Source organism: Biomphalaria glabrata, chromosome 1 (assembly GCF_947242115.1).
Source record: "Biomphalaria glabrata chromosome 1, xgBioGlab47.1, whole genome shotgun sequence".
Taxonomy (NCBI): domain Eukaryota; kingdom Metazoa; phylum Mollusca; class Gastropoda; family Planorbidae; genus Biomphalaria; species Biomphalaria glabrata.
In genome coordinates, this window is record NC_074711.1 from 20,738,952 (window position 1) to 20,947,984 (window position 209,033).

At 34.9% G+C, this 209,033-nt stretch overlaps 9 protein-coding genes and 1 long non-coding RNA gene across 51 annotated transcripts; 3 read left to right on the forward strand and 7 right to left on the reverse strand.

Annotated features, from left to right (window-relative positions):
* Nucleotides 1-4,169: 4,169 nt before the first annotated feature.
* On the forward strand, nucleotides 4,170-66,424 carry LOC106067274 (alpha-1,6-mannosyl-glycoprotein 2-beta-N-acetylglucosaminyltransferase-like). Of its 9 annotated transcripts, none has more exons than XM_056027532.1 (12): nucleotides 4,170-4,345; nucleotides 6,339-6,382; nucleotides 43,726-43,897; nucleotides 44,883-45,038; nucleotides 47,549-47,831; nucleotides 47,956-48,053; nucleotides 48,262-48,361; nucleotides 49,518-49,648; nucleotides 49,902-49,977; nucleotides 59,496-59,585; nucleotides 59,791-59,915; nucleotides 60,394-66,424. In XM_056027532.1, the coding sequence occupies exons 3-12, from the start codon at nucleotides 43,788-43,790 to the stop codon at nucleotides 60,611-60,613; spliced, it is 1,389 nt and encodes a 462-aa protein (XP_055883507.1). In that variant the 5' UTR covers nucleotides 4,170-4,345; nucleotides 6,339-6,382; nucleotides 43,726-43,787; the 3' UTR covers nucleotides 60,614-66,424. The 9 variants fall into 9 exon arrangements, with proteins under 9 accessions (XP_055883507.1, XP_055883457.1, XP_055883465.1 ...); XM_056027482.1 differs by having other exon boundaries at nucleotides 4,171-4,345; nucleotides 44,877-45,038; XM_056027490.1 differs by lacking the exons at nucleotides 4,170-4,345; nucleotides 6,339-6,382 and adding an exon at nucleotides 10,101-11,439 and having other exon boundaries at nucleotides 44,877-45,038.
* Nucleotides 66,425-66,573: 149 nt separating this feature from the next.
* On the reverse strand, nucleotides 66,574-81,152 carry LOC106067261 (ubiquitin thioesterase zranb1-B-like). 20 transcript variants are annotated; one of them, XM_056027380.1, is made up of 11 exons: nucleotides 79,548-79,622; nucleotides 78,733-78,829; nucleotides 76,361-76,440; nucleotides 75,208-76,191; nucleotides 73,508-73,739; nucleotides 72,298-72,369; nucleotides 71,911-72,109; nucleotides 71,664-71,782; nucleotides 70,596-70,721; nucleotides 69,984-70,213; nucleotides 66,574-68,532 (listed from the first exon to the last, which is right to left on the reverse strand). In XM_056027380.1, exons 4-11 carry the CDS (start codon nucleotides 76,156-76,158, stop codon nucleotides 68,317-68,319), a joined length of 2,145 nt encoding a protein of 714 aa, XP_055883355.1. In that variant the 5' UTR covers nucleotides 76,159-76,191; nucleotides 76,361-76,440; nucleotides 78,733-78,829; nucleotides 79,548-79,622; the 3' UTR covers nucleotides 66,574-68,316. The 20 variants fall into 20 exon arrangements, with proteins under 20 accessions (XP_055883355.1, XP_055883335.1, XP_055883326.1 ...); XM_056027360.1 differs by having other exon boundaries at nucleotides 76,361-76,521; XM_056027351.1 differs by having other exon boundaries at nucleotides 79,509-79,617.
* Nucleotides 81,153-85,907: 4,755 nt separating this feature from the next.
* LOC106067266 (uncharacterized) lies at nucleotides 85,908-91,585 on the reverse strand. 3 transcript variants are annotated; one of them, XM_056027595.1, is made up of 4 exons: nucleotides 91,542-91,585; nucleotides 89,600-89,716; nucleotides 88,685-88,777; nucleotides 85,908-88,183 (listed from the first exon to the last, which is right to left on the reverse strand). In XM_056027595.1, exons 2-4 carry the CDS (start codon nucleotides 89,694-89,696, stop codon nucleotides 87,960-87,962), a joined length of 414 nt encoding a protein of 137 aa, XP_055883570.1. In that variant the 5' UTR covers nucleotides 89,697-89,716; nucleotides 91,542-91,585; the 3' UTR covers nucleotides 85,908-87,959. The 3 variants fall into 3 exon arrangements, with proteins under 3 accessions (XP_055883570.1, XP_055883577.1, XP_013081880.2); XM_056027602.1 differs by lacking the exon at nucleotides 91,542-91,585 and adding an exon at nucleotides 91,318-91,396 and having other exon boundaries at nucleotides 89,600-89,714; XM_013226426.2 differs by lacking the exon at nucleotides 91,542-91,585 and adding an exon at nucleotides 90,967-91,112.
* Nucleotides 91,586-91,807: 222 nt separating this feature from the next.
* On the forward strand, nucleotides 91,808-97,869 carry LOC106067264 (GTP-binding protein 10 homolog). The gene is made up of 9 exons (XM_013226423.2): nucleotides 91,808-92,101; nucleotides 93,598-93,797; nucleotides 94,439-94,527; nucleotides 95,257-95,401; nucleotides 95,495-95,568; nucleotides 95,853-95,905; nucleotides 96,707-96,892; nucleotides 97,404-97,527; nucleotides 97,625-97,869. The coding sequence occupies exons 1-9, from the start codon at nucleotides 91,937-91,939 to the stop codon at nucleotides 97,861-97,863; spliced, it is 1,275 nt and encodes a 424-aa protein (XP_013081877.2). The 5' UTR covers nucleotides 91,808-91,936; the 3' UTR covers nucleotides 97,864-97,869.
* A 1,381-nt stretch (nucleotides 97,870-99,250) lies between these two features.
* On the reverse strand, nucleotides 99,251-111,559 carry LOC106067265 (2-amino-3-carboxymuconate-6-semialdehyde decarboxylase-like). Its single transcript, XM_013226424.2, has 10 exons — nucleotides 111,320-111,559; nucleotides 107,113-107,254; nucleotides 106,762-106,811; nucleotides 106,313-106,472; nucleotides 106,103-106,179; nucleotides 105,240-105,333; nucleotides 104,901-104,996; nucleotides 104,642-104,814; nucleotides 102,007-102,105; nucleotides 99,251-101,031 (listed from the first exon to the last, which is right to left on the reverse strand). Exons 1-10 carry the CDS (start codon nucleotides 111,374-111,376, stop codon nucleotides 100,918-100,920), a joined length of 1,062 nt encoding a protein of 353 aa, XP_013081878.1. The 5' UTR covers nucleotides 111,377-111,559; the 3' UTR covers nucleotides 99,251-100,917.
* Nucleotides 111,560-121,989: 10,430 nt separating this feature from the next.
* On the forward strand, nucleotides 121,990-143,864 carry LOC106067267 (uncharacterized). Of its 6 annotated transcripts, none has more exons than XM_013226427.2 (9): nucleotides 121,990-122,160; nucleotides 129,997-130,142; nucleotides 137,152-137,214; nucleotides 137,608-137,736; nucleotides 137,833-137,997; nucleotides 138,897-139,027; nucleotides 139,340-139,382; nucleotides 140,732-140,915; nucleotides 141,342-143,864. In XM_013226427.2, the coding sequence occupies exons 2-9, from the start codon at nucleotides 130,044-130,046 to the stop codon at nucleotides 142,190-142,192; spliced, it is 1,665 nt and encodes a 554-aa protein (XP_013081881.2). In that variant the 5' UTR covers nucleotides 121,990-122,160; nucleotides 129,997-130,043; the 3' UTR covers nucleotides 142,193-143,864. The 6 variants fall into 6 exon arrangements, with proteins under 6 accessions (XP_013081881.2, XP_013081882.2, XP_013081883.2 ...); XM_013226428.2 differs by lacking the exon at nucleotides 121,990-122,160 and adding an exon at nucleotides 127,622-127,815; XM_013226429.2 differs by lacking the exon at nucleotides 121,990-122,160 and adding an exon at nucleotides 128,657-128,675.
* LOC106067269 (bis(5'-adenosyl)-triphosphatase enpp4-like) lies at nucleotides 143,099-176,207 on the reverse strand. 6 transcript variants are annotated; one of them, XM_056027666.1, is made up of 10 exons: nucleotides 176,054-176,170; nucleotides 168,294-168,521; nucleotides 166,761-166,931; nucleotides 153,923-153,999; nucleotides 153,502-153,761; nucleotides 151,189-151,338; nucleotides 150,301-150,578; nucleotides 146,948-147,010; nucleotides 146,520-146,762; nucleotides 143,099-145,490 (listed from the first exon to the last, which is right to left on the reverse strand). In XM_056027666.1, the coding sequence occupies exons 5-10, from the start codon at nucleotides 153,731-153,733 to the stop codon at nucleotides 145,140-145,142; spliced, it is 1,317 nt and encodes a 438-aa protein (XP_055883641.1). In that variant the 5' UTR covers nucleotides 153,734-153,761; nucleotides 153,923-153,999; nucleotides 166,761-166,931; nucleotides 168,294-168,521; nucleotides 176,054-176,170; the 3' UTR covers nucleotides 143,099-145,139. The 6 variants fall into 6 exon arrangements, with proteins under 6 accessions (XP_055883641.1, XP_055883648.1, XP_055883635.1 ...); XM_056027673.1 differs by lacking the exon at nucleotides 166,761-166,931; XM_056027660.1 differs by lacking the exon at nucleotides 166,761-166,931 and having other exon boundaries at nucleotides 153,502-153,999.
* A 3,739-nt stretch (nucleotides 176,208-179,946) lies between these two features.
* Nucleotides 179,947-187,716, reverse strand: LOC106067270 (bis(5'-adenosyl)-triphosphatase ENPP4-like). Of its 2 annotated transcripts, none has more exons than XM_013226434.2 (7): nucleotides 187,472-187,716; nucleotides 186,605-186,857; nucleotides 185,208-185,357; nucleotides 184,443-184,720; nucleotides 183,984-184,046; nucleotides 182,668-182,907; nucleotides 179,947-180,306 (listed from the first exon to the last, which is right to left on the reverse strand). In XM_013226434.2, exons 2-7 carry the CDS (start codon nucleotides 186,834-186,836, stop codon nucleotides 179,983-179,985), a joined length of 1,287 nt encoding a protein of 428 aa, XP_013081888.2. In that variant the 5' UTR covers nucleotides 186,837-186,857; nucleotides 187,472-187,716; the 3' UTR covers nucleotides 179,947-179,982. The 2 variants fall into 2 exon arrangements, with proteins under 2 accessions (XP_013081888.2, XP_013081886.2); XM_013226432.2 differs by having other exon boundaries at nucleotides 179,948-180,306; nucleotides 187,426-187,716.
* Nucleotides 187,717-192,298: 4,582 nt separating this feature from the next.
* LOC106067272 (cysteine and tyrosine-rich protein 1-like) lies at nucleotides 192,299-199,790 on the reverse strand. Of its 2 annotated transcripts, XM_013226438.2 has the most exons (5): nucleotides 199,647-199,790; nucleotides 199,429-199,558; nucleotides 198,833-198,959; nucleotides 197,152-197,333; nucleotides 192,299-194,887 (listed from the first exon to the last, which is right to left on the reverse strand). In XM_013226438.2, the coding sequence occupies exons 2-5, from the start codon at nucleotides 199,478-199,480 to the stop codon at nucleotides 194,649-194,651; spliced, it is 600 nt and encodes a 199-aa protein (XP_013081892.2). In that variant the 5' UTR covers nucleotides 199,481-199,558; nucleotides 199,647-199,790; the 3' UTR covers nucleotides 192,299-194,648. The 2 variants fall into 2 exon arrangements, with proteins under 2 accessions (XP_013081892.2, XP_013081891.2); XM_013226437.2 differs by lacking the exon at nucleotides 199,647-199,790 and having other exon boundaries at nucleotides 199,429-199,640.
* A 2,833-nt stretch (nucleotides 199,791-202,623) lies between these two features.
* On the reverse strand, nucleotides 202,624-205,801 carry LOC106067275 (uncharacterized). The gene is made up of 3 exons (XR_008777702.1): nucleotides 205,779-205,801; nucleotides 203,646-203,827; nucleotides 202,624-203,047 (listed from the first exon to the last, which is right to left on the reverse strand). It is a non-coding gene; the product is annotated as an uncharacterized LOC106067275 (long non-coding RNA).
* Between the last annotated feature and the right edge of the window lie 3,232 nt (nucleotides 205,802-209,033).

The window sequence follows — 209,033 nt, forward strand, 5'->3', positions numbered from 1 at the left end:
AGTATAGGTCCTACACGGGTTCGGTGGGACATTATAGGCATACGAAAGGCCCCCACCCGGCTCGGCCTCCGGCCTCGCACGAGAGGGGGATACTCGTGTGGGGCTCAAGGGGGTCGTGTCCAGTGACATACCGGACGAGAATAAATGATCGTTTCGGATAAGGCGGGATTTAGGACAGAGGGATTGGTGAAGAGCCGATGCCTCATCCTGGCCATGGATAAAAGCCTTTCCTTGGTCAAGAGGTCCATAATAGGGAACCGGAAGTTCTCGGACCTTAAGGACATCTGACTCAGGTCCTACTTGACACCATCGTGACCATCCTGAGAGGCTGAGACATAAGCCTATAGATTTAAAATGTGTCGTGTGAATATCAGACTGGATAACAACTGCCGCAGTATGAAGACACACATCTCCATTCAGGTTGGGAATTAAGAATTACAACTCGATTTTAAGAGACGATCACATTAAATTTGAACGTGGGAAAATTTGAAGATATCTCCAGAAATTGTAAACAAATCTAATATCTAGAGCCATTTACAAACAAAATATGAGTCTATTGTCTCTGTTTAATGACGTATGTTTCAGTTAAAACTTACAAGTGCTTATATTTGGTGTAATGAAATACTTCCAGACTAAACTTTATAAGATAAAATACAAGTTCATAAAAATGTAACTTTGGCCTATATGCAACCCATCAATAGGGACATACAATGTAGGTTTGTTACTTAATAAGACATTGAAAAGGCAACCATTTTGAAATGTAGGCCTACACAATTTAATTAGCAAAGAAGCATATCTAATAATTTGAGAAATCTGAACTTCGTGGAAGAAAAATATAAATCATATTTACAAATAGATCTATTTCTTGTTATCATGATTTAGTTATTTGTATTTCGCATTCTTCAGATATCATTACCTAATCTTATTGTGTTACTGTCTCTAGATTCTTTGCCATCTTTTGGTATGTATGTTTTTTTTTTTATCATTTAAAACTTATACAGGCCCCATATTGGTTTGCGTTGTGCATGCATTAAGATTATTAGTATCTGTAAATGCTATAGGGCCATAGGCCTACTTTAATTATGTGAAATGGCCGGCCAATTAGGAAATTTAAGGATTCGAGCTTCAGAGGTTGTGACCAGTGACCACATTTGTGTGTGTTTGTGTGTTAGCAGCTACGGTCGGCGGCAGTTAACATCTTCTCTGGTAGGGTCGTCAAAAGAAAAGCTGGCTGGATACCATAAAAGAATGGACCGGCCTCTCCATTGATATCATGCCAAGAACAGCTGCTGGCTGGAAAAAGAGGAGGGATTTGGTTACACAAACTGTCACCCCTACGACGAAAGTCAAGGGACAGGTCACCGATGAGATGAGAGTTGTAACTGCTAAAGCCCGCTATTCCCCAATGGGCCGGCCGATAGATGCAGTTAAAATTAAATATAATTTAATCGATTAGTGCTGTATAATGTATATTGTACTATGGCCGGCCATTTCGCGAAATACAATGCGACCTAGCACGGAACAGGTCTGCACTATGTGTCTCCACTGCTCACTGTACTACGTGTCTCCACTGCTCACTGTACTACGTGTCTCCACTGCTCACTGTACTACGTGTCTCCACTGCTCACTGTACTACGTGTCTCCACTGCTCACTGTACTACGTGTCTCCACTGCTCACTGTACTACGTGTCTCCACTGCTCACTGTACTACGTGTCTCCACTGCTCACTGTACTACGTGTCTCCACTGCTCACAGGTTGCGGCCTCGAATGTCATGAGCCTTCCATAACGAAGGGTCTCGCATATCCTCGTCCCTTTTTGTCTATGGCAGACTAAAGTAACAGTAGATTTACTGTACGTACCAATTCTTTTTATACTGTAATGCGACATAACAGTACCGTATGACACTTTTAAAAACAACTAAACATTTAAGGATTGCTTGAGGCAAGAAAACACTGTATATTTCTTTATTAATTTTCATTAAAAAATATATTTTTGAAAAGTTACATTTATGTTACAACAAAGGACTAAAGAACCAATGACTCTTTCATCATGTACAAATAACCATAGCCATGCAACGTGGCTTAGAATTGATAATGACTTGATCACTATATAACGCTTTCCTAGTCACATTCAATTGGACGTCCATGTTTAGTTACCAAAGAAACAATTTTGATCTGTCGCTTTTGGGTACGTTTTTTTTTTTAAATGCCAAGGTGACCTGTTAAAAAATGATAGCCTCTCAGAATCGACAGATCATAAGATGCTGTCTTTACCGAAACCAAACGGTATTTCGAAATTTAAAAAAATGTATTGTTAATATTACGAGCTTACATTAAAGTTGGTATCACATTGTTCTAAAATATTGAGTAACAAGTTCTCGTTTATGGTTTTCTAAGCTGAATGTGACAATGGAATCTCCGATCGCGCCCCCCCCCCCCAATCAGGCGCGGAGCCCGGAGCGGTTATCCCATCGCCCCGCCCCCCCCCCCAACCCATAGCCGGTACTGATGTAATGCACAATTATAAGACAAATTAAAAATTTACTCAAGGAATACAAAGATTATTATTATTATTATCTTTAATTACAAATGCATTTTCAAACAGTATGATAAAAGAAGAGGTCAATCAGGTCAATATAATGTTTTTGATGAGGGAGAGTTAGGGTGGGGGTGAGAAAGTATAGGCAACGTTTCTTAATATGATGAAGGCACACTCAGGCCGTGATTCGGGGGGGGATGGAGGCGGCGCGTGTTGATAAAGGTGAAGGGACAGAGGGATTGGGCCTACTAAAGGTAAACAAAACAAAACAAAAACAGATCATTTATAGGATATTGTTTTTGCTAGAAGCGTTCGCAACAAGATCGACTCAAATCGCTTTCTTGCAGGAAACATTATAATTTGTTTCCGTTCACACTATTATAGGCCTACCCTTATTTTCACGCCAATTTCCCAAGTGCTGTCTCGTCGCTCTGTTGAGGTCTTTTTCGTGACCAAAACAGGCTCGTAACAACACTTGTTTCAAACAAAGATCATCTTACGAATGTCCAAGCAAATAACTGCTCATTAGTCACATACGAGTCCTACTTGTGTCTCGAATATGTCTTACTTTTCAGTAGACCCTATTGACCTTTTCCCCATTCTTCTTTTTTTTTTTAACCAGATCTATATTATTCACTACAATGATGAGGTGGGCGTTGTGGACGCCTGGAGAGTGCATTTCTGCAGCTCCCACAGTAAATATTTTCAATGTTTTACGTGTTGGATAAGCCTTCGAAATAGAAGAACGTTAGGCCGGCCAGCTTACATAATATTCTTGCCCGAACCTCCCGCAGGGCGAGTTCGATTTCGCATGTGTAAGCACTTGCGGACATAGCGCCTTCCAAACGAGACAGCAACTCTTTATTCATTTTAATCTGTATCACTCTACGACATGATCAGATGCTAAATATGTCTTTGCTAAAGGAAAGAATGCTCCAATTTCTGTGTGGATTTTCATATGGTTTGATGAATGATATAGCCTAGGCATGGTCGTGCGGTTTGCACGCTGGACTGTCGTTCGGATTTATCGACGGTCAAGGGGTCAAACCCTGCCCGCTCCCATCCCCCGTTGTCCTGCTGGAGGTTTGGACTAGGAAGACTAAGGAAGTAAACTATCTTCAACTCTGAAGGAACATCCGAAACATGTAAAACATTTTAAAAGAAACAAACATTTTACATTATATAGGCCTACATCTTTTAGAATGGGCATGTGGCCCACGTTAATCGAAATGACCCGCATAATTGATAATTTCAGTGATAGATTTGTGGATTTTCATGGTTTGATGAATGACATAGGCCTACGTCTTTTAGAAAATTATATATATTTCAATAAGTTAATCGACAAGTATGCAACTGGAACTGATAGACTTAATTCCAAACATTCCTCCTACACACATTTTTAGCGATACAGACTATTGATTTCTAGGCCAAGTTACATTTCAGAAATTTTCCCAAGTCTCCGAAAACAATGTTGACAAGCCATTAATTATTTGTCTGTATAAATTAATATGTATGTAGATCTATATATTTATAGACATATAGTATAGAATATAGAATAAAACACGCAATTTATGAAGTTTACATACAATATTCAAGGCCAAGGGTGATAAGCAGTGCATCGCTTAGATCTAGACTAGATAGTAACTTCCGCTCTGAATATGGAGTTGGTGGAATACCCACAAAGGCAAAGGACAATGCTTATAAATCTACCATTATTTAGATATAAGTCTAGATCTAGATCTATAGAAACTAATTCTAGATTTATTATTTGGATCTAACCTAGAAACAGTCGTGTCGCTAAATGTGTAAGCATACACCAGTTCACTACATCTACTGATCTAGAAAACCTAGGTCTAGTCACTCTAGTGACTCTACTCTAGTGACTTGACTAGAGACGAGTCAGTCTAGCCGAGTGTTACACTTTACACTCAGTAACACTGTTACTGTTAGTCTAGTGTTAGTAGTGTTAGTGTTACCTGAGTTAGGTTACTGAATACTAATTGAATACTTATACTGTATTAGACTGTCACTGTATTGACTGTAGATGTAGAGTGTAGATTTATATTATATTTATAGTATATATTATAATATATATAGAATAAAAATATAGATTATTTATTAAATACTTTTTTTTATAGATCTAGATAAGGCCAGGCCCAACTGAACTATAGTATTTTAGTATTTATAAGTAGTATTTAATAGTAATAGTAGTATTAGTATTAGTATAATACTATTATAAGTATAAGTCGTATAATAGTATAATAATAATGTATTATTATAATTAATTTTAATATATTATGGTGTATAAATTGTATAGAATAGAGTGGTATAGAGTTAATAGAGAGACTAATATTAAAAATAATAATAAATAGATATAGATTATTATAGACTAAAACAGTAAGACTTGTAAGACACTTAGACTTAGACTCTAGGGTTCTTTAAAAGGGTCCTTCGATGGGAAGTTTTACTGACTCTAGTTACTCCTAACTAGAATCTTTAAATCTTATCGTATATAATACAGACGTTATTTAAAAAAAGATGATTACGCCCTACGTGTCATGCATTTACTTTAGTCATGCATATATTATTAACCAACGACCTAAGTTAGACTTGAGACAGTGTGTCACATTGTCATTGTGAATGATTGTGACAGTCTTAATTATGACATACTGTGACATAGACATATCTAGATTAGATTAGTTGATTAGTTATTTTGATGTATTTTCATTACTTTTATGTAGAAATGTAGATCTATATTATAATAATTATAGGCCTATAATAGATCTACATTCTAGATAGTCTAGATCTAAATCTAGATAATCATAATAGGATCTAAATAGAAAGATCTAGAATTCTAGATTAGATCTAGATTATAGTATCATGAGTATAATAAATAGAACTAGACCCTCTAGAGATTATTCTAGATTTAGATTCAAGGTCTATCTAATTATTCTAATTACTAATAGTCACATTAGAGTATAGTCACAGTGACATCGTCATATAGATATATTCTATATATATATATAGATCTAGAATCTAATCTCTAGACTCTAGAGAGTATCGGAGTACTGTCACTGACAGTCACTAAGTCATTAATACAGTATTAAACTCAGTATAAATCTAGATCTAATCTAGATTAGAATTATAGATTTAGACTCTAGATAGATATAAGATAGAGTCTACTACAGACTTAACTAGACTTTAGATTATCCTAGATCTAGAATCTAGAATAGATTGGTAAGATGCTTATAAGTTATACTAAGAATAATATATATAAAAAAAATTTAATATAAATCTACATTCTCTTATAAGTCTAGATTAGTCTAGAATGTCGAGATATATCTAGACTCTACTAAATCTGCTTGTTCTTCTACTATATATATATATTATATACTACTAGACTTTTAGATTTAGTTCTAGATTATCCAACCAATTCAAGTTGTTGAATCTGTTCTGGCTTTGGTCTTCTGGATGATCTAGATCTATATTTATATATATCTAGTCTACTAGAGTCTAAACTATTATTATTAAATCCATAAAAATCTGAGATATTATTTTTATCTAATCAGGACTAATGAATAATTATCTAGATTTATAGACAATATCAATAATTATAACTAATAAAAATATTATACTATAGATATAGACTAGTATAGATAAGTATAGACTTTAGTCTAAACCTATATTATTATATTATATAGTTGATTGCTTTTTCATTGAGACTAAACATTGTGAGCTTTTTATGTTTAATATTTACAGTTTTGTGTAATTTATCTCTGATATTTCTTTATATTCTAGATCTAGATCTATCTTTTCTATGATAATTGGAAATATTATAAAAGGTATGTTTTATTTTAAATTATTATTAGAATCTAGATTTAAAATTATATCTAGACTAGAGTAATCTGCGTCCTTTATCTGCTCAATAACCTCTTATGACCCATGTCTGGGAATATGGTGGTGCATCTCCCTCCCCCTTCTCAATATTAGAAGATATGCTCGATATTAGAAGGTTGAATGGATGTTAAAAAAAAAATGACTTACATGACTATAAATCCTGCATGTACCAGTTAATTATTTTTTTTAGACATTCCCACCTTTTATAAGTAATAGTGTCATGAGCCCCTTCATGCCACGGTTGCTCTTTCACTGCCTACCTGGGACAAAATGAAATTCTTGGGGTTATATCTATATTGCTGTGTGTTTTGAGACTACGCAAATCGCCCCAGGCCAGCGCTAGACAAGCGGCCAACCGTGACGAGTGACAGTACATGCCAGTTCAGCAAAGACCTGTGCTATAAATATCACGCACGTAAGTCACGGCGAATGTAATCAGTCGAGTGGTCAAGTGACGTTCCATGCATTTCTTTAAGGCCAGTAGAGACCCTATAAAAGAGCCAGTGTGTTATGACCCAAGACTTCAATTCACGTTACCTCGCAATGTGATCAGTACGAGGCAAAGTTAGAAACAGCACGGTGTGTGAAGTCAGGCGGAGCAAGGCTAGGTTTTTGGACAGTTAGTGTAATATTGTTGTCAACTGTACAGTGTTGTAATGTACTGCACTAAATTAATAGCTGTAACAAAGCTCTGTTGATTGTGAAGAATATATATATATAAAACATCTGGGCCTGGGCTTAGCAACTGATAGCACATTTACAAGTCATGGGACAAGGAGCCCTTTATAACATACTCTACTGCCAATTATCAACAGAAAAATAATGACTATTCAGTCTAGAATAAAATGTAAAACTTGTTGGTTTTTTTTTGTGCTACCAAAGGTAAAAGTTACTTGATGACTTATCAGAAAGATAATCCAACAGGCTGTAATAGAAGTCATCATAATTAAATCAAGGTTAAATTCAGAGGTGTTGCAAGGTTCTCTTGGGCCCAGGTTCTTGAAAATGATTGTGTCCCCTCAAACCCCAAGAAAATAATAAAATTGAGTCATTCTGTATGTATACAGGTTTCTTTCAAAGTCTTCTGTTAACTACTTTTATTCAGGGACCTGGCTGTAATGAACTCTCTAGGCCATGGTTGCTATTTGTAACCTTGGATACAATTTTTGTTGCAGTCTTTCACCTCTCCAGCAGACTCACTTTCAGGAGATCTTAGTTGGTGTTGTAGCATTCCTGCTTGTTAGCCTGACTGACAATATGAAATTAGGATGATTTGTTTTATTCATATCGTATGATTTGTTTTATTCAATATCTTATGATTTGTTTTATTCAATATCTTATTCTTAAATCCTTTTCTTAGTGCCCATATTTAGCAGCTCTGGAAAGTATTTTGTTCTTATTAGATAGATTTTATTTTGATCATTTTAACAAATAATTGCTAACCTAGTAAATAATAAAACCATATATGACAATTTATACCTGATTCTGACGTTTTATTTGAATTAAACTCAGATTCCTTGGATAAAAATCACCTTCAATGGACACTTGACATGGTTTCTTATTTGCTTTGACATACAGTTCTGTCTATTATCATTGTATCACATTTTAAAAAAATGGTTTTGTTGGAAATGCAAAAGGATTGCACCTCCACTATTTCAGTGTAGTATCATTTCTATTTTATATTATATGATACTTTTTTTTTGTTTACTTTTCATTACTTATATAATTATTTTTTTTTTGGCATTAAATGATCAGATATGATGTTTGTGTTTTCACAAATTAAAAAAAAAATCTACAGGACTTTGTTTTAATAATGATATAAACTCAAGTATTATTAATCTTTAAAAAAAAAAAATATAGGCCTAATGTAAATGCTTGTGTAGACTTGTATTAAGCCAAATGTTACAGCCTCGAATATTTTTAAACAAACATATATACTTTGTCAAATGTTGTAGCTTGTTTCCGACACATTACCTCGAGTGCATAGGTATCGCCCCTTCCCTTTTAAAAACAAATTCATTTTTAGTACTGGCAACATAAATTAAATCGAGAAAAGGAAGTTTAGCTCTTCTATTAATCGAGTTGAATACTTGTATTTATACTTTGCTAGTTTCAGTAATAGTTTACTTGACAACATAAAAACCACAATCACGAAAGACTCAATCTGGGGGAAGATAACAGTGTAATATAGAATGATGCATGGACTATTCTTTCTAGAAATGCTAGTTGGTGGCGGTCTCCTAAGATAAGAGTTGAATGATTAAGTTCGCTTTCTGATAGCGCGAAACTTTTCCATAGAACGCTCATTTATAGTGTTTGATTGTAGTCCAACTCCAATGCGAATCCTCACATAGGTATAAAACAAAAATTAAATGATGTCTTCAATGCACCGCAGTCGATATTAAAATTAAATGATGTCTTCAATGCACCGCAGTCGATATTCTGACTGCCTCATAATACCATCGTTAACACGCTGGCTTTAGAATCGTGTTCATTCCAACTTTCCCAAGTCCTATATAGGTATATGCCTTAAAGGAAATAGTACGTTTACTGTTCTGGCAGTGCTTACAAGATACCAAATTGTTTCTTCTTAGGTCCATTAAATCTTCTTATCTCTGTCTGTTGTGCTACTGCTGCTTGTACTTTATATTGCCCTCAGGTTGTAGTTTGAAACTCTCCACCTGGAAGATTTTAAATTGAGCTAAACAAAATTTGATATGGGGGGCTCGCAGATTTCGTTTCCTTATTTCCCTCTAGCGTGTCTTAACACTTTACCCCTATAAGCTTTTTCTTGGGGATGTTTTGCATTAGGCCTACTTCAAATGAACGTGAAGGAGGATATACTTGGGACACTTTGACTCATAGTTTATCTACAACAACGTGGCCTCTTGTATACCCATTGACAGTTTTGTACAGGCTTGTGTTACATTTTTTTTTTACCGTCCTATGATGATATTATCCATACATCCCAGTGGCGTTGTAGCTTATGGAGGGCCCCTGGCGATGCTTATCATCACTTTGCTTGACATCTTTTCATATCCAGGCTCTTAGTTCTACCTCTACATCAAGACATCTTATTCTTGCTCCGCCTTTGGGTCGACTGTTTTTTTGTTTTTTTTGCGATGCATTTTTTAGTCACTGCTTAATATTTCAAGATGAACTGCCCAATGTAATATTTTTTTTTTTTTTTTTTTAAATTACCGTCACTAAAGATGAGTCTTCATATAATTGGTATATATTCTGGTTAGTGCGTGTCCTCCATCCAATTTTATCTTATATAGCTCGATACATTTTTGTAAAAAACAAAATGTTCTTTACCAAGTATCGGGCAGGTTTTTGTTGTTTTTGCTTGTGTCCTGGTCTCACTTGCACTTACAACTACTGGTCTTATAGATAGGTTTGTAATTTATTCTTGATATTATTTTGCTTTTGAGTCTTTGTGGGTGCTATAGAACATAATGATACTACCGTTAAAAAAAAAACATAAACACGCTCGTATTTTTTTTTTGTTGGCTTTTTAATAAATCAATATAGATCTATGTTTGAAATTTACATATACATATAATTCTAAAAGATAAAAGTTTGATTTCAATGTCTGCTTGCTAAAAAAATGTATCTTCCTTAATAAAAATACAATGTTGAGATTCACAGATGAAAAATAAAGAACCAAGCATGTCTTGACTATTGATTATCTGTTTACAAAACCAGCAGCATATTTATATATTTATTTATTCATTCATTTATTTATTTATTTGTGATGACCACTTTTGTCATCAAGGGTCTGAGAGCTTTGCACTGGGGCTTTGTGTCTCCTCATGTTGCTGGTACTCGTAGGCTAGTGCTCAAGAATAGGATCATGCCCCCTTGCCTCACTACCCACAAAAAAAAAAAAAGGCTGAGTGGGACAATGACCAACTATTTTTTGAGTCATCCAGTATGTATTGGTGCGTTTACGAAAAGGCATTGCAATGCAGGTACTTTATTTTATGCCAGAAATAAAATTGAATAGATAATGTCTACACAATGGATGCTGAGTACCATTAGCTCGATACGTTTACATTTTTAAAAATATCGATCAGTTTTGTTTTCTTTTTTTTTTCTTTCAATTGTGGGTCCCTACTTGGTCATGGAACTGACGCACTGAGCTCCCCTCGCGCCATGGTTGCTACGCCACTGCGTGATAAAACAATGTAGGCCTACTGTTTCCGGGGTTTGTTTATAATTTTAGCTTCGATTGAATCGACCACTAGGCACAACAGAATAACAAAAGAATGATCAAAGTATGACCCCTACGTCACACAATCAAAGCTCCACGCTAGCCTAATACATAGCCAAGATTAGACTAATGCGCTCATTTCATAGTCTGCTGTCTGCATAAGTTTGGCCACTGACATCTCTCTCTCTCTCTCTCTCTCTCTCTCTGTTTTAGTTTCATTACATTTTTATTTTATTACTTATTTTTGTTTTTTCAGTGTCTGTTCTCCATGGTCTTAATGTCGTTCATAATGAACGTGTTTTATTTTTGTCCGCCTAATTACGAGTGTTTGGGCAAAGTAATGAATATTTTAACAGTTTCTTCTATTTTACTTTCCTAACTCAAAGTAACAGTGTTCGTGGCCAGCTAGCTATTTAAAACAACAATCAAATAGCTAGATAACAATAGACGATAGTTTATGAATGTATAATGAGCGTGCTGCAGTGTCAAACCCGTGACGTTGTTCTGTGTAGTTTCTCTCTCTCTCTCTCTGTGAAACATCAAATCAACAACAATCATTATGTCCTTGACTGCAGTGACCCCAGTCAAAGAGACGGGAGTGTCCGTTGAAGTTTTGGTCGGATCATCTTTGGAGCATTCTAAGTCATTAGTGCTACCTGCCCTAGTTTCTTAAGTGACGTTGTTATTCCAGTTGACGGACATTATTCTTGGACGTAACTTATAATGACCGGCTTTCTTTGAAGTCTGTGACATGAATAGTGCCTACTGACATGCGTTGTTAGTCTGGTAAGACCATTCATATTTAAAAAAAACCCACATTCTATCCTTAGTGCTGTAGGTCTGAGAAGTACATAGAAGCCTAATTCATAAAGTGCTGGTGTTCGCGTGTGTGTGTTTCGTGTGAATGTTGTTGGCTTTTGCATCTATGTCGTTATTGTTACAGTAGTAAAGCTGAGGCGGATCATTGTAGACAAATTACATTTTCATGTGTTTGGTCCAATACATTATAGCTGCATTTAATGTTTTCCCAATTTCTTCTCATTGCATGCTCTTGTTATAACTCATTTGTTTCTTGTATGTTTGGATTTTTTAAAAAATTGAATGTTCGACCACTTCTACTCATCCAGTCACCCAATCGTCATCAAATTTGGAATCATTCAACCAATTTATTTATTTTATATATATTATATATCTAATGTGCTAAGCTATGGGGCTAGGTGGAGACAAGGATTGGAGTGGAAAAAAAAAGCTAGAGCAAAATACAATTATTAAATGCTAATGTAAAGATGATACCAAAGACTTATGTTTATGTAAAGATTATACCAAAGACCGTACAAAATACAATTATTAAATGCTTATGTAAAGATTATATCAAAAGCCAAAAACCCAGATGATACCAAAGACTATGTATATAAATCAATCATTAACAAATTTGCAATGGAATTAGCAAATAAAAGTTGTCTTAAAATTTTCAAAAATGATTTTTCTTACTATAAGTGTTGTTTCTATTTCCTTTTTTTTTTTAAATGTAAAATTGAAAAGAACTCCTCTTCCCTAGTCTACACCAGCGGTTACAGACTGCCGTATTGATCGTCAACAATAACAAAAGAGCCGAGGCATTTAAAAAACAAAAACTCGAACACTTCAAGTTCAGTTTGCGTAGACAAGATTTATGATTTACACCTGTCATGTAACATACAGAGAAACAATATAGTGATTAACGACGAAGCAGGACGTTTTGGCGACGCCGTTTTGGCCCCGCCGTTTTGGCGCGAAGGTCGTTTTGGCGCAAGCCGTTTTGGCGACGGGACGTTTTGGCGCGAAATACATTATGTACGTTTATTGTATTATTTCTTTTAAAAGAATTATTCATATCTATGTTTTGCATGAGTGTTTGTGTTATGACATATTTTTCACGTACTAAATGTAAATGTGTGTTTGTTTTTCACATCATTTTCTTTAATAAACATTTTGGCTTGTGTATGTGTGTTTATTAAGAGGCACACTTTATTTTCAAAAAAGTTTTTTAAGATATTACTTTAAAAATTAAAAACAATTATTTGTTTACATTAACATTGGTTTATTTAATGACTGTATGCTATCTCCAGCTATACATACCAAACACTTGCTAATATAAGTAAAAATTTAATACATGTACCATGTTTCTCAAAATACTTTAAATTACGTATACATAGACACCATGGTTATTTGCCTAAGTCGCTGGAATTCAAGGGTTCATTAAAAAAAAAGCTACGTGCTTATTAAATTATCGTCAAATGATATCTAGCGCCAAAACGTCCCGTCGCCAAAACGGCTCGCGCCAAAACGTCCCGTCGCCAAAACGGCGGGGCCAAAACGTCACGTACCGGATTAACGAGAAGAGGATAAGAGAACAGTATAGGAATTTAGTCATTTAGTACAGAGTGCTTGTAATAAAGGTGTTATATATATATATATATATGAATGTATGTATATGTGGGTTCGTGTGTTAATCAGAATATGCATTTCCCCCACCCCCCTTCCTAGAAATTCCATCTCATGTACGGTACTTCAAACTGGCTGGTGTTGGCCTACCATGTACGGTACTTCAAACTGGCTGGTGTTGGCCTAACATGTACGGTACTTCAAACTGGCTGGTGTTGGCCTACCATGTCGCACTTCAAACTGGCTGGTGTTGGCCTACCATGTACGGTACTTCAAACTGGCTGGTGTTGGCCTACCATGTCGCACTTCAAACTGGCTGGTGTTGGCCTACCATGTCGCACTTCAAACTGGCTGGTGTTGGCCTACCATGTACGGTACTTCAAACTGGCTGGTGTTGGCCTACCATGTACGGTACTTCAAACTGGCTGGTGTTGGCCTACCATGTCGCACTTCAAACTGGCTGGTGTTGGCCTACCATGTCGCACTTCAAACTGGCTGGTGTTGGCCTACCATGTACGGTACTTCAAACTGGCTGGTGTTGGCCTACCATGTACGGTACTTCAAACTGGCTGGTGTTGGCCTACCATGTACGGTACTTCAAACTGGCTGGTGTTGGCCTACCATGTACGGTACTTCAAACTGGCTGGTGTTGGCCTACCATGTCGCACTTCAAACTGGCTGGTGTTGGCCTACCATGTCGCACTTCAAACTGGCTGGTGTTGGCCTACCATGTACGGTACTTCAAACTGGCTGGTGTTGGCCTACCATGTCGCACTTCAAACTGGCTGGTGTTGGCCTACCATGTCGCACTTCAAACTGGCTGGTGTTGGCCTACCATGTCGCACTTCAAACTGGCTGGTGTTGGCCTACCATGTACGGTACTTCAAACTGGCTGGTGTTGGCCTACCATGTACGGTACTTCAAAATGGCTGGTGTTGGCCTACCATGTACGGTACTTCAAACTGGCTGGTGTTGGCCTACCATGTCGCACTTCAAAAATTATGGGCCTAAAAAAAAGACGCTAGAAATCAATAATGCTGTACATTATTTAATCTTTCCCAGCCCGGCTCAATTGTCAGTGTGCAGCCTGACAACTAGAGTGAAACTGATACCGCTAGATCAAGTTGTGTATTATGATTAGCATCACCATTTTTACCTTCATAACAAATAATGGACAAGTCTGAACGTTCTCGGAGCTATACGTTGACCCTTAAGACCTGGACAGAAAGAGGAGAACAAATGTTCACGTGGACAAAGAAAGTCATTAAGATAGAAGGATGATAGGAGCCTGGCTCTATCTTAATACCGTCGTGTAGTCTTTCTTTTGTAGGGCACAGGTTACAGGCTTACGAACTGTTAACGAACTCAGTAGTTCTCAAATTGATGTAACCTGGATCGCCATTTTCATAAGCGTAGCCAGGATTTCTTTTCTGGGAGGTTTTGAAGGGGGGTGGTGTGTATATATATATATATATATATATATATATATATATATATATATATATATATATATATATATATATATATATATATATATATATATATATATATATATATATATATATATATATATGTGTGTGTGTGTGTGTGTGTATACGTAATTAATCTTTATTACATTCCAACCCTTCATTCTTTCTGGCTGGTGACTTTATTTAATTGCATTAGTTTATTATTTCATCTTCTTCATCGTTCTCAGTTTTCATGTCGGAGGATTCAGATCAGTAGTTCTATGTCTGTGAGGAACTGCGCTGTGGTTTCCAGATCAGGCAGTTCTCCGTATAGTTTTTCTTCTATAGTGAGTTTTGGGACCAGAATCTTGTTTGGGCCTCTTGATAAAGTACGCAGCTTTGAAGGACATAGTCAGCATTCTCTGGTGATGCTACACAAGGGCAAGTTTCGCTAGTCCCGACTTTTAGTTTTCGGAACATAGTTTAATATTGAAGGTAGGGTTTTTAACATCAAAACTCTATATAGGGTGTTTTGGTCTCAAAACCCTCAGGAGGTTTTATTTTTTTATTTAAAGCCATCTTGAGGGTAACCCCCCCCCCCCTCGGCTATGCTCAATATAATTTGGTGACTGTTGTTTGCTTTAGTCTTATAGTTGATGAGGGATTTTAAACGTTAAAAAAAAACTGTGTTGGTGGGGGGGGGGGGGGTATACGTCTAAAACGCATTTTATTACGCTCATGGACTTTGGCGACTCTTGTTTGCTATATTTTTTTGTTTTATTGAAGTGGGGTGATTTTAAACTCACCCCCCTCCCTTTTGGCTGCGATGGGGCAAGTGATGGTTTAACATTGAAATCCCACCTAGAATAAACAAAATTAAGGAAACAACCACGACTCCTACTCCCGGCTACACCCATGTCATTTACTCTTAAGATTAGTTTTAGCTTCTACATTTGTCTGTAGGATCGAGCTGAAAGTTTGCATAATTATTTGTTTTACCTGACAACACAAGAATCACATTTAAAAAATAACCAATTAGTTAATTAACTTTTGGTAATTAATTATTTCGTTTTGCATCTCGAACAAGGGAAAGAAATTGTACTTGACTGAAGTGGTGGTATAAGCTGACTTTAATCCACTTTATAGGTCGTCGTCTAAGTCGTAGTGAACACAAACCTGAAAATTAGGACGAGACTACAGAAACAATAGATAACTATACAATCTTCCATGTTCATAAGCTCTCCACTAGCAGAGTGGTTACCGTGTTGGCCTGAGAAGCCTGAGATGGCTTGAGCAAGAGTTCGAATTCAGGTCGTTCCCCCTTTTAAAAAAATGCTTTTTGATTGTTAGTCTAGGTCTATTACAAATTTAATTACATGACTGATCCAAACTAATTGATACAAATACGCTTAATATAAGCTTTGTTTTTTTTTTTAAGTTTAAAAAAAATATTTTCTTGTATTTACTTACGTTACTTGCTGTATTAAAAATGCTTTGAGTTAAAAACAACACTATAATAAGTGGTACTCATTGAAATGATTTATTTCTGCATGATTGACACTTTGGACATCGTAGCTGTCACCAAAATACAAAGTGGCATATATATGTATATTGTAATGGTTTTGGCGGCTTAAATTACATACATCTTTTTTTATTTATTAATGATAAATCCACCCTAGCAAAGATATTTCATTTCTCTACATTTAGATATTGTCTTGTAATACCGTAATCTTTTCGTTTTTGTATACCTTATAAATAGCAATCATTATTGTCATGATCTCTCAACGACTACTGGCACTAAGTGAACGCCATTCCATTCTGTTTGCATAACCTGTAGAAATGTTTCTTGGGCCTTCTTTCTTTCTCCATTGATCTCTTCAGTATTTTCTTTGGCCTCACTTTCTGTCACCACGTGATAACCCTGAGTATTCCTGGTCATTACGTCAGCAGCATCTCCGTGGTCGTAGTAATAAACTCAATAACTCTTTGTCGTCTGCTGCAGTCTTTGATTTTCCTTAAAACAGGCCACAAGATATACTAGCTCACCCAACTATCCGCTTTTGTTGTATCGATCAGATTTACCAGGTCAACTCACTTCATTTTCACCTCTAACCACTGGTCTGTAATAAGGTCGCGTCTCAGTTTTCAAACAATAACTTTTTATTTGTTTCTGTGAACTGATTAATGCCTATGTGGTTTCATACATTATCTCAAGATTTGTCATTTCTGTATTATCTGCAGACATCTTTTCTGTTTAAAGCTGAGTGTCTTTTTACAAAGCTTATATCAACTCACCCTGTCTGATAAAAAGTCTGAACACGTTATTTCTCCCACACCCATTCTCGGATCAAGTTCAAAATTTGCGCAGTTATTTCTTGTACCTGACGAAACAAGAATCAATAAAAAAAAACAATTAACCAATTAATTAATTAAATGTTGGTAATTTTTTATTATGTTTGGTATAGAACAAGGGAAAGAAATTGATTTTGACCGATGTGTCTGAATTAGTCCCCTTTCTACTTTATAGAGCTAGTTTGAAACTAACAATAGATAACTAGAAAACCTCTCTTCATCCAGTCACTTTGCTGGCACTAAGAAAGTATACACTTAGAAGTTCGAATTCAAGTTTTTCAACTTTAAAAAAAACAAATGCATATAAAAGAGATCACGTTAACATTCACGAAGATACCCCCCCCCCCCAACCCACCCAACTAGCCAAGTGATAGGTTATAGCGCAGGAAGAAACTATTCCTAATCGCACAGATTCATTATTGGTAGTCTAAAAAAGTCTAAGATCTATTCCAAAATTTAATAAATGACTTGACTGATCCAAACTAATTAGTATATTGAACTCAATATGACCTTTTTTTTAAAAAAAAAATTATTTGTTTTCATGTTTAGCACTTTTTTAAATTACCGGTATCCATAATTCCATCTGACTTGATGTTTAATAGTTTTGTTTTTGTTTGTTTTGTTTTTGTAATACGTTTCCTCGCCTTCATTTTGTTTTGTTTTGCGTTTTTTTTCATTCGCTTCGATATACCGGCATTCTTTTTCTGAGCTCCAATGTGCGTCCATGTTCAAAGCATTATTCTAAACAAGCAAAACCAAAACGCTTCTATTCTTCTCTTATGTTCCTGTAGGGTTAAACAGCAGTGTGCACTCTTTCCCCCCCCCCCCCCCCCCCCCCCGTTCTCTGTTTCCTACTGCCACGCCTCTCTTTTCACCTTAACACTCTTTTCCCTTAGCAAACTGTCGGCTAGTAGTATTGTTGTTTAAACTTCCTTGTTCATTGACTCATGTAGGAACTAGCTTCTGTTGGACGGTCTCGTGTCACTGATATTACTAGTCTCGTTATTAGTTCAATTCTGCCAAGTGTTGTGATGTCAATGTCGTTGTGGATAGTGTATTGTGTGGGTTGGACTGACCCACAGGGACCGCTTACAACTCCGTTTTTCTTCGATTTATAAGATTATTTTAATACTCAGTCGCCTTTCAAGCCGCCCCACATTATCTCCTGACTGCAAATAATAAAAACAAACTCAAAAGATTTCGTTCTTTCTCACACATACTCATACAAACTATCGGTTGTCAAATGTCAACTACTTGATCAACTTGTGAGGTGCGCGCTCTGCTGGCTAGTGAGACAAAGACATCTTATTTTTTTAAAGGACCATCAGCCGTTGTTTTGAATATTGTATTTGCATCATTATTATAACTCCAAAAAAAAAAACAACAGACCCACAACAAAACGACGTATTAACGATTTGAAAACTTTTGAAGATATCAATGTTGTTTTTTTCTTTTCGTTCAAATAGAAATCTTTTCCCTTACTAATTAGAGACATATACGTAGTAGGCCAAAGTGATGAAAAGTTATCTATAATCTATATCAATAGATGATGTCATGTTGGTAAAATATTGTCTGCAGTTGAATCGAGTTATAATGTAGCGTCTATATTTTGAATGTGTCTCATAACTTATTATTATTATTATTTTTTTTTCATTTTACTTTCTTTTAACATAATTCACATTCTTTGAACTGGGGATTGAGTAAGCCACCAGTTGGATTACTTATGAACAATTTTTAAATATTACGGTAACCGAAACATTTTTTTTTCTTATCATTCCCCCCACGCGGTACGTAGAACTCTCTGTTACAAAATTATCTGCATTTCGTTATTAGTATATAAACAGTTAATTACCTATAATTTGTTGATGGTAATAACATTAATTTGAAACACATGTAGTCTGCTGTTGTTTATTGGAGTAGGTCACCTTCGTTAGCTGTCGTACATGCTTGTCAAAATTGCCCCGAGTCTGATCGTATCTCATTCATCTCTGGTTTCTGTCTTTCAAGCTGTTTTCAACCTTCTAAAGATCATTGGACACGTGATGATGTACAGGTCAATATCGTTCACGCGCACAGATGGCGCGGAGACATATGTCTATCCTCGTGCCTTTGTTCAGTTTGTTTTTTGTCTCTGTCAGCTGTAAATTAAATCGATGTGTAATTTGTCCCCCAGAAAATGATGGGTAATACAGCGACGTGACATGTTGAGTCGGAGGAGAGGAAGCATTAATCATCATCACAACGGTTACTTGGTTAACTCACACTTGCTTCCTGGCTCCACTTGCTACATTGATAAGAACCATTGTCTTCTCGCTATCCTCCAATCAAAGGAGTGGACGGGACTGCAGATTTGAACAAACTAAGACGTAGGCTGAGACATAAAGACTGTTAGAACATGTTGCAAACACGTCAAGCAGAGAGTCTCGCGTGTGATCAGACATGACACGAGAAAGTAATCAGACAGTGTAAAAAGCTTTGATTCTTTGTAGCTCCTATTTGATGATCTCATCCATCCAGTTCAACGATCAAGTTCTCCCCCTGCAATACACCGAAAAGCTCTAGGTGTATGAAAGCTGTCTTTTCAATCTTCTGGCATCTAGGATATTTAAAAAAAATCGTTTTAATATACATAAACTAGCAGTAACCAATGCCTCACAGCATTGAAATTTTAGCGATTTTATTTGGTGCGTGTTGAAAAGAAATTTGGATGGCTTTAAAGTGTTGTTTTTTTTTCATCCTTCAATGGGACGGCCAGCCTCCTCCTTTCGTCTTGGCACATTATTGGAGTGCTCTTTAAAGAATGAAATCTCTTTGCTGTGTAAATCAGTAATATAACGATTATATATATACGAGCCCCCCCTCCTCCTCCTCCACCCATACACAGTGTGGTTTGTTAAAAGTAGATCTAACCCTTACCAAAATCCCCTTTCACACTTTAATCATTTATTTACACATGCGCTCGTTTTCTTCACTCTTTCAAATAAAAAAAAAAAAGAAATCACTGTTATTTCTAAGGTGAGACACCGTTTAATATTGATCATGTTTTACTACGCAACGTAAAAAAAAAAAGGTTACAAAGACAGTTTGTGTGGAAACACAAACTTAAAATTGGCCCCCGAAGTGGTCCACCCAGGCAGGCTTCAATATTTTCAGAAAGAACATCCAAATGAAATTATATCAAAGACAAATGAGAGATAAGAATGGAGAAAGAAGGTTGACAGATCTTGTGTAGTGCCCCAATGGTGCTGCAGATCAAAGGATAGGTGCAAGTGAATGCAAAGTTAGATGTGAACCTGGCCTAATTAGTTCCCCTTTCAGACCTTGTGGTCTATAGGGCAGATGATGTAAAGTTCATCTGTTTTTGTGGCCTACGGTTAACGAGTGTGTCATGTAGCCAGCACAACGACCAACCGCCTTTACTTTTCCCCAATTAATGTCAGGTACTCATTAGAGCTGGGTAGACTCAGAGGCGCCCAAGGATTCCGAAGTTAAAAATCCTAGTCTTCACCAGTATTCGAACCCGGGACCCTTTACCGAGCCTCTCCTGGTCTTTACATAATGTAATTGTTTTGAAAAGGCTTAATCTTTCATTCGAATCCTCAAAAACAATACATTTAAAAAAAAAAGTTTAAGAAAATGAAGTTTATAAGATTACTATTCGTTTTAAATTAGGTCTAACTTATAATGCATACTAATTAGCTTTTTCTCTTTAAAAAACTGCTTGCATAACTGATTTTAAAAATTAGATTTTTCGCTTTCAGGAAAAAAAAAGTAGCCGTTGCATCAGAACTTTGAATGGTCTAAAATATTGTGATGTCGGATTTTCAATATCTTTTCTAGTTTACGAGATCTAAACGGGACGGACGGACAGACATTTCGCACAAAACTAATATCGTCTTTTCCCCTTTCGGGGGCCGCTAAAAAGGAAATAGACATTCACTTTCATACATGAAATATCTTGCGATCTATGGGGCAGATGCTGTAGACCTATAGATCGCAAGGGAGGGGTACTTAACTTTTTTTTTTTTTTTTGCACAAAGATCTATACTCAAAATTGTGAGTGTACCAGCTCAAACGTGCTTAAGTGTTGTCAACAAGAACAAAAAAGTGGGAGGAGGAAGGAAATGCGTTATTAAACATTTTTTTTTCTTTTTAAAATTTCGAGTGAAAAAAATCGATTTCGGAAAGTAGACCATCGGGGATGTTCTCACTAGACGTTAATCACAGTAATCTGCACTTCTAGTTTTAAGTTAACATTCTCCAACCCAGTGTTTCCCAAACTTTTTCCTTAACGGAACACTTTGCACATTCTGAGTACTTAGCGGAACACATTGCTTTTTTTTTTTTAAGAGTGATTAATCCACGTGGTGGCCTACTAGTTTTTTTTATTCCAGCAGTTCGTGGAACGCCTATTGAGGCCTACTGAGCAGTAATGAGCTAGTAAACTGAGCTATTAATCATGATTGAATTATCGAGTGTAGCCGTTGAGTTACCCTCCAGGTCGTGTGATATGTGCTTCGGACTGTCCCGAGTTGGTACATTGCCGCCATCTTCTGCCGTAGAGGTTCGAGTTGGCTTGTAATTCTGAATTTTTTTCTGAAGGAGTGTCCGAAACCTGTAAAATAAAAACAAAACCGACGAAACAAAAATAACGAGGAAAAAAAAAACAAAGAAAAAAAAAAGCACCACCACTCCAGTGGCCCAACCTAACTAGCATGTTTTTCTCAATCCTTTCACTTGAACGTACCTGTTCCCAACAGCATCATCACACCAGTAAAGATGTAGAGCAAACACCTTGCGACTCGCAATTGTACACATTTTCTTTCCTAGAATCTATTCTATATCTATATCCTCAAGCAATTTTAGGTGTATTTTTACAAAGCTATCTGTCTGTTTATCTGATAAAAAGTTTGAACATGTTTTTTCTTGCGCTAAATGGCAGTAATTAGCCGTTCTTTCCCTTAGATAAGCTTTGTTTTTTAAAAAGTATTCTTTTTTCTTTTGCTTGTTTTTAAAACATAAACTTTGGGCTATTATAATGATGTCGGCGATGTATAATAATGTTTTGTACATAAGATTAGGCTAGTACTTGTCACGCTTGGTTTCACATTATACGTAAACTGTTTACGTACCTAAGAAAAGAAAACAAAAAATGTAAGGAAGGGAAGCAATTCAACGACAAGAAGGAAACAATAACACAGTTTTAATATCAGATCAATTACACAGCAGACAAATCCGCCTTAGTTAGACACAGTATTGTTTCCACGGAGGCGGGAATCCAGTCTCTGTACTGTCAACATTCATTAGCAGTGGAGTCCCGAACTGGGCACAAGCTAGAGCGCACCTTCTGCACTAACTGTGGCGGTGTGCAGGGCAGGGTTATAACAATACGTTCGAAATCTGGAGGTCCAGCGAAACCTCGAGTCGAGACCTAAGTTTGAAAAAAAAACCTGCTTGGACGCCAAACAGTAAAAAAAACAACCTGTGTGAACACACAGTTCTGTTTGGGAGAGACCCTAGACAATGCCTATGTAAAGCATTGCTGTTGACCGATGCATTTGGCCCCCAACGCGTGGGCTAGATACGGCCAAAGTCCGAGAATACACCGGGATCTTCTGCCATTTTCCTTCAATGTACCAAGCTAACTGTGCGGGACCCGCCATTCATATAACGGTCCCTTTGAGGAACAGCGCATGGATGTGTGACAGGTTTGTGGGGACTTTTTTACAACCCCGACCGTGCATGAGGTTGTCTCTCGTCTACCCGTGGGCATCCCCACGGGAGTCCTGTGTTGCTACCCATTTAGCCTAACCACTTCCTCTAATAATCGTTTCCACGCGAGCGCCACGATGAGGCAGAGTAGCGTGCTCGCGTTGAATGTTGTATAAACTAGTAGGAGAATGTTAAGAATAATATTCAGAGGAAGGCTCAAGGATAGGTGTATCTAGAAAGATCTTTATGGGAGTTAAGAAAGACAAGGCGAGGTATCGGGGCTCATTTTTAGCGGCCCCCGAAAGGGGAAAAGACGCTATTAGTTTTGTGTGGCCTGTCTGTCCGTCCGTCCGTCCCGGTTAGATCTCAGAAACTAGAAGAGAAAATGAAAATCGGACATCATGATATTTTAGATCATTCAAAGTTCTGATGCAACGGCTACTTTTTTCTTTTCCGAAAGTGAACCATCTAACTTTTAAAATTATATATGCAAGCAGATTTAAAAAAAAAATTACAACACTTTTCAATGAAAAACTTCAGGGGAAATAAGTCTTATTAAAAAGGTCACAGGCTTCTTCATTAATAAATCAAGCTTCATTCATAGATTCGCGCATTGGTACAAATAAATGCATCTAAGGTTACAATTGAAAATGTATAAAGTATGAAAAATGGATCATTATAAAATAGATTTCCATTTATAAACTAACTCATGGAATAGCATACTGATTCAAATGTTGTTTTTTAAAAAAGAATTTTAATACTAACTTCGTTTCAATTGTAAGTTTAATAAAAAAAAATACTTTTATACCGCTCAGTTTTCACACATCAAGTGACTGCAGACAAACTATCACAGGTCTGTACAACGTGGCAGCGAACTATTGGTCTCATTGCCCACAGGTTGCGACGCCGCAGGTCAGTGTTGACGCCTTCTCTGACGAATAGTCTTGGTTCTCCGTGCTCAAGTTCATTCATGATCACCAAGTTAATGACTCACACTCTAATTTCAGATTATGATGAACAAAGTAGAGGAACGCAGCAGCAGTCTTTCACTAGTACTTACATGTATCATGCTCCAGATTGAAATTTAGCCTGCAAACATGTCTGCCCTCCCCGATATATAAATCCCCATTCCTCCCTCTTTTTTTTTTTAATGTTTATAAAATGGAATAAACATAAACTATTATACTTCTTGAGATTGTGTACAGTTTACTATCCCGCTTATGCTCAACAACTAGTGTCAGTTGTAATCGTTAGATGGAATACAAGCAGGCCTACTTATCTTGTCAACACCTTTCTTTTTTAATCAACCATTGGATTTGTGTGTGTGTGTGTGACTAGATAGACCCAATGTGGTGGAGCATTATCTTATTTTTAATATTATGTAAAAAAAAAAAGATTTAAAAAATGTGGAATTATTATGAGCGGCACGTTCCCGCTGACACAAGGACTCCTTATGAATGTTAATTACTCACTCTGAATTGAAGAAAAAAAAGTCTGTGTTTAATGACTAGACGGCGTTATAGCTAGGTGCAGTTGGCTGGGCTGATAGAGATCTACTTGTGAAGAGAAATTGTTGATAATTTCGTTAGACCGTTGGCGGACAAAACGTTAAGCTTTTTTTTTTTTTTTTTTAAATGACAATATACGACAATTATTGTAGACATTACATCTCAATATTTGAAGTTGTGAGTCACCTATCTACCATGAATAAGATCAATAGATCTAGAACTTGTTGATTTTTACATTTTTTTTAGTATTAGTAATTGACACGTTCTGGATGTAAGACTTACTTTCATCCTCTTTAGTAGCTTTATAAGTTACTGTGCTCTAAAACTTAACATTTGATCTCTGTGAAACCAATTGGTGATGTTTCTTATGTGAGATACCTTTTGTTTCTTGTTTTTATTTATTTATAAACAAGAGGAGTCCTACTTTCGCTGCCACTAGACTCAACAAACACACATTAGATTTACGCGTATCAGTTAGAAGGCGCATGGTTTCACTAAGCCACATCCAATAGTTTTGATGTCAATTGTTCATTGTCAAGATGTCACTACATTGTCAAGATGTCACTACATCTGGCCGGCTATCCATTTCCTCCCATGACTTGAGGTCCTTGTTTAAATCTCTATGGCCCAGTAGTGTCCGAAAGTACTCTGGTAAGGCATGCACTGTTGTCACCTGAATATATATACCTGTACTTTATTCAAATAAGTTATTCTTTAGCCGTGCTTCACATGTCTCTGTTTCACGGAGGACGGAGTGGTGGCAGCTCAGAGTTAAGCTGAGTTCTTGTTTCAGGTTTTCTTTTAAAAATCTTTTTTTTTTATTTTGTTGATATACACAAACTAACTTTTTACACTGAATTACTTGCAAGGTATTCCAGTACTCAATGCCTAAACGTTTGAGATTCTTTTATTCTGCGATAAATGTTAGCAACAATTTATTACATTGTTGTGTAGCATTCAGAATTTTAATACAGTTTACATACAAGAATGTGTCTCTGCAACGTAATAAGCACACTCACATATACACATAAACACGTATACAATATATTCATGTTATTCACTAATCCTAGGATTGCACTGTCGTATATTTGTTGAATTTTCGCTGAAACATTTTGCTGTACTTTTTGCCAAGTTGCACTTCTGTGTGTGTTTATATATATATATATATATATCCCAGAACGTTTTGCCTTTTTTTTTGTTTGTTTCAGTACTATCGTTTAGTAAATGTTGAGATTAACCCCCACAAAATGTCTCAAAAAAAAATTTCTATCTCAGTAGTATATGAATCAATCGTTAAGACTGATATGGCTGGTCTCTTTGAGAAACATTCTTTTGATCAAGTGGTCCTGCTATGTTTCTGTTGTTGCTGGGTAAGATATTGATTCTGCTCTAAGCCCAAGTAGTAAAGGGATGGGGCAGGAGGTGGCGAAACAATAACATTATCGGCTTTAAAAAATAAGGAAAGGTTCCACCAGTCACTCGCCCAGTCAATGAACTTTTCTGCCATATCGACAATACCCTTCATTAATTATAACTGCATCGTATAGAAATATAAATGATAGGATTTAAGACAGTTGAGTCAAGGGTTACGTGATCCATTAGTGGACACTTCAGTTTCAGCTATGATATTGGAAATAATTAATAAATATTTTATTAAACTGTTAGGCACGTAACCACTGCATTGTTCTGTATACACTAACACACATAAGGAACTTTATTAGAATCTCCTTTAAAAAAATTGACCAGAAGTTCTCACATTATTTTAATTTGCTAAAATTAGGATTTTTCTAAGGGCGACGTTGTCAGCTCATTCATTTCCCTTGACTATGCCTAGAACACATGGGACCATCCATACAAATCTTTCTCAGTCTACAGTGACAATCCCAAAAGGCTTTTTTTTTAGCGGCTCCCGCTATTAGTTTTGTGTAGTCTGTATGTCCGGCTGTCACACCCAAAGCTGAAAACTAGAAGACAGATGAAAAATCAGATTTCACCCCACCATACACTGTTGCTTGCAAAGTTTAGGTGCAATGGCTACTTTTTGTTTTCTCAAAGCAAATCGTTTTGTTTTAAAAATTAATTATGCAATCGATTTTTTTCGTAAAATTACACCACTTCTAAAACAACATTAATTTAAGGGAGATTGTGTTTTTTTTTTTCTGGTACACGAGGTACTAAAATTGAAAAGAAAACATGTATGTTTGTTCGTTAAGGCGAAGAATGCTCTTTGTATGTAAATGTCACGTTCATTTTTTAAAATCGACTTTTTATTCATCGAGTTACGTGCAGTAGTAGCGTGCAGTCCGCGGCAATAAAGCACTACATTAGTCCTTCAAAATGTTTTTAATAATCAGATGTTATATTTTTTAGTGCCCTCGTCAGGGTAAAAGCCACCATTTTACTTTTTTGATATATGTCTGCTCGACACGTTTTGATTGAAAGAAAAAAAAAGAAAAGCTATTGAAAATCTACTTTCACCTTTCATTTTCATTTTAAAAATATAGCTAAATTTTAGTATATATTATTATATATTATTAATATATTATTCGGTTACTTTGTTAGGGAATATTAAATTAACCCAAATCGATTGTTTGAAATAACTCTTCTGAATTCTATTTTTCATTAAGGTCCACAAGTTTCATTATCAATTGTCGTTTATGAAGGTTAGGAATGCTAATTGTTTGTTAATATCAAGCACTTGTTTTAGAATTTCATTTACCTTATTAAAGATCTAGGACTATGTCTGTTATCACTACGTTACAATATTCCTTTCTTCTTGGCTTGAATATTTCTTATCTTCGGGCAGCTCATTTGGGGGCCGCCTCTGAGTTTGTGTGATAACACAAACTCTCTTTGTAATTTTGCTTAAATATTACTTTTCGGATGTGCGTTTGTTTCTTGAGCTCTCGTAAAAAAAAAGTTAAAGTTTCCCTTTCAGGTCTTGCTATCTATGGGGCAGATGATGTAAAGGTCACCTGTTTCTGTGGCCCACGGTTAACGAGGGTGTCATGTGGCCGGTACAACGACCATCCGCCTTTACTTTTCCCCAACTAATGTCAGGTACCCATTAGAGCTGGATGGACTCAGAGGCGCCCAAAGATCCCGAAATTAAATCCTAGTCTTCACCAAGATTCGAACCCTGGACCCCCGGTTCGGAAGTCAAGCGCATTACCGCTCAGCCACCGCGCCTCCGCTCTCTTAAAAGTCACCAAAAAACTATTCCTGGTGTTATTAGTATTTGACTTAAACAGAAATGTCTTCATTTAAAAGTTTGTATAAACATTTTTTTACTTCATTTTTCAAGTTAATTTGTCAAATTTGTCTTTCATCAATATTGTTATTATTTTAAATTGTCGTTGAAATTTTTGGACATTTTGATAAAACCCACTCCGTCTATCTGATACAAGTTTTGTCCACGTTATTTCTCCCACTTCCCAGTCTCGGATCAAGTTAAAACTTTGCACAATTATTCCTCGTTTCTTACAAAACATGAATCAATAAACAAATTTACCAACAATTTAATTAATTAGTGGTAATTAATAAAGTGTGATAGAGAAAATGGAAATAAACCTTACAGTATTGACACATGTGGCTGTAAATGTGCAGTTCTTTTTTTTATTTCAATATTTTAAAAATATTTTATTTGTTTTAAAAATACATTTAATGCTAACTTGATATGTTAGCTTAAGCGCAACTGTGGGATTAAGAAAAGGCCACTTTTAATGGAGCGTGTGTGTTTTATGATTTATAGTTTCTAATTATATATTTCTATATTGATTTTAAAAGCCTTTAGATATTTGCAATGAAATTTTGTTAATTTCTCATAAAAAATGGATTTCAAGCTTTAAAGTTAGTTTGTTCTTATTGCAGTTTGTGTGACGAATGTATACGCCTACAAATTGTGTGTTGGGTCCGTTCTATACAGCTCACCAACCGCTGTAGCTCTAGCTTTGGGAGAAATGACATTTGACTTAGTACACCGATAGCCTAGACTTGAAATAGTCATCTGTTTGTGTTGTGGGTGTGTTTGTTGTTATAAGTGTCACGTGAAAGTTTCATGTTCTCTGACATTTGGTACAGGTGATGGGACATACTCTACCTTCTCTCTCTCTGCCTTACACACAGAGTTACCGCCATGTAGTCAAATGGTTCATGATCGTGTTGCACTGTTTTGGACTTGGTGTCAGTGTTGGGGCACTCTCTCTCTCTCGTCTCCCCGAAAGTGCAGTTTTGTATTTCAACAAATATTGTTACTTCTATTGCATCAAACATGTTATTTTTAAACTACATTCTCATCCTTGCCATTTACAAATCATCACAGTTGTGTTTTCTTTCAAATTAAACTATATTCTAATTTTGCTGTGTGTCAGTATAGGATTTTTTGTTTCAATAAGAAGGAGAGACTATAACCCTAACCACCTTGACACATTGTTATGTTTCTCATTATTATTAACATTATATTAATAAATGTTTTACATTTTCACGCTCCGCAAATTGGATTTCTTCTTGTCCTAAAAGTCTAGACTCTTTTGACATATCTGTTTACCTCCCTTTTAACAAAGGACCATGAAATGTGACGCTTTTTTGCTAACAAGTTTAAACCCTTTGTAATCTGACTTATTGTCTCTCAGCATTTCTTCCTTCAGTGCCTATTACTCGCGATTGAAACACAGATCTATAATACACAGTTAACTTAACAATAGACGTACCTGGCCTAGCTCATTTCTTTTATTACACAAGTATAAAATTTGTATTCTCAAAAAGTATTTATTGTGCTCAATATTTAATAGACCAGCAAATGTGTTCCACTAATAACATAATTGTTGATTACGCTATGTATTTAGCTAATATAGTCATTGAATTCGTCCTGTTTTCGACCAATGTTAATAAAACTTTGTACAAATAAGATTTAGAGCTAGGCTTCTGTCGTGGGTAAATACAGGGTCATTGTGTACATACTATTTCACGATTTGAATGTATTAATAAAAACAAAGACTTTCTGAACATTTAAATTGAGTTTTAAACATTTTATAAAGGTTATTAATAGTCTCAAGAATCATATTTTAGATCAAACAACATTTACTTAGGAATCAACATTGAAATAATCAATGTGCATAGTATCTAATATTTGTATTAAGGACAGCTTAAGCATATCATAAAATTAAAAAAAAAAATTAGTTCGTTATTGAATTGTACATTATACATGTTATCAAAGCCCTATATCAAAATGCAAAATAGCTCAGTACTTCTGAACAACCAAATTGTAGAAAGTTTTAGGACATCCATAGGAGGGCGGTAAGGATGCATTCTCTCTCCAGCTCTTTTGAACTTATTTCTGGAGCATATTATGATGGAAACTCTAGAAGGATTTACTCCTAGCTTGACCATAAATTGGCAGCTTATTTCCTATCTCAGGTTTGTAGATGATATAGACCTCATTAGAGAAAATTCAGACGATGTACAAGACTTTACTTCATAACTGGATGCTACAGCTGGAGCAGTTGGCATGGAAATTAGTGCAGAAAAAAGCCCAATACTAGTTTGTGGTTGAGATAGTACGAGATGTTGCATACAGTTGAATGGCCAAACATTAGAGGAAGTTGACTATTTGAAATACCTAGGGGCAAACATAACAAGAGATGAAGGATCAATAAAAGAGATAAAAACCCGCCTAAGCTTGACATTCACTGCCATGAGCAAACTGTGGAAAATCTGGAAGAGTAACATCAGCTTCCAAGTCAAATTAAAGTTGTATTCGTCGATAGTGGTCTCTCTACTTCTATATGATTGTGAACGTTGGACACTGACCGCTGAGGCTGAAAGAAGAATCCATTTCTTTGGGAGTAAACGTTACAGAAAAATGTTGGGTATCAGATACCAGGGAAAAAAAGACGAATGAGTTTGTACTTCTACAAGTTAAGGAGTAAATCCACAATACATATTATATATACATATTATAGTCCTGAAACAAATATTTAGCAAGCAAAAGAAATATATTCTGATGCATAGGGATCGTTCAAGTCTGTTTTTAATACGAGATTTGTCTTTTTTTTTTTAAATCATAGACGCCATGATATCATCAAGTTTTCCAAACAGTCACAGCATGCATGCTATTTTTTTTTACTCTGTCACACATTGCTCAGATAAGCGGTCATTCTCGAAGTTTCGACTGATCAAAAATGATTTAAGAATTTCTATGTTACAGCTAAGGTTGGCTTCACTTTGTGTTCTTTCGGCAAAACGTTTTCAAATAGATGCACTGGTTTCTGACTTTGCTACTTTTTTGGCCCGAAAATTGTTAATAAATGCTAGATCCACTTACTGTTAAATAATGGACATAGAAATAGTTAATAGTTAATAGTTCTCATCAATGTTTAACAGTTTTACACATAGAAGTGTTTTCGTATTGTAGGCCTAAATGTGTATAATGAGAAAAATAACTCATTAGAACATTTGTCTGTTTATTCGAAACATCTTTAGGTCGTTTAATCCTGGAGGTTGTACGAACATCGACTTTTAAGACTTGTATTGTAACGTCTTTTGGTAAACGTACCGACACATTTCAGATTACTCAATTGTACAATCACACACTAAACTCGTCTTATTGGAAAAGAAGAGGGGGGGGGGAATCCAATATATTCTTGAACTCAGCCCACGGTATCTTGCTACGCCACTAATCCGATAATGGGAAGTGGTAGAAAAACCGTGTACAAAAAACAATAAATCCACATAAGCCGCCTCATCTCAATAAGTAGCATTTATTTCCCTTTTGGATACCAACAAAAATTAATTACCAATAATTAACTAATTAATTTTTTTTTGACTGATTCGTGTTTTGCTACGTACAACAAATAATTGTTTTAAGTGTCAATTTGATCCGAAAAAGTTTGTGGAAGAAATAACTGGTACACAATTTGTAACAAACAGATAAACTTTGTAAAAAATAAATAAATGAATGCTGCATAAGACATAATAAGACTAATACTAGTACATAGGAAATTCTTTGTTAACACAGTGTTTGATAATGCACCAATAGCGAGACTAACAAGCACAGTTCAGTGTTGTGAACATTTCAATTCATAAGACTTGAACATTTAACGAACACCTCAGATGTAAAGTATTTACCTTACTGTCAAGTTTTGTACACAATTGTTGCTCTCACATTGCTACATTGACTATATATGCTGTTCTGTTCAGATATGTGATGCGCATTACTTATCCTGGACTATACAGCTTAAAAATTTGTAACAATCTTTAGTCACAAGTTTGTGTTAAATGCTTTCAGGTTTATTTCTTTTTATTTATTTATTTATAAAATCATCAAGTAATAACATCAGATGCCGTTCTCGGGACGCCCCTGTTAAAAAGTCTCTTTAATAAGTCCGTGGCCAGCCCCTCCAATGTCCTTATCACATGAATACAGTTTATTCACGTTTTCCATTATGTCTCATTCCATGTCTTGTTTAGTTTTAGACACACCTGTTTGTATCAAAGGCCGTCTTTGTTGATACCAACCACAGCTGAATCAAAGACCATCAGCATCTAGATTATGTTCAAGTTGTGTATTACTGCTGCATTGAACACAGTGATTGTCCTGTACACTCGTTCTGATTGCTCTCTATACATGAAGTGCTCCACACCTTTGGCCGGGTCTCATAAGTACGTCTGGGCTACAACCCAGTCATCTGTATTTGAAACAGGATTGTTTGTGAAGGGGTTGCCGCGATGCTGGAGAGGGGAATGTCGTCGGTTAAAGACACACTCTTGATCTATTCGGTTCTTACGACCATCAAACATTTGATTTCTTATGCTTCTATGCGACCCTTGTGAAATGTAGATCAACCCCAAAAGGTGTAGCGACGTACAGATTGAGAACCACTAAATGAAGACAATTTGTTTAGGGATTATAGAGTAATTTGTGGACGAGCGCAATTGCATTAAATGTTAACAAAAAGCATAATAGAACACATTTGTTTAAAAAAAGAAAGAAAACAAAGGAGATTATGTTCTCACACAAACTCGAGGCGCCGCTATCAAGCAATACAGGTTTACTGTTAGGTTAGGATGTTTGTGTGTGTGTGTGTGCGACGACCATGACGATGAAATGAGATGGCAATACCGCTTTCTGTTTGACAGACTATAGTAGATAAATCTCCCTAAACATTTTCAACATTTTAGTTCATGTATTCCCTAATGTTCTTTTGAATAACTTATTTCTACAACTAACTAACAAGGATGTCAACCTTATTGAAGAAACGTTTCGAAATGATTAATTAATAGTAATCATAATAATAGCATAGCTGTATATTCAAAAGTTATATATTTTAATTTCTAGTCTGATTACCCCCCTTCTGAATTGAAATATAGGTTTCTCTTTTTATTTGTTTGATCGTCAATTTATACTTTTGGGTAAAGCTGGTTCAAGTTTTCAATATCGTCTATCCCCCCCCCCCCCCCCCTCAACCGTTCAATATTTTTGGATCTTCGATTGTCCAGACTAGCAGCAATTCAAATCTTTGTTATCACAGACCAGGTGGATGATCCAATCTGTGCAGACACAAACTTTGTTAGGTTGTACATTGTCTGTAAACAGATTATTTTGTGTATCCCAGGCCAACCTTTGCCGCAGCCAGTCTCCTTGTAAGGTATGCACTCTACTTGATAAAGAAAACGCTAGTTTAGTAAATAGTTTTGTAACTAATTACGTACGAAGAGAGAAAAAGACGTTAGTTTATAGTTTTCGCCCCCCCCCCCAACCCGGTATCTTTAAGAGAAACTTTATTTCCAGCTTAGATTGATGCATGCAGACTTCGCATAAATTTAAGCATCATTATACTAAGCTAACTTTGAACTTGCATTCTTGGTCATGTGTGTATGGGCTCTGGATTGTTGTCTCCGTATTCTGAAAAAGAAAACGAAATTAGAAATGACTCAAACAATTGATTTTAAGGAGATAAACAGTTCATGTAAATGTTCCAATTCACTTTTGGAAGAAATAATGAGTTACTAGTATTAAATAACTACAGTGATTCAGTGCCGACAACTCTATCTATACTTCCTTTGTTCTAAATTAGAAATAAAATTAAACAAGGTTACAAAAGACCGGTACGTGACGTTTTGGCGCCGCCGTTTTGGCCCCGCCGTTTTGGCGACGGGACGTTTTGGCGCGAGCCGTTTTGGCGACGCCGTTTTGGCGCGAACCGTTTTGGCGCGAGATATCATTTGGCGATTATCTAATAAGCACGTAGCTTTTATAACAATGTTTATTTAACTCTACCATAATATTTTATGTATAGTATGAATTCTAATACCGTTCAGCGAATTGTTGTTTTTTTTTAATTATAAAGGTTTTGCTTATTTCATGAATATAGGCCTATAGTAAGTCAGATTCCTGAATGGTAATGACATGCTATATGTGAGTTCTGCTAATCGCACTGGATGATATTTTTGGATTTCTTTAAAAATATTTTTTTTTATTTGACATTAGTGTAATATACGAACTAGCTAATTGTCACACTTTAATATAACAAAAACCATGTTAACATCTAAAGCTCTATTACGCTGAATGACGACAATAACTCCACACATAGTAAAGATCAAGATACGGAATGTGGTCAGTACAAACTCTAACGTGAATCCACAAATATAAACAAACACTATGGGCGACAATAGATAGAAACAATTTCACGACACTAAGATACTTTGAAAAGATATATTTTGAGAAATTGGGTAGGGGTGATTTGGGTGACACATCTCGCATTGACGCAGGTAGAGTTAAACAAATGAAGACAAGACCAGCACCGAGCACTGGTCGTTGGCGTCATGCGTCTGGCGATCATCTCCTTGGGAGTGGTCATTACATGTGACTTTTTTGAAAATAAAAGTGTGCCACTTAATAAACACACATACACAAGCCAAAATGTTTATTAAAGAAAATGATGTGAAAAACAAACACACATTTACATTTAGTACGTGAAAAATATGTCTTAACACAAACACTCATGCAAAACATAGATATGAATAATTCTTTTAAAAGAAATAATACAATAAACGTACATAATGTATTTAGCGCCAAAAAGTCCCGTCGCCAAAACGACCTTCGCGCCAAAACGACGGCGCCAAAACGTCCTGCTTCGACAAAAGACAGTTTGTGTGGAAACACAAACTCAAAATCGGCCCCCGAAGTGGTCCACCCAAGCAGGCTTCAATATTTTCAGAAAGAACATCCGAATGAAATTATATCAAAGACAAATGAGAGATAAGAATGGAGAAGGAAGGTTAATAGATCTTGTGTAGTGCCCCAACGGTCCTGCAGATCAAAGGATAGGTGAAAGTGAATGTAAAGTGTCATGTAGCCAGCACAACGACCAACCGCCTTTACTTTTCCCCAACTAATGTCAGCTACCCATTAGAGCTAAGTGGACTCAGAGGCGCCCAAAGATTCCAAAGTTGAAAATCCCAGTCTTCACCAGGATTCGAACCCGGGACCCCTGGTTTGGAAGCCAAGCGCTTTACCGCTCAGCCACCGCGCCTCCCCTGGCCTAACTGATGTCTTATAATTGATGAATTGAAAAGGCTATATCTTAAAAAAAATAAAATAAAATCCGCAATAAAAAAAAAAGTTCATAAAAATGAAGTTTACAATATTACTATTCGTTTTAAATTAGGTCTAACTTATAATGCATACTAATTAGCTTTTTCTCTTTAAAAAACTGCTTGCATAACTGATTTAAAAAATTAGATTTTTCGCTTTCAGAAAAAAAAAAAGTAGCCGTTGCATCAGAACTTTGAATGGTCTAAAATATTGTGATGTCGGATTTTCAATATCTTTTCTAGTTTACGAGATCTAAACGGGAAGGACGGACAGACATTTCGCACAAAACTAATAGCGTCTTTTCCCCTTTCGGGGGCCGCTAAAAATATAGTACTGCTAATGTACGTTACGTAAAGTATCTGAGATGAAATTTGAGAGAGAGCCGTATTGGGAAGAGGTTGAACCGTTACCAACTTTTTTTTTAAAGTATTATTTATGTGTTAACTTAGTTACCTTAAAAGATTGTTTCATATTTATGGGACAGTATGATGCAATATTTATCAAGTTATTTATTTTGTAAAGGATTTGAGCGTGATACTGTGTAGCCTGGTAAAGCGTGGCGTCCCAAATGCCTCATTGACTATTTTCATGACCTTTATCTTTCCCCTTTGCCATGCATAGAATCTTTTATCCAGAGACCAATCCGAACCCCTTGTTCTGCCTATTGTTAGTTTGTTTGGTTATATAAGGTTTTGTTGTACACTCCCGTGCTCAAAGACACACTCGCATGGATACTTTTGTTTACTAAATGAAATTGTAACTTTTTTTGCATGGGAGTACTGATAATGTCATGACTGTATGATAGGTACCCTGTAATGACTTATTTCACAGTGGACGTGTTACACATCATTTGATAAATCTTATTACATTCTGACCCTTCAAAGTTCATCCTGGAGTTAGTTGAATAATTGTAGACTCCCCGCCAATGCCAGCAAGGGGTTCTGAAGGAGCTCTGGGAGCCCCGCCGCCAAGCGCTATTTCGGGTATTGAAAGCCAACAAAATGCATATTCTGAGGCATCGACAGTGCATAATCCTGCTATTAAAAAGTTTTATTTCAAAAACCTAATGTGTTGTTCTTACTGACTTAGATCCTCCCGTGCTGTTCGGCGCATTGGGCGGCAAGCTGTTTCCACAAAAATCTGTCACTAGCATTGTCTGAAGCCTCTTGCCACCTGCTCTGAGGACCTCCTTGAAAGTGTGGCGCCAAGTTGTACTAGGATGTCATTGCAACTCTTATTATGCGTAATTCATTTTGTCAAAGAACATGACCCGCAAACCTCGCGACGCTCTGTCACAACCTTACTAAGGGGTCGACTCCCAGTTCGGCATAGGATTTCCTTGATTGAGACCCGATCTCTGTAACTGACTCCTAAAATTTAGTGTCCCACATTTAGTGTTTTTCAATTTCGGCAGATGACTAGACTATTCACTGCACTTTATTAATGAAGCCCAGCCACTAGTAGAAATGTGTAACCTCTCTTGACGACGCTTTTGGAATTAGGTGACTGTAGTTTGCTTTACATTTTATATCGAAAAACGGAAGTTTTATCATCAAAATCGTCTGTTGGCGGGTTTTAAAGTAAAATAATCCCTGGAGTTGTTTTGTTTTTTAAAATTCAAAACCCCATTTAGCTACGCTCATAGAATTTGGTGACTGTAGTTTGCTTTAGAATACTATTGAAAAGAGAGGTTTTTAACCTCAAGACTCTCTGTAGTGGGATTTTAAACTCAAAACCATCAGGAGGGGTTTTTAAATTAAAAAACAACAACATTGGCTTGGCTACTCTCAAAGAATTTTAGTGTGTAATTTGCTTTTTTTTTTATATTGAAGGGGTATATTTTAGCATCAAACCCCTCTGAAGGGGGGTTTAAACTCAAAACCCCCTTGAGCTACGCTCATAGATTTTAGAGTGTGTAATTTGCTTTTTTTTATATTGAAGAGGTATTTTTTAGCTTCAAACCCCGCTGAAGGGGGGGAGGGGGTTAAACTCAAAACCCCTTGGCTACGCTCATAGAATTTTGAGTGTGTAATTGCTTTTTTTATACTGAAGAAGGGGTTTTATCGTAAATTTCATCCTTAGCTGTGCTCTTGGAATTTGGGGATTGTCGTTTGTATTTTTTGTTTTGTTTTGTTTTAAAGAAGAGGGAAATTTAACTGCAAAACCCCCTTGGCTGTGCTGGGGCAAGCGATGGTTTAATATTAAAATCTCACCTAAAATAAACAAAATCAAAGCAAAAAATCAGTCACTAAACTCCTACCCCCCCCCCTCCTGATGGGGGGATGGCGGCGGACAGGGTTCAAGCCCGGAACCATCAAGACGATGAGTGCATACCACACGACAATTCAGCAAGCTTTCGTTAACTGCAACGGAAACTTTAGCGGAACACTTGCCGACTTGTACAAATATTTTTCTGGGTATCAGTAATGTTTTTCAAATTTCTACTTGTGATGTTTGTACCCTCCTCCATCCCTTTTAAACCAGCTTGGGGGGGGGGGGGGTTGGAGGAGCCTCGGCGCGAAGAGTTTTTCTGCATACTGAACTTCAGAAATACAATCTACGTCGTTCTATTTCTCCTAGTGAAACAAAAATGCAGGTCAAATAACGGACCGATATTAAAGTGTTCAAAATATCGAGGCACAGCTAGCGCATCAACTTTTGCAATGAGTTTCATTTTGTCGTAGGATCAACAAAACCTTTTGTTCACATACAAAACACTGAGATAGGCATTCGAGCATTCTGACGTGAGAAAAATTAAAGTTAAAAATTACTCTTTAAAACTACTTGTTTGAGAAACGCTGAGTAATAGTCTTGAGTTCTATGTATGAAACTAAAAGAAAGAAAAGATGTTTCAGCAATAAGATGCTTTTGCTGCATTTTTATTTTTAGACATCCAAAAGATTTTAAATTTGGACTTTTATAAAGTGTCAAGTTGTTTCTTAAAAATCAGTAAATATGTGTATCGTTTCGAAGTGATTACACAATTGTGCCACAGTCAAACTCATTGCTTGTGACTAAAATAAAACGTGTCCTATTGGTAATATACTGACGAAGACGCTTACAATTTGCATGTTACAATTTATGTTATATTGAACCTTAAAAAAATATTGTTAGTTCGGCATTTCAAGGAATTGGAGACGATGTGGAATAGGGAATAGATACATTTTCCCGGTCCAAAAACTGGGGCACCTATCTGGTTCGCTTGTATGTGGTAGACCCATGGACCATACTGACAAGTAGAGACCTGAGTCTATGTGTTACATAGCATTGTCACTGAACCGTGCTATTTGGCTAGACAAACCGATTAGCTATTAGTGTCCTTTGTTTTGAGACAACAATAGCCACAATAGGCCATAGAAACAAGTATGTGCGTGCTTGTGACGTGTTGACTTAGTTTTGATATCGGCGAGGTACGTTAGGCATGCCACTTCGCTTGTCGCCGGACATGTTGGTTGGTGAGTACAGTTTGCCCACGCTAAACCGCCTCAGCTGATGTTCTCCTTACATTGTAAAGTAGAATGATGCCCGTAATACTTTTATCACATAATATCGGCTTCCGAGGAATCGATCAGTCCAGCTAACGATTTCTACACAAGACGCTTCCTCGAAATGTTTCTGGACGTCTATTTCTTTAGTCAACTCTCTAGTGAATACAAAGAAACATTTGAGTCGAGTGTGAGAATAACTACTGAAAGTCTGTTCAAAATAGACTTATTTAATTCTAAGATGATTATATTTTGAAAAATTATAACAGTCAAACCAGAATTTCACTGTGTAGCCAATAAGCTTGTATTTTGTTTCCTCAAAGATTAAATCGTTAGAGCCGTTTTTGAATTCTTTGTCCAGGTTCCACACAGTCTCTTGAACCTATGTAAAATTTGCAAGCTAATAAAATTAATTATAAAATCGGCTTATATATTAAATTTTGAAAATTCACCGATTTGCTTTAAAAAACAAACAAATATGTAGCCGTTGCAGCAGAGCTTTGCATGAGTTCTATTTCAATAGTCTTTCTAGTTTTTTTAGATCTAAACGGGACGTACGTACGGACAGACAAACCACACGAAAATAATAGAGGCTCTGCCATTTCGTGAGTTGATAGAAGAAAAAAAAGGTTAAACTACAAGTAAATGTATTCAATTTAACTTAAGTATGTCTAATTTATTTTGAAATATTTTCTTGTTCATTCAAGTTTTTTTGTTTTTTTTTAAAGTATAGTCATGAAAAAAACCCAACTTACTATTGACCTGAAATTAAAAACAGAATACCATTCTTCTGTATCAATGGATCAGTTTTATTTAAGCTTTGGATAGCTTGTTTGGATAGTTTGAATAGTTGTATATAGTGGATAACGAGTGAATAAATTAGATAATTGGATAGATATATTCTGGTCATGATCACGGTGATTAACAGACGCTGTTCATTGTTAATGCCATTTTGATCGTGTTGCAGCATTAGGTGCATTGTTTCCAGCACATGGTCAGAACCACGTCCGTTATTGGTTTGAATTTCTTCTCTTGATTAGAATAGTGTACGCCGACATGCCCAGCATAGAGAATCGAAACGGTATTAAAAGATTACATAGCGCGTTTAGTAGCGAGAGTATCTTTCTGTTCTTTTGACTTGATCTTCACAGACTTAGATCCTACCTCGCCGTTCGGCGCATTAGGCGACAATCGGCCTCCATAGAAATCAGTCTCAAGCAATGCTTGCAACCTCTACCCAACTGGTATCCACTGGATTGCACAGAACTCACGGACGTTGTTCTAGTATTTGGAAAGGTTTGAAGAGCTACTTTTTGGATGACCGACTGTTAGAGTCCTGGACCAGTGCTTGACATTGACTTCAATACAATCTCTTTAGTTTTATGTTATCTTAGGTATGAAATGACTGTTAGAGTCCTGGACCAGTGCTTGACTTTGACTTCAATACAATCTCTTTAGTTTTATGTTATCTTAGGTATGAAATGACTGTTAGAGTCCTGGACCAGTGCTTGACTTTGACTTCAATACAATCTCTTTAGTTTTATCTTAGGTATGAAATGACAGCATGATTTATTAAGGCGAAGATAATCACTTTGTCCCTCTCTCTCTCTCTCTCTCTCTCTCTCTCTCACTCTTTTTTTTAATGTTAGGCAGATGTTTCTGATATATGATAAGCAACACATGCATCTTAATTACATAATAACAAAATCCTGAGACCCTCAATGACAGTGATTTCCTACATAATGATGTCTGGGCCGATGACCCGTCCCTCTAATTAAACCATGGCATGTCAACGTGACATTACCATTGTTGGATCCAGGCCATCGTGGCCAATTAAATGTAATGACATGACTGATCCAAACTGATTGATACAATTACATTTCTTAGAAGCTTTTTTTTTGTTTTTAAAGTATTTTTATGATTTTCATGTTTGCTAGATCTACTTTCTTATCACTTGAAAAAAAAATACAAATATGTTTTTTATGAATTGTATTCATTTTAGCCACACATATCGTAATGTTTCCATTTTTGTTTTTCCTTTATCATGCTTTCCTATAAAAGCTACATCTAGCCTACTTGGATTTGATTCAACAATGAGCCATGGCTTTTTTCCTGACTTCCTTGTTGTGCTTCAGTGGTCTGGTTTTGTCACTTGGAGATTAGAACTAAAGAAATGATTGTAGAACATTTTATATATCAGACATAAACATGTTAGTACATATGATTGGGCAGGAGAGTTGTGGTGACACAGAAGGAAGCTAGGATCTAGTGAATTAGAGCATGACACAGTTCTCTTATAATATGAGTATTGTAAGTGTAGAAAACTGAAATGTGATGTGGAATGAAAGGGGGTTGGTGATATAAAACAAGTTGGTGTTGGTACAGTCTGGAACTTGGTGGGTCTGAAAACTTTTCTATGTTCTTGTTGAACCAGCAAGTAGTTTTTTTTTTATAGTTGTGAAGAGTGGATTACATGTTGCACTGGATGTTGGACTGCTGGTGTGTTGGATATTGATTATGTTGGTTTTTTTCTCTATTCAACTAGGAACTGTTTCTCAATGACCATCAGCTCTTGTAGTGCCTGTGTGTGTGTGTGTGAATTATGGATAGACTTGTAAGATGTACCATTTCAGTCCAGAGTTAATGGAAGAGTGTTTGAGAGGGTTGAAGGAAAAGAACTCTCCATTATAGACACATTTCTATTTAAATGTCCAAATAACTAGGCAGATAGACCAAGCCAATTGTTGTAGACTAATTCTATTTTCATTGGGCCAATAATATATCTAGAGTTTTTTCCTAAGTAAGCTTTTACACATTGTTAGCAATACATTGCTTTATAGTGTAATAAATACCAGTGCCTATAGTGGAGGGAGGTAGGGGCGATCGCCCCGCGCTCACTTGGCCGACCCCCCCCCCCCTCCCCAAAAAAGAGGGGGGGGAGGACGAATTTTAGTAAAGAAATTACACAATTTGTATACAAATTTATTAGTCAAGTTAATAATATATACTAATTATTTATATTTCAACCTATTTTTAGATTATTTCGCCCCCCCCCCCCCAGCATGTTGGCCGATTTGGGGAGGTGACAATGGCATCAATCCTCCCCCCCCCCCCCCCCCCATATACTTTTGAGTGGGGGGGGGGCAGTCCAATTGTTTTTGTAGAAATTACAGCTTGTAACAGAATCAATAAAATATCTATATAATTAAAACTTGCTATTGATATTTAACCAATATTTATATTATGTCGTTTCCCTGTTGGCCGATTGGGGGAGGGGTGGCAATTTCTTCTACTGCCCTCCACACTCTAGCCCTCTGAGTGGGGGGGGGGGGGGGGCGGTCCTATTTTTATGGAGAAATCATAGTTTGTGAACAAAATTAGTTGAATATCTATATAATATAAGGTACATATTGATGCTTTAACCCATTTGTATATTATGTCGCACACAGACTCTGATCTAAAATTTTATCATTAGTAAATATAAAATGAAAAAGAGTTGTTCCAGGTGGTAGGGGCGATACGTGCAATCGCCTTCCGCCCATCGGACATACGAATACTTTTTTCTTTTTGTATTTTGTTAAGAAATTACAAAATTTTAAAAAATGTCACTAATATAATTTATATATGCTATAAATTAAATTCTTATATCGAGTCGCCCCACTCCCTATTCTTTAATGCCAAATGCAATAATTAGCAGAAATTATAAAATGAAGCAAGGATTAATGGTTCACTCTACCCTTTCCACACGAAAACATGACGTTTTAAAAAAGAACAGTCAAATATGGCGACAGAGTTTATGTAATTGCACACGAATTTATCACTTTTTCACTTTTGCTATCTTGGCTCCATCATATCCAACAATACTCTACTGGATAAAGACATTAACAACAGGATAGCCAAAGCAATGGGCACCATGTCACGGTTGCAGAAAAGAGTGTGGGACAACATATTGCTTAGTCTACCGGACCTGTGTGTTGACCACTTTGCTATATGGTAGTGAAACATGGTTAACCTACTCATAGCAGAAAAAAAGCTGAATGTCTTCCACCTCCGATGCCTAAGGCGGATCTTTAAAATAAGGTGGCAAGATAACAACCAATGAGGAAGTAATACGAAGAGCAGGGTGTCAGGACATCCGCTCTGTTATCAGCAGCAGACGCCTTGGCTGGCTTGGCCACGTTCCTAAAATGCCAGTAGGTCGACTTCCACTAGACATTTTGTATGGTGATCTAATAGAAGGGCAAGAGAGCTGCTGGTCGCCCACTTTTATGGTATACAGATGTCAAATCGACACTAGACGCTGGGAAAAAGTAGCGCTGGATAGATCCACATGAAGAGAGAGCATAAAGGAAGGGTATAGGATTGCAGATGCCATACACAACAGAAGCAGAAAGAATGGTGAAAATGCAACGGCGCCTGGTAATTACATATGCCCAACCTTCTGACTGCAGCTGTGTATCAAGGATTGGCCTCCTTACTCACACAAGAAGTTACAAAGGGAAAAGATTGTCTCTCCAGACGTAATGCCACACAAAAATTTATCTTAGTTATTCTAAGAAAGACTTTGTTTTGGAAAATTTAGAATTCATACGAAATTTTTCATTATAAGAGTAACTATTGAGATGAGCTTTTTTTAAAAATATTTTTTTCGGCCGCAATCCTCAAAGTCTTAATCTAAATATGTGGAGTATTAGGAGAATGCGTTTTTGCAGTGAAGAATGCAAGAACGCTTTTGGTGTTGGGGCTTTGCCCTGGACTCCACTGGGGGAGCTTCCATTGCTCCCCAAACGCTAATCCTACGCGTGATAAAAAAAAACTTCATTATGCTATACCCCTAATTGTGGAATCTAGTGAAAGAAACTTCTCGCGCCTCAATCTAATGAAGAATTACTTGAGGTCAACAATTTTCGTAGATAGATTGAAACATTTGGTAATTCTTGCTATTGAGCGTGATCTATGTAGGAAACATAATTCTTATGATATACTGTATGACTTCGCTACACGCAAGGCTCGCGCAATAATTTTGTGCGTAGTAAAGAATGAATAAAATGCAAAGACGAATATATTTTCTAAAAAAATCTTAATTTTCACTTATTATCCGTATCCCTACCCAAAAAGGGCCCAGTGAAATCCATTTTGCATTGTGTCCCACAATGGTTAAGTCTGCTATTTAGTGACGGGTGAATACAGGGTAGATTACTTGTTCTCTTTCCATGTCTTCTTGGTCACGGTTAAGTCCAGCCCTGCTATTTAGTGACGGGTAAATACTACTTGTTTTCCCCCCTTCTTTTTTTTTTCGCCTCTAAAATTATGTGGAGTAACTCTAGTCCGTCCGACTTGCAGAAATAAAAGAGTGATCTTTCCATTACTTTGTATCAAAACTCTTGAGCCATGAAGAGAATATATATATATATATAATTCTCTTTTTCACTCAAGAGTTTGGACAAGAAGAAGAAGTAAAGGAAAGATCACTCTTTTATTTCTGCAGATAGAGTTATCCCACGAACTTTACGAGCCTTAAGTGTAATATTTGATTTTCTTTGTTTCAGAAATCGCAGGAAGCTGAGTCTCACGTTGGGTTGGGCTCAGCAGCTGCCCACTTGGCGCAGTCATGAGACTGTCCTTGCGCCGCGGGTTACGCATCTTGCTGGTGACGGCCATGGTGGGGTTTGTGCTGCTGAACTTGCATGTCCTTTACAACACTCCAGACTCAACCTCCAGGTAGGGTTTTCTTCATTACACATGAAATACTTTGTTTGAAGTAGGGATGTCTTTGTAACACATTTGGCATTTTGTTCTTGTCTAAAACATTAAACACTTTGTTCTGTGTAGGTGTTTCTTCCTAACACACACTTTGTTCCAAGTAAGGATTTTTTTGTAACACATTTGACACCTCCCTTGAATATCTAAAGAATGAATTCTGAGTTTGGATCTCACCTACCATTGTTGCCTGCAATCTGGTAAAAGTTAAGTCTAGGATGTCATCACTTACTTTCCAGATGGAAGGTTTAAAACATATAAAGCAATATTCCATGTGAAGGAGATCATCCTCTGTGAAAGTATTTCAAACCAATTTTTTTCAATGAAATGTAATAGATTTTCACAATGATCTATTAAGTAATTGATACATTGTGTTTTGGCAATTTACTATTGTATGTAATCAAAATTAAGTAGATTATTTAAAATTATCAATTATAAAATTAGTTCATTATTATACAGATCATCCACTAGTTCATTTATCATAAAGATCTTCCATGAGTTCATATAGAAAAATTACATATAAAAAAAAATTAGGAAATCATTGATAAGTAAACCTATTATTTTACATTATTTAAAAAAAGATTTCATATATTATTATATTGGTTGAGAAAAATTATTATATTGCACTTGTAAATAATTTTTGTATGGTAATCTATTTTTGTGTAATTATTTATTATTATTACCTTTTTAAATAATCTGCCCAATACCACAATTATTATCCCCTGATAAAAAAATAAATAAAATCTTTGTTAACTTTGAAAACTATTTATATGCCATTGACGTGTTCAGCTTTCTATATGTAAGAAAATTGAAAATGTTAAACTATGAACAATACTAAATGAATAGGAAAAGAAATGTGTTTTTAAGTTTGCTGAGATATCTACTTAATTTCTGAGCTTGATATAAATGTTAATTTGATATTGATTTCATTGTTTTACAGTGATAGGTCCAAGACCACAGGAAGTCTATCTCAGAATGGTGGCACTGACACTCATGTCCAGTACACCACCGGTCAGTCCTCAGCAACGCCTAAGCTTAGCCTGCTAATCACACCAAAGCCAGCCAACTCATCCTCCAACTCTACAGTCAATGCTAAACAAAGGTACTGGGCTACTGTTGGTTTGTTGTATGCTTTTATTTAACGGGTCTTTTTGTTTGTTTTGTTTTTTATTTCAGCTCACAAAGTGAAGATATGGACTCTCAATAATCTGAGTGCAAACAATGGGCCTTTTTAATGTATTGATTGTTGCAATATGTTGCTTATCATGCCCTTAGTATTTAAATTGAGATCTCACAATTATGTATTCAGTCATAATCATGAAAAAAAAAATTTTACTATTCTTATAAGACTTATTCCCGGGGACACGACAATTCGTTCACTGACATTTCGTTCACCCGACAATTCGTTCACGCGACTATTCGCTCACGGACTATTCGCTCACAGACAACTTGTTCACCGACAACTTGTTCACCGACAGTTGGTTCACGACAAATCGTTCACTAACAATTCGTTCACAGACAAATAGTTCACTTGATATTTCCAAAAACAAAAAAATTGCTACAGATCGGGCCTGATCCGAAATTCTTTGTAATTTTTTGCTTGTTTGTTAATATTTTGTTAACGAGGACAGTATGTGATAAAAAATTATACTTAAAAGAAAAAAAAGATCTTACAAGCAAGCTGAAACACTTAAATGGGACGTCACTTTACTATATGTAACATTTTTACTTTCAACATGTAGGCCTTCTTTTACACTCATGTCCTTCATGTAGTCTTGTTCGACCTACCCATATTTGCTTATCTTCTTAATAGCGGTCCAGATGTTTAATTAACATACCCATTTTATTGATATTTTATTAACAAAAACAAATCTTAGCTTATATAATACAGACGTTTCTTCAAAAAAGAAGATGATTACGTCCTACCCGTCATGATTCTGCCAAGTCACTGGTTTTCCTGGCTAGCTCAGACACACTAGTATTTTTTCCACAATCCTTTCAGTGTTTTTACGAGAGATAATTTAGATTTTTAACAATGGTACTAGATTTGGTACAATATATGGTTTCACTGTTCAACTCTGAACGTCACATACTAGATACAAATCTAAGATTAATATTTTATCAATTAAGACATCTAAGAAAAAAAAACTAATCACATATACAACACTAGGAAATATTTTGGTTCCCTATTAAAAAATTATAATTTATCGCAATACAACAAAATAAAATTGTTTCAATAAATTTGTTATTGAGGTCCAAGCAATCAAATTAGTCTACCAATGGGTGGTCACATATAGAAACAAGTTAACTAAAATAAAAATAAAATAAAACTTCTTTTAAACTTGTTGGAAAGTACTATACTAGTGTCTAGTAGATATTTTCAATGTTAACAGATTGAACATGTGTATAGGCAATGTCCAATAAAGTTTTATGACTTCCAGAAGAGCCAGTCTGTCTAGCACTCCACTAGGTGTTAACTAGAGTAGCCAGATGAATGGCTAGATTCCAGGTAGATGAAAAAAAAGAGTGGGGTGTAAAGGTATATTAAAGGTGAAAGTAAAAATGTTACCTATAGTAAAGTGAGAGCCCGTTTACATTTTTCAGCTAGCTTGTAAGATCTATTTTTTTAAATTTTTTTTTATTTTAAGTATAATTTTTATCACATACTGTCCTCATTAACAAAATTTCAACAACAACAACGAAATTAAATAAACTCGGATTAGACCTAATCTCTAGAATTTTTTTGCATTTGGAAATAATAGCTACAAAAGTTTTAATGTAAATAAATTAAACACGCGATGAGAATACTATCCAGTGAACGATTTGTCTGTGAACAATTTGTCCGTGCCGTGAACGAATAGTCGCGTGAACGATTTGTCACGTGAACGATTTGTCGTGAACCAACTGTCGGTGAACAAGTTTTTGGTGAACAAGTTGTCGGTGAGCGAATAGTCCGTGAGCGAATAGTCGCGTGAACGAATTGTCGGGTGAACAAAATCTCTGGTAAACCAATAGTCGCGTGAACGAAAAGTCGTGAACGATTTGTCGGTGAACGAAATGTCAGTGAACGAATTGTCGTGGAACCCTTATTCCCTCCAATGTTGATATAGAATGATGAAGGCAACATGGTTAGATGCTTTGATCTATTGTTTAACTTTGTATCTTACAACTATATTATTAAGGAATATATTGTAAATATAATTAATATTTGATAAAAATATTTTGTTTTTTCTTTTGTTAGAGCTAGTTCAACCCAAAGTGGAATTTTGTTTAGAAAAGACCCTCTTCATGTATAAATAGCTTACCCAATGATTACCCTTATACATTTAGAAAGCATTCACTTGTATCCTTTTATTTGCCCAAACTGCATGGAAGTAAGACCTGCCCCCCCCCCCCCCCCCCCCCCCCAAAAAAAAAAAAAAAGCACATAAAATAGAGATGTACCTTCAGATAAAAGTTCGACTAAAAGAAGATTACTGAATCATCTCACTGAACTAGACACTGAAACAAATGATTCTTGCTGATACTGAACACAATTTCTTGGCCTGTTTTAATCTTGTGAGTTCAGGCTTTTGTGTAAATTTTGAATTTTTCTTGTTCTCTTCTCTACAGATATCACCGCAATATTACTGTCAATGACACAGAAGCCTTAAAGTATGAGATAGCCCGCATCAACGCAGAGCAGTATGTTCATAACCTGGACAAGTTTGGTTTGAGCTTGGGTTCCCAGAGTCTAGTCATTGTAATACAAACCCACGACAGGCCGGAATATCTGAAGATTTTATTGGACTCACTTAGGAAAGTCAAGGATGTCGAGAAGAGTCTTCTCATAGTTAGCCACGATGTTTATTCTAGTCAGTTGAATGAACTCATTGAGGCTATTGATTATTGTCCTGTAAGTCCCTAAACCTTATAAGCAGACATAGTTTTTTTTTTTAATTTAAATAATTAATTGATTAAGTTCTAAGTCTTGCATATCTTATATAATCTTATATAATCAATTAATAACTCTTCTACAGGTCATGCAAATATTTTTCCCATTTTCCCAACAAATTTACAGCACAGAATTTCCTGGACAACATGCTAATGATTGTCCCAGAAATGCTAAAAAGGATGAGTAAGTATCCTTTATTCTTTTAAAACAATGTTTCCCCCTATGGTGCACTCCCCGCAGTTTGAGAAACCCTGACATGTAAAGCTGTAAATAATAGCTGCTATAAAAAACTGGAATTTAAAGAAACCCTATGACCATGCATTCTGGTAAGTTATTGTCAAACAATTTAGCAATTTTTAATTTCTGACAATGTTTATTTGTTTGTTGACAGAGCGCTTGCTTCCAAATGTAATAATGCTGAACATCCAGATAAATATGGTCATTACAGAGAAGCCAAATATTGTCAGGCTAAACACCACTGGATATGGAAGGTAGGAACCTACTATATGATTGACTAACAGTTCTTTTCTTATAAATGTTTCTTCATAATAGAAGTTTATGACATCCTGTTCATACCAATGTATTAATATAATGATTCATTTTTATATAAAATGTAAGTGTACCATGTCATTTGTTTTCCTGAAGTCAGACCACCATTGTTCAAAAGGACAGTTGGATAGAAAAATATTCTTTCCTACGCTACACATTAAGAAATTTGTTTTGGCTTATATTCTTTATCAATATTTTTTTTTTTGGATTACATTTTCTTTTGTACTTCTAAAGTTACTATTTACTGCTGTGTGTATTATGATTATAATTGAGTGTTTTTAATAATGTTTTTTTATTAGCTTTATCCCTTATCAATTTGTAGGATTTTTTTTTTATTTCTCTTGATAGAATTTAACAGATGTGTCACTTGCTTACTCTGAATAAGATGGAGGCATTAAGTTTCATTTAAAATATTTTTAGTTACTCTTTAATAATTTGCACTTTTTGTGATTCAATCAGGTTCCCTGTTGTTGTTTTTTTACCATACTATTTCTTTAACTAGTTTTTTGTTCATTATATGATGCATGTATCTAATTATTGTTACTGGCCTAATGTGGTCAGGTAAATCATCCATCCCAGTGGCGCTACAGCCCATGGAGGACATGGCCTGCTTCACACATTCTTCCATTCAGATCTCTCCTGGGCCTTTCATCTCCACATCCTAACCCCAAGTTGTTGCAGATCTGTCTCCACATCATCAATCCATCGCCTTTGGGTCGCCTGCCTTTTGGTTTTTGCTTGGATACTCTGTTCTCTGACATTCTTTCAAGGTGACCTGCCCAACGTAGTCTGTTCTTTTTTTTATTTCAGTCACTATTGGTGGGTCTTCATACAATTGATATATCTCATGGTTAGTGCATGTCCTCCACCCTGTTTCATCCTTATGCAAATTATATACAATAGTGGACCAATAGCAAAATCTCATATCATTAATTTTAAAAAAAAATTGTCATGATTGGTGCTTTATTATTTTTATTTATATTGCTTCTACAATAATGTGCTCTACTGTTGTACATGTTTGTAGCCACAAATTCCTTGATATATTGAGACTTGTTGATGAATTTTAATTTTCTATTTTGGTTTGTGATTCCTCTCTAGCTTCAGCATATATTTGAAGGCCTTCACTTACTCAAAGATTATGAAGGGAATGTTATGTTGTTAGAAGATGATTATTACTTGTCAGAAGACATTATTTTCTCTACTCACATGTTGAGGGGACTGAAAGAAAGGTAAGCTTTTTATTTGTTCACAGGGAATATTTTGTTTACTTGTCTCATAATCAAAACAATAGAAGCACCTGATTTAAAGCAGACATTTAAGTTTGTTTTTTTTAATAATTTTTAATTATGTCTAGTTTAGTCCTTTCCCCCATTCCCCATTTATTAATTTATTTTATGTAATGCTAGACATTAGAAAAAAATTATTGTAGTTAAGTAGTGTTTTTATAGTAATATATTGTATGCTCCTTTAAATTTCTATCAGAGAGTGTCCAGAGTGTCGTATGCTGGTCTTGGGAAACTATGACAAGAATCAAAACTATGCCATTAATGGAGCCAAAGTAAGTTTATAGTTGTTGTTTTTTTTACAACATGTACAAAAAAATAAATAAATAGCAAAACACAGCAGGATATTTTGGCTCTGTGGTCAATTTCGCTTTGCACTTTTGTTACCATAATTTTGGTTCTAAATATATGTTATTGAAAATGGCAGCTGAAACTTCCAGTACTGCTTTTGACTTTTGTCTGTGAACTCAATTTAGCAGTGATATAGTTGTTTTTTTGTTTTGTTTTTTTAAAGAAGAAATCATTTAATGTAAAAGGTGATTAATTGCTCATTTGCAACATATATATATCACTAGTATCATTCTAATACATTAGTGACTTTTATATCATAAAATACCCCCACTTGCATCTTAACTTCCTTGACTTGATAGATTTTATTGTGACAATTTGTTTACTAGTGCCCATTTTTAAATGTCAACTGTATTATTTTGTGATTTATACTCACTTCTAGAAGTGAAGTTTTTGTTAGACCCATTCCTAGATTTTCTCTGCCTACAAAAATATACTTCGTTCTTCTCTTAGCCAAATTACAACTCAATAGTAAGTAAACTTCTGTAATGTTAGCTGAAAAAGTTAAACTATTGTTGAAACAAATTACATGCAAGAAGAATGAATCCTCTGTGTAGTACATAAATGAAGGTTTTGTCTATTATTTGTATATATATCTATTTGTATGATAACTCTTTACAGATAACCTAGAAAACTTGTATAATGGTTTTAAAGAAATGTAAACAATATACTCATTTGCATACATAAAAGATAGCTTCATTGCTAACAAAATTGAAAAAAAAAAATGATGACCCAATGAATAATAATGAATTTTGAAAATAGGATATTAGTTGTATGCATGTTTGTCTTCTTTTATTTATAGAAACAAACTAAAATTGAGAAATTAGTTTAAAAGTTACACCCATAGACATAAATAAATATAGACTGGTGTGACGAAACGCGTCCCTTCTCAATACAGAACTGACCAGTGCGGAACTAACCCCCCCTCCTCTTAACCACTAGTTAGCATTGTATAGCCCCTTTTTCACTAAACTGACCAGGGTAGAACACAAACAATCTATTACACCAAGGTTAGATCCGACCCCCAAATTATAGGCCATAAACACACATCCCAAGTTACACCCAGACGCCGAAACAAACGTACGCAGCCGTTCAGTTCAGGAACATTAAAGCTGAAAGTTACGCCCCAAACGCCGAAACAAAAGCACGCAACCGTAAAGTCCAGGGACATTAAAATTTGGTGTCCACGTACATCCCTTTGAGTCGACAATCCTAACGCCCAGGGCTATTCAAATCGTTTCCGTCCGCTGTACCGTCGAGCGATGGTCCAGCCTGATAATTATGGTATGGTTCCGCTTTCATCCTCCTTCGTCCCCCCCCCCCGGGTCGCGGGTCAAAGAAGTCAGGTGAATGAGCCCCAAATGAAAAGATTGGTCCAATTTAACAATTCTAAACTCAAAAGACTCGCTGGCCATTGGATCGTCACCACTCTTAACATACCGTTCGGGAACCTATAAAAGCCGGAGACGAAAGTTTCAGGTTAATGCCATTCTAGATCAGAATCACTGAGAAGTCAGAAGACTCTCAAGTCAACGATTCATTGGGGAACTTGTGTGAGGCAAAGCGGGTGAGTTGGAAAAACTTTATCATTATTATTTAGTGTGTCTTCGCCTGTAACATTTACGTTCATGTATCATTACCATGTTAATACTTGTTTGCTCCCAAATATTATATTTGTAAATCTCTATGAACATGTGTTCCTTAATAACTCGTCAATGTTGACATTATTCCCAAAGGTGGACATCCACCTTACAATTTAGTTAATCCTAATGTCTATTTATGCATTTGTTATTCGTTCATATCCATATTCATCTGGACCTACTCACGTCTAGATTATTTCCTTACCTGTGCATATGTACCTGTATATGTGCACATATATATACGTTATAATTATGCTTGTTTTTGCTATGCGCATAACCTGCTGTCACCATGCATCCTTGGGCCCCGAGAATCAGTCTCGCGTGTCTACCCCACTATTCTCAGCTTGTCGACCTGCATAGTTATGTGCCCTTTTCTACACCCCCCCCCTTTTTCTTCTTGTCACAGTCCTCTGGTCACGAGTGACCGCGGGCTTGTTTACCTGTGGGTCAATGAGGTCACAGGGGCTACAACCCTGTAATATGGTCCCCATGTTTCCCTCCTCATTTATGCCCCTGCCTTGTACATTTATATTTGTATTTGTATTATTATTATTGTATTATTTGTACAGCAATTATTACCAGACTTAGGGAATTGTCGTTAACATGTATCTTAGTTAGTCTGAGGGAGACGCTCCTATCAAGGATGCGCCCCTCGCCAACCAGCCCGTATGGTTTAATAATTCAGGCTCCTCTCATGTCTCATTTCATAGCCTCCTACACCAGGACTGGCGTGTTTTGTTGCCTGAAGGCAGACCTCAGCAGCTCTCCACACATTCCCGTTGAGGGTGAGTCACTCATCGCCCTCCACCCGAACCGAAGGCATTCCAGGCTGAAGTCCCAGGACCGGTCTGCAACTACCACAGGAGTAAGCCCACCGCGTGGCATCCTCATATTCATCACACTAGCGCCTGCCTACCTGCAGGGCACCAGCAACTGGCTACAACACAACGGAGCTTCAACTTATCCAACCCCGAAGGAGAACCTTGCATAGCAGATAAGTGAGAGACAGCCGAATAAGCAAACCATACACGAATCTTTATGAGCAATATCCCAGTGATGATATTATCTTAAACGTTATCATAAATCTTCCTGTACATCCCCCCCCCTCACTCACTGATTGTACTTCCTCTCAATTAATCTTTATTAAATATTTGTTCTTTTACGAAACCATTAAGCTTTACGTTTTGCTTGTGCCTGTCTATGTGCCTATATAATACCAACAAAATATTTACCACGTTGTGGCTCTAAGACTTTACCCCTAGGAGTCGCAGGCCATCGTCCCCATCGGGAAGTGCAAACGAACCGATCGGCGGACTTATTCCACCACAACGGGGGTAAACTGTGACGCCTAGTCCGGGATCACAAAACCCTAACTCATTCAGTATAGGCACAAGGCAATAAGCAGAACGTTCACAAATTTCCACCCACTAGACCCTATAAATATATATTGATAACATAGAACTACATATTGCTCAGTATGGTTTGATTATGTCAATGCTGTATAGTATATTATATTAATTATATAATTGTTGTATCATATTTAGATAATAACACAGGTGAAGACATAATTAATTAATATTCAGTTAGCCTCTCACCCGCTTCAGCTTCTGAGCATACTTCCCCATCACTTCTATCCCACAAACATGGCTGAAGGCACTAGATCAAAAGCCGAATCATCTAAATCTATCAAAATTCGCGAGCTCAACGAGCTAGCAGACCAAATAGGTATCAGGCCTGATGATCGACCAACGTTCGTCCTGGCTAAGTTCGAGGAGTGGGAAAAACGTGAGATGGGAAAAGAAAAAATAGATAGAGAGAGAGAAAAAGAAAAAATGGATAGAGAGAGGGAAAAAGACAAAATAGATAGAGAGAGAGAAAAGGAAGCTCACGCGTTCCGTATGAAAGAAAAGGAAATAGAGTTAGAAAAATTAAAAGCTAATGACGAATCGCGCACAACAAATGCTACCGATCAAAACTCCCCTAATTGTCAAACCCCGCACTTCAACTTAGAACCTTTCGATGAAACCAAAGAAAGTATAGAGACTTTCTTAGAAAGGTTTCAAAACGTGGCCACCAACAACCAGCTACCAATTGGCAAATGGTCATTTAGAGTGTCGCAAGCTCTTCGGGGTAAGGCCTACGAGGTGTATGCTAAGCTCCCCTCATCCAGTCAAAACGACTACTCAGCGCTCAAGAACGCACTGCTAGTCCAGTTCGACTTGACCGCCAGCTCCTACCACAAGAAATTTAGGAACTCTCGCCTTGAAAGACGCGAGATGTATTCCAGTCTCTTTACTAGACTAGAGAAATACTTGGATAAATGGTTATCCTTAAGTCCCTTCACTCAAAATTATGAAGGCCTAAAAGACCTTATTCTGGTAGAACAGCTCCGCGAATGTATGACCCCTGACCTTCGCATCTTCATAGATGAAAGCGGTGTCACTACACCACAAGAAATAGTCAGTTACTCTGATAGATTTCTAGCAGCCCACAGGGAGCAGAAAACTAAAACATCAGACCAAAGCCCATCGATAGCGAAGGTAGATAAGCAGCCCGACCTATCGACTAGCAGCAATAACAATAACAACAAACAAACACGCCAGCCCAACAACCAAGCACCCCGCCACCCCATTCCTCCCAACCCGCCGAGGCAGCAAAAGAAGTGGTGCAGCTTCCATAATTCTCCTACCCATGACTCCAGCGAGTGTCACAATAGAAGTCGCCCTTACTCAGCCCAACCACTGATGGTGATAACGCAAGCAACTCCCGTCCTAGACTCATCACCGAGTAACCATCCCCCTACGGTCGAAAAGGTATTAGTGAACGGAATATCCTCTAATTGTCTATACGATTCCGGTTGCTCCTTTTCAGCAATCGTCAGGAAATCATTGGTAAGGCCTCGCTATATTAGCAACAAATGGGTCACCATACAAGGCGCAGACTTGAACTCTCCCCCATTCACCCTTCCGATCGCCCGAATAAAGGTGAGATCTAGATATGTCAACGGTAGGATAGAGGCAGCCGTCATGGACAATCCATGCTTTGATCTAACACTTGGTGATAAATACGTGTTCCTGGGAACTCCTACAGGCCCAAGGTTCACTACCTCAGAGGTCACTCCGGTGAACCCCAATACAAATAACCCCTCGGTCCCTGAAACGGACCACATCAGCGCATTCCCTGTGATTACTGGAGCCCAGGCTCCACAGGATGGCGCAGGGGAAACCCTTAACTCTCTCCGCAGAGGATACAAGGAATCCCCACGAAGCTATTTATCGTCTGCAAAGATTTTCGTTCCCGTGAAAAGGGATAAGTCGAAAATCCATAGGCGCCCAATAGCTCGCAAACCGGGCCTCCCACAGCACCATTCGGGCGGGGAGGGAGGCGCACGAAGCCACGCGGGCCGGTCCCAGCGATTCGGCCCTCAAACCCAGCAAACTGGCCAACACAACTCCCAGGACTCTAAACAGAGTCGAGGAGTAACGGCCGAGAAACCCATCAGCAGTTCTATCACGAAGAACGCTGACTCTGGCGGCGCGCCTGTTGTTACGAAGGTCGCCAACCTCAACGCTATCGCCATCGAGCGAAGCACTCCCTCTGCCAGCGCATCCATCAATGCACAGGGCACTGGCCCTGCCACCATCGTCCTTCCGCAGGACACTGGCATCGACAGCGTAATGGACATCGCATCCAGCGCCACAATGATTGCACCTGATATAGTGCGAGGCATCAAACCCCTTGGTGCCGCCTTCAACTCACGGTCCACCGAAACCCACCCCAGGCAACTCATCACGAGAAGCGCTTGTACAAACAGTTATGAGACAAGACAATGTCTCCCCCTCGAGCCGCCTGGTAAGGCATCTCTGTTCCCCTCTTTACACATTTCTGCACCCCTCCTCATTTCCGAGGGCCCCCAACCATATCCGCCCTTAAATATCGTAGATGATCCACCCGGTGACTACGCTGAGGTCATTCCGAATGAAAACGACCCGCCACCCAGCCGACTATCCAACCTGCAAGTTACCTCGGATAACAAACAAGAAGGCCGTAAAGTCTCTCTAAAGTTTCTGTGTCTAGTAGTCTCGTTGATGTTTCTTGCGCATTACTACTGGTTGAACCCTAAAGCATCACAAGGGCCCTCACACGATGGTTCAACTCTCCATGTGCTTCCCAAACCAGTACTGGTGGTAACACTCATGCTCGTTACATTCGTGCTAGGCTACCTGTCTGCTAGAATAAGCTGGCCACACTTTTGCAGCAGGCGTAAGGTATTTCTAACCTTGCCTATGTTCTCGAAGGGCCTTCCGCAGTTTCAACACAATAAAAACAAACTGAATGCCCAGTCCCGGCTACTAATATTTAGCCACTATCTTGCCCATAATGGCAGTCACAAAGAGGGAGCAAATCCCGCCTTCCTTGATTGGTGCACAACCGCGTCTGCCGATAAATCAGCCCTAGATGCTGTAGTGAAGTTTGATGTCCACCATAGCATCCCAGCTCACGCTGGACCTGATGACGTGATCAGTGAATGCACGCTCCTACGTAGGGGCCCCGCTTGTCCCTCTATCATCTAGGCAACCTCTCACAGGTCAGTTCAGAATTTCGAAATTAATAATGCCATTACAATGCATTATCTTTGGCGGAGGGGTGTGTGACGAAACGCGTCCCTTCTCAATACAGAACTGACCAGTGCGGAACTAACCCCCCCTCCTCTTAACCACTAGTTAGCATTGTATAGCCCCTTTTTCACTAAACTGACCAGGGTAGAACACAAACAATCTATTACACCAAGGTTAGATCCGACCCCCAAATTATAGGCCATAAACACACATCCCAAGTTACACCCAGACGCCGAAACAAACGTACGCAGCCGTTCAGTTCAGGAACATTAAAGCTGAAAGTTACGCCCCAAACGCCGAAACAAAAGCACGCAACCGTAAAGTCCAGGGACATTAAAATTTGGTGTCCACGTACATCCCTTTGAGTCGACAATCCTAACGCCCAGGGCTATTCAAATCGTTTCCGTCCGCTGTACCGTCGAGCGATGGTCCAGCCTGATAATTATGGTATGGTTCCGCTTTCATCCTCCTTCGTCCCCCCCCCCCGGGTCGCGGGTCAAAGAAGTCAGGTGAATGAGCCCCAAATGAAAAGATTGGTCCAATTTAACAATTCTAAACTCAAAAGACTCGCTGGCCATTGGATCGTCACCACTCTTAACATACCGTTCGGGAACCTATAAAAGCCGGAGACGAAAGTTTCAGGTTAATGCCATTCTAGATCAGAATCACTGAGAAGTCAGAAGACTCTCAAGTCAACGATTCATTGGGGAACTTGTGTGAGGCAAAGCGGGTGAGTTGGAAAAACTTTATCATTATTATTTAGTGTGTCTTCGCCTGTAACATTTACGTTCATGTATCATTACCATGTTAATACTTGTTTGCTCCCAAATATTATATTTGTAAATCTCTATGAACATGTGTTCCTTAATAACTCGTCAATGTTGACATTATTCCCAAAGGTGGACATCCACCTTACAATTTAGTTAATCCTAATGTCTATTTATGCATTTGTTATTCGTTCATATCCATATTCATCTGGACCTACTCACGTCTAGATTATTTCCTTACCTGTGCATATGTACCTGTATATGTGCACATATATATACGTTATAATTATGCTTGTTTTTGCTATGCGCATAACCTGCTGTCACCATGCATCCTTGGGCCCCGAGAATCAGTCTCGCGTGTCTACCCCACTATTCTCAGCTTGTCGACCTGCATAGTTATGTGCCCTTTTCTACACCCCCCCCCTTTTTCTTCTTGTCACAGTCCTCTGGTCACGAGTGACCGCGGGCTTGTTTACCTGTGGGTCAATGAGGTCACAGGGGCTACAACCCTGTAATATGGTCCCCATGTTTCCCTCCTCATTTATGCCCCTGCCTTGTACATTTATATTTGTATTTGTATTATTATTATTGTATTATTTGTACAGCAATTATTACCAGACTTAGGGAATTGTCGTTAACATGTATCTTAGTTAGTCTGAGGGAGACGCTCCTATCAAGGATGCGCCCCTCGCCAACCAGCCCGTATGGTTTAATAATTCAGGCTCCTCTCATGTCTCATTTCATAGCCTCCTACACCAGGACTGGCGTGTTTTGTTGCCTGAAGGCAGACCTCAGCAGCTCTCCACACATTCCCGTTGAGGGTGAGTCACTCATCGCCCTCCACCCGAACCGAAGGCATTCCAGGCTGAAGTCCCAGGACCGGTCTGCAACTACCACAGGAGTAAGCCCACCGCGTGGCATCCTCATATTCATCACACTAGCGCCTGCCTACCTGCAGGGCACCAGCAACTGGCTACAACACAACGGAGCTTCAACTTATCCAACCCCGAAGGAGAACCTTGCATAGCAGATAAGTGAGAGACAGCCGAATAAGCAAACCATACACGAATCTTTATGAGCAATATCCCAGTGATGATATTATCTTAAACGTTATCATAAATCTTCCTGTACATCCCCCCCCCTCACTCACTGATTGTACTTCCTCTCAATTAATCTTTATTAAATATTTGTTCTTTTACGAAACCATTAAGCTTTACGTTTTGCTTGTGCCTGTCTATGTGCCTATATAATACCAACAAAATATTTACCACGTTGTGGCTCTAAGACTTTACCCCTAGGAGTCGCAGGCCATCGTCCCCATCGGGAAGTGCAAACGAACCGATCGGCGGACTTATTCCACCACAACTGGAAGTAGGAAGCTATTTTTATTTGGGGGAAGTCAAATATGTTTTATGTACTCTATCTATGTGAAAAAAAAATGGCGGCAATTGAGCTATAAATTCTAGGACTAACATTTCAGCCAATATATAATTATGATCTTTAGTTTTGAAAAGTACAAAACTGCCATAGTCCCAATATTTTGCCTTTGTTTCATAATCATAGACATAGGCAAATATATATAGGTTTGTGATGTGGATTGACATTGTTTGTTGACATGGCTTCTTTATTAATGTATGGCGGTCGTCTTATCGATTCAAATTGTTAGAATTAGTTTTTAGTCAAAAAAGTCAAAGAAAATGAGCAGAACGTGCTCTAATGTTCGTAGTACGATAGGCCAAGGATAAATTCTAAAGGTTGAAAAAAAATTGAATATTATACACATTAACTTTTAGTTTCAGTAAGTCAGAATAATTCAGTATCACTGTGATTGTGACTAATTTAATATTGATAAATCTAAATCTAATAAATATGACTAATATTTGTAATAACTAGGTATTAAACTAGTCAGTCTATCATCTATGCATATAATAATACAGAAGGGGGTTCTATCAATTATATAGGTTATGACTGAAAAAAAAACAACAAACTTTAAATACTTTTAATTTTACACTGCTCATAACTGCTGTATAACTCATACAAACTTTTCTTTTCCCAAATGTTTCCCATAATAATTTTTACTTTATCGTCCAGTCTATATATATATATGTCTATGGTTACACCACTCTTTCAGTCTTTATTGTTTTGTTGTTTTTTTTAGAAATTCAATACAAAAAAATTTTTCCTTAAGGAACTGCATGAAAACGCATTTAGAAAGATTTCTTTCTAAAATTTGATTCAGAAACTTAAACATATAAAGTAAAGATGTCCTTCAATGTAACTCAATGAAAAACTCAATACCATTTCAGATATGTTTTCCCCTCCATAAAGCAATCAATTCTTGCCAACTTTCTCCTGGATTATTGCCTATCTTCTTTGATAAACAGGAGATACACTTGCATATTTATTGTTTACTTTAAAGGTTGAAAGAGCTTTCTGGATTTCTTCCAAGCACAACATGGGAATGACATTCAACAAGTCTGTTTGGCTGGAGATTAAAAAGTGTTCTGATGTAAGTACTTTTATAGCCAGTTTAGAAATAGTTTCATTTTACTGGTTCCCAATGACACTTTTTTGTTTACATTGTAGATTAGCTTATTAATGAGGTAGAGAGAGGTGTAAATTATGTATCTGTTTTTTAGAAATGGGCATTAAAATTATATAATGTATTTATTGGTGCTTACTTTTGATAAAATATTTATTTTTATTCAATATAGGATTTTTGTACATTTGATGATTACAACTGGGACTGGACCTTACAACATCTCAGCATGAAGTGTATACCTGATAAAATCAAACTGCTTGTCATGAAAGCTTCTAGAATTTTTCATGTTGGTGAATGGTAAGTTTAGTTTAATTAGTCTTAGATTTAACCTGACTTTCATCTTTGCATGAATTTATTGTTTCTATATTGTCAGTACTTATACTCAATTTCAAAATAAGTAAATATGTTTTAGGCTTTTTTGCTTATTTAAAAACAGCATAAAATGTAAAAGTCTAAAGCAAATGCCTAGTTTCCCATATAGCCAATAAATTACAACCTAGACAGCCTTAAGTTGTAAAACACATGCATTCTGAGCCTAGAGCCCTGAGTTGGAAATCTTATTGCTCGGTGTAATTTCCAGAGTCTCCATTGCCCACTTGTTGTCAAAATAGTCATTAGTTGCTCATTCTAGTGTCAGAACATTTTCACTGTAACAAGTACTGTATGGTTTTCTTTGTTTCTTGAAACTATGTAGCTGAACGTTTCCTTATCAAGAAATACTGTTTATGATGATTCCAAATTTTTTTACTAATTTTTTTTTTTTTTTTTTTTTTAGTGGGATGCACAAAAAATCTAAAAACTGTGACCCAGATTCGGTGGTGAAACAAGTGGAAGCCAGATTGACAGAGAATCGTCAGCACTTATATCCAAATTTGGTTTCCTTAGCTGGAGATTCCAGGTTTAAATTAAGGGACCCTAAGCCCAATGGAGGTTGGGGGGACATCAGGGACCATAATTTGTGTAAACAGTATTTGAATGGAAGCAGGACAAGATAATGTAGTCATGTCCATTTGTAAATAGGCTATTGTTTTAGTAAGTTGTGTTTTTTTAGACAGAGAGTAATGTTTGAGGCTACAAGTATGTTATTGAATGATCATGTCATAGTTTTGAGTGTTTGTGAATGGAGATACCAATACATTGAAAATAAAAATAAATCCTTTCTGTTACTCTCTTTCATTGAAATATGTAATATAAAAGTTCTTCTTAACCTATGTAAAGGTCTAGCAGTTTAAGTTACAGTCATGAATATAGAGTTCAATTTTATTTCTTTACATATGGATATTGAGAATCAGGGATTTAAACTTAGAACTATCAGCTTTTCAAAAGTGCTTCAGATCACCTAGCACCAAATGGAAGCAAGTTTGAATTATTGTGATGGACACACAACAACCCTTTTTATTTGTTGACCAACAAACTGAGTGAGCTTCATTTGAAGTGTCACATGAAACTTAAGAACTTAAGGATATTAACTGGCATAAATGTTGTTTTGTTACTCTAGCTTGTATCTCTTCTTTGAATGTTATTTAGATGTTGTGTGTTGATGTCCCTGGTCACGTACAAGTTAAGGCAATGCAAAGTGTTGCTTCACATCTGTATTTTTCTTAACATTTAAGCTCTTAGTGCTCTAGGAGGTCAGCCATATTTGTTGTTAGTAATATAGACAAATGTGATATTGCCTAGTTGATTGTGAATGAATGTTGGGTGTGAGTTTGTACTAATTCTTATAAGCATATAGCACAGAGGTCACATATCATTTTATTTTATTACATATTTGTCAAGATCTATCTGAATGCTTACAAATGAACATTAAAAAATCATGAATAATTTATTTTTCTATTTATATATATACATGTTAAAGAAGAAGAATTATTTATGATGTATATTTTTCAATGTTTTTCTTTTTCTTGATTGTGAGGTATAGCTGTGATATATTTTAAGCCACATATTTTTTTTTTTTCATTTTAAAACTATAAGAAATACATTTGAAAAAATCAGATAACATTGAAAATTGTTTTAAATATAAGTACTAGTTTAAATCCCACACTCAGAACTCTGGAAACACTGAAAGACATGGATAGTTATCATACCCCACACTCATAACTCAAGATATGGATAGTTTCATACCCCACACTCATAACTCAAGACATGGATAGTTATGAACACCCAAACTCAAGATATGGATAGTTTTATACTCCACACTCATAACTCTAGACATGGATAGTTTATTACCCCACACTCAAGTCAAGACATGGATAGTTATACCCCACACTCATAACTCAAGATATGGATAGTTTCATACCCCACACTCATAACTCAAGACATGGATAGTTATGAACACCCAAACTCAAGATATGGATAGTTTTATACTCCACACTCATAACTCAAGATATGGATAGGTTCATTCCCCACACTCATAACTCAAGATATGGATAGGTTCATTCCCCACACTCATAACTCAAGACATTGATAGTTTATTACTCCACACTCAACTCAAGACATGGATAGTTTCATACCCCACACTCATAACTCTTAAAAAAACAATAATTTTCACATCCCCACTGAAAACCATGTTAAAACTTACAGACCCATGTTAAAAATACCAACGTTTTGATATTGATCATTGTCTATTATTTAAAGCTGAGCACATTAAGCTATTAGATAACATTAAATGATGATATGAGACTCTAAATGACTGTAGTATGTTATCATCATAGTAGATAAGTTACCATTATTATTGTTCTATGGTGGTAATTTTGACTAATAGGGAGAATCCTTTGGTTCTCATTGGTTCTTGTTTTTAGTGCAAATTGTCAGAAATACTTGCTATTATGTTGTAATGACAGGTAGATTTTTTTGTGTGTTTTGACAGAATTAAATGTTTTTGTTTTTTCTCCAAAATGTTTTTTTGTATGTGTGTGTGTGTACTTCAACAACAACAAAACATGTTTGGATCATTTTCTTGAGTGTTTCTGTGATAACGTTTTGGGAACATGTACCACTAGGCTTAGACTGTAGGAGCTACTAGGCTTAGTTCTGATTGTACTTGACTGGAATATATCACTTGTGTTTGTATTATTTGGGCATAAACCTATGTACCTTTACAAAGTATTAAATTCTAATCAATGTTGTCAGTTGAACAATGTATTGTAGATTTGGTTGTTGTGTTTTGAAATGTAGTCATTTCATTTGTATAGAAATACATTTTTTGGAAGTGAAAGCGTATTGAAAATGTAATTGTAATGCTTACATAATATACATTACCTTTTTTTTTTGTCTGCTTAACATTTTATAAATAAGTTGGGAATAATCAAACAGTTAGTTTTTTTTCTATTTTTAGCATGCCTTTAAGATTTTTTTAAAACCCTTCAGACTTTAGAAGATCATTATTACCAGCAGTTTAACTTTACAAAAGACTTTTTTAAAAAGTTTATTGTTTTTTCCCTTTCGAATCTACTGACACTTGTTTATAAGGTACTTTTTGAAAATAGATTTTTGCTTCTGTTGCATGGTTTTCACTTTATGCATGCCTTTCTGAAATTACTATTTAATAGTCGTTATTGATATCAGATAAGTTTTTGTTTGATAAAATGAAGCTCTCATCAAACTATTATGCCAAGTTTTTTTTTTACATGGTTTCAGACTTTGATATTTTCCTCATGACTCTCTTGTTGAATGGAATCACATCTTCTTGTTCTATGCCTAGGTATTAACAGTGAATATTGTTGACAATATGATTTCATGCTTGAAGTGAAAGAAAATTTACTTTTGCTATAAAAAGCTGTGGATGCATGAAAATATTTGTGAATAAAAGAATGTCTTAACTCTTGATCGTATTCATTTCAAAGCTTTAATCTAATTGTTAAAAGTGAATCAAAACTTTCTGACTAGTTGATGTTTTTTTTAATTTTCCTTAATTGATAAGGAAATATCTTTTATCTCACTTTATGTTTTGACAATTTCTTTTGTTCAATATTTCATAAATGTCATCTGTCAAATATTGTTTGTAGACATCATTTTTTGTTTTTGTATCAATTGAACTTTTGGGATTGTAATTTTTGTTAAATGAAAACTATAGTCTACTTCTACTGGCAGTCATGCTAAAGCTGCCACCTTAACCCCTATGTTATGATATATTTTGCTACCTCAAAAGTTATAGATAACTAATATTTTCCATGAGTAGACTGTACATTAGTCCTATGTTACCTCCCATCTACATTAATTGTCAGAAAAAAATGACTTATATAGAGTGGCAACTGAAAATTAAGTAAAAGGCACTGAATTATTCTTTTTACAGAAATAAAATTTTGTTACCTATGAAATCAATAAGAAATATCAATATTAGATTAACTAATTTTAACAAATCTATTAGTAATTTTTCAAACATAAATAGAAATTTGATAATTTCATTGTTTCTTTATTGCTTTGCTAAATCATTTATTGACATCATTTTTTTTTCTCTTTATCTTAACCGAAACCTCAAAATCATTAATTGCACTCTTTTCTTCCATCAACTTTTTGGTGACACCAGAAATAGGTAAACTATGATATGTTGCCTTTGTCTTCTCAATTTTATGATATTATGTCTGTTAGTTATTTTTTCTAAAAGTTTTTTTGCTTAATAATTAGTGAAATTTCTAGTAATTGATTTGAAACCAGACTTTCCACATACCATTTTTGTACAAAACTAGCATTTTTACTAACATAACTTTTTTTTTTTTTTTTGGGTTAGTCTGGAGTGTTTTTTGCTTGTTTTTTATTCCAGTACTAGAACAAGTTCATTTTTGAAAATAATAATAAGAGATTTGTAAAAAAAAATGTCACATTCTTTTTCTTTTTTAATTTATATTATCCGTGTCATAAACTTTTGTTTTAGTCAAATTCTAAAGGTATTTTCATATATTGGAATCAAGTAAGATAAAACAAAGAAATGCTTTTGTTTATACAGTGGAGTCCCAATAATCCCAGCTTTGTTTATTGGAAACTGGTTATTTAGAAATAAAAAACTAAGAAAGAACATTGAATAAGTGTATTATGTACTAAAAAATACAGTATGTTTCAAAGATAGTGTAATGACAAAAACAGAACAATGTACTATGTGTTTCTAAACTTTATTAGTGTAAAATTATTTTTTAGTGTTTTACTGTACACGCTACATGGCTGCTACTGTATGATGCTAGCATTTTAAAATCTGATACAGTAATCTAGAAAATTACTTTGACTAGTGTGTATGGAACATTTGCCTCTCTTATCACCCACTTCATGCACAGAATCGGTTAGAGAGATGATTTAAAATAAAATGCTTATCACTATACCCTATACTAGTTTTATGTAATTACACATTATTAATTATGTTATTTTAGTAATAATTTCACTTAATCCTTATTTTCAATCCGAAATAGGTCCAGTCCTAATCATTTTGGACCAGTATAGATCGCAAAGTCTGACATTTGCTGTCTATACATAGCAATTAGGTCTAACATTGTCACGCAACTTGAAACAAGTTTGCCCATGCCTGATTGGACACAATGTTTGTATTTCATCAACACCCTGACCTTTCTAAACATTTACTGGTTATTGTCTTTCAGATTTACTTTGTGTGGGACTGATAACAGACACCTTCTATGTACTATGATTTGACACTATAGCATATACTGTATTACATTATTAGAATAAATATGGTTGCTTAGTTCAAAATAATTTACTTTTTCTAGTTCAATTTTTTCGGATTCTGCATCATCATGTAAGCAGAAGTGATTTCATTCTTTGTGTGTGAAATTTGATTGGAAGTAATGGACATTTTGTTCCTATCACTTCCTTGGTCTTGTCACAGATTGTCATTGCATTGCCCAGCCTTCATCAATATACTGACCCAGTTTTTTAATGTCATACTTTGTTCCATGATTGTTCAGTTGCCAAATACTAGTCTTCATGTTAAAGCAAATTCTGATTTGCTTGTGATACGATTCTGAACAGGATCAAAGTATGGCTCAGCTACTTCCTTGGTTTCTACATGTAATCCGTGAGTTTTGTTTTTTAGTCAGTATAGGTATGTATGTGTGAATGTGTCAGCACTAAACCAAAGCCTTTAAACACCTGGTGACTTGGAGATCTAGCCACTTGGTGAAGTCATGTAGTGACCTGGTGTAGTCCTTTAGGAATATCAAAAATAAATTGTTTAACTCCATTGGGAACTTTGTATTTTCACTTTTTTGAAGAGAAGGTGTGACTTAGTCTATCCAATGCAACTATAAAAATCAAAATGAGTTAGAAGTCAGCAACATGAGTTTTTTTTTTTTTTTTTAAAGATTTCTACTTCCAGCTAAAAGTTGCAACCCTTTTAGGAGTCTTGTTATTTGGGCTGACTTTTTTTTTTACAATGCAATAGAAATAATTATTAGGCAATTTTATATTGCAATATTACTTTGTATTACTCAGGAAATAAGACATTTAATCATTAAATTTAGTGCATAGTTAAATCTTGTGAAAAAAAATTAAATGATCATCAATGGCTAATTCAGGCATGGCCTTTGATTTAGTTGCAAAATTATTTTCATAGTAAATTTTATGGAGTGTATATTTGTTGATTCAATTATTAGAATGTTTCATAAAGAAATTTTTTTTGTTGCTTGTGCCTATCAAATCAATTCTATTCATGTCTTGTATAACAGATTAAAACTTGTTGTTCATGTATCTATTATTGCATTTCAATTGTTTGTTTGTTTTTTTAGAAAATTTATTCATGTGAAATAAAATGTAATTAACAAAAACAAAACATTATGAATAAAATTTATTTTTTTTCAATGTAACATTTAACTGATTTTTTTTTTTACTTCTTGGTAGTTACTATTTTATTCAATATACCTAATGTGTTGATCTGTGATCAGTCTGATAATTTCAAAAAAAAAAATGTCTATATTTGGAATCATACTAAAAAGTTAGAATCCTACTAAAGGTATGTTTTGCAACATAAGAAATTTATTACCTTTCCATAATCAATGAAATATTCATTTCACAAAGCTATGGCATTAATATACATTTAAAATCCTAATTACAAGGACCCATTTATCACTATTTAAGACAACATATAAGAAATGCACAACTGTGAATATTTTGTAGAATCTGGAACAAACAATATATGAACACATGTATACCCCACAATACTGAATCAATACAGACACATTATGAGCAAATATAAATAGAATTTTCTCTAGTGAAAGTTAAATGAATGGCAGTTTGAATTCTTATCAATTCTTAAAGGCTGATCAATTTCAAGCATTTCGGTTCTGAACATTTAAGTCTTTTTTTTTTTTTAAAGAAATGCAGAATCCTCAGCTCATTTGAATATTGGAGAAAAATACAAAGTACTACAGGTTGATGCACTTACTTTCACTTAAAATTCAAATGAAGAGTATCAACACAAATATGGCAACTTAAATCAAATGTGTAAAGCTTTAGAATATATATATATACATTTTATACTGACCCAGTCATACCAAACAATATTTACTAAGGTAGAAATGATATGTTTCTCTGTTAAACAACACAGAACTGCCCAAGTGTAGACAATAAGGTACATGTAGAAATATATACATTGAACTGTGGCTGCCACCTTATTAGTATTAGAAACACTGAAGAAAGAAACAATACTGCCACAGTCATATCACAATCTCATCTTAGAAGTCTTTTGGTTTGTGTTTTTACATTTTTTAAAATCATTTTAAAAGACCAATGTTGTAACTTTAAAAAAAATTGAATAAAAATAGATCAAAATGTATTTTCTAAAATGTAAGATTATTACATCTATTAACATACAAAAGTTAATGCTAAGTTCTTTAAAGTATTGCAGATAATAAGTTCACATTTTTTTCCAAGCAAATCTTGCTTTGTTTTAATCTACAAAATTAGGTCAAAGTTGATGATAACTTTGTTACAATTTAAGAACTAAAACCTTTTTTTTTCTTTTCCATATTAGAATTTTTTTTAAAGTTGTGATAATCAATCTCAAAGGCAAATTGTCAAACAGGAAATGAAATTGCAAAATCACCCCCCCCCCCCCAAACCACTCCCTTACTAAAATTCACAACTCTTATTCAGACATTTAAAAAAAAATAAGTTTCATTATGTGAAGAAATGTTTGTGAACTAAGGCAGGATTCAGTAGTCAGTAAAGGTCTCAGAGAGACAGACTTTGGTTACTAGATATTTTAACTAAGGCATGATTCAGTAATCGGTAAAGGTCTCTGAGAAACAGACTTTGGTTACTAGATATAAAGAAAAAAAAAAGAGATTCATGATTTTTTTTTCTGGATAATCATTATAAAAAATAATTTTTAAAATCCCTGAGACGAAGTGGAAATGTCTCCACCACATCACTATCATCTAAGGTGCAGCATACAACAATAGTGTCTATAATGGCCCATAAAATCAACATTCTATATACAACATACCACAAGTCTAGTGGAATAAAACTGATGAACACGGAGAAATAAATTAAAATCTTGTTCTCCAACATTTATAAGACATATAAACATTGTTTTCGGTTCGGTAATTAAAAAAATAAAAAAACATATTCAAACACTGACTTTTTCTAATGCTAGGAATAAATGACCTGGGCAGCTCTCAACTAAGATCACAATAATAGAAACAAAACTAAAACAGATGAGTATAATTCTTATAATGCTTATCAAGTGCTCTTCTCTTTATTCATCATCACTTTCACCATCACTGCCAAATGTGCTTTTGATTGAGATAGCTGAAGGCTGAGACTGCATTCTCCGGTAGTGATCCAACCATTCATCAACCATTTGTTTCACAGCCACAGGACGTTTGCTAAGGTGCTGCGTTGCTACAAGAAGTCCCCCTTTTGTTTTATGACAGTGGAGCCATTCTTTTAATATCATTTCTTCACGGCCATGCTAAGAGGAAAAAAAAAGAGGGGAATTCATTCATTTAAAAAGTCTTTCTCTTGGTATTTAAAGGAATTCTAAGTAGTACTAACCTAAGAAAATTTTAATATTGCAAAAGTTAAAATAGGTCAAAAAGGCATTGAAACCCACATTGGGGTTTATTATTATTTAAAAAATTTATTAACAGCAAAAATTATATTTGTAGATTAATACAATTTCCTGACTCCAATTTCTCTAGGTAAAATTGGTAAAGCTTACAATCTCATTTTCCTTAGTACAGACCTGCCTACCAAAAAAAGTCCAAATGCGTAACGCTGATGGTCAAAATGCAAATTTTGGCACCAGAATGCGTAACACTTACGCGAACCACTATTTTGTCATATATATATATATATATATATATATTATATATATATAATATTAGATCTAGATGTCATGATTAGATCTACTATCTAAATCAATACGACAATAGAGATGATATCTAGACTAGATTTGGATTTTTGTCTATATAATGAATATAATCTACTCTAGATCTGGGCTCAAGACTGTTACCGATTCCGTGAATCCGCTACAAACGTAGGTCTACTCCAAACTTTCGTAAGCCTACCTTCATCCTTGATCTATTCTATACTGACTAAGAATTTAATCTAGTCTAGATCTAGACTAGATGGTAGTAGATGTTATCGATCTAGATCTAGTCAATCTAAATCATACTGCAACTAAATTGGATCTAGATTGTAGAGTAATGTAGAGACTCATGACATAACGTAATCATCAATCGTAATGTCATAATGTCTAGCTAGATCTATTCCTGTATAACAAGTTATCTAGATTCTAGATCTAGAATCTAGATTAGATATCTACAATGTCACTCAATGTGTTTTGAATCGATAGCACTTCGATATTTTTTTCTATACAAATGAATACGGGAATCAGTGATTCAACATAATTAATTTCTACTAATGAACTTACAAAAAAAAAAAATTCACGTTGGTGTATCAGCTAACTGACGGTACCAACCCGCCACTCCCTCACTCTCGCGTTCTTCATTTCTAGACTAAATCTAATTGCTTTTAAGAACCAATCAACGTATAGATCTGGACACAATGTGTTCCCCCACCTTTTCTGTTCCCCCCCCCACCGGCCAACAAAACAAAACGGCTTAGCGTGACCTCCATGACCGCGCGTAAGCTAGTCAAGAGAGGGGGGAAAAAAGGATACGAAAAGCGTAACGCGACGGGTTCAATGCGTATTTGCGTAGTGACGGTCATTTTTGGGAGATTTTGCGTAACGAATACGCATTTTGCGTAACGGTAGGCAGGTCTGTTAGTACATATAATAATATAATGTAGATCATATGTATTTAGTGCATTCTAAATGAGACTCACAATTTTTAAGCATCTAAAATAAACTAAGAAATGAGAAACCTGCCAATGGAGTGGAAAGTTTGTTCAACTTACCTCAGAGCCTGAGAGGAAGTGCATCTGCAGCAATTTGCCCTCACAATCAACAAGTGGGAGGTAAGCCACTTGTTCCTCATCAGCGGATTCGGTATTGGCTCCAGCCCCTACACCATCATCCATGTCCATCTCCATAGGCACCAATGCAGAAAAATGTCCTCGTGTGTAGCCCAAGGCAACAGGATTTTTCCAGCAGAAAGATGAATCCCACAGGAGTGGCAGGTAGACACCTACAAGTTAGACCTATTAACTATTACTTGTGACAATTTTTTTTTTTAAATAACTCAATAATTTGACCATTTAAGTATTGAAATCAATTTAAAATAATATGAAAAATTTGAAGTTGGTAAGTGATAATTCAAAACTGCTACTATTCAATAATTATTACAGACAGTGTTTATTTGTTTTTCTTAATTGGAAGCCGAAATTTCTACAATTAGGATTAAAAAAAAGAAAGAATTGAAAATATCTTTTATATATGCTTCGCTAGCTTTACCTTAATACTGAAAAATAATAGGGAAAAACTTGTACAAACATTTTTCTAAATTCAGATTAAAACTTTTAGAAGAAGAAATGAGAATTTAGTTGCTAAGAAATAAACTCAAAAGTTACCTTGAAATTTGGCAAATCCAATAGTTTCTCCTCTAAAACTTTTGACATATTTGACACCATATACAATGATAGGCCTTCGAAGTATGTGAGCTAGAGCAAAGATGTGAGTTTGCTCCAGGGAAGTTCCTAAATCAATGTTTGAAAACATGAAGAAAAAAAAAAGTTTAGAAGCACTTTTCCATGGCAAAATTTTAGGAGATTTTTAAAGGATGAAATATACAATATATTTATGAATACATATACTCACACACATATGTGTTTGACTATCTTCAACAGATTTAGCAAAAAGCTGGACAGTAGATATTTCAAGATCTAAGTTACAAAATTCATTGACTTTTCACAGCAGTGTGCAAATTATATTCACTAGATTCTAGATTTTATTTAGCATAGATCTAGAGTAATGTAGACAAAGATATATCTAGATCATTAAGTTGACTAAGATTCACGAAGTTTTGAGGTTCTAAGTCACTAAAATTTACAGACTTTTCACGTTTATATGCAAAGTCACTCATACAACAAGATTTTAAGTGAGGGATGCTGCTTTTTCTTTCACATCATTTAACAAGATGTAAGTAAAATTTTTTTTTTTTAAATTTTAGGAGAGTGGACAAAATTTTAGGAGAATTTTAGGAGACTTTTCTTTTTTTAGGTGATTTTAGGAGCCACTTTAAGCCTGATATTTAAATAATGTTGTAGTATTATCACTATTTTTATGTAGAAAAATAATTAATGATTTCATTATTAAAAGTATTTGTATCATTGTTCTGTCAATGGAAATGACTGATCTAAGTTACATGTTTTATGCTGTGCAACATATATAATTAAATGTATAAAGTATTGTTTATTTAATGAATTTTATGAAATAAAGTAGAATTAAAAATACAATTACAAAAGAAACTGAAAAATAGAGACCAATAAGTTTTATCTAAACTTTTTTTCTTTTAATAATATGATTTAACAAAACATTTATTGTTGAATTAGCCAAAGAGATGAAACAAAATTTATGACTTTTTTTTTTGTTCCAATCACTTGACAGAACTCTAGTTCTAAAGAAAAGAAAACGTGTACCTGGTTGACTAGCCAAACTTAACAGAACTGCCCAATCATGTTGCCATTGGCCTTCATCCAGAGTAAAATGCAAAGACTCAGCTTGCATGGATTCATACTCTTTCCAACGAGGATAGAAACTAAAGAAAAAAAGTATTCAAAAATGATTTTTCTTTCATAAAATCAATAGGTAAATAAAAACTAAATTTAGCCAGAAATTAAGCAATAAGCTGATGATAAAAAACTCATTTGATTGAAATCCACTCACTTCATAACTCCTTCACGCAGACTGTCTGCCAAGGCACGGCGCAAGGAGTTGTCAAGGTCAAATACACCCCAAGTGGCTTGAAGGACGGAATCTAATAGACAATCACCAGCAGTTCTGTTCCATAAGGCATATAATCTGCTACCTAGCCTTTCTGTAAGCTCAATACTCCAGTTAATAATGGCTTCTTCCACTTCAAGTTCTGAGAATAAAACGTAGTTTGTAATAGCACAAATACTTTGGTTTTAAGAAAAATTATTTTATCCATTCAACGTAGCTTAATCATGCTTGCTTGACAGCTTAACAAAAAAAAAAAAAAAAAAGGCCACTCATAATTAAAGTTAAACTCTCAAATTAGATTTATCCTAACAAAAAATGTTGATAACATACCATTCTGAACATCACGATCCAAAATCTCATCAAATAACTGTTCTTGAATGATTCTTTCAAAGTCTTCAATTTCTAGACAAATTATATGTTCTAAATGTTTAGTTCATTTATATGACCATTTTTTTCAAGTTGAAGTGTGTACAATGGCAGTTATGATAGTAACTTGTGAAAGTAGCAAGCTTGAAGAAAATTTGGTAATTCTGCAGGAGTTCAAGGGGCAGCCATCTTTATTACTATTTTGTTATTGTTTATGTTCGAAAGAAATCCCAAGATAGTGTCTTAAAAAATACCAAGAATTAACATTATTTCTGTGATTTCAAAGCAATGCTATTTTTTCTTTTAATTTTGACTTGGTGTCAATACAATACGTTTCTTATTGTTCTGTCTCCTTTTTAATTGTTAAATATTGTCTGAATCTATTCTGAATTATTCTGATTTTTTTACCACTATTTAAGTATTTGTATCATCCTTTATATATGTCTTTTGAAATGACCCAGACTAAATGTATGGATCTTAAATTTAGATCTAGATTCTATAAATGTAGATCTAGAAAATTCTAGATCTTTAAACTTAGATCTAGATCTATAAATTTAGATCTACAAATCTAGATCTATATATATGTATAGATCTAACAAGTTGTTATCTTTGTTGTTTTTTAACAAATGTTTGTACTTTTTAATACTCATTTTTCTTTTAACTTGTTTTAAATGTAAATCTAAGCCTATTAAGGCTATTAGAATTTCGCCTTATGCTAAAAAAGGGAGAGTCTTACAGAGTGATGTTACCTCCCCCATTGGGAGTCAAGCATTAACCTGTTTTGGTGTCTATTAGATTATGAGTCTAATTAATAGACTTATTAGGACTAGATTGTCACTAGATGATACCGGTTTAGCTAGATCTCACATATTTTTTAGCTACAAAAATAGAAACAAACAAAAACCCAAATCTGAGAGAAAACCCAAGATATAAGATTACAGTCTAAACAATAACAAAGATGGCTGCCCCTTGAACTCCTGCAGAATTACCGAAAATTTTGATAACCAGAAAATGTAAACTTAATAGTGTCAGTATAATCAATAACAAGTGGCAAGCCAAACAAGGCAATATGGATAATTCTTAAGACATTGCTTGGCATTTTTTGTATTGTACAGTTAATGACAAACCTAAAGATTAACCTATTCTTTCATGTGTTAAATTTCCTATGTCTTACCAGCGGGTAATGAAAATGTCACACAGTCAGTTAGAAAAGAGCATGGGAATTCTCCTTTTCTCTGACGTAATGAGGACACCACTTGTCTCCTTATGTCTGTGGCTAAATCTGGACAGGCCATACATGGTAGACGTTTGGTGGCTTTAGTAGCTGCATCTGTGGCACTTAGCAGTATGGCCAACATGTCTTCTCTTTGAAATCGTATTGCTAAATGCACCAGAGTATATCCTGCCTAGATAACAGAGTCAATGAAGTATTTTAACTTATCTTCTATCTTTTAAAATAATTTGTGTTATTTTAGTTAACTCCAAAAATAAACACAACCTTTAATAAATATGCCCACACAAAAATTCATGATGCAGCTTTTTTATCCTCCTCACACTACTGCATAATAACTACAATGCACCCTCTCAAAGATAAAGAAAAATGTAATGAGCCCTTCCTACTCTTTTCTGCGATGGAAAATCTTGTTTCCAAGGTTGTCAAGCTCTCACTGGTCAACTGCTCTAAAAATTATGGATTCTCTCTTGTTTAAGTTATAAAGGAATATTTGCTCACTTTAGGAAGACTAGAAAGCTATGAAAATCTACATATAATTATTTAAACATTGTTCAAATGAAAAATTTTTAAATACTAGAAAAAGTAGTGCAATTAAAATTTTTGAATATCAATTTAGCATCTAATAGGTCCATTGTTAGTAGGCCAAGCAGGTAGAAGAGATTATCTGAGAGTGGGTACATGAGACATGGTTAAAAATCTGGAAAGAATCTGATAATGCCTATGGAGTCAGGCAAACATATATACACTGCCCAGAGCAAGACAATCTGCTTTTACCAGGCTAGAGCAATCAATAACACTAGCAGCATAGGACACAGCCACCCTAAGTGTATATTTTACCATATAATCAAGCTAAACTACAAATACTGTTGTAGAGTCAGAGGAAACAATGGAGCATATCAAATGTCCCCAGCTCCATTAGATGAGGAGGTACTTGTTTGCAGTGCCACATGATCTATACTTTTTAGCACAATGAATTTAAGGCTGAAATTAGATTTCATTGGTGTTTTTAATTTCTGAAGATGACTACGTTGATAGTCCCCTATTAATAGAAAGAACTAACCATATCATTGGGTTACCAAAAAGTCATTGGAAAACTTACACTGTGTGTATTAGATACTAGAGGTATACTAACTATTAATAACCACAATCCTATTTTCCTCCATAAGACATCTAACACATGTCTGATTAAGGGAAGTATGTACATTAAAAGATTTTCAACAGCTAGAACAATGTATATAGAATACAAATTGATCGACATGCTGCTGGATTTAATGCAATATTGATTAATAACAAGAACCACTGCCTATCAATTTGCATTATATATAGAATTATTAATTTGACAAATAACAAAACCTTATAAATAAATATTACAACAAAAAAATACAAAATTATTATTATTTCCCTTACATCTGAGTTCCTTCCCATTTACTACTATTTTTTGTACATACCAGTACTATAATCTTTTTATTGCTTTTAAACAGATCTGAGAGAAAATAAAGGAGGCCCTTTGTTAAACATGCTAAATAATGCCTCATCATGTGGTTTATCAGAATGTAAGTATTCCTAGCAGATTTAGCTACATACTATTTAGAAACAATTTTTTTTGTAAACTTGTCACAGATAATGACATAAGAAGTTACCTGAAAGGCACTTGGTCGATCAAGAAGTTCTACTTCCTGAACTGTCAGCTGCCTTGATGGATGACCTCCACTAGCTATAAAGGCATGAATGGCTTCCATGTCCCCTTCCACAGCCCCCAAGCAAGCATTCAACCACAGCCAATCTGAATCACGAAGTTTTGATCTAAGCATTGCTAGTCTTTTCTCTCTAGCCATTGGTGGAGATGATGGTTGTTTAACAGAGGAAATAGTCACTGATGAAGCAGATGCCCCAGCTTGATAATTGTGCTGTTCTATACGGTCACCCAGTCCCCTACGGCTCGATACAGATGTAGATGGACTTCTGCGATGCACATTTTCAGTTCTGGTTGAACTTACAGCTTCCAGGATGTCCCCTGTGCTTTTGTCTTTTGGTGTGCCACAAATAACACATTTAAGTGATCTGGGCCAATTTTCATATGTGCAAGTAAGGCAATTCCATTTAGTGGGATTGGTAACAGACACATGGGTACTAGATTTGTTGTCATTATTAGACGTTTTGCTGCTTACAATATTATTTGACATTGATCCTGGAGATATGCGTGTAGGAGTTGTGCTGCCCCCAGGATGACCTTCAAAAGTATTGATGGTTATCCCAGGTAATTGAGTCTGTAGAAGGGGTGGTGATGTTTTCCTTTTGGGGTTTGAGCACTGAACGCATTTAGTAGTTTTGCTCCAGTTCAAATAGGTACATACTTCACAAGCCCACTTACTGTTCTCACCACAGCTGCTGGTAGTACATAATATATTCAGCTCACTGGGTGGTGGAGAAACAAGAGGAGCCATTTTGTAGATGTCTTGCTCTTCATTGATAGTGTCAGAGATTAGGTGGGGAGCACGCCATTTGAAGCACATGGTACATTTTTTGGCAGCTGGAAAGTTTTCATATGTACAAAATTCACACGACCATTTTGACTCCACGCCATCGCTCATCTTCTTCTTTTTGGGAAATGTATATTACTGAAACTGACAACAACAACAACAAAAAAATCCATTATTAAAAACAAGATTTAAAAAAAAAAAGCTTTTTTTTTTACAATCTTTACTAATACAATCTTTACTTAGTAAAGATTTTTTTACACTGATGGGACATAGGTTTCTAAAAATTTAAGACATTCACTGTAACTAGATTTACCTTTTGTTAAAAAGTAGCCAGTTGAGGCCAAGCCTCTTAGGCTCAAAATGCAGTCTGTTAGCTTCAGTTTCTTTGCCTTACTGAAAAAATGATTTTAAAAATCTTCATATTATATTGCCTTAGCATTCTTAAGGTCAAACCTAGAAGAAAAACTGTTATTTCTAAAATAAATAAAAAGAAAAGGAAATTATTAGATAAAAAATGAAGGCATTGTGATGTCAAAGGCTTCTAAGGGTAAATTTTATACTGACACTATATATTTGCTAGCTATAGTTAGATATGCAATAGTCACAATCACTTGGAATATTTAGCCTTAGAGATGTGTCTATTATATCTAGAGCTCAACTTCTTACAAATAATATAAGAATTATAAAATTTTATTTTTATAGTCTGGACCTTAAACTCACAAGGTTTGTGCTTGAGGAGCGATGATTGAGCACTCACATGCATAACTCAATAAATATCAAGTCATTGTTGGGTAATTTGTAAACCTAAATCTATTTATTTGACTATAGGTGCAGTCTATCTTGACAACATATTGACTTATATATAGTCAAAGCTAATAACTCAGTCGCTAAGGATAGCTAAGCTTGTTTAGTAAATTCTGTAATATAAGGGTTGTGCTCGAGATCACCGGTGGAAAATCATTAAAATGGTTCTGTCTGCGCTGGCAATGGCAGAATATGTAAGTCACAGCTGGGGAAGACACATGAAATACTGCACTGCTCAAATTCTGTAATACTAATTGAGTAAAGTTTCAAAATTATTAATTAAAATGAGATCATCACAATCAAATTTTTCCATTATGCACAGTATATACACTATTAATATACATGTAAGTAATTATTTACACTATTGATTAAAAACAATGTTACAGTTTGTGTGAAAACACAAGCTCAAAATCGGCCCCTGAAGTGGTCCACCCAGGCAGGAAAAAAGGTAGATTTCAATATTTTCAGAAAGAATATCATAATGAAATTCTATCAAAGGCAAATGACAGAGAAGAATGGAGAAAGAAGGTTGACAGATCCTGTGTGGTGCCCCAAAAGTCCAGCAGACCAAGGGATAAGTGAAAGTGAATGTGAAGTTAGATGTCTTATAATGAGTATCTAATTGATCTAATTGTTTTGTAAAGCACAGCCTTGACATTAGAGTTAAAGATTCTTAGTTTAGTCTTGTTTGAGATGTGAGGAGATTTCCAGGTTGGTTTTAGCTGTGTAAATGTCTGATGCGCTAGATTTATACGGCATTTAATGTCTTCATCTGTTCCACCTGATATACTGAACTTTGAATGATCTAAAATATCATGATGTCCGATTTTCATTTTCTCTTCTAGTTTCTGAGATCTGAACGGGACGGACAGACAGACAGGCCACACAAAACTAATAGCGTCTTTTTCCTTTCAGCTAACAATAAATTTTAAAATAACTTAAATTCTTATATTTTTTGTAGATCTTATATAGATCTTTCTTTAAGTTATCCTTAGTGGTCTTTTTTAAAATGAGAAATTTATATATTATTAGTTACTTTGCAGGACAAAATGCCCCCCCCCCAAAAAAAAAAACACTTTAAGTACCTTAAAAAATATATTTTAAATTCTATTTTAATCAGCTTTTAGTATAAATAATTTATTAATTGTAGCCAAAGCTCTAAGATATTAAAAAAATTTACTAAATGATTTTAATGCCAACTAAGTGACTTTTATGCCCATTCCAACAAAAAAAAAAGATTATATAAATGTTGACATACAATTATTTAAATAAGCCTCCCTTAATTTTGGAACTGAAGATGAAGTGACATCTTTAGAATTTAAATGTCAGCCCCTACCTATGGGTTCTATATTCCTAATCCAACATGCCTATTTCAAGTTAACATCATAATCATCAACTCTATTGATATGTACGGGGGCTCACAAGGTTGTGTACTTTCTCCGGTACTGTAGACTTTTTAACCTAATGACATAAGAAGTCTCCACGACCCAGTTAAATTTGTTAAAACAAATTTGCTGATGATTTTATCTTATAAATTACAGACCTTCCTTCTTAGCCACAATAAAAATCTGCAAACATATGCAAGAACTTGTAAGCAAGGCAATTTAAGTTATCCAAACAGTTGTATGCCATTTGGACAGTCTTATAAAAAGCATGTGACACATCACAACTATACTCACTACCATGACTACCCAATGATGCCCAATCATATATATTTATTTGAATCTACAAACCTTTTCAACAATCAGCAAAGTCGAAAAAATGTTAAGAGACAACCACCACCCACTCTATTATAACTACATCAAGCCATTTCGAGACTGCTCATTAAGGCAAAAACTAAATTGACTGAATGATATAAAACTCATAAAAATTGTTTCTTACTCTGTCAGACTATATCAGGGCTACTCATTAATTGGTGAACTGTATGAAAAAAATCAAGACGTCTTGTGTGTGGTCAATCAATCATCAAGAAACCTCTCTGTGTGTTATGTTGGTTATGTTTGTAGAGTAGAAGAATGGATTTAATTTTTTAATTTGGAAAAAAAAAGTCTATGTAACACAACAAATTTCCTGAGTAAGTTGAATATAAGTTAGATCTATATAATTTTAAATAAATTTATTATATATATAAGGATCAATCAAGTCTCAGTTGTATTTACATGTAACATTACATTGATTTTAAATTAAAATTTATATAGAATATAGATCTAGATCTATATAAAAAAAATATATCGTTAGCCTTTAGTAATTTAGTGACGGTTTTTATTTGATATTAGTCATTTAGTCTAAGTCTAAGTTAACTAAAAAAAAAGTACTAAATTACTTTAGTTAGTCAGTAGCCTAAGCCTAGGCCTAACTAAGCAAGGCTAACTTAGACGACTTTGACTTAGTAACTAAGTCTAAGCCTACTAGATCTAGATCTAAATAACTTAATGGTTAATAAGGTCTAAACTAAGCAAACTCTAATTAAGTCAAAGAGAAAGTCAAAGTGTAATTAAATTTAAATTACTAATTTTAGTTTTAGTCTTAATAAAACTAATAAACTTAGACTTAGTAATAGTACTAGATCTAAACTAGAGAAGTAAGGTTATATCAAATCTAGATATATCTTAAGAAATCTAAACTAACTATTATAATTCTAGATAAGACGAATTTACATAGAAAAATTCAGCTGACATTACTCTCTTACGCCTTACGAGGGATCTTGTTATTGTTGAGAGGATCCAAAATAAACCTAACCCTCCATGTTTATGACATCATAGCTAACCCAAGTGCTACCAACTAGACCTAGAAATCTTGATCTAGATTGAATGGAGACAATTTTTTGCCAGAAAAAAAAAAAGTATATAAATCTAGCCCGTACAGATATATAGATTATAAGTTAATATATTAATTATTATAAATATAATACTATAAGATTTATGTGTAATGATTTATTCGACTATGAACATAATGGTGTGAAATTTATGTCCTCATACAGTTGTCGATTTTAGCAGGAAAATAGACAATGTAGCAGCACAGATTATGTATATTATCACAGGCACAGGGTTAGGTGTACTTTAACTGCCCAAAATAATAAATGTAGTCCATATCTGATTTGATTTTAAGTGTGCTTCATGAGAAACACGTCCTTAACTCTTTCTGTTCGTAATTATTTACCACATTCTGGTGGAATCAACGTTGGTATCGTTACTTAAAATAGAAAGAGTTAAATAAAATGCAGCGCTAAAACTTTTTTTCTAAACTTAAAAGGCGTTTTTTTTTTAAATCAATGGAAAAGATCCGAGGTACTTTCGTATTATTGTTGGGTAGTCAATATATAATATATAGGCCTATATCATCCTCATTTGACATTTTAGTATTCGAAGAGGCCTAATGACACGACCTAGAAATCTAGACCATTCAGATCTAGGGCAGTGTTTCTCAACCATTCATGCACCTGTGACGCTCCACTTTTTCTGAACTAAGAAATTCTTTATCCTGACGTTTTCAACTGACTAGATTTCTCCTACTCCTAGTAATCTAAAGAATAGCGCATATCTAATAAAGCGTACAAAGGGTTACAGTGGGACGGATCGATGTTTATATGTGATATTTTTGTGAACCATAATACAAAATTTAATAAAATACTCAGAAAGACACAAAGATAAAGGCACATTCGATTCCTCGTTCCATATGCTAGGACAAATTTGTACAAATGCTCCTTCTTCCCTAGCGCTATTAGGGCATAGAATGGCCCCGTTTGACTGAGCTAGCCAGGAAAACCAGTGACTTGACAGATTTTAGGTCATTGGTTAATATGCATGACTAAATAACGTAATCATATGTTCTTTATTGAAGTCTGTATTATATAAGATAAGATATACGCAGAGTGTCGTGTTTGTAATGAGTTTGATCAGGCGGACTATTATATTATACTATATATGGCCATGAGGGAATTCGTACAAATAGGCCTACTATCTGGGCCGGCACCCAATAGGCCGACGTAGGGCTGCTGCATGCCAAATGGGCCATTTTGAAAAACAGTAAAGATTTTATATATAGGCCTTAAAAAAATATATTAGTCTCTTATAAAGAGTAGCCTATCCCACGGAGAGCCGTACGTGAATTTTCTCCTTTTATAAAAGATCTTTCGCAAACTTTAAAAGCCTTTTCCGCAATAATGAAATAGCTAGCTTACCCACATATAACAGCTTTAATTTTCATACAAAAAAATTATTAACATAATTACACCAATATTTCTTACTGCTCGTGTTAGTAGCCTACTGAACCACAGACCTATGTAGGCCTAATGGTATGAACATATTCGGATAAATCTTTAATTTAACGGGAATCCATAGTCGACCGTAGGCCTATATAGGCCTAATATAGACCTACATCAGTAACAAATTTCCCGATTTTAAGGAAGAGTAGGTTTATCCATAGTTTATCTTATATAGGCCTATGTATTATATAGGCTTGTATAATTTCACTGTTACCGAAACTGACTTTATAGATTGCGTGTTAAGTGACATATGTGCATTAGGCCGTAGGTCAGGCCATAATGGGTCGATCGACTGGTCGCATGATTTCGGGGTTTCCCGGCTATAATACTTATCAGAAACAGTTGAATTAGCGATCAAACAAGTAAAAAAAGGAGCCAAAAAAAAAAAAAAAAAAGATAATAAAAGCCAAAATTTGCTGGCAGCCTCTGTCGAAATTGGGAAATTGTGCGTATGTGCAGTGGAGTAGCAAGGTACCCGTAGGCCCGGGTTCAAGAATATCTTGGTGGGCCCCCTTCCCCAAACAGCACGAATGTAGGCCTACTGTGTGAGAAAAATATTGCGTAATCTGAATGTATCTGTACGCTTACCAAAAGACATTCCAATGCAATTTGTGTAGCTTTTTATAGATAGGCCGAATTATGTCATTAATTGTGTCTTTGAAGGCAATGTTTGTACAAGATTTGAACAGAATTAAACGACTTATAAACATTTATTCACAAACGGTACATTTTTCTGGCCTTAGTAGCAAGTCAGAAACTTGTGCAACTATTTCTAAACTTTTGCGTTTCTCGCTATTGGAAAGAATACCAAATCAAACCAGCCTGCTCTGCTGTGCCATAGAAATTCTTCATTCTTTCTCTCCGTAATTATTTACCACAATCTGGTGGAATCAACGTTGGTATCGTCAGTTAGGAGAGAAAGAGTTAAATAATTTTTTGATCAATCGAAACTGAAAATGACCGCTAAGCTGAATAAACTGATAGGCCTACAGAAAGCGAGAAAGGAAATGCATGATATGAAAATGTTTTGAAAACCTTATGATGAATTATAGTTGTCTATAATAAAAAAAACAACAGTCAAATCTCATTTGAACATTATTCAATGGCAAAATCATCTGGTTTTAAATGTGACTAAAATAATGGTGACATCATATAACTGATTGTCGTTTGTGCTTGAAATGAAACTGGGCAAAAAAGACTATTACATTATGACCATTTTTATGCGCATGAAATTTGTCATGTAATTGAGAAACAATGACATCGATAGTTCGGCAACATACGTTGGTTTTGAGAGTCTTCTCTTGAATCTTCTCTTCACGGTGGTAGGTTCATCACATTGCCTTTTAAATTTACGCTATCGTTTAGAGCACTTAAAAAAAAACGAAAAAAAAAAACAACTGTATCAACACCCCAAGATCGAGCTACTTCAGCAGCCTCTTTTTTACACTCTGAAAGTCATTTCTGGAATGACTGACTTCATTCTAGAACTTGTTCAGCTTTCTGCTTTACATATCTTTCTGCTCATTTTTCAGCATGTTTGACACATTCTTGATTGCGCTTACAATTTTGTACTGGACAATAAGCAGAACGATATTATCAAATGTTTCCACTTTTGCCTTAAGCGCTGCTTCTCGCTATTTAATTGAATCGAATATTAAGCAGCTGTATCGAATCAGGACTATAGACATAACCGCTATTGTTGCCCATTAGTATTTTTTTAAAATCAAACTCTCTCACCCTGCCCTCCCAATTGTTGTAATACTATTAATGGTTTTATGAACATACAAAGGGGGGGGGGGAATGGTATCAATTGTCTCTTTCCTGCTCTGATTTTTCGATAGGAGTTCATCTCAGGTATCAATTGTCACCTCGAACACTTGATCAGGGAAAGCCACCATGACACTAAACCTAACGGAAAGCAGTGCCTTAATAATGAAAGCCATCCAAGCCGCTGGTACAGTGCTTCTAGCTGAAAACACGGGTTAATGTTTTAAAATTAATAAAACGTTTTGGTGTAAAGTTTAGGACATTTAGAGGGAGCGTTTTGGATTCTATTTTTTTTTTAAAATCGGTTCTTACAAAAGTGCTACTCATTTTTTCCACTTAAGTTCATCCCCAAGGGCTCATGTGGGCCCCAACTGGTCATGAGTCATGGGCCCAAGAGCAATGAACTCCATTGCGCTTCTGTTGCTACACCACTGGCAAATGGGCCCCTAATGGTCGTGGGCCCGGGTCATTGAACCCCTTCGCGCCATGGTGGCTACATATTTTACATTTACAACAGATTTCTAAGATATTGACCTTCTTGCGCTTAATGGGTGATGTCATTCCAAAAAAAAATTAGCCTATATGTTATTTACCTAGCCCTGGGCGCAATGAGATTATTATGAAGATTTATAAAGGAATCCCTAAGCTAGCTATGTTATACCTCTTTCCTTTCCCCATTAGATTTTTAGACCCAAGTTCTGTACTTTAGTGGCGTGTACATTTCCTTGAGCTTATTGTGAACGTGTGGAGGTTTCCCTACTAATGATGTAGAAAAATAAATGGTCATATTAATAAAGTTTCTTTGGACCTTTCAGCCTGTATACACACGCAGAACACACACGACTTATACACAACGTGATGGTGACTAAGTGGTGTCCAGGAATATTCTTAACATATATATTTCGTCACAGAAAACGTTAAGAGGGGAACACAAAGCTCAAAACGTGTGGTTGTAAATCTGGAGCTGTATTTCCTAATTCCAAGCTGGCTACAAGCGCAGACTTTTTAATTGCATAATTTTAATCAGCCGTAAAAAATACAATTTGATATATTTTTTCTCTTTTGTGGAGGCCCCTTTGTTCTGCTCTGATTTGATGTAATAAAATTATATTTATTCCAACTAATACTAATAATGTTTTTCACGTCTGTATCTCACGCCATGTACCTAGTAATTCCAGATTACGTTACCTTAGTATTGCGAAGCAATTTTAGTCGTCTCTGTTGCATGCTGATAAAATATTTGAAAGTTGCTTTGGCATAAATCTAAAGTAAGAAAACGACTTTTGACAAGAGATAACTCATTCAAAGTACAGATTATACAGTTTTCATCTATATAACTTAGTTCAAAGACATGGCAAACCAAACAATAAAATAGATTTTTAAAAAATTAAATTACTCTTATCCCAGAAAACAAAAGGCTTCATCGGCCTCAGATGTGACAAAGTATGCAGATAACAATGTATGTAGCCATATGAATTGTAATATAAAATTTTTAACTCACTAAAATCTGTACTACAGGCTTTGCAAAGCCCCGGACCATGGCCTCCCAATATCGACACTGTCATCACAACATAAAATAACGCTATGGCACCCCTGTATTAATGCAGTGGGTACCGAGTCACACTATTGCAGACTCCTTGGCCCACCAAGGAGGGCAAATTCCACCCACTGAACAGGTTGTAAGTTTTCATCATGCTCTGGCTATAATTAAAAAAAAAAACAGAAATGGTAAAGTGGTTTGAGTGCTGGGACAATTCCCAAAAAGCCCGTGGAGTCTGGGAGCGCATGAGGCGCCCTGACCGAACTTCTTCGTGGTGGAGGCTGTCCAGGCCTGAGCAAGCTATTATAGCACAGTGCAGGACAGGCCATTGTCATGTTGGCTCATATTTCTCATGGCTATGGCCTAATTTCGATTCACGGTGCCCCCGCTGCGAGGAAGAAGAGGAAACTGTGCCTCATATTCTGTTTGACTGCCCCAGACTTGCTGATCTCCGTCTCGACAGGTCTGGGAAACCAAAAATTCTCGACCTGTATGGCGACATTTATGCACTACGCAAGACAGCAGGGTTTCTGTCCAGGGCTTTTGCAAGAGAGGATTTGAGCCTCTAAAGCCCTCACTCAAATGGAGTTTGATGATGATGATGATAAATTCACTACGCCCAAAACCATTTTAATTCCAATTAGTCATGGTTGTTAAATTAGAATTTAATAAAAACACAAAAGAGTAATATAGTAACATTTTTAAATTGAATGATGGCGCTTTAATTAAAAAACTTTAAAACTGTAATGTATATAAAAACATTTTTTTCAAAAAGGAAATTGTATATTAAATATATATGGATAAACAGAAAAATGAATGTTTTATAAGAATTAACATTGTGAAGTTCTTTGTGTCTTAACTAAATATTATATAAATATACAAAAGAGATCTTTAGCTAATTAGTATTTGGCCAAGTAACAGTCTCTCTATTAAAGTGTAATGAAAAAATAATAATTTAAGTGTATGCATAGTTAACTGAACACATTTTAAGAATTGTGATTTTTAAATGCAAAGACAAAAAATCTATACATACACTGACTTACAAGGATAACAAGTTTGTCAGAAAAAAAAAAGGAAATGGAGATGCCATTCTTGTTGTGGTACATACAATTAAAAAAAAATTTAATGTATGGGAAAAGTGTGACATTATTGCTTGAGAAGGTCACTAGAAAATCACTGCTACAAAAAAAAAAAAAAGAAAAAGAGTTGAAGAAACACAAGAGACCCTATCTGCCTGCAAGCCAAAGTAATATTTGTGCTTTTTATACTAATGAATATTATTACATCTAAAGGAAAGTTATTGTCTCAATAAAGTAAATTCTCCAATGTTGATTACTGTAGCATTAAAAATAAATTCCTTAAAACAAATTATTTCCTATGTTTATTTAATGAAAGAAGATTTAAATTGAAAGTCTAAACAATTTAAATAAGTGTGAAATGTAGATGAGATCAAGTTCAAAGTTAGGTAGAGTAAAAATTTAAAAAAAAAAGACAATATGAAGATCTACATGCTAATTCTAAATATTTTTGAACTGTCTCTTTTTTCTTATTGAAGTAATTAATTAAATGCATTATTTTAAAGAAGAGGATAAGTACTTGTTAAGTACATTACTTATTAGAATGAACTTTGTATCCATACCTCTCTCCCCCCTTTTAAAAAGGATTATGTTTAAACAGTATATCTTAGAAAGTATTGGCATGTATGAAAGTCAATTTGTTTTTTTTTAATAGTTTAGATATTCCAATGAAACTAGATGCTTATGATTTACTTGTTTTGTATCTACAGATATTTATATATAGCATACTTTGTATTGTGCTATATATGTAAATTCAGGTTAAAAAGAACAATGAAGGAGGAAAAAAAAATCGTACTTTCATGAATCATGCACTATTAAGCATGAACTGGTTGGTCAACTGATATATGCCAAAGGCTGTCATCACAATGAACCCAGGTTCCAAACTATTATCCAGGGAGGTTTGGGCTAGGTGACAATAATCTTCTCTTTTCTGAAATATTATATTTTTATTTCTGGAGATTTGAAGCTTTTTAAAGATCAATTAATGCACACATTATTTTATTTATTAAAAAATGTGTAAAAAAAAATTAAAACGAAATAATAGTATTTCATCTTTATTTAATTTCTGACAGAAAACTCTGAAAGTACAGAAAAAAAAAATTCTTATCATTATCACAGAGATAGAAATTTTTTTTTTTTTACAAAGATTCTAATTTAGCAAAAGAATTTTTCAATTTTCTCATAAAGAATTCGTAATAAATTTTTATAAGAAATATAATATTAAAAACAAAATGAAATTTTTATATTAAATGTTCAACAAACAATATTGAGCAGTTTATAAACCAACTGCCTAAATATCATGTATAAGATAATGTACATCTTGTTCCAATTAATGTGCTGGCTTGAAACACAATATAAAAATAACCATTTAAAATTTATAAGGGATTCAGATGAGATTCTACATAGTGGAAATTGCAAACTTCTTTAGAAAACCTATGTACTTATTAAGTGTGATCTTCTCTGAGTCATGTCATTTTAGTATAGATTTTCTTTTTTTTTTAATTAAAAATATTTAATGAATTATACATTTGCATTTAAAAAAAGCATTGAAACTCTTGTCAAGATCACAAATATTTCTATAATAATAAACTTTGACCTAGGATGGTAAGAAAATATAGTCTCTGTAAAACATATAAGCTCTGATGCTGATTCTATTTCTTATTTCAACCATTTAAACAATATAATGTTATTAGATCAGCCAGGTGAAATATACCTCATATTTTACAGTCCCAGTAAAAAAAAAATCTTACCTAGGAATTATTTTTTTTTACCAAACTAAATTAAAAAAATGGGTCATAAGATGCAATGTCCATAGAGAGACATGCAGCTATGAAGCTCATTAAAAATGTGGAAATCATAAAGAATATATTCAATGCTTATTTCAACTAACAGTTAATTAGCACACTTTTGAAAATATTGCAGTTTTGAGTAAAAAAATAAATATTTTATTTATACAGTTTTAGTCCCATTGTATGTTTACTTCATGTCTTTGGCTTCAAAATTTGAGAAGTGGAGCAGAAAGGATTAATTAATGGCCACTTGCAATCAGTGTTCTCTTTAAAAAAAAACTTTGTTAAAGCCAAAGCCAACACTTTGCAGTTTAGGTAATAAATTAACAAGCAGCATAAAAAGAATTCTCTTAATTGCATTACAGATAGAAGAATTATGATAACTACATAAATATTTTAAAAGAAAATGTGATAAATATTTTTATGTACAAAACTGTAAATGTGTTCTTTTGTGTACAACAAGATTTTTTTTTACAATCAATAGTAAATAATAAGGAGCCAATATTTTGACAATAATGAGAATAAAAGAAAGTTCAAAGTACAATAATATTTATCTTCTTTAAACCTTGCATTAATACATAGATTTAATATGTTATTTTATAAACAACTAACAATCATGTGTAGAACTGAATTAAAACTAATAATTTAGATGTTAAATATCAACATGATGGTTAAGCCCCTTTTGACAATTCTGATGCTGCTGATCGCAGTAAGTGTAGGAGAGAAGAACGCTGAGCTTGGGTACCTATAAACCTAGTTAAAGCTTCAATAGTTGTTCCACCAACAAGTTCTTGAACTCTTTTCACAAGCTCTGCCTTTTCTTCATCAGTCAGATCTTGCAGCACTTCGATAAGTGATTGGTAATCATCACTCATTCTATAACCGATAAATGAACCTAAAATGTTATATAACAAAATTAGTTGATAACTCTCTTTAATGAAAGTACATCGTCCTCAAGCTAACAGCTAACTACACCAGAAACTAGAAAAGTTGACTCAAAATTACTGAGTTCAAGTTAGTGAACACAATTATTAATTTAGGAGACTTTGTCTGATGGTGTTGTTTTTTTAAAAATTAATTTTGAATAGACTATAAAATGTATTATGTAATGAAATACCCATTTTTATTTTGGCTCTCATTGCCAATAAATAATGAGTGGAAATTTTGTGTGTGTGGTATAGCAGGTATCAACAAGCAATACTGGTATATAATCCTGTTAGGTAGTAGGTGAAAAGTAACTGGGGTTGACAATTCGACGAGCCATTATTGTGATATTAATTTGTTTCATGCAACAAAATGCTGACATCTATGACATGTAACGTTCTTGGTCATTAGGTCCAAATTAATCTACAAGGTTATAGAAGCCACAACAAAAAAAAAATGAGGTAAAGTTTACCAGCAACACCACCAACCATAGCTCCAAATGGACCACCAACTACACCTCCTGCAATAGTTCCAGCAGCTCCCCAAGCAACCTGTTTAAAAATACCTGTTTATGATATTAGTATTTATGTTAAAACATTGCTGAATAAAACGTTAAAGATATTTAATTGATAAATTTATTTACTAGATGATTGTCACATTAAAGAGGAAGCACTAGGCATTAACCTAATCTTGAACCTGTTTACTACAAAAAATACTACTAGTAACTTTGTGCAAATTTAAAAGATAAAAAAATTATCTGGTGATGTAAAACAGACTCAGATAAATTCATATTGGTATAAACTTTTTATAAGGTGATAATGAGCCCTCAAAATATATCTAGATTTAAGAGTCTTTTATTATTTATAAATAGTATTTAAAGAAAAGTGAAGGTTTAAGGTTTATTCTTCAGCGATTTGATTGATTTGTTTCATTTATATTACTAGTTTGGCTCAACAGATCTATTTATGTGATTTTAGTATTGTGATTCTCTATGGTGTGAATATGCTTAATGGATTTATTAATATAGTGTACAGAATTTGTATTCTTTGATTTGTTCTGGATCCAAAGGATCCACTAAAATCTATTATAACTACTGAAGATGAGCTCAATCAAGCTTTACAATGGCTTGTTTTTGTTTTAAAAATTAAGTTATATTTGTTTTAGTATCGGTCTTAAGAATTGTAGATTGTTAGTTCTAACCCAAAGCTTCTGTGGTCTCATAGTCATAAAGTCCAAAACACTTATCCACGTAGATATAGTTAATGCATAGGGTAACATGTTATCTATCAAATCTTGGTATAGAGAAGAGAGAAAAGAGAATCAAACAATTCACTACAATAAATACTAACAAAATTATTGTCAATGTTTTTGTAGAACAAAATAATACCTCTAGCAGTTTTATGAAGCTCTGGGTTAGTTTTTAGTAAATTCATAAGATGATCATAATATGGTATAAATGCCATGCCAAGAATATTAGCTGCCATTCTTCATACAAATACAGAATCTGAAATTTAAATGCAGTTTTTTTGAAATTATTGTTCAATTTACTTTCTAAGGACGAAAATAAATATTATATTTTCATTGTACTTAAAATGAATAATAAGGCTTGTCTTCAAGTCCAAAGATAAATGAGGGATGCAGTATTTCTTGTGGCTACGAGCCCCAGCTGCAACCTACATATTTAGCCACTTCCAGCGTTGACATAACCATTTTCCGCTGGTGGTCAATTAAAATTTTTTTTTGGCCATCTGTCTGTCCTCTGCAGGCGATGTTCTTTTGGCCTCAAATGTGTATTCAGCTGCCTTTGTAAGTGATCTCCAGCTGTCTCGCTCAAAAGCCACCAGCAGCCAGATGCTCTCTTCTATGTAAGTTAAAGCAAGTTGGCGTCTAAGCTGGTCTTTAGAGCATTTCCATGGGGCACCTCTGTTAATTTGACCCCATTTCAACTCACTGTTTTTGGCATACATTCATCCCCCATAGGGGATACATACCCTGCCCAGCATAACAATCGGACTAAAAGAAGTTTCTTTATACTGTCCATAACTGCGTTGGCAAGGTCATCGCTGTTTGTAGTGTGGTCTTGCCATTGTATCATGGAGCAAAAGCATCTTTGGTGAAAGCGTTCAAGAAGTCTTAGTTGCTTTCTGTATAGTACCCATGTCTCAGACTCAGATCCATATAGAGGGGTTGAGAGAACCACTGCTTAGTATACAGTGATTTTTGTATGCAGGCGGAGCTTCTGTTGATGGTTGATGTGACTGGTTGATGAATGTAGATGTTGGCCGCGAATTCGAACTTGACGCATTCAACTGAACAATCAATAGATAGATAACTCCAGCTCATAAATTTAAAACAGTTTAATGAATAAAAAGGGCACGGTCTTCGTCATCTCTATCTACATCACAAGTCGGTCGTTCTTCGTCCTGTCCATTGGTTCTCTATTTCCGTTCTTACTTTTTAATGATCCGTCACGTCACTACGGAAGAACCCAATTAAACCCAAACTTCTACGCATCTTTCTATTGTGTCATTTACACTTTCACCAAAGATGCTTGCATTCCTCATTAATCTTCAGATTTTAAGACAAGCCTTATTATACAGTCTACAGTGATAGAGTCTACGTACAGGCCTATAACTTATTAGCCTAAGCCTATACTACAGACTACACTATCTATACTATACTTATACTAATAAAAAAGTTTAAAACTATCATAATATTCATAATAAACATAATTATACTCTACTTAGTACTTACTACACTACGACTACTAGACAATAGTAGACTAGATCAAGAATAATAATAATACTAAAGTTTGGTATAACTTTAACTTTAACTTAAAGTCATAGATCTAGATTATTCTAGATCTAACTCTAACTTCAAGTATAAGTAACAAGTTATTGTCACTTATACTTGTCTTATGTCTAGTTCAAGTCATTAATTGATTAAATGATTAATGATTATCATTAATCATGATTAATCATTTAGAATTTAGATTAATTTATTAGACGATTACTACGGATTAGTCACTCTACTCTATAAACTTATACTTATAATAAACTTAAAACTATACTAGAGATAGATCTAGACTCTCTCTATAACTCTACTATCTCTAGTTACTAGAGTCTAGTATTAAGTTAATTAAGTAGACTCTATACTCAAAACTGTATAGTCTACTATAGACACTATAGTTCACTATAGTATATATTTATATATAAATAATTATATTTTTATAATATTTACATCTATATATGAGTAAAATATGATCTAGATCTAGATCTTTTTATTAATCTAGATCTAGATTAATTATTATCTAGTCTATATGTTCTAACTATAGATCTCTAGATCTAGGTTAAAAGTTTTTGATTTTTCGTGAGCAACATAAAAACATTGATAAAATAAAATTGATTCTAGATCTAGACTGTAGTTCTAGACTTCTAGATGTAGATCTAGATCTAGTATATCTATATTGTCTATATAGGTCTGTGTCTATATGTTATGTACATAACACTAATCACATACCTATATACTCTATATTTATATCTAGATTGCTATCTATCTACTAATCTAGAGACCTTGCTTGACAAACTTGAAGTTGATTGACAGTGACTGACAGTCTAGATTTAGAATCAAGACTAGACCTAGATATAGATCTATTATATTATATTATATCATAAATATATCTAGATCTAAACTTAAACTCTGATATATTACAATAATCTCTACAATGTCAATCAAATTCAAGTCAATGGCAACCTTCTTGAGTCGAAAAAGTTTAAGTTATTCCAGTGCCAGCGATCGAGTCAACAAAATTATTTGTTTATGTCAATGCCATTTTTATGATTTTAAAAGTGTGTCTTTTCCACAATATTATTCAGATGACTCAAAAGTGGTGAGGCTATTCTAGATTAGATTTAGAAATTAGGGTACAAAATCTTGTAAGTAATGTTTATGTAAGTGCTCCTGTCCCTACTCAGCCTACTGCCTACTACCGTGGTCACTACTAGATTGTAACTAGATCTAGATCTAGATGATAGATCTAGCTACTACTACGGGCCTACTACACTGACTACACAGTCTCGTGAGTCTAGAATACTCTAGAAAAAAAAAAGTTTGCTTTGCAGCTTATGAATCATATGATGCGGATTTTATGCGTAAAACAGTAATTTGCACTTTTAATTTTTATTGAAATTATTGGCTTGGAAGAAAGCCTTTTTAGTGCAACTACTCAAATGTTTAGTCCATCATATTAAATTCATTGATAGACAGGTGACCATTACTCCTTATTTTATTTATTTTTTCCTTGACACTCAATTTATTGATAGACATTGGCCATTTTTTTGCCAGAATGGAAAAACACAACATGCTAAGAAATCATACTACACTGTAAATAAAAATTACGGTTGATTTTGATTTACTTAACCTAGTGTGTTAACTTGAATATTACTCTCCTGCGTTAAGTGTCTTGATTTAATAATGATATTCTTAATAAATTGAGAGTGTCAAGTAACTCCTCGTTATTATTGTTTTTTTTTTTTTTTTACCTACGAGGCGTACTTAGCCACTGTGTATCAGGCCAGGTCGATCTTTTACACACCAGGCACCCATAGGCTTCCTATTGTACCCTTTTGTAACAGTTACAGAAATCACAATAAAATCAGTAACAATTAAGGAAGATGTATCAGTATTAAGCCCTTGAAGCCAGAACCTGTCCTTGGACTTTTTACAAGACTGATGTTAAGTTGTTGGTCTGAAATTCATGAATACATACTTTGCCAGATTGCACTTAACTTTTGGGAGATTTACATTAGTAACTAGTAAAATATATACTTGCATATTTTACATTGACCCTTCCCCACACACCCTTTACAGTTGGTGGCCTCGTACATAAACACACTCATGCTACACAGATTAGTTAATTAGGCCTATCTGTTTATAAATACTGTTAAGCTTTAATTCATCAATCAGTAAACAGAGTTTAAAATAATAAGGTATATAAAAGGAAAAAGACATGTAGGTATTCGGCTCCGGCTTCGCTGAATGTCATATTTTACTATTCGGGAATATTCTGCTACGGCCGAATATCAAAAAGTACTATCCAGTGCACCCCTAATACATACATACATGCATTCATACATATTTACATACATACATACATACATAGAAGAATTGCTTGCTTAAGAGTATAGGATTGTTATTCAAGTTAACTTATAAATTGTTAACAAATAACAGGCTTTGTTTTAATTTTAGTGAAACACTTCATTTAGGATTGGTGGATAAGTAAGTTGGCTGAATAATTGTTGTATTCATTTCTTTTTATCATATATAGATCTATTAGATATATTTTAAATCTTTTTAAGTGTTTTTATCATTAAACATTTTTTCCAGAGATCCTCTTCTTTTATTGATTATTTACCATTGCAAGCTATTGGTGGTGCAGGGGGTCAAGGTCTACCAAAGTATGGCGGATTTGGTGGTGATGGAGGCCAAGTAATATTTGTTGCTAATAAAAAGATTTTGACCCTAAGACAAGTGTTACAGAAATTCCCACGTCAATTCTGTAAAGCAGGAACAGGGGAAAACAGCGAGTATGATGTTGTTTGATAATGTGATAATCTTGCATCTTATAATAGTAGTCTCCTCAAGTCAGTTTTTTTATTTTCAAATCAAACTGTACGTTTTATTTTTTAATATTATTTTTTAGTTAAAACAAAAAAATATATATTCATATATATAAAGAAAATTTTCTTTTGAGATAATTCTACATATGGAATAAGAAATGTGCTTCTATCTTTGTTTTTTTCTGAGTATTTCATTAGGTTTGTTTTTCTATTAGTAAGCTATTATTTAGAGATTATCCTTAGATCTGTGTGAATATCAATGGCAGTGTTATAATGCATGCAGAGGTAAGGCTATATATTAAGGGTTTGAGAGACGTTTGATTTTAGGATGAAAAAGACAAAAAGTAGTCTTGTATCTTGTAGAATTTGAGAGAAAAAAATGTGGTGGAGGTACGGGAGGGTTGTAATGTGTAAATGAAGGATAAACAAGTGTTCCGGACAATAAACCTATACCAATTATTTCTACCCTAACGCTGCATGGGTATCAGCTATGGGTGTATATATAGTTAATATGAATATAATTAATAATAAACGTACTATGTTTAAAATTATTGTTATTGATGCTGGTTCTGTATTGTAGAATAATTTTTTTTTATTTGCTCTTACAGTAGGTTTCATTTACTTGGGGAACGAGGTGAAAACTTAACTATTGAAGTTCCTGTTGGTGTTATAGTTCATTTACCTAATGGCAAGAAAGGTAACTTTATTTCAGAACAAATATTATTCTGATATGAAAATATGAATTTTCTTTTGAAATTATTAAAACATGACCCGTCCAAGTTGCCATATTGTGATTTAGTCACTTCTCCCCTTAACTTACATTTCTCATTTAATCATCATCTGGGCACAACATGGCACAACATGGCCTAAATTGTAGTGATGTGCCACAAACCCTAATACTAATACATGGCATCCATTGGGGAATAAGTCAATATAAATATAATAAAGGGAAATCGTAAGTAACACTACTGTCTTTTAGCTGTTTCTCCTTTGATCTTATTCATGTTTCCTTCGTTTAGCCTTGCCATCTTTCTCTGTCTATGTACTTTTGTTGGTCATTTAGAGTTGCCATACTTAGTGTGATCCTGCAATATCTATATTCTGTAGCTCTTTTAACTAGCCAAATATATATTCCGCTTAATTTTTCTTTTGACCTAATGTTTGTCTCTTCTGGTAAATGAACAAAAACTATTTAGATAGTAAAATCATTGAGATGTACTAATGCAGATTTTAAAAACATTTAGGGCATATAGAAACATTTCTGATAAACTACATATTTTTTTTTGTTTTGTATACTGTCTTCTTTACTGAGGTGTAATGTCACAGTGGAAAAAAATTAATTGCCTGCAGCTAAGACAATATATTTTTAAGCTGGAAGTTTTAAAATGTTATTCTTTTTAAAATCTGGGGTTTGTTTTGTTCACAGTTGATTTAGATCAAAATGGAGACATATGTATTGCTGCAGAAGGTGGTTCTGGCGGCAATGACAAGACAAATTTCTTAGGAATCAGGGGAGAAAATAATTCCATTGGTCTCGAACTGAAACTTTTAGCAGATGTGGGACTTGTTGGGTAACTTTTTTTGGTTCAATTTTTATCTAAGATATTGTTTTACTTAAAGATTTAATAATAGCAAATTCAGGTAGTTTATTTTTTCTTTCATAGGTTCCCCAATGCTGGAAAATCTACATTTTTAAAAGCAATATCAAAAGCTAAACCTAAAATAGGAGCTTATCCATGTAAGTTTTTGTAGAAACTACATGCAGCAGAACCTTCCTTGATAGCAAAAGCAAAATTAATTCTTTATTACTTTGATCATGAAATGGAAAGATTTATTTTGTCATTCATTCCATCGGATTAATTCAGAGCACGAGAAATTATAAATTTTTCTGTGTTTTAGAAAATTTAGATTGTTTGTAATAAAATTTAAGATCTAACACTAAAAACCTATTAATCTAGACACTTATATAAACATTGTATATGTATTTTTATTTTTATAGACAAATGTGATTGTATTTTTCAGTTACTACATTATCACCACAGTTAGGTATCATGGAATATGAAGATGGTAGAAAGGTTTGTGACTTAATCTTACAATTACAGACATAATGTAGATTCATAAATAGATAAATGCACAAATTGTAAGACTAATTTCCTTACAGACAATAAAGATTATTATTAATAATATTATTATTATTATAATAAATACCCTAATATAAGTTACTAGCCTCTTCTTTTGATGCCATGGAGATACACAATTTTTTAAAATGACTTCACTGTGAGATGTTCTCATCTGTGGTATTGGAGATCATGACATCTATAATAGCCCCATTATTTCCCAAACAGTTTATCCTCATACATGAGATGAGGGGAAATGGTGTAATAGATTATGGGAAAATACTTTAATTCATCACTGAGTAATAGAGTTTAAAACAATAAAGTGAAAAAAAGTAAAATAAAATATAACATATATGTTATTTATAAAGCTATTACTAGACATGTAGGTGCAGTATCCAGCTCTGGCCAGATATCTTACTCTACTATCCGGCCAAATATCTTACTCTGCCATCTGCCAAATCTGGCTCTGGCCGGATATAAGAAAGTGCTGTCCGTTGCACCCCCAAACCCAAACACACTGTGCACATTCTGTTTACATTTTTAAACATTGTTTATTGTTTATATACAGATACAATAATTAATAGTTCAAAACAACATACTGCTTTTGATTATTGATTGTTTACAATAGAGTATTGTTATTGAATGGTAGTAGAAAAAAATTTTATAATGAAAATATATGTATGTATCATACATATGTTTTTTCAAAAGTGAACTTTAAACAGAAGCAGATTTGAGAGTTGTCATTTTTGTCATTCTCAGATAACTGTTGCTGATTTGCCAGGATTAATAGAAGGTGCTCATCAAAATTTTGGAATGGGTATTAAGTTTTTACGACATGCTGAGAGAAATAAAATTCTTTTGTACATGCTTGATATCAACCCATTTCAATTGTCTTTTAAGTACCCAGAGAGATCTGCATTTGAAACACTTTTAATCCTTATTCAGGTAAATTAAAGTTTGGCATGCATGTATTCATATTGAGGTTAGGAAAAGAAAAAAACAACTTTTGTTTTCAACAAGTAGTGATGGATTTAAAAAAAAAGACAATTTTATACATATTGTTAATGCTCAGTTGTTGGTTCGTAGCTCCAGATAGCTAGTACAACTAAACGATTGTTGGAGTGTTATATTTTTAGTATAAAAGTTTAAATAATTTAAACAAAAACAGCTTGAGATGGAATATAAATCTTATAGTAATAATTTAAAATTATATTTTAAACAAAATCTACTTCACTATAAAAGCATGTCCTTACTCCCTGGTGTCTCTAACTTGTCTCTCATTCAACTATCACCCATGTGACTTCTTAATTAACATAAATTATGGCAGACCTTAGTGTGGTTTCATCATTCTCCAAAAACTAAAGCTCCTATTCTTCATTGTTATCTTGAAAACACACACACACACACTCACCATAACACGTATATGTCACTGAAATATAAATATATATATTTGCAGGAACTAGAAGAGTATGGCCATGGAATGCTGGACAAACCATCTATATTAGCTCTGAACAAAATTGATACAGATTCTGATTTCACAAAAACCAAAGATCTTTTAAATCTCATTAAAAATTTGCCTGGTGGGTTTATAGGATAATAAGAGTCATTAATTCTAACAACAAAATAATTATAGTTCTTTAAAAATGTTAATTTCACTTATTTTCCCCAATCTATTAGACTCTTTGTCAGATGTAAGAGAAGAATTCCACCCGAAAAGGTTGCCTGTGTTTGATGACATATTCACCATCTCAGCCATGAAAGGAGAAAACACGCTACAGCTAAAGGAAAGTATCAGGAGGGTCATGGATGACTATGCAGAGAAAAAGATAATTGCTGAAATGGAAGCTAAAAATTCATTGTTGAAGTCCAGTGATGATTTGAATCCCACAGAAAAGATTAAAAGTGTTTTGGTTTGAAACTGATTTGTTGTTTGTGAGATTTTCATTATTTTCTAATTGTTTAATTAATTACAAATCTGCTCAGTTTTGGTGTATTTCAAATAAATCATATTCTTCTTGGTCATAACTATAAAGGTCATTTCAATTATCATTTTTTAATGACATTTTCACCAAGAGTTAGTGTTTGTAATGAAAACGACTTAAACATTTAATATTGTGTGATTAATAATTAAAGTGCTTCACACTTGAACAAATCAGAAGTATGCTATAAACTATAAATTAAAAACATAATAATAATGGTAATTAAAAATTAGCAGTGAAAATAATAATCAGTTTTACACAATTTAACAATGTTGAAAATATGAAATCATAATCCGTATGCTATAAACTATAAGTAATATTTCATAATAATAATGGTAATTAAAAATTAGCCTTGAAAATAATTGGTTTTACACAATTTAACAATGTTGAAAATATTAAACACATTGTTAAATATACACAAAATACACTTTACATTCATTAACAAATTAAACATTCCACAGTTTTTTAAGTCAAATTTCAAGTTTTTTGCTGGTAGCTGAAATTCATTGTCATTATTTTAGTATGCAACATTATCTTTGGATATAACATTATTTACATTGATTATTTTGTTGATTTCTCTTCTTCTTTTGCTGAATTTTATGGCTTCCAGAATGTACACTATATCTTTAACCATCACTATGTAAACAAAGAGAAGATTGCTGTATCTAGGGGACAACAGTATTCCAAAGCCAACCTTTTTGGTGAGATGATAGGTGGTCGGCATATCAGAGGTGCTCTTGGAAACACCTTAAAGACCAGCTTAAGATGAGACAGCTGAAGGTTTCTTACAAAGGCTGATGGATACACATTTGAAGCCAAAAGAAAATCTGCTGATGACAGACGTGGATAGCAAAAAAACACTAAAAAAAAAAAGTGTGAAAACAAAGTGTTGAAAATTAAGGATTACTGGGTTAGTAATAAACCATGTTGGTCCCACATTTGTTTGGGAAAAAAAATGTTTTCCTTTTTAAATAGGACTAATTGTTTTTATGTTATGATAAATTCTGCCTATGGATTAATCTCAAAGGAGACCATCCATTGATTATTTAAAATACAAAACTATTAAGTGTTATCAATTGATGTATAGCCTGGTACTGGAATTTATTGTATAAAAGGTTGTGTTCAAAAATGGAAATTTGTGTTATTGAAAATGTTAAATTCTTTTAAACCTGAGAGAACGCTGCCCTCAGTAACAATTCAGCAATTAAAACATTGCATCACAAGGTGCACTTTGGTCCATTGCTAGTCCTGTCAATTCAAAGCCCATTTAAGATTAGTAGTTAACTGTTTAAAGATAACAAAAAAAAAAAAAAGCAACCAATAATGGAGTGGATAACATTTTATTCCATGTAGATGACTTCGAAATCAAACTAAAAATATTAAAAAGAGTAATACTTCTATGGAATGATTATGATGAACAGAAAAAAAAAAATGTCATAAAAGATAAATATAAGTGAAAGACCATAGTTTTAAAATCACTGCAAGTGTAACGGTAAATATAAATTTTAAAATACTAGTACAAACTATTTGTTCCTTTATTACTAGTAAATAGATCTACGTGTAAATGTCTTTCATAGACTGGATCAAGCAATCTTAGACTACAGATCTTGAAAATTTTAATATAAAACATAAAAACTGGCAAATACCAATAACAGAAAAAAAATTCAGTGGATGTACTGTGATTCTACTGGCTATTTACTAATCTCATTATTTTACACTATTTTGAACTGGCCACTGATTAGATACTGTTTAGAGACCTTGACTATGCATAGTTAAAAAGCAATTACAATAATATATAATCAGAAATCACAATAAAAATTTAATAAAAAAGAGATTGAATTCAATAATTAAAAGTAACTAAAAATATTTTTTTCATGTTATATTTCAGCACTATATAATATAGCAGTGTGTAGGTGCATTAACAAAAAACTATCATTATTACTTGTTCTTATATATGCTTCCTACAACAAAAAGTTGATGTGTAATCTATGAAAACTGTTTACATTTGCAACCTAGCTGCCATTTAATTCCATGCAATATCTTTTTTTTGGTATCACATCATTTAGTGCTAGGACTGACTTCATTCTTACATTTATTTATACAAACTGATGCATTCTTAAAGAACGCATTAGACATATTAAAGAAATATTAGAATAATTGACCAGACACTAAATGGGGAAATTCTGATTATTAGGAATCTAAACAAACTATTCAGAAGATTGAACTGAAGGACTTTAAAGAATGATATTACAAAAAAATATGATAAACAAATCAAATGAAAAAAAGAAAAAAAAAACACTTTTCGTTTGACTTAGAATCAAAAGTATAAGTATATACATACAAAAATAGTTTGAAATATGTAAACAACAATATTGGGAAAAAAAAAAGTGAAAAACACAAAGTCATATCCAATTTAAATACTTTTTTTTTCAAGAAAGATTATTAAATATAGTTAGATTGCTTGGATACATTACGACAGCGAAAAACTTCTTAATATTTTGAAATAATATAACTGGGATAAAAGACAAAACTCAAAAATTGTTACATTACAATGTAAATATATGTAATTAGTTACCCGGTACTCATAAAATTTGTTTGTGAATTTATATAAGCTGATTCTTATCTTCTGACACACACATAAAAAAGTATGAATATAGTATTTTTGAAAGGACAGCCTTCTACAAGTCATTTTATAACTGCAAACACCAATCTTTTTTATATACATAAGTACACATCAAAATGATGAAATGTTGACATACATTTACACTTAGCATTGAGAAACTTGTTGAAAGCAAAATACACACAATATCTAAATATATATAAACCTGTACATTTATTATATACACATATAAATGTATTTACATGTTCACTGACTATATATAAAATAGACAGAAAACGAGATTTTCATTTAGGGCACTGGTATCTATAAAGTTGTATACATTAACATAAGAGTTTTTATTTTATTGCAACATAAAACAATAAGTCAATACTTTAAGACAATTTTAAATTGATGTTACTAAAGTGACTGGCTGATGCAGAGTTTGATTTAAACTCCTCAGGGTTCAATCCCAGAAACTCCATGGCATTCCCAGCTAACAGCTGATACTGTCAAAAAAAGAACAAATAATGAAAGGACAATGGAAGTCTTTTTTTAAATCTTAGGTGTTGAGATTTTTGTTCATTTATAAAATAAAAAAGAGAGATTGTCTGGACCAGTTGGGAAAGGAGGGGGTGGGGGTCATATGTTGTTAGGAACTCATAGTGAAAATGCTAAGTATTTTGGGAAGTTGTTGATAAGTCCTTGCAGGGTAAGGACATACATTGCTAGTGGATATCTGTATTTAGTTTAACATATGTGGTCCAGATTTGATATCTTGTACTGAAGCGTATAAAGGTCAATCTGTCCTGTGTAACACACTTGTGTCCTACTTCAATTGAAACATGAGAACCTTCTTTGTTAAATCATCATTGATTATTGGAACAAACGAACTGTACTAGACCTAGATCTTTGTATGCTGTATTTGATGAATTTGTATGACAGCAATGTTCTTTTGAGAACACATACTGGTTACTTCAACAACATCCTTGGAATCAACATTAATCATCCTGAAACCTAGTGGTGTGTGTAACATCACTGTAGCATCAAAGCTAATATATCTTCATCATTAGAAACATCTTCAAGAACTCATCAGCTACAACATAGACGACCTTACGTCTGTGTGGTGAAACTCAAGACTGCAGTTCCATGAATTAGACGAACAGGAGAGGAGGGAGGAAGAAGAAGGGTATCTGGGTTTAGGTTACAGTGATAGCTTTTTAAATGTATCTTTTATAAAATATAGTTTTAAAACTTGAATTCAAACTCGAGGGCTCAATCCTCCTCAGGCCAATACACTTACCACTGTGCCAGCTAAGGGCTTATGATAAGAAGATTTCATAGCTATCTATTGTTAGTCTTCAAACTTTAAAGCGATGACCTAATTCTCTACACAAAGTATAAAGGGGACTAATTCAAAAAGATGTAATATAGAAGAAAAAAAAAAGTAAAAGTCAGGGACGAGCATAATCTAATAATATTACCTTTAACTCAGGGCAAAAGTCTTCAACTGATTCAATCAGTTTTCCAGGATGTTGTTCTCCAAGAGGAAAGGGGTAATCACTGCCAAGAATGATATGATCCTTCAAAGAAAATACAAACCAATACAAACAAACAAAAAATTTATTAACAATATTTTCTTTCTTTTTCTACAAATCAACTTATTTTTAATTTGCCTTACGTCATATTATAATTTCATTTCCACTTCTTTTCAGTAAAGAACAAAACCTACCCTAATAAAAAAAATATAGATCTAGAGACTATTTCTTTTTTTTTAGAGCAAGCAAGGAATGATAATGATAGTGTGTGTGCATGAAGAAAAAAAATACTATAATGTTGAGGCATTGTCTTCTCTCTACATTCAAAAGTGATCAAATAAATTATTACAATTAATGAAAACAAATTGATATTTCCTTTTTTTTAGAGGACACAATGCCAAACAAATGTAGTGTGGGGAATTGGGACCTCCAGAAATTCTTTATTTTTTTCCTAGGCTTGAAACTGATGGTCTAAAGAAATGTTTGCAGTGGATGTTTACCATGGAAGCCATACACTGCTTGCCTTTTAATTAAAGAACGTAAAAAAAAAATATATGTAAAACTAACCAAAGGTGCTATATCTAGAATTCAATGGCTGAAAGTGTGTGTTAAGTGCTCACTTGGAGGTTGCTAAGAAAAGTTAAGAGTTGTTACTGTAATAAAAATGAGCAGAAAATAGTGAAAGCTAGAGAGGCTTGTGTGTGTGTTTCTGGTCAAAAAGCAACATAGAGCATATTAAATATTTCAATATTGAAGTCAGAGATGCAAGACAAAGTTGTTGTTTTTTTGGGTGGGAGGGCTGAGGTCAGACATGATACTAGAATTCAGAGTATGCATGGTGAAAAAAAAAAGAGGGCAGGGAGGGGTCCAGAGAGAGATATGGAAAAAGTGAGCTGTTTTATTTCATTGTAACAGATACAATAATTCACGGCAATAAAAAAAAGTATTTTAGGGGGAAGGTTAATATGTGGCCCATTTACTGAAAATGGCCAAAATAAAAATATAAATCCTGGGACAAATCAACAGGCATAGTCCGTGAGTAATGCTATAAACATTTATACATTATATTCTACTAAATTAACCTTATTCACCAAATAGGCATATAGTCTATTAGAGCAATACCAAAAATGTCATTTAAACCCTTAAGAACTCAGAAGCTTTTTAGGATAGCACAATCTCAATAATAACAAAACAAGGAAACTTCAGTGGATACCAGCACACACAGAGAAAAAAAATCAAAGGAAATGAAACGAAAATCTTGGGCAAGAGAAAGCTAGGAGCCAGAAGCATCACTCCAAGATAAGAAGAAAACCATTAAAAATGAAAATGTAATATCCAATAAAAATATTGATTCTTTGCAACTTTTGCTGAACAACTTTTTGTGTGTGTTATGAATGAAAAAAAAAAGGTCTGTGTCAATAAAACTAGAGAAAAAAGACATGCTTGCTAGTAGCTATCCAGTTAAGATAACCTCAAAAAAGACATGCTTGCTAGTAGCTATCCAGTTAAGATAACCTCAAAAAAGACATGCTTGCTAGTAGCTATCCAGTTAAGATAACCTCAAAAAAGACCAATGCTTGCTAGTAGCTATCCAGTTAAGATAACCTCAAAAAAGACCAATGCTTGCTAGTAGCTATCCAGTGAAGATAACCTCAAAAAAGACATGCTTGCTAGTAGCTATCCAGTTAAGATAACCTCAAAAAAGACCAATGCTTGCTAGTAGCTATCCAGTTAAGATAACCTCAAAAAAGACCAATGCTTGCTAGTAGCTATCCAGTTAAGATAACCTCAAAAAAGACCAATGCTTGCTAGTAGCTATCCAGTTAAGATAACCTCAAAAAAGACCAATGCTTGCTAGTAGCTATCCAGTGAAGATAACCTCAAAAAAGACATGCTTGCTAGTAGCTATCCAGTTAAGATAACCTCAAAAAAGACCAATGCTTGCTAGTAGCTATCCAGTTAAGATAACCTCAAAAAAGACATGCTTGCTAGTAGCTATCCAGTTAAGATAACCTCAAAAAAGACCAATGCTTGCTAGTAGCTATCCAGTTAAGATAACCTCAAAAAAGACATGCTTGCTAGTAGCTATCCAGTTAAGATAACCTCAAAAAAGACCAATGCTTGCTAGTAGCTATCCAGTTAAGATAACCTCAAAAAAGACCAATGCTTGCTAGTAGCTATCCAGTTAAGATAACCTCAAAAAAGACCAATGCTTGCTAGTAGCTATCCAGTGAAGATAACCTCAAAAAAGACCAATGCTTGCTAGTAGCTATCCAGTGAAGATAACCTCAAAAAAGACCAATGCTTGCTAGTAGCTATCCAGTTAAGATAACCTCAAAAAAGACATTGCAGAATTAGAAAAAAGCACCACAGAAAATACAATGCAGACTAGTGATTAGTACTGTTGTGGTCATGCACCTGACTTTGACAAAAACATGCACTAACAGGTCAGGGTCAAGTCACTTGTCTCAACATCCAAGGAAGAACATAAGTATTTAATTTAACTTCCAAAACTTAAACATGTATCACCGCAATGTGGCTTTTCATTCCTTGATACTGATGTAACATCAACAATACTTACTTTGCCTATAACCTTCACTAACAACTTTAGAGCATCTTCATCATGGACTAATGAGTCTGTATAGATCTGACCAAGATATTTTCTTGGATTGACATTATTGTCTACAGCACAAAGATCTGGCCTACAGTTGAAACCATGCTCAATTCTTCCTATTGTAAATGGAAAGGCTCCACCTATTAAAAGACAAGGAAATAAATAAAAGTCTTATAAAAAATAAAATGTCAGACATGAATTAAATATTATTATAAATATTATTAACCTCCATGTGCAAAACACACTTTGAGTCTTGGAAATCTTTCAAGAACGCCTCCAAATATCATAGAGCATATGGCTATGGTTGTCTCTGATGGCATACCTAAAATATGTATCAATGATAATTAATATATAATTTAAAGTTAAATGAAAGTTATCAATGCATAAGTAAAATCTTAAACAATACATGCAGGCTGAGAGTTATAAGTCTAACAAATAATAGATTTATACACAGATTTATCCACAGTTTTTCAGTACAAGCTGTCTTGTAAAACTCACTATAAGAAGCACTCATTCAACTCTAAGGAAGACAAAACTCTTTCATTTCAGTGAAAGTCATACCTACCAACAAGCCAAGGCAGCCAATACTTTTGCATTCTTCCTCCTTGCTCCATGTCCCAGGGATGAACAAATATTGCACAATCATGCTCTTCAGCTGCCTGTTGACACAAAAATATAGTGGAGTGTAAGTAAAACACTGTGTATTCCCTTGACTACAACAGAACAAGTACTCTAGGCTAAAACAGATGTGTATTCCCTAGACTACAACAACAAGTACTCTAGGCTAAAACAGATGTGTATTCCCTAAACTACAAAAACAAGTACTCTAGGCTAAAACTGTGTATTCCCTAGACTACAAAAAAAAAATGTACTCTAAGCTAAAACAGATGTGTATTCCCTAAACTACAAAAACAAGTACTCTAGGCTAAAACTGTGTATTCCCTAGACTACAAAAAAAAATGTACTCTAAGCTAAAACAGATGTGTATTCCTTAGACTATAACTGTTAACAGAACTAAAACAGAGTAAGAGTCATTGAGATGTGTGGTTGAGGGGCATTTGTGTGTCTAACAAGCGGGCTTGAGTTTGAGTCTTTATGTAGACAAAGACAAGAAAGTGTTAATTGAAATTTGAATTGAGCTGAGTTTTGTCTGCTGAGCACGGAATGGCAAGAGAATTGACCAGAATACTCAGCAGGCTATAGCATGAAAGACATGCTACATAATTATACAATTTACAAAATAACATCAAGGAAACATTTTGTTTGATTTAATCAGAGACTGCCATGCTATGGTTTACAAAGTATATAAGCTAGGGTCACATCCAATGGATAACCTAATCTTTATCATTTTAACATTACAATTAAATCTTACCATAAAAATATGTCAAACATCAGATTTACTTAAATGTGGCATATGAAGAGACTTACTGCAAATATTTGCTGTAGTTCTGGAGCATCCAAGTTCCAATCATTTATATGAGAACCAATCTGAATACCAGGAAATCCTATCAATTAGGAAAAATAAAAACTGTCAAAAAAAATTATTTATTTATATGCAATAAAAAACAAAGATAAAAAAGATAAACTTCAGTGTACAGTGGTTAATCTAATAATCTTTCTCTAAAACAAAATATTTACCTAACTCTTGTTTGCATCGTATCAGCTCTTTAACAGCTAAATCTGGAGCCTGCATTGGTATTGATCCTAAGCCAATAAAACGTGACGGACAAGCACGAACAACACCGGCCAAATGGTTGTTTAACATTTCACATAAGTCAAGTGTATCTTTGGGTTCTGCCTTCAATTAAAAAAAAAACCTCTTTTAAAAAATATACCCTCCTATTTTTTTTAGTGTGTAAAAAAACATAATAGATTTCAGATGTATTCCTTTTTAGAATTGAAATTATTGCCTCATGGGGAAAACTGCACATCTTTAGCTACTTAAATGTATATACTTATTGTGAGTAAAATAAAAAGATAAATATCAACAATGCTTAAACATTCATAGCACTTGCTTAAAATAAAATAAAATAGTATGGTACTAGACAAACACATTTAATTAAGCAAATGATGAGATTTAGGTTTACCCAGTATCCAAACATGACAGGCACAGTTGACAATACTTGAATATCTACTCCTATTGAAAAAAATTAATAAACAGACTTGAAAATGAGAGCATTAAAAATATAAAGGAGACATATCTAGACTTTACAGCTAAAATCTAAGATCTATAAAAAAAATAATAATCGGTGCCCTTTTTTACATTATAACATCAAAGACTAAGTGCATGTAGTATGAGTTATCTACTATGCTAAGCATTTGTATATTCTTGAAATATTTAATATATCTTGTAGAATTCCAAAGCAGCAATTTCTTCCCCAAAGAAGTCATTGGCTCAGAAATGGTTGCCCTTAGACACTGTTTTTCCAACATCATACCTGTAGCATCCATTTCTTTCAGACGAGCTTCTGGCGACCAGCAATTTTCTTCAATTTCACGAAATAATTTCCCATCCTTTATCATTTTGGCTCTTCCTGCACAATGATGGTGCAGCTGAATCCAGCCTCCATATCCGTATCTCTTGAAATAAAATGATCATATAGATAGATAATAATACAGAGAGAGTGATTTATTAGATCTATAATAAAATTAGGTGTATCATTGTAGGTGGCTGGTGGTCATGAAGTATGAGCTCAATAAAATGATCTTTATGTGTCTCAACAAAATGTTTATATTGATAATTTTAGTCATTTACATCTATAATAAATATGTTCATTGGTGCCACTACTTATAATTTTATAAAACAACTTAAATGGTTATACAATGATCAAAGTCTTCTTCTTTAAGTTTAAAATTAACGGGATCTAGACCAAGATCTCTATTTCTCTAGTATGAGTATATCTAGCTGTAATTAGGGCTTGTTGAATCATCATTGTATGCACCAATATTAATTATATCTAGATTCTATACAAATAAGCACTTAAAGTAGTTAAAGCAATAATCTAAGCAACAAATTTATAATAATCAATAGATAGTTTAAGTATATGTTTAAAATAATATATTATTCTTTTCTTTTTAATTTCGATAATAACTTAGTAATTGATGTTTTTTTGTGATGTAATTTTTCTATCCATCCAAAATGGTCATATTTTTACTGGCTTTCACTATGTCTATGTGAGTAGGTTGTTAACATTACAGCCTATTTACTTTTCGGCAGTAAGGAGTGTGGATGAAAGTGCTTTTCCCCCCAAGAGTTAGTTATTATAATGCTTTTAGATCTAAATGATTGTAAATATGTAGACCTAGATCTCAGTACCAGTACCAACTGGTATGATAGTATCTATTTTACATTTCAACACCATATATGTATGAAAGATGTTAGTTACTAACATTGTTACACAATAAAAAAAGAATGTATTTATGTATGTTTATTTTTCCCCCCTTCGGTTAAAATCTCCAGAAAAGTGTCCACCTTCATTTTCTTAAAATTTTGTTGACTTACTGTATAACGGAAAACCATACAGTAAATTTTAAATTCTCATAAAAGAAATAGATTTTTGTCTATGCAGTTAGATCTAGATCTTGTAAGCAAAGAAAAAAGTGTTAAAAAAAGATCTATATGCTTGACTATGTCAGTGTGTATTTTCTCACCTGACCACTCAACATACAACAAACACTATAGCGTGGTCATCTTGTCATGACCGACTACACACAGCCTACTTAAGTTCTAGGCTAGCCTTACACTGACCAGTTAGAAAAAGTCAGACACAATCTATTTACTTTTGGGACAGACGGCTATGGATGAAAATGTAATATACTTTTTTTCTTGAATTGGTTATCATAATGCTTTTAAATCTAGATCTATATATTAAAAACAGTGACTATGCTCATAACATTGCTATGGACTAGGCCATCACTAAGCCTAGCGGCCACTCTAAGAATGAAGCAATACATTTGGTTAGATCTAGATTCGTTTTCAGTAATTTTGAGAGAAGTAACATATGCCGAGCCCAATTACAAAATGTCAAAGAACCCTGCTTTTTTTGAGATGTCATAAATTTATCTAGATCTATATATCTATCTAGAGTAGTTTATTTATTCCGGACATTACATGATCCCGTACAACTCACTGTTTTTGATATTTAATATGAAACTAGTATGCTGTATAATGTGCGTGTCCATTTTCCAATGATTCTGACCCAATATACTTCCATTTAGCTGCATTTTTATGTAAGAAAAAAGAATTTCAAATTAGTCACTCAGGTTGTTGTTTTTTCCTGTTACCAGAATGACTTTATCTCTTCCTAGGGTTAAATTTTTTGGATGGCTAAGTCTATGCTAATGAGCCCGGCAACATTTATTCTGTTTTTGGAGCTTATTTATTTGATTTATAAGCCAAGTTGTTTAATCCCTTACAAAAAAAATTTAATAGGGTGTTTGTATTAAATTATGATTTTCGTACCAAAATTTATTTCAAACAGCCAGTTTTGGACTTCAATGTTAATGATCTTATTAGATATATATATATATATATATATATTATATTTGTTAGTTTTTTGTTGTTTTTTTTTTATAGAGAATAAATGGGCCAATGTTAGGAGTGAGCTTGATACATTGAATGAAGTTAAATGCCTAGATCTAGACCTACTAGATAGATCTAGATTTATATTGAGAGAATATAGAGGATTCAGATATTTAGGCAAGAATGGCCATCCTAGCCTGTAATATACTACAAAAGATCATCTGTATTAGAAATTTATTAAATGAATAAACAAAAAAACAACAACATTCAACACACGTATTTAATCTGAAAACATCTTAATCAGTAATGATTTCATGTCAGGGACTATGCCTGGGGATCTAAAAATGTAGTTAATATCAATATAGAATTAAAATCTGAGTTTATTGATGCCAAAATATAGAGACTGTTTGGAATCAAATAATGTGACAAAATTTGTTTGAATTAAATGAAAACATGTGGCCTCTTTGGACCAGCTTTATAAGCATCTCGATATACCCAAAACATATGCACAAGTCCTCTTCGTAGATTTCTCCTCGGCTTTCAATACCATACAGCCACATCTAATGATAAACAAACTCAGTAACTTAAATGTAAGCCCTTACGTACAAGCATGGGTTCTAAACTTTTTAACCCAACGGCCCCAGTATGTTAGAGTCAACAACACCAAATCGTCAACTCGAGTACTATGTACGGGTGCTCCACAAGGTTGCGTACTTTCTCCTGTACTATACATTCTTTACACTAATGACATAAGAAGCATCTATGACTCAGTTAAACTCATTAAATTCGCTGATGATACTGCCATAGACAGTCTTATTTCAGGAGACGAAACTCAGTATCGAAGCTCGATAGTAGAGTTTACAAACTGGTGCACTGACAACTTTCTAGAACTGAATGTCACAAAAACTAAAGAACTTATTTTAGATTTTAGAAAGAAAAAACAAACTATATGTGAACTGCAAATAAACACTACATCTATAGAACAAGTAAACCCATATAAATATCTAGGCGTTATCATCAACAACAAGCTTTCATAGGAAGATAACCTTGGAACTCTGACAAAGAAAACAGCCCAGCGACTCTTTTTTCTATACAAACTCAATAGCTTTAAACTAAACAAGAAGATCCTTGAGACTTTTTACAGCGTGACTATACAAAATCTGCTAACATACGGAATAACTTGTCGCCTCATCTAAACTGTTGCGACGTCTAGAAAACATTATTAAAAAAGCATCAAAAATTACACTCACAACATTACCACATTTAAAGGAACTTTTTGAACAAAAGTGCCTAAGAAAAATCGAAAAAATCATGGAAGACAACGGCCACCCGCTCCATCAGAACTATGTCAGGTCATTGTGAAGTGGGCGACTGCTGTCAATCAAAACAAGAATGGAGCGGTACAAAAACTCTTTCGTACCTCACTCGGTCAGACTCTATCACCACCACTCATTGATCAGGGAACATGAAATGCACCAAGATACCTGTGTGTAGTCGCTGAATTAACTCTTTATGTTGTCTGTTGTATTTATATGTATTTTTCTGTTGTGTTGTCTTTATATGAGAAAAAAGTCCTTGTAATCACAACAAATTTCCGTAAGGATCAATGAAGCAGTCTTAGTATTAGTTAGGGGTACAAATATAAGTAGTCATCCTTATTCTCCTTAAACTGGCTTAAACTAAAGAAGATTGATACTTCATTTTCTTTTCTATGTCAGACCATTATTAATCAATAATATCATAATGGGTAATGTGCTGTCAAAGTCAAACTTTGAATTTTTGGCTTATTGGTGTTTGAATAGCATAAACTACTCTATTATTATTCTATAGACTAGACTTAGTCTTAGACTTAAATTTAATAGACAGATCTGAGATAATAAGATTAGCCTACATTTAAATTTCATCATTTATAGTGACAGTCGAGTCGTAGTAAATTCTAAGTCATCTAAGTAATACTAGTAAAGTAGATCTAGATCTAAAAATAAAAAAAAAAAATAATTAGAGATCTAGAATCTACTGATCTAGTAAATTAGTAAATCAGATTCAGACATACACATACTCAGATACTGTGACATAGTCACATAGGCGGTCATAGGCTACTAAAATTAAAATTAAAATCATACCTCTTTTAAATCAGGCCAATTTTCTGGTAAAATATGTGTGTGTAAGTCGATCTTCATTTCTATAATCTTGAGCTATAAGATTTTGTTGCAAAGAAGGTCTTGATTTCTAGATCTAGATATATCTAATATCAATCATGCAAATCTTATCTAGATCTGTTGACAGTGTTGATACACTTGATACAGTATTACACAGTGCAAGGCTGTTGACAGAACAACTGTGGTGTAGCTCTTTTATGTCACAGGAACATATTTAATTTTTCTTAACCTTCACCTCTTTAACATCCAATTAAAATTGGGGGTGTGTCATAATTCTAGGTTCGTGTTCCGGTTAATCAGATATTAATAGAGTCGCTCTAGTAGAGCAGTGATGCCCAAAATACGACCCGCGGGCCACATTTGGTCCGCCAAAGCAATAAAAAAAAGTTTGAAAAAAAAATTCATCCAAACGCTTGGACACTCACCTTTATAAAAAAATAAATATTTTTTTTTAAATAAGGAAAAATGGATCTTTTAAAAGTTAATAGTATTAAACATTAAACCCATAAATAAATAAGGCGGCATTCTGGTTTGAGACGCGATTGTTAAATAATATCTAGAGTGGAGGATTTACGAGAATATTTGCCAGAAGGAGACAAGATCGGATGTAAGCTCACTTTGTTAGTATCAACATGAAGACATTTCCGACGGCGAATGCATATACAAGCGCTTGCTAGCAAAGATGGAAGAAATGTGTCATGAAAAGAAGAATGCTAAAAATCCTGCCATTTATTCGCGGTACAAACAGTAGTTTTGGAATAAGAAAAGTGACACCACTACTGGCGAAGTCCTGTCAAAGAAGTTTTAACCATCACAGTTGATCTTTCTCTTCCGTGTGAGAAAGTTGTCGAATCAAATGGAACAGAGCCTCTGTGGTTTCATGAAATTATTCACCAACAAAATCTATGTGGTGGGGTGCTCAGTCTGGACCATGTAATGATGATCGTGTTGAGATTGAATAATGTTAATCGTTTCAAAAATCAATCTGCGGCCCAAGTAGCAAATGCCCAGACAGAGCTGCAAGTGGAACTGATTGACTCGCAAAGATAAGATATCCTTCTTGACTAATTTCAAGTGATTTAGAAAATTGATTTCTACTCCGTGTTGCTTGACGAAACTTTTCTAAATCTTCGAAAGCAAGCGTTAATGATGATCACAATAATTACAAGCACATATTTGTGAGGACAAACCTTTTCAGTGATGAATCGGGCGAAACAAGGTGAACATCTAAAGTTCTAGATTAAGTGCTACGACTAGGTGTCTCACCTATGCAGCGGGACAGAGGCGTAGCTAGCAATGGGTGAGTGGTACGGGCCGCACGGGGCATCAAGTGGTAAGGGGCATCAAACTAAGGACATACATTCTCAGTAAAAACAACACATTATACATTCTTGAACAAAGACAAACTACTGTTCGGTAAAATTAACAATAACGAATATTGTCTAGAGTGAAATATATGCTTCAACGGTTTGTCGAAGTTTCTTCAGAAGACGTTAAACATCTGAAACAAGGACATGTTTGAAATCTTGGGTTTAGTAATCGGCTAGGTGATTCATTTCCTAATATTGTCTTTATTTGCATATTTCTGACAAAGTGCGGTAACTGTGGCTATATGCGATAAAATTATTGATAGTTTTTCGAACAAGAAAGCACAAAATATTTATTTGAAGAATCTTTTTAAATGGATTTTTTTTTTTGCTAATTAGCAACCCTTTAACCGTGAATACTCATTAGTTCCGAAAAAAAAAAACACGTCTTTTCTTTGTTTTATTTTGGGTGTTTTTTTTGGGGGGGGGGGAATCATGAGGATCTGCCGCACTGGGCATCATAAAGAACTACCCTAGCCACGTCACTGCAGCGGGATCTTTACAAGTTGCTTTAGGATAAACCTCCCATTGATGTAAATACTAGAGTCGCGTGTTTCTTATAAATGTGCTGGTTTATTGTATATTTCACTTTTTATATTCTCTTTGATATGGCCCGCGACACGAGTGTCGGAAATTAAAAAGGCTCTCCGGTCGGATAAGGTTGAGTAGAGTCTGTAGATATCTATATTATAATACATTCAGGGCCGGATCTAAGTACATGGAGCCCCCGGGGCAGAATTTCTGTGAAGGCCCCCCCCCCCCTACACTTTTTTTGAAAGCTTTAATAAAAATCCACTTTTAACACTTATCAATAAACTGATACATATTTTAGAAGAAAGAAATATTCGAACTTGTACATTTGATCTAATTTACTACATTAAAAAGTTACAATTATTTAGGCCTAATATGCATTGATATAATTTATATAAAATTGTAGGCTATGTGTTTGAGTTTGTGGAAAGTGAGACTATGGGTGGCTTTTAAAATCTCTTTTGTGGAGGCCCCGGGTTTGTAGCACCCACCTGCCCTGCCTTAAATGTTTTTGTTTCACTGACGATCTCAAGATTAAGAGGGGAACAACTTTATTGAAGAGATCTGGAGGTTTTAAACAACTTCTGTTTGTCAATAATCTAGCCGAAAAAAATGGCTGTCATATTTCATTGAATATTGAGAAGGAAAATCACTTTAGGAATTATGTTACTATGCAGATCTATAACACTGGGGGCAACTTGATGGCACATTTGACAAAAATCCCAAGTCTTCAGTGCTATAGTAAAAGAAGTAGATACTGTCAGCATGCTTTTAACTCTTTATCTGCGTGATTATTTTTTCACGTTCTGACAGAATTGTTCATTTTTTTACAACGTTACTTTTGATATATAGGTATTTATAGGAGAATGCATGATCTTTTTATATAACACAAGTTTTACTTTCTAAAAAAAAATATTTCAATTTAATGGGGTCAAACCAACGTTGGTATCGTTAATTAGTAGAGAAAGAGTTAAATGTGGATTGTACAATAGTGAAACTAGACTTGCATCTCGGTTTCATTGAGCTTCTATCTAATAATCACTGGGTCACAGGGGCGTAACTAGGGATTTGGGGGCCCGGGGGGATTGACCTCTTTGGGGGCCCCTTGCATTTTGACATTCGACATATGACATGGAATAATGTACGCAAAAATATATAAGCCCCAAATCAAATTGGTTCAGTATATCAGTAAACTTAACAAAAAGTAATCAAGACTCTTTTAATGAATAAAAGCTTTGTTTATTAGTTAAATAATGCACAAGTGACAAATCTCAATTGATATCGCTTCACGTCGTGCATTCTGTGCATCAAAGACATCTATAACATCAACTACATCGATACTTTCTAGTATTTGTGACTTCACTGACATTAAAGCCATGATAAGCCTTTCTTGTGTCATTGTGCTCCTGAGATAGCTTTTGATGAACTTGAGCTTTGAGAATGATCTCTCACAAGACGTAATGGAAGTGGCATGAGTTAGCAGTATTCGGAGGAGGTTGCAAAGTTTGAGCACACGTAATTACCATATGAAGCCTGTTTCCTTAATATGTCTATTGGTGATTGTATTACTGGTTTGTTGATGAAAAGTGCTCGTGCATCAATGACATCATACAAACAGGAAAAGTAGCACAGTTTGTCATAAGCGGGTCTTCATCTAACAGGTATCTTGGTTCAAGAAGAAACCCAAAGGTATCCATTTTCTTTCCAGCCTTTGTAATCTGCCCTTCATCTCCATATGAAATCTGTCCAGCACTTCTGTCGCAACACGTTTGAATTGCAGTTCTATTGACAGTCCTACATTAAAACTCAACTTCCCATCAAGTCTTTTCTTTCTTCTATAGCTTTTATATAGCGTTACTTTCATGCTTATAGCATGCTCAGAGCGCTTTGGTCCAATCTAGAAGTTGGTTTTCCGTTCTGCCTTTAGGAGCTCAGTAAACGCAACTCTGCCCGAGTCGGGTGTCGAACCTCGAGTCCCCTTCTAGGTAGCCAAGACAAGCCAAGTTCAAGCGCACTTAGCCTCTCGACCACGCTTCCCACAGGGATTACAGGGAATCCATAGTATTCACTACCTTCTTTTGCTTTTTTGATGGATTGGGTTTTTGTCAGTTTCTCATCATTTTGCAGAAAGCATGAAAGGGTACTAATTTCTTTAGCAGCTTTCCATATATGCAGTCCAGACTTTTGTAGTTTCTTCCGAACTATATTAATTGGGAGCAAGAGCTTTGACCAGAATTCAAGATAAGCAAAAAATTCTTAATTTCCCACTGCATGAAGAAGATTCTGTCCTAATATTATATGGTACTACGTCATTGTTGCTTGTTTATGTTTTGTGCGCAAGCAAAAGGATTCAGAGCATACAAAAGTGGGAAAGATCCATATCTCGTTATGCTCGAGTATAGAAATACTCCGATAAGTGGACTGCCGTATTTACCATCACAACTGGTGACGAGTAGAAGACTCAGGGAATCATTCGAACTGATCCCAAACTTTTGAAACCATCGGTAGCTGAAAATGCAGAGACATTACTCAACGAACGACAGATGAAAAGCAAAGTGAAATACAATGCAAAAGCAAGACTACCTAAAGATTATTCTGTCGGAGAGTTCGTCTAGGTCAAACATGGCAGAAAGCAGTTGTCATAAAAAATATTCAGCACCCAGATCTTACACCATAAAGACAAACGAAAAAACATACAGAAGAAATCAACGCTTTTTGAATAAGAGTTTCGATGAGGACATCTCTGGGTACTATGATACCGATGGAGACAATGAACTGCAAACTGCTGGAACAAACGAAACAGACAGTTATAGACCAACGTCTAGAGAACTTGTTGTGCCAGTCAAGACAACAAGAAGTGGACGAATTGTTAAAGTTCCTAGTAGACAGGGCCGGCCTTAGGCCACTGCAGCCTATGCGGTCGCAGTGGGCCCCGCGCTTTCATAGGACACGCGCTAATTCTAAGTGTACATTATTAAATTAAACCATTATAACGTATATAAAATAACAGGGTTTTCGTGATCTCCTGATTTTCCAGGGCCTCCAGGAAATCTCATGAAAAGGCAAAATATACGATAAAGTCCTGAACTTTTTTTTAATTTATTCAAATCTCCTGAAGAATAGACGAAATTGACATTTTGGGGTGCCAATAAATAAAAAGTGGCATTTCGAGCTTTCATTTGATAAAAATGTATTGCAAAGACGAAAGTAGGCCTATTTTCTAATTCAAAAAAAATAATATTGACATTATGCTCATCCCTACCCAGACTAGGCCCCGCGCGATCAGTTTTGCATAGGGCCCCCAAATGGTAGATATCACTCTTAAGAACTTTAAAAGGAAGGGTGTGATAATAACTTCAAAAGGAAGGATGTGCTAATATTATATGATATTACGTTATTGTTTGTTGTTTGTGTTTTGTGCGAAAGTAAAAGGATTAGATGGAAATAAAAATAGAGTTTCCATTGGATTGATGAAAGATGAATTGAGGGGTAATAACTCGAGTGTGAAGTTTAATTCTGAAATTATAGACGCCAAACCCGAATAATGGACTATTCTTGCATTATTAAGAATAACTTTTGGATCTGTTATACTCGATTCTGTAAATTTTGCTTCAAGGTTAATTAGTGTAGCCATAAAATACTCGCCATTTAGATCTATTATTAGTAAAGGTAACAAGATACCTGGAATTCGCTGTATATCATGCAGTTTTATTCGTGGCAACAAAGTTTAAAATGTAAAACTAACTTTAAAAAAAACTTTGATCTCTGTGGGAAAAAATATTTTTAAAATGTCAACAAAGTCAAAGTACTGATAGACCTAGATCTAGGTTTAGTCTTTGTGATAAATTTTTAATCCATAAATGTTGAAAAAAAAGACACCCGTTGACACTATTTGTCAATCAAATATATTAATTTATGTATTTACAAATAAATTTCGGACACCCATTTGGGGGCCCCCCCTAGGTGGGGGCCCGGGGGGATTTTAAATTTCTCCCCCCCCTCCCCCCCCCCCTTAGTTACGCCACTGCTGGGTCACTCTAATGCTTTCGTTGGGGGACACAGCGTGGAACTAGAGCGATGACTTATATATTTAGATTCTGCCTTTAAAAAAGTTCTAGGTCTAAGAACGAACCAGAAGTGAAAACAACTTAACATTAGCGCCCCCCCCTCCCCTATCCAACCCACCTCATTTTCCACACCACTGTTTTAAATTAGTCCGTTGTGTGGATATTGGTTGTAACTTATTAAAAACTTGCCTTAAAAAAACTTGCTCTTGGCTAAAGCAAAACAACGAGTCCAGAGCGAGTATTGGACCCTTGTGTCTATGAACAAGAAAGGGCCTATGCTATTACAGCTGGGTCTACAGTTTCTGAATGTTTGCAGCCTTATATCTAATATCCTAATTTGAAGATAGAACGTGAACTTTATTGAATATCTTTACTTCTATTTTTAAATGTTGCAACATTTTACACATAGGCCTATATTACACAATGTAAACTATGTCTTTTAGGGTATGTCCTATTTTACAAGTTAAGGCAAGTTTAGCATCGGACGTTTTTGGTCCGGACGTTTATATTAAACTTGCAGGTAATAACGGATTTCTAGATTTAGCTAGGCCATATTTCGTCAAATCAGTATTTTGATTTGCATAGGTCACTCTATAAAGAAAGATAAGATTACTTTTATCGTCATGGAATAGGAATAGAAAAACAGGGCGAAAGAACGCAACAAAAAATCTACAAAAAAGAAATCAACCCAAAAAAAAACAACATAAATGCAAATGTAGACATTTATTCCTCTGTAAAAGGGAAATAAGTGTTGCATCTACTCCCCTCCCCCTTTGTAACTGATATTACGTTTCAACAGGTGAGGAATAGAACGCTGAACCATAATTTAATTTTAAAAATGTAATAAAATACTCAGAAAGACACAAAGATAAATACACACTCCTCGTTCCATATGCTAGGAAAAAATGTGTATAAATGCTCCTTCTTACTAGTGCTATAAGAGCATGGAAAGGGTTGCCTAAGGAAAATCATAGTGACTTGGCAGAATTTAAGTCGTTGGTTAGCATGCATTACGCGTAGAACGCAATCATCTTCTATTTTGAAGTAACGTCTGTATTGTATAAGATAAGAAGATAAGATAATGACAGTTTCACTCAACAATAACAAAAAGACTGTCAGTTGACTTGGAATAGGGAATATGACGAGTCAGAGTTGTAAGGGATGTGGGAACGACAGAACAAAAAAATGCGTGAGCCTGTATACGAGTTTAGAGAAAGCAGGGAGAGGGAAGCTGATAAGTAGGCCAAGTCTAGTTTCAAACATCGAAGAAACATATAGTCTAGTTTCAAACATCGAGGAAACATATTTAAAAAAAAATCCTTATAATTGAATGAGTCATTATAGTATACAGGTCGATAGCAAAGAATTCTTTTAGGCTTATTATCTTATTTTATTAAATACAGACGTTACTTCGAAAGAGAATTAAGTGAATTAAGGACTTAAGTATTTCAATGCACAAGAATTGTGGCAGGCTAGTTTTGAGCCGATAGCTAATTGTAAGCAAAAGCGAGTCTTCAAGGAATTTAGCCTTTAACCCCAAACCAGGCTAAACTATGTAAGTGTAGGACGTAATCATCTTCTTTTTTGAATTAACGTCTGTATAATATAAGATAAGAAGATATAGGTATATAGGTCAAAACCACGCTTCATTTCGAAAAGGGGGGGTCCTCAGCCTTAAATAATACTAAGAAAGACACAAAAAAACAAAGATACATTTCTAATTTAAAATATTTAAAATATACAAGGACAACTTCGTAAAAGTGCTTCTTCTTCCATAGTGGCATATATTTTAGAGCATGTTTGTTTGTTTGTAAAATGCTTGACATGCTTTGGATGTTTCTTCAGAGTTGAAGATAGTCTACTTTCTACTAGTTTCTAGTCCAAATCTCCCGCTGGACAACGGGGGATCCTACTTCCTAGTCTAAACCCCTGCAGAAGGACGTGGAAGGCAGCTGGCAGGGTACGAACCCGGAACAATCGAGACGACTGAAAAACAGTCCAGCCCACAATCCGCACGAAAAGCGTTGCCTGAATCAGACAGGAAAACTTTTAGCAGAGTTGAAATCTCTAATTAAAATGCACAGTTAGATTTACACATATGATACTCGTAGGACGTAATAATCTCTTTAATGAACGTCTGTAATTTACAAGATAAGATGATAGACAGACAGACAGACAGACAGACAGATAGATAGATAGATAGATAGATAGATAGATAGATAGATAGATAGATAGAACCGCGCACGAAATACCCCACCCCATTAGTTTTAGATCCGCCCTTGGTTTGACTGCCTATCACTTTAGTTGGTCAGGGACTCGATAGAATAACCTAGTCTCTATGTGTGGTAAAGTGCACCAGCAACCAGTGTCCAGGTCGTACCGGTTTACTACCAAAGATGAACTCTGCCCTGCCTATTATGAATGTCTACGTTGACCTACTAAGAGATGTGTGGTGACAGTAGGTGTCACGCGCGGAAACAATATATCAACACATTTATCCGGTATTTATAAACAAAGAAAGATTTCTATCAATTAATTGTTATAGCTGGTTAATACAAATTGAAACCGTGGAAAATAACAATAAGTAATGATGGATATGTGGTATTGATGGCAGGGACCGTAGGATTGATAATTACTTATAACTTGCTTGGGAACAAAAACCTGCATAGGTCCTTTCATTTCACACTATGAGACAAAGAGCTAGATATGTGTGTTTGTCGTTTAGACCAAGGTATATTGTTAAATGACAATACACTAGGTAAGATTTTAGCAAAGTCTTTATTCTGCTGTTCGGGTCTAAGAATACTGCTGAAGTTTAGGCCTACTTACAATTGTAATGATAAATGTGACAAGTTGGAATTTTTCAGAGAAAGGCAATAAGCCTATTAATAAAATAAAATATATCCAATTTTAATAAAAGAAAACGAAGGATCGAAAGACACTTATAGGCTAAATAAATGTAACAAAAAAGGTCAAAAAGGATCATATTAGTGGGAAACTTTACATTTCAATTAGCTCATATAATAGAAAGTTTAGGCAAATCTAAGGATCTACACCATTTTTACTTAACACTGTTTACAAAATCTATTTACATTTTGACTTGACGCTAACAGCACAAATATTGAAATAGCACAAGACACAATTGAGTCATGACCTCCGTGACTATGTCGAAGGCGCCGATTGAGTTCGAGATTCCCCATATACGATGTAGATTCAAAACCTCTACCTGAGACAAAGCTCCAAGAAAAAAGTGTAAATGTTGAGGCTTCTAGCTATGGAATAAAGACAAGGGGCATTAACAAGGTAGAAAGGTAATAGATCTTTGGCAAACAGATGGTTGAATGGTTGTGTGATGTGAGGTCTGGACTGTCGTTCGGTGGTCTTTAGGGTCCAGGGTTCGAACGGTGACCGCAGCTCTCCCCCATCGTCATTTGGGAAGTCTGGGCTAGGATGTAGCTATCGTCAAATTTGATGGAACACCCGAAACATATGTCAAACCATGGTCAAACATTTCACAAACAAATGACTTTTTGGGGCCAATATTGGACTACACAGTTTTCTTGGTAGAAATAGAAACACGAGATTGCTTCCACCTTCGAGTAGGCCGATATAAAACATCTTTGAATATATATTTGGTTCACCCTGGTGTACACAAAATGAGAGTTAATTAAATTTGCTCATGTATCATCACGAAAGAGGAGCTAACATTTGTGAACATAAGATAAACTTTTTAACCCCACGTTCTCGTATATTTCTCAAATAACACCAACAAACATTTTCAAAATTACCAAAACACTTATAAACGTCTAAAGTTTTTTTTAGTGAATAAATATGAAAGTATATGCTATTTAGATCTGTATACGGTACAACCGTTATATTTTGTTCTTTACACTTTATGTATGGGTGTGCACCAAGGGAGAAGCGAAAAATCGCTGTTTCAGTGTTCCCGAAGAAACATGCAATTATTGAACTTCCGCCGGAAATGTGTTATGATCGTCTTCTATTGTGTCCAGCAGATGCTTGGTGCTCCTGGAACCGTAAAAATAAAAAAAAATCTACAATGTATAGAAGTACAAAATATCATGACTTTCGAGCGAAAAATTTGCTGCTTTAAAAGTCCAGTGAAACCATTAAAAACGTTTCTTGATAGTGAGTTTATAAGTTTTTAAACCTAAAATTCCAACTGCATAGAGTTATAGGCAACTAAAAGTTTTGCCACTTATACCTGCCACTTCCAAAAATAAACAAATAAACGCCAAAATTTATTAATTGAAAGAATTCCAACAAAAATTTTATGGACTTTACCTGCTTTTTAAATGGAAAGGGAACCGTGAGGTTGGGGTAGCCTAAAAATAATCACTTAGTTTAGGCGTAAAACTGTTGATCTGATTGGAGGTGTGCAAATTACTCGGTAGTAGAATTCTAGTTATTTAATTATTTGGTTCTGATTCATACGTTTTTGAGTTTAACAGCCGTTAATTAAATACGCAAAACTGTGCCAGTTAAACATATTGACTTCATGGCTTCAGATGTTGATAAGTAAGGTGTATAGGCCTATATGTGTGTGTGTGTGTGTTTCTTTCTCTGTGTGTGAAGGTTATTGGTGTCGGTATCGAAAAGAAGTGGGCGGGGCTTGTTATGAACTGTCAGCTGTTGGGATTACACACATACCTGTACACAGGGAGTTGAATTTAGGTTATGTTTGGGTCGTGTTGCTGTGTTTTCAATGGAAGTTGAAATGTGGTCGTAGCTCAAGACATTTAATCAGAACTATTTTTCTTTTTACTAGAATATTATTTTTTTGCCAACGTTTTGGAATGTTATTAAACGGTTGTAACAAGTGAGTCTTTAGAATAATAAACTCGTTATACATATAATTCATATGTAAATGAAATACAGAATGTATAAGTCATTTGTCAAATATAAAGTTGGCCTTTAAGCATGGCTTTTAAAACAGACACGCGTTACATGTTATGTAATAACATAAATGTAAGGCACATGCAGAGCGCTGACTCTTGTTATTGACCCCGCATATACTGATACAGAGAATATAGACGATGACCTATTTGAGAACGTTTTTGTAAATTTAAATTTGATCCTTTAATTTGTTCTTACATTGAGTATATATATTAATAGATTAATAGGTGACTGATGTTTCTTTCGAGATCACACTAACAGTATCGTTACTTAAAATTGTTAACTAGGGTGTCAGAGGACCACAACATAACGACATTATATAATTTTTTTATATTTTTTTAAAATCTGATTTAACAGCAGTGGGTTGATCTAGATCTATAAGTCACTACTAAGATTCAAGGGGAGCCAAAATTTGATTTCTCTTGGTTCTTCTTCATGTAGGCCTTCTCGATGGACCCACTCTGCCAATTCTACTCATTTTCTGTGAATGCCTTGGAAAAAAACAACAAAGAAAAAAAAAACAATATTCGATCAAGCTCGTGCATTTGTTATTTAGATTTTGATATATATGTGTAGAACTAAATATATTTGTTAATATGTTGGCCTAGGCTTTTTTAAACTTGATAATGGAAACATGCTCATATCTATGTTAATTTAGACAATTTTATAGATTTACATCTAATAATTATAGGCCTATTCAATATTTAGAAGTAATTGTGGCGTAAATTATTATAGTTCTTCTTCAGCTTATTAATGTTAAATGTATAACATTTCCTACTGACTGAACCACGTCATCGTCCCACACAGTGTTATATTGCTGCCCCGTATTGAATACCAATGAGGGACACTGGAAAGAAGGTTCGTATTAGAACTGCAATGCCGTACCTGCACGTACTCTTTCAACAAATCCGAGTTCTTAGTTATTTCGTTACCAATGGAAACAGTTAAAACCGTAGCAGGCCTAACATAACTGAAAAAAACAAGGTTTCCATCTCATCACCACTTCGAGGTTTTTATTTGAGAAGAGTTTCACATGAACAGTGTTTCAATCATGCCTGCTCGCTGTTAACATTTACTGAACATCTGTTCTATCCTATTTCTATTATATGTTGGCCTAAAGGGATAACTTGCAGAAATATGATGTCTACATTTTCGTTTCCGATTCTATAAGCTCAGATACAACGCTATCGCGATCTCGGCCCACCACAGCTAGTGCTTTTTTTAAAGTCTGAATCCAGCAGCCGGATTATCCTCGATGGACAGGATCATTTTGTTCTCCTTGAACCTTGCTTGCCCTCATGTTCAGTTGTCTATCCAAATGACTTCTCAAAGTTAACGATCGTTTTGTTGTATTTGAAGTATATAAACATAAATTGCTGTAATGTTTCAAGATGTTTTTCTCCCTCCACCATCCACGACCACGATGTCAAGCCAGATGGTCCGCGGATGTTTCATCAGTATTCTCAACTAATCCTTATATCCAGCGGCAATGGTCATGTCTCATCTATCATTTAGGGACGTTCTTGGCAGGACATTATAGCTCTCACAGGAACCTATGTTCTGATTTTTGAAAATAATATACAGTTAGATCTAATTCTAGTCTTAAATGTCTTTTAAAAAATAAAGTGCACTTTGATCATACATATTTATCAACCATACACCTATTGTTTATAAACCCAATCTCAGACACGAAGGAATCTCTTTTTAAATTCTAGAGCAACAATTGATGTATTTATAACGATGTCGTAAATAGAACACTTGTATGACACTTTCATCTTTAGCATTTGCATGCGATGGAGGAACTTTGTAATAATATTTACACAATGTATAGTTGTAACATTTGTGTTCCTTTAAGTAGGACGTAATTCTTTTTTTTTTTTTCAAAGGAACATCTGTAAATTCATAAGATAAGATAAATAAAATTCCTCTTCCATTTTGAAAACCAATAGTTAGAGGACACTCTTGTTACGTTGCGGTTGCTTTTTGTGTCCTGACAAAGACCTGGAAATTGTTTTCCGACCAGTCATGGAATGCATTGTGTGATTGTAAAGCGGGGTAGACAAGGTAGATACCCACCATAGGTGCCCAATCACACGTCTCCACCACCCCAGCCCCCTCTTTGGAGCCGTGGCATTCTTCAAATAACTTTGAAGGTCAAACGTTCACAATAGGCTTTTTATGACGGGTGATGTCATTTAGAAACACCGTCTGTGAAGTAAAATGGACTTCTACATTGAACAGCCTAGCTGACAAAATAGAACAGTAGGCCTCAATTACACAACTTGTTTGAAAAATAACGAAGGACCCCAAGGTTATCTTTCAATTGATTTGTCTATCTTGAGATTTGGGGCCTTGGGGTTCGCCTTGGTCTTGGCATAAAGGTTTTCTTCTCTTTTCACTTGTGATTGGCACGAATTGATTTTAAATGGAGTTGCGCAGTGAATTGTGGGTAATCCGTTCTTTTATTCAATGACGCTTAAAATTTGGTGTCAACAAAGCAACAAAACAATCCAGATAGTGGAGTAGGCGCGTCTCTATAGGCCCACTGTCTTCTTTCCAAGTCGATCTACTTATGACAAATATGTCATAACACATGATAATAGCACACGATAGTGATTCTTTTTGTTGAACCATATATTTTCAGTTGTTGACCTCAACGTAATGTCTTAGCTATAAAAAAGTTTTTAATTTTGCTTCCCCCCCCCCTCCCCGATGATGGAACTTTTGACTTTTTTTCTCTCTCGAGATTTTTTGAATTGATAAAATAAAATAAATGAAGAAACATTGTCATTTGAAAACAGGAAAAAGACTTAGCTGAACCGTCTGCTGTACCAAAATCTTTTCTTCATGTAACAATTTTTCTACTTTGCCATTTCAAAAGGATTCCTCCCCTTTCCTGTTCGAACTTTGCGGCACCCTGTAACTTCTGGTTGGTTTTTCTTGAAGTGTTAATTAAAAAAAAAAAAACAGCAGAAGAAAATGTTCTGGCGCAAAGTTAACAATATAACAAAAATATTTTGCATAATTAAATGTAAATCATTTTTTTATTCTTTTTTTTTTCTTCCTATTTCGTTATTAATTGTAAAGGCTTTAAATCTCAATATGTCCAATACACATAGCTTATCTTCAGTACGTTGTTATAATATAGACATTTATGTTTAGATTTTATGGTATTACCTTATAAATTTGTCAAAAATTGTTGGAAATTATTTTTAAAATGTACATAAAAAATTCTTAAATAATTCAATTTGACTACATTGGATAAAGTATACAATATAGGCCTACAATATATTTCATATTGCTAGCTTATAAACATTCAATAATATGTTGTTTTTTTTGTGTTGATTGTTATACAAAATCTAAACATTTTTTTTAACAAACCACATTAACTAAAGTACACTTTCTACGTTCTATGTACAAGTCTATTATATAGTGTGTCATTCAACCAGACTTTTTGGTTTACTTTTTAGTGGCCCCCGAAAGGGGAAAAGACGCTATTAGTTTTGTGCGAAATGTCTGTCCGTCTGTCCGTCCGTCCCGTTTAGATCTCGTAAACTAGAAGAGATATTGAAAATCCGACTTCACAATATTTTAGACCATTCAAAGTTCTGATGCAACGGCTACTTTTTTTTTCCTGAAAGCGAAAATTCTAATTTTTAAAATTAATTATGCAAGCAGTTTTTTTTATAAGAAAAAGCTAATTAGTATGCATTATATGTTAGACCTAATTTAAGACGAATAGTAATCTTATAAACATCATTTTCGTGAACATTTTTGTATATAGCGGAATTTTTTTTTTTTTTTTTGAGGATTCGAATATGAGATTGAACCTTTTCAAAACAATTAACTTATTTAGTTCGAACCGAGGGTCCCGGGTTCGAATCCTGGTGAAGACTGGGATTTTCAACTTCTGAGTCTACTCAGCTCTAATGGGTACCTGACATTAGTTGGGGAAAAGTCGGAAAAGCAAAGGCGGTTGGTCGTTGTGCTGGCTACATGACACCCTTGTTAACCGTAGGCCACAAAAACAGATAAACTTTACATCATCTGCCCTATAGACCACAAACTAGTTAGGCCAGGTTCACATCTAACTTTACATTCACTTTCACGTATCCTTTGATCTGCGGGACGGTTGGGGCACTACACAAGATCTGTTAACCTTCTTTCTCCATTTTTATCTCTCATTTGTCTTTGATATAATTTCATTCGGATTTTCTTTCTGAAAATATTGAAGCCTACCTGGGTGGACCACTGGTCGTGCGGTTTGCGCGCTGGACTGTCGTTTGGATTTATCGACGATCGAAGGTTCAAACCCTGCCTGCTCCCATCCCCCGTCGTCCTGCGGGAGGTTTGGACTAGGAAGTAAACTATCTTCAACTCTGAAGGATTATCCGAATTATGTAAAACATTTTACTTCGGGGGCCAATTTTGAGTTTGTGTTTCCACACAAACTGTCTTTTGTAACCTTGTTATAAAATGGTGCATAAGAATTGAACTTATAACTTCAAGGTCACTATTCTTTTTTTTTAATTGGCTCAAGATGATCTTATCTTATCTCTTTTAAAGAAGAAGATAAGATTCATTACATTCAATTAAAGTTTTACCGTTAGTTTGATGAATTCTTTTAACTTTATTAAAAAGCTTGTATCAACTCACTCTGTCTGTATGGTACAAAGTTTCAATTTCGGATCACTTTGAAAATTTGCACAATTATTTCTTGTACCGGTACCTGACAAAACAAGAATCAATAAAAATATTAACGAATTCGTTAACTATTGGTGATTAATTATTTTGTTTATTATCGAACAAGGAAAAAAAAGTTCTTGACAGATGTGCTATAAGTTGAATAAGTCCCCTTTATATTTTGTGCAGATAATTAGGTCATCGCTTAAAATTTCCCATCTGGTTAAAACAAGTTATAGGATCATAGCGTATTGATAAAGCGAAAATCATGAATGAAACTGCGCTAAACAAAAACAAATAGTAAAAATAGCGTTAATCCAGATGTATAACAAATTGAATGACATGGCTGACCCAAACTAATTGGTACAATGACACTTAAGATAAACTTTGTTTTCTTTTTTTTTTTAAGTATTATTGTATTTTTCTTGTTTGTTCTTCCCGTCGTTGTGGCCGGACCAGGCTCTAGATCTATATGGTCACCAGAACGGCACCATGAGAGAGTTCTTGCTAGTGTCATTGTGTTACCCACTCCTGTCCGTAGGCGTCAACTTCTTATCATAATATATTTAAAAAGGTGTCACTAGGCTTAGATTAATTTACGACTCTTGGCTGGCGGGACCAGCGCTTGGTCGTTTAAGTGACCATTGACTATAGCTGCGTGGCATAAGTAGCCTCGCTTCCAAGTGGCCTAGTCAAGTAGGCTTACATTATACTGGTTGACGTCTACAAGGCAAGTGACCCGCTAGTTGTAGATTGTTCTTTAGTTACGTGATTACAGTTTGACTTGCGTAATCAGAAGTAGGCCTACTAGTTCAGTTTTGTGTACTATGTAAAAGTATAAACTTCGTTCTGTTTCGTTTTTCCCGTAATGCAACATTTTTTGTAGCGAATAAAGGTAAGAGAGAATTATTTAACTTACAGGCCTCACAAGCAAAATATGTTACAATATTTTTTTTTTAAACAAAGCTCATATTAAGTTTAATAGTATCATTTATTTTGAGCAATCATGTAATTAATTTTTAATAGACCTAGACTAACAATAATAAATTTGTGCGATTGGAAATATTTTTATCAATAGTTTTTACAAAGCATCAACTCCATCTGTCTGTCTGTCTGGTAAAAGGTTAGGCTACATTATTTCTCCAACACCCAATCTCGGATGAAGCTGACATTTTGCACAATTATTTCTTTTACCTGACAAAAAAAAAAACATTTATTAAAAAAAACAACCAATAAGTTAATTTACTACTTTTAGAAATTAATTTTTTTGTTTGGTATCGAACAAGAGAAAGAAATTGTACTTGACTGATGTGGCGGTATAAGTATAGTTTCCTTTATACGTTGTAGCGAGACAACTTTAAAGTATGGACCAATTGGTCCGAGTGGTCATTTGGGGAGCTGGGAAAACGTGTTCGTGCTGACTTTTCAAAAGACATTGAAAGACAAAGTTTCTCGAGTCTGAATTCGAACTTGAGCCTTAAAGCCACTGGGCTAGCCAAGATTTTTGTAAAGAAGGTTTTGTAGCTGTTTCAAATTTTTAGCCGACGACCCAAGTCTCTACACAAGGTTTATCTCCCGTAGCTTAGTACTGTCTCTATTTTAAAAAAATTAATTGATTAAATAATTGCTCAATTTCTCGATTGTTTCGTGTGTTGTCATCGACAGTGAATAATTGTGCAAAGTTTCAACTTGATCCGAGAATGTGAAGTTGGAGATATAACGTGTCCAATCCGAGCTGATAACTTTGTACAAATAGTAAGTATATTAATAGTAATTATGATAATCATATGTAATTATTAATAAAATATAAGCTAAATAAAAATAAAATGTTGATTTTGCCAATAATAATAATAATAAAAAAACAAACAATTCAGCCATAAAGTTATGCTAAAAAAGAGCTCATACTGGATCTATTTGTGGACCAATGATAGGCCTATCTATAAATACATAGGCTACCTTTCACACAGACTTTTTTCAATAATTAAGCAACTTAACCTATTTTCTTTATTATTTGAATTAGTTATTTTGTATGTTTATATAGAGACAAAGTTTTTTTTCCTTATAGCTTATTGTTTACTCTTTGTCAAAATTGAGATATTTTTCCTCACTGTCAGGTGTAAATCATAGCATTTAATTGGTATTGTTGATGTTAAGGCTAAGGCTGTGCTATTGTTTACTTCAGGACCACTAAACAAACAAAAAAAAAAAAAAGGTTACATCAAAAAAGGCCTTCGAGTTCCGAAGTACTTCCCTGTGTTCTCTGTATAGCATAGGCCCACTTTGTGAGTAGGCTACATCTGCCGTAGCTCTCTATACACAAGTTTTATTTACTTGGCCTATTGACTCATGTCTTTGCCACTTATTTCCAGTATTCCTCTATTCAAAATAAAATCCTACCATTCACTCAATGTAATATTTGTTTTACTTTTGGTAGGTGGTGTGCCAAGACAGTAGAGATAGTCTCTTACAATCGACTGTAGGCCTATAAATATTTAGCCCGATTTCCTGTATTCTTTACGTTTCTCACCTTTTTTTTTGTTGTTAATATTTTAAGATATTAACATTTTTTTTCACCTCCCCTCCAATGATAACAAGATTTCTAAAAAAAGATCATATACATGAGAGACCTATTGTTTAAGGCAGCTACTAGATCTATATTGTGCTAACCTAGGAATGTCTATGACTCTTTATGTAAATGCTACTAATGAGCTGTTTGCTTTTTTGTTCTGTGATATTAATTGATACTCTTTAAAGGAACTTTAACAGTGTTTTTTCCCTTCTATGTACCATTAAAATAACATCACTTTTAGATAGTCCCACGATAACAGGTTGTTATACGTATGGGCCTATCAAAATAGCCTGGACCGGGGTTTCCCTCCTCAATTAGTAATCTATTTTTAATCACTTCCCCTCCAACATTCTATTTTCGTTCGTGACTGTAATAGATGTAATATTATCTCTTCCTAGTTATTTCACTTTATCGCATGTACACTAAAGGCACACATCCTTGTAGGCCTAGGTAAACGTAGACGGATGATTCGAATATACTGTGACGCTATGTTTCTCCTGTATCCAGGTAGCGATAGCCAGTGGTCAGAGTCAGCTGCGCTGTCCAATCCGAAAATGTGCTCTGCTGGATCCACAATGACGACAAGGCTGAAAGAAGAGGAGGTTTATGAAGAAATAATGGACTGTGAGGAAGAGGTTGACCCTAGAGTTAAGGTAACAGCAACTGAGATTTTTCTCTCTCTCTCCCTCTCTCTCCCTCTTTCTGTCTCTCTCTCCCTCTTTCTGTCTCTCTCTCATTTCCACTTTATTTCTTCTTTCATCCTTCTGATAGTAAGTTTTTCTTCTTTTTTTTCTCTTGGCATGTTAGTAGGCCTACATCGTTATCAACAAAGCTTATAGTTCTGACTAGTTACATTTCTGCGTCTACGTCCCTTACAGCTCTGTATATATGATAGCATATTTGATCAGCATTACAAGCTGGCAACCAATAAAATTATTTTCATATTAAAAAAAAAAGAGAATACATCTAGACTGTAGACTAGAATAGAATATTAGTTACATACGATCAATGAATGCACTCTAGGGGCAATTCTGTAGCGTGTAAACTAAATAATTATCATGAAGAATATCTCACTATAAATACCATCAAGAGATGACGGTCAACATTTATATACACCGCAGTGTTTTCTGTCTGCAACAAATTGTATCGTCAGCCAAGGTTTTGAATTAGTCATTTAGTTACAGATTGAAGCGGTGTCATCCCCTCTGAGTAGTGTGCATAGAGACCTCTAAGTCAATGTCAATATTTACAATTTAGTTGTAAGCCACCAACTGTTGCAATTACTAATCAATATGATTGACGGAATGGGCGGAGCGTTTTTTTTTCTCTTCTAGTGCATGTTCCTTTGAGTATTGATTGTACTGACTCATACTTGAGTTGTAGAGGGATATTATATATAGGCTATTATATAGATATATTGGATGGTGGCTATAAGATTAAATAATGTGCTGCAAATTGTACATTCCATACCAATAAGCCAGCCAGTTTGTACATTAAACTTTTTATTGACTTCATTCTAGACATTTATGTTGATCTCGGTCACTGTGTCCTTATTATTATTATAAATTAATTTAAAAAACAAATAGAAGCAGTCAAATATGAAAAAAAAAAATGCCATAAGAAAATACGGTTGCTGCAGTTATACTATTCTGAATTGTAAGTCTATCTCTATATTTCATTGTAATCGTGCTCCTAACATTTATGACATTATGGCAGTTATAAACACACATTTACAGCTATTTTAGAAAAGATTTCTTTAAAAAAAAGGATCCTATCTGTAGTCGAAATTCAATGCATTATTGATATCTAGAAAGAGAACTGACATACACAAATGGATATAAGCTAGTGAACAAACATACATATAGCATGTGATTCACAATTCTATATTTGCCCTTACCTTTACCTATGACTTAGTCTGTTGGTCCGTGGGGGCACCATGCATGATTCGTCGACCGTCTTTCTCCATTCCTTTCTGTCTTTTGCCTTTGTTAGAACCTCTTTCAATGGCAGGCCCGTCCGTTCTTTTATGTTGTCCTCCCATCGCTTTCTCTGTCTGCCTCTTCTTCTTTTTCCTGGTACTGTTCCCTGAAGGAAGGTCTTTGCAAGCCCCGAAGATCTTGTAAAATGGCCATATATTTTTAGCTTGCGTTTTTTTTTTTACTGTGTATTGTATTTCTAGACCTAATGTTACTGAGTTGTATTTCTAGACCTCATGTTACTGTGTGTTGTAGCCTATTTCTAGACCTAATGTTACTGTGAGTTATATAAATCTAGACCTAATGTTACTGTGAGTTGTATTTCTAGACCTAATGTTACTGTGAGTTGTATTTCTAGACCTAATGTTACTGTGAGTTGTATTTCTAGACCTAATGTTACCGTGAGTTGTATTTCTAGACCTAATGTTACCGTGTGTTGTATTTCTAGACCTAATGTTACTGTGAGTTGTATTTCTAGACCTAATGTTACTGTAAGTTATATTTCTAGACCTAATGTTACTGTGTGTCTCTTGAAACTCATTCTTCAGTGACTAAAGACGTAGTTATTTACATTTTTGAAGTTTATTCTTAGAGTTCAGGAAGTGCACTAAGTAGCCTACAAAGCTTACAATCAACTAAAAAGTAACATGGGAAAGAAGTTCAACCCAAGTTTTCAATACAATAGCCTTGCCTTTATACTTCCTTGAAAACCCCAAACTAAAGAGTGAAGTGCTACTCAACTATCCAGCGTTTAGTGCTAGTCAACACTTTATTTTACTACAGTTTTAATACCAGGAAAGAATGTTCAGTATCTTTTAGCTATATGCCGTTAGTTATATGGAAATGTATGAACAGACAAATATTTAGTATTTTTGCGTGAAACTAAATTAGACTACAGGTCTAAAAGAGATTTCAATAAATAAAACTAACCTGTTTAAAACTACGAGTCATAATCATGTGATGTTTTAGTATTCTCAGTTTGTTACATCATGTTTGGCTTTAGTCTATTCCTGAGATGTGAACTCAAGACATACTCTCTATAGTCCCCCCCCCCCTTTTTTTTTTAAAGAGATAAAAACTGCAAATTAAAAATGAAGAAATACATCTCTCTCCTCATGTCGCTCCACCTGTCTCTCTCTCCACCTCTCTCTCTCCATGTTTCTCTCTCTCCGTGTCTCTCTCTCCATGTCTCTCTCTCCAACTCTCTCTCCAACTCTCTCCAGGTCTCTCTCTCTCTCAAACTCTCTCTCTTTCCAACTCTCTCTCTCTTTCCAACTCTCTCTCTCTTTCCAACTCTCTCTCTCCATGTCTCTTTCTCCAACTCTCTCTCTCTCCATGTCTCTCTCTCTCTCTCCACCTCTCTCCATGTCTCTATCTGTCTCTCCATGTCTCTCTCTCTCCGTGTCTCTCTCTCTCTGTGTGACTCTCTCTGTGTCTCTCTCTCCATGTCTCTTTCTCCAACTCTCTCTCTAACTCTCTCTCTCTCTCCATGTCTCTCTCTCCAACTCTCCCTCTCTCTCCACGTGTGTGGGTCTCTCTCCCCCTCCCGTTATTCCTTACATAAGAAGAGCTTTGTACGAGTTTTGAACACCATACTAGAGCTGGTAAAGTAGAGCTCATTAATTCCTATAACAAAGTGTGCCTCTGTTGAAAAGTGCATGGTGTAATCAGCACAATGACTTACTATACTAAGTAAAATTCTAGATCTTACAGGCTAATTCTTTATCGCGACCTCAACAGCCCTGTTTTAATTATAGCTGACACTTAATTACGTGGACCACACGATTTGTGTCAGAATGTATACCATCAACAGTTTGTCACTGACACACCAGGCATGACTGAAGACTTGTACATTTAGTGCTTGCACAATTGAACAGAAATCTTATTTTATCTTATCTTATAAATTACAGACGTTACTTTTTAACAGAAGATGATTCGCGTATCTATGAGCCCATCTAGTCGTGTATGTTTATTTAACTCTGCTAAGCTATTGGTTTTCTCTGCTGATTTAGGCAAGGTGTTCCATGTTTTTAGTGGCACTAAGAAATTATTCATAAATATGTCTAGCTAGCATAAGGAATAAGAAATGTGCCTTTATCTGTGTCTTTCTGAGTATTTTTTAGCGGCCCCCGAAAGGGGAAAAGATGCTATTAGTTTTGTGTGAAATGTCTGTCAGTCTGTCCCGTTTAGATCTCATAAACTAGAAAAGATAGTGAAAATCCGACATCACAATATTTTAGACCATTCAAAGTTCTGATGCAAAGGCTACTTTTTTTTTTTCTGAAAGCGAAAAATCTTATTTTTTAAATCACTTATGCAAGCAGTTTTTTAAAGAGAAAAAGCTATTTGGTATGCATTATAAGTTAGACCTAATTTAAAACGAATAATAATCTTGTAAACTGCATTTTCTTAAGATTTTTGTAGTTAGGATACCCGTAAAGGGATTCGAATAAGCCATAAGAGATTGAGCCTTTTCAAAACAATAACATCAATTATAAGACTTCGGTTAGGCCAGGGGAGGCTCCGTAGCTGAGCGGTAAAGCACTTGGCTTCCGAACCGGAGTCCCGGGTTCGAATCCTGGTGAAGACTGGGATTTTCAACTTCGGAATCCTTGGGCGCCTCTGAGTCCACCCAGCTCTAATGGGTACCTGATATCAATTGGGGAAAAGCAAAGGCGGTTGGTCGTAGTGCTGGCTACATGACACCCTCGTTAAGCGTAGGCCACAAAAACAGATGAACTTTACATCATCTGTCCTATAGACCACAAGGTCCTAAAGGGGAACTAGTTAGGCCAGGTTCACATCTAACTTTGCATTCACTTGTACCTATCCTTTGATCTGCTGGACCGTTGGGGCACCACACACGATATGTCAACCTTCTTTCTCCATTCTTATCTCTCATTTGTCTTTGAAATAATTTCATCGGATGTTCTTTCTGAAAATATTGAAGCCTGCCTGGATGGACCACTTCGGGGGCCGATTTTGAGTTTGTGTTTCCACACAAACTGTCTTTGTAACCTTCTTTAAAGTTGTGCTATGGTTGCATATTTGTAAATTATGATTCAGTGTTTTGTATATTAATGCTACTTTACAATTTAGACCTCTGTCCTTATCTCGAACCACATTTTACGCAATCTATTTCAGCCTGCTGCTTAGTCAATATTTTAGAATTTGTTATTAATTTAAAAACAACCTTTTTTTAGGGTAGGGTGAACAACCACTGCTGCCCTGTCTAAAGAAGATTTAATGGATTGACAGAGAATTAAGCGTCTTCAGTGTTGTCCGGTCACGTATCTTTAGACCGTAACCTGTGACCTTCATAAACTGTTGACACTGATTAGAAACTTAGACAACTAATCTCTTCTGCTACAGCCAACGAACGTTAACCCCTGTTAGGGCCTACGTACAGTAATTGACTTGGGTACCTAGTTTGACAGCGTATTATCTAGCTAGTCTTGTTTGTTCGAAATGCCCAAATGTCAAGGGACTCAAGGTTGGTGATCCCCGATGACGATCACATAAACACGGCCCATTCACTGTAGCAACGTAGAGCTATTTACTACCTGCCTACGACCCACAGATTCTACAAGAAAGAGTAATAACGAGTTTAGGTTATCAACTTATAAGACGATATCAAATCTATAGAGATTTTTTCCCGCCACACATTGCCAGATGTTGGTTCTACAGCTTTAGATTTCTTTCTTTCTGTTTTTTACAAAAGTTTATAGCAACTGTAACTGTTTGTCTGTCTGGTAAAAAGTTTGTACACTTTATTTCTCCCACAGCCATTCTCGGATCAAGTTGAAACTTTGCACAATTATTTATTGGCAATATACGAATAAAAAAAAATTATAACTCGTCAATTAATTACTGGTAATTAATTATAGTGTTTGATACCAAAAAAAGGGAAATTATCCTTAATTATTCACAGGTTATGAATATTATGATGGTTATGAATTATGCATATGTAGGGTTTCGTCCCTATAGATAATTGAACACGTTATTTCTCCCACGCCCATTCTCGAATCAAGTTCAAACTTTAAACAATTATTTTTTGTACCTAACAAAATACGACTAAATTAAAAAAAAACAGTTAGTCAAGTAATTATTGGTAATTAATTATTTTGTTTGATATCGAATAAGAGAAATAAATTCTACATTATTGAGAGACAATTTGTTCTTTCCCTTAGATAAGCTTTTTTTTTAAAGGATTTGTTTTATTTTGCTTGTTTCCACAATTTGGTCTTGCAAAGTACCTCTAGGTGGATCGAAATACCGGGCGTAGCCAGAGGCGAGAGGGTCGAGTCCAGTAGTCCAGTTGCATTTGTTTACATTGATCTTGGCCAAATAGGCCTACACGATGTGGATTATTGTGAAATTGAAATCTTTTAAAAAGTTTTGAAAGTTGAAAAGAAGTTCGTGTCTCGTTGTTTGTGATCGCTATGTACTTTAAAGAGAAAAAATGTACTCTAGCAACAAACATGTTTACACTAACACACACACTGCGTAGCCTCGAAGACTATCCTCACAACCAACGTGTAGGCGTGCATACAAGCTAGTAGGTCTAGTCCATGGTCTAGTCAATACTTTGACAATTCAAGAATGGTTGAGTTTATTGAGCATAGTTTAATTTTGGAAGTTAGCAAACACATTAAAGGTCTGCAAAGTTATTCATTGGTAAGACGTCACGCTGGGGGAACTCTTAATTCTTAAGATAAAAGCCTGATTATCTTCAGCACTTAATCTACAAATTAAGCAAGATATATATTATTTAGAACAAGGAATCATTGATGTGTGGGAAAGCAAGTGATTATACAGTGGAGAATGTAGGGAGAGAAAGCTACATAGTCTCATATCAAATGATTATTTTCATAGTTTTCTTTAATAAGAAATTCTTGTCGTGTTGAATTGAGCTTACTAAACTGTATAAGAGAAACACAAATAATAATTATTAAAAAAAAACAAAAAAAAACAGCATCATGACTTTCTTGAACAACATAGCAATAAATTCTAGTTTTTCTGGAGAAACGGAATTATATGTGCTCTTTTAATAAAATCAATTTTCTGCTCTTGAACTTTATCGAGTTTTGAATTCTAGTATTTTATTTGTACGTATTTCTAAATAGACCATTTACGTTCAACTTCATGGGAACCAGATGATTGCACGGTTACATCATTTTACTGACATCCAACGTGTTTTCTCCCGCCTGCTAGTAACTTATTTTGCTAAATAGCTTGTCAATAAATAGGCCAGTAGGTAGGCCAACATTTACTTGTAGACTGTCTTGCTCTGTCCTTTTTTTTCTCTTGTGTAATCTATTTGAATGCTTAATTAATAATGAATGTATTTTCTGTCCTGAATGCATAAATTACAGATAACTTCATCTAAAGATAAGTTAGAATAGAGAAAGAAAAGGGAGTTTAACATGCCCTATAGTATATTTATAGGGCCCACTACCACTACTATTACCTTATACTTGGTCAGAGAAACGTGAAGTACAAAAGTTTTAAAATCATACGTTTTTAAACTTTCAAGGTAACTTTAACATTTTATGCTTTTGAAAGTTTAAACATTAAAGTTCAACCGAAGTCCTAATCTTGAAAATTTCAACCTATTATAGCCCTATCTAAAGGGAACTTATATATGCCTACTCTTCACATAAAAAAATCATTTATATGTTTTCAGCAAGAGCTAGAAATACTAAACCAAGCTGGTGGAGATGTGAACAGACTGGAGAAAGAAATAGATGTAAGATCTAAATACAACTAGTCACGTTGACAGTCACATTTCTATATGCATAATTTAAACAAATACTTTTAACTCATCATTTACTTTTTTGCTATAAAAGAATATAATCACATTAAACTTTAGCCATTTTTTTTTAGCTTTAGCCAAAAAATCTTATGTTTATGTAGCCAAAGATCTTATGTTTACTTAGCCAAAGATATTTTGTTTATTTAGCCAAAGATCTTATGTTCATGTAGCCAAAAATCTTATGTTTATGCAGCCAAAGTTCTTATGTTTATGCAGCTAAAGGTCTTATGTTTATGTAGCCAAAGATCTTATGTTTATGTGGCCAAAGATCTTATATGTTTTCTATTGGACTAGGTTTATCAATGTTATTAAACCTTTTTTCTTTAGGAGGCAAGGGCTAAGTATCAAACAACATTCTCAGAGTGTTCCCAGGCTCTGGAGGCTCTCAAGAAGAAAGATGGTGCCAGCATCAAAAGAGCACGTCCATATTTTGAATTAAAAGAAGCAGCAAGACAGGTATGACCCACAATACCACACAATAGATTTCATTAGGAACATTCCAAATGGTATGGCACAATGTGATATTACCATTTCATTTTACATTTTTCTTAGGCTCAGAGCGAGGCTGTTAGGAGTGCCAGAAAGTTTCAGTCTGCCAACAGTGTTTACTTGGCTGCTAAAGAAACCATTTCCTTGGCAGAGTTACGGCTGTTGGATGACAAAACTGTCAGCTTGTCCAAAGCCTGGCAGGAAATGTTAAACCATGCAGTAATTAGGGTAAATAGATCTAGTCTTTATTAGTTTTTTATCAAAATTAGTTTTTATGATTTGGGTTGTAGTTTGTATAATAAAAAGTGAAAGGAGAAACTAGGAAAGGAAAGTAATGTTTGTAAATTTTGGTGTCTATTTAATTGTGACATGAGTTTCACCCTTAAGTTGCAAATCTTTATGTTCATTTCCTTTGGTTAAATAGAGCTGACCAAATTTGAATGAGCTTATCTTATAAATTATAGATATTCCTTCACATCCATGTGCTGATTTAGTCATGCATTTTAGAGGTTTAAACTCATCTAAGTCATTGGTTTTCCATTTCCTGGTAAATTCAGGCAACCCATTTCATGCTCTAATGACACTAGGGAAGACGGAGCACTTCAACAAACTAGTTCTAGAATATGGAAAAAGAAATGCGCCTTTTAGTTCTAGAATATGGAAAACGAAATGTGCCTTTTAAAGAGTTTATGAATTTAATTACCTTATAAGGGGTAAATGAGGGTTGATTACCATTTTATTTAACGGGCATTTTAGTTTTACACATAATTGTGATTGCTTTAAACACAGTGATTGATTTGAGTATTGTTATGATTAATCACAGTGATATTATGCTATGATTAAACACAGTGATTGATTTGAGTATTATGTTATGATTAATCACAGTGATTGATATGAATATTATACTAGGATTAAACACAGTGATTGATTTGAATATTATGTTATGATTAGTCACAGTGATGAGATTCCTTTCTCCCTCCTTTATTTCTTTGGCTTTAGTTTTTATTGTTACCTTTTAGTTGTAAATACACTGATTATTCTATCCTAATGGTATGATGATCATGATCAAACACCCTGCTGCCTTCTGAAGACCCTTTTTTAAATATATTTTAACATTTAATTTACAGGTAATGGAAGCTGAAGCAGAAAAGTCATTAAGTGAAAAAGATCATTGCAAAAAAGCTGCAGTTTTCTCTGAAATGGAGCAAAAACTAAGTGCATTGGAAAAAAAAAATAAAAGATCTATAAGCAAGGCTCGGTAAGTAATACAATACATATATAATTAATAAGTTTATGCCTTAAAAACTTTTTTCTTTTGGTTTTAAATTAAACTTGAAAAACAAATATTTAAGTAAGCTTTTAGATTAAAAACATCTTTCATACATCAGTTTTCTTTTCTTTTTTCTGTTGAAATGTTTTTTAATTTCAGTTAAAAATTATTTCTGATATAAAATATCAATAATGGTTAGATATTTTATTTACTTATTAGGTTTTCTACATTTTTCTTTTCTAAATGTAGACATCCTATTTTTAATATTTTGAATTCACACAGTTTCTTGTCTTGTCTTAGGGCTTACTTTGATGTGAAAAAGGAACTGGAGGTAAAGTTACTAGTAAGTAGCACAATAAGTCTCATTGGATTGCTTGCTTGCCTTCTAGTGATTAAATAGTTATAGTGGCACTTCTACAGTTAAAAAAAATACATTATAAAACCCAAAGTCTTAGATCCTCTAACTTTTTTGCTCAATGTAACTGTTACAAAGTTCACCACCATAGCCTGCTTAAAAAAACTAAAATACTTTGGCATTAATGGTTCATTACATCAATGGATTCAGGATTTTCTAATAGAACAAACTGCAATAATAAATGGCTCCAAATCAACACCAATAATAGTAAACTCAGGTGTTCCTCAAGGCCCACTACTGTTTCTACAAATGATCTACCAAATTGTATTAGTTCAGGGACAAAAGTCAGATTATTTGCAGATGATTGCATAATATATAGAACAATAAAAACAACACAAGATACTGAAATTTTACAAAAATAATTAGAAGAATTACAGAAATTGAAATCGAATTGAAGCATGCCTTTCCACCCAGAAATATGCCAGTTATTAAGTGTAACAAAAAGAAAATAAAACAAATAAAAACTACTTTCTTCATTCATGTCAAACTATCATAGAATCCCCATATTGATGAAATTATTAAATAATCAAGCAAAACATCAAGGTTTATTTAAAGAAATTTTTACAAATCAAACAAAAAACTTAAACATTTAACTTTAGTTAGGCCAATATTAGAATAAGCATCCTCTGTTTGGGATCCCTCAACTCAAGAAAACATAAAAGAAACTAGTACAAATACAAAATAAAGAAGTAAGATTTATAACAATAGAATATTCCAATTTGATTATAGTAACACAATTAGTAAAATAAAAAAAAAATTAGAGACACTTCATGACAGAAGAATAAAAAGTTAAAGTAGCTATAATACATAAAACACCAAACCATAATTTACAAATAGAAAAACAAATCTAATGATATACTCAGAAAGACACAAAGATAGCACATTTCTTATTCCTTGTGCTAGAACACATTTGTACAAGTGTTCCTTCTTCCCTAGTGCCATTAAAAAAAGGAATAGGTTGCCTGAGCAAGCCAGGAAAACCAATGATTTTGCAGAGTTTAAGTCATTGATTAATATGCATGACTAGATTGACTCATGAAATGCATAGGATGTAATTATCTTCTTTTTTGAAGTAATGTCTGTAATCTATAAGATAAGGTAAGATAATATATATTCATTTGAGACAAATATAGATTTAAACTATGATATCATGTCTCATATAGTCATCTCATAGCAAGTGTCAAGGTTAACATAACAGCATTGTTTTTTTTAATTTCTACTATCAATGTGCTGCACAAAACATGTAGATTTATTAAACATGGTCATTGTTTTTTCAGCAATTAAAACAGACTGTTGAAGATCTACAACAAGCTCTGAAGAGTGCTAAACAAAAATATGCAGGAGCCTTGAAACGACTGGAGCAAATTTCAGACAGTATTCATGAAAGAAGAAAATTAAAATATATTTTGATGTATCCCAGAGAGCCAGGAGTTGGAGCAGAAGAATCAAATGCAATGACAGGTGATGAAACTATTTCCCAATGCAATTTTGCAAACACCTGATTTATAAATTTATGCTATGCTTATATTTTATTATTTAATATCTGATAGATCAACATCTGCTATATCATCTAGGCATATGGCAGGGGATTATAAAATTATATAAAATATGTCTTTACTATTATACTACCATTCATCTCTGTATATTAATTGGAAAAATTAAATTATACTCGTACAACATTATAAGTTTGCATACCTGTATCAGAATTTAGAAAATCAGGAATCAAAACAAACTGTATGTTTTATCTTGCATGCATAATGAATCAGACTTCTATGTAAACTTATATAAAGAATTTTCAAATCATTGAAAATTAAAAACTGATCAATCCATTTTTTTAATTTAAAAGAAATATTAAAAATAAAGAGTTATGTATTTTTTAATTCACAGAACACCAGTTTCCTTCATTGTATACACCTTTGGATGCTGATGGCCAAGAATATTATTATAACTATGATGATAATGTCTTTAAAAATGATGAGGGTGTTGAAGATGATGTGAATGATATGGAAAATGAAAAACTGTTTCGTGAGATGATTCTTACTATATCCCTGGATGATGATGATACATCCTTCATGAAGCAAACAAAAAGTGGAAGAATGCTCATTAGCAGACAAAGGTCAAGATCTTTACCTACTCTTACAGACAACTGCTTGCGTCCTGGTGACAAACCTTGTCTCAACCGCTCTTTTAATTTAGAGTTTAGCAATACTAATTTTGAGAGTCCTTTATGGAACAGGGAAGACAGTTCGCCTCCTGATGGAAACTCCATGAGTAGTGATAAAAATGATATCACAGATAATTGCAATGCAACTGTTGATACAAATAATGTCCCTCTGTATGAAGACAAATGTTTGACTGCTTCTAAAAATGACTGTTCAGAAAATGTGCAACATTTAGTAAATGATATTAAATCCTCAATCTCTAATTATAATCACAATAAATCATTTGAAGATGATTTTGAAGGTGATACATCAAAAAATATGAATGATGCACAAAGCTCTCTGGCACCAGTCAATAACTCTGTCTCAAAAGCTTCTAATCATCAATTACCTGAAAAAGATTGTGTCACATCAGATCATCTTCCTTCTAACAGTGTCATATCTGATATAGAGAGAGATGAATCTGATGCCAAAATTACTACAACTCATTCTATTGATAAAAAGAAAAGTGATATTCAAAGTGATGCAATATATTGTGTTCAGGACTATGAGACAGATGACAAGGTAATCTTTGTCTGAATATATCTGATGTATAACCAATGAGAATATGAACTTCATAACAAGGATGTTTTCAAAGTATCCATTAACCTGTTACAACTGATGAAAAATGTGGGCTTTCTTAAAGATGCAAATGATGTAATCTCTGTATTTACAAAACATGTAAATTTTTATGTCAAGTATTTTGTATCTTTATTTGTTGTTTTGCTTCTATTGTTGAGTTGTTCATTGACTTTAAAGCCTTAATGGGTGGTATTATACAACCTCACTTCCCTTTGTATTTGTATTATGTATGCAAATTTATTTTCTCTCTTTATAAAAAAAAGTATTTTATGTCAAAATATTTGACTTCCAGCTTTAACACCTCAATCAACGATGTTTATAATGACGGGAAAATGCAATAAAATTGTCCATTAGATTTAATTTTGTTAAGACTTTTGTTTCTTATTGACAATTAGAAACTTTCATAAAAATTTCAGATTTTGATTTTTTTAAACAAAAAAGTTAAGCTCCTTGACTCTAGATTAGAACATCCCATTGAGAGGTGGCTGCTTTTGAATTTGTTTTGGGAGCATATATTGAAATAATTCCATATTAAGCAGCAAGTTCAGAAAGATTGGCAAATGTTATGATTTAAAGCATTCAGTACATATTTTTGCAAATTAGATGGCTGCCTGATCATGTTGTATGTGTTCTGTCATCTCACTGGTCCCAGGTTTGAACCCTGCTGCCACCATTCTCTGCTGTCCAACAGGAGATGAAGATAAGCACATAATAAAATTCAATACTGAAGGAACATCCAAAACATGCAAACAAACAAATTGAAGCTAACTTGTGTAAAAATAAATTTGATTACATTAAATTTGTTGGGAAAATATAATTCGTGTGTATCAAATTTTATATATATGCTAAATTAAAAGACATTGCTTAGTTCAGCCTGTATTTAATTATAACATAAAAAGTGGAAAAGTAATAATATTAACATTTTCTTTATATATAAACAATTATGGTTAGTTAATTGCACCAATAACAAAAAGCAAAATTTAAAAAAATTATTTTTTTTAAAAAAAAGGTCTTATCTAAAGAAATAATGCATCACTTACAACTATATCTCTCAATAATGTTGAAGTTATCCCCATTATTTAATATCAAACATAATAAATATAATTACCAATAATTGATTGACTAATAATAAGTTCAATTTAAAAAAATTGAATCATGTCTTGCCTATGCCAATGAATAACTGTGCCAAGTTTCAACTTATCCGATAATGGGCGTGGGAGAAATAATGTGTTCAATTATCTAAGGAGATGAAATCCTACATATTTAGCCATATCTCTCACTATTGAAGGATTAATATCCCTTGTTGGTGTCATACAATAATTACCAGTAGGCCTAATTAATTGACTAATTGGTAAAGCCCCCCGGGCCCCCAAATAATGGCAAATTCCTACCTATGCCACTGATTAAGGTTGATGATAAGGTGCATTAAAGGACTACACAAATTATGAGGAAATGTAGCCTAGCAATTATTGTTGCTATTTATATAGATATCAAATAGGGTTACATGTAGGCCTAATTATAAAAATAAAATGTCAAAATCTAATCAACATTTAGTTACCTACCAATCCCGGATTTCTTTTTTACTTTCAGAATTATGAGAATTTCTTTAGCAGTCTTGGTAAAAAACAAATATTATTTAATGCTTTAGAATATCGTAGTATAAGTTACTACCAGTTCACTAATAAACTACGAGATTTAATTATTTGGTTTTGTGTCAAACTGTGCACGTGTTACGTATGTAAATGTTGTTCGTATTTGCATCTATTTTGTTATTGTTATGGTAGTTATGCTGAGGTGGACACTTGTAGTCAAGCTGAATTTCCATTTGTAAAATTATATATAGTGTTATTGGCTACATTGGGCTAACCTGTTTGTTTGTCAACACACTGAAAAAGAAAAATCATTTTCAATCGCAATTACAGGTCAATGTAAAAGAGAATTAATGAAATTAATTTTTAATGGAATTGTAAAATAAATAGAACGTCAGACATCCGCCTCAGGTGGACGAGAAGGTTTTTTTTATATTTTTTTTTGTCAAGGGAGACAACAAAAGCAAATACAGAACAACTATTTGGAGTGTAGGAGTTATAAAGACGAAACAATCTTAGAAGTTGACATAGAATAGATAAATCTAGGTTGGGATTAAATTTTGTGTCTGTCTAAATATAGAATAATAAAGAATGGCTATAAAACTTTTCTGCAAATTAAAGAAAAAATTAAGTAACTCGGTTGTCATGATAAATTCTACAATTCAACCAGAAACGAAACAATATTCTGAATAATTCATTTTTAGTATGGATCAACATGGTATAGAATGTCACATGTTCAACACTCAGCATCGTTGCAATGTACACATTTATATCACTTAGTAAAGGATTCTACGTCCAGGTCGACTTTGCCAGTAAAAATGTGACGGTGTTGGAGGTTTTAAATTACAGGACCTTGTATGCGGCTCCACTACATTTTTTTTTAGAATTAACATCAAAATATATATGAGAGAACAATCCTAGGACTTGATATGTATCATTTCATTAACATTTCTGTAATCCCATTTGTTTTGTTTTTTAAATAATTTCTTCACATATTAAAGTGTTTATAGTAGCCCTATATAATATAATACTGGTCCACTTACTACCAAATGCACTCATTTATTAATTAATACGAATATCTTTATGTTCTGTTATCTTATTACATGCTACCTTTCGATTTTTTTTTGTAATACAACGTTTCCAAACTTTCTCTCCTCAAACAACAAAGTTTTTCAAAGACTCAGGTATCTCGAGAATGTTCCCAGTCTTTCAATCGTTTGATTTCTCCAATGCTATATATCTAGATCTACATCTCTGGTATTTACACATAATCTTCTTCTTTTTTTGAAGTAACGTCTGTATTATATAAGATAAGATTACGCTAGAACGTAGGAAAAGAGGTACACAAAAGGGAATGTTAAAACTATAAATAAGAGAGATATTCGATGCACGCTGCCTACATCACTGCCTACATCACTGCCTACATCTCTGCCTGAATTTCTCAACAACGTCTTGGCTCGCTCTAAGCTTCCGTTGTTGGGCGACGCTGGTATATCCAACAGATAACAAATGAGTGGATAGATGTCTACACTTTGGATAGGGTCAACTACCTGACCTCCAGTCCTAAAAGCTGGGCCCCTCGCGATGAAAAAGGGCTTCATGTTGACCAGCTCGTTATCAAAGCCGTGGTCACCATAATATTTGTTTGCTCGTCTTTTTGTAGCGTTCTGTGAATACAGGAAATAATAAAGGTGGGTGGGTTTAGAATTAATGGCCAGGGATAAAGAAGGTTTACAAAACTAAGGAACGAAGAGGATGGGGACATGGACAGACAGGGGAGGTGAAAGGGCAAATAAAAATAGCGATGTTTTTACCAACCATTTTAGCAAAACTGTCTGTCCGGTCAAAATCTTTGACACTTTATTTCTCCCATTCTCGGATCTAAGTGAAACTTTCCTCAATTTGTATTGTCGATGAATCAATAAAAAAAAAATTAACCAATTAGATACTCTTTTAGTAGTAATTATTTAATTTTCTTTATATGGAAATGTGCTAAATCGGCGACGGAGAATTGGGTTGTTCGTTAAAAATTTTAAGCTTACAATCGTACAATAGACTAATTAAACATATTTTTATTAGTAGCCTACTTAAAAAACTCAGTGACAAAAACACGTTGGCCTTCCATCATTGAGGCACAAGTTCGTATTCCGGACTCGAGCAACTTTTTAACTTGCATATATCAAAGCGGGAATAGGGACTCCATTCAACATACAAAATAGCAGAGGCGTAAAAGTCGCAAGACCAGGAAAGTAAATTACGCAGTTGTGTACAGTTATAAGTTATCAATATATGATCCATCCACAATAAAGGTCACCACCAAATATAACAATGAGATGACAAACAGCAACACTGACTTGACCAATTCTAATAGCACTCTCGATTGGCATTTCAAAATGTAGTATTAATGAATAGGAACATCTTTATTTATGTTCTGTTATCTTTTGACATGGTACAAAATGCATACTCCGATAAACCAAACGGTATTTCCTTTTTGGACAACAAACACATATTTAATTTTTGGTTCTCTATTACAAAATAACTTTAAATAAATGTCTATTTCCTATTCCAACTTGCTATGTACTCTGACATGAGGCTACTCCCGATAAATAGTTGCAATATGACCCTTAATGTAATGTCGCATAAAGTTATTCAGCCTTTGTTACTATTTTCTAAGTTAATCGTTTTAATTAACTTACAGTAGTTATGAGCCATCCTTCATCGGCGTAGGCAAAGACAGGCATCACTCGCTTATTGTTCTTTAAATGAAATCTTTCTGGAATGTTTTCTTTCAGCATCACGTGAAGATGTTCAACACTAGACAAAGCCTCGACAAGCTCTTTGGCTTTATTTGGTTCAGGTATCAAGTTGGCAGTAGGTCCTTCGTCTACTGCAGACTTTAAGAGTGTACCATTCCGTAATAGTTCACTCAGATCGATGAGCTACAAGGTAACAAAATAATAACAAACAATAATTAATATTGTAAAACTACGTCTATTTATGGTACCCGTTTATCCAGGTATTTAAAGCCCTGAGATTTTAAAAAGTAGGTAGAGAGTTAAATGTAGGCCTCTATGTCTAAACGCTCAAGTCTAAACTCCAATTTCATTCACATTTTGTTGCTTACCCTGTTCTCTACATCTACAGCTGTCATCCCATGATCACTGGTGACAATTAGGTTCACTTTGTCCTACGTAGGAGAAATAAATATTAACACGATCAAAAGTTATTATCATTTTATTACAAAGCTTATATCAACTCACTCTGTCTGTCTGTCTGTCTGGCCAAATGTTTGTACGCGTTATTTCTCTGACACCCTAATCTCGGATCAAGCTGAAATTTTGCACTGTTATTTCTTTTACCTGACAACACACGAATCAATAAAAAAAATTAATCAATTAGTTAAATAACTATTGGAAATAAATTACTTTATTTGGTATCTCAAATGTTATGGAGCTGGTGTGTGTGTGTGTGTGTGTTTCTATGGTGACGGTGGGAAGATGTTAACGATTGATTCTGAATGATGCAAGATAGGTGGCATGGTCGTCAGAGGTCAAAGGACAGACGACTGCAGAATGTGAGACTGAAAAGAAATGTTATTGTTGTGAGTTAAATTTTCTTTAAAATACCATTTTTGTATTATTACTAAAGCAGTGGCGTCACTAGGGGGGTGCGGTCCGCACCGGGTGACACCTGATAGGGGGTGACACCCGAGTGGAAAAAAAGCCCTTTTCCAAAAAAAAAAAATTAATTAAAAAATGACAACTTTAAAATGTGACAGAAGCAAGATCATAAAGCATAAGAATGGTTGAATACACTTTTCTTAATAGGGAAAAAATCAATAGCAAGATGTTCTTTTTGATAAACAGTGGGCATGTCCACAATTTGAAACTCGCGAGAAGAGTAAAGAACATTTATCAGGCTTTCAAATTTGGAACATTTTGGCAGCCGGACTTTAGCTTCAAAAATTGACAGGGAAATCATCGCTATGATTGACGTCTAGATGGGAAAACAGAGGAACATCTTGTACTTATAGATTGCTTATTAACGCATTGTTTCTAGCAAAGCAAATGTTGGTATATGGTGGCGAATTGATGAAGACTTTTCATTGAATAATGGAATTATTTTCTTGGGGTTGTGGAAATGTTATCCAAATATGATCCAGTGATGAAATAATAACTTATATGGCAAGGCAAAAAAAAAAAAAGTTACTTTCCAAGCTTGTACCAAAACTACGAGTTTATAAATGTTTTAGCAAACCACTTAAGTGATATAGCCTACTTATCAGAGATCAGAGACATAAATGCTGCAAGGTACTCTGGTATCTTGTATTACAGCACGCCTAACATAGATCTCTGAAGTTGTAAGATCTATTATCAGTAGCAATGGTAATGTTGAAATGACAGAAATGTTGTAGGATATTTCTCTTGAAGTGGACCAAAAGCTGGTGGTATCAGTTCTGATAATTTAAAAACGCCTGGAAAGAGATTGATATGATGAGCTCAAGGATATGGTAATGCAGCTACAATGTCAAGGATTCATGAAGCAGTGCAGGCAGTAATAATGAAGAACAGAAAAGAAACTTGAATGGATGTGTACACCGTTTACTTAAGCTATGTGGTCAAAATTATTAATCATGAAATATTTCCAATATACATTTTTTCGGTTTTCTAGAAAAAAGTTTTCTTTCTTTGCCGCTGTTACCAATCGATGGGATATTTTAATGAATGATAGAGTGTCATAGGAACAACTCGCTGGTGTGCTCATCGTGTTACTGTTAGACACATAAAAGAACGATTTTATGAAAGTGCGACGGCGAAAATCTTTGCCGTCTCTCTGAAAATACAAACACTAGAGGCGCAGCGCAAAGACAATTGCCAGCTGTCTGTGAATACATGCATACCTTTCATTGCTTGACTTTCTTGTTGGCAGATGTACTGGAAAAAATTCAACTGAACACAAGAGTACCTTCAAATTAAAGTGTAAATTATTGTCAAAGTGGTGGCTAAGCTAGAGCACTTCAACATTGACTCTACGAAATATGTGAAAAGTTAGCTCAAAATGTTATTTAGATAACTTTTGTTAAATCAAACTAGCATGTAATTGTAACAGAAAAATAACAAATAACAATATGAAAATATCAGGAAAGTAAATCTTAAGATGCTGGATTCAAATAGAGAACGAGATGTTAATACTGAGTGCATCAATCTCTTTTATACTCAGCCTGACAACAAGATATATGTGAACAAAAATACTAAAACTAGAAGGCAGCAAAGTACTTCAACGACTCTCTACCAGCCTTTGCTTTGAACCTCTAACTGTTTCTTGCCAAATGTTTACTTGGCGTCATGTGAACAGAAGCTTTGCAAAACTAAAGTTAATTAACAACTATTAATAAATTTTGAAAAACGAATTTCAAATCAAGCAATTTTGTCCATTGAAAACGAAGTCGCAAACTATATTGAGTTTAAAGTTATTTATAAGTTTTCAAATTTGAAATCCTGAAAAGGAAATTAAAATTTTTATTTTCTAAAGTTATTGTAAACTTTTAAATGTTACAAAACATATTTTCTTTTCAAGTTTGTGTACCGATCAATAAACTTTTCGTAAAGTTGCTTTTTTTTTCATTAGTCGTCCTCAGGAAACTACCACTATATGTAACTGTTTAATGTTTACTAAGGAAAGCATGTTTAGTTGATGTTTAATTTGTTTCTAATTTAAAAATCGCAGATGTTAATGTATGTAATAATTAAAGACAAAAAATATATAATCGAGACTCATTTTAACGTTGTGTAACAGCACTCAACGAACTGTATTACTGCGCAAATAAGAACTAAACAACGATAGTTTTTTTTTTGGGAAGAATAAATGGAACGCTGGGGGGGGGGGGTGACACCCTGATCTTACCGAACCGGGTAACACCCACCCTAGTGACGCCGCTGTACTAAAGTATACAATATTTATTGTATTTCATCACAAGTTGATTATGTCTATATTATAATAACATTTATAATTAATAGTGTTCTCAAAAGAAGTCATTCAAGTGATTTCAAGTTTTACTACAAGTTGAGATCTAATACGTCTACAGCGGTTCAGTTGTCTACCAGCAGTTTGGTGCTACAAGTCAATGGCCGTCAACACCAAATGGACTAATGGTAATTCAAGATGAAAGAAATTTTAACAATTGAAATATTTAAAAAAAATACGATTGTAGCTGATAGTTCAATACTGATATTACATTTATAGCGAGATATAAGCTGGATCGGTTTTTCAAAAGTCACAGTGTCAAAAGACAGAAGCAAGCTGAGAAACATAGCATTGTGTAATACGGACCCACACTCTCTAATGGCATTAAGGAAAGCATAGAATACAGATAAATGGTCAGGTTTTTAACAAAATGTTTTGTTTTTCTAATACTAGAACATTTTATTTAACTTTATTAATATACTGGTATTTATTCTGTTCAGAGCTTGTGCATACCGTTAAATTTGTATTGTCTAGCTCTGTTAACAGTTGACCAAGAATACCGTCCATTCTCTCAATAGCTGTAACTACAGACGGACTGTCTGGTCCATAGGAGTGACCAGCAGAATCTGGTTCATTAAAGTATAAAACCGCCAAGTCATAATGGTCGTCTGCCAACCAGTTCACAACAGTTGTCACTCTTTCTCCGAATGGCGCAGAACTGCTATACTTGAACCATTTAGTCGGTCTTTTCCCTTGAATCTTAGCCTCACTTCCAGGCCAAAAATATACTCCTGAAATTGATTTGGGAACGTGAACAAGATTTGCCGAGACGTTCTTGTAAAATCAAATAAAACTAAAAAGTGCCAAATGTCATTTGGATTTATATTTTAATTGGTTTGGTTTTGTTTTCCTGCTAAACAAAATTCAACTTCTAAATCTTTGCGACGTGTTTGTAACATCTATCTATCTATCTATCTATCTATCTATCAACTATCTATCTATCTATCTATCTAAACGTAAAACATAAGCTTCCTCTTATATGGTTAATAGCAAAGATATGGCCTCCTAATTCAAACCAGTAATTCATGTTGAAATCTTAGAGCCATTAGCAGCTGTCTGAGCTGATATGTTTAGAAAAGAATCTTTCAACTTACTGAATGTGACATTCCAAAGTTTTACAGAAGCCTACTTGTAGATTAACATTCCAAACTTTTACAGTACTTGTAGATTAACCGTCCAAAGTTTTACAGTAGGCCTATTTGTAGATTAACATTCCAAAGTTTTACAGAACTTGTAGATTAAAATGCTTCTAAAATGTGTGCCTTATTAAATCGAAAAATATTGTATCGCTCTTTGTTTACACTTCAGCCCTGGCTTTTGCTTCTAAGTGTATTCACCTACCTACTAGACGATTTTCTTTCACGGCAGTAATCCAAATGGGTTCACCACCATCCCACCAGTAGGTTTCTGTGTTGGCCATCGTAAAAGTTTTATTCAGATCTGGATCATACATTCTATTAGCTACAATCCCATGCACCTCTGGGTACAAGCCTAGAAAAAAAAATAGAAGAGACATCAATTAAACAATGACTTTATTAACTTCAGCAATACTCTGAATATTATTACTACAACGCTTGTATTAACTCACTCTATGTTTCTTAAATGTTTAGATTTTGCAATCGATTTTTCGACCACTTCCACTCACCTAATTGTCATCAAATTTGCATACAAGCTAATGAACGATGAAAACACAAGAATCGATTAAAAAATCAACCAAATTTTTTTTTTAATTACAGTTAAATTTCCCCTTTCAGACATTGCGGTCTATAGGGCAGATGATGTAAAGGTCATCTGATTTTTTAGGGCCGACGGTTAACGAGGGTGTCATGTGGCCATCACAATGACTTCTTCTTCTTCTTCTAGCCAGCTTTTTGCTGCTGAGCTGTCAGCTCTTTTGCAGACTGTGCCAAGGAAAAATAGTGTGCTGTTTTCTTCAGTTGTTCAGCACTGACGTACAGGGTGTTGGTTATATTGGGCTGGAGTGGTAGTAAGATCTGCCTAAAGTGGACTAGGAAGGGGCAATCAAAAAGGATATGGTTTATGGTTTCATTAGGGTGGGCGCAGTGTCTACAAAGGGGGAATTGTGTGGGATTTATTTTATTGAGATGGTAATTTAACAGAGGTGTGTGTCCTGTCCCTTAGTTGGAAGATTGTAGATTGTTCTTTGAGGGGGAGGAAGTTAATACTGTCCAGTTTGTTAGGCATGTTCATTTCTTTCTACATGGCTCTGCCTGTGTTTCCTGTTGCCCATTGGTTAAGCCACTCCTCTTTGTGTGGTTGTTGATTAACATTGACCTTAGGGTAAGCTAGTTAACAAGTCTATCTGGTTGTTCCATAGATGATCCTGCCTTTGAAAGCTTATCTGCCCTTTCATTTCCCATGATGCCAATGTGTCCAGGGATCCACTGTAATGTGATGTTGATGTTTAATTTTGTCATCATCTGATGTATTTTCACCAATAGTGTTGTCTACTCTCTTGGGCTTTTTGAGGTGCTGCTGTTAAGTGCTTGAAGAGTGGATTGGGAGTCTGTAAAGACAACAATATCTGATGGTGATTGTATCCCTTCATATAATTTGTTTTCGACAGTCTGCAAAGCTATGGTAATTGCCTCAATTTCGGCTTGGAAGTTTGAGCAGTAGTCTCCACAGGGTGCACTTATTTCAAAGTGTTTTTTTTTTTTTTGGGGGGGGGGGGGAAACCAGGAAGGCATCAAGACCAGCATTGATCGTGGCTTTGAAGGCTGATCCGTCGGTGTATAGCCTATATGGATGACTGTTATTGGATAGCTTTCAATTGTTTCGCGCGTGCCTACTTTGAGCTCCAGTGGATTTGATTCTTTTGTTAGAGTGTTATTTATTAAATGTTTTTTAATGGCTGGTTGTTGTAGCCATCACAATGACAAATTGCCTTTACTTTTTCCCAACTAATTTCAGGTACCTATTAGAGCTGGGTAGACTCAGTTAATCAATAAATCGTAATTGTTCAATTTTGTTTTAATATAGAAAATTTAGGGAAAAAAGGCGCAGTGAGCTAAAGGGAGATGTTTGGAGAATCAAGCGATCAAATTGAAAGATACCTAGGGTAAAATCAAATTATGAAATATTAATGGAAAGATTACATCAAAGACTGTATGCTATAGTAAAAATTATATCGAAGACTCTACATCTATTTATCAATTGTAAAAAATACCTTTGTAATGAATTTGTTAATTAACATAGTTTAGTCATCATTTTCACAAATCATTTCCCTTCTTGAAAAATACAGCAAGAGATAGTGAATGAGGGTTCTGTCTCTTTTTGGAGCAAGAAATACATGTACAGTTCCTTTTGTATTGACCTTGATTCGATGTTAATACATTAAATTTAGAACATTCTCCGTGAAAATGTTTGAAATGTCATTAAACAATTGGTTAAACAGTCGGTTAAATCTACAAAAATAGTGCAGTCATCTAACCAGTGTTTTTTTTTTAAGACATTAGTTACAGAAAATACAGGCACCTCTTTATTCTGCTCTGTGATAAAACACGTAATGAGAAACGTATTCTATTCTATTTAGCTATTGTACACTGTATACTTGAGAAAATATGGTTTCAAGAGAACTATTTTAATTATTACACAGATAACTTTTGATTGAGTACAGACACCGTTACTCACCCGTGGCCATGGTGTAGTGACACGGGAACGTCTTGGTCACGAAGGAGTTGTTCATGTAGGGCATGGTCACTCCTGACTCTATCAGATGCTTAAAATTTGGAATTTTGTCTGTTTTGTTAAGGTAGTCGTATCGGAATCCATCCATTGACAGCAGAATAACTTTGGACTTCTCTCCCCATGTTGAAACAAAGTAAAACATCTCCAGCAGAAACAATATTTTCCTGAACCCCATGATCGCAGGAGAGTTAAAATGTGTAGAAATCGTTGTCTTTTGCTGATACTGATCGTTGTCTTTTGATGATACTGATCGTTGTCTTTTGCTGATACTGATCGTTGTCTTTTGCTGATACTGATCGTTGTCTTTTGCTGATACTGATCGTTGTCTTTTGCTGATACTGATCGTTGTCGTTTGCTGATACTGATCGTTGTCTTTTGCTGATACTGATCGTTGTCGTTTGCTGTCAAATGCTGTGTCTTCAACACATTTGTTTCCTAGTTCTAGTTATGATGAAATAATAGGGAAGGCAAAGAGTTAAAAGTATAATCAGCCTTTTGTCCAAAATATTTAGAGGCAAAGTAATGACTGGAGTCACAGAGAAAAATAAAAAAATTAATTCTTATTACTGTCTATTTTTCAAGTGTCCTAATCCAACACGTTTCTCTAAACACATTCTTCTAAGTTGGCAGCATTTGTTTCTCTGCATAGAGAATAGGAGAGGGAGATAGGAGGTATACAACAAGACTAGGATATGTCAAAGTAGATCTAGACCTAGAGACTAATAATCTTTGGTCAGGGGCGTAACTGACTCAAGAGTTGCCGAGACCTTTTGTTTAAAATAACGCTCGTTTGTCGACTTTCTTTTAGAGTCGTTGAAATGGGGCGTTAAATACAAACTTATAATTAACTACATTCGAATCTCTCATTAAAAATCTTAAATGTTTTTAATAACAACAAAAAAAAATTAAAAACAATTCTGATGTTTGGAGCGTGGTGACATATTTCTGTTTGTTTTATCACTTTAAGGTGAATACTCTGTATGAAAATATCTATCAGCCACATTGGGATTTAAAACAACCGAGCGACACTGTACGAAGCCACCCTGTCTATTTTATCTTATAGAATACAGACGTTACTTCAACAAAAAATGAAGATGGCCTGTGTATAATTCAAAACACGTTTAAACGAAACGTCTCCAGAATAAGTTTCCAACTAAATGTGCCGCCACCAGGTCGAACTTTGATACAATTAATGTCAAGATTTAGAGAAAATATACAGCAGCACGATAACAAGAGTGCTGTTATGAGGTTCAAGAGTGTCAGGCCACAATGAGAGATAAGTTTTAATTGGTGCAGGGGGGGGGGGCTAGATGGAAGATCTAATAGGATGACAGCTAATAATAGTGTTTATAGAGTCTAGTCCTAATACTCTATTTACTATAGCGCTGTTAACACGTAATGCAGGCTGACCTAGTGCATTGAGAACATTAGAAAGATAAAACACAAGCATTCAAGTGGCTAACTAATCGAAATACGTTTTAAACAGTTGGGTCTTGAAGTTTTTCAGATATATACTTTGTCTGATATTTAAGTAATTGATTAACATGCCTAGTGTTCTGTTGTCACATAATAATACATTACTGTAAACGTTATTAAATAATAATGATAATAACTAGACTGCCTTTGATCGTTGTTCTGAAAAAGTCAGCAAGCCGTAATTTTTTAGGGGAAAACTCTGCAAAAAGAGAAGCGTTAAGACCATGAGGAACATTTGGAGTGATCAGTTCACTTAGGCACGACGGTCAAAAGCGAAAATACTCATGACAAATAATTACAGACCATCCTTTCACAGTGTATAGCTCAAGTACGATTTTCATGTGGATTGGTGGTGTTTATTCTCGTTGAGAAGATCAAAGCAAACACAAGATTTTGGCCGTACCCTGCACATCTTGGGCAACTATTGCAGTTCACAGCAAAGGGAACATTACTAACATCAACAACGGAGCATAGCTCAAATAACATATATCAACATTCTTCCCTTCCTGTCAACGAAACATGCTTATACATCAATAACAGAATCATTATGCTAAAGGTATTTCCACATACACAAACAAACGCACACGCGACACTATATACATTACTAATTACTAATAATATATTGACCAGAGAACATAACTTACAGTTAACATAAATTGTATGTGTCGTGGGCGTAGCCAGGATTTTATTTTCGGGGAGGATTGGGGGAGACACATTTTCCCTTTCTTTCTTATACATGATAGCGCCCAAAAAACGCACGGGTTTTGGTTTCGTCTTGAGAATGAGCAGAATCTGGTGTGACAAATCAAGCCAATTCTGTAGCGGCAGAGTTTGCCACAGCTCGAGCATGTGTATGTATCTTTTTCAGGGCTAGCTGACAGGGCAGCTTTCATTTTCTTTCTTTTGACTCAGGCCGCTTCGTTTCTTTTGCTCTCAGCGAAGTTCGTACTAGCACTCACAGTCTGTTTCCATGCTCTCCGCTCTTGGACTATTTCTTCCAACATACTTTCATTGATGTCTGTGTTTCTCATGTCTCGCTTGCAGACATCTCTACAAGTTAGTCTTGGGTCTTGGGCGACCTTTAGTCCTGACTCCCTACGCAAGCTCAGTATTTAGGATGTCTTGTGGGATTCTTCCATCTGGCATGCCGGTGACATGTCCGAGCCAGATAGTCTTGTCTGAGTCAGAAGAGCATAGATGCCAAATTGGCCAATTTTAATACGTCCTTATTGGAGAGATAATCTCTTCATGAAATGCACATTATGCGTCGCAGAAAGTTATTTAATCTATGCTCTTGATACATGTGTGTTGACCAGCTCTTCAGGGTGTTACTTCTAATAAGTATCACGGGTCTTGTGGTAGGATTTCGCTCTTGGAGAAGCTTGTTGTAAGACTAAACTCTTGACAAGCAGCTGCCAAAGCATTTACTAGCCTTTGTAATCCTTCTTGTGAATGAGTTATGAGTGCCGCACGCCCCATGTCCCGTATCGTGTTGAGGTGGTATTCAGACCCCCAAAACTTCTGTTAATTAAATATAATGAATCTTAGAGTTTCGGCTCTACTAGACTAGACCACTTTTAGAGGTAGATAAGTCCATGAAACACATGGGTGAAATGTAAATAGTCCAGGGCAGAAAAAAAAGGTAAATGGTTGTGCATCACTTGTGTAAATAAACAAATAATGTACATCTGATTACTTCTGAAGAAGTCACCATGTCAACATGTAGCTTGTATGCTCGGCTGGCAGATGGATGTTTTGAAATATATATATAGAGAGAGAGTGTCAAATTCAATGGAGCCCAATCAGCACCTTTTAAGGTTTGCAGTGGTGTCAGGCAAGGATGTGTGCTCGCACCTACTCTGTTTGGCATATTCTTCTCCTGTCTACTGCATTATGCGTACAACGACATAAACGAAGGTGTGTTTCTCCATACAAGATCCTCTATTTAATGTATCAAGGCTGCGGGCAAAAACCAAGGTTAGGAAGCTACTCGTCAGGGAACTCCTGTATGCTGATGATGCAGCTATTGTGGCTGATTCTGATATTCAGCTACAGTCCCTGGTTGACAAACTATCTGCTGCTTGCCAGAAGTTCGGCTTAAACATCAGTCAAAGCAAGACTAAGATACTTGTCCAAAACACAAACACTGCACCTCAAGTAAGCATTAATGGCCAACCACTAGAAATTGTTGATCACTTTTGTTACCTTTGCTCCATCATATCCAACAACACTCTACTGGATTGTAACAACACTTGTGCCAGATGTAACAACATGCACGATGTTACGATGTGTTGTTATGCCGGGGATTTTACTTGAATTCAATTGTTAACAAAAATGACGATCTAGAATCACAATTGACGACTCTTTGATAAAACAAAACTCTGGAACTTTATTAAATACAACGTAAGTACAGTTTATGTACAAATTACAAATCAATGAGCATATTACAAAGGCTTTTCAAACAGAGCTCTTAGAAACGTGACTGACTACAAGGACCTTATTTTATCGACTGACTTTACCTTCTTACTACCGCCAATTCTCTGGCGCTAACTCTTTTCAAAAATGTCTTTGTTTAAATTCAAATCAACCAATAGATTTCAAACATACTAATTACGTCCCTTGGGTAAATCCTGACTTGAATGTCAAGTGTCTAAATTTGAGGATTAAATCCCGAGACTCATGTCGAGGGCTTATATTGCTTTCAAAAGTGAAATGTACAAACAATTCTATAATGTAATCTGTGACATATTACCCCCCCCCCCCTCCATTTAGCATTTGTATGGTAATAGAAATGCTCATATGTATTAAAAATATTTAAATATACACAAAATACCATACATGAAATTATAGAAAAATGGTTGAGGTAACATATGACAAAATAAAGTCAACTTGGAGATAAAAAATATGTAAATGCAGTGAATAAAATTATTGATGACTTTGAACACCTGTTTCACTATACAAGTGGTTATGAAAATGAGACAATGCTTGTCATGAACAATATCAAAAGTTGTACAAAGCATAAATCTTGAATTGAATAAGTTATGAAGCTTCATGATGAAATTAAAATATGACATTATAACTCATTTGTGAAAATGTGTACATGGAAAAAAATATATTGCATATGAAAAATTGACATAGAAAAAAATAATTGTGATAGTACATGACTATCTTCTGAAAAAATAATACTCAATGTGATATAAATCTCAACATGTGTGAAGCAATGAAAAATTCCAATTATCTGTCATGTATCTGTACTAGGATATATGCAATAATATTGTACCTGAAATAAAATACCTGAAATAAAATGCACATGATTTAAAAATTAAGATGTCTGATGCATGTCATATGCAAAGATGCTGAAACATAATAAACAAAGTATCTTGAATGAGTGACTTTCCTCAGTGGGTTGCTTGGTGCTGAAATAAATATAACATCTGATATAGAACTCCTGTGGAAAAAGTGGGTAAACAAATTAATTTATTAATTAAATATAACTGGATACTGTTCTTCCTTGACGAGTATGAATGATAATGGATCAAGTGACACTAAATATGGTATAGTACATATATAAAATGTAAGTGTGATGTTCAGAACCCTTCTGAGTTGCCGTCATGGATGTGTGTACGCTTTTTCTAAACTTGAAGAAAAGGTCTTTCAGTTTATGAAGCTGTTGACTCCATGTCATAATGATCTCACAGATAATGTCTGATTGAACCGCGTTTGAGTTTGGTGAAAATAAGAGCTGTCCGAAACCAAAACTCAATTTTCTGGTTGATGAACTTTGACGCTGTAGAACAATGGTAGCAGAATGCTTTGCATTAGAATGTTCGATAGAGCAATGACTGAACATGTCTGAGTTCAATCGGTCGATACAGCAATGTTGAAGAAGTTCATTTGTTCCTTTCTGAAGAAAAGTTGCCCCTTGAGTGGACGGAGGATGAAACTTGGTGTTGTCAATGTTATTGCTTTCTGAGTTTCTTTCAAATTGCAGTACTGGAAATGTTTCAGGAACACTGGTAAAGAAATCTGCATGGTCTGTAAACACTTTAGTGTCCTTCACTTTCTGTAGTGTTATGTCATCCAGAGTGATGACTTTGGGAATGTCAAATTGATTTGATGATATATCATCCAAAGTGATGACCTTTGGAATGTCAATTTGATTTGATGCTGGTAATGAAACATCTATATTTGATGCTGGTAATGAAACATCTATCTCAGGAGTGGGTGTTGATGATGTTTCTTCTTCTTCCTCAGGAATAGTTGCTAAGCTTGTAAAATTATCAACTTCTGCTTTGATGTCTTCATTATCTGTTTCATGGTAATGTTCAAACATATGAACATGAAATACTTTGGTAAACTTGTTGACATTGATTTCATAAAGCAGGTTGGAAATCTTTCTGGTGATGGTAAATGGACCTTGCCATTTGTAGAATAGCTTGTTACTCCAATCTGGTAACAGTAAATTGACTTGATCTCCTTGAGCAAAATATCTTGATTTCATGTGTTCATGTAATATTCTTTGACTTTCAATGTTCTTGGTTGTAATGGCTTCTTGAGTTGACTCACATTCTTTCAAATGAGGAATACTTGTATGAGTGATAGAGTCAAGTTGCATAGTTTTTCTTTTGTCTGGTATAGCCAAAGTTGATTGAATATAAGTATCTGCTTCTGGTTCATGAGACTTGTCTTGATGGACTTCAGTTTGACCAGTTAGAGTTCTTGTATCATTGCTAGAGACTCTGGGCATGTCGTCTTGTTCTTCAAAGTTCAACAATGGACATTCGGGAATTGGAGGTGGACTTATGACCGGTAGGGATGGGCTTGATGTAACTGGGGGTGTCCATGTTGAATGTTCTTGATTATTGCTGGCTACTGGACTAGTAACTGGTTCTGTTGCATTCTGCATAACTTGAGTAACTGAGGTAGCCATGTGATTATTTTGGCTAACTTGTTCAGGTGCCAAATGTCCTTGTTGTCTGGACATGGATCTTGTCATTACTGCCAAACATTTTTGACCTTGCTCTATGGCATTTGTACATTCAGCAAGTTCTTGAGGAGTGCATTCTTTAACTCCTTCTATGTTTCCAATGATTAGGTCCACTGGTAGATTGGGTGTTACTAATGCTTTTGTTTGACCACTGAAGAATGGTGTAGTAACATAAATGATCGCTTCAGGTAACTTGCTGACAGTTCCGTTGAATGCAGTGACTTGGACGTAGTTGCCTGTGAAACGGTTTGCGTGTACGAAGCGTTCATGTACTAATGTGGACGTGCTTCCGGTGTCACGAAGAACTTCCACCTTCTTGTCTCCTACAAAGCCTGGATAAAATTTGAGACCATTGGACTTTGCAATGACTGTCATAGTTGAGTGCTCATTGTAATAGCTTCTGTTATATGGGCTTCTGTTTGGCATATATTGTGGTCTGGAGTCCTGTGAATGACTTCTGTAGCGAGGTTTGTTATCTGGTTTATTATTTCCAGGTGCTTTGTTGAGATTGTATTGCTCTCTATTGCTGTATCTTTGAGTTGGTGATGTGGGTCTATCAAAATTTTGATTTTTGGAGACTGCCTGTTTTTTCCAACATTCATGAGTTTGGTGACCCTTTTTATGGCAATACGAACATTCTGTGGTTCTGCTGCAGCATTGAGATGTGAAATGCCCTAGTTTATGACATTTGTTGCATTTGACTTTGTCATCTGACTTATATCTTGCATTTTTGTCTTGAGCAAAGCAGACAAAATTTTCTTCAACAGATGGTTTGACTGACTTGTTTGGATAGGCTGCTCTATATTGTCTGATGATCTTGGTTAATGTCTGGATATCAGTAGGATTTCTCTCTATAATGTAGGATTGAATATCTTCTGAGTGAGCATGGGTGATGTTGTCGATAATAATATGTTGACGAAGAGCTTGGTAACTTTCTTCTATTTTTGCCATGGATACCCATCTATCAAACCACATTGACATATTAGCTACAAAAATTTGAGGATCATCATTTTGCTGTGGCCTTTCATTATAGAATTTCTTTCTATAGTTGGCTGAAGTTGCTCCGTATTGGCGCAGTAGAGCTTCCTTGATATCAGAGTAAGTGCTGCGTTCATTGATGGACAGTTGTGAGCAAATGTTGACAGCTTTGCCAGTCAAGAGGGTAAGGAGTGAGCTCGACCAATGTGCTTCAGGTAGACCGGATGTTGTAGCTATTTCTTCAAATCTTATGTCATACGAGTCCATATTGTCAATGTTTTCGTTGAAAGCCGATATTTTGTTCATTAATCTGTATTTGTCAAACATACTTGAGTGACCTTGAATTGAAATGCTTTCTTTATTTTCTTTATTTTGCCTTTCGAATTCCATTTTTAGCGGCCCCCGTAAGGGGAAAAAGCCGCTATTAGGTTTGTGCAAAATGTCCGTCTGTCCGTCTGTCCGTCTGTCACACTCAGATCTCGTAAACTAGAAGAGATATGAAAAATATTATTTCATCATTAAATCCGGCTTGAAAAGTTTAGGTGCAACGGCTACTTTTGGTTTTCTAAAAGCAAACCGTTTAATTTATAAAATTAATTATGCAAGCGATTTTTTCATAAAAATACACCAATTCTAAAACAATTACGTAAATGTAAGGGAGGCAATGTTACAATATGCTAACAAAGATGGACAATTTTTGTGTATTTTTAGTATCACTAAGTCAAATATATTTTAAAAATGTACAGGAAATGTTTACAACAAATATAAATAATAGTTAAAGACGTTTTTTCTGGTCAACTAGCTGCTAAAATTAAAAGAAAACATTTCTGTTTGCTTATAAAGGCTAATAATGCACTTTGTATGTAAATATCACGCACATTTTTTTAAATGGACTTTTTATGCAGCGATTTTCGTGCAGTAGCGTAACGTCGCAACATGATCAGGTGCTAAACCAATTCCTTAAACTTTTTTTAAAAATCAGATTTTATTTATTTTTTGTTTAGTGCCCCCATCCGAATAAAAGAAGCTTATTTTTGTGCATTTTGTCTGTTGGTCGGTCTGTCCGTCACGATTAGATTTAAAAAACTAGAACTCTAAAAGCTATTGAAAATCTGATTTACCCTTTAATGTTCCTCCCATAACATCTCAATAGTTTTAAGTATCTAAAATTAATTGTTCCGGATTTTTTTGTGCAAAACTAATCAACGCCAACAAATGTTTGTTTGCTCTTCTAACTTATATTACATTCAATTTCCATGCTTAAACGTTGCAAAAACACATTATCAATAATATGTTGTTCCGTTTTTTATGTAAATAGCATATTAATGCTAAATCATAATCTCTATACTGACTTATATTTCATTAAGTGTAAAAATGTTCCGGATATTGTTTTATAAAACATGAATTATGCCTAATGATTGTTTGAAATCGCATAAGGCTTTTAAAAAAAGTAATTTACTAGAATTGATTACTGAAAATTACTTTTTAGACATTTAATTTTCTTGTAAAACATAACATAGAAGTTTTGTAATCGATAAAGAAAGTTCCGGATTTTGTTTCTTACAAATCGTCGCCAGAAATTTCCGAATTTATTTAAAAATCTACTAACGCCAAATAATTGTTTGAACTCCCTCTTCTAATTAATAAACAAATAATCTTCTCATTTACGAAATAATGTTTTTACGGATTTTTATGAAAAATATTTTAACTCACTACTCTCTTACAGTACATTTAACTTTCTACCTAAAACATTAAAAAATCTAATTATCGTTAATATTATGTTCCGATTTTTAAGGAAAACAGAATCCAAACATCAAAGTAAGGTATGAAAATCTCTCCACGTGGCTGTAGTACATCTAATTTTTATACGAGACCATCCAAAAAATTTAATTAACGGTATTACATTTATCTGAAATTCTCTTTTTCTTTTACTATTTATACAAACATCCGGAACAATCTATTATATAAACTTTTCAATTGTGTTCATACCTAAAAATTATTGCGATGTTTTGAAACGTAAAATAAAGGTTAATCAATTTTTAATAACTTTTAGTTGTTTTTTTTCTATCAAGATAACGGACAGACCGACTGACAGACAAAACGCAAAAACAATGTGGCTTTGATCCTTTTTAAATAATATCTATTAGAACTCAGTGCACCAATGTCTATGAACCCTCGTTAAATATCTCGTGTAAATAAAGACATTTTTTTTATGGTACCGGTACTAGCCTATTGTGAGGTAATGGAATTTTTTTTCTTTGACGTCATATGAATGGACTCTTTAAATGTAATGTTAAAAGAACGCACTCGGTGCACCAATGTCTATTAACCCTCGAAAAAATTGCTTGTATTAATGAAAACATATTTTAGTCTAACTAAGCCGTGTGACGTAGTGTTTTTTTTTTCCTTTGACGTCACATGGAATGAATTCTTTAAATGAAATGCTAAAAGAACGCACTCGGTGCACCAATGTCTATGAACACTCGAGAAATGGCTCGTGTTGATAAAGGTGATTTTTAGTCTAGCTAGGCCTTGTGACGTAGTGTTTTTTTTTCCTTTGACGTCATATGGAATGAATTCTTTAAATGAAATGCTAAAAGAACGCACTCGGTGCACCAATGTCTATGAACACTCGATAAAAGGCTCTTAATGATGAAGGCGATTTTTATTCTAGCTAGGCCGTGTGACGTAGTGTTTTTTTTTCCTTTGACGTCATATGGAATGAATTCTTTAAATGAAATGAAAAAAGAACTCGGTATAGTAATGTTTATTAAGCCTCGTTATGTGACTCGCGTTTAAAAAAGGAATGATATCTTGATTTAGATCTAATCTAGATTTTTTAAACTAGATCTAGATTTTTATTACAGTATATCTAGATCTGGATTTATATTCTAATTAAAATTATTTTAGAGTCTAGATCTAGAATTTCTAGATCTAGTTTAGACTAAAATAGACTAGATTAAGATGTAGAATTTCAATTTCTAAACTTAAAGTGTAAAAAAAAGTGTAGATTTTCATTTCCAAACGTTTTGATCAATATTGTAATGTTTTAATATACTAAAACTAATCTACTATTTTTTTATTAAATTTAAATTTAAATTTACGGCAAATGACTCTTTGAAACATTATTACTTTTGACCATCGGATGGCTGCCTGGTCGTGCGGTTTGCGCGCTGGACTGTCGTTCAGATTTATGGATGGCCCAGGGTTCAAACCCTGCCCGCTCCCATCCCCCGTCGTCCTGCGGGGGGTTTGGACTAGGAAGTAATTATCTTCAACTCTGAAGGAACATCTGAAACGTGTAAAACATTTTACATGAAAATTAAATCACCTCTTGAATATTATTTGCGAATATGCAGATCCGACAGGGATCCGACTTCGACGGGGGCCGCCTCTGAGTTTGTGTAACACAAACTCTCTTTGTAATCTTGTTTCTTTTTCATGTTGTCTTTGCTTTTCGGCGTCTTGCCTTTGTTTTTCAGATTCTTGCCTTTGTTTTTCAGATTATTGCCTTTGTTTTTCGGCGTCTTGCAATTTTTTTTCTTCTAATTGCATGCGTTTTTCAGATTCTTGCCTTTGTTTTTCAGATTCTTGCTCTTGATATTCTTTTTCTTCTTGTTTCTCTGCCCACTGGTCTGGCTTTGAAATTTGCTTTTCTTTGGCAAATTCTATTAATTCGAAGAATCGTTGTGTTCTAGCACTGGAAGCCATATTTAATTTTTTTGTTAGTTTCTTGTATTGGAGCAAAATGTTCGATATCTGGATTTTGGCTTTATCTCAGATATAATAATAATATAGATCTAGTGACAAAGTTCTTGAAGCCTCAATTTGCTAATAAATTCTTGACAGTAGACTTGTAGTTACTGGAGTCGTATGATTGAATATATAGATCTATTGAGCCGATGTACTTTTTACTGGTTTAACAGTTGGTTAAATCTGGTCTTCTGTTTACTTTGTGCCAGACAAATGATTATTTACTGGTCTTCTTTATAATGCCAGTTATTTGATTTACTGGTCTTTTTTATAATGCCAGTTATTTGCTTTACTGGTCTTTTATATTGCCAATTACATATAATAATAGATTTCGTGAGTTAGACGTAACTCTAACGAAAATCTTTATAAAAGAATTATCGATAACCAACTGACCTGTTAAACACAGAAATTCTGTCCTCCGTTAAATAAGAATGAAGTTCCTTTGAAGAGTTTTAGAAATTGGTCCTAGATCTTGAATAAATTTCGTTAAAAGTTGTCCATGAACTTTTATTAGTCGGAGAGTGCCAAATGTAACAACACTTGTGCCAGATGTAACAACATGCACGATGTTACGATGTGTTGTTATGCCGGGGATTTTACTTGAATTCAATTGTTAACAAAAATGACGATCTAGAATCACAATTGACGACTCTTTGATAAAACAAAACTCTGGAACTTTATTAAATACAACGTAAGTACAGTTTATGTACAAATTACAAATCAATGAGCATATTACAAAGGCTTTTCAAACAGAGCTCTTAGAAACGTGACTGACTACAAGGACCTTATTTTATCGACTGACTTTACCTTCTTACTACCGCCAATTCTCTGGCGCTAACTCTTTTCAAAAATGTCTTTGTTTAAATTCAAATCAACCAATAGATTTCAAACATACTAATTACGTCCCTTGGGTAAATCCTGACTTGAATGTCAAGTGTCTAAATTTGAGGATTAAATCCCGAGACTCATGTCGAGGGCTTATATTGCTTTCAAAAGTGAAATGTACAAACAATTCTATAATGTAATCTGTGACATGGATAAAGACATAAACAACAGGATAGCCAAGGCAATGGCCACCATGTCACGGTTGCAGAAAAGAGTCTGGGACAACATATTGCTGACTAGCAGTACTAAAGCCCTAGTCTACCGGACCTGTGTGTTGAGCACCTTGCTGTACGGAAGTGAAACATGGTCAACTTACTCATGGCAGGAAAAAAAAGCTGAATGTCTTCCACCTCCGATGCCTAAGGCGGATCTTTAAAATAAGGTGGCAGATAAGATAACCAATGAGTAAGTTCTACAAAGAGCAGAGTGCCAGGACATCCGCTCTGTTATCAGCAGCAGACGCCTTGGCTGGCTTGGCCACGTTCGTAGAATGCCAGTAGGTCGACTTCCACAGAACATCCTGTATGGCGATCTAATAGAAGGCAGGAGAGCCGCTGGTCGCCCACTTTTACGTTATACGGACGTATGCAAACGCGACATGAAGCTCTTCAAAATCGACACTGGCAACTGGGAAGAGGTGGCACTGGACAGATCCACATGGAGAGAGAGCATAAAGGAAGTGTCACAGATTGCAGATGTCATACACAACAGAAGCAGACAGAAGGATGAAAATGCAACGGCGCCTGGTGATTATATATGCTCAACCTGCGATCGCAGCTGTGTATCAAGGATTGGCCTCTTTAGTCACACAAGAAGTTGCAAAGGGAAAAGATCGTCTCTCGAGACGTAAAATGCCACAGAGAGAGAGAGTGGCTATAAATTTCAAAATAGCTTTAAATAAAAGTAGTAATATGTGATCTCGAATGTATCATTTCAAAGCATTTTAAAGTTTTTAGTCCTTTCTTACATCCTAAGTTAATCTATCAACTAAGAACATTTTCAAAGCTAAAGGCAGTTAAACAACGCAATTTTAAAACTGATAATTAAGAACACAAGTTTTGAAATAGTTTGTCAACTATTGTATAAAGTTTTAGGAATGTAACACTTTTTGTAATATAATTACCTTTTTAAGAGCCCTAATAATTGTAAATGTAAAGCTAAAGCCGGCACTGAACAGGATGGTACACTTCTTGATATATACTTAGATCGTGTACCTTGGGTCCTTACCCAATGCAAGATACCCGCTTCTCTCTTATCATCAACTGTTGGCATGTATATGCACGTTTCTAAGTGTCTAGATGTAAAAAGAGAGATGACATGGCCTTGGTTTAAAAAAAAAAAAAGAAAAAAAAAAACCTCTTCAATTCTAACATTTTATAGTTTGATTCACATTTTCATAAAAGTATTTTTTTTTCCTGAGATTTATGTGAACTGCCTTCATTTGTAGTTTGTAAATTAGCTGGATTTATTTTTATCAATTGTGTGTCTGAAAAAACATTTTGAATATCTCCATCCCCGCACACTATTACCACTATCCCACTGCGTAACGAAGCGTAATCAGCGAAGCAATTTTCAATTCAAACTCAATGTTTGTTTCCCTTTCATCATATCATATGGTTAGTCCAATCTCAATTTATATTCGTCATAACATTCTCTATAACATTCACACTATATGAAGCAAAAAACTAGCAACATGTTTTGTCATAGATAAACTGGCAGATTAGAAACCTGACAGTTTCTTGATTAAATAAGAGACATTCCACCAGCCGGGACAAGTTACAACTAATCTTTGCATAACGAAGTAAGAGAGGAGAAAGGTCTCTCTTGCACAATTCAATGTCATGTGGTCTTATTTTTACGACTTGTACTGCACACTCACGTACTTAATAAGATTTATACAAATTTTCGTTGATATTACGTTGTACTTTTATTTTCGTTAGAAGCTCTACAAAAGTACTTGAGGCGTTTACTCTTTGTAGCCACCATTTGTTCTGGGCAAAAAAAAAGGGTATTTGAATTTGCCATTGAAAGAGGCTCTACCCAAGGCAAAAGACAGAGGAATGGAGAAAGACGGTTAACAAATCGTGTGTGGTGCCCCAACAGACTACGGGATAGGTGAAGGTGAGTCACTTTGAACCCCTACCCTAACCATTTTCCCAAGACTTTTTTCAGAGGCGCTAACTACGCCGCTGTGTCTATCACAAAAAAATATGTAGTCGATACATGCATTCAGAGACCAAAAATTATTATTATATCCTCCTCAAATTCCCGTGTTGTCGCACACCTTTCACAGACATAAGTCCGGACTAGGTAGAGGGCTAACCTCCGTCTTCTCCATGCTACACCGAATCACATTGAGCCCAGGAACATTAAGTCTCTCAACACTTCTTTATGTCTAGATTTCCTGTCTTCATTCTTTCAGCTCAAACTCCATTCAGTGTTTAGTTCAACATCTTTTTAAAACATTTTCATTAATGCTCAATATCACGATAGATGAGGTTAAGGTAGCGTGTAAATTAAGCAACAGAGTCCTTGTCATTTAAAGATCTACATTTAAGTCAATTAAATAGACCACCTTTCTAAATTTAGGCTTTTTAGTGACATAATATATCTGAAGTAGTGTCAATGGTGTGTAACTATCTACCAGCATACTTACACCACTCGTGAAGCTCCAAAATGTTGACAACAAAACTTGGTTATGCTTAGAATGTGACACTAGATTTCTTTTAGGAGCAACTTCACATCTATATAAAGCAAGCTATGTTTATTCTTGACTTTTTATGGTCTTGTATAATATATTGGCTTCTTCAAGGCCACTATACAGTCGCTGACATGGTTCTCTGTGTCGTTACTAGGATCATTGTGATAGTTTTACTTCTCACCCCTGCCATACACAAAAACACACATTACATGGGTTAATTTATTTCAGTTGTGCCGTATCTGCGTTTACGTGACCTTATTAAATCTAAATCTAGAACTAATATATGCTAATTTATTTAGTTAGTGACCCACTAAATTTAAGCGAATCGCATTAAAAATTTAAGATCTGGTATTTTCTCTGTCTAGTTACCTACATGTGACAAAGTTTATATCAGATTGTTCTTATTTAATGATTTGATACAAAATCCAAAGCAAACTACAGTCACTTAATTCCAAGAGCGTATTCAAGAGAGGTAACACGTTTCTACCCGTGGCGGAGCTCATTTAATAAATGCAATAGTCATCTGCCGAAATTGAAAAACACTAAATGTGGCTCAACAAAGTTGGCTAAGACAGATTTTAGGAGTCAGTTATAGAGATCGGGTGTAAATCAAGGAAATCCTATGCCGAACTGGGAGTCGACCCTTTAGTAAGATTGTGACAGAGCGTCGCATGTGGTTTGCGGGTCATGTTCTCCGACAAAATGAATTAGGCATAATAAGAGTTGCTATGACATCCTAATACAAATTGGCGCCACAGATTCATGGATGTCCTCAGAGCAGGTGGGAAGAGGCCTCAGACATTACCAGTGACAGATTTTTGTGGAAACAGCTTGACGGTGAATGCGCCGAACGGCGCGAGAGGGTCTAAGTCAGTAAGAATAGCAAACTAGGTTTTTGAAATAAAACTTTTTAATAGCAGGAAAATGCACTGTAGATACCTCAGAATATGCATATTGTTAGCTTTCAATATCAGAAATAGTACTTGGCGGCGGGGCTCCGCCCCGTACTGAGGGAACTCCTAGCGCTCTCCCAGAGCACCTTGCTGGCAATAAAGGGGAGTCTACAATATTCCCACTAATTCCAGGAAGAACCTATTCTAGGGCAAATAAACGTCTTCCTAAAGAATGTAATAAAGATTATATACACACACACACATACATACATATAAATTATTTTTTTTTCGCGGGGGGGGGGGGGAGAAAAAAAATCCTGGCTACGCCCATGATTCTTAGTAAGTTTCAGAGAATCTCTTACCATTTTGCTGTATTTCTGTACCAATAATGCACTTACAGCTAAAAGATCCTGTATGCTACTAATTCAATAAATGACTATAAGTTAAGTAAGACTACTAAAAGGGTCAATACCCTTAGATCGAATACACACAACTGAGACACAACTGAGACACGCTGTCTTCGAGGGTAACATTATCTGTGTTCATTTTGTTTACACACGATTTAATCTCAACTTATTACCTGTGAGTGATCAAATTAGCTAATTAACTAGTTCTGATAAAGTAAGTAGTGGGCCTTTAAAAGTTGTAATAAAAGAAGGCGTTCAATAGTTTGGCTCATCAGTAGGCCTATACACATCTACACACACCTATATACACATACAGACAGGGGCGGACTGGGTGTCGAAATCGGCGCGGGCATTTCTATTTACTTAGACTTAGACTTAGGTCCTCCCGCGCCGTTCGACGCATTGGGCGGCAAACTGTCTCCATAAAGATCTGTCATTGGCAATGTCTGAAGCCTCCTCCCACCTGGTGTCCACTGTTCTGAGGTCCTCCATAAAGGTGTGTCGCAAAGTAATACGAGGACGTCCCTGTTTGCGCTTTCCTCGTATTGGCTTCCATGTTATCGCAACTCTTGGTGTGCGTAATTCATTTTGACGTAGAACATGCCCCGCAAACCTCATGCGACGCTCAGTCACAACCTCACTAAGTGTTGGACTTACAGTTCGGCATAGGATTTCCTTGTTTGAGACCCAATCTGTGTAACTGACTCCCGAAATCCGTCTCAGCCATCTCTGTTGAGCCACATTTAGTCCGTCAATCGGAGTTGTTCACGCCATGGAATACCAAAGGCAGTCTGGTTCATTGCTCTCCTCATTATGTAGTCGATGGCTAGGAGGAAAAGGAAGGGAGATAAGATGCATCCCTGTCGCACACCTGTCTCGATTGTAAAAAACTCTGTTGTTCCCTCTTCTGTTTTAATGCAGCAACTAGACTGACTGTAAAGGTGTCGTAGGATCTGGACGATTTTTTCTGGGATGCCGTATTCTCTAACTATTTTCCATAGTGATTCTCGGTGGACACTATCAAACGCTTTTTTGAAGTCCACGAAACTTATCGTTAGCCGTTGTTGGTACTCAAGACTTTGTTCTATGATATTTCGCAGAACGAACAAAATCTGCTCTGTACATGATCTGCCTCTTCGGAAACCTGTTTGTTCTTCTCTGAGCCTTTCATCTACAGACTGTTGAAGCCGTCTCAACAAAACAGTGCTGAAAACTTTGCCCGGGACAGAGAGGAGAGTAATGCCCCTCCAGTTGTTGCAGTCTGCCAAGTTGCCCTTTTTTGGAAGCTTTACAATCACTCCCTTTTGCCAGTCCTCGGGGAATTTTGAAGTTCGCCAACAGAGATTTAAGAGATCAGTCATTCTGTTAACAATGCACTGTCCCCCATATTTTAACATTTCTGCTGATATCATGTCTAGCCCTGGTGCTTTGTTATTCTTTAGCACTGCAATGGCCGTGGTAACCTCCTCAGCAGTTATTGGGTCTGTCTTGACCTTGAGATCATTGTCTGGAGAGGGGTCCTTGAATGTGTAAGTTAGGTCTGGCGACGGTTGGTTAAGGGTCTCTTTAAAGTGCTCTACCCATCTTGCATCCTGTTCTTCTTTCGTTAACAAAGTTTTGCCTTGCTTGTCTTTTATCGGTGCCTCATGTCCACTCTTTGCTCCAGTGAGATCTCGGACAATACGATGGAGAGTTTTAGTGTCATTTCTGCTTGCAGCTGCTTGTGCCTCTTGTCCCTTCTGCTCAATCCATTCCGTATATCTCGCCGACAGCTTCTCTTTACTTTCAGATCTGCTTCCCTATAGGCTTCTTCCACTAGGCTGCGATCCTGTGTTTCATTTTTCTGATCTCGTCTACGTTTGGCCTCTTTCCTCTCATCGATCAATTAACTCCGCCATCTGCCGGTCCCAAGCCCGGCTGAGAAAGGAGGAGGGTTTGGCGTGGGGCTAGCGACCCCACCCTGTAAAACCACTATTGCTACAGAAACGGGCATTTCTATACAATACATAAATTATATGCCACATGATGGGCATCCAACTATACCTTTCCTAAAGGGCATTGAGTAAAGTTTAATAATGTATCGTAAGTAGTTATATATGAATAGTTCATTAGATGATTTTGAAACTTTTGTGTAACTTTTAACACTAAAAGAATAAAGTACAACACTTAAAATGGGGAATCTCTGTGAATTAATTCCTGCTACCATATACATTAACACATGGGCATAGCCAGGGGATTGGGGTTCAATCCCCCTCCCCCGCCCCCCGAAATCAAATCCCCCAAAAAGGGGGGGGGCGGAATTTAGTGACTGAATTTTTGTTTTCATTTTGTTTATTTCAGGTGAGATTTTAAAACTAAACCATAACTTGCCCCAGCACAGCCAAAGGAGCCTTGAACTTGAAACCCACTACAAGGGGGCATTGCAGTTAAATCCCCCTCTTGTATAAAACAAAACAAAAATGCAAATGACAATCCCCAAATTCCAAGAGCACAGCTAAGGAAGATTATGATTTTAAACCCCCCCTCCGAAATTTACGATAAACCCAATCTTCAATATTAAAAAAAGCAAACTACACACTCAAAATTCTATGAGCGTAGCCAAAGGGGTTTTTGAGTTTAAACCCCCCTTCAGCGGGGTTTGAAGCTAAAAAATAGCTCTTCAGCGCTCCCCCAGACACCCATTTTTCCACTAACTCAGGGAAGAACCCATTCTAGGGCACAATAAACGTTTTCCAAAAGAATGAAGCGTAAGAATGTAATAAAGATTAATTATGTGCACACACACACATACAAATATATCTATATCTATCTATATATATATAATTTGTTTTGGAGCGGGGCTCAACCCCTCCCCCCCCCCCGAAAAAAAATCCTGGCTACGCCCATGCATTAACATATACATGTATATGAAGATCCTCCATCAACGATCATATTGTTTCTGATTCAGTTTCATTCCTCGCCATTTTGTCAGGCATATGGACTTCAATTTAGAAATACAACTCTTAATCCTCCATTATTCAACTGCCCATCTCACAAGGTCACGGAGGAGCAGTGCCTGAGTGCAGAAGCGCTTGGCTTCCGAACTTGGGGTATTGGGTTCGGAACTCGATGCAGACTGGAATTTTGAATTTCAGGAATTTTAGAGCTCCCCTGAGCCCAACCAGCTCTAAAGGGTACATGAAATAAGTTGGGAAAAATGTAAAGACGTTTGGTCGTTGTGCTGGCCACACATTCGTTAACCGTAGGCCACAGAAACAGATGACCTTTACATTATCTGCCCTATAGACCATAATGTCTTAAAGGGGAACTAGGAACGTTGTTCTTGGTTCCTTTATATCCGAATATATTCACACTAAGGTCGATCTCTATAAGAAATAAATGTCTTAAGTTTCTTGTTTATCGTTTATCTTTAAATATGTATAAAGAATCGACCTCTACTAGAAGAAGATGTAGGGTATTGACGACAATGCTTTAGGTTAGTATTAGACTTTAAAGTGTATAAGATGTTGTTGCTTTTTAAAAATCACGATGGTCAAAGCGTTGCTTTTAAAGAGATTATAAAATCTTAAAACAATTTACTGGCATTCATGCGGCCATTTCGGTGGTCCTTCCTGCCCAATTAGGTACCGCCCACTGGGCATTTGCCCAAATGCCGTATAGCCAGTCCACCCTTGTATACAGACATGTACACATCTACGCACACACCTACACACCTTGACACACCATGTAATATTGAGTACCGTACATGTTCTTTTGGACTAAAAAGCAGTTTCCCTTTCAGACCTTGCGAGACCGGAACCCCCGATTCGGAAGCCATGCGCTTTACTACTCAACCATCACGCCTAAACCTGTTTGATTTGTGTGTGTGTGTGTGAAACTACACTAAGCAACTCAAGTCGAACTTCATTGCATGATATCTACACATAAAAGTTGTATGTTCGTAGTTCAAACACTTTTAATATATATATACGAAACATGGTTGATTCATTGGACAATGTAGTATTCACTATTGATTTGATATAGCAGTCTATAGAGCAGCGGTTCTCAACCTTTTTAGCTCGGCGACCCCCTAATACGATGGCCCACTAGGCGGCGACCCCCAACCGTAAAAGTTATAAAATGTATTCGTTCATACCCTTACCTATTCCTCAGTCTGTTGGACCGTTGGGGCACCATTCAAGATTCGTCGACGGTCTTTCTCCATTCCTCCATTCCGTTAATAGGCCAATGTAAATTTCATTTTGCTAATATTATATAATCGTAATCAAAATGTAGGTGGACATCCATAATGTATTTTCATATCAACTGAATATAGCAAAAGCTTTAAATAAGTAATTGTATTTATTGTAAAAATAATTTTGTGCGTAAATAAAAAAAAGGTTTATGACTTTCATTCATCTACTTTTCTAGTGCATGTTTATTATGTTAATGAAGTGACAATGTGAAAAGTTTGGCTAGGCATGGAAAACGTACATTTGTGAATACAGTGAACTGCATTGCTACAAAAATATTGTTGCGACAGTATTTGCAAACACGCCAACTTCAGTACGAAGGTTGAGCTTGGTTCTGTTTCCCCAGATGAAGAATTCTCCGAGGAGTTAGATAATTACAAATGTAACCTTCAGTATCAAGTCTTTTTCTGAGTTTAGTCTTAAAGATATGTTGTTAGAAATAGAAGAAAGCGCAAAACAATCTCAGAACGGGATATGACTGTAAACACCGGATACAGAATTGTGTAAATGACAAAGTGAAAAGAACAACAACATTTAGCTGCATCGCTATTGCTAATATTGGCCATGAATCATACAATGAGTTTCGATGACTTTCGGTGACTCATTCTGTACCAAACGTTGAAATCCAGACCGTCATCCATGTATACTTGGAGCATCATCTGTGCAGGCAACACAAATATCTTTCAACAAAAAGGAAACTCGTCTTTCAAATCACGTAAACTAGTAATTGAGCATTGGCAACGTCTGTGGATACATCAAGTAGTTTGCTAAATATTGGAAGTGAAGAGGATATCATTTTCTGAATTACATGATCAATGATATCAGTAGACACGTCAACTATTTTCGTGTGAACATTCTCATTAGATAAGGAAACTGCACTAAATTTATTAACGAATTCGGCCCCAATCATCACTCGAACAATGTATTTGACCGCTGGCGATATTCACTTCTTGGCAATGGTGGGAGATTTCAAAGCTAAGTTTATTCTGAGACGCTTCAATGGCCAATTTGTTTTCATTATGGTATTTTCCACCTCAGATAAGTCAGAATCTCTTGACTTCATCAGCCTTAAAAATAAAATGTATTTATCAACAAGACTTGCACTTTTCAGTTTGTTGGGCTTCATACATTCAGCAGGTAGAACTTCATTGCATCGGAGTTTTTTTAGTTCCTGCTTGAACGTTTGAAGTAAAACCAAATCATTACATTTTCTTCTCTAACATCGGGATCCATGTTTCTGGAATGTTTTGTAATGAATCTAAAACGATGGTGTGTTACTAATTCTACGGTGTGATAAAGCTTTTAAAATTCCACAATTAAGTTAAGCAGCCCGTTTGAAGGATAGAAATTTCAAAATATTTACGCTGCGACATAATTTTCGAATGAAAGTTATATTCTAAAAAATAGACCAGTAATTACCAATGTAAACATATGTCTACTTTCACACATTGATGTTACACTCGCTAAAGGTGCCTTCTGTATCCTCTGTTCATATGTCAGTGTTCTTAATATGCCTTCTCCACTTTTTTGTTTGATTAAATTGACGCTTCAGATCATTTCATGTTTTTATTACAGGTTGAATGCACCTGCGTAATGTCCCTTTATTTCATGTATTAAAATGTAAATGTAAAGTATTTATGGTGCTAATGTGTTTGTTACGTTACCAATTAGAAACGGAAAAAAAAACAACTTGCTATGAAAAATACACGAAAACCCAAAATTTCCGAAGGTCATAGGCGACCTCTGACAAAGGTCATTCGATTCCAACAGGTTGAGAAACCCTGCTATAGAGCAATCCCTCCTTTCATAGCTGGAATCTAGTTGTCGAGTAAATAAAAGGTATTTAAAAAATGTGTTTGATAGTCAGACGCTGTCTTGAATATTGAGCAGTAGTATTAACACATATTTGAATTACAAAGAACTCGTTTCTAGTTTTCTTAGTCATTTTTATATGAACCAATAGAAAATAAAAGCAACAGGTTGTGTTGAGCTAAATATTCCTTTATGGTGGAGGTAAAAATTATATCCTCCAACCGCAAATAATACAAATCGAAATACTAGCACAATTAACTTTTTAAAGACAATTCCTCCTTTAAGAATCTGTCGTTTCTTAATATTGATTATTTTACTCTTAAAAAAATAATGAATGATAGATTAAAAAAAAAATTAAAAATATACCTCACCTCGATTTCTCCAACTCATGAAAAAAAATTTTGTTAAGCATGTGTGTGAACCTACTCAGAGTATATAACATTGTAATATAGGCCATAGATGTACCATTAGAAAACGTTGCACTAAATTTCCATGAATGTCTATTTATTAAACTACTTAAGTCCTACATGCGGGAAAACCCAGTGACGTATGTCTATTCAAGATAAAGAATTTTCCGGAGGGTGAGAGAATAAAGGGGGGGGGGATAGAAAGATATTACATTATGGAATTGTATCATTCAATTATTGATGCATTCATTTGTTATTAAGAACAAAGTAATTGCTCTTACAAAGGTTGGTCAGTTGTATAAAGGAGAAATTATCTTGTTTAATTAAAAAATATTTTTATTTGTTTATATTTTATTTGTTTATTAGTTGGCAATACTGCAATTCAATGTAGAATCCTTGACATTCTTTAGTGTGTTTTGCACATATACACGACTTGCTCGATTGGCTTATTAAAAAAAAAAAGAAACTGTATTACTCTTTCTCTCGGGGAACTTAGTCGAAAATAGTCTCCCATTTTCTCCAAAGATATTTTCTTTTCCCCGACTTCAAAAAGAATACGAAAGATATAATGTCTACATTTGAAGTAATTCTCAAGCTCTACTATACAATCGCACACTTCCAAAAATAGTATTCAAGAGGATTAGGATAGGCTTTAAAAATAACACTCTAGTCTTAGCAGAACTACAACAGGAATCTGGATCAGTATTGTTGCAAGAATCTTAATTACTAGTGTCGAATTTATGCGTAATTATTATACACACACACATATATACACACACACACTCAGACCATGGTGTCTTTGAATGTAATAACAAAAATTGCCCATATATTATGATTTCTTATTTTAAATAATCTACATTCACAATTTCTAAATATATATACCTGAGGGACTAGCGAATAAGTCTCTTCACATCAAATAAGGTATCTATTTCTCAAGACGAAAAATTGGCATTTGAGATTTCCACTCCAAGTATCATTTGGGTTTATGAAATAAGTAATTTCAAGAAAAAAACGAGTTAAATTACTTTCAAACTGGATACAATGTAATAATAAACAATATAAAAAGACTGAGAAGAAGAGGGTTTCGCCCACCACTTCCTACGATTATTCTAGCTAACGTCCGCTCAATAAGAAATAAAGTGGATGAGATATGTGCCCATATACGCTACGACCACGTATTTAGGGAAAGTTGTCTATTGGCTTTTACTGAGACATGGTTAGAGGAGGATGACAACGACAACCTGATTGCTATTGATGGTTTCTCTTGCGTGAGATCTGACAGAACGGCTGAGTCTAAGAAGAAGAAAGGTGGAGGGCTTTGTGTGTACATCAACCTCAAATACTGTACCAACTACACGGTTAAAAAGAGAATGTGCTGTCCGGATCTAGAACTACTGGCGCTTTCATTGAGACCTTTTTATTTGCCACGAGACTTTGGGGTTATTTACATTGTCCTGGTTTATGTTCCGCCTACAGCCAAAACGGAAGTTGCAGCTGCAATAACCGCTGACGTAGTGCATGAGTTTCAGACAAGGTCACCGGACGCACCAGTAGTTATACTGGGTGATTTTAATAAATGCACCTTGAAGGTTGACCTACCCACCTTCTATCAACACATTTCATGTCCGACAAGAGAAAACAGAACTCTGGACTTATGTTATTGTAACATCAAAGGAGCATTCACATCTCGTGAAAAGCCACCACTAGGATCATCGGACCACAAAACAATACAACTGCTGCCTACTTACCGTACAAAACTTAAAGAAGGAAAAATCATTCAAAAAAACGTACAAGAATGGACACAAGACAATATTCTCAAACTACAGGGATGTCTAGACTGCACTGACTGGAGTTTGTTCAAAGAGACCACTTCAAATCTGGAAGAATGGGTCGACGCAGTGACAAATTACATCAAATTCTGTGAAAACATGTGTGTCAGTACTAAGAGCATCAAGATATACCCCAACAATAAACCATGGGTCACTGCAAAAATAAAACGGGAAATAATCAAAAAGAAAAGAGCATTTATGAGTGGCGATGGACAGACAAGGAAAATTGCTCAACGAAATCTCAACGTCGTACTTGAGGAAGGGAGGAGAAACTACCGCACCAAGCTGGAAGACTCAATTAATACAAGTGACATGAGACAGGCGTGGGGCATCATGAACAAAATGGCAGGAGCACAAGTCAAATTTAAAAATAATCTTGCTACAAGAGACGAAAAAACATTGGCCAACGAGTTAAATGATTTCTATTGTCGCTTCGACACGAAAGATTTTAATTATCTAAGACTCAAAGCCCTTGAGGATGTCAATGTTAACAACTGCTTAGAATTAGCGATTACTAAAGAGCAAGTTTGTAACATTTTCAAAAACGTCAACCCAATGAAAGCTGGTGGGCCTGATGGAATAAAAGGGCGAATCTTAAAAGAATGTGCTGAACAACTAGCTGAACCTTTCCAAGATATTTTTTCTACTTCATTACTAAACCATGAGATACCACCTGTGTGGAAGTCATCTATAATTGTACCTGTGCCAAAGGTTTCCAAACCGAAGGAAATGAATGACTATAGACCTGTTTCACTTACTTCCATTGTGTCTAAATGTTTAGAAAAATTGGTTAAAATGTTTCTTCTGAATGATCTTTGTAATAAGTTAGACCCTTTGCAATTTGCTTACCAAAAGGGTAAAGGTGTAGACGATGCCATCCTAAATATTTTAAACTGTGTCTACAAACATCTGGACTTACCGAACACTTATGTAAGATTGCTCTTTATGGATTTCTCATCAGCTTTTAACACTATACAACTTCATTTACTCATTGAAAAGATGAAAGCGTTGCAGATTAGTCCATACTTAATACTATGGGCTAATGAATTTTTGACCCAGAGAGCTCAGAGGGTTAGGGTAAACAATGTTATATCTAATGAACGCATAGTTAACACAGGGGCGCCCCAGGGGGCTGTAACATCGCCATTGTGGTTCATTTTGTACACCAATGATTTTCAATCCGATAGTTCTTGTTGCTCCTTCACAAAATTCGCTGATGATGCGGCTCTTCTTGCCCTGCTCTCAGAGAGCTCAGACGTAAATGAGTATTTCAAAGAACTAGAACACATTGAGGAATACTGTAAGGATAATTTTTTATTATTAAATGTAAAAAAAACCAAAGAAATGATAATCGATTTTCGTAGGGACATGAAGGGAAATGATATTGTTTCTGTAGCTGGAGAGACTATTGAAATTGTGCAAACCTTTAAATACCTTGGTACTATCCTAGACAATAAACTAAATTTTACTGCAAATACTGATTATATCAGCAAAAAAGGGCAGCAAAGATTACGACTACTAAGAAAACTGTCCTCGTTTAATGTTAGCGAAAAGGCCTTGGCTATGTTTTATCACGCTCACATCTGCAATATTTTAAGTTTCAATATCACTGCCTGGTATGGCAATCTGAGCATTAAAAATAAGAATAAACTTTATAGAATCCTAAATGCTGCTGGCAAAATCATTGGCAAAAAACAAACCCCATTTGGTCAGTTGTTTGAGACAAACATCTATAAAAAAGCTAACAAGATCCTCGAAATAAAGAATCACCTTTTGTGTCAGGATTTTGTGATTTTACCATCACAAAAGAGATACAAGACACCGATAGCAAAGACAAACAGACACAAACACTCTTTTGTTCCCCTGGCAATCAAATCATTAAATAAGAACAATCTGATATAAACTTTGTCACATGTAAATTATGAGTGAGTCTGGTGTGAATGTACACTTTGGTTTCTTATAGTTATAATGTTTTTTGTTTGGTGTAATGCACAAATTGTAAGACAAATTTCCTTACGGATAATAAAGATTATTATTATTATTATTATTATTATATTTCATGTACTAGGGGAGATAATTCAATTTACTACAAAGATAAAAATGAATTAACAATAAAACTAAACTACACTGTAGATTAATGCCCTTGTTCGATGGCTTGCTTCTCAGTAGATTCATCGTTCTGTTTAAACTGCCATTGTTTGGAGCGGTAGGAATGTCCAACAAATGGCATATCAGTGGATAAATGTCCACATTTTGAATTGGATCCACTCGTTTACCTCCCGTCTGGAAATCTGGTCCACTGGCGAGAAAGAAAGGCTTCATGTTGCTAAGGTCATTGTCGTAGCCGTGGTCGCCTTTCAGCGGATACATTTTTCTGGTGGTGACATTCTGTGGACGATCTCAATAGATTATGCAAAAGTCGCAAAATTCCTTAACCCTTTGACTATGATTAGGTATTGTTTTTGAAATTGTAAATTATGGTTCAGTGTTTTGTATATTTTTGTTACTTTGGTTTTTAGTATTTTGTCCTGAAGTGTCTAAATTTAGTAATTTTACTAATGGTATTATTCTTTCTTCCCTAGAGCTAAGAAAGGAGTTTCTTGAATCAGTTATGAAAACTTATGACTTTAGAGATTTTAAATCTCTGATGAACACTCTCGACTAGATTGACAAGGATTCGTAATTATCTTCTTTATAGAAGCCACATGAAAATACTTCCATTACGTACAAGCATGGGTTCTAAACTTTTTAACCCAACTTCCCCAGTATGTTAAAGTCAACAACACCAAATCGTCAACTCGAGTACTATTCCACAAGGTTGTGTACTTTCTCCTGTAATGTACATTCTTTACACTAATGACATAAGAAGCATCTATGACTCAGTTAAACTCATTAAATTCGCTGATGTATTATTTCAGAAGACGAAACTCAGTATCGAAGCTCGACAGAAGAGTTTACAACTTTCTAGAACTGAATGTCACAAAAACTAAAGAACTTATTATAGATTTCAGAAAGAAAAAAAAAACTATACGTGAACTGCAAATAAACACTGCATCTATAGAACAAATGAAGGCATATAAATATCTAGGCGTTATCATTAATAACAAGCTTTCGTGGGAAGACCACCTTTGAACTCTGACAAAGAAAACAGCCCAGAGACTTTTTTCTATACAAACTCAATAGCTTTAAATTAAACAAGAAGATCCTAGATACTTATTATGGCGCGACTAAACAAAATCTGCTAACATACGGAATAACTTGTTGGCAAGGCAACGCTTCATCTAAACTGTTGCGCCGTCTAGAAAACATTATACAAAGGGCATCAAAAATTACACTCACAACATTACCACATTTAAAGGAACTTTTTGAAGAAAAGTGTCTAAGAAAAATCGAAAAGATCTTGTAAGACAACGGCCACCCGCTCCATCAGAACTAAGTCAGGTCGTCGCGAAGTGGGCGACTGCTGTCAATCAAAACAAGAACAGAACGGTACAAAAACTCGTTCGTAACTCACTCGGTCAGACTATATCAATGCTAGTCGTTGATCAGGAAACATGAAAAGGACCAAGATGCCTGTGAGTAGTTGCTGAATGAACTCTTTTTGTTGTGTCTGTACTATTTATGTGTATGTTTCTGTTGTATTGTCTGTATATGAGAAAAGAGTCCTTGTAACGACAATCAATTTCCATAAGGATCAATAAAGCAGTCTTAGTCTTGTTTTAGTCTTAGTCTTAAGAACGTTCTTTCCCACTAACTCTTTGCACCAACAGTTCACAGTGAGATCATTTTAAACGTGCTAGTGTAGTGCCGGATTTATTAACTGGAGACTTAGGGCAGCATTTGTATGGAGAACCTAACCCTCTTCAAGCGTCAATCAAAACGTACTCAATAATATTAATACATCTAAAAGCATGTCATACTTATGAAGAAATGAAAGAAGGCGTGTACAATTAAACTTATTTTGCTTATTGGAATATGTTTAATTTGCATACTTGTTTTTAATTTACAAAGGGCCCTACGACGAGGTTGAAAATTGGAAAAAAAAGGTTAAATACACCGACGGTTATTTGTCAAATTTGGTTTTAGTCACTGAACATTGTCTTGCTGTCAAGTCGATTGTCCATAAAAAAAAAGTGTTGACCAGATTTAGCGTTCAAAGCTACTTTTTAGTGGAGCACCTGTTCCTAGAATATTTGTTCTCTCATATCTCCAAGACGGTATGACATGCGCTATGCCATTCAGAAGGTTTTATATTTCTAAATGTATGTGGTAGAAGTTTTTAAATTAATTTATTTATTATTATTATGTTAGAAATGAACAAGTAGTCATTCTCTGGCGCTGCCAGGGTCGAGTTTCGCTAAAGAGAAACAAAATTCATCGTAGTCCCTTTAACAGTTTCCACTGAGGAATTTTCTGGTGATGTGGCAGGTCTGCAGCAGTACCGCCCTCTGACAGGCAACGAAGATGTTCCTAGGAATGTTAAGGGCCTTGAAGGTGTCTGTGAGGTCAGTTGTTATTATCCCCTCGGTTGATATAACAATGGGGTATATTGTTATTTTGGACAATTTCCATAGATGCTTAATCTCCAAGCCTAGTTATTATTATTATTATTATTATTATTATTTTGTGCAAACTTGATTACATCTTGAATTGACCTAGAACTGACCTAGAACTGACCTAGAACTGACCTAGAATGACATGATTGGGCTCGACATAAAAAAAAAGTACATTGAAAATGAACAAACTTACCGAAACAATGAGCCATCCTTCATCGGCGTATGCAAAGACAGGCATCACTCGCTTATTGTTCTTTAAATGAAATCTTTCTGGAATGTTTTCTTTCAGCATCACGTGAAGATGTTCAACACTAGACAAAGCCTCGACAAGCTCTTTGGCTTTATTTGGTTCAGGTATCAAGTTGGCAGTAGGTCCTTCGTCTACCACACGGCTTAACAAGGTGTCGTCAACTAATTCAGAAATGTCGATCAGCTGAAAGAAAAAAAAAACAAATCCATAAACAAACAAGATAAAAGTGTTCGTAGTCACAAAGTCGTAGTCGGCTTCTGCATGTCCGTCGTACTCAGATATTACATTACAAGGTAACTTACCCATAGCTGGCTTATACAAATGGGATTAACACAGACTGCTTCTTGTTATTTATGTCTACAGTTTTATACGTATATGTATATGCAATAATATACTAAAAATAACACAACAAACAAACGTGAACACTTTCTGAAGACCACTAGTAATTGTTACCAAATGTATTCCCATGCAACGTACGCAGCAAAGTCGTTAGAAGCCAGCTGAAACTTTCGTCTCACTGTTAGCTATTTGATTATTACATCTTTAATTTTAGAATGGAACAGTAGGCGCCGTTGGTTGAATACATTGCCCTCTGAATAGAACCTAACGTAGACGCCTTCATGCAAACGCTGCTTCATTTGAGTTAGTATTAAGAAGATAAAGAAATGAGTTGGAACGCGTAGACTACACATATGTTTTACGCCATTCAATATTAACTGATAGGTCATCATTGTGCCTTGGTTCAAATCTTTTCCGCCGTCGTGAAGCTGCTTGAGAATGGAAGGCCATCCCAGTTTGTCCTAAAAGACACAGTCCGTCTCGAAGTACGTCCACTGGACAGTAGTATCAATATAAAGTAGATATTGAACCTGCTTTGTGCACGATACAGGCAATGGGGATATTTTTAAAATAGATCTTAAGTTTTTGAGGTTTATGGCAGCTATTCCTAACGGTGTCTACTAAATTAAATAATTTGTGTCTTTTTATTTACTTTCAATTAGGCATTTTAAAATGCTAGATCTTTTTTTTTTTGTCTTCATTATTTGTTGTTTCACGTAATGAGAATATTTGCGTCTCAATCAGACTTATAGTTTAATCCGGGATAAATTAGAGTGGCTACCTATCTACTTCAGTCTAGATTTTTTTGTTATCGTATCACGTTTACTTGGTTCAAGACTTTTAATGATTTTAATTTTGAAACAAATTGCCACTATAAATAACAAAAATAAAATCTGTAACTACAATTTATTTCTAGTTACCCTGTGCTCCAGATCTACGTCCGACATTCCATGATCACTGGTGACAATCAGGTTTACTTTGTTCTGTGAAGGAAAAATAAAATATTGTTTTGAGTAGGTCACAACTTTCTTTATAGCCCAAGGACGGCGGCAATAGGATGGAAGGGGATCAATATCTTTAAAAAATATATCATTGCATATTTAAAGGTGAAATGTCCACCATTGAAGTATGGATGGATAGCTAATAGGATTTAGCGTCGCGGGTTCGAGCTTCTTACTGGTCATTTTAATTTCTTTTCCTTTTTCATTGACACAATTATGAAGGTTTGTCTCTGTTTTAACTTGACAACGTAGCAATAGAATTTTATTTTACATTTCATATTACCTGATATAGTCATACGAACATGAAATAAGGTCTCTATAATGTGTGTTTCAGGATAGTGCAGTTCTTGTTATAGCTAAATATAGAATGCAGTTTACCTTTAATCCATTTCTCTCTAATTCTCTCAGGAGATGACCAAGAATACTATCCATTTTTTCAATCGTCTCGACCACAGGCTGACTATCTGGCCCATAAGCGTGGCCGGTAGAGTCTGGCTCATTGAAGTACAAGAGAGCCAGGTCGAAATTGTCATCGGCTAACCACTGGACAACTGTGGTCACCCGTTGTTCGAAAGGAACGGAACTATTGTATTTTCTCCACTGTGTGGCTCTCTTTCCTTGGAGTTCAGTCTCACTCCCAGGCCAGAAGAATACACCTGATAGGATTTGATAGAAAAAACAACTTTTTTTAAACAAGTGTAAGTGTAATTGAATCAATTATTTTGACTCAAACATGTAATTAAATCGTAATAGATTTAGAATAACAATATAAACTTGTACGATTGGAAATATTGTTTCTGATTATCATGATGTTATGCCTTTCAATGCACTATGGTCCAATCCTTTATGTGGACCAGTTAGGAGAGAGGAGGGGTGGGGGTATCTGGGAGAAAGTTTCCTTGCTGGCTTTTCAAAAGCAATTTTTTTTAAAAAGTTGTTCAACTTTAATTCAAACTTGGAGGTTAATTTGACATAGCACTTGATATGCAATTACACTTGATATAAGCATTGTTTTTAAAAGTATTTTAAGAATAAATAAATTTTAAATTAAAATAAATACATTACGGTTAACTCCCTTAAAATAGAAGTAGAAATAATGAAAAGTTAAAGATAGTTAATGTTAGTTTTTAATGGATAATAGACCTGCTTTTAAGTTTGATTTCACAGCAGTAATCCAGATCGGTTCCCCGTTTTCCCACCAAAATGGTTCAGTGTTCTTGAGCGAGAAGGTTTTGTTTTCATCGGGATCATAGAACCTGTTCGAGATAATTCCATGAACTTCAGGATGGAGTCCTGGCAGTGAACAAAAAATCAACAACAAAAAATGCTTCAGCATTAAAGTTTCATTCATAAAATCATATTTTTGAGGACAAAAGTGTTGTGAATTTATTAACCGAGACATGTGACAAAAGTGTTGTAAATCTATACACATTGACACGTGATAAAGTGTTGTGAATTTATTAACCGAGACATGTGACAAAAGTGTTGTAAATCTATACACATTGACACGTGATAAAATGTTGTAACTTTATAAACCGAGTCATATGAGATCATTAAATTCTGACTGAGTTTGAAACACTTTGCGACAGTTCGGAGGGTCGTTCCATTTTTATTTTTTGATTAAAGGCAAGACTAAAATTCTAAAATACTTTACCTCTATTTAGCTTAATTAATTAATGTATTCTCTATAAGTATAAATTGCATTAGTCTTACTTTTTAGTTTGACGCATTTACATTTAATGATAGAGTTTCTGTTTAAGTATAGCAGACTTCCCTAAACCCAAACCCTAACAAGGGCATTACAATAATTTTATTTCCCAATAGTTTCCAACCGATGTAAACAAGTCAAACATACGGTCCAGGGAAGTAGTAAAAGTTAACGCGGACTTAATTAGAGATAAATTTTTATAACGACAGTTATTGCATCCATTGCATGAATATTTAATGTCTGATCCAACGATTATTTGAATCAATCGTTTTTGTAGGACGTCTCCGAGTTCAAAACATTGGCAAGACTTTCACACCATTCCGGAATCTTATATGACAGATGCTCCTTCAAATAAATAAAGATCATTGCTTCCTGCGCAATGTTCTCCGGGGTTGTACGTAAGTTGTTTTGTTATTATCATTATAATTACGAGTTCGGAAAGGAGTAAGTTGATAGATCTAACAAATCAGTTGAACACAGCCAATAAGAAATGTGTCCACAGAATGGAGTCCATGTCATCTTACTGGTCAAAGACCCGGATGTTGTCTGCACTCAAATGTAAGGCACACTGGCTATCCAATCACAGACTATATTCTGTACATCAAGTGTTACCAAGTCACGTGATATAAACTTTGGTAGATGAGCATGTTTCGATTGTTGGACTAAATTTAGAATACAAAAATACTTAACGCACTGGGTAAAGGACGTAATAAGATGACTTTGTCCCATGAAATGAAATAAGAGAAGTGTTTTTATCATTGTGTCTTTGTCAGCATTAGAATAGTCTAATAGTTACTAAATCCAAGTCCTTTATTCTCAACTCTGAACTTACCTGTGACCATACTGTAGTGGCATGGAAACGTTTTTGTTACGAACGAAGTGTTCATGTAAGGCATGGTAACTCCAGCATTGATCAGTCTCGTAAAGTTGGTAACATTAGTTGTCTTGGTGAGATAGTCGTGCCGGAACCCATCCATTGAGACAAGGAGCACCTTGGATTTAGCATCAACTCTCCAGCTCATTACACACAGCAGTAGCATCGATAGCACCACTTTGCACGACATTTGTAGTGCCCTTGTGTTGACCTGTAGGAAGAAAACACACACACAGACTTTCGTTTGTAGCACTTATATCTACATCACTAAGCCGCCACCTCCCTAAATTCCAGGGGGTGGGGTAAGGTTCAGTTTCCGCCTCCCTCATAAATCAAACAAATTCGAAAGAATAATTAACGAATTTCATGGGGTAGCTAAGAGAGGAGTGTTTGAGGCTCAAAACTAGAAACAAATTTGAGTGTTGTGCAGATCAATGTTTTTCAATTCTATAGTAGTTAAAAATGGTAGATCTATTCCTAAAGTATAATTAATAAAATTAGGTTAGCAACCTTACATTAATCAAACTCTTTGAATTGGTTATTTCGACTGGTTTTTTAGTGCTGGCAGGGGGAGAAACGCCTGTCAAAAACTTCAACCGATAGGCTAATAAATATCTTGGGGGTTTCTATGACCAGTTTTTGAATTAGTTATATATTACGCTTACACCAAATGAAAAACTGGGTCTACAAAGTGCACATTTAATTAGACATTTATTATGTATTGGTCAAGAACAGGATGTATGCAAAGTCTACACACATATGAAAATTATAATACAAACCTTCTCAGAAAATGAGTAAAAAAGAAAGTTTACTAAACACACTAACCTTTCTTGATATTCAGGATGTCTAATGACTCAAAAACAACGTCGGCCGTGTCAACTTTTCTACTACTTTCGTCCTTGCGTATGATCACAATATTTACATAAGCTCAAGTTTCTTGTCCTCTAGGAGAAAAAGAATGAACCAAACCTGGACGGTAAGACTAGACTGATGAAGCCTGCCTACACACACATCGAATCACACACACACACACCAAAAACGTGAGACAGACATTTTCACTACCATTGGAACACTCATTCACGTGGACGAGATAAAATTTTTGGAGGCAAATGTTTAAAAATAGTTTTTGGGGAAATATCCGCTAAGAACACAAATAACCAGGGGGAGCAGGGCTGGCTCAGACCCAGTCAACAAGATACGAGTCTAAGATTTATTAGCATCGTTTCACTCTGGTGGTATCGAACGACGCGAGATTGTATTTGAAACAATTTTTTTTAAAACTGTGCTAGCTTCACATATGGAGAGCTTTAAGTAAAGATACTCAAACTAACAAACAGATAGATAGATAGATAGATAGATAGATAGATAGATGTTACAAACACATCGCAAAGAATTAGAAGTTAAATTTATTTAGCAGGAAAACAAAACTAAACCTTGTCAAATACAAATCTTCCTCATTGAATCTTTTTAGTTAAAAAATAGTTTAGCAAGAGAGGTAACTGGGAATAACAAGAATGCATTAATTAATACATAACCCCGAATGCATCGTTCGATTTCCCTAATATAAACTGGAAACAAATAATATTGATTAATATTGAAAGTAGGCGACCACCAAACAAAACAGTATGAAAAAAAAAATCCAATTTTACATCCAATTGGATGGAGTATCGAATACAAATAGTAGAACAAGAAGACGAGAACAAGAAAGAAGTCCGTCTCGTGGCTGTGGACTACAGAGTTCTAAAAGTGCGCAGAATTCAGGTAATTTTTTGTTAACTTTGGTGTAAAATACGTCATTTAATACAAGAGGTACAATGAGTTCCGTGGATAAAATGTATTAAATAAATATTTTTAGAAATGAACATTTCCATGTTACCTATAGCATAATGGCTTGCATTTTCTAATCGTCCTAGTTCTTATATTACCACCCGTATACATTGTTCAATTTTCCCAATATTAATAAGAAACAATTAATATCGGTAATAGGCGTCCACGAAACTAAACGGCAAAAATCAAATTCTTATAACTATGAAATTTACACTGTCAGGACTGAATTCTGGTCAGCCTGGGTCTCCTGTCTACTTTAGAGGATAAGGGGGGCAATTCAGGGTCTTGACTTCAAGACTGTTTTGTTTTGAATTGTTTTACTTTGTGAGATGTTTTTTTTTTTAATGGAATGTAGCTCATAATAAAACTTTGTGGTTTTGTTCCTAGTCCTGGACAGCTGGATTTTGGTTATAGAGTTGAAGTGTAGACTCTAATTATTTCCGTATAGTTATTATTCAGTATTATGGGATATTGAGCTGTTATATTTTAATTCATACTGGATATTTCATTTGCCAGATCTTTCCCTTTATTATATTAAAGCATCTTTGATAAACAAGTTATACGTCCGTGAATAGGCATTCTGAATCTGCATTCTTTCGTTAAATGTGTCGTTACGGTATTGTTCAGGACTTGGTTACATTTAGTAATCAGCATTGAAACACACACATACGTATATTAGAGAAGAAAGAACCTTGACATGTGAGTGTTTTAAAGGGAGAGCATGAGAAAGTAACAAGGTGTGGTGTTCACAACTAGGCAGGTAAAGAGATATATATCAGGTCATGTCGATTCTCTAACATTCTAGATCCTTCAGACCCAATGACGCAGTTGCACAGAAGTACAGGTATGTCATAAAGAAGTACAGGTGTGCAGAGGCGTAGTGAGCTAACATGCACCCGGAGCAAGAAACTTTATTGCCCCCCCCCCCCCCCCATTTTCCATGAACATCAAATAGAACTATAGGCTTCTAAATAAAACGAATTGAATACTAATAGAATACAAATAACCTTATAATGTATTACCTAACTTTATATATTTTTGGCGCCTCTCTGCGTGTGGCGCCTCTCTGATGGTGGCGCCTCGGCATCGTGCCCTCCTATCACTACACCTCTACATGTATTTGTCATAAAGAATTACATGTATTTATTGTTTTATTTTTTAAAAATACATAAACGCGTTTGTTTGTTTAATTACAATTTCTCTAATTAGCTTACAAACCCTTAATGGGTCCAAAAACCTGGCTGGATACGGATCTCGAAAACGGCTCTAAAGAATTTCCTAGAAATTTGGTAGTATATGGAAGAAGATTCACTAGCTAATTGGTCAAACATGGAAAACTCTGGATTGACCGTTATAATTGTGCAAAATAGAATAATCTCAACATTCAATTAGGTCCAGAGATCTGTATCTGGAACACGTCAGTGAGACTTCTCGCTTCTATTTGCCTTCTAATTAGTTAATTAGCTATTGGTAATTAAATTTGTATTTGTTCGGTAAAGAAATTTTACTTGACTAACAAAGTGGAATTGAATTAGGCTCCTTTATACTTTGTAGAGAGAAAAGTTTGAAACTAACAATAGATAACTATTAAACTTTTTATTCATTAGTTATGAAGAGCTAAGTAATCAGTCTAGGACCTAGAAGATTATCATCAGTTTTATAAAAATAAATCAATATTATATAAAGAAAATTTATTTTCAATGATACAGCGCCGATTTCTTTGATATGACATTTTGTGGGAGTCTTGAATCTGTTTTCATCGTTCTTTTTTATAATGACAAACACTTTAGAGAGTATCAAAGAGCATCTGACAATTCTGACATCCTTTTATATTATATGCATTTTTCATAAAAGAAATTTAAAATTTAACTTTCTCTAAACATTCTCTAAGCTGACGTTGTTTCTAAGTTGTTATATTAAATTGACTAATTGAATGATTTCTTGTGTACATCATAAAATAGAACCCTGTTCTTCCTTTTTCTTCTCTGGGGCATCAATGCTAACTCTTTCGCAACTTCACCTCGACTTGGTCTTCTGCTTTTCTGTTGACTTCTGTAACTGTTTCCAGTGGAAAAGATTATTAATGCCGTTCGATCTCTAAACGTACCAAGTCCATCACTTTTTAATGCAAATCTAATACATGAATTTTATCGAATTCCTTAGTTCTATGTTCAATGTATGAAGTTTGGAGAAATAGACGAAAACATCCTCTTCTAGTCGTGCAACACATGTAACAACAGTGAAGGCTAACAAACACTGAAGACAAACTCAGTCCACTTTAGTCTCTGTAGTGAAGGCCAACAAACACTGAAGACAAACTCAGTCCACTTTAGTCTCTGCAGTGAAGGCTAACAAACACTGAAGACAAACTCAGTCCACTTTAGTCTCTGCAGTGAAGGCCAACAAACACTGAAGACAAACTCAGTCCACTTTAGTCTCTGCAGTGAAGGCTAACAAACACTGAAGACAAACTCAGTCCACTTTAGTCTCTGTAGTGAAGGCCAACAAACACTGAAGACAAACTCAGTCCACTTTAGTCTCTGCAGTGAAGGCTAACAAACACTGAAGACAAACTCAGTCCACTTTAGTCTCTGCAGTGAAGGCCAACAAACACTGAAGACAAACTCAGTCCACTTTAGTCTCTGCAGTGAAGGCCAACAAACACTGAAGACAAACTCAGTCCACTTTAGTCTCTGTAGTGAAGGCCAACAAACACTGAAGACAAACTCAGTCCACTTTAGTCTCTGCAGTGAAGGCTAACAAACACTGAAGACAAACTCAGTCCACTTTAGTCTCTGCAGTGAAGGCCAACAAACACTGAAGACAAACTCAGTCCACTTTAGTCTCTGCAGTGAAGGCCAACAAACACTGAAGACAAACTCAGTCCACTTTAGTCTCTGCAGTGAAGGCTAACAAACACTGAAGACAAACTCAGTCCACTTTAGTCTCTGCAGTGAAGGCCAACAAACACTGAAGACAAACTCAGTCCACTTTAGTCTCTGCAGTGAAGGCCAACAAACACTGAAGACAAACTCAGTCCACTTTAGTCTCTGCAGTGAAGGCCAACAAACACTGAAGACAAACTCAGTCCACTTTAGTCTCTGCAGTGAAGGCCAACAAACACTGAAGACAAACTCAGTCCACTTTAGTCTCTGCAGTGAAGGCCAACAAACACTGAAGACAAACTCAGTCCACTTTAGTCTCTGCAGTGAAGGCCAACAAACACTGAAGACAAACTCAGTCCACTTTAGTCTCTGCAGTGAAGGCCAACAAACACTGAAGACAAACTCAGTCCACTTTAGTCTCTGCAGTGAAGGCCAACAAACACTGAAGACAAACTCAGTTCACTTTAGTCTCTGCAGTGAAGGCCAACAAACACTGAAGACAAACTCAGTCCACTTTAGTCTCTGCAATGAAGGCTAACAAACACTGAAGACAAACTCAGTCCACTTTAGTCTCTTCAGTGAAGGCCAACAAACACTGAAGACAAACTCAGTCCACTTTAGTCTCTGCATATAAAACTGAAGCAGAGCTCAAGCAACAGAGTTATGTACTAAGGACTGTTTTATTTGAAAGAACCTGACTTTTAGTACTAGATAAAAGTGCTCTTCGTATCCCACGCCTTAGAAAAGAAAAGAAAAGTACTATGTTATCTTATTACTTTGTTACCTTATAGTACTTTGTTATCAGAAAGTAATTTGTGATATAATTAATCAATAAAATTGACTTATAATGCACAAACAATGTTTGTCTTAAGGTCTTGCATATACTGACAGTAAAACATCAACAAATAGACTGAAGCAAACAAGAAATGAAACGAAATAGTAAAATGTAAACATATTTTAATAAAATAATTATAAAATAAAAAAAATAGGATGTTTAAATATTGTTCTGAAATAAGTATTAGAATAAAACATTTGACTCGGACATATCTGGGCCATCGAGATAAGTATCAACAATTTTAAACAAAAATAGGCAGAGTTGAAGTCATTGATTAACATGCATGACTATATTACCTAAGGACATGTGTTGGACGTAACCATCTTCGTTTTTTTTTTTTTTTGAAGTAATGTCTGTATTTTATAAGATGGATAAATACATGTGCAAAGATTTATGAATAAATATATATGTTATGGATAGTGTTATGGCACGATTAGGAATTGGAGGTGGGGGGTGGGAGTTATTGGTTTCATAAATAGGGTTAGGGTTTCGACTTCAATGGCGCGACGAATTAAAAAAAACAAGACTAGGAAGTAAACACAGGAGACTTTTGGCAGCCAAGGAGGAAGGTCGGCTTTAGTAACTGAAGTAGAGACTTAGTTTAGTGACATTCAACAGTACCCTTCATTATTCTTCAACTTCTTGTGCGACATTCGCGTCGACTGGCTTCTGTTGTTGGCCTTTCGCCTGGGTTTATTGATTTCGTATTTTGAGAGTTACCTCCGTTTGAAATTTTAAACAGAAACATTTGATACTTTAATATTATCATTGTGAACTTAACATTGTGAACTTAGCATTGTGAACTTATCATCATTGAAAAAAATATTTGATACTTTAATATTATCATTGTGAACTTAACATTGTGAACTAAGCACTGTGAACTTTCATCATTGAAAAAAATATTTGATACTTTAATATTATCATTGTGAACTTAGCACTGTGAACTTAGCACTGTGAACTTATCATCATTGAAAAAAATACGAGGTAAAAAAACAACAACTTTGCAATGTTGCTGCATAAGACACAACGCGGTAGCGTTTAACAATAGCCATCGTGTTTCAGGGGGGGGGGGGAGGGGAGGGGAATAAAAAAAGGGGGGGGGGGATAAATATATGGACATGAACGTGATTGATTGTTGCACACAATCCCATTTGAGATGAAAAAAGAAAAACGACTCAATTCGTTTATATAGATGAAATGATATCAATAAGAATTTAAAAGATGTATTTAACACACAAAAAATAAATAAGTAAGTGTACGTGCCAACCCCAACTTGACTAAATGTTGACATGTTCACTTAGTTCTAGTTTTAGGGAGAAAGAAGTCAGTACATTTCTTCTCTGCTCACAGCAAACTTTGCATGCCGCCATGGGCATGGCCTTAAGCTTACTTCGATCCAACTTGAGCTTCGACATAATGATAAATGAAAAAAAAAACGATTTAAAAAGTAGATTTAATAGAATCACAAACTAATAACTTACTTCCTGTTTTAACTGGTTTTTTTTTGTTTTGCTTTTTTTTTTTTTGATAATTAAAAATTATGATTTAATTCATGGTTAACTGGAACTGGTTTCAAGTTTCACAGGAAGCTTTAACAAGTTAATTCATAAGCAACACATCTTGCTTCCAAATGTAACAGTGTCCTTATGCTGCATTACTTACACAAAAAAAAAATATATAGATAGGATATAGTGAAGTTTTAAACAAAAACATTTGATATTTTAATATTATCATTGTGAACTTATCATCATTGAACTTATCATCATTGAACTTATCATTGTGACCTTATCATCACTGAAAAAAATACGAGGTAAAAAAACAACAACTTTGCACTGTTGCTAATGCACTTCAATAGAGAGAAGAGAATGCATTCGTTACAAGTAGACATGTGCAATAACAATGTTTCTTTGTTGAAGTCTTAACCATCAAAAGTGAAACATGTTTATACAAACAATAAAATCTGACATTTGAAAGAAAGAAACAGCAGTATAGGAAATAGATGTTGCAATGGAATATCAGCGATACTAGAATGAACCTTGCAATTTTCAGAACAAGGCCCACTTGATGTAGGTTCCACGACAAATCTTTCACAGACATTTGGTTCACCTACAAATCTTTTAGGACAATTCATTCACCTGACATTTCGTTCACCGGACAATCCGTCCACCGGACTATTCGTTAACCCGCCTATTTGTTCACCCGACAATGACGACATATTGACGATGACGACATATCGACGATGACGACAAATCGTTCACCAACTGCTGGTTCACAGACCTGTTCACCTACATTTAGTTTATTTTACGAGAAATCGTTCGGTCGGGTGAACGAACAGTCGAGTGAACAAATTGTCGGCTGAACAAATTGTCTTGTGAAGGGAATATCGGTTGAACGAAATGTCCGTGAACGATTTGCCGTGTTCCCTTAGATGTGTTCCCACTTTGGACAGTTCCTTTTAGTTGTGAGGGTTGGATGCTGGGTGACTGTAGGGCGCTCCTTCCATGAAAGGTTGTTTGGCTTGAGCTGTATCGTAGGCTGGGGCGTAGCCATTGAATGGAGGCGGGGGCGCTTGCACGTCTAAAGGTGGTTGTGGTGGGTATGGCGGAGGCATGTTGTAACCGTCGTAGGGATTTCCAAATGTCGGTGGTGGATAAACACCGTAGGTATTGCCGTACGCCATGGGTGGGTACGGTCCTGCAACAGAAAGGGGAAAAAAAAAGTTATTTTATGATTAATAATGATTTATTTAGTTGTAATTTGTACAAATTTAATCATACTAATTCGTTTTAAAAATTTTTTTTGTATTCTTAAAACATTCGGCGTTTTGAGACCGTGGGGAAGGGAGGGGAAGCTGTAGTCTAGGAAAATATTCTTATCTTATATAATACAGACGTTACTTCAAAAAAGAAGATGATTACGTCCAACGCGTCATGCATTTAGTCATGCAAGTTAACCAATGACTTAAATTCTTCCAAGTCACTAGTTTTCCTGGCTGACTCAGGCAACCCATTTCATGCTCTAATAGCACTAGGGAAGAAGGAGAATTTGTACAAATTTGTCCAAGCATATGGAACGAGGAATGTGCCTTTATCTTTGTGTCTTTCTGAGTATTTTATTATGGTTCAGGGTTTTATGTATAATTGCTACTTTACTTTTCAGTCTTCTATTCTGAAGGCTTTCTAAATTTTGTGATTTTACTAAAGGTATTACTCTAGTCAAATGTAAATATTCGTTACTTATGAATCTCACTGCTCTATTTTGTGTCTGTTCCAGTTTCTTAATATCTTCTTGAGTTGAGGGGTCCCAAACAGAGGATGAATATTTTATTATTGGCCTAACCAAGGTTATATAACATTTTAGTTTTATGTTCTTATTTGAGTTATATTGTTTTAATCTTATTTGTTAACAAGCTACTTCGTGCATCTCGACAGTAAAAACTTCCGTTAGTTTAATTGCCAAATTTATTGAATACATTTATATTAAGAAAGCTCTTTACGTAATTGAATAATAATCCAATTATGCACCCTCTTTCTATAGTGTTAGTAATAGAATTTATTCTATAGTAATAGAACTTATTTTTCTACATTTTTATAACCAAAAGAAAAAAGAAGAATCTTATAGCATCTATAGGTAAAATTGTCTTCGTGGCCCAACCACGAAGAAAAAGTAATGGAAAGATAACTCTTTTATTTCTGCAAGTCGGACTAGAGTTACCCCGCGTAACCTTCGCGGTGACAGAGAGCGAGGCTGAGAAAAAAAAGAGAGGGGGGGGGGGACGTAGGCTACGCCACAGGTTGGCTCGTTGTATTTACTTGGTCTTTTTTTAAATCTTTTTTTTAATATTTTATTTTGTCTATGCCTCTTCACCTGGTTGGCGGAGTTCATTGTTTTATCTTGACATAGCATGGATTCTTCAGTGGCAGGGTGGCCATATTGAACAGACCAAAAGATGAAAACAGTCCAAATATTTTCTATAGCAAGTAACGGTCAATGGTCGGTCAGTTCAGCAATACTATTTCTGGGAAAGGTATATCCTGGAGTGTGGCTGGAGACTTTTCTTGATACCATCAGTTTAGAGCCTGCAGATTTTTAGAAAGGTTCGACCCTTCACTAACCTCCATGGCAAAGGCTGATCAATTTCAGCACTTCTAAAAATTCACAGACACAGCAAAGAGTCCTTCATTATTTTTTTCTCCTTTTTTTATTTTTTCTTCATTGTTTATATTTCTCTTACACTGTGTCCTTGTTTGTTTTTTTATTTTAAAAACTCCGTTTGATCTTACAAAGTCTAACGTTGCTCTTTTGTTTAGCCGTCGCTGTGCAACATTAAGATCATTTTGCAGATGTATCTGCGACTTTCGCAGTGTTGGATTTTGTACTAATTTAGAGTTGTCAAGATGAAGGGAAACTAAAAGTCATTATGATTATATCGTGATCACCATCATCATCATCATCATCATCTAATTCCATTGAGTTTAAGCCTCAAAAGGTTCAAATCTTCTCTTGCAAAAGTTCTGAGCAGAAACTCGCTATATGCGTAATGCACGTATACAGGCTTTCCAGATCTTTTGAGATAGAGGTCAGCAAGCCTGAGGCAGTCAAAAATCATAACCCATGTCTACTTCAGGGAAATGTCCAGCACTAACCGATGACAACTGTGCTTTGATCGCATTGGGCATTTTTCGGATATTGAACATTAACAACTGTACATGTATACGCCTAGGCAAGTTCGACAAACTGTAGTTAAGGGGAGCTAACTGATTAAATACTGAATTGAAGAGGATTTCATTCCCTTAAAACTGTTATTAAATCTAATATGCAATTATTTGAAGGATGTTAAACCAACAGAAAGTCTAAAATTTACAATAGTAATCTCAAAATTGTATTCTATATTCTAGTCTGTTATAAAGCTATCCAGTTTGTAGGTTAGTTTACTTTGTTGATTGAAAGGAACTCACCGTTAGATGAAGACATCTGATTCTGATTCTGGACACTGATCATTGCTGGATGCCCACCGACAACAGTTGGCTGTACAACTCTGCCCTTATACTGACTCTTCTTGATACAACAGCAGATAATAGACACGATGATGGCCACCCCGGCGATGCACCCTATGACGATCCCTATGATGTATCCAACACTTAAAAGAGATTGGTTGAAGAATTAGATAACCGATTACATTTTATAGACTCCTACACGTACAATTTGACCATTAACTTTACAAAACTTTGACTTTGACCAGTGCTTTTACTAAACTTTGAGAAACTTTAAATGTTAAATTCCTACAATTATCTCACACTTTCTTTGTGTCAAACCATGGTTGAAACTACTTGAAACCCTAAATCACCAGCTCAGATATTGATATCCATATGTAAAAAAAAAAATAATTGACTTAAAGCTGAAATTCCGCAACATTACTATGGTTGGTTATCTAAATACGTGAATGTCATAAGGGGATGCTCCTTTCTGGTCTTTTTTCTTCGAAAGGAAAATTGACAAAACTCTTTATTAAAATATAAGAGAGATCATTTAATTAATTATCGAATAAAAAGATATCTACAATTAGAGTACAGCGTTCCGTCTATAGTACATGGTGGAACCAACTCTTTTATTGCATTTTTCTTAATAATTAGTATGAGCAAGAAATCGTAGATTGATGTTGTTTTTAAATTATTAGTTGAATCATGGAACTATACTAAATTGAATGTTTGTTTTCAAAACACAAAAGCTGTCGAGAATGTCTTGATTAGAATGTTACACACACACACACACACACATCTCCAACCTGCTCAAATCTATTGCTTATGAAGTGTCGCACATATTTAACCTTTTATTTTTAAAAATGATACAGGAACCTTTATGAAGTCTTAGATATGTGTAACTTAAGCTGATTTTGCCACATATATATTCTCAAATTAAAACAGATATGCAAATAATTCATAAAAACCAAGGGAGCTAAGAATAAACATCGACTACGAAATAATCTGTAGCCAGATATTTCCAGAATTTAGCTAGAGATGGCAGACTATAAAGAAGGCAAAATATAAACTCTCCAAGTTATTTTATTTATTGTGCGTCATTTAAACACTATCTTTATGGATTTATAATTGATTCATATTGTGTCTTTATAGTTAAAGTAATATGTGCGCTTAATAATTTTACAATTCAACTTTGCGACATTAAAGTAATCAATTTTCTGAAGTGAAACTACGCTATAAACACGAAGCACACACTGAAATGCCGTGCCAGTTTAGAATTACAAATATATAATAACCATACATCACTAGCGGTTACAGCGGTTATGTGAAAATGATACAAGCACATTTGGACATTAGTGTCCAGTACTATATACAATAAAAAATATGAGCATCCAATAATATAGTTCTACAAGTGTATGGGGCACTTGGCTTCCGAATCGGGGGTGAAGACTGGGATTTTGAACATTGGAATTTTTAGGACGCCCCTGATTTCTCCCAACTCTAATGGATACCTGACATACGTTTGGAAAGTAAGGGCCACATGACACCCTCGTTAACCGTCGGCCATTGAAACAGATAAACTTTGCATCAACTACCCCATAGAGTCTGAAAGTATTATTCTCATACAGGTGTCTATTAACATACTGAGCCTGATGCTTACTTTGCAATACAGCAGTACTCATTCAGAGATGCTCCACAGCAGCCGAAAGAACAGTAAAATGTAGTAGTCGGCTGGTAGAAAAATGACGAGTAGGATGTCTTGGTGCAGTACTCACCGAGAACACACTCTGAAAGTAGACAGTGTTCATTGAATAGTAGAATCGGACGGAATCTTACTGCAACGTACTGTCCCAACATGGTTCATGAAATAAAACATTGAATAAGTCATTATATAACGTCGTGTATACGACTGGCGAACACTAAATACCCAATGGTAAAGCATTGATCGGATAGTGCTGGATGATCTGCAGGTTGCATTTGTTCATGATACTACATTTACTTTCTACTTGTGACCTTTAAACATATAACTAAGTTAACAACAAGGGTACAAAGAGACAAGCTCATCATCTGTCACTGAAGTGTTCCACTCAGCCAGGTACAGGTGTCAATAGTTTTAGTATGAATATCAGAAGCTTTGAACTACAAACTGTCAACAACAAAAACTTCGTTTGTTAAAAGGCTATCTTAAAAGTAAAGCTGTCAGATAAAACATCAGCTTATACAGCACAGACTACACGTGAATATCAAACTACTTACCTAGAGCAGTTACAAAGAACACAGCTGACACCAGTAGCTGTGTCACAGCCATAACTGGATAATCTCAAGGTACTATTGTTGTCGATATCAGTCTTGACGTTTCCCTCACAGAATACACAAACAGAAAAAGCTGTAAATGAAAACAAGTCAATCAGTTCCTTGTGTGAAATGAAACAAACACAAACTAACGCAGCAACAAAGTGTATGACGTTTCTTACCGTCAACCTGATGTCTAAAAATACAACAGAGACTGTACTAAAAGAATGGCCCATGAATGAATGTGTACATAATAGGTTGATCTTGACGATATTGATTGACTCCAGGTGTGTGTGGACATACTTGTGTGTGTGTGTGTGTGCATGATTATGTCACACAACTTCCAGTTTTATTGATTGGAAAGAAAAATCTGAACAATATTTTATGAAACTAAGACTGCCATTAACTCAGGCCGTAACGAATAGGAGAGAGAAATGATTGTATCAATGAAGAAGGGTCGCAGCTTATCAAGTCCGAGCCTATAGGAAACACTCAACAACATCCTTTAGTCTAGACACGTTAGGAAATGCTCAACTTTAATCATGTGTGGCTTATCCATATACTTGTACTTCTAGCAGTATGTTACGTGCAATAAATCATTTCAATAAGAAAAAAAAAAGAAATACATAGACACAAACTTGCAAAGCTAGAGTTATAATACTATTTCTGTGAAGCTAGAATTATAACACTATTTCTGTGAAAGCTAGAGTTATAACACTATTTCTGTGACTATATTTCAACAGAAGATAATGACCATTAAGGTGGCCACCATATATTTTAATATTTGAATATTAAACCTGTAGTTACGTTCATGTAAATCAATAGTGCTAAGATCGATATTTTTTTTAAACAGCCTTGCAATCAATGGTCTGGTATTGTGTGCTAGAGGCTCCTGTTGCTAGTTCGTTCGATCAGAAAAAATCAATAATTGGTTTTAATAAGGCGTAGGGGAAGGATTGTTTTAAAGTAAGCAGCATTTTCTGACACGTTTGGTGAACTATAGACATACTTGTATGATTTGTTGAAAAAAATAGAGAATGATTATAAAACATATTTTAACGTCTTATATATTAACCCTTTTCATTGGGACTTAAAACTTATATAATTTATTTAATTTGTTGCTCGTGTTATGCACTGTTTGTCCGTTACACTAGAATTTGCATTGTATACAATAATAAATTTTTTTCCAACAAAAATAAACAAAATATCGTAACTGGTCAACATGGCCTAGAATAAAATTAAGAAAGTATTTCATCAAGAAGTAGAACATGAAAGGGGTGATAAATCATGACCAAAGTGACAGGCATCCAGTGTGTTCATAGTGTATATTAAATTCCCGTGGTGCTTTTTTTCCCCCTAGAAATCGGTTATTGTCTTTTATTTTTCGAAAAGCCATGCTTTTTCTCGATTTTTTTCCCTCGGGGTGAAATGCGTCACTTGTAATTGTGCAATGCGCCACTCATGTTCATAAGTTGGCCACCCCTGATCTAGAACATGAAAAGAATTAGAAACAAGGGGAATAAATCATGACCAATGTATCTCACTGTGACTTTAATGACGACAGACATCCAGGTGTGCACATACTGTTTGGCCCGTATGACCTGCAGCTGGGAACATTGCTGACCAGCTTACTTGCTTGACTAATATAGTTGACAGACTTCAGACATGTTTACTTTTCAACTTGTATGGAAAAAAGAAAAAGTATGAGTGATGGGAGTGTATTACCAGACAGACCGCTTCATCTAGAGTGAATCTAGACATTCAATTGAAAAGAAAAAGTAATTGATAAAGGAATTCAGGTATTGATGTTTTTTTGACTAGTGACTACTGCAACTTAAATTCATGTGCAGGACAGAAAGATTGCATGTGTTTTTTTACCAGGTGTGTGTGGACATACTTGTGTGTGTGTGTGTGCATGATTATGTCACACAACTTCCAGTTTTATTGATTGGAAAGAAAAATCTGAACAATATTTTATGAAACTAAGACTGCCACTAACTCAGGGTGTAACGAATAGGAGAGAGAAATGAATGCATTAATGAAGAAGGGTCGCAGCTTATCAACCCTAACCTGATGTACCTCTTCATCTAGACATTCAAGTTGTATACATTCACTATTAAAGAAAACTAATTGACCTACAAACACTTTAGGATTGACCTACTAACACTTTATGATTGACCTACTAACACTTTAGGATTGACCTACTAACACTTTAGAATTGACCTACTAACAGTTTAGGATTGACCAACTAACACTTTAGGATGTATGATGGAAGTGTGTCGCTACTTCATCTACACATTCAAATGGTCAAGTATTAAGAAACAGTGAAGAAAGAGAAACTTAGACACTTATGTATGTGTCAAACATTCAAAGACAAGTGAAGTCCAGAGATGATGCAGCAGTCAGAGAGGACAGAACAAGAGACAAAACTTGATGTCGTAGAACAGTGATTCCCAAACTTTTTTCCTTAACTCTTTCTCTCCGTAATTAGTTTTCTCGTTCCGATAGAATTATTCATTTTGCTCATTTGTATTTCACTATCCTGTTCTGATTAAACTTCAATGGAGCTCAATGAAAACTCCTTGAAATTTTAAACCTCTTTGCTCTGCGGGCAGAGTTGCGTTATTAGGTAGACCTTAAGAAAGTAGCAATAATAAAATAGATAATAAAAATAAGAATAAAAGAATAATAATAGTTTCTTTATTATCCATTGAAAATATTTCTTTCATTTTATGCATTATATATAACAAAAGATTTTAATGTTAGCAAACAAATATAACGATACATTCACACCAGTTTCAATCCAACATTTTACATGCAATGTTTATATCAGTTAGTTGGCTTGTGTTTAAATGATTTCATTGCTAGAGGAGCTAAGAAGTTTGTAAGTCTGTTTCCTTTTTGTTTTCAAAGTTGACTCTGTAGTCTCTGCTAGTATACGCATATAGACATGAAGTATTCATCTAGATTATTTTTGATGAGCGGTAATGACTTCAAGGTAAAATCCAGGAAGCCTTCCGGTAGAAGTCTAGTTGAAGTACATTGTGATACAAACTAGACATAGTACGTTTTTGAAACTTTTTTTTTTTTCACATGTGAACAAATTTAATTACAATTAATTCTAAAGAAACCACAATTAGCTTATTGCATTTAACTCGACAGAAATGTCTTCAAGCAATTACCTTTCATTCAAAGTTTTTTTTTTTTAATTAATTAGAATCAATACTTATGCTAGACTTTATATAGAGAGTCTTATGTCTTTTGGACCGTTAGAGAATTCAGATGTAAAATCATTTTTAAATTAAGACACTTTGAAATCATTTGAAATCTTCGAATCAACGAATACAATCATTGCTGCTTGCCAATATTTAAAACAATACACAATCAGAGAAAACAAAACATATTCTAAATGTATTTTAATGTATTCAATTTCTTCAGGTTAAAGTTGAAGGTGAATAAGTAAAAACTGTATCCTGGGATGTGTTGGCTGTGTAATCACCGAGGGGAGGTTGATGTCCATAGTTCGTGATGCCGAATGGCGTAGGTTCTGATCCTGCATTACCATAAGCTGATAATGGGTAACCTGCTCATAGAAAATCAAAAGCTTAAAATAATTTTTAAAAAGTCAGTTAAGTTCGAGATCTTAAAGTTTTCTCTATAACATACACATGTGCGAGTGTGCACTATAGTCAACACAGTAGGCTTACGATTTATTATAGATAGGAAGACGTCAACTGGAGGGCATTGTAAATATAATAAAACTGCGAACTAAATATTTAGCTTCTACCAATTGACTAAACACTTTAGACATAAGGACACTATATATAATCCATCCATCCATCCATCCCAGTGGCGCTACAGCCCATGGAGGGCTCTGGCCTGCTTTGACACATCCTTCCATTCAGTTCTCTCCTGGGCCTTTCGTCTCCACGCCCTAATATACAATTTTATTCATCTTCCCAGACTTATATATATATATAAAGTGTCTGTAAAGTTTACACGAGAATAAGGAAAGTTATCTATCTAAATAAATATAGATAGATAGATAGATCGATAGATAGATAGATAGATAGATAGATAGATAGATAGATAGATAGATAGATAGATAGATAGATAGATAGATAGATATATAGATAGATAGATCCATGGATTCAAAGTGAAATAAATCATTTTTTACTGACCATTACTTGCATTCATCTGATTCTGTGTGTTGGTGACTGCCATCGGTAGAATGACTGCTATCCTTCGTGGTTTGCAATGTAAAGGGCAATAGCGACATTTCGTTTTGTAACAAAATATTCCAAGGACAATCGCCGCAATAAATATGACAATACCAATCACTATGCCGACTATAGGTCCAGGGCTGCAATCAGGTAGTAATATATAGATCTATATATAGTTTTTGAAAAAAGTTTCAAGGCTATTTCTTAAAAGAAACCATTTTGGTTTTTAAGGCAAAATGCGAACTATTTTGCTTACACAAATATAAATTTTCAAAAAGAAAAAAGAAACATCTATTATATAGTGAAACTAAATTTATAGTGGCGAGAGCATTTATTATTTGTAATTTGTAAGAACTAAATGTATAGTGGCGAGAGCATTTATTATTTGTAATTTGTAAGAACTAAATGTATAGTGGCGAGAGCATTTATTATTTGTAATTTGTAAGAACTAAACGTATAGTGGCGAGAGCATTTATTATTTGTAATTTGTAAGAACTAAATGTATAGTGGCGAGAGCATTTATTATTTGTAATTTGTAAGAACTAAATGTATAGTGGCGAGAGCATTTATTATTTGTAATTTGTAAGAACTAAATGTATAGTGGCGAGAGCATTTATTATTTGTAATTTGTAAGAACTAAATGTATAGTGGCGAGAGCATTTATTATTTGTAATTTGTAAGAACTAAATGTATAGTGGCGAGAGCATTTATTATTTGTAATTTGTAAGAACGTTTTTCCTTGTTAAACTAATTTAAGTTATTATTTCTGATTTTTAAAACGTACGTGAAATATATATCATTTTTCAAACAATCAATATCATTTTTCAAACAATCAATATCATTTTTCAAACAATCAATATCATTTTTCAAACAACCAATATCATTTTTCAAACAATCAATATCATTTTTCAAACAATCAATATCATTTTTCAAACAATCAATATCATTTTTCAAACAATCAATATCATTTTTCAAACAATCAATATCATTTTTCAAACAATCAATATCATTTTTCAAACAATCAATATCATTTTTCAAACAATCAATATCATTTTTCAAACAATCAAAATATCATTTTTCAAACAATCAATATCATTTTTCAAACAATCAAAATATCATTTTTCAAACAATCAATATCATTTTTCAAACAATCAAAATATCATTTTTCAAACAATCAATATCATTTTTCAAACAATCAAAATATCATTTTTCAAACAATCAATATCATTTTTCAAACAATCAAAATATCATTTTTCAAACAATCAATATCATTTTTCAACCAATCAAATATCATTTTGGTGAACTTGACTTTTCGACTTGGAAGTTGATGGTGCGGTTTTAGTTTCCGTTTGTTATAGACTAATACAAAGTTCATCAATTTCAACTAAAAAATAAAAGTATCTATCTATCTATCTATCTATCTATCTATCTATCTATCTATCTATCTTAAAGTGAATTATTACGTTATTTTGTCTTATCAAATACAGACGTTACTTCAAAAAGAAGATAATTACGTCTTACGCATGTTCCTAAGTCAATCTAGTCATGCATGTTAATCAATGACTTAAATTCTGCCAAGTCGTTGGTTTTTCTGGCTGATTCAGGCAACCCATTCCATGTTCTAACAGCACTAGGAAAGAATTTGTACAAATTTGTCCTAGCGTATGGGATGAATATTGCGGTTTCATCTTTGTGTCTTTCTGGGTATTTTATTATATTTTGTTTTTTGTATTTAAAGATTATGGTTCAGTGCTTTTTGTATAATTGCTACTTTTTTGTAAGTCTTCTATCCTGAAGGGTTTCTAAATTTAGTGATTTTACTAAAGGTGTTACTCTAGTCAAATGTGAATATTTGTTATGAATCGCACTGCTCTATTTTGTGTCTGTTCCAGTTTCTTAATGTTTTCGTGAGTTGAGGAGTCCCAGACAGAAGATGCATATTCTATTATTGGCCTAACCAAGGTTAAATAACATTTTAGTTTTATGTTCTTATTTGATTAGTACAAATTTCTTTTAATAACGCCTAATGCTTTGTTTGATTTTTTAAATAGTTTCATGTGTTATTTTGCATTTTAAAAAAGTAATACTTACTCAGCAATACAGCAATGGTGGTCCACAACAAAGGACAGTCAAAATCTTCATACAAATAGTTGTATGGCTCTCGACTCAGAGGTTTTGAGCATACATAGCCATCAGAAGAGGCTAAACGAAAAAAAAAATACTGTACTCCCAAATATTAGAATATTACATAGAACAAAAAATTATTTTTTTTCAGTAACTAAAGTTTGTATTTGAATCAGTTTTAAATTAGCTTTTGACATCCCAGTGGTGAGAGGTACTTTGGACATTGGACCAACGACATGAAAGAATTCTGATGAAAAAATGAAAGAAACACTATCACATATAACAAAGTTTGAGCCTTATAAAAAAAACAACAACCCAACTTACCTAAAGACGTTAGCAAGAACGCAATGAACAAGAGAAAGTCCTCCATGTTATCTCATGCCATGCTCAAAATAAACATTTCTTGGACTTCTGTTAACGAGATCAACGCTGACACGGTTCAATGATGAAAGTTGAATCACTAAAAACTCGCGACATTGTTAGGTCTGGATAAAAAAGTAATATTATCATTTGGTCAAATTCTTTCCGCGTGACGTACATAACACGTGACTCTATTAAGTGCAAATGCACCAGCACATTGCATCGGAACCACTCTCTAGGAGATTAATTGTTTGGAACAAATAGATATCATATAAAACCAGGAAAGATAGTAGGCCTCAGATCAGTGAATTATTGCGAAATAGTTCACAGTTCGCTTTCATAGATGAGATAAAAGAACCGTGTGACTTAATCGAAGTACCTCACGTCAGCTAACTAGATCTACGTATACACAGTTTACCTAACCTTCATTAAAAAGAGAAAGAGGCAAAAAAAAAAAAAAAAGGCAAATGTTCAATCGCTCATTGCACAGAGTAGGTCAAGTGCCAGACTAAGAATAGGATTGACTCTTTGCTGACCTTTCTATCCGGAGGTCACGAATGTGACTAGAAGATCATTTCATCACATCCGTGTATTGTGAAGCCCAGTTCTAGGTCCAACCATTCATACGTGTTCCTATAATGTATTGTCACTAGCCGTAACAGAGCAACAAGAAGGGTAAGGTCCTTATTGAAAAACAGCCTTCAAACAGCGTTACGGATGTAACAGCTTAGGGGAGTCTTTCTTTATTTCCCCCACGCGCAATAGGCTAGAACCTTGTGGGGGAGCCCACTGAAAGAAATCTCACTATTCCCATTAGAATATCTGCCCCCCCCCCCTTTACTTGCTGGTGTAACTGCGGGGGTGCCAAGATGAGGCTTGGGAAGTATTCAAATAAGAAACCAGATGATTGGCAAGTGGTCGTTACTCGGGTGAAAGTGTTATCCTTACATCTACTAATGACTACTCATCATATATTACACACGGGAGCAGGGCCATTTAGATCAGGAGTGGAAAGCGTGTTGTATGTGTGATTAGTACAAAACACTTGAGGGGGAAAAAAAAAGAAAAACATTTAAAACAAAAATACAAAGCTTGTGTAAGAGTAATTGTATTAATTACTTTGAGATCTAGGGATTCCATACCAGCAACAATAAATCTCTGCAGTTAGAGATATTTTTTCCAATTGTTTTTGTTTAGCGGCTATTCAGCGCTATTTCTTGTTTTACTTTTGTCAATACTCTATGACAGGGGTGGGCAATGTAAAATACACATTAGAAAACTACGCGCGCTGTCTTTTAATTTACAAGTATAATCTATTAGACATTGACATTTCTTTTTTTTAACAGTCCCAATTGGGAAATTACAAAAAGACTTGACAAATTCTGAACTTATTTTACGAATATTTTTTTTGATGTGGACTTTGTATTTTTAAATCACAACATTTCACTTGTACAGTTTTACTTAAAGGGAAATATATAACTGTTTACATTGGTGCATACTGGTCTAGAACTACAAATCCAACATACTACTTGATATCCTTTTGACTTCTGTCAAATTACAGCCAGTCAGCGTCGACCTGCTCTCACTTTTGATAAAGTCAAGGAAATATCCGGAAATTATTAAAATCTTTTGAAAACTAAAAAAAATAATTTCAGAAATAAGAAAGTGATCTTTCCTTTACTTATTCTTCTCGTCCAAACTCTTGAGGGAAGAAGAGAATCATATATATATAAATAATATATTTTTAGTATTTTTATATGTATTATCTGTGGGCACACCTGATGTCTGTAGGTTTCCGCGGGCTGCATAAAACATTCTTGTGGGACGCATGTGGCCCGCGTACCGTACTTTGCCCACCCCTGCTCTATGAGTATTATCACTTATCTGAACCAGTTGGGGAAATGTGGGTGGGGAGAAGGAAATGGGTATCTGGGGGATTTTTTTTTTTTTTACCGTATTCGGTTTTTAAAAGTTTTTATTAAAAAAAAGGGGGGGGGGTAAACGACCTGAATTCGAACTCATGGCTCTATCCTCATCAATCAGACATCCTTACCATTCTGCTAGTTAGGCGCCTATGAAAAAAGAAATTCTATAGTCATCTATTGTATTTATAAAGTTACTTTATATATCTACTTATGTAAAGGGTAAACAACACTGTTATTTTTACAAAGCTAATATCTACTCACTCTGTCTGTCTGTCTGTCTGTCTGGTATAAAGTGTGTACACGTCATTTCTCCCACATCCATTCTCGGATCAAGCTGAAACTTCCCACAATTATTCATTGACATAGACAAGACTTGAATCAGTAAAAAGAACTAACCAATTAGACAATCAAATACTGACAATGTATTAGTGTGTTGAATAGCAGCAATGGAAACTAGTACTTTAGTATTCCCAGATATGGCTAAATTTGTTGGGTTTATTTCTCCTTTAATAATTGTTAACGCTAGTTCTCTCTCACGCATTCTCCGATCAGTTGATATTTAAACAATTAATCAATAAACAAAAATACCCAGTTAGTCAATTAGTTATTGGTAATTAATTATTTTGTTTGGTATCAAAAAAGGGAATTTACTTTCAACCTCTCAATAAAGCTGAGTTTTTACAAAGCTTATAACAACTCATTCTGTCTGTCTGTCTGGTAAAAAGTTAAAAAGTTTGTACACGTTATTTCTCCGACACCCAATCTCGGATCAAGCTGAATTTTTTTTTAGCAGACAACACAAGAGCCGATAAATAAATTAACCAATTAGTAAATTAACTATTGGTGATTATTTATTTTGTTTGGTATCTTGAACAAGGGTAAGAAATAGTACTTGACAGATGTGGTGGCATAAGTTGAATTAGTCCCCTTTTATGCA

Bases quoted from the DNA above. Each gene is read 5' to 3' on its own strand.
- LOC106067272 (XM_013226438.2), bottom strand. From the start codon at position 199,480: ATGGCTGTGACACAGCTACTGGTGTCAGCTGTGTTCTTTGTAACTGCT. The intron at 197,334-198,832 runs GTAAGCATCAGG...ATCTCTTTTAAG, and splicing joins GAGTACTGCTGTATTGCAAA to TGTTGGATACATCATAGGGA. The intron at 194,888-197,151 runs GTGAGTTCCTTT...TTTCTGTTGCAG, and splicing joins TCAGATGTCTTCATCTAACG to GACCGTACCCACCCATGGCG.
- LOC106067266 (XM_056027595.1), bottom strand. From the start codon at position 89,696: ATGGCAGCTAATATTCTTGGCATGGCATTTATACCATATTATGATCAT. The intron at 88,778-89,599 runs GTATTATTTTGT...TATCATAAACAG, and splicing joins GCTTCATAAAACTGCTAGAG to GTATTTTTAAACAGGTTGCT. The intron at 88,184-88,684 runs GTAAACTTTACC...ATAACATTTTAG, and splicing joins TATGGTTGGTGGTGTTGCTG to GTTCATTTATCGGTTATAGA.
- LOC106067265 (XM_013226424.2), bottom strand. From the start codon at position 111,376: ATGAAGATCGACTTACACACACATATTTTACCAGAAAATTGGCCTGAT. The intron at 106,812-107,112 runs GTATGATGTTGG...TTTTTTCAATAG, and splicing joins GAAAGAAATGGATGCTACAG to GAGTAGATATTCAAGTATTG. The intron at 101,032-102,006 runs GTAATATTATTA...TTTTTTTGACAG, and splicing joins ACTTTTGCCCTGAGTTAAAG to TATCAGCTGTTAGCTGGGAA.
- LOC106067261 (XM_056027465.1), bottom strand. From the start codon at position 76,158: ATGAGCGATGGCGTGGAGTCAAAATGGTCGTGTGAATTTTGTACATAT. The intron at 72,370-73,507 runs GTAAGACATAGG...TAATTTGTCTAG, and splicing joins GACATTTTCATTACCCGCTG to AAATTGAAGACTTTGAAAGA. The intron at 70,722-71,663 runs GTACACGTTTTC...ACATTGATTTAG, and splicing joins AAGTTTGGCTAGTCAACCAG to GAACTTCCCTGGAGCAAACT.
- LOC106067274 (XM_056027482.1), top strand. From the start codon at position 43,788: ATGAGACTGTCCTTGCGCCGCGGGTTACGCATCTTGCTGGTGACGGCC. The intron at 48,054-48,261 runs GTAAGTATCCTT...GTTTGTTGACAG, and splicing joins AGAAATGCTAAAAAGGATGA to AGCGCTTGCTTCCAAATGTA. The intron at 48,362-49,517 runs GTAGGAACCTAC...ATTCCTCTCTAG, and splicing joins AACACCACTGGATATGGAAG to CTTCAGCATATATTTGAAGG.
- LOC106067269 (XM_056027654.1), bottom strand. The intron at 147,011-150,300 runs GTATGCACAAGC...TCTCCTACGTAG, and splicing joins TAGACAATACAAATTTAACG to GACAAAGTGAACCTAATTGT. The intron at 145,491-146,519 runs GTAAGTTAATTA...CTGTATTCACAG, and splicing joins AAGGATGGCTCATAACTACT to AACGCTACAAAAAGACGAGC.
- LOC106067270 (XM_013226434.2), bottom strand. From the start codon at position 186,836: ATGTCGTGCAAAGTGGTGCTATCGATGCTACTGCTGTGTGTAATGAGC. The intron at 185,358-186,604 runs GTAAGTTCAGAG...GTTCACTGCCAG, and splicing joins CCACTACAGTATGGTCACAG to GACTCCATCCTGAAGTTCAT. The intron at 184,047-184,442 runs GTAAACTGCATT...TTTCCTTCACAG, and splicing joins TAGAGAGAAATGGATTAAAG to AACAAAGTAAACCTGATTGT.
- LOC106067267 (XM_056027609.1), top strand. From the start codon at position 129,954: ATGATTCGAATATACTGTGACGCTATGTTTCTCCTGTATCCAGGTAGC. The intron at 130,143-137,151 runs GTAACAGCAACT...ATATGTTTTCAG, and splicing joins AGGTTGACCCTAGAGTTAAG to CAAGAGCTAGAAATACTAAA. The intron at 140,916-141,341 runs GTGATGAAACTA...TTTAATTCACAG, and splicing joins AGAATCAAATGCAATGACAG to AACACCAGTTTCCTTCATTG.
- LOC106067264 (XM_013226423.2), top strand. From the start codon at position 91,937: ATGTCAATCAAATTCAAGTCAATGGCAACCTTCTTGAGTCGAAAAAGT. The intron at 94,528-95,256 runs GTAACTTTATTT...TTTTGTTCACAG, and splicing joins TTTACCTAATGGCAAGAAAG to TTGATTTAGATCAAAATGGA. The intron at 95,906-96,706 runs GTTTGTGACTTA...TGTCATTCTCAG, and splicing joins AATATGAAGATGGTAGAAAG to ATAACTGTTGCTGATTTGCC.